At 42.8% G+C, this 288,358-nt stretch overlaps 1 protein-coding gene across 1 annotated transcript; it reads right to left on the minus strand.

The window, feature by feature from the left end:
* Window positions 1–11,861: 11,861 nt before the first annotated feature.
* Window positions 11,862–136,928, minus strand: LOC132391455 (short transient receptor potential channel 6-like). Its single transcript, XM_059964679.1, has 12 exons — window positions 136,769–136,928; window positions 82,717–83,479; window positions 65,559–65,744; window positions 62,171–62,335; window positions 59,904–60,120; window positions 50,206–50,436; window positions 46,211–46,475; window positions 39,079–39,274; window positions 25,509–25,712; window positions 21,637–21,720; window positions 14,466–14,541; window positions 11,862–12,200 (listed from the first exon to the last, which is right to left on the minus strand). The coding sequence occupies exons 1-12, from the start codon at window positions 136,903–136,905 to the stop codon at window positions 12,076–12,078; spliced, it is 2,649 nt and encodes an 882-aa protein (XP_059820662.1). The 5' UTR covers window positions 136,906–136,928; the 3' UTR covers window positions 11,862–12,075.
* Window positions 136,929–288,358: the final 151,430 nt, after the last annotated feature.

Raw genomic sequence — 288,358 nt, forward strand, 5'->3', positions numbered from 1 at the left:
AGGGCGTGCCCGACCAGCGATCAGCCAGCTTGTGCTTCCCAGGCAATCCCAGATTCCTTATGAGGACTCGGTCTCCCGGCAGGAGCTGGGAGAATTTCACTTTCTGGTCATACCGCTTCTTATTTCCCTGACTCTGCTTGGCGGCCGCCTCCCCGGCCAACTCATAAGCCCTTTGCAGCTCCTTCTTCATATCAGCCACATACTTCAAGTAAGGTTTCGGCGATACTTCACTCGCGGCCGTCCCGAAACAGAGGTCAATGGGCAACCTTGCCTCGCGCCTGAACATCAGATAATAGGGTGAGTAGCCAGTAGCTTCATTTCGTGTACAGTTGTAGCAGTGAACCAGATATCCAATATGTTGTCTCCATCGACTCTTTTTACTGATCTCCAGCGTCCCGAGCATGTCTAGAAGGGTCCAATTCAACCCCTCTGGCTGGGGGTCGCCCTGCGGATGATAGGGGGTGGTCCTCGATTTCTCAATCCTCAGCATATCCAGTAACTCATAGATGAGTTTCCTCTCGAAGCCCCATCCCTGGTCACGATGGATGCGCCGGGGAAGGCCATAATGCACAAAATACTACTCCCATAGCACTCTTGACACTATAGTCGCCCTCTGATCCTTGGTGGGGAACGCTTGAGCGTACCTGATGTAATGGTCCGTGATGACTAGGACATTCACCGTGTTGCTGGTATCAGGTTCTATGGCCTGGAAATCCATACACACCAGGTCCAAAGGCCCCGCACTCTGCAAGCGCGACGACGGAGCAGCCGGCACAGGCAGCGTCTTCCGGCGTATGCAACATATGCAGGAGTTGCAGTGCTCATCAACCTCTGACCTCATTCAGGACCAATAAAACCTGTCCTCGAGCAACCCATAGGTCTTCTCCTCCTCCAATTGCCCGGAGTCGTCATGCAGTGACTTCATCACAACCCTCCGATACTTCTCAGGCAGGACCAGCTGCCAACGTTGAGGTCGGTCCGGGGGTGACGTTACCCGGTTTAACATTTGGTTCTTCAACCTCAACCGAGGCCATTCTGTCAGTAACAGAGACATTGAGCTGTGTTGTGGCTTCCCCACCCGGGCCACGTCCCCCCTCCCCACTGCATCCCAAATAGTGCCAATGCCAGGGTCATCTTGCTGAGCAGCTGCACTTTCTCCAGGACTCAACTCTGGCAGCTGCTGGGTCTTCAGAGCAGTCATGTCACAGTAAACTAGGGGCAGGGCGTCATCAGGTCCATGGTACGATCTGGCCTCTCCTTTTCCTTGGCCTGTGCAGTGATAGCAAACTGACACATGGCCTTCACCCCGGATGCAGGAACGCTCTCCCATTCCTCGTCCCCCTCCAGGTCCTTGTGCCTCCATCGGGACAGAGCGTCCACATTGACATTCTGGCTCCCTAGCTGGTACTTCAGGCTAAAATTATATGCAGACAGGGCGGCCAACCAACAATGACTAGTGGCGTCCAGTTTCGCCAAGGTCAGGATGTAGGTGAGTGGGTTGTTGTCCGTCTGCACCCCAAACTTGGCCCTGTAGAGATAGTCACTCAGCTTATCCACCTCCACCCATTTCAACACCAGAAATTCCAGCTTGTGGGTGGGGTAGTTCCTCTCGGAGGGTGACAAACTCCGGCTGACAAACGCTACTGGCCTCAGTCCGGCACCCTGATCCTGATACAAGATGGCCCCTAACCCCTCCCGACTGTAGCACATAAGGCAATCAGGGGTCCGCAAAAGTCAGCACCGGCGCCTGAGTCAGCATCTCCTTCGGGAACTTAAAAGCCGCTTCACATTCGTCATCCCATCTCTGTCCGAAGGACTCTGCCGGGTTCAAATATTCTCCAGCCTTCCTTCCTGTCCCAGAGGGGGGTAGCCACACAGAAGCTGGTTCAAGGGATGGCTCACCTTGGTGTAGCCCTTCACAAATCTCCAGTAATATCCACAGAACCCCAAAAACGAGCGCAGAGCGCTCACAGTCTGGGGTCTTAGCCAGGTGGTCACCGCTTCGATTTGACTCGGATCTGTAGCTACCCCGTTCCGTAAGATTATATGTCCAACATAGCTAACAGACGTTTGGCAAAACTGGCACCTGTCCAGGGAAAGTTTTAACCCTTCATCCTTCAGCAAATTGAGCACCTTCATTAGCCTCACTTCATGTTCTTCCAAGGTGGATCCAAATACTATCAGATCGTCCAAATATACCATCACTTCAAGCAAGTTCATATCCCCTACAGTCTTCTCCATGACCCTCTGGAAGGTGGCAGGAGACCCCGATATGCCCTGGGGCATCCTTTCGAACTGGTAAAATCCCAGAGGGCATATAAAGGCCATCTTCTCCTTCTCCGTCTCACTCATTGGGATCTGGTAATATCCACTCCTCAAACCCAACACGCTGAACCACTTCACCCCACTCAGACAGGCCAGTGTGTCTTCCACCCTGGGGACCGTATACTGGTCAGGGATGGTGCGCCTATTCAGGGTCCTATAGTCCAGACACATATGAATCTTCCCATTTTTCTTCCTGGCCATGACTATCAGGGATGCATAAGGGCTGCGGGACTCCGAAATTACCCCAGCTTCCTTCAGCTTACTCAAATGCTACCGCACACTGTCCACTTCTGCAGGGGCCATTCGCCGCGACCTTTCTCGAAACGGGGTGTCTTCAGTCACCCGGATGCTGTGGCAAGTGCTCCAGGAGCAGCCCACATCAAACTCATCAAGGGAAAAAACATCTTTCAACATCAACATCTTCTCCACCATCCTCCGCTTCCAAACTCTCCGGCACAGGCGAGCCCCAAAGTTAAACGCCCCAGCTATCAACTTATCCCTGTTTTCCGATGGTTCTCTTCCCGCGATCCTCATGGGGGCACCGTGCATCACCGTCACCGAGAACACATGTGCCAGGGGCAACCCTCGTTTCAAAGTGATCTCCCATTGTGTGGTGTTCCTGATGTCCACCAGCACCCGGCCTGCCTGCACCACCGAGAGCTTCTGTAGCTCAGGCCTCACCAGCACCCCAAGCTGGGAATCTCCAATCCCCCTCGAGATCCTCCGGGGTGTCCACTAAAAAGGTTCCACCCTCAAGCACTCCGGAATACCTGGGGATCCCCATCACTCTCGCTACTTCACCGGGCAGTACCACCCTGGGCTTCAACTGGGCACACCATACAGTTCCTCTTTCCAATGCCGTGTCCTGCCCGGTGCGACCACATACCTCCTTAAAGGCAGCTTGAAACACGCGGTGCACCAACAGGATCTCCAAAAAATCCTCACCTGCCTTCTCCTTGCAGGCCCCCAGGAGTCTCCACAATAGGGGTGTTGGTCCCTACCAGAATCGACACACCTCGAGTTGCAACTGGGTCCGGGCAAACCAGCACCAAGGCCTCATGAGCCTCAGACACTCCTACCTCGGCCTCAAGAAACTCCAGCCTCACGGACAAATACCCATCGTATAGGTAATCATCAGCACTGATACCCCAAATTTCCAGGGCACTGAAGGGCGTCAAGGGGAAATGCGACAAATGATGATTGTAGAATGACTGGTACAATAGCGTGACCTTCGACCCCGTGTCGAGTATGGCTTTTGCATCTATTCCCTCTATCTAGATTGACACGCTGGATCGGGGTCCCACCAATCCTTCTGGGATAGGGTCCTTTCCTCTCAGGGGTCCCGTGGCACATTGCTGGGAACGTGTTTTCCCAGAGACCCCAGGCCATTCCCTCACTGGGTCTCCTCTAAGTTTCCCAACCACCCCTTTCCTGCTGGGACACCTGAGGAGTCTCCCCTCGAGGGGATCCCGGCCGGTCACATTCCTGCCTGAAGTGCCCCTCTCCCCCACAGTTATAACACACACCTCATCTCGTGGGACCTCGGCCTCCTCCGGGCCTCTGTGCAGTCCGTCCCTTCAGGGAGGGGCCATCTCTGCCAGTCCCCTCACGCGGAGGGACTCCCCTCACCATTTCCCAGTTGGAGCTGGCCCTGGTCACTTCACTACAAGGGGCTACCACGGAGGACTGCACCGTACTGACGGAGCCCTCTTCCGACTCCAATGTGTCCTCCTCCTCCCTCACCTCTCTGAGCAACTGAACAAAGGATGGGGGGGCCCGCGATCTATGGGACTGCCGGAGACTCGTAGCAATCATATCACGCCTCTAGGCACCCCGGGCTACCTGGTCTATCCTAATCTTATTCACCTCCCATTCCGAAATGACCCCCGTCATCTCAAACAACTTATCCTTTGCTCTACCTGGAAAAGATACTCAGGAAGCTTCTCCCCTTTCTCCTGACGTAAGCTCCAAAAGCCCCCCCTACAAGCTTCACCATGCCCCCTGTCAGCCCAAAAGCCTCCTCCAATGCTTCCAGAAACTCCCTCCAGGTGGCCAAGGGTTTTGCTACCTTTCACACCTTTCATTACCTCAGCTGCCACCCCTCGCAAACTGTCACCTAATCTCTGCCGCTTCCCTTCCTCAGAACTCTGCCTGTCCCTAAACTCTAACTTGACCTTTAACTCTCCTCTCTGGCCCCAAGTTCATCCATCTGAACCTAAAGAAGCTTTCAGGTCTGAGTCTATTGACCGAGACTGCAGCATGACACCATCTTTACTGGAAGTTGGCCAAAAGCCTTGGTGTTACTTTAAAGAAACTGCCTGAGATATTTATAACTGGATCATGGAGTCCAGTTTGGGAGATAAGCTGTGGTGTGTTTTTTAAAATTTAAAATATCACCCCTTTTCCCTTTAAGTCCCCTGGCATCTTTCTGTGAGTATCACAACCCTAAAGCCAGACACCTATCTATCACTACACCTCAAGCTCAAACCCCACCACCTGCAATATTACTATGCTAAGATCAACTAATTCAGTTCCTGTTAACAGGTTACTTCCTGTGTTACAAATCTTGCTGAAACTCAGTCAGGTAAACTCCAGTAATCATTACTTGTTTGCTTCATACGAAGTTTCATTTTGAACGTGAGAATGAAACACTTATTACTGAGTGCTGAACACATATGCAGGTGCAATATAAAATTGCATTTATATAAGTCAAAGTGATTAAATGCTCAACAGCATTTACAATGTGTCTCGGTCAGGGGTTCCTAACCTACCATTAAACAAGAAGTCCGTGGACCCCCAGTAGGGAACCCTTGCCCTAAATGAACATTTGAATTACTTGGGCATAGAAGATTCTGGACCAAGGAGATTAATACAGACGGGTATCCACCGGTCATTGCAGACTAGTTGTGTCAATTCACCTGTTTCCATGCCGTACAGTTCTATCATTCTATAATTCAATGGGGTATTTGTTACTGCTCATATATGATGATCTTCATTTCCTCATTTGTTTCTTCAAGCCTTCTGATAATGAACTTGATCAATAATGTGCACTTAATCAAACTAGAGATGTTTTGTGCCACAGGGCATTAGCTTACTAATCCTCATCTCATTGTTTTGAACGATGAATTGAAAAATGGCCTCATCAACTCATCTCCCTAATTACTTACTTTCTTAAGGATAGGGCTCCTTTTAAAAGAAAGTACATTTATTCTCTTTCTTTACTGGAAAATATGGCAGTACTCTGTGAGAGCATTTTTCATATTTCTGCTCTGTTCTCAAGTCTATTACTTAGCAATCAGTGCTGCTTTCTCATCAGCTTTTGTTGGCATCATTTCAAAAGTATGATGCCACCCTTGAGGGAATGATTCTAAAAGATGAGAGGAGCTCTGAAACTGCTTCAGAGACATTTGAACTCCATTATTTTGAAGCAGATGAAAGGCATTAACAAAGAGAGGTGTAGAGCTCTAGATCCATTTTTTGGCAGCGGATAATCAACACACCCCTAATTTTCTGACTGTAAATTACCTTCCACTTTATGTCAGGATTGCTCTCATCCACAGATGTCATAAAGTTTTTTTTTCCACTCTGTGTCTAATCCATACTGCATTAAGGCTCTACTGGAGCCAATTTTTAATGAATTAAGGCTGCACTGTGGACTGGCCTTATACAGGAAAGGAAATTCAAGATTGTTTAAAAAAATTCATTTCAAATCATTTCACAGATCTGGAGCCCAATTTGTCAAAACTAAGTAAATTAAGGCCTGAAATTCTGAGCAAGAGTGTGTACAACAAACAGTACAAAGGATGAACAACCCTGTTCTCTTTACCCCGTCCATTTGTGCTCTGGATACAGTGCATCACAATTAAGCCATAAGATGAGTATAGGTTGCCCATAGCTTGACATTCAATGTTAATAACTGATTTAAAAGACTATCCTTCAGAGCTTATCATCATGGTTGTAAAAACAGAAAGCCCTTACTTGTAGAAGATTCAGAAGTGATTTCTTGATATTAGCTCTTATGAAAGCTGCTGAGGTGGAAAGTAAGTTCCTCACCTTCAAAGTTACATAGACACACTGGCTCAAGATTAACCACAAGCAGCCATGCACTCTTTTTAGTTCCTATCGTACTGATCATAAGATTACAACCATACTGAAGGTGGGTTTTTTAAATCCCTAGAACACTCTATCAAGTCAAGGTTCAAAATTCAGAGTAAATTTATTGTCAAAGTACATAGATGTTACCATTTACTAAAGATTGATTTGCAATGTTCAAAGTAAACTTATTACCGAAGTATATCTATGTCACCATATGCTACCCTGAGATCTCTTGACTTGCAGGCATTGATTGTAGAACAAAGAATTATAATCAAATCAGTGAAAAACTACCCACAAAGATTGACAAGCAACCAATGTGCAAAAGAAGATTAACAGTACAAATACAAATGAAAAACAATAAATAATACTGAGAATATGAGGTGTAGAGTCCCTGACAGCGAATCCATAGGTTGTGCAATCAATTTAGTGTAGTGGTGAGTGAAGTTATCCTCACTGGTTCAGGTGCCTGATGGTTGATGGGTAATAACTATTCATGACGCTGGTTGTGTGGGACCTAAAGATCCTGTACCTCTTTCTTGATGGCAGCAGCAAGAAGAGAGCATGGCCTGGATAGTGGGGGTCCTTGTTGATGGATGCTGCTTTCTTGTGACAGTGCTGCAAGATGTGTTCAGTGGAATGGAGGGATTTTCTTCTGACTGATTGGGCTATATCCATCACTTTTTGTATGCTTTTCCATCCTTAGGCATTGGTGTTTCCATACCAGCCCATGATACAACCAGTCAGGATGCAATCAACTGTGCATTATGGAGTTAGTAAAGTTTTAGATGATATGTTGAATCTGCACAAACATCTAAGGAAGTTAGACAATAGATAATAGGTGCAGGAGTAGGCCATTCGGCCCTTTGGGCCAGCACCACCATTTAATGTGATCATGGCTGATCATCCAATATCAGTATCCCATTCCTGCCTTCTCCCCATACCCCTTGACTCCGCTCTCTTTAAGAGCTCTATCTAACTCTTTCTTGAAAGCATCCAGAGAATTGGCCTCCACTGCCTTCTGAGGCAGAGCATTCCATAGATCCACAACTCTCTGGGTGAAAAAGGTTTTCCTCAACTCTGTTGTAAATGGCCTATCCCTTATTCTTAAACCGTGGCCTCTGGTTCTGGATTCCCCCAACATCAGGAACATGTTTCCTGCCTCTAGCACGTCCAATCCTTTAATAATCTTTTCTGTTTCAATCAAATCCCCTCTCATCCTTCTAAATTCCAGTGTATACAAGCCCAGTCGCTCCAATCTTTCAACATATGACAGTTCTGCCGTCCCAGGAATTAACTCCGTGAAACTATACTGCACTCCCTCAATTGCAAGAACGTCCTTCCTCAAATTTGGAGACCAAAACTGAACACAATACTCCAGGTGCGGTCTCACCAGGGCCCTGCACAACTGCAGAAGGACCTCTTTGCTCCTATACTCAACTGCCCTTGTTATGAAGGCCAACATGCCATTAGCTTTCTTCACTGCCTGCATGCTTACTTTCAGTGACTGATGTACAAAGAACACCTGGATCTCGTTGTACTTCCCCTTTTCCTAATGACACCATTCAGATAGTAATCTGACTTCCTGTTCTTGCCACCAAAGTGGATAACCTCACATTTATTCACATTAAACTGCATCTGCCAAGCATCTGCCCACTCACCCAACCTGTCCAAGTCACCCTGCATTCTCCTAACATCCTCCTCATATTTCACACTGCCACCCTGCTTTGTGTCATCTGCAAATTTGCTAATGTTACTTTTAATCCCTTCATCTAAATCATTAATGTATATTGTAAATAGCTGCAGTCCCAGCACCGAGCCTTGTGGTACCCCACTAGTCACTGCCTGCCATTCTGAAAAGGACCCATTAATCCCTACTCTGTTTCCTGTCTGCCAACCAATTTTCTATTCATGTTAGTACCCTACTCCCAATACCATGTGCTTTAATTTTGCCCACTAATCTCCTATGTAGGACCTTATCAAAGGCTTTCTGAAAGTCCAGGTACACTACATCCAGTGGCTCTCCCTTGTCCATTTTCATAGTTACATCCTCAAAAAATTCCAGAAGATTACTCAAGCATTATTTCCCCTTCGTAAATTCATGTTGACTCAGACCGATCCTGTTATTGGCTATCTAAATATGTTGCTATTTCATCTTTTATAACTGACTCCAACATCTTCCTCATCACTGATGTCAGCCTAACTGGTCTATAATTCCCTGTTTTCTCTCTCCCTCCTTTTTTAAAAAGTGGGATAACATTAGCTACCTTCCAATCCTCAGGAACTGATCCTGAATCTATAGAACATTGGAAAATGATTACCAATGCATCCACGATTTCTAGAGTCACCTCCTTAAGTACCCTAGGATGCAGACCATCAGGCCCTGGGGATTTATCAGCCTTCAGTTCCATCAGTCTACCCAAATCTATTTTCTGCCTAATGTGAATTTCCTTCAGTTCCTCCATTACCCTAGGGTCCTCTGGCCACTATTACATCTGGGAGATTATCTGTGTCCTCCCTAGTGAAGACAGATCCAAAGGACCTGTTCAACTCGTCTGCCATTTCTTTGTTCTCCATAATAAATTCACTTGTTTCTGCTTTCAAAGGCCCAACTTTGGTCTTAACTAATTTTTTCCTTTTCACATACCTAAAGAAGCTTTTACTACCCTCCTTTATATTCTTGGCTAGCTTACCTTCGTACCTTATCTTTTCTCCTCGTATTGCCTTTTTAGTTATCTTCTGTTGCTCTTTAAAAGTTTCCCAATCCTCTGACTTCCCGCTCATCTTTGCTATGTTATACTTCTCTTTTACTTTTAAACGGTCCTTGACTTCCCTTGTCAGCCATGGTCGCCCCCTACTCCCCTTAGAATCTTTCTTCCTTTCAAAAGGCACTAATGTGGTGGTCCCAGGATAGATTCTCTGATAGTATAACGCCAAGGAACTTAATATTAATGACCCTCTCCACCTCCAGTTCCCTAATGAGCACTGGATCACGGACCTTCAGTTTCTTCCTCCTATAGTCAATGATCAATTCTTACAGACAATTACACAAGAAAGAGAAATACCATAGAATCTTAAGAAAATCTATAGACAGGCAAAACCTAATAAATGGCCAACATGCAAAAGAAGACCAACTGTGCAGGTAAAAAAACTCTGAGCAGATGAATTGCAAAGTGTCCTCGAAAGTGAGACTGTAGATCATAGAATCAGCTTAGAGTAGTCATGAATTCAGTTATCTGTGTTGTTTCAAGGGCCTCATGGTTGTAGGGTAATAACTGTCCCTGAACTGAGTGGTGTGGGTCCTAGGGATCCTGTATCTCCTTACTGATGGTAGTAGCAAGAAGAGAGCAAGGCCTGGATGCTCTTCATTGACCACAGCTCAGCATTCAACACTACCATCACTTGAAAGTCACAACTAAGTTCCAATACCTAGGCCTCGGTACCTCCCTGTGTAACTGGATCTACTGATTGGCAACAGCATCTCCTCCACAACCGAACTGTGTGCTTGGCCCCCGCTCTACTCATTTTATAGTGCATTTATGATTGTGCGCTTCAGCACAGCTCCAATGCTTTTTTAAACAAATTTAATGACCCCACCTCCATTGTTGGCCAAATCAAAGGTGGTGATGAATCGGCATATGGGAGGGAATTGGAAAACCTGGTTGAGTGGTGGCAGAACAAACTCTCAGAGCTGTTTATTGACTGCAAAAGGAAGAAACCAAAGAACAATGAGCCAGTCCTCATTCAGGGAAAGAAAGCGGACAGGGCTAGTAGTTCGAAATTCCTCGGTGTCAACATTTCAGATCTATCCAGCGCATACTCTGAGTGTCATCACAAAGAAGGCACGATAGCACCTCCACTTTCTTAGAAGCTTGCATTAATATGGTATGTCGATCAAAGCTTAGACAGACTTCTGTAGATGCATAGTGGGGAGATTGCATCACTGCCTGGTATGGAAACACCAAAGCCTGGGGATGGATAAAGCTACAGAAAGTGGCGAATATGACCCAGTCCATCACAGAAGCCAACTCCACCATCGTGTACATTTATATGGGGTGCTGACCCAAGGAAGCAGCATCAATCATCAAATACCTCTCCATCCAGGCTACATGCTCTTCTCTCATGTTATTTTATGACAGGTCAGAACATAAAAGCCAGCAGATGCTGCTCCAAAGCTTTTTGCTGTGTTTCAGTATAGGCCTGGTATACAGTATTTGCATTGTGATGATAGAATCCATATGGAGACTTACAAAGCAGTGCAAACCTTCGCAGAGCTCTCAGCTCCAAAGTTACCATGATAAAACAGTTATGAGGGGGAGGAGAAGATAACTTTCTTTGTATTTTCAGGATATAGTTAACTATTTTAATGCAATTCATAAATATATGTGCAAGTGCTCATTCATGTTTAGTTATGTTAAAAGGTAGTTCTTGATGTTTTTACTTTGACATTAATTGTGTATGATTTTGAACCCTTGACATCCAGTGAGTTTGGGGTCCTGGGCTTACTGGTTGTCAAAGCCCTTCCAGTCGCGCTGCCAGCTATTTATGGAGATGAATTCTTCTGCAATGCTATCATTTCTGGTCAGCTGTAAACTGTTTTGCTCTGGAACGTCGTGCATGGAACATACTGGAGCAAACAGAGGGCAGGCAAGCCAGGCCATTTATATGAAGATACAACTTGAATTGAAAAATTGACCTTGCCTTGGTTTTTCTAACATTTTGACCCTCTCTAGACATACGAGTCGGGGAGATGTCACGCAATTGACATCAGAATTTGTGCCAACTACTCTGCCATACTGATGACAACAGAGGCTCCAAAGCACTTTTTGTGCCAGAGAAATCCTCTATTTATGTGCAGGCATTAAAGCTGGAGGAATTTAGCAAGCCAGGCAATATCATTGGAAAAGAGTAAACAGTCAACGTTTCGCGACTGGAAGCAATGTGGCACAATATGGCAGCAAAGGCATGTTCCCAGGAAGGATATTTGGCTGTGGTAGCAGGTTTGGGTGAGCACGTGGTCAAAGAGTCACAGAGGGGGAGCAGTGAGAGAGGATTTCAATGAACTCCTGTGGAAGAGAAGATTTAAATTTCTTCAGGGTAGGCATCCCAGGAAGAGACTTCACAGTGTATTTGCCTAAACTATGATGGAGAAGATGCAAAATCTTCCAACTGCATATATTAGAAGAATCTTAGAGCATAGAACATCGAACACTACAGCATAGTAGAAGCCTTCAACCCACGATGCTGTGTCAACCTTTTAACTTGCTCTAAAATCAATATAACTTTTCCCTCCTACATAGGACTCCATTTTTCTATCATCCATGGCCTATATAAGAGTTTCTTAAATACCCATTGTAAAGAATATGTTTGTTCTTGCGTAAATAAAACATACTTACACACATTTTCATTGATATGTAAAAATTTTAATACAGTATATTCTTTAATTAGTTTATATTTTCCAACAATATGATAAAAACTTTCCATATTGTACCAATTATTGTATAACTACTGCTTTGACTATGCATTGATATGTTTAGATCTAAATTATATTTGGCACTATTATAATTAATATGCAAAATCTATCATTGTAGTTGGTGATTTGGTGCAGAGTTGTTCAAGATGCAATGTTACCAGATAACTATTTTCTTTGTCAATTGATTAGGCACCCAATTTTTCTCCAAGCTGCCTGATCAGAACAGCAAGATCATCTGTGTTGTGTGACTTTTCTTCAAGCAGTTCGTATCTGAGGCTTGAAATATCTTGTTTGATTTCCTTGAGTTCACCTTAAAAATAACAAGCAAACAAATTAATAAAAATACAGAGAACTTTGTAACCAAACTATTTTGGACTAAAGTTTAGAATTACAATAACCAGAAATCAAGAAACTAAACTATTGAATAAAAGTAACTTCTGTTTAGGATTAAAATTCACAATCATGCAATTCAGAACAGGAAACTATAAACTGATAACAATTGTTCAAAAATCTAACTGTACCCTGGTAACATAAAATAAAATAACACAGCAATAACACGCAATCTGTTCAGCTATTCACTTAGACTAACCTATTAATTATTTTACTCATTCGATCTTTTGGTAATGTAGACACTATAAAATCCAAAGTCGAGCACCCATTAATTTCCTTTTTAAAGAGACATTGAACGCTATTTACAATTTTTACTATTATTGTGATACTTTTACTTAGGAACATTCTCTTCTTAGGATGCATTCATTTACTCTGTTTAAAAATTGTGCTCATTAGGATGAAATATCTAGGTGCTGGGAAAGAAGATATCTTTATTAGCTTTTGATATACCGGGCCAGGTACAGTACTAGCAGATACAGACAAACACTTCATCTGCTGGATGGTACAAGTTGCAACAGTATTTAAGAAGCTCAATCAAATTAACAACAGAGTTCATTGTCAGACAGGTACCATAACAACTGTTCTAAACATTTGCACTCTTCAACACCATGGCTGAAGCATGTACCATTTGCAAAATGTACTGCAGCAATGGGCCAAGGTTTTTACAACAGCACCTCTAAAGTATGTGGTCATTAACACTAAGAAAGGCTTTGGTAGAAAGATATGTTAATAGCAGCAACACTTGCTACTGTGGCTCAGCATGGACCAGATGGGCCGAAGAGCCTGTGCTGTACTTCGCTATGTCCTGCAAGTCTGCCTCCAAGTCACACAAAGGAAAAGCAAAGCACCATTCCCTCATTGCCGCTGAGTCGAAATCTTTGAGGTTCCTAGCAAACTCCAAGCTTCTATTTACCAGAAGAAATGTACCATATTAACAAAGGTGATTGTGATGGGTGATAAAGGTTAGCCTTGGCAATAACCCCTACACCTAATGTTAATAATAATAAGCAAGACTCAGAATGCCTAGGATATAAGATTAATCTAACACTTTTCTACTACCAGTTCAGACATCCTTATGATTTATCTGACATAAATTTGGAAAATGTTTGGTGCTTTGGAAAGTCTTGTTTGTACTTCAGTGGCAAATTGTGAGTTCACCCTACTCACCTCCGGTTGATTTTCAAGAAGTGATGCTCGAGCATCACAAGTTGTTAAAGGGTGAAGTATGATTTCTACCCATTAAATAACTGACCCAATAGAGACTGTGGCTAAATTGATAAGAGAATTCCATATCGAATTCCTGAACCCAACCAAACTCTGTCTCAACAAAGTGGCTGATGAATGCATTGTGAAATGGGGCAGTGGAATGTCCTTTTCCTTCTCTTACTGCAAGCCCTGCCTGATGAAATGAAAGTTCTCTCTCCTTAATAATTCAGAAGTGTTTGCTCTTAATTTAACGCTGAAAAGTCATCAAACTTCATCACACAGGTAAATTGATTTGGGAAATATAAAAATCACACTGATAAAGCAATTCTCTGGAGTACAGGGTTTATACAGATTGTTGCAACTGAACAGAGATAAGAGAGTGCTTCACTGTTCATCTGCTCATCCCACACTTAACCTGAGACAACTCAGAAGTGTCATTATCTATCAACAGAGTAGAAACCTAACTGTTTATTTTATGTAAGCATACATAAGTACTCTAAAATAGATTTATACAATATTTAAAGAAATTATTCTAGAAATAAATGACAGTGTAAGTAACCCACACAAATTACTATTACACTCTCCACACTCTAACATTACATTATTTTGGATAATTTTAGTCTGTTCTATTTTGCTAGATGATAAGTTTATATTTCAGCAGCTTTAACTAGAACAAGGTTTCTAGGCAAAATGGGCAAAGTGAAGCATGTTGCTCAAGATAACATATTGTAAAATATTTTGTTTTTAAACTACTAGAACAAAGGTCATTTTACAGCCACTGGGGCACCTGGAAATTGTCACCTTGAAATTAATTGTTCAGTTCAATGATATGAAGAAATACCATTGCTCTTTTGATGAAAGCTGAAATATGAGCTGTAGTTTGAAAGAACGTTATTACTAAATTGAGCAGAATTTGTAATGTATACATAAAACAGGAATTATTGACCACTCCCATCACACAGCTGTGCCTTTGACTTACCTTCATTGACATCATCTTTCTCTCTATCTATTTGTGCTTTCAGTATGTATCTCTTTATGAGACGCTTCATTATTTTCTGAGAGTGAGAATTAAGGAAACTGTTAGTGAACCCAAAACCACAGGCATGCGCTGCATACAGCAATCACACATCATAGCACCAAAAGCTAGCAGCTCTTTGTAATATTTAGTTGATTAGCATCCATAACTAGATTCAAAATACTGCCTATATAGGTTGGAAATGACACCTCAAACAGCTTCAGCCAATGCAGACCCAACATTTATATTTCTGAGCTATTTAATACCAGCTACAGACCCTGTAAACATTTATCTAGTTAAAATGAAAGCATGACAACATTAAAACCAAAATCAGGCAAATAACACTAAAATTGTTGGCATGATTAAGACTGGTGTTAAGACTGGAATTGGATGCGCAACCAAGTCCTGAATAAGTGTGATGTCTGCATTGCATCTGAAAGTGGTAGTTGAAAGCCAAAACAAGTTCATCCCCAATTAGACCTTTAATATGTGGATAAACTCAATACTGGGGCAACTCCTCATTCATCACTCTGTAATTAATAGCATAGGTGAAAGAGAGACTGGCAGAGCGATAACACAATCACTTCATACAGACGTGCTTGGGTAAAAGGAAATGTTGATAGAGTGACATTTCCCATGAGAAGCCCTCAAAATACACCAGGTAACCCTCTTTGTCTAGCAACAATTACCTGCAGCATGCTACACCAATAGTCAGGTGAGGAGCCCAGGTTAAGCATAATTACCCTTCTCTTATGTTTTGTAGGTCTACCTGCAATGATTCTGCGACATTAATGAATTCATGACCCAGCTATTGAAATGGCTCCATTTGTCCGTGCACTGAAAAGCCCTTTGATACATTTGTGTTGGCACAGAATTTTCTTGTTCATTGTTCCAATAAGCATCTCAGACTTAGGGGAGGCAACTGTAGTCACCACCAGCCAGCTTTTTCTTGTGTTTGCCATCCTGTGTTTTTTTGGATCCCCTAGTAGACAGGAACTTGCTCTGAGCATAATGTCACTAATAAGAATGCCAGAGTCCCTTTTATTAAATGTAGCAACATTCTCCTTTGCCCTGCATCCTCCCTCTGCTCTGCCACAGCTATAGATTTGTTTCTATAGTAAGGACTATCCCTTTAAGGATTGACACCTTTTGCAGATGAGTACAGAGAAAGTCATAAGAAGCTGTGTTCAGCTGGGTGTGGTGCCATTCAGAAGTCTTCAGGTCCTGATGAGACATGCATCACTCCATGTTAGTGATGTTTATCAGGGAACATCAACATGCGTAACACACTGGTTAAGATTTTTATTGCTATGCCATACATATGTCATTTTAGCAGTTCTGTAAGAGCCCCCTGTACTGTTCTCAGCTTGTCTGGGTTTAAGCTGAGATGAGAAGTTTTGTTATTCAACTTAGAAATGTGGTGTCAGCCAATCAGGATGGTAGATTTGGAAGGAGGTTCCAGCGGACATGGGCGGAGAGGTCTCTGTTGGCGGTAGCTGGGAGAAGACAGTGGGATAAAGACGGCTGGGGATGCCGTTCCTGTTGCATAAGGTGCTTTGTGCAGATGAATGGCTTCAAGGAGTGCTCAGGATGGATTTCGAGAGACAGTCGGAAGGTGGTGCGTGCTTTCACTCAGACCGAGGGTCCAGCATGCAAATGACAGACAAGTTCAACTTAACTGCACACTTGACTGTTAACAGCAACGTGCCCTTTTGTTTATTTTCTTTCTTTCATTTAATAACTGTTTGCTTAACTTAACATTATTAAATATACTTCTTTTTAATTGTAGGCAGTGTATGATCTGCTACTTCTTGCCGAGGGCATAGCATTCACACAAACTGTGGTTTGGGTGGGTGAGATGTCCCAACCTCATGGATTTGGCGGGACCAAAATTGTATACACCCTAGACGTACAAAGTCAGAGAAAGAATTCTAGCAAGGGGCTAACGAGTCAGTTTTTCAGTGTTGCCCAATAAATGGGGATTTCAAGTGCAAAATGCAACATTGTTTTGATCACACAACAAAAATAATTGAAAGCCCAATTTATGGGCATAAGTTTTAAAGAGAATAAAACAGGAAAGCTCTGGGGAAACTTTCCCAAAAATGTGATCTAACCAGCAGTATTGTTGGTTTAAAAAGACTTTGAAATTAATTATAGTCTTGCACAGTCATGAGGTGTTCTCAAATAATTAAATTGTGAAAGGTGTGCTGTCTTTCTCATTTATTTTTCAATTTGCACTTTAAAGTAAACCCACTTTCCATCTGGTTGCACAATTACGCCACAGATCACGCTAACCTACCATTGTCACTTTGCATCAAGGTCAGATCGACCTCTCACAGGATGTCTTCTAATAAAAGTAGTTATGTAGTCTTTGGGTCTGTGGGGCACTAGAACATATGCTATTTATTTTGAAGAAGATATTTAACAATACCACGGGAAAATCTCACATCTGTTTATATTATTAACTGCAGAACTTACTCTGACACTAGGAAAATGTGTAGCAGTCAGTACATAGCATTCTGCACTGCTAACCTTAGTAGACTGTAGAACATTCATAATAGATCTGACTACAAGCAACTAAAGGCAGCATTGTGATTACATTTATATCCACTAAATCCACTGCTCTTGAACTGCCTGGGAAAGCCATTATATTAAAACCTCATTTGCTTACTATTACAGTCGTGGCTAATATTGAGAAAATGCTACAAGCAATGTGCTGGAAGAAATCAGAAAGTAAAGCAGCATCTGGGATCCTAGATCTGCTCCTGCCTCAAATAGCCATGCGACAAATACGCTTCCCTCGGCTGCATTACAGATAGGAAGATGGGTGCCATAATTCACAATGAGATAGGAGAAGGAAGGAATAGCAGACAAAGAATTGGAAGTATGCTTCATTTTGAAGCATCCTGCAGCATTTTTAAACATGGGATTCTCTCAATGTTCAGGCTGTCTGCATGACAGCTTGATGTAAAAGACCACAGTAAAGTTTCAGAGGTCAGAGTGGTGGGAATGAACTCTCTTGCAAAAATGTTATCCCCTTCTCGCAAATCCTCCGTCTCCACTGCACCTGCTCTCCGGATGAGGCTTTTCATTCCAGGACGGAGGAGATGTCTTCCTTTTTTAAAGAAAGGGGCTTCCCTTCGTCCACTATCAACTCTGCTCTCAAAAGCATCTCTCCCATTTCACACACATCTGTCTCACCCCATCTGCCTGCCACCCCACTCGGGAGAGGGTTCCCCTTGTCCTTACCTACCACCCCAGCAGCCTCCAGTCCAACATATAATTCTCTGTAAATTCTGCCACCTCCAACAGGATCCCACTACCAAGCACGTCTTTCCCTCCCCCCCTTTCTGCTTTCTACAGGGATCACTCCCTATGTGACTCCCTTGTCCACTCGTCCCCCCCATCCCTTCCCACCGATCTCCCTCCTGGCACTTATCCTTGTAAGCGGAACAAGTGCTACACCTGCCCTTACACTTCCTCCCTCACCACCATTCAGGGCCCCAGACAGTCCTTCCAGGTGAGGCGACACTTCACCTGTGAGTTGGCTGGTGTGGTATACTGTGTCCGGTGCTTCCGGTGTGGCCTTTTATATATTGGTGAGACCCGACGCAGACTGGGAGACCGTTTCACTGAACACCTATGCTCGGTCCCCCAGGGAAAGCAGGATCTCCCAGTGGCCACATATTTTAATTCCACGTCCCATTCCCATTCTGATATGTCTATCCATGGCTTCCTCTACTGTCAAGATGAAGCCACACTCAGGTTGGAGGAACAACACCTTATATTCCATCTGGGTAGCCTCCAACGTGATGGCATGAACATTGACTTCTCTAACTTCCGTTAATGCCCTCCTCCCCTTCTTACCCCATCCTTTATTTATTCATTTATTATTTCTTCCCTTTTTATTCTCTCTCTCTGTCCCTCTCACAATCACTCCTTGCCTGCTCTCCATCTCCCTCTGGTGCTCCCCTTGTGAGCCTACATAAGATCAACAGCTGATCGATATTCTCTTCCTGCAACAGTGACTAAATCTCAATAAAAATTGATTGGTTGTGAAGACTTTTGAAATAGCCTAAACTCTTAAAAGGTGCTATATAAGCATTCATCATTCTTCTTTGACTGACAGAAACAACTCCTATGGGTAGGACTAACACTCACAAAATTCGTATTTTAATTACTATAAAACTAAATAAGGGCAGCTTAATTAAAGTGAGATTTAGGAATGATGTTACGTTTTGTAGCTTCAAAACATCCAATTAATTCAAATGATAGGAGTCCGAAATGTGGGTGTAACTTTGTCTTTACTTTAAGCGAGGTGCATACATATCACATGGTAGCATGATGGTGTATGCAATTAACATATTCTTATGTATAACTTGTAATTAATTATTTAAAGAACAAAAATGCTTAATCAACCAATATGAAATACAAAGTTAGTCAAATACTATTGAAATATCAAAAACACAACATACCTCCCTGTTTAGCTGTAAACTCTAACTTAACAGAGAACTATATATACTGTATACTATATAATACCACTACTAACTACAGACATCCAGCATAGTTATTTTTAAATTGACTTATTCAGGCTTAAAGATTTAATCGTTGTGGAGGCTTTCTTTTTCTTGTGGGATAATGTTTTTCCTGAAAAGAGGTATCCCTCTTGTTGACAGGTGAGACTTGTGGCTGTGAACAATCTCAGGTTCTGGGGCTTCCTCCATGGTGGCTGTAAGAGTTGACTCTGAAACTACAGGAATTGGTTCTAACAGTTCTGGACAACTTTCTTCTCCTTTTCTTTCTCTAGATCTACTTCAATCCCTTTCTTTTTCTTTCTCATATTCTTTCTCTCTTTCACACCTTTCTCTTCCTCATTCACATTTTCTCTCCATCTCTTCTCTCCCTTTTCTTCTTCTAGCTTGTGCATCTTGATCTTGGGAAGATACCTTTAGTTCACTGGAATATTCTCTTAATTAATCCTTCTATTGCTCCCCTTAAGATCTGATCTCTCCTCTTGGTTTCCTCATCCACATCATCATCTGATAACTCCTCTATTTTCAAATCTCCGTTAACTTTCTTTTTGGCAGTACATTCATCCAGTTGAGCTTTGGTCTTTTCATCTACTTTTAGAAGCAGCTTTTTGTCTCCCACTTGAAGTTCATGCAATAACCTTAATATACACAGAGTAGATTCTGGATTTTTATATTCACAAAAGCCGAAAACTTGCATCTTTCTTGAACCTCCTTGAATTTTTTTTCCAGCTTAAAACCAAGCCACATTTTGCAAGTAACTGCCTGATTAACATATCAGAAGTTTTCTCAGATGTGTTGGCTACAAAATCTGTTGTAGACGGACCACTGCTTTCGTCACTTTCATGCTTCCTCTAAGCAGCATGGTCCTTCCTTGGTCCGGTGTTCTTTCCAACCAGAGGCAAAGGTTGGCACCAACACCTGTTTGTCCTCTGTTGGGCATGGAGACAGTTGTAGCATCAGCCAACACATTTCTTAATTCACGTTCTGTTGGCTTTAATGGTGGGGTTATGGCTTGCAAATTGTGGATGGATCTCCATTCAAGTTGTAGTTTTCTCAGTCAATCACATCCCCACAATTCTGGTCCCCCTGTTTTAAAAACTAACAAGCTTAATGTGACTTATTGATTGTTGTATTTCACAGGGTGAAATGTCATTCCCACAGAACCAATCTTTTCTCCAGTACAAGTTCTTAGTTGAATATCTGCAGACTTCAGTTTAGTATCTTTGAAATACCAAACTCATTTTGTGGAATGAGTGAACCAGTGTCCAAATCCATTTTAATGAATTTGCCATTCACTTCTGGTGAAAGCCATATTGCTTGTCTCCCGTTTGTTTCCGAATTGTAAATCTCAAGGCTACCCAGTCTTGGTTCACTCTTATCATTAGCAAATTTTTCTTCAAAAGCCAGCAGGTTAGTGTTTTTTTTTCTCTTCCCTGTGCATACCATTTATTTTTGTCTACCTGTCATGCTTTTTGTATGTGTCCTACTTTTGCATATTCTGCCTTTAAACCTGCATTTGTTTGGTGTATGTGAACCCCTGCCACAACTGTAGCACAATTAGTTGGCCTGGCTGGTTTCTGTTTAGTCATTTAAATTTTGTTTACACTCACTTTCATTCCTCACTGCAACTCACTTGCATCTCTGTCTGCTGATTCTGTTGATAGTGATTTCAACTGTTGTTTTAAATGTGAGTTGTGCTTCAGTTAGAAGCCATTTTGAATGCATTCTTGTAAGATTCCACAGACTAAAGAATCTCTTAGTGTATCACTGAGTCCATTACCAAACTGACAATGCTCAGACAATCTCTTCAACTCAGCCATGTACGCTGAAATGGACTCCCCTTCTTTTTGATTCTGCTTATGAAACCTAAAACATTCTTCAATTACCAATGGCTTTAGCTCTAAATGTTCCTGAGATCCTTTGACAATGTCAGGAAAACTCAATTGTGCTGGCTTGGTTGGAGCAGTTATACTTCGAAACAATTTTGCACTCAGCAAAATTGGCACTTGATTCTCATTGGCTATTTCATTTGTGTCAAATTATTGTTCCAATCATTCACTACACATGAGCCAATTACCTGGTGTATAATTAAACTCAATCTTTCCGATGTATCCAGCCATCTCTGATTTTTTTCCAATAATTAGTATTACCCAGTACTCACTCCTCTTGAACCCTGAATTCTTCCGCTTTCTTATTTTAAAAAAAGCTCAATCGTATCTTCTCTTCCAATGAATATGTGCTGTGCGGCCTTTTCTAAACTCTATTATCGCACTGCATGTTCTGGACTGCATTTTCACTCAGTGTTCCTCTGTCTTTTTATTTATTTTGAACGTTTTGTTGCACTTTCAGCAGGTCAGCTATCTCGGGTTCTTTTTAAAATTCTATCCTCTTCACTAATGTTATGTTTTGTAACTTAATAATATTAAATTAATTCAAAAGAAGATGGAATTCTAAGATACAGGTGTAATTAAATCTTTACTGTTGGATATCTGCCATAATATGAAAGAAAGTTTCATACCCAGAATCTGAGGCCATCAAAATTCTTGGACAATAATACATTTGCAGGTTAGTGTAAGGTTCATATTGCTCATAAATATGCTTACCTGGTACTCTGTTGGTGGATTTCTGACACTACGTAAACTGTTAGTATCAGAACTCGGAATACTTGACTCTTTGTTGTGTTTGAACTAGGGAGAGAAAATGAAAAATTTTAGATATAGCATAATGTTTGCCAAATATATTAACTGGAGATTTTGGCATCTGGAATCTACACACAGGACTTACTAACTCAAAACTTGATGGAGATATTACTTGAAGATAAGTTGTAATACTATGAAAAAATCTAGTTGTTGAATGTTGCTATCAAATATTAAGATAAAAATATCTATTTTTCCCCAATTGTTTTATTACATTCAGAGATGTATTTATCTTCCACTTCCAGTACTGTAGCCCTTGTAGTGATGGTTCTCCAGCAACAATATTTGGTAGGGAAAGCCAAACCCTTGACATGGTGATGACAAAGTAACACTGATTTACAGAATGTTCTAAACTTCTACCACATTTTCAAAGTAGAAGTTTTTCATAATCATGCCTGGCATGTTTAGTTACAAGTTTAATTTATTCCTGCTAGTCCTATACTCTCCAATCAAAAGCAATATATTCTCCATATTTATCTCATCAGCTCCCCTTAAGACCTTGCAAACTTCGATTAAGTAACTGCCTGCATAGCAGAAAGTTCAGTTTTAGTTTGAGTAATCATTCCATGTCTTTTAATTGTAGATATCTGTCCAGTAAATCTACATTCAGTGGCCACTTAATTATGTACATCTCATTAATGCAAATATCTAATCAGCCAATCATGTAGCAACAACTCAGTGCATAAAAGCATGCCGATATGGTCAAGAAGTATTGTTGTTCAGACCAAATATTAGAATGGAGAAGAAATATATAGAAGTGACAAGGAATCAAAATGGTGCCAGATTGGGTGGTTTGAGTATCTCAGAAACTGCTGGTCTCCTGTGATGTTCACACACAGCAGTCTTTAGAGATTAGAGATTGTTTGGAATACTTAGCCAACAACATATAGACATAATTACTATAGTGATTGATGGGGTGTTGCTGTCCCTTGAAGATTACATCAAATATTGAAGACTGCATAAGAATAAATAGATTGATGTACAAATAAAATAACCTTTTGGTATATGAGACATGTTATTTATTAAATTTACCAGATAAGTCATTCAAAGTTCAATAAACATTTATTATCAAAGTTTGTATATATTATACAACCTTGAGGTTCATCATCTTACAGACAGCCACAACACAAAGAAAGCTCAAAAGAAGCCATAAAAAAGTCCATCAAACATTAAATGAACAGAGAGAGAAAAAACAGATTGTGCAAACAATAAAAGTAAACAAATAGCTTCAGAAATAGAAGTTTTATGAAAGATACAAAGCCAGGTATCACTGCAGCTGCAACAGGCCATACTCAGTGCATCACAAGGCCGAGTAAACATTGGGAGACCACAGATGTGAAGCCAGGCATCACTGCAGCCAGAGCAGGCATAACCTCAGTTCAGCACAGAGCTGAATGAACATTGCAGGGCAACCCCTGACACCCTGACCTTTCTGATTCGATCAGACATCAGGACTTCTCTTGCTCTCGGGGATGTCTCTGCTTGCCTCTGCTTCAGCCCCACATCTGCCTTCACTTGCCTCAACCAGGCCTCCCATGCACCTCTGACTCTGCCAACACTCGCCTCTGCTTTCCTCAAACATTTCTGCCGCCACCATTGCTCGCCTCTCCATTGTTAATGTTGATCATTAGTAATAATGTGTTATTAATAAGGTATTCAGTAGCTTTCTTTCTTTTGGTTTTGCCACCAATAAGTAGTTGCTGGGCATCACCAGCCCCATCTTAAACCAGGGCTCATCAGTACCTAGGCCATATAATACTAAATTGTCAAGTCTATATATTATAGAGGTGCAGTTAAAATGATTAGAAAAGTAGGTTTGTATTTAGTTATATGTAGATTTTGATAATGTGCATTCATGGTCTGTAAATAATTATTTGTATAATCTTAAGCTTGTAAATAGGATGATACACGTTGCTGACTACTAGGAGAGGTTGCTGAAGGTTGGGTAGTTTCTGGAGAAGGTTTATGAAGAGTGTCAGAGAAGAAAACGATTTTTTTAAAAATGGATGTCAGTTGCCATCAGCAAGCCTCCTTTTGTCTGCGGCAAACTATCATGCATCTTCTTCCACAACCATCCTTTTCATTCTCTGTATCGCTTCAAATTCTCTGCCAGATTACACACTTACTCAATTCTAAAAACATCATTGGCTCTGTCTCTTCCTCCATTAATCCCTCCTGACTTGCTGATCATGTTAAATATTCTCTGATGCTAATTGAGTGTTCACCATTGATAGGAGATATTTGTATACAGACCTCCAACTTGTTATCTGCCCTACTCAACAGTAATATAGAAGAACCTATGAATGCTAATGCTACAACTGCTTTCTCCAATTTAATGATTTTAATGAGTTCTTGCTCTGATTAAATATTAGTATCCTTATGGCGTCCAACATCATTTTCCTTTTCTCCACTCTAAATAGCAATACATTACAAATATTTCACATATCTACTTTTTCCTTACTTTGTAAAATGGTATCTTATTGTCAGGAACGGGGGCAGGATTGGACCCAAATGCAGGACGCTGACACTGAAGTACTAGGGGTAGGACAGGATGGGGATGCCATGGCATGCAAGGGGTAAGGCAGGTGAGGCTGGATCCCAGAGGTCAGGCGAGGCTGGAGGATCCCAGAGTTCAGACGAGGCAGACAGGAAGATCCCAGAGTTCAGACAAGGCAGACAGGATCCCAGTGTTCAGGCAGGCAGGCAGATTCCTCATGGTGGCTGCATGGATCCCGGGCAGGGCTGCCTCCCAGGCGGGAACACAGAGACCTGAGCAGATGCGAGGCACAACCCATGGGAAACGAGGGGAGGAAGGGGTAGGAGTCCTTAGGGCGGGCTGCATGGATCCCGGGCAGGGCGGCCTCCCAGGCAGAAAATACAGAGGCCTGGGCCAGGTGCGGACACCTGGGCAAGTGCGGGACACAACCCTTAGGGAGCAATAGGTGGAACCAGCAGCAGCCCGGCCAGACCTGCCCAACGGAGGCAACTGGTAGGAAGGGTTAGACCCCCCGCCGGACCTGCCCGACAGAGGCAAGGGATTAGAAGGGAGCTGGGTCCAGGGTGAGCAGCAGGACGACCAGGATACACCGGGTACATTGGTAAAGGCAACCGACAGCGAGGGCAAGGCGAATAAGGCGGAACAGCAGGACCAGCACACAGGAGAAAAGCAGGGGAACAGAACCAACCGGATAGAGCATATACAGAACAGTCCAGTAACCAGGGCAGAGCAGGATTCTGAGCCAGGCGGCAACCAGGACTGAACAGGATACTGACAGGATTCAGAGCTGGTTAAACTGGCTTCGGAGCAGGATAACCCCACAATTAGGCTCAGTCCCTGAGCCCCTTATAAACACCTGCCCCTAATAGGCAACAGGTGTACCTCCTTAAGCCAAGATGATCCAATGGCTCTGTGTGACAGGAGGGCTGGCTGCAAGGCCCGGAGTCCAGAGTCCATGGACCGGAGCAAGACCCGGAAGGCGGACCCCGGACCGGACCCTAACACATATTCAGTTAAGTAGTTCGAAAAGTTTTCCCAACATGACTGTAAAAACACTGTTTTGTTTTGCTTTTAAGTTTCTTCTGTTGTAACTCTTGCTTTTTATTTGTCACTTTGTATTGCCAGTTGGTGTTCTAATTTAGTCCTGCAAATTTATTTTTTTCTTAGTCTATGTGCCTGCAATAGATAGTAGTTTCCTTGCCTCACTTCTATTGAGCACACGTTATCAAACATTTATTTAATAAACAATATCCAGTAAATGCTTTAGTTACCAAACTTATACCTTTGCCATCTCTGCATTTTCTTGACACGGTCCTCTGCTACATCTCCAAAGATTCGGTAGAAACCTCTTAATTCTCAATAAAAGATAAAAGAAGGCCTTTGGACTTGGCACCAAGTTAAAAGGCACTGCAAGTGTCCGTCCTTCTTCAAAATAGGAAATCCATAGTTTAGCTCTGGCATACTTCCATTCCACATCAGCATCATTCTTCAAAATACAGAAAATATGATAATTTACCATAAAGGAAAATACAAGCATTCATCTGTGTCACAAGTAAAAAGCATGAAACATCAGCAATTCCCTGACACTAATAGTTTTCACTGCGCAATTATTATTTCCAGCCCATACACATGACATTATTATTGCTATATGGTCACATCCCACTACATTCCACATATAGCAATTATGATTTCCATCTCCTGAATCAGCCAAGGATACCATGACGGATGTAACAAAATGTATGCAAATACAGTATATCAGAAGCATAACTGAAATCTGTAATCATTATACACAGACTTGTAATCAAACTTCCTTTATGGTTATTTATAGTTTGCTTTTGAGTTCTCCCAGTTTGTGTGAGTTTGATGTTTTCAGTCTTACCTTTCCCCTATCCGACCCCACTCTGCATTTCTGCTTTTGCATCAGTTAAACTCTTGTGATCCTGAACCTGCCCTGGTCATTTTTTCACCCATTTTGTTGTTATTCTTCCTCGAAAATTATTTGTAAGGTGTTGCAGTGACTTGCACTGTCAAACTGAGCAGATAGTGGCAATATCTTTTAATGAAAATCTTCTAATTTAATATCAGATTAGAATATTAGCTTATTCCAATCTAATATCAGAATGTTATGTCAATGTTCTGGATTCAAAGGGTTGTAGCGATCTTGACACCAAGAGCTTCAGACTACTTGGCAGCAGTTCCTGAAGCACAAAGCTTGCAGAAATCAACTACAGTTGCTCTAGACCAAAACAGCTTCCAGAAATAAATTGGGATGAATCAGTGACTTGGCTTGCCTACTGGGTACAGCCATCACCGCCAATGCCCCCTCTCTAGCCGTCTTCTTGTAGGACCAAAGCAACACTCACAAATGCTGGATGAACTCAGCAGGCCAGCCAGCATCTATGGAAAAGAACAAAGAGTCGACGTTTCAGGCTGAGCCCTTCAACAGGACTGGAATGAAAGATGAGAAAGCAGAGTAAGAAGGTGGGTGGAGTGATGGAAGAAGTACAAGGTGGTGGGCCCTAGACGAAACTGGGTGACGGGGTGAAGTAAAAAGCTGGGAAGGTTGATTGGTGAAAGAGATAAAGGGCTGGAGAAGGGGAAATATGATAGGAGAGGATAGAAGACCATGGAAGAAAAGGAAGGAGGAGCACTGGAGGGAGGTGATGGGCAGGTAATGAGACAAAGAAAGAGGCAGGAACAGTAATGGGAGAATGGTGAAGGAAGGGGTAGTTACAGGAAGTTCAAGTTGGAGGTTGAACTTCCTGTAACTACCTTATATGTACCTTCACCATATAAGGTGTTTCTCCTCCAACCTGAATATGTCCTCATTGGGGCAGTAGAGGTGGCCATGGACTAACATGTCAGAATAGGAATGGGAAGTGGAATTGAAATGGGTGGCATCTGGGAGATCCCACTTTTTCTGGCAGATGGAACATTAAGTGCTCAGCAAATCAGTCTTGCAATTAAAACGGGATCACCTGGCAGCTAGTCATTTCAATACCCCCTCCTCTGGCACCTTATCTACCAGTCAACTTTCCAGCTCTTTATTTCACCAAACGTTAGAGACCACCTGGCCCGCTGAGTTCCTCCAGCATTTTTGTCTGTTGCTTTGGATTTCCAGCATCCACAGATTTTATCCTGTTTCCTATAGGACTAGCTGAGGTTGTGACAATCTGCTAGAGTCATCGCAGCTGCCCCCTCCCCCCAATCCAAAGGAAAGTTGCAAGAACAAAGAGTAGACTGTGGGTGACGCCAGTAAAACAAGAAATAGGCAATTTGAATGCTCGAAATTATCTACACTAGAATCAAGGCAGGTGTCCAGGAAATGTACTGAGGTTGTAACGTCAGGAAGGAATTAAAGCTTGCACAAGGGCTTCATTGGGAGGTGAACTGGGACTAGGTAATGTAATGCAAGATAAACCAGGTGATCTTAGCTATGGAACATGTAATTGGTAGCTTAGCTTACGTTCAGATTGACAGCCAGGCTGAAAGCAGTTGATATGCTTTCAAACTTCAATATTTAACATTGAGCAGTTTAAAAACACCCAATCTATAATATTAGTTCTATTTCTCTCACCGCAAATGCACTGAGTTTTCCAATATTCGCTCTTTTTATCCAGATCACCAAAATAAGTAGGATTTCCCTTCTCCAGCTACAAAATTCTTTGGAGACACAAGAGACTGCAGACACAGAAATCTGGAGCAATATAGAGCTCCTGAAGGAACTCAGTGGATCAGACACTGTCAAGAGAAAATCTGCAGATGGCAGCATCTGTGGAAAAAAGTACAGTCAACATTTCGGGCCAAGACCCTTCAGCAGGACTGGAGAAAAAGAGATGAGTAGATTTAAAAGGTGGAGAAGGGGAGAGAGAACCACAAGTTGACAGGTGAAACCAGGAGGGGGAATGATGAAGTAAAGAGATGGGAAATTGATTGGTGAAAGAGATACAGGGCTGGAGAAGGGGGAGTCCAATAGGAGAGAACAGAGGCCATGGAAGAAAGAAAAGCAGGGAGGGAGGGAGGAAGGTGGTGGGCAGGCAAGGAGATATGGTGAGAGAGGGAAAAGTGGATGAGGAATGGTGAAGGGGTGGGGGGCCTTTACAGGAAATTCAAGAAATCAATGTTCATGCCATCTGGTTGGAGGCTACTCAGACAGAATAAAATGGGTGGCCACTGGGAGATCCTGCTTCACCTGGTGGATGGAACATAAGAGCTCGGCGAAATGGTCTCCCAATCTACGTCCGATCTTACCGATATACAACAGGCCACACCGGGAGCACTGGACATTGTATGTGACCCCAACTGACTCACAGGTCACCTGGAAAGACTGTTTGGAGTCCCAAATGGTTGTGAAGGAAGAGGTGTAAGAGCAGCGTAGCACTTGCTCCACTTGCAGGGATAGTGCCAGGAGGGAGATCAGTGAGTAGGGACAAATGGACAAGGGAGTCACATAGGGAGCGATCCCTGCAGAAAGCAGACAGTGGAGAAGAGGAAAGCATGAGCTCAGTAGTGGGATCCCATTGCAGATGGTGGAAGTTCCAGAGAATCCTGTGCTGGATGCAGAAGCTGTAGGTGAGGACAAGAGGAACCCTATTCCTGGTTGGGTGGCAGGAAGATGGGATAAGTGCAGACTTAAGTAAACTGGAAGAGATGTAGTTGAGGGGAGAATTGATGGTGGAGGCAGAGAAGCCCCTTTCTTTGAAAAAAGACATCTCCTTTGTTCTAGAATGAAAAGTCACATCCTAAGAGCATATGCGGTGGAGATGGAGGAATTGCGGCATTTTTACAAGTAACAGGGTGGGGAGTGGTATAGTCCAGGCAGCTGTGAGAGTCCATAGGTTTATAATAGATATCAGTAGATAAACTGTCTCCAGAGATAGAGACAGTGAGATCGAGAAAGGGGAGGGAGGTGTCAGAAATGGACCAGGTAAATTTGAGGGCAGGGTGGAAGTTGGAGGCAAAGTTGATGAAGTCGACAAGTTCAGCATGCGTGCAGGAAGCAGCACCAATGCAAACATCGACATAGCATAGGAAAAGTGAAGGATGGACTCCTGTGTAGGCTTTGAACATAGACTGTTCTACGTCGCTGACAAAAAGACAGGCATAGCTGGGACCCATGCAAGTGCCGTGGCTTCACCTTTTGTTTGAAGAAAGTGGGAGAAGCCAAAGGAGAAATTATTAAGAGTGAGGACAAGTTCCTCTAGACAGAGGAGAGTGGTGGTGGAGGGAACTGGGTGCATCTGGTGTCCAGAAAGAAACAGGGATGTAAATAGAGTTGTGCTTCCTGAAGAGGAAATGGTTAAGGTGTAAACTAATCAAATAATGCATTAATTTGAAAAAGCAGACCACAGGTTTAACCCTACAATGAGTAAATGCAGAACTGAATTAAATTAGAAATAAGACCTGGGTAAAATAAAACAGGAAAATTGTTGTGTATAAACGTTTCAGCAATATAGATTGATTAAGCATTCCTTGTTGTTTCCATCATTGATTATTGGTTATATGTAAAAGTACATGAATGACATACGTCATTATGCCACCACGTCATATGTGCATGCCTCACTAAAGAAAATTGAAGTGTACATGTGCTCCCGGGCTCCGGTGTTTTACTATCAATTAGTTTTTGGAGTTACAAAATATAACAAGTAAATTTTTAAATTAACCCAAGATGTCTACCTACCTGTTGAAGTGCAGCAAGATGTTTGAGTTTCAAAAAAGTGCCTCAATATTTTATCTTTGGAAAGTGAGCAGACGATCAAGTAAACAAAAGCAAAAAAAATGGTTGAAATTCATGGGTTCATAAACAGTACCATGTGATGATAATAGTAAATAAGAAAAAAATCTGGCTACATCAGAAAGATAGTTGCATCTGATGGCACAAAAGACAACAGGCTGATATATACTGAATGACCTGAACAAATAGTCAGTGAAATGAGAGTGCCGGGTTTGCTGAGTGTAATATGCAGAAAGTAAACAGTTCGCTTAGAAGTTTGACTGCTCAAAGCAAACTTGCTGAAATCAGCTTTGCTGATATTGTGAAATTAATGCATCAACATTTAGAACTGAAAAAGTTGTTGATTGCAGGCCACTTTAAGTTTCATAAGAGGAATCAAAAGGAAGGGGAATCTATTTCAGCTTACAATGCGTGGCTGAATTCAAGAGATTGGCCAAGCATTGTCAGTTCAGTGATGGGTTTGATGCACTGAGAGATCATTTAGTTTGTGGAATCTTGTAAGATGACATTCTGGAAACAGCAGCCTGAGATGTGATTGACTTGCAGTGAGGACTGAAAGTGAGTGTGAACAAAATTGCGAAGTCTAAACAGACACCTGCTTAGCCAAATAAATTGTGATACTATTGTGACAGGGGCTCACATACACCAGATCAATGCAGATTTAAGGATGAAACTTGCAGAAAGTGCAACAAAGTAGGACACATACAAAGAGCATGTTCAGCAGATAAAAATAAATGGACTCCACAGGGAAGAGAAAAAGATAGAAAGTCAACTTTCAGTTTCAAAGCGAATGGATCTGCATGCTGTTGATGAAAAGCTGATAATGATGAGAGTGACACAGGTCTTTAGAATTACAATGTGAAATCTAACTAGAGTCAAGGAATATGGCTTCCACCAAAAGTGAATAGCAAATTAATTAAAATGGATTTGGACACTGGCTTGGCTGTTTCAGTCATTCCACAAAATGAGTTTGAATGACATTTCAAAGATACTGAAGTGAAACCTGCAGATACCCAACTAAGAACTTATACTGGAGAAAAGATTACTCCTGCAGGAATGACATTGTAACAGTGAAATACAAAAATGAATTAACCACATTGGCTTGTATGTATTTAAAGTAGGTGGGCCAGCATTGTGAAGCCATAATTAGCTGAGACAACTACAAATTAACTGGAGATCCAGCCACCATTTTCATGCCACATCCCTTCAACAGAGTCAACTGAAAGGATTGAGAAAGGTTCTGGATGAAGAAATAGCAATGTTTAATGATGGCATTGGAAAACTCAAGAATATCAAGGATAAAACAGTGTTAAATGAAAATGCCACACCCAAGTTTTACAAAGCATGTGTGGTTCCTTATACCATCAGAGATAAATTAGCCACTGAGCTAGATCACATGGACATTGAAGGAATTCATTCCAAGGTTGAGTGGAGCCCATAGGCAATGACAGTGATACCAGTAGTGAAGAAAAATTGGGGCTGTCAGGATCTGTGGCAATTTTAAGGTCACCATAATTCCAGTACTGAAATTAGATCAATATGCTCTGCCTACAACAGAAGATATCCTTGCTGAAATGTTACCCTCCAGGAAGGTTTGTGAAGTGAACTTAGCAGGGAGCTACCTACAGATGGAGATGGAAGAAGAGTCCAAAGTGTTTCTCACCATAAACCATTCACAAAAGGCTTTATCGCTATAATAGGCTTATTTTTGGAGTAGTATCGGCACTCTGGCAGAAAACAATGGACCAAGTACTGAAAGGCTGCAAAGGACACTCAGTGTTATCTGGATGACATCACTGTTACCAGTGAGGCTAACAAGGACAATCTCCAAAATCTCAAGACAGTGCTAAAAGGAACAGATTATTATGGGCTCGGAGTATGGCACAACAAGTGCGGAGTCTTTAAACTAAGCATCACTTACTGTGGTCACACCATTGATGCACAAGCATTGCACAAGTGTGCTGAGAAAATGCCAGCAGTGGTGGATCTGAGAGCTAAAGTGCTGGAGGGGCTATATGCCGGTCATCCAGGCAACATCATAATGAAAGCATTGGCTCAGAGCTCTGTATGATGGCCTGGCATAGGTCAGCAGCTTCCCATGCACTGTTTGGGATGCCAGGAGCAGTGCCTCCCCATACCCAGGAATGGCCTGCATTTTCCTGGCAAAGGATTTTGCAGGATCATTCATGGACTCAGATTTCTTGGTAGTAGTGGATGTTGCTAAAGTGCACATGGGCATGTGTTCTCAATAGCCTCTACTACAGCCTTGCACATAGCTGATGTGTTCAGAAGCCACTTCTCAAGGTCTGGTGATCCAGAACCCTTAGTCAATGACAATAGACCACAGTTTATTGCGGAGAAGTTCCAGTCATTCCTGAAAATGAATGGAATAGACATTACATCTGCACCGTACCACCCAAATGGTTTAGCGGAAAGGTTTGTCCAGAGTCTAAAGTGAGTACTGTAGTGTCAGCAAAGCACACTCACCGAAACAGAGTCAGAAGCTCGCCAACAGACTCCACAACCAACAACTCACTGGCTATGCTCTTCCTGGATCATTCCTTGTGCTTGCACTTGGATCTCCTCAAACCTAATCTCAGAAAGTGTATGCAGGACAAACTGAGGGTTCCTCAAATAAGGAGGTTCGATCTTTCACTCCTGGAGAAGCAATCCTGATGAGGGACTACAGAGGTGATCAAAAATGGATACAGGGAAAGATTAAGGACAGAAGTAGAACACTCTCCTACACAGAGTAGATGCCTGATGTTATCTGGAGATGACATGTCAATCAGTTGAGGAGAGCAGAGTCAATTGTTAAAGAAGGAAGGTGTCCAGAGGTAGGACCAGGAAAGAAGCAAAGATTAATGTAGATCCAGAGAGAAAAGCTGAGAAAAGAAGAAAGACAGATATCCATAGCTGTCAGAACCACTTCCTGCAGGACTAGAGTGAACTCCTACAACCACCATGGAGGAGGCCCTGATTGTTTCACTGCTACATGTCTCCCCTGCCAAGCAGAATGACTCCCATAGTCAGGAAAGACATTATCCTATAAGAGTAAGAAATCTTCCACACAAATATATCTCTAGCCCTGAATGAGACAATTTAAAATTTACTATGCTGTGGATAACTTGAGATGTATTCCAAATGGAGTTGAAACTTATAGCTCAGCAGGGAGGAGTATTGTGTCTTTAATATCTCAGTAATATTTGAGTTATATTTTAAATGTATTGTTTAATTAAGCATTCTTTGTTGTTTCCATAATTCATTACAAGTTAAATGTAAGAGGTACATGAATGGCTTATGCCATTACATCACCATGTCATTTTTGCATGCCTCACTAAGTATACATTCTCCTGGGCTCTTCTGTTTTTCTTTGATTAGTTTTTGGAGTTATAAAGCATGACAAAAATATTTTTTCAACAGGTTTGCAACAAACCAACAGGTTAAAAGATTCATACCTGTTTGAGAAAGGATGATGTTGAAGAGATTGAAGAATTGTCCTTGTGAACGGTAGTGCTGGAGCCAGATGGCTAGTGATTGCTGCAGCTTAGAACTGGCCTTATCCAGGTCAAATACATCACCTCAGTTTAATAAGCATAATTGTTGATTTTCTTTTTCAAAAGAGCTCCTGCCATTGGAAACAGGTGATGGAAAATGCCAATCCCTGCCCTTTGAGAGAGGGCAGAACGACCCACACAGAACAATTTCTGCATATCTTTATCCAAATTTCTCATCACATGTAGCTTACGTCTAAAAGATCTAATTAAAACATGTATGAAGAGGTTTCAGCCTGGTCTCAGCCTGCTAACTCTCTGTGAAGACACTCCATAGCAACAGTGGACAAACAGCAGGTAATCAGTAACTTGTGGATGGATACAGACCTTAAGCAATAAATGGATGCTAGAGCACTGCAACTCTGTTTGCACAAGATCCAACGGACACTGAGATTCTGCTCTTAGTTCCTCCTAGCCATATGTCCGACTCACTGCTCATGGTAGCTCCAGGTCCATTGTCTGCCTCAGTCAGCACTCATTGCTTCTCCAAAGTCATGCGCCTGAGTCACTGTTCCCAGTTTCTCCCAGGAGGTATATCTCACCTACAGTGCTCAGTCTCTCCCAAGCAAACTATCTGACCCATTGATCACAATCTGTCTTGGACCACATGTCTCAGTCACTTCTCACAGTGTCTCCGGGACAATATGACTGAGCCACCACTCACAGTCTCTTTGCAGCCTTGTATCTCAGTCATTGTTCACAACTTCCCCAGCCCAGGAGTCTGAGTCAAAGGAAGCAGAACAGACAGGTGGGAGAGTGGGATGCTCAGTATTCATAGCCTCCAGATCCTGGCTGCAGCGTCCAGCTCCGTATCTGATGAGATACTGGCTACACAGATGGTCAGATGAGCCAGGACACAAATGACTACTTGTCTCTTACTTTGACTGAAGTTCTGGCAAAAGGATCCAGCTGGGAAGCTGCTCAGTGAGGTGAACAAAGTACTTCCTGGAAAATACTGAGAGATGACCGAGAGTGACAACAAGGTACTAGAGCAAACCCCTTATCCATCAGCCCATGAGCTAGAGCCAGAAGCCCAATCATTGCCACAGCCTTTCACTGGTGAGTTCCACTAACATGTCAATGAGTTCCTACAGTATGCAGACCTTGCCGATCATCTGGGGCCCTGCCTCCGATCCACAGTTTGGAACATCTTGGAATTTGCTACCTATTCCCAATTATGTGCAACCAGCACAATCAGGCTGCACATTGCTTCCTGGAAGATCTCCACCATGGGGGTGGGGGGAGATCGGAACCAGAGTGCCTTGGGCAGGTAGTGTAGTAGTGGTAGGGAAAATAGAAAAAAGCCTACATATGAAGTCAGGAACCAAAAGGTTGAGCATGATAGAACCAATGCTCTTTGTTGCATCTATTTCAATTTAAGGAATATTGCAGGTAAGGCAGATGATCTTAGAGTATGATTAACACATGAAATCATGATATTGTACCCTTGAGTGAGACTCGGTTGCCGTAGGGGCAAGCCTTGCAGCTCCCTGTTCCGTGGTTACATTATTTTAGATGTGATAAAGGGAAAGGGGGTGGGAAGTGGCATTATTCATTAGGGAAAATGTCATATAGCATTCAGATAGCATAGAGTGGAGGTCCCATTGAGGCTATATGAGCAGAATGAGTAATAAAGAATGGATGACCACATGAATGGGATTATATTATACACCCTCAGATAGTCAGTGGGATTTAGAGGAGCAACTTTGTAGAAGGGGAGCAGGTATTTGCAAGAAAAATAAGGTTGTGATAGGTGATTTTAGCTTTCCACATATTGATTGGAACTCACATACTGTAAAAGGGCTGGATGAGATACATTTTGACCAATGCGTTCAGGAAAGTTCCCTTAATTAATATTTAGAGGATCATTTATCAGAGGAGATGACAGTAGTGTGTATAGAACCTTATGATCATAATGCCATTAGTTTCAAGATAATTATAGAAAAGGATAGAACTGGTCCCTGGGTTGAGATTCTAAATTAGAGAAAGGCCAATTTGATGGCATCAGAAAGGATGGGGCAGGAGTGGATTAGGACAGATTGTTTTCAGACAAAGGAATGTTTAGTTAGTGGAAGGCCTTCAAAGAGACATATTGAGAGTACAGAATTTGTATCCTCCTGGTAGAATAAAAGTCCAGGCCAACATGTTTAGGGAACCTTGGTTTCCTGGTTAAGAAGGAGGAGATGCATAGCAGGTATAGGCAGCAAGGTACAAATAGGGTGCGAGAGGAATGTAAGAAATGCAACAGAACATCTAAGGGGCAAAATCAAAAGGCGGCATGAGACTGCTCTCACAATCAAGAGAAAATCTGCAGCACCTACACATGCAAAATGCGAGGGGAACTCAGCAGGTCAGGCAACATCTATGTAAAAGAGTAAAGAGTCAATGTTTCGGGCTGAGAGCTTTCATCTTTTCCATAGACGCTGCCCGACCTGCTGTGTTTCTCCAGCATTTTGTGTGCTTTGATGAGATTACTCAAGAAGAGCAAGAAGGAGAATCTCAAGGGCTTCTACAGATATATTAAGAGCAAAGGGATAGTCAGGGACAAAGTTGGTCTACTTGAAGGTGAACATGGAGCCTAACAAGATGGGGGAGATTTTAAATGGATTTTTTGTATCTGTAATTATACAAGAGGTGAACAGAGCCTATAGAACTGAAGCAAAACAGTATTGACCTCATGGACTGTATCTGGATTACAGAAAAGGTATTTGCTGTCTCAAGACAAATTAGGGTGGAAAACTCCCCAGGCCCGATAAAGTGTCCCACCGGACCTTATGGGAAGCTAGGGCAGAAATTGGAGGGGCCCTGTCAGAGGTATGCAAAATGGCCCTAGCCATGAGTGAGGTGCCGGAGGATTGGAGGATAGCTAGTGTTGTTCTGTTGTTCAAGAAAAGTCTTGAGAATAAGTAAGAAAATTACAGGACGGTAAATTTGATGCCAGTGGAGGATACAGTATTGTAAGGGACGGGACATACAAGTACTTGGACAGATAAGGCCCAATTGGGAGTTGTCAAAATGGCTGTTTGTGTGGTAGGACATATCCAACAAATCTTACAAAGTATTTTGAGAAGGTGACCAGGAAAGTTGAAGAAGGAAAGGCAATTGTCTAGATGGAGTTTAGCAAGACCTTTGACAGGATCCCACTTGGGAAGCTGGTCCAGGAAGTTCAAGAAATGCACAAACTGCTGGATGAACTCAGCCGGCCAGAGAGCATCTATGGAAAAGAGTACAGTTGACGTTTCAGACCGAAACCCTTTGGCAGGATTGAAACGTTGGCTGTACTATTTTCCATAGATGCTGCCTGGCCTGCTGAGTTCATCCAGCACCTTGTGCGCGTTGCTTGGATTTTGAGCACCTGCATATTTTCTCTTGTTCCAGAAAGTTCAATTGTTTGGAATTCTGGATGAAGTATTAAAATAGATTCTACATTGGTTTAGCAGTAAAGGGTAGAAGGTGGGTAGTAGATGTTTGCTCCTCAGACTGGAGGCTGGTGGCTAGTGTGCCACAAGGAACACAGTGCTGGGTCCATTGTTGCTTGTCATAATATTAATGATTTGGATGATAATGTGTTAAACTGGATCAGCAAATCTGTGGAAGATACCAAACTTGGTGTGTAGTGGACAGAGAAGAAAGCTATCAAAGCTTGCAGTAGGATCTGGAGCAGCTGGAAAAATGGGCTGAAAAATGACAGATGGAACTTAATGCAGACAAGTGTGAGATGTTGCACTTTGGAAGGACAAATCAGGGAAGAACTTACATAGTGATCGGTAGGTAGGGCATTGAAAAATGCAGTGGAACAAGGGGATCTGGAAATTTAGATCATGTCAGGCATCTATAGGCATATATTTATTATAATAATAATAAAGACAGCTTTCACCACCTTGACTTTCATAAGTCAAAATATTGAATGCTGGAGTTGGGATGTCATGTTAAAGTTGTACAAGACACTGATGAGGCTGTATTTGGTGTATTGTGAGAAGTTCTGGTCACCTACCTACAGGAAGGATATCAAAAATATTTAGAACATCTGATAGTCATTTTTGTAATCTATGGAATGCAGCAGTAGTATTCATACAGTAACTCCCATAAGTAACCATGCAATAGTGGCCAGAAATTATTTTTTGTTCTGTCAATAGAGGGATGAATTTTAGTCAGTACACCATGTATAACATCTCTTTTTCAAGTCCTGCTGTGCGATTCCTTTAATCCCCCGAGACAGTAGAAGGAATCTTGTTTGTTAGACAACATCATTATCCATGTATCATTACCAACTTTCATTGGATTATCCAGGCTTATATTCACAGATGTTGGACAGGAATTGGAAGCATGACTTTCTGATTAGTAGGCTATCAGATGAAGCACAACTGACAGCATTGGTTAAGCATCTGCTCATATGGTTGTAAAATACCTTGAGACACACTGAAGTTGCAAATGGTGGTGGACAAACTCTACTGTTTTTCATATTCAAGGCTATCGGTCCTCAGAAAGGACAGCAATATACAACTAACACAGTAGAAAAGAGCTTAGTAAGGGTAAGTCAGCACGCAAACTGTGTAGTTATCTAAGGAGCACCTAGAACCTAATAAATGGTAAAGTTATTACCATTATAGTGGAAAAATTGAAAAGGGAGGCATGCAAAAAAATTGGATGCCAATAACAGAAAATGTTAATCTTCATTTCGATTAGTACAAGCAAATCAGTTCAAGTTTTAAAGCAAATTACTGTTACATAATGGGGACAGTTTCTTGAAGTGATTCATCATCAAACTAAAAAGCCACACTAAATTCAATGGTGAGCAACAGACCAAAAGTAATCAACAATCTAACCACAAGAAACCATTTCTCAAATTGTGGCAATAACATGACAGAACTTGCTAAGGGCTCGACTGAGTGAAGGTAGTTGTACAACAAGGAATTTACATTCAAATAAACTTCAGAATATTATTTCAGAGCTATTAGAATCAAAATTCAAACTTGAATTGGAAACAGTGGAGGCAAGTTTTGAAAGCAGACTACAATGTACATACGCTAAGTGCTCATTATCCATTGACTGAACGTCTAGGGGTGAGTGTACTTGAGAGTTCAGGGTTGAGACAACTTTGGCATCAGTACTGTGAGAAGTTTTGGAGCTGGAGACAGGATCGAGAGTGTGAAACCGGAGTGCAGATGCAGCCAGTACTGGCATTGGGTTCAGGATTGAGAACACCAAGAGTCAGATGTGGGTGAGTAGATACTGTTTACAGTTGAAATGGAAACTTACACACTGAAATTTACAAACAAGCTCAATGTTCTTTATAGCTTTGACCATGTATGTCACTTAAGCCTCAGAGTAATTGTCAGTGGCCTTAGTGGTATCCATGACTTTTTGTTCTCCATGGAAGTCTGTGCCCCTATTCCTGAGGAATAATGTGGACATAATGCACTTTTTCACATAGTCTTTAGAGGTTACAGAGGACAAATTTACATGTCATATTTCAAATTTTAAGCAAAACCAACAGTGAACTATACTTTTTTTAAAAAAACATTCACAACATCATACACAGTAATTAAGAATTGAGAACTTACCTCAATTTCTTGAAATGAATTGTTAATCATCGCAATCAGCATATTTAGAAGCACAATGACCATTGTCACGTGGTAAACACCATACAAAACATAGCCAATGTTCTCAATAAATTTGTGATCATAATTGATGACCACTGACTTGACTTCTGATAAACCAAAAATAGCCCAAAATAGAGTTTTAAAGCTTTCTTCAACACTGCAAGAGAAATGATAAATATCATTTGATCCATTCAGGATATCAATTGAAAATAAACAATGTTTTAGTTCCTTATTAAATATGATAAATGCTGCAGTGTAAACTCAAGATTATTTGGGTTAAATTTCTTCATTTTACCATAAGATCATGAGACCATAAGATATAGGAGCAGAATTAAGTCATTTGGCCCATCACTATTGTAGTCTTCTTTACTTCTGTTCAATACCAGAGAGCCGGTCACTGTGGCTCCTGGTAGGTCAACCCCCTCAACAGTATCTAAAGTAGCATACTTATTATTGAGTGGAACGGCCACAAGGGTATCCTGCGATGGCTGCCCATTTCAGGAATCGTTGTGCAAAATGAATAGCTGACTGAAATAATATTTAGGAACAATGATCTTCACATTTACAGCTGAAAACCTCCTGAAGCCGAACCTGAAAGTAACCTGTAATGGGCTCACAAGGCTGAGAGTTAAAAAGCCTAGGGGAAGTTCAGTAACTAGTCAATATCCCCAGCAAACAGGATGCAGAAGGACAACAAAATCAGTATACTAACCAAATTTAGATGCTGAGCTTTCAGGGAAAGAAATGTAAATGTTATAGTCACAGTCAGTGAGATCAGTGCTATGCATTCACGTAATAAAGAACTTCAGTTCCCAGTGTGCAATGCGGGTGGTTCACCAGAAACTAGAAGTGATGTAGGTGAACTGGGAGTGCAAGCTGAAGTGCGGATCTAGAAGCCCGTGCCTAGAGTGTCTAAATAAAGATCTGTTGGTTTTTACCCACGCAAGTGTGTCTTGGTGTCAGAAGTAGGTGTGAGGCCTAAATACAAAGAATAACTGAATGCCACAAACAACTAAGAAAGAGACGTTAGGTTCCAATGGAGTAAAGCTGCTGGCAAGAGAGCACACTGTCATGAATGTGGTGAACTACATAGACCTGTCTGGACACGCCCCCCCCCCAACCCCGCTGACTGCTCCTGTGACTCCTCCCACGGACCCCGGTATAAAGGTGATTGGAGACACAGCCCCGGCCTCAGTCTCCAGGATGTAGTGTGGTGGTCAATTGCTGCTTGTTCTTTCTTCCAGCCAATAAAAGCCTATATCTCGCCTCATGTCTTCGAGAGTTATTGATGGTGCATCAGTGAAGGTTACCAAGAAATTGAGGTGAGGGACTAAAAATTCCCTCAGTGGACAACCTAAGTGCTCCCACAGCTCTGCAAGCTCACCGGAATCCCAAATGATAACTGGAAACGCTTCAAACAGCAATTCAATAGCTATTTAGCGGTGAGTAGAAACAGAGGCATGGAGGTAAAATGAAAGCGTCTATCTTTCTACACGCAATTGGCAAAGGTGCTTTGGACATTTGTAACAGCTTTCAAATTGATGAGGCAGCCTTGACTTTGAACACTCGATGGCAACATTTGAGGAGTATTGTGTCCCAAGTAAAAACATCACGCTTTAAGTTATTTTTCCTGTAACCAGAAGCAAGGTGTTAGTTTTGACCGAAACTTAGCTGACCTTATCACATGGAGCAAGTCCTGTCAGCTTGGAGATTTGAGAGACTTGCCAGTCAGAGACAAAATAGTTTGCGGAATCCCAGATAACGGGCTGAAAGAAAGCTTGCTCGGGGAAAAAGATTTGTCTTTAGAAAAGGCTGTGAATATGTGTAGTGCAGCGGAGACCATACAAGCACAAGCTAAGGAGCTGCACCGGCAGAAACAACAGTGCACGCTGTGAAAGCAAAGGGGAAGAGCACAAGGTGTTTCACAAAACAACAGCATAAGGAAGAGGTAGCATAACACAGTAAATGCAGCAAATGTGGAGGTAGACATGTCCTGAAGAAGTGTCCTGCTTACTGAAAGTTCTGCAATAATAGTGAGGAAAGGAATCATTTCACAAAGTGCTGCAAAGCTACCAAGAGGGGCGTATAAGGTTGCTGAGAAAATGGAGGAAGTTTTTGTAGATTCTCTGCAGACTGCTGGTGTTGGTGAAACAGAATGGATTGTTCCAGCAACTGTGAATGAGACAGTAATTCCATTCAAGCTTGACACCAGAGCCCAGGTGAATCTGTTATCCAGGAATGATTACAAGACTCTCAAAGTAAAGAGCAAGATTTACCCAGTGAAGTTAAAAGTGACAGGCTATTCTGGAGAGAACATACCAGTAAAAGGGGGGTGTATAGTGAACTTCAAGTACAAGGGACTAAAGTACGGCACTTAAAGGCACAGCTACTGATTGTTGGAAAGTGAGTACAGCCAATATTAGGTCTGACTGCAAGCAAAAGGCTTAATTTGGTGTAAAGAGTTTTTTTTGTAGTGGCTTCACACAATAAGGGTGACCAGGCCATACTCAAAAGTGCACAGAAATCTTTGATGGGCTCGGGTGTTTACCCAATGTTACTCGAGAAACTCCTAACAGTATCCATGAGAGAGGTTATGCAAGAGAGACACAAGAACTCCACCTTCCATAGACATCCATACCGGCTACACCAGCCTGGCAGTGAGACTGCCAGTGCTGAACAGAGTGATTGGGATGAAGAAGTTGCTAGTCTTGTTTCCACACCAAGCAGCTGTGGTTCAAAATCTGTGTCTCAACGACTTCTAGTTACAGACTGGAAATCAAAAATATCCCCAAAATTGCTCTCCAAAGTTAAAGAGGAAAAATAAAAAGGAAAATGGGGAGACCACAATCCCCAAGATCAGAACAACAGTTCAACACAAACCAACAGGAGAGTTGCTATCTATGATATGCAGCCAACAGAAGGAACTCTGCAAGTTGAGACAGACTCAGTTAGAACTTAAGCAAAGACTTACTGATCACATGGATGTAGTTCAAGTCTCCATTATGAGGCATGTGGAGTGAATTATGGCCACACAGCAAGAACAAGAACAGAGACTTACAGATAGGATCTTGGCAACGATGTGAAAGAAATGAACACGTAGATCAGAGTTTTCAAAAGGACACTGGTATTAAGTGAAAGCAAGACACCTGTGGAAACAAATAGCAGTCCAAAAGGGATCATTAAGCCACCATAGACAGATTGAGAGTGGCTAAGTGAATGGGGGGACTGTATTTACTTATTACAATTGAAGTTAATGTAAATACCTTATACTTTATTGCCACCAATTGATACTAGAGTGTACAATCATCACAGTGATATTTGTTTCTGCACTTCATGCTCCCTGAAGTACAAATCGAAGTAAATATAATAAAAATTGAAATTATAATTATAATTAGAAAATAGAAAAGGGAAAGTAAGGTAGTGCAAGTCAGGTCCGGATATTTGGAAGGTACGGCCCAGATCCGGGTCAGGATCCATTCAGCAGTCTTATCACAGTTGGAAAGAAGCTGTTCACAAATCTGGCCATATGTATCTTCATGCTCCTGAACCTTCTCCCAGAGGGAAGTGGGACAAAAATTGTTTTGGCTGGGTGGGCCTTGTCCTTGATTATTCTGGCAGCACTGCTCCGACAGCGTGCAGTGTAAAGTGAGTCTAAGGATGGAAGATTGGTTTGTGTGATGTGCTGGGCTATGTTGAATGTGTTGAAATGTGTTGAAAAGCTCATTACAATTGACATTTTGTTGGAAAGCATTTTCTCTTGCAGGTTTGAGGACATGGTATTGTGTTTGTTATGCTTTAAAGGGGAAAGATGCATTATGTGTGTACATAATAAAGAACTTCAGTTCCCAGTGTGCATCGCAGGTGGTTCACCAGAAATCAGAGATGATGTGGGTGTATTGGGAGTGTGCGCTAAAGTGTGGAGCTAGAAGACAATTTCTAGAGTGTCTGAATGAAGACTTGTTAGCTTTTACCCATGCAAGTGTGTCTTTGTTAAAGAACAAAGATAACAAAAATTACATCTCCTCAGTTCTACAATTTTTGCTTCATGTATTGCACTAACAAATTATTTCCATCAAGGTGTGATCTAACTGTAGCTCAAGATGATATAACTCAAACAATGATTGGTCTTTAACACGGGGAAATCAGTACAACACCACAGTACAAACCAACTTAATTCCATGTCCATCAGTTTAATCACTGTACAATTACATTCTAAGATGATTAATCATGAAAACACCTTTTCAGCAATCTAAAGATGGCAGCAAAGACTGAGGATGAATGAAGTTTCTCTGCTTTAATCAACTGGCCTTTGTTTAAAGATGACAAGAAATTAATGAGTCTACATGAGGGCACAAAAGAGGAGCAGAGACAATTAAATGTTAGCCGCTAGACATTGAACAGAGAAGTTTTACTACATTTGAGTACAACATATACTGTAGCAGAACTTCCTCCATCATCGTTAGGGTAATGGATATTTTTGTCCAAATGCTGGCAGACTGTCTTCCCAATATTCTGCACCCGTGTATGCTATGCGCACATGGGTAATGTCATAAATCTATCTCGATGATACATTTATCTTGGCCAGCATCTAACACAGAACAAAAATTCTATAAATAACTGGAATGCCTTTTTGAAGTATCATCAATAAAACCTGTTGTTTAAAACATGGATCAAATTCACTCATCTTCCTGCCTCTGAGCTATTTCAAACTGCAAGTGTAAAAGAGTACATTGTTTCCCTTTCATCGTTATGTGAAGGTATTAATTCCCATTTCATGTTTCCTGGAAATCCCTACAGACAGGTGAATAGTTATTAAAAGCAGAAAAGAAATGTTTCTGGTCATCTCTGTTAACCCTTGAGAAGAAAGTGTAGGGCTGCAGCATGGTCACTTCTCTGGAGAGTTCCACAGCTGTGCACCTAAGGACATGTATCAGAGTCGAGATGTAGAATCCCAGCACATCCATCTTTCCGCTGGACAGGGGAACTAAATACACATTACACCCAACTCCGCAGCTTTGTCCCACAGACAGCTCCAATCACTTGAATGAGGTCACTGACCGCTTAATTAAAGTCAAACAGGTGACTGTTATTTTAATTTACCTTACTGATTTTAAGTAATTTGTAAGACTTTGAAAATGATTAAACTACATTTGTTCTTCATTCATTAATTACTACCTCTGAAATGTTTTAAATGCCTTCAATTATTACTGATCTTTGGCAGTCGTTAGCAATCTGAGACCACACCAGCAAGCTCCGTTCACATGAGGGCTTTCTGGATAGGCGCCTCTCATCTAGATACAGATCAGGTTGCTGAAGGACCAGATTAGTGCGATCACTGCATTAGGGCTGTGAAGCAGTTCCAGTCTGATCCAGACCGATAAGTTGCTTCTTGATGCCATACAGTCATTACTGTTAAATCAAAGACTCCAGGATTTTAATCAATGATAACAGAGAGGCCCGCCTACTTTTCAAAGGTGGGATGTCCGAGACTTGGAATTGTCTTGTGCTTCCTCACCTCTTTTCACAGTTACCGCCCTCAAAGATGTCATCAGTGGAGTGGCAACAGTACGTAGTTGTTGAAATATACCACAAGCATTAATGGAGGAGGTAAGGAGTATGTAAGGTGATAGATGGTGTGGCAAGAAACCAGAATGTCTTGCCCTAATTGTTTTTGGGTCTTATGAGTGCAGATCCAATAAAAAAAATGGATAATATTCTATCACTCTTGAGTTTTGCCGATAGTGGGAAGGCACTTGGAAGGGATGAATTAAGTCTCAGTGTTAAATACTCAAACTCTGATATTTTCTAGAAGTCTTGTTAATGGAACGACTGTTCTAGTTAAGTTTCGGATAAGTGAAATAGACCCAGGATGGTAGGAAGTTGATGCTAAACATCAAGGGGAAGTAGTACTCTGTTCTGTTAAATATGGTCACTGGCTATTGTTTGGCACAATGTATCAGACTTTCTTCAGGCAGGTTCCTTATTCTTCTAGTTCTAAGTGACTGCCCTACCCCTGCATTTTATCTCCACTCTGCGCTCATGTGCCAGAAAAGGGATTAATGGGGATGGTCAATTGGACAAGAGAATCTTGGAGTGAGCGATCCCTGTGGAAAGCATGGAGTTGGGGGAAGTAAATAAGTTTTTTTTTTGATAGGATCACATTGAAGATTGCAGACATTGTGCCGAATGATGTGTCGGAATAGGAGGCTTTAGGTGGTTTCGGTGGTGGGAAGTCCTCCTTCTTCAAAGGACGGTGTTTCCCTTCATTCACCATTGAGGCTGCCTTACCCACATTTCCTCCATTACCTGGACATCCACGCTCATTCCATCTTCCCGCCTGATACACATCTCCAACCCCAATGCTAGAACCCAAGATAAGTGTCTATATAACCATCAGCAGAAATTTAACCGATCTGTAGAAAAGTGTCAATATGTGATTGGCCATATTTTATAACCCAATTCCAAAATTTGGCTATCTATTCAGGTTATCATTGTAACATGGGCAACAAAAAAAGTCTAACTTAAAATAAAGTCCTAGTTATTAAAGTTTAAGGAAAGTTATTAAAGTTTATTACTTCAGTAGTTTACAGCAGTCATTTTCAAAGTTTATTTGGATAAAACTCCAATTCTTTGGCATCAGTCAAGTCAATTTTTCTTTCTTAACAACATTTAACTGAGCTCACCTTATGCAAAGAATTTAGGTCTGAACAGGAAAGAAGCTAATTGATATAACAGTTCAAGTTAATGAATCTGAGTGTTAACTAGGTAAGCTTTGAAAGATCTTTAATGAATTTAAAGGTACAGGAGGCCCCCCGCTTTATGAATGTTTGCTTTACGCCACTTTGCTTTTGCAAAAGACCTGCATTAGTAACCTGTTTTTATATTACAAAGAGGATTTTTGCTTTTACAAAAATTTTTCCCATATAAATTAATGGTTCTTCACTTTATGCCATTTCGGTTTAAGAAAGGTTTCATAGGAATGCTCTACCTTTATTAAGGGGGGGGGGGGGGAAAGACCTGCTATATGATAATCTTCTCCAAGATATCAAGATGCAAGCAATTCATCAAAAGAACTGGTTTGAGCAGTACTTACTTGGTAAACGCATTGTTTTTTTTTGCTCCAAGGTAGTGTGAATAAAGATTAAACATTCCAATCATGAAGGCCACAAAAACCATGATGAATATGACCATGAATTTGAAAATGTCTTTCACAGTTCGTCCAAGTGATATTTGTAAAGGTCCAAAGCTTTCATTAGCTGGAAGAATGTATGCAATTCTGGAGAAGCTCAACACAACAGCTATTGCATACAAACCTTCCGAGATGAGTTGAGGATCAGAAGGGCGCCACTCCATTCGAGCTGGAAAGAACATTTAAAAGACAGTGTTAGTTCTACCTCACTTTGACATAATATATATTGGTTATAAATCCCAAAACCTTAAGCTGTCTAAAATATTCAAAATGCTCTTTACTGAGGGAGGTTACTGGCCTGTTTATTTTGAAGCTGCTGCATAGCACAGCAACAAAGCAAACAAAACAGAAGGCAGGTTCAGTTACTGGCAACTATATCTGTTAAGAGTTTGGCATTGTTGGCTCAATGGTGAAAAGCCAGTCAAGAGAGCCGTGGATTAGAAGCAATGGCCACAACACTATTACACAGTGTTCTTGGTGAGGAAAACACCAAACACAGAATCAGTACCGTTACATATGATTTTTTAAAAATTGTTTCCCTCTGTAGACCAGGCTTCTTTTGTCAGAAGGAAAGGGGACAATTACCATTCAGAGAGAAGCTTTCAGATCATTACTCCTATACTTTGTCTAATACATTGTCTCACTCACAAAGATCAAGTGCAATATCATCAACAAGAATTTTACCACACAGTGTGTTACATTGCAAAGTATGTTTGAAAGCACCAGAAGAGCCAAAATTGTAATGTTTCATTGTGTACCCTGGGGAAATATGCCATCAGCATAAACAGGATCAAAGCAGGTTGGCAGGTTAAAGCACAATTTACTCTAATCAATCTTTACAAACATCAATAAAGTTGCTACATAATCACATTGGAGGGCAATCACATCGCTGAAGATGCATCATCAAAGGAGTCTCAGTCAAGTGGTCAGGGTCAGTAGGGGTCCAAGGAAAACCACAAAGCTGGTCTGTTTATTGAAAATTATCTAGCTGATTTTCAATGAAAATGGATGCTAAAAGAGTTTATCAGCTCAAAACCCTTATGCTTAATTATGTATGGGCAGCAAACCAGATGTTAGACTAAATGATAGAGACCACTGGCACAGCAGTTCATAGGTTCATTGATGTCAATGGACAGCAGTCTGTACTGGCCATTTTGCACTCTTATCTGCAGTGAATGTTACCCTCCTTGAAACTTTGTTGATTGGGCCAACTGCTTCTGGGAATAGTGCTTTTCTGAGTTATTGGCAATAACATTGTAAACCAGCTCATTAGAAGCAGCTTAACATGGTATTGCATGTTATGGAAAGAATCTGCCCTCCCTTCTTGTCTGCTCTTGATTAACCAGATGCTTTTTCACTTTTATGTAGTTTTGATTTAAAGACATTGAAATCTAGATGATTTTTCACTTGTACTGCTTTCTATGGCCATTTACAATATAGAAAACTTTGGTGCGAGAATGGAGTTTTGGCTGCTCCCAACACTGGAAGCTAGAGGATGAAAAAAGAAAGTCTGGAAGGAGGGAGATAAATATTTATGTCTAGTGATCTATATAGAAGTTGTCAGGGGCCTTACCGTGATTGTTGAATAACTGTACCCACCCCATCAATATTCTGCACATGCACACTTTATGAATTCAATATTCCAAGAATAAATTATCATGAAGTTATAGACAAATCAATTCTCTGATTACTCTAAAACACCTCCATTTGTTGTACATTTTATACCAATTTTGCTTCTTTAGGTCTTTCTCTTCATGCACCCAACCTTGGGCAGGACTATACCCGAATACAAAGGATTGAGAAGCAGTCTGGATTTTTAAAGGAAGGCATCGCTGTCAGGCAAGTGTTATTCACCCTATACTGTGTTCTGATTTACAGCACAGAGTGTGAATGCACTAGTGAAGCAATAGTGACTGCAGCTGAGCTTGAGGATATCTACCTGAAATATCTACCTGATCTTTCTACCTGAAAGATCCAGCAACTTTTGCAAAGGGTTCTGCTGCTTCTATGAACTCTGTTGTTGTCAGACATTACATCAGTGATATTGTTGGCACCGGCAGATGCGATGTCATCAAGCTCGCTGAACAGCCAATCACATTAAAGGATTTTCACATATACTAAATCAGGAAGAATGTTTTAATTAAATTTTTAATCTTTACATGAACTACTACATAAAGACTGCACCACTGTACACATGATCTGGATTTTCAAATATAACCTTAAGAATCTACTTAGCAGTCTTAAAATGCCACATTTTAAAAGATTTATATTAATCGATCACAATACATTCAGAAAAAAATTGCTGTCAGGTAGTTGGCCAAGTAATAAATAATTACAGATCAAGTAACAAGCAATATATTTCCCGGCACAAAAAAAATTCTCCTTGATTTAATTAGAAATTATGGGTGAACATTGCAGCTTTGGAGTCACACAATCACTAAAAGAATCTTAGAGATTTGGGTTCTAAGCCAGACTAAGAAAACACATATTCATTGACAATTCCACAGAGTAGCAAACTCTGATGGTTTGCTGTTTTAACTACAGCAAAATTCAGGGTGTTCTAATATCTTAAATGACCTACAACCTTACAATGAGGAGAGGTGAATGCCTGTTTCTGAAATAACACAGGTGTTACAGAGCACCTGGTTTATGAAGAACAAGCAGCAGATCCAAGCAAAAGAGGTAGAAAATAACCGAGCAAGTCTCAATTTGCACGTTTATGCAAAAGTAATAATTTTGATGTGTCAGCCCATTTATGACCTGTGCCTTCACAAAAAACACTCTGTACTCTAATAAATCTTCTTAACATTTGAGGCAGGTCATCAAGATTCAAGATCAGTACATCTTTCACTTTTTATACCAGGAAAAACTCCTTTGCATTTCTCTGTGATTAAGTTACACATTCTATCATAGATTGGAAAATACTCCTTTACTGACCTTATGAGAACAATAAACTTCCATAGCCACTGTAAACATTCTTACAAAATCTCACTCGCAAACATAACCCTCTCCTTCCAAGCTGTTAGTGATTCTGTAAGCCTTGGCATCATCTCTAGTACGAGAACAATTTAACCCTTCTTTTCTCTACACTGGGCTAGCAGCCCCATCTCATCACTTTCTTAGTTCAATGTTTGACATCCTTTTTCCAAAGTAGCAGTCTTGTCATCCCTCTACAGAGACCTTGCTCAGCTCAATAATTTGGATTCTGCTGAGGATGAAATTTACTCCCTTCCCTCATCACCTGACGTCCCGTCATCATAAATCCCATGCTTGTCACACCGGATTATTTAAGTAAGCTCATGTTTAGTTTTCTGAAGATCAGGCTCCTTTGACTTCACTGAGCTTAGGGTCTGCTTTACCGCAGTTGCAGTAGGAACCCAGGAAATCTCTCACCCAAGTACAAGTATGTTCCTAACTTTGGATTAATTTCACATAATCTATATCTGCATAGAAGTCAGCTTTAGCTTCACAGAAATGGCAAACGTTCATGTTAAGATTTCACATAACCAAATCAAGGTATTCAGGAAATAGTCCTTAAAATTACTTTTTTAAGCCAATTTAGTACTCAGATAACAGAACTAGTTTGCTGCAATACTACATAAGCATTTCCACTCTACATGTTAATTCTTAGTTTATTGTAGCAAATATTTTTAATATTGGGCTTGTGAACTGACCTTATTCCACCACCTGAAATCATAACATTGCAATTTAGAAAATTATTATATCTATATGTCCAGAAATTTGAATGAGTAATAGAGAGTTCTATTCCTAAAGCAATATTAGTCTTCAGTTAGAAACATGTAATTAAACAATAAAGTGCGTGTTTCTCTGTGTCTCCGTAAAACCCTAACAGATTAATCGACATAATAAGGATTGAAAGGTGAAGCTATTAAACTGACCAAGAGTGTAGTACTGTATTTCTTTTGGAAGAGTCACATTAGCTAAAACCGTTTTAACTTTTTCATCCACAAAACTCTGTGCCTTGGAAGCATGCCAAAATGCCATAAACCGTGCAATGAAGGATGCTGCAAAGATGGCCAACATTCCAAAGTCTAATAAATTCCATAGTTCCAGCCAATATTCTCCTGGGCCTTGGGACCACATTGTTTTACATTCCAACCAGATCATCCCTGAAGGAAGGAAAAAGAAGAAGGTTAACTCCAATCATTTAATCATTACAAAATGTGTACTTGTAATAGATGGCGGATATGCAGAATAACGGATTAAAGTTGGAGGCTCATGGGCTGACTGGCTACGACATCTGACATGTGAATTCAGGTTAACCAGTCACAAATATCATTTTGTGCTATATTTTTAAACTTTAATTATTTTTGATAATTTTCCACCTACAATTAACTTGCTGAAGTTCATAAGTGAGATGTTATGTGGGGGTCATTGGAATAGACGAATGATACAATGCTATTTGGCAGAAACACTTCCTACTACACACCCAACATCTCTAAACTAAATGAACTCTCAGCAATACACTTCAATGGTGTCAGCATGATTTATTTTAAGTCACAATTAATTTCTTTACCTTCTTGCAAAAATAAAAAATCTGCATGCACACCTTCTTTCAAGTCTAGGAAAAAGCACCTGCAAGAGGAACTCAACAGGTTGGGCAGCACCTGTGGGAGGAATGGAAGTTCTCCACTATGAAGTCTCAACAAAGTACGTGACTTGAAGAAACATTTTTCCAATTCCTATGTCTTCACCACCTCCCACCCAGATGTTGTTAAACCTGTTGAGTTCCTCTCACAGATTGTCTGTTACTCCAGATTCCAGCATCAGAAAAATCTTCTGTCCCCATCCTCTGACCATAAATGGGCTAGTTAACATGAGAATGCTTGTTAAAGATAGGAGGAGGAGATATCATTTGACTTTAGTCTTTCCATCTCTTAAGTAACTAAAAAGTATTTTCTGCACCCAGTGGAATGTTGCCTTTTCTTTTATCAACATTTCTGATGTTCCAGAATGAAATCTAAAGGGAATTTCATGGAAGCCATTGCAGTCTATAAAGGACAAAGATTAGTTTATATAAAAAAAACATGGACAAGCCATAGCTTTGTCAGGCTAAGTGTGATTCTCTGCAAAATCTTCAAAACTCTGGCCTCAATTTCATGGATACATCTAATACTGAGTTATGAAGCTTAGAGCTACTGGCAGTGATTTTGTTATAAGTCAAGACCTCTCCTTGCCCAGCTGTTCACAAACTAAGATAGTCAAGCAAAATGATGGTTTGGCTAGTGATTAGCGTAACATGCCATCTTGGCAAAAGAGGTGAAGAATGCACTGCCAGCTGGTGCCTAGAGATTCACCAGAGGTCTAATTGAGAATTATCTTCCTTGCATTACAGACTACATGTCATCTTGATGGATAATACATCATCCAATAGTCTCCCCTGACAACAACCAGCTGAATAGTTTCAAATAAGTCACTGCTGAGCATTTTCAAAACCACCTTTTACTTATTACCAGTAGTCTGAAGAGAACTTTTGAATTAGTTTGAAAGAACTTCTGTAGTTTGCTTGTTGGTGCCAAAATTTGGCAGCCTAATCCCAAATGTTGTCGATACTTTCTTCATAAGTTTTTCTCCAACAACCTTTTATAAGCCCGGATGCATTCAAAATCCCAGTTGCATCCTCACCCTCCATTCTATGATGCAATCTTCTCCACTGATGTTGATTAGATTTTGAGCCTATGTCCACTGGCTCAAAATCCACCTTGCTGAATGATGAGAAAGGTATGAGTTCATTAACGAAATGCAGCTCTGCCCATCAGAGGGTACTCCATCTACATAGCATTTAGTTTAGTTCTAGCTGTGGTTTTCAATAGTGTTCACTACTAAATCTAATGCATTAGATTTAGGAACTTTTTTTATCTGGAACTCCATTACAAACACAGGAGACAAATTTCCAATAAGAAAGAAATTATAAAACCGTTTGGCGAGACCAGACGGATACAAAGAAATCTAGGTGTGACATTTAAACGTTCACGTTTCCCTGAGGTTTGACAATGCAACCTAATACAAATATTGGTATAGAAAATGCACTCTTCCAGCAACTGGGGATCTAGAAAGAGTAGAACTAAATAGAGGTTCAGAGGATGAAGGGTCATTACACTGACATCTAACACTATCCTTCATGCAGCTAGTTTAGAAGTTAAATTTGATCACAAAGTTTTGGTCCCAATTGTCCTTTTCCATTAATAAACCATGGCTGAAAGTGCTAAAACAGGTATCTGCATCAAAAAAAAAATCAAATTCAGCACAATTTCTTTGGTACAGTATTTGTCGGCTTTATGCACCCATATCTACTAAAGTTATTCAGTGTGCTGGACAATTATAAAGGTTACTTTATAAAGGGCAGGTAAGACAAACTTTGCACACATTATTACCTGCAAACATTAACTAGGATACTTTCATATATTTATCTCATTTGAAATATAGAAACATAGAAAACCTACAGCACAATACAGGCCCTTCAGCCCACAAAGTTGTGCCAAACATGTCCCTACCTTAGAAATTACTAGGCCTACATGTAGCCCTTTATTTTGCTAAGCTTCATGTACCTATCTAAAAGTTTCTTAAAAGACTCTATCGTATCTGCCTCCACTACCGTTGCAGGCAGCCCATTCCACACCCTCACCACTCTCTGAGTAAAAAACTTACCCCTGACATCTCCTCTGTACCTACACCCCAGCACCTTAAACCTGTGTCCTCTCGTGGCAACAATTTCAGCCCTGGGAAAAAGCCTCTGACTATCCACACGATCAATGCCTCTCATCATCTTATACACCTCTATCAGGTCACCTCTCATCCTCCGTTGCTCCAAGGAGAAAAGGATGAGTTCACTCAACCTATTCTCATAAGGCATGCTCCCCAATCCAGGCAACATCCTTGTAAATCTCCTCTGCATTCTTTCTATGGCTTCCACATCCTTCCAGTAGTGAGGCAACCTGAACTGAGCACAGTACTCCAAGTGGGTTCTGACCAGGGTCCTATATAGCTGCAACATTACCTCTAGGTTCCTAAATTAGCTATCAGATTGAAGATTTTGTTTGAAATTTCCAGCATCTACGCTATTTTGCTTTTCAATTTTTTTATGCTATTTATGTTTTCAAAACAATCTCATCTTTAATTGCTCATAGCAACTCATAACAATCACAGACACTGTTCAGAATGAAGGATTTATAGCAGCCAATCAAAGCTGAATTAATTTGGCACGAGTGAATAAGCTTTCTAAACTGTTATTACTTAGCCAAATATTTCTCTACTAATTATTTACATATGATATTTCAATGCCCCTTTGATGTGTATAAGATTAATAAACAATTGTTATTCTTGGTTTTATTGTCCAATTAATCTTAATATTTCATAAGAAAAGATTTATTTGCTCAATAATTTTAATCACAATGACAGGATAATGGTGTAAACACCAATACAATTCAGTCTAGTTTATGTAAAAACAAGACAAAATTTGCATTAATAACTAGTTGATTGTATCTTGAGTAGATAAAGTGCAAGAGTTCATGATGTTATCTGATATCCTGAATGGTTGTTTCTGCCAGAGAACTGAACCCATGTTCCGTATTGTCCTTGCTCTCAAATTTGTCAGCCATTTTACCTCAATCTACCCCTTGATTTGCAATCCTGAATGCAAGCTCTACCAAGTTTCTATTCAACCTCAGCCATCAGGTGACCTCCACTGAATGCTCTACCCTGCATTATAGAAATCAATATAAAATTGCCTAAAATTTGTTGATTTCCTGCCAGATGAAAAACCTCCCTCACTGCTCTTTTGATTTTATTCTAAACTCATCATTACTTTTCTCTTTATAATCCTATGGATTTCCCTGTAAACATGTCCAACGTGTGAGGCGAGCAACGGAAACGATGATGAATGCACACCATTCTGAAGGTTTTCAAACTGACATTTCAGCTCTGTTTCTCTGCTGTGCTTTCCCAGCATTTTGTGATTTTTTAAAAAAATGAATAATCTTCTGAAGTTAATATCAATTAATTGACCATTATTTTCCATGGCATTTTTATTGCTCTTCATTAAAGATGAATTTTGAAAAATAGAGGGATGATTTCTAAATTCGAGAGATTTGTAAGTGAATGGAATGGTTGGGCAGAGATATGAAAAAGACTGAAGCTGGAATATCGGGGACACTTGTGGGTTCTTCCCAGCATATCCTTAGTCATGTTGGTTGCTAGCGCAAACAACACATTTCACTGTATTTCTGACGTACATGTGATAAATAAATCTGAACATCAATAAAATCAAAGGCAAGAAGAATAAGGGAAAGCAGGAAGATGTGATTGGGCGACACCAGGCTTTGGTTTTTGAAGAATTACTGATGATGTAAATTATTCCAGGATTATAAACTAAAGACTAAAATTGCTACAATTACAGAGTAACGTTCATGGGGCAAAAAGATCTTGTGTATTTCTCAGTTTTTATTCAGATGCCTTAGCCCGAGCTCTATTCAATTTTTGTGTCTATGACAGAAGTCAAGTGCAGATCCAATGCCATATTAAAGTTTGCTGACAGTGTTGTTGCCTGAATCAAAGGTGGTGATGAATCAACATAGAGGAGGGAGATCGACAAAACTATTAATTCAATCCAGGCTTTCCATGAATAGAACATTGCGTATCCGCCAAGTAGCAGAGGTGTGCCAAAAATACCTATTCAAGTATCACAAAGAAAGCAGGAAGCAAATGGCTTCCTAAGCACCATGGACCCATCTCAGTACAGCCCAAGTTCATTGTTGTTATGAAATCTTAGTCCCACGTGAGTATGGGTGATCTTCGCTGTTGCGTGTGACTTAAATAGCCGAGTAAGAATGTGAACCCACATTGCCGTGTGGATCTTCACCCCAGCCTTTAACTTCCTCAACAGCGATTGTGGTTCTGTATTGCTCCGTATTAAATGAGATAATATGCAGAGAATCAAACTCCTCAGAACTAGATTCAATACAAATTGTCACAAGTAATTGATCCCTCAGGGGACAGATCACAACAAAATGCAGCTTTGCAACCTGCAGTTTGCCTTTTGCTGAATTTTATCAATTGCATTTCCATACCCTGCTGTATTTATGGTGCTGAGTATTACATACTCCAATTAATTTCTTCTAAAATGTTGTATAAAATTACACAAAATTACAATTAAGGCACCCAGTGAGGCAGTCAGACGGTCAAAGGCTTGATTTAATGCAATCCTCAGATAGGTAAGTGCTGCTTCTTAACGCCCAGCACATTAGTACAGTTACCAATTTCCATGAGCTAGATACCAAGAGATAATTAATTATGGTAGGCCAGGCCAATAGGTGGTTTGTAGCAGTAAATCCAGACACTTATGAACAAACTTAAAATAATCTGATGCCAATCTGAAAACTGTTTAGCTAAAACTCAATAAAAAAATGGCTAAGAAGGCAGCAGTTAATTAGTTATAGATGTATCTTCCCTGAATTATTCAAATATATGTTTGCAATGAATCGGGTACTTTTACTCCAGAATTCTCTTGGACCTCTAACTGAGTTTCATGTTCTGCAAATGTAAGTCAATTCCTAGTGATAAATTTTATTTCACAAAGTGTAGTGTGAGCTTTATAAACAGCTTAAGTGTCATTAAGTTGAAAATCTCTAACAGCACAGCACTGCCACTAACAGGACTCCAGCAGAAGAACAGCTTAGAGTGTGTTACAATTTGATGCCTAATGTCTAAACCAAAAATTGCAACTGTTGGTCTTGTTTAACCTTCCTGCCAATTAAATAGTAAAATAATTTTTGCTGAGAAAGAACTTGACTGATTTATCTATTTCTCTTTAAATTAATTGCATTTGGCATTTGCTTTCTTAGAACTGTAGAGATCATTGTCTATTATTTCTGCTAAGCATACAGTACATTAAAAAGTTGGCCATCATATTCTGAATACTTCTTTCCATAACAGTACTGAATTTAGAAATGTTGACTGAAAGATATTAGGGCAACTCCATTGCTTTTCCATGAAATACAACACAGGATTTGTTTTAAATTCCCAAGAGAAACAGGACTTGAGTTTAAAAGGCAGCATGTTTAATAGTGGGGCATTCCCTCAATCTTGCTCTGGAATCTCTGCCCAAACTCTCCCTGAAAAAAAAACGAGAACAACTTTTGAACCTTCCAATCTCTGATTCCAAGGAATCTCACAAGATGCCACCAGTGACAGAGCAGCAAAATTGTCACCGTAAATTCCTTTATCAATCCCATATTTAAATTAGTAAAAGATAAATTTAGAAAGTCTTTTGATCCAATTTTAAATTTATCTTTTACTTGGGGAGCACAAGATATAAAGGGTCTGTCAGATTCCATTCATTTTATCTGCAAGGATAAGGCAAATATGATATATAAACAGGCACTTTTATAGTGAAAGAACTGAACATTAATCCTGCTAATAGTTCACCAATTAAACAGCTTGCGTTGTATATTTTAATATGTGGAGGTGAGTTTCATGTTTGACTTGACTACAGTCAACAGGTGAATAATGAATATGCCGTTGCACTATTGACCTAAGACCTGTAGATGGCAAAGTCATTCGTACACTTGTCCCTATCTGCTGATCTAATTAAGATTCATGTTACTGATATTCTTCTCCCAGTAGGTACCACATCAGAACCACCCCAACTCTGCTACTCCTACAAGATGTACTTGACAGTCATGGAAGATGCAGTGAATACTGTAATATTTCAACATGATATACGATTATGCTGCATTTGATATTATCAAGGTAATCAGTTTTTGCCATGTCTCACATCCAACATGAGAAAAGCCCGTCAGCCCGTTGAGTCTGTGCCCCGATAACAACAATCCCATCAATCCACTTATTTGCCTATAACTTATTCTACTGTTCTCCAGTCTCTCTCTCACACACACACACACACCACACACACCACACACAGAGCCACCCCTACTGAATTGGCCTCTGTCCTGGTAGAATCTCGGGAGCAGGATCATCTACTGGAAGAGGGTTTTCTAACCTCATTTCCTTTCCATCACAAACTGAAAGAATTCTTTAAGATTATAGATAAAGAATCAGCCTTCCTCTACAGAAGCCAGGGATGGAAATGGTTTGGTCATGAACTTTTGCTCCCTTATTAACACCATTTTATTACTGTTTTATGTTTACACTAAATTTGATGTGTCCATCCTCTTCATACAATATTAATTGTCTTTGAATGTCTGACACTACCCTCTTTCTCCACAGTAAGTATTGCTGCAAAGAAATGATTCTACGTATCTGTCCTTCCCGATTTTCATTAACATTGTGACTATTGTTCAATGTTCTTAAAAAGCCCACATTGGTCCTAACCAACATCTTTTTCTTTCAATATAGTCATAAAAAACATTTGCCCAACACTTAATACCTTTGTATACACCTTTTTTTTGTAACCTTCTGGTATACCTCACTCACGGCCTGGAATTCTGATAGTTTTTTCCATTTTGAACTCTTTAATTTTATACTTCTTGCTGCTTCAAATCATCTGTGGTTGTATCTTTATTCATTCTTTATAGATTCAAGCTCATTTTGCACTCAATTATTTAGAAACTGCTTCATCTCTGTCATCTGATTTCTTAATGGCCCTGGAACCCAGGAACACTTCTTATTTTTTTCTCTCTTGTACCATTTATGTAGTAATTTATATTATTTTATATACTTTGCACTGCATTGCTGCCACAAAACAACAAATTTCATTTCCTCTAAGATGATGATTCTTTCAATTCTATCATGAAACTCTCCCACAGATCTTCCAACATTTTGCTCCTAAATTTACTTGGATTTTTTGGACAGTAGCTGTCCTTTTCCAGCATTACATTAAACTTAATCATCTTAGGACTGTTTCTAGTCAAGCACTCAAATGCTTCTTTAAATTCATATTTTAGGGTCCTGGCATTACTGGAAAGGCCTGCCTTTATTGAATAGATTAAAGATTCAAGCTAATTTGTCACGTGGACATCAAATCATACAGCGAGATGTGTCATTTGCATTAAAAATCAACACACCTGAGGGTGTGCTGAGGCAGCCCACAAGCATCGCCACACTTTCTGGCACCATCATTACATGCCTGCAATGCTCCATTGAGCACAATAACCAACAAACAACAACAGTAAATGCAAGCCCTGTTTCTCCCACCATGCACAAACACAGTCCTTTTATCCCAGGATGGACTCCAGCCTCCAGCGGTGATGCACCATCAATAACTCACTCTGAGACGTGAAGGCGTGATATCGGCTTTTATTGACTGGAAGAAGGAACAAGCAGTGAGTGACCACCATACTACATCCTGGAGACTGAGAGGAGAGGTCTGTGGGAGGAGCCACAGGAGCAGTCAGCAGGGGGTGTGTCCAGACAGGTATATGTAGTTCACCACAAGCGGACAGGGACTCAGGCCAGCAGATACTGGGCTTCAACCTCCCCAGTGGACTCGCAAATACTCCTGAGTTGCCTATGGCCAACAGGCCTCAGCTTCCAAACTTCCAATTCAATCCTTGGTCCTCAGTCTTCGATGCCAATCCCAGCACATGCCAATCACTGAACACTAGGCCTCAAATGCCAGACTCATCAATGACAGGATCCCAAACACTAGGCCTCGAATTCTGGTCTTGCTGATGACAGGATCCCAAACACTAGGCCTCAAACGCCAGACTCATCAATGACAGGATCCCAAACACTAGGCCTCGAATTCTGGTCTTGCTGATGACAGGATCCCAAACACTAGGCCTCAAACGCCAGACTCGTCAATGACAGGATCCCAAACACTAGGCCTCAAACTCCAGTCTCACCAATTCACAAACCCAGGAGGTCACTGTAACTCATTCCTTTTGCCTGCATGGAACTCTGACTTTGGAACCTGCCAACAACTCACTGACCTGAGAGCGTCACATCCATTCTTTACCAGTCCACATGTGACATCCAATCACAGGTGTCTCGCTTCTACATTGCTGGTCTTCGAAAGCAGGGTGGAGAATTAGACTCCGGCCTGACCTTCCATTCCCCCACATCCCTGTTCCGAAACCCTAACCTGACCCCTAATGCCCTCCCATGCACCAAACCATCCTGATGAACCTAAAAATAATTAAAAATTAAACAAAATAAACAATTTAGAAACAACTCTGAGCCGCAATTCACTGGAGTTCAGAGCTCGGTGCCATATTGAAAAAAAGACCTTCACTCCAGGTTGAGATAAGATGGAATCTTCCCTTTAGGCTTGCCCATTTTGAGCTGGCTTTGCTTCCTCTAAATCTTTTGCAAAATAGTACCAGGTAGCTTTCTGTGCTCTTTCCAAGTAAATAACATCAGCAAGCCTGGAGTCACACTACAGAACTCCAGATGTTTTTCCTACTGACAAGTTGGTAAATTTATAGTCACCTTCAGTAAACATAAGAGTTCAGATTGTTATCTGAATTTAAATTCTACAGACCTTACCTCGACTTTTAAAGAAGTCAGGCCCTGTACCAAATCTATTGCGGCCTAAACATCCTCTGAGTTTTAAAAGTGGTGTTATGGAAATTCAGTGGGAAGTTCTGATATGATTAAAAAACAAAATTGAAATCCCTACCTATTACCCAGGAAACAATTAGACTTTCCATCCACGTGAAGTTAGTTGTTTTCATTCTGAAGATCTGCCTAGGGTGATCTGTCGTTGTCTCATTCGGTAGGAGTGAGGTGCCGTTAAACCTGTCAGCTGCATTCAAGATCAGCAGGCCAAGGAAAATAGTGAAGGAAACTCCATGGGCCACAAATTTCATAAAAGGTGATCGCACGATCTTCCCCAGCTGCAACATACAGAGAGATTTATTGTTTATACCTTACTTGTTAAAAAAATAAGTACCATAAACGGAAACCCAGAAAAGCTGAAAGAAGCAGAGCTTGAGATTCCATGGAAAAAAATCTTTGAGATATTCCCTCCCAACAATATACTGGAGTCAAAGTTAAGACACATACTATCAGATACAAACACAGGGAGTGATATATCAAGGCTTGCAATAGTTGGATATCATGGTAATTGTTTGCCACGGGATGTTAATATTAGTTGCTAAACAAAACTTTTGAGCAATTCTCACTGTTTCAGTGCACCATCCTCAAATCTCTTTTACTGACCACCTTGGGATTCCTTACACATCGATATATTTTTGAATGACATTCACTCACTGATCCATAGACAGGGACTGATTTGGAATAGTCAATGTGACTTTGTTCATGGTAGGTCATATCTTCAAGACTTAAAGTTTTTTGAAGAAGTTGATAAAGGAAAGGCAGCAGATGTAGTATACGTGGATCTTAGCAAGGCCTTTGACAAGGTCCACATGGGAGGATGGTCGAGAAGGTTCAGTCGTTTGGTATTCAAAATGAGGCAATAAATTGGATTAGACATTGGCTTTGTGGGAGAGACCAGAGAGCGATAGTAGCTGGTTGCCTCTGTGACTGGAGGCCTGTGATGAGTGGGCTGTCATAGGGATCGGTGTCGGGTCCGACTGTTGTTTGTCATCTATATCAATGACCTGGATGACAATGTGTTTAACAGAATCAGCAAATTTGCTGATGACACCAAGATTGGGGTGTAGTGGACAGCGAGGAAGACTCAAAGCTTGCAATAGGATCTGAACTTGCTGGAAAGATGGGCTGAAAAAATGGCAGAAGGAATGTGTGAGGTGTTGCACTTTGGGAAGACAAACCATGGCAGGACTTGCACAGTGAACGGTAGGGCACCGAGGAGTGTGATAGAACAGAGGGATCTGGGAATACAGATTCAGAATTCCTTGAAGGTGATGTCACGGGTAGATAAAGTTGTAAAGAAAGTTTTTGGGGCATGGGCCTTTATAAGTCAAAGTTTGAGTACAAGAGGTGGGATGTCATGCTGAAGTTGTATAAGATATTGGTGAGAACTAACTTGAAGTATTCTGTACAGTTTTGGTCACCTACCTACAGGAAAGATGTCAATAAGATTGAACAAGTCCAGAGAAAATTTACAATGGTGTTGCCAGCACTTGAGGACCTGAGTCATAGGGAAAGATTAAATAGGTTCAGATTTAATCCCTGGAGCCTAGGGATATGATAGGGGTAATCAGAATTATGAGGGGTACAGATAGGGTAAATGCAAGCAGGCTTTTTCCATTGAGGTTGGGTGAGACTAAAACTAGAGGTCATGGGTTAAGGGTGAAAAGTGAAATGTTTCAGGGGAATATGATATGATCCCACTCACAGAGTGTGGAATGAGCTGCCAACAGAACTGGCAGATGTGGGCTCAATTTGAATATTTACAAGAAATTTGGATAAGTATGGCTATGTTCCAGGTGCAAGTCGATGGGACTAGGCAGATTAATAGTTTAGCATGGACTAGATAGGCTGAAGGGTCTGTTTCTGTGCTGTAATATTCTATGACTCTAATGCATCATTAATTTATAATTATAATTGAATGTTGGGATTCCAATAGATTAGAGAGTTTGTGATATTCTCTCTCCAGTCTAAATTGGACTGGAGAAAAAGACGTCAGTATAAGATAGCAGCAAACAAATATTACTGTATTAGGAATGATACATCACAGCTTGGAAATCACACTACAGCCAACATTTGCCTGAGCTGATGCCTCTGATTAACAAAAGCTTAACACTGCCTGCAGCAATGCACGCTTCCTCAGCATTCCACTAGCTGACAATGGAAGGCCAAAACATTTATGTTCAGCAGTAAGGAGCGTGTGCGTAAAATTAGAAACAGAGTATTGCAGTATTCAGCATTCTCTATGGAAAATAAATCCATGGTTTTTACCCTTAGCCAGGTAGGTTTGCTTCCTCCATCACTATTGTGACGAAGTTGAAGATGACTAACCTTGCTGTAGGGTGCAATCCAATAGCACAAGGCTAGGAATGGCAGCCCAAGTGCTACAGCTAACACAACCAGAAACTTGATTGTTATTGGCTGTTGACGTAATCCAGAGAGATTTTCATACCAGATAGAGAGAAGCTGTTGTTGACAGTTTGGATGAGCTACAAACTTAAAAAAACACAACAAATACGGTTAGAAATCAAAGTGGAGATAATTAATGAAACTAAAAAAAAATTTAATCATTTAAATATGTTGCATTTCTAATGCAATATTCTTACTTTTACATAAAACTATAAATTTAATAAATGTAAACACAAGAGATTCTGCTGATGTTGGAAATCATGAGCAACACACACAAAATGATGGATGACTTCAGCATATCAGGCAGGATCTTTGGTGGGATAAACAGTCAACTTTTCAGACTGAGGCCCTTCATCAAGAATGAAAATGAAAGGGACAGAAGTTCTGTCTGAATTGCCGAGCACCTCTAGCATTTTATGTGCATTGCTGAAGTTGATAAATGCGATAGTGATGTAGTCATACACAATCATAAAATTTTTAGAATATATCATTATAATGAAATATTCAACTTCAGAAAACTTTAGATTTTTCATTGATGAGAATATCATATTTAAAGTTTACAACCTCATTAAGAGAGTATTCTGTAACTGTAAAGAAAATCAATTTTTCAAAATCTAATTAAATTGCTGGCAATATCCATGAATTCTAAACTGCATTTGGAAATAGTTGAATAACCTTACATTTACAGGCAACAGATCCTTCCTTATACACCTCAATCTCTCCTCTGTTTCAAATCCTGAATTTCAGCTATCAAAGAATCCCAAAATATCACATAACAAATAACCAATGTGAGGGCAGTTTTCAGAAGGGGGATGGGGTTAAATGGTTGGAGGATTTAAAGAAATGGTAACTGAAATAATAACTCCTGCTGCAATTTGCCTATCGCCACAATAGATCTACAGCTGAAGCAATCTCACATACACTCCACCTGGCCTTAAATCACCTGGACAATGGCAATACCTAATAAGGCTGCTATTTATTGATTGCAACTCAGTGTTGAACACAATCATACTCTCTGTTCTAATCAACCAGCTCCAAAACTTGAGCCGCTGTACCTCCCTCTGCAGTTAGATCCTTGACTTCCTCTTTGGGAGACCACAGTCAGTATGGATTGGAAGTAGTATCTCCTCCTCACTGACAATCAATACTGGTGCACCTCAAGGATACGTGCTCAGCTCACTGCTCTATGCTCTCTGCATCCATGACAGCATGGCTAGGCACAGTTCAAATTCCATTTATCAATTTGTTAACAATACAGCCATTTTTGGCAGAATTTCAGAAGGTGATGAGTAGGTGTACAGGAGCGAGATTGATCAGCTGGTTGAGTGGTGTTGCAACAACAACCTTGCACTCAATGTCAATAAGACCAAGGAATGGATTGTGAATTTCAGGAAGGGGAGGTTGAAGGAACACACACGTGTCCTCATCAGAGATTAGCAGTGGAAAGGGTGAGCAGTTTCAAGTTCCTGAATGTCAACACTTCTGAAGATCGATTCTGGGCCCAACATATTGATTAATTACAAAGAGGGCATGACAGTGGCTCCATTTCATCAGGAGTTTGAGGAGTCTTAGTACGTCACCAGATACTCCCATGAATTTCTACAGATGTATCGTGGAGGGGGAGGGGGCTCTGCTCAGGATCAAAAAAAGTTGCAGAAAGTTGTAAACCAAGCCATCTCCATCACGGGCATGAGCTTCCCTCACATCGACAACATCTTCAATGAGGTACAGGAGCTTGAAGACACACGCTTCACATCACAGGAACAGCTTCTTCCCGTGCCCCATCAGATTTCTGAATGGACAATGAACCTATGAACACCACCTCACAAATTTGTTTTGCTCTCATTTTGCACTACTTAATGCTTTATTTAATATATAAATCCATATTTTTCTCATCAGAATTTATAGATTTTTTATTATCATGCATTGAATGCACTGCTGCCAGAAATTATCAAATTTAATGACATATGCTTATGATTTTAAACCCAATTCTGAATCTAATTCTAAAAATAATAGTGGGATGCATGAAATAAAGAGCATATAACAATAAGAGATTTTCATAAACAAAAGAATTGAGCTTATTATTAATATTTTCTCATGCAAAGATGGAGCAGGTGTCCTTCTCCGTCATGGAAACCTGCAGCAAGGCATTCAAGGCCCCCATTGTAGTTTTCTGATGCAATACTGAAAGCATAAGCCACATTGTCAAGACCCAGTTTATAATACAAGCTACCATTGAAGAAGAAAAAGAAAGAAGATTTTTCTCTTCAAATCATAGGGTATAAAATGCTCCCCTGTTCCGAGAAGGGCTTGTATTGAAGATCTGAAAATTAGAAGATATTACTAATTCTGATTCATAATACACTACAATTTTAAGAAAAAACAAGAAAAATAAAGTTTATCAAAAGTTGTAAATTTCTTTAACTGACTTAGGATCCAGGCATGATTTTGTGAATTCCCGTAAATGAACCCACTTGCCAATTCAATTCAGTAGAAGTTTCACCATGAAAAAATATGGCCCTCTCAATGGTCCCATCAAAAGAACAAAGAGATTACAACAATAGCAAGCCATTAACTGTGTATATTCTGCAATCCTTTCTGTATATCCTTTCCCAAAAACACTGTGTCCATTATAATACCAATAGCCTACTACTGGCCCCATGTAGCATCCCCTGCTGATCAAGCATCTCGCTACATCCATTGACTACTTACTGTTTGGCACTGAAAGACTATTATCCAGAGGACCAATTAAAACACTGGCTGTTCATGACATGCCTCATGTAACACCCATCCACAATTACACCTGGGCATTGCTACACCGACTATCCATGAAATGTGTATTACTTGCAATGGCTGCTAGCCACTATGTCTCCACAATGACACCCACTGCCCTCTAACTGTGCCCTAAATGATAACAGGATACACTGAATATTGCATTGATAAATGGTCCACTGAACCCCACAAAACAATTCCTCCAATGTTTCAATAATTATCAATAGCCCATTTTATCATTCAGCTTTCTAATTCAAGTTTCAGTTACTATTTCCTACAAGTTTTTGTTTGAATTGATAATTCATGGTTTCTGTTTCTAGAATGAACATGCTTAAGTATCAGAAACATTAAACAATGACCAATTAATCTTTAAAATATAATCTCAATGATTCTTATTAATATATTTTGTGAGATTTCAGATGTAACTACGATACAATATTACAAATATTCTACATTAAGTAATCATTACAAACTCACAGTTAAGTGGGAATTTACAATATAAAAACATACCAAATTCTGTGCCTACAATGCTTCTTACCTTTTTGACTTCAAATTTAATAGCTAATTTTAGCCGACTAAGGCTAGGTCGAAATTCACCCTTACTGTTGGGATTTGTCTCCACAGCCCCATTCAAAATGGCTTCTACTTCTTCAGTAATCCGGCACAAGTCTAGAAGTCCAACAACAAAATCTTTGCATTGAATTGATAATTTTTTGTAATCATTCTGGAAAAACACAAATTTAAAACAATTAACCTGTTGGGAGTCTTGCCTTTAACGCTAAAGTCCATGCTTAAATTTTACAGATATAATTTCAGACTTGTAGCCTCTGGAACTCAATAACATTCCAATCACTAAATCTCTGTTTGTCAGGCCTTAACTGCTCTGACATGTACAGAGTCAGTGTGAGAGCACTCATTCATCACTACATACACCTGCAGCACATGTTTGCCTCAGATAGCATAGATTTTGTAGTAAGTTTGTGGTTTGCATTTCAGAGATTACATTTTTCACCTCTTGTGTACCCTATTTCTTTTATAAGAAATATTGACAATTTGAATATTTAAGTAAAGTTAATAGTAAAGCAAATGGATTCTCAGCTAGAGTTTGCAGAGGAATGTAGGAGACCCTGGGGTCAGCTGGAAGAAGCTTCTATCATCTGATGAAACCAAAACTGAGTGTTTTGGCCATCAGACTAAATGCTAGGTTTGGCGTAAGCTAAACACCACACATCAAAAATACACCATCCGTACCCTGAAGCAAGGTGGTGGCAGCCTCATGCTGTGGGGATGTTTCACTGCAGCAGGCCTTGGAAAGCTTGTGAAGGTAGAGGATAAAATGAATGCAGCAAAATACAGGGAAATCCTGGAGAAAAACCTACTCAGTCTGCAAGAGAACTGCGACTTGTGTGAAGATTTGTTTTCCAGCGAGACAATGACCCCATGCATAAAGCCAAAGATACATTGGAATGGCTTAAAAATAAAGTTAATGTCCTGGAGTGGCCAAGTCAGAGTCCAGACCTCAATCCAACTGAGAATTTGTGACTGGACTTGAAAAGGGCTGGTTACTCATGATCCCTGACAGAGCTTAAGCCGTTTTGTAAAGAAGAATGAGAAAAAATTGCAGTGTCCAGATGTGCAAAGCTGATAGAGACCATTCCACATAGACTCAAGGCGTTAATTGCTGCCAAAGATACATCTGCTAAACTCTGACTTGAAGGGGGTGAGTAATTATGCAATGAATTATTCTGTGTTTAATAATCGTGATAAATTTAAACTAAGTTGTGGAAATTTGTTTTCACTTTGACACAAAAGAGGCTTTTCTGTTGATCAGTGTCAAGAAAGCCAAATTAAATCCATTGTGATTCAATGGTGTAAAACAATAAAACATAAAAGTGTGTGTGAGAGAGACAGTGACAAAAGCACAATATGTTTCTAAGTTAAGGCAATTTATTACTTGGAACCTACAGGTGGTGATGTTTCCATATAAATATAATTTGATTAGTGTGTTTTATTTATATGCCTACTGTGTCAATCAGTTCACACAATTTACATGCACCTGTCTTGTGTAAACATATCTAAATCACTTTCTACTTAAATTATTATACCTAGTTATTATTGACTTAGCCACAACTATAGTTATTCAATGCTTACAAATGAACATTGTTTACTGTTACTGCCAGCCATTTCCCTCATTTTGATCAGTTAAATGTCTTTTGTAATATAATTTACTTTAGAAGAGCATTTCATGTCTTCAGAGGAAACAAAGTAAGTGCTAATTTAACAGAGACAAATCAACTATTTGATATACCTAGGATAATGAGACTTCTGAACTGCAACCAAAAAAAGTGTACACAAAATAAAAAAATAATAGTTTTACAAAAAATAACTACTAAAAATAATGATTAGAGAATCCAATACACACAGAAAAACATCAATAGGAATTTTATTGTCTGACAGGGAAATTCAAGATATTTCATGAAAACTTTTAATTGCTTAAGTCAAATGCTTGTATACAATGTAACTTTAGAAAGGACCAGGCTTTAGTGAAAACAATTAAGTTACTGAAAACATATTATTACCTGATTGAAAAATCAGAAATGTCTAGACCACTAGTGAAAGAAAATTAGCCAGTGTGTATGTACAATAGGAAGTCAATTAACTACATATCACTTTATTTCTTATTAATTATGAAGTTCATCTGTAAAATGGGTAAATTGTATGTATAATATGTGAATACACTTAATGTAAACCTTTCATCGTTTGTTAATTTTGTGGCGTTCCCGCTAAGTAACTATCATAATTCTATGGGCTTGGTGACAAAATTACCAAAGAATTTTATTTCCCCACCAGCTCTGATGCAAGGCATTCTATGCTTGGATCACAGCCTTAATCTGAATCTTTGACCAAACATGAGCAAATGCTGCAGCAGATCAGCTAATCTGTATAAACATATCATTCTCACATTGTTTTGTGATAAACAAGAATAAGTTCTATGTCAGCTCTTGGACTAATCACAGCAATGCCATTCCATAACTTATTTTTCCATAACCTATTCTGTCACAAAACCATCATCCATCTCCTGATTCTACACACACCTACAAAAGGGGTAATTTACAAAAGGCATACATCTACCAACCAGTGAATTTTTGATAAATACGAGGAATTTAAAGGACCCAGAGAAAAGATACAGGTCAAAGGGACAATGCGCAAAATCTACATAGACAGTCAGGATCAAACAAGAGTTACTGGAGCTGTAAATCGGCAGCTCCATCTGCTGTATCGCAGGTACTTCTGAAACAAACAAATTGACCCATGTTGTATAAGATAAAGAAGTACTTTTCTCCCCACACAATCAGACATTGCAAAATAATTAACAACACATGATTTCACAGATTTTCTGAAATTATACAGGCCAAGATGTTGTTGATTTTGGCAAACGAAAATCACTTTCTATTTATTACGCCTAGCAGATGCCCACACAAGTGGAGCTGTAGTAGTATGGTGCATTGTACTGGATGCAGACATTAATTGTCACTTTTTAAACTCATGCCTGATGGTGTCCAGGTCTTACTGGAATCAGGCATGGGCTTCTTCAATTACTGTGACTGGAATGGAGCATTGTGCAGTCATCAAAGTACTACCTCACAAGTGACCTCAGGCCTGGGGGGAGGGGCGGGCGGGGTCAGCAATGTCAGCGGCTGATGGCCAAACTGACAACACTGGCTGAGCAAGTTACTCAGAGTTATTAACTGCAAATAAGCATTAAAAATACAGCAAACAGAACAGATATAAAATTTGAGCAAAGTTAAAAGCTTAAGAAATGTACAGCAATGAACCATTTAAGAGAACAAAAAAAATAGAAAAAAAAATGGCAGAGCAACCGATGAAAGAGAAGGGTATTAACCCTTTAGTGGTGGAAACTACTGTACACAGCTAAATGAGGGAACAAGGTCTGAAGGGCACCAAGGTAAACCACCCAGTGTGAGGAAGGAGGAGACACTTGCTTCAAATTATTCCATACACAGTGGAAAGGGTGCAATTTATATGACCTATTGTGTATGTATATTTAGGAATGTTATAATTAAGGATTTTACTTAATGGCCTTAGCATTCTTGATAAGGTTACGACAAGGAACATGTTTATGGTTAGGGTTGTCAGTTGTCACCCTAATATACACCAATCATAAAACTCAGTCATAATTGGAGTCATGCCTCAGCGGTACATAATTAGGTAGGACTACTAAACAAGCACAGGATTCATTATGGGCAATTAGTCCACAGCTGGATCTTCTGGTGAATGACACACAGAAAATTCATGCGATTATGCACTAATCATTTCCTATGATTTTAATAATTACTAATTACTGTTGCTGGTCTTAGCATTGATATTTCCTGTTGGTGTCTAAACGAAGTGTCCATTAACAAAAGCGACAATTACAACTCTTAAAAGGAAAGCGCTTTCCTTTTTAAACTGGTATCCAGGTCTTTCTGGAAGCAGGCATGGGTTTATACAGGTCCATGATAGTGGGTCATTCCACATCTCTGAGAGTACTGCAGCAGCAGTTGACAACCACTGTGAGGTGTAAGCCCCACTCCCTGATCCTCAGATGCTACTCTAGAAACACCAGTGGGTCACTTAGACGAAGAAGGAATTTGCATGGTTAGTTGATAAATCCTACTTCTGCAGAATCTATTGAATGTGGCACCTGCTTTATTACCCCAGGTTTTGATAAATCTGGCTGCAAACTATCCCAGTATGAGAATTTGATCTCTTTAAACTTCAGTGTGTGCTTATTCTTCCTGCATTTGCTTATCAGGGTTCTCCGCCCAGCCACAATTCCTACTTCTCTGAAGAGCAATGTGTCATTTGACATAGTCTTTATCCCACTGGAACTTAGTCAGGTGCAGGCAGTCTTTAGAAAGTGTTTCCAACAGCATATACAAAACAACACGTTGAAATAGGCTTCATTAAGTCCCTCCTCATTGAAATAGTACCCATTCATTGTATACAACATATAAAATCCTGAGACCATTGTCTAATGGCAAAACAAATTTTATCATCTTCACAGGGTAATAGGTAACTGGCAGGCAAAGTTTCATCTATGCATATATACCAGGTTGGACACTTAAAGGGTTGGTGTATCAACTGAAGTTGATCACTACCTCTGCCTTAGTCAGCTTCTCCAACTTGACTTTAAATTTCTCCTTGAAACACCACTTCTGGATTCCCTGTATTATGAATGATACCTCCATATTCTTCTGTGAGACGTGTTACTGAAATTATTGCCTACGTTGAATCTTGTCATTGTTTGCCTCCATAATTTTGTCATTATGTAGATGTATGTGTAACCTGCTGTGAGGTTCTACTGCTAATTTAATGGCCTCTCTATAGTGTTTCACTGCTACAGTAATGGTTTCTCTGTAGCAGCAACGTTGAGGTTATGACTAGAGATAACGGGGTTTGGAATGTGCACCACCCAAAGAGAGGCATGCTGTTCTTTCTTGTGGTCTTTTGCTGGCGAGAGGTGAAGAGAGAAGACGCGAGTGGAGAGAGCTGGTAGACCGCCGGATGGAGTGGATTTGGAGCGAGCGAGGGTCTGAGACACTCGGAGGAGATTGGTGGGGAACGAAAGGACGGAACCGTGAGCTCCAACATTGGGCATTAGACTGTTTCATGAGAAGGGGCCTTTTTTCACTTACCTATAGTCAAATAAGAATTATAAAGATCAATCGTTTAATTGCATATTGTGTACTATTCATTATTTCATGGTACTGATTTGTAACAGGGGAACACAACGTGCAGCAGCCACCCAAACAAGATTACTCAAGTTTGTCTGTGCCAGAGGCCGTCTCCCCCTAGATTAAGCCACTAGCCAAACCCAAGGGTTACATATGCTAAATATGGCTTTGATATTCCCCTCGGTTCTTTGTGTACAATAACTCCTGAAGAACTCTAGCAGACTTCAGTAAAGCTTTTGATACATTAACAACATGGACTTGAAACTGATCTTCCTGAGACTGATGGCTTGCTTCGGAATTACATTACATTGTAAAACAATGTCTGGTTAAAAGTTAGGCTGCCCTTGCCTCAACCCACTTGATGTACAGTAGGTACATCTAGCTGGCTGCTTCTTCCATGGAATTAGCCTTGTTCAGCAGCCAGGTACATTGTTTTCTCCAAGTCCAACACTGGCTCAAAACCTGCAGATTCATCTTATCTACTTATCTTTTGATATCCTATTCAATGTGCAAGATTAGTAGGATTGACTTTCTAATCCACAGCAGGCACACTCTTCCCCACTCACATCTGAATGTCTTTAACTTGTACCACCACCCCTATGAATCTGCAATCAGAAGTTTAGATTCACATTTCTGATTTGCCGAGGACACACTTGCAAGGACTCTTCATCTGATCCTCTCAATATTTAGTGTTTCATTATTATTATCCTTTTGTATTTCAACACTGGTTGTTTGTCCATCCTGTTGGGATAAGGTTTCCATTGATTCTATTACATTTCTTGAATTTACCAAGTATGCCTACAAGAAAATAAACCTCAGGGTTGTCATTTCAAAAGACCTGTCCTAGGCCCAGCATGTAAGTGTAATTACAAAGAAAGCACGGCAGCATCTTTACTTACTTGGAAGTTTGTGAAGATTCGTCATAACACCCAATACTTCAACAAGCATCTCTAGATATGTGATGAAGAGTATAGTGCAGCCTGGTATGGAAACACTAATATGCCTGAATGGTTGGTGGATACAACTCAGTCCATCGAGGGCCAAACCTCCCTTTCACAGCTAATCTATATGGAGTACTGTCACAGAAAGCAGCATTGAACATCAGGGACTCCCACCACCCAGCTCATGCTCTCTTCTCACCGCTGCCATCAGGAAGGTGGTACAGGAGCCTCCGGACTCACACTACCAGGTTCAGGAACAGTTCTTGCCCTTTAACCATCAGGAGATAACATCAGTCAACTTAACTTGCCCCAACACTGAAACATCCCCACAACATATGGAGTCACTTACAGGGATTCTTCATTTCAGGTACAATATTCATTGCTTATTTATTTATTTATTTAGTTTGATTTTTATCCTTTTGTATTTGCACAGATTGTCATCTTTTGTACATTGATTATTTGTCCATGCTGTTGCTCGCGGTCATTCATTGATTTTATTGTGGCTCTTGGATTTACTGAGTATGCCTGCAAGAACATGGGTCTCAGGGCTGTTTATGGTGATATAAATTGACTTTGATCATAAATTTACTTTGAACTTTCTTTACTCTGGGTGGCACGGGTGCAAAATACAAATAGGGAGCCAGAGCAGAACAGCCCGAGAGTAGATCAATGAGTCACACCTACTCTTTGGGTTCCATGCAGCGGCGATGACAGCCTCAATGTGTAGTTCCAGCTGAATTAGACAATACAGTTACTAAAGATATCTGGATCTGATCCAAATTTTGGCCCCTACAGCTTGGAGGAATATGCATCATTGCATAGTTTGCCTGTTCTTCCCTTTGACATATTTGATGGATCAAGAATTGCTACATATTGGGAGATCTCACAAATGAGAAACACTGGGCACTCTGTAGCTGCTCTGGTAATGTGATTGTAGTATCAGCTGTGGTAGATCTCCTTAATGAAAAGCAAACAAACCATACTGAAGCTGTTTCATCACCTTCAGTCCAGACAGAATCTTAAACAAGCAGACATGTTTCTCAACCGCTGTGTCTATTCTGAAAGGACATCATAAGTAGAAGCACTACATTTAGATACATGCATTATGCAGTTAAATTTTATTGAAGAGCTAATTGCTAAAAGTAATCAGGTACATTGTACATGATATTTGAACAATACCAAATTGTTTCTGGGTGGCTTCTGCAAATTGATTTCAAAGAACTGTGGTGCAAAATTGTATAGCACTTACATTTTATATGTAACTTCAGCAAAATTAGATGCACATCAAAGAAATGGTACAGTCCTTGTGTCCAGAATATCAAAGTAATGTTATTATCAAAGTACATATGCTATATATCACCATATGCTACACTGAGTTCATTTTGTGTAAGCATTCACATTAAGTATAAAGAAAAACACACAACACGACAACAATCAACATGCGAAAGACAAACTGTTTAAATACAAAAAGACAAAACCTCCAAAATAATAAACAAACAAGAACATGGGATGAAGAGTCTTTGAAACTGAGTCCATAGGCTGTGGAAGCAGTTTTCTGTTAGAGTGAGTGAAGTTATCCCCCCTTTTCAAAAGCCTGCTGGCTGGGGCATAATAACTGTTCCTGAACCTGGTGGTTTCTGTACCAGCACCTTCTTCCTGATGGCAACAGCAAGTAGAGATCATGGCCTAGATGTTGGGGGTCCTTGATGATGGATGCTGCTTTCCCAGCATGGCACTCCATGTAGATGGATTTACCGCTGATGGACTGGGCTGTATCTGTTACTTTTTGTAGGATTTTCCATTCAAGGGCATAGCAAGCTGTGATGCAACCAGTTAGTATACTTTCCATTGTGCATCTGACAAACTTCTCTAAAGTTTTAGATGACATGCCAACTCTTCACAAACTTAAGGAAGTAGAGGTGTGTTAGACCCAAGGTACATCCTCAGAAATGCTGAAGTCAAGGAATTTAAAGTTGCTGACTCTTCCCACATCTGAACCCCTCATGAGCACTGGCTCATGGACCTCTGGTGACTCTTCCTGTAGTCAATAATCACCTCTTTGTTTTTGCTGACACTAAGTGTTTGTTGTGGCAATATTCAGCTGGCTTCTCAGAGGTTTTTCCTGGAATTCTTATATTTTCAATCACCCTCTTATGTGCTGATTTGTCACCACTTTTGACTTGGCCAACAACAGTAGTGTCATCAGCAAACTTAAATATTGCATTGCAGCTGTGCAGTCATAAGTATAAAGCTAGTAGAGCATGGGCTAAGCCCACAGCCTTGTGGTACACATGTGCTAATGGTTATCGTGGAGATGGTGTTACTAATCCAAAATGACTGGGTCTGTAAGTGAAGAAATCAAGGATCCAGTTGCGTAAAGAGGTATTGAGGCCTAGGACTTAAAGCTTATTGATTAGTTTTGAGGGGGTGATGGTACTGAATGCAGAGCTGTTGTCAATAAAGAACATCCTGATGTGTGCATCTCCACTGTCCCCATGTTCCAAGGTTGAGTGAAGAGCCAATGAAATGGCACCTGTTGTTGAACTGTTGTGACATTAGGCAAAGTGTAGTAGATCCAAGTCACTTCTCAGACAGGAGTTGGTATATTTCATCACTAACCTTTCATCACAGTGGATGCAAGTGCTACAGAGTGATAGTCATTGAGGCAGGTTACCATGTTCTTCTTGGGCATCACTGTAATTGAGGTCTGCCTGGTGCAGGTGGGTACCTCACACAGCCAAAGTGAGAGGTTAACAATATCAGGAAACAATGCAGCCAGTTGATCAGAGCAAGTCTTCAATAGTTGGCCTTGTACCCAACTGGGCCAGATGTTTTCCATGGATTCACTCTCCTGTATGTTAATAGAACAGCTAGATAATCAGATTTCCTGAAATGCAGCTGAGGGATGGAATGGTAGGTATTTTTTGTGGTAGTGCAGTAGTGGTCAAGTGTTGGGATCCCTGGTGGTGCAGGTGATATGTTGATAATAACTGGGCAGAGATTTCTTCAAGCAAGCTTGATGAAGTCCCCGCCATTGATTTGAAAGGTGTCAGGGTAGGCTGTTTCTTGTTTCCTAGTCACAGCACTCAATACATCAGGCGTTGAGGATAGAGCACTTTGGCAAAACGTAAACCAGTCAGGATCACAGAGGAAAGCTCTTTTAGTAAGTAGAAAGAATGACACTTAAGTGTCAGATGTTCCAGGTTGGGAGAACAAGAGTGTGTCAAGACCACCACAAACAAGCATCACAAAGGGTTCATCATGTGCTCGCTTCAGCAGCACATATACAAAGAGTCCATCATGAAATACAGATGCTCACCTTTTGCCCTCTTCAAATCTGCAGGCCAGTCCATCTAGTGGAGTGAGAAGCCCTCTAGTCAGACAGCCATATCCAACCAGTTTGGGGTGGGCCATGTCTCTGTGAAGCAGAGACTGCAGCAATTCCTCATTTCCCTCAGATACAGAAATCTTGCCCTTTGGGCCTCTATCTTGTTCTCCGGTGAACGTACATTTGCTAACCAAATACTGGGTACAGGAAGTTTTACACCTCACCATTTTAGGCTGGCTTGGAGTCCTCCCTCCTGACCTCTGAGCCACGGTGGACTTTCATCTGCATAAAGGAGTGCCCTACCTGCATTCACAAGATCACAAGACAAAGGAGCAGAAGTAGACCATTCAGCCCATCGAGTCTGCTCCGCCACTCCACATGAGCTAAACTATTGTCCCATCTAGTTCCAATGTCTGGATTTTTCCCCATATCCCCTGATACCCTGACTAATCAGATACCTGTCAATCACCTCCTTAAAAACCTTCAATGATTGGGCCTCCACAACTGTATGTGGCAATGAATTCCATAAATCCACGACCCTCTGGCTAAAAAAATTTCTCCTCATCTCTGTTTTAAATGGGTACCCTCTAATTCTAAGCCTGGGACCCCTTGTCCTGGACTCACCCACCAAGGGAAACAGCCTTTCCACATCTACTCTGTCCAACCCTTTCAACATTTGAAATGTTTCTATGAGATCCCCTCTCATTCTTCTATACTCTAATGAATACAGTCCAAGAGCTGACAAACGCTCCTCATATGTTAGTCCCTACATTCCAGGAATTATCCTAGTGAATCTTCTCTGAACTCTCTCCAACATCAGCACATCCTTTCTAAGATAGGGGGCCCAAAACTGCATACAATACTCCAAATGGGGTCTCACCAGTGCCCCATAGAGCCTCATCAATACCTCCTTACTCTTGTACACTATTCCTCTTGAAATGAATGCCAGCATTCGCTTTCCTTACTGCCGATCCAACCTGGCGGTTAACCTTTAGGGTATCCTGCACGAGGACCCCCAAGTCCCTTTGCACTTCCAATTTTTGAATTTTCTCCCCATCTAAATAATAATATGCACGATTGTTTCTTCTTCCAAAATGTACAACCGTACATTTCTCAACATTGTATCTCATCTGCCATTTCTTTGCCCACTCTCCTAAACTGACCAAGTCTCTGCAACCTTTCTGTTTCCTCAACACTTCCTGCTCCTCCACCTATCTTGGTGTCATCCACAAACTTAGCCACAAAACCATTTAATCCATAATCTAAATCGTCGATATATAGTGCAAAAAAGAAGAGGCCCCAACACCGACCCCTGCAGAACACGACTAGTAACCGGCAACCAACGAGAATAGGATCCCTGTATTCCCACTCTTTGCTTTCTGCCTATCAACCAATGCTCCACCCATTCCAATATCCTTCCTGTAATTCCATGTGAGTTAGGTCTACCGAGTTCTTCAGGATATCGTAAAAATGCTAGTTTTAGACAGTTCAAAAGGTACATTAAGGAAAATTACAGGCTGCCGGAATAATAGTTTAGAAGACTATTTAGAAGACTAGAAGTTTTGTAAGCTATCTGCAAAATGTCACCATTTATTGTCAGTGCCAGCTTGTTTGCAATGTACTGTGCATTATTCTGTCACTACAAAAGTCTGATAGCTTTGGTGCTACTCTTGAAGGGCAGAGTTCCACATTTGTTAAGTTGTTTTCTGCAGGGAAATCATAAAATTAGAGTTTAAAAGATAATGAAAAGTCATTTGTCCTGGTGATGTTTTTGTTGATGTAGTAGAAATGTTTTTATTGTGATTAATGGAATTGAACAATTGCAAAAGTAGCACTTATTTAAACTTTTTTTATATTCTGCAAATTCTCAATTTGTTTAATTTTTTGACTTTTATATTTTATCATTAAATTCACATGAAACAGGAGTTATTTGCATGGAGGTCAGTGACCAGTGATGTGTCTCAGTGATCTGTTCTGGGACCCCTACTCTCCTTGTTTCCATTTTGATCAAGGTTAAGTGAATGGCATAGAGCTGAGGTACATATGATCTACTGTCACAAAACCCCAGCTATACATCAAGACAGTATTACTGATTCTGGTATCCTAATTACAAATAAAATTAAAAGCGTAATAGTATTTCTGTTTTCTTTTATTTATTTCCTATTCATTAATTCCAAGGTTGTCAAGCCGAGGAGTAGTAGTGGAGACAAGCTCCCACTACCAAAAAGTGCTCCTCACGGCCTGCACCTCAAGTAGCCTCTGACAACCAAGTCCAACTCCTGGCCTTCTCGTGTCGTTTAGCCTCTAAGCCCGGCTGAACTGTTTCTACTGACAGGAAAAGGGGCAAAGGCAGGTCCTGGTGCCTCAAAACCAGTGCTTCGGGTAGATGGAGCTCGTCAGCCAGGGAAAGCAGGCCATCTAAGAGAAGGAAAACTCTGATTTCAAACCTCCACTGCCTTGCGGCCATACCCACTCATGGGAAAAGCTTCAGGAGTAAACCCCGAGGGCAAATCCGGAGCTGGAGTCCCTAAGGCAGTCTGACATTGTCTTCAAGCTCGTTCTGGTAACTCCTGCAACGACACTGGTACCAGGCTTGAACAACATCAGTGGCATGGAGAGGGGAGACTTGCTGCATGGGCAACTGCCAGTTTTCCATACAACCTTGCCCAGGCCTGCAACCTGGAGAGGACAAAGCAAGACTTTCCAGGCACAGATCCATAGTCTCGTGAGTCTAGCAGATGCCACAATTCATTAATTATAAATTCACCAGTGACACCACTGTTGTTGGCAGAATCTCCAAAGGTGACAAGGTGATTTACAGAAGTGAGGTAGATCAGCCAATTGAGTGGTATTGCAACAACAACCTTGCACTCAATTTTAACCAGACCAAGAAACAGATTGTGGAGAGGGAAATTGGGAGAACACACACCAGTCCTCACGAGGGGTTAGTGATGGAAAGGGTGAGCATTTTCAAATTCCTGCAGATCTTTCCTAGACCCAATACATTGACTCAATCACAAATCACACCAGCAGCTCTACTTCCTTAGGAGTTGGAAGACTCTTGAAATTTTCTATCGATGTACAGTGAAGATAATTCTGACTGATTACATCACAATCTGGTATAGTGCCTCCAACGTGCAGGATTGAAAGAGATTGAGCCAACTCCATCACAGGTACAATCCTCTCCACCACAGTGGACATCTTGAAGAGGCAATCCTCCAGGAAAGTGGTATCCATCTTTGCAGACCCTCAACATCTGGGACACACCCTCTTTTCATTACTACCATCAGGGAGGAGGTTATAGGAGCCTGAAGACTGACACTCAATGATTAAGGAACAACTTCTTAATAAACCCATGAGCACAACCTTGCATCATTTATCTATCTATTTAAACTTACAGTACTGTTCATGCCATGCTCTGTGCTGTTGTCACATAAGCACAATTTTCACAATGTATGCCTGGAATAATAAGCCCGATTCTGATTCTATATTTCTGGATCACTCTTTGCTAAATTCCAAGATTTCCAATCTTCAGGTTTACTAATATCTTTTAAAACATAATTTTAAAAAAAGGACATGGCTGGAAATTGGATGTTTTTATTCAAAAAATGAATTTATTTTTCTGCAGGCTGAATCATATTAGTGGTCAAGTTTAAGTCTATTGGAATGTTTGCCCAGTGACTTCTCAATGAGATTCACTGACCACAGATGTGATTGTCCCAACACCAGTCACACACCCAAGGACATGACCCCATAAACATCATGCACGGTGCAAGATGCTACAAACACACACACACACACACACTGCTGGAGACACTCAACAGGTCAGGCAGCATCAACTGAAATGAACAAACAGTCAATGTCTTGGGCTGAAACCTTTCTTCAGTACTGCTTCTTTGACATTTCTCCCACTGCTTTTGAATTCATCCTTCTCATCCTCTTCCTAATTTATTCTACTTATTCAGAGATAAAGCCTGGAATAGGCCCTTCTGGCCCTTTTTGCCAAGCCAACAGGAACCTACCTACTGATTTAACCCTAGCCTAATCACAAGACAATTTACAATGACCAATTAATCTAATCACCAGTACTTCTTTGGACTGTGGGAAGAAACTGGAGCACCCAGAGTAAACACACATTCATTGGGAGGACATACAAACTCCTTAAAGATGTCAGAACTGAACTGACACCCCAAGCTGTAATAGCTGTGACTGCTATACTACCATGGATACCACAGATTTAGATAACAAAACCTTAGATAACAAGAATGCCATGAACTATTCTGACATCATTCGTTGATCTTTGTGTGTCTCTTCTCCTACTTCTCTGTAGCAGCTTAGCAACCATAACAATCTCCTAGGGCCAAAAAAAAAAGCAGCACTTAGTATGCCAGTGTCCAAGGAACAAAGAAACACATTAATGTTCCACCTCTCTTCAAGTACACCGCACAAAACTGGTGACAAAGAACGTGGGATCGAAGTATTAACTGGCCTGCTCTATTCACAGCCAAGGGTTTCATGAAATTCACTTTCCATTTCTGATTTCCAGTACCATCCCTTTTTGTACATTATGCCAATGAATGCACATCTGCCATTGTCAGGTAACTACAAAACAAATCAATTAATGATGGAGAGAGACCATACGACTTTAAGACTAAGGAGCAGAATTAGGCCATTTGGCCCATCAAGTCTGCTCTGATGAGAGTGCGGGTACAACAGAGACAGAGGTGGAACATTAGAAGAAAGGAACAGGTTTGGTTTAGTTCAGTATGGATCATAATGTACAGAAAATCTGGAAATTAAGGGTGTGACAAACAGTGACAGGAATTTATAACCAAGCCTGCAGAACAAAGCAACTACGTCAGGGTTTCTATGGGAAGCAAAAATAGTTCTATTACACAAGTACTGCAGAGATACCTTTTGCTCATCTGTTGGGTGTAAAGAGGCTAGAGACTCTGCAAGCACTTATTCTAGCACCAATGCAGTTCTACTGTCACAAACAATACCGATTATTCTTCTGAAGGACCAAAGCTGAAAAATTCCTCACACACTGGCTGATACCAAACATTTCAGTCCGGAGAATCAATAACAAGGTATACCCCAACATTCAGCACCAACCCTCACTTTAATATCAATATGTCAAATTTTTGTAACGCCTCCACAAATTACATAGTAGTTTACAACTTTCATCTTTTGTTGTATTAATGTATATAACCCAAGAGTTATATTGTTATCACTAGCTTACGTAAATAAGCTCCTTTTTGCTATATTATACCAAGTTAGTATTGGGTGGCAGGATGGAGACAAGTCTTTACCAAAGGAAGTATGAGATGCTCTTTCCCTCCGCTAGCCTGCAGGTCACCCTTGGGCAAGGTGTAGCATCTGCTTAAACTGCAACCCCCCCCCCCCCCCAGATCAGGGTCACGTGGAGCCACAGAAGCAGGTGGTGTATGGTCATATGAGCCGCTGGTGCATATCACAGGTCCTGGTCATGCGACCACTGACACCAGGCAGACAATCTCTGAAGAGTATTGATAATGGATGGGGTCACCCATCGTGCAAAGACGCTACCCAGAAGGTAGCAATGGAGACCACTTCTGTAGAAATATTGCCAAGAATAATCATGGTCATAAATAGAGAAAAGAGCAAGAACAGTATGAAAGTAATCTTCCCCGCAGGCAATTTAAAGACAGATGGAAGACCACGATCACACACATCATACAACACAATGATGAAGATACAAAATTAAACTGCCTAATGTTGTTTAGAACTGTAACTTTATTTAATATTCCAAGGCAGTAAAGCAGATCACTGAAGTCTCTCAGCTCTCACCATCCTGTACAATCCTTGCCACCACTACCTTCTCCAATTCATGCTATCTTAGAAGCAGCAGAAAAAAAGAGGGAACAATAAACCAGCTGGCCTGACATTAGTTATTGGAATCCATCAGAAAGGCTACAGTAACAATGTGGGCTGCCCCCAGCACGTGCTTCGGTTATGTCAGTTGTTAACAAATGAAGCATTTTGTTGTATGTTTCAATGTACAATTGATAACTGTTATTCTGAATTTTAGAAAATTGTATGAGAAAGAATCAGTTTAGTGTTTTGAAGGGGAAAAAAAATCAAGTTTGACAAATGCCATGGGATGTTTTGTTGATATAATGGTGAACTGGAACATTCAGCCGTTGACAATTTACATCAAAGGCAGATTAAAAGATAGAAATGCAACATATCCAAATCTGTTCATGATGCAAAACCACGTGGGAAAATAAGCCGTGAAGAAGTCACAAAAGGTATAAATGTTTTTCTGCTCTTATTCGGGAGTGTTAAAACACAATCACTTTGCTTTTGAAATTGGCAGTGTGATTGTTTTGTCAGATTTTCCTGTGAAATTGCAGTGTTTCCCTGGCTTACTGCACAATACTGGTAATTTGCCAGTGCAGATATCCCCATGGGAGTCAGCCTTAAAGGGAAATGTCCACCATAGACAGCACTGTTGCAAACTGCAGGAAGTGTTGCTCTCTGGAGAATGGCTAACTGAGAGAATGGGGGAGAAGGATGCAGGGGACAAAGGGATGGTGGGGAAAGAGAATGCACCCACATTCATTAACAAAGACACTGGGTTCTTAGGAGAAGTCCATGAGAGGCCACTGTGACTGCACAAGGAAACAGACATACTTTGCCAGTAGGAGGTTGCTTGAAAGGACTGGGCCAAGACTGAAACTCCACATCTCTGTCCAACTTGCAAGTACTTAACTTCCCAGCAGTCTGCAATACTAGAAAATCTTTGTGTTCAGTCAATCTCTTCTTCCAGACTGCAGAAGAGCCCTTTCTTCTTGTATGATGTTTGGGTGACCTCCTTAATTCAATGGGGAGCAGCAAACACAGTTGTGCCAGAAGTCATTGGCTGCAAACTGGAATGGCCTGAGGCTCGTCACATCTGAGATCACAGGAGATGGCAGATCTCAGTGCACTGTATCTTGGTGAAACTCAGTTCATAGACCATGCTCCTCCTAAAGTCCCTATAAGCCCTAATAGCTAATATCTTGCACGTTGAGCCCTTTTATACTTGCTGCTGCATGGTTCTCTCTTCAATCCAACAAGAGTAGACCAGCCAAAGATCCAATAAAAGCAAGTTTTGAATGAAAACAAATGTAGCTGAATATGCTAGGTAGGTTCAGTTTTATATTTTAATAAACAGAGGCTGCAGGCAAAAATTATATTTTGAGTATGATTTTCTCTTTGAAAAAGTGAGCGTAAAGGTGAATTATCTATCAGCAAACAAGGACAGTCATGGTCTGGGCCAGCAGATCCTAAGTTGCAGAATGCATGGTTAAGATAGATTATAACGTTGAGTCTTCTGACCATTATGGAATTCAAAGATATAAAATGTATTTATTATCAAAGAATGTATAAATTATACAACCTTGAGATTTGTTTGCTCACTGGTAGGCACAAAGCAAGAAACCCAAAAGAACCCAATTAGAGGAAGAAAAAGAATAAAAATAAAAAATCAACACCTGATACGCAAAAGGGAAAAAAAACACAAAACATGCAAACAATTAAAGTGATCAACAATTGAACCAAAAATTGAATCCAAATGCTGGAGTAAGCCCAAAGCCTTGTTTATCAGTTCATCATATTAGCAAGTTAACGCCAATAGTAGAGTATTCTTTTTAAACTTTCACTTACCTTAAATTCCTTCTCAATATTGGCCAATACACTGAGCTCATTACTGAGCTCCAGAGCCGTAAGCACAGGATCCTCACTGGAGAGGGACAAGTAGGCAGGACTTGCTAAGCCTCTGTAGGCATTTATTCGAGATCTTGAATGGCTGAAGGAGTCCTTCAGTTGATTCTCTGTACAGACTTTGCATTTGCAAAAATAATCATGTGGCCTGTTAATACGGGCTCCCCTCCTCAATAAGATGTGAACAATTTCATAATCTTGGCAGTGCGCTGCCAGGATAATAGGAGTGACATCATGGGAAAACCTGGTACCATCTTCATCATAGGCATAAAAATCATTGAATTCTGGTTGATACTGCTCTGGGGTCAAAGTCAGTGCATGCTTAGTGGCAAATAACTTGTGATTCAAGATGGCCTCAACTATTCGCACATATCCCTTACTGATGGCCAATAGTAAACCATCCCCAACACGAGACAGATTGTCAACTTTCAACAAGAGTTCTATGATCTCCAAATGCTCATTTGCTACAGCCAACTGCAATGCATTCTGGCCCATGTAATCAACACAATTTACGTTGAGCGTCTCGGATTCCTCCAACATCCTTCTGACCACAGGGACATTGCCATATTCAGCTGCATCAAGAAACCTCTCTTCTTCAGGCGTAAGGCTCGTGCACCTGTCATTAAACATATAGGCAGGCCCGCGGAAAGCTTGTCTTCTTCCTTTCTGCAGCGTCTGATACTGCGGCCACTCCGCAATAAAATGGCTGTTAAATAAAAATGGAAAAATATTAGTTGCAAAAGGAGGATCTATTTCTCTCTATCTTCACTCAATATTGCCAAATAATAATAATAAATGCAAACTCTAAACTGACATTTCTTACTGAAATACCATCAATACAAAACAAATATCAAAATTGTCATCTATTTATTACAACTCAATATATTAGCTATGAATTATACCAACTTGGTATATCATATTTATTTTTAATATGACCTTAATCCCTTATATACGAATAATGACTTTTCCACAGCCTGCCCTGGTACCTTTATTCAAGATCTAACAAACTGTTGCTATTTCTCCTGGAAGTCATGCTAGTTCAGCTGCAAACCGCCCCACTGCTATCTGTAGTCTCACTAGTTTACTCTACATATTGTTCATGTCTAAGACGTCCTTACATCAATGGCTTTTGTAAACTAATAAACTGCAAGTACAGTAAATCAATCCTGATGAGAGGTCATTAACCTGAAATATTAGCTCTAATTTTTTCTCTCTCCCCAGAGGCTGACTGACCTGCTGAGTAGCATCAGCATTTTCTGTTATCAAATTTGAGTTCCAATTGCTTTCATGGTGGACTGCAAGGAAATGGATGTTAGGCATCAAAGAGTTACCAGGCAGCCAAGGGGACCATCTGGCAGGAGTTACAGAAGGACTGAAAATTCCAAGACCTCATTCATCCCAAGCTTACAGGACACCATGCTTAGAACAGACTTCTAATGTGGGGCAACGTCTACACAGGCAACAGGTAACCAAGACTCATTTACTAAAATCCATAACCTCCTCTCACCACAAATGCAGCTTTACACTGCACATCTGCCTGCATTAAACTCCATCTCCCATTTTCCAGCTGGTCCTGATCACCCTTCAAGTTTTGATAACCTTCTTTGCTGTTCACTACACCCACAATTTTGGTGCCAACCGCAAATCGGAGGATTAAACTGCATCACATTATCACCTATATTGATGATGTAAATTATAAACATTAACGGATAAGTGCCAGTTCCTGCGGCACACCACTAGTCACAACCCTCCAGTCAAAGAATCATCCATCTACTACCATTCTGATTTCTGCAATTAAGTCAATGCTGAATCCAATTTATTACTTCATCTGAATGCCAAACAACTTAACCGTCTGGACCACCCATCCACACAGACAAGTCCACAAAGACAATGTTCTCAAACCTTTCATCATCAATCTTGAGACAGTACAACTAAAATAAATGAACCACGTGCTATTGATACATGATGTGACTACAGTCGGCCCTCCTCATCCATGGGGGATTGGTTCCGAGATCCCCAGCGGATATCAAAAAACGCGGATGCTCAAGTCAGTGGACTTTAAGACCTAGTGGAGCTTGGGACCCGCCACCCGCAGTGTTTCTGTTCCGTTGACAGAAAATGATCACGATTGAAAATAAAGTGGAAATAATAAAGCGATCAGAAAGAGGTGAAATGCCATCGGTCATTGGAAAAGTGTTACGCTACAGTGGGTCAACGATTGGAAAAATTTTAAAGGATAAAGTGAGAATAATGGAGCATGCGAAGGCCCTGCCCCAATGAAAACTGCAATTATTACTAAGCAACGCAGTAGTTTAATTATTGAAATACACATGTTTCTTAAGTGTTTTATATGCATAGAAAGGTAAAATATATACTATATACTAAGACAAACGTTTGACTAACTGACGCTAAATAATACCAGATGTACCTGTTCTGACTTAGAGAACTTCCTTTTTTAAGTTGATTCCCAATCACGGCAACCTACGCACATCCTCCCGTATACTTTAAATCATCTCTAGATTACTTATAATACCTAATACAATGTAAATGTTATGTAAATAGTTGTTATACTGTATTGTTTAAGGAATAATGATGAGAAAAAAGTCTGTACGTGCTCAAACACCAAGTGCTGGAGAGAGAACTTCCGGGTTTTCCCAATCCGTTGTTGGTTGAATCCGTGCATCCGGATAAGGAGGGCTGACTGGATATAGAATTCCAGAAGGCGTTGTTCACTGAAGGTAAGCTGAATGAACCAAATTCAATGAGTACATCTTGGAGACTAGACAAATGTCATATCTATATTGGATAGAGTACATCAGGTAGGACTGGTTTTGGTACATCATAGCAGAACCATCAAAATTGTTTCATAAATCAATGATCCCAGTAGCACAACTTGCACAGGAAACTGTTACCAACAGAAGTCAGGTCCACTACTAACAGAGGTATGAAATATCTCCCAGTAACAAGTCAATGGAGACCCTGAGGTCCAAGTTCGTATCAGACGTAAAACCAGGAATATCAGAAGACAGTGGTAATTGGGCACTCAGCAGGGGAGCAGGAGCTGTACAAAGAAAAAGCCTTGCCTGCGAGAAGCAGATGTGGAAATAAAGGCGGGTCCAATACTATCCTTGCAAAGCCAGAACCTCACAGCTGAGCAATGGTGTTAAACGCTGAGCTGGAGTCAATAAACAGCAGCCCGGTATAAATATTAGAATTATCCAGGTGATCCAAGACTGTATGAAGTGCCAATGAGATTGCATCCACTGTAGACCTATTGTGGTGATAGGCAAGTTGTAGTGGGTCTAGGTCCTTGCTTAGGCAGGAGTTAACTCTAGCCGTAACCAAATCTCCTTCAATGCGAGTGCTCATCCTTCTCTCCTTGGGCAGTGGTATGACTACTGCCCTTTTGAAGCAGGTGGGAACTTCCAACTGTAGCAATGAGATTGAAAATGGCTTTGAACACCCTCACTAGTTGGTTGCCATGGGCTTTCAGAGCCCTACCAGGTACACCAATGGGGCCGGTTACCTTCGGAGGTTCGCCCTCTTGAAAGATGTCCTGATGTCGGCCTCCAAAACAGAGATCACAAGATCACCAAGTGCTGCAGGGATTCTCACTGCGTTGTTTTATTCTGCTTTTCAAAGCCAGCCTAAAAGACGTCAACCTCATCTGGGAGTGAAGTATTGCTGCCATTCATGTTGTTAGGTTTCACTTTGTAGGAAGTAATAGTCTGCAAACCCTACCCAGTGTTGATGTGCATCGGATATCATCTCTATCCTCAATCAAAATTGTTCTTTTGTTACGGAGTTAACCCTCCGTAAGTCATACTGGGCCATCTTGTAGTCTTGGATCATCGGAATTAAAAGCCACAGATCTAGCCATCAGTAGACTACAAACCACGTTCATCCATGGCCTTAGATTCAGGTATGTATGATACACTCATCCATACAGGCTTTAATGAAGTCAATGACAACTGTGGCATATTCATGCATTTTCAAAGATGAATCCCTGAATACTGTCCAGTCTGACTCAAAGCAAAGTCCACCTCCTTTGTCCATACCTTCTTGGTCCTCTCTACTGGTGCTCCAGTCTTCAGACTCCGAATAGAAGCACAGCCAAGGATCATCAGACTTTCTAAAGTGGGATGTCATGATAAGCATTCATGATGGCATTTTAACAGTGGTAGAATCAGAGCAGCCAAAAGTAAAATATTGGTGATACTTATTTACAGACCATTTCAAGCTGGCCTGGTTAAAATCCCCCCACGATTATGGGGAAGGCATCAGGGAGTGCCGTTTCATGCCTGTTGGTCGGTCTCGTGCCTTTTTGACATGGATCTAAGATTGACTATACACCATTATCAAGATGATGGATGAGAAATGAACTGTCCTTGAATGCTAGATGTTTCAGTTCAAGTGAGCAGAACTGAGACAGAACCACCACATTTGTGCATGATGAGTTAATTATAAAGTATACTCCATCTCCTCTACCTTTAAAATACAGCATAGTAAATAAGTGACCCACTACTTGCCTTTTGCATTTATGTACTGGACATTTATGAGACTTCCTACATCTCAACTCTTAGTCTGGAAAGAACCAGAGGGAAAAAAAAAATGTGAGTAATGCTGATAGTCAAGAGGCTGATAATACGTGGCCACTAGGGCCAGTGCAAAATGGACACTAGAGACTGCTGATATCTGCCACCACTTGATATGCCTTTCTGGAAGTACTGCTTCAGCCCTCTTGAATATTCCAGACATTTTAATATTAGATTTATCTTAACTGAATATCATATCAATGTAATTACTTTGTAAGAGGATGCAATAATGGACTCCTGTCACTTTATAAGCTATTTACGAAGAAGGCCTCATCACCTAGATATATACACACACACATACATATACACACACTTCAACAGATGGCAACTAAAAAGTCATAAAGAAGGAAAAGATGGAATATGAAGGCAAGCTTGCCAATAATATCATAGCAGAGAGAGTAAAAGAGCTGAAATTAGATATTGGACCACTGAAAAATTAAGCTGGAGAGGTAGTAATGGACAAAGAAATGGTAGGCAAGCTGAATAAGCATTTTGCATTGATCTTCACTGTGGAAGACACTAGCAATGTGCCGGAGGTTCAAGAGTGTCAGAGGGCAGAAGTGAGTGAGCTTACCATTACTGGGGAGAAGTGCTTGAGAAGCTGAAAGGTCTGAAGTTAGACAAGTCATCTGGACAAGCCGGGGTTCTGAAAATCATGGCAGACGAGATTCAAAGGTTCATTTATTATCAAAGTATACAACTCTGAAATTCTTCAATTCTCTGGGAAGCCATGCAACCAAGAAAGAAAGGCAACATGATCCTCCTCAAATCCTACCTCCCTACAAAAAGAAAAACAACACTAAAATGGAACAGTGGAAGAGGCGTATCGACCCCCACGTTGCCTTGTCCTCCTGGAATCCTCAGACTGCAGAGCACTGAAGCATTAGTAAATTCCTTTCAAGAACCAATGGATTCTGGCATTCTTCTGGAGGATTGGAAAATTGTAAATGTCACTCCACTCTTCAAGGGAGAGAGGCAGAAGAAAGGAAATTACAGGCCAATTAGTCTGACCTCAGTGGCTGGGAAGATGTTGGAGTTGATTGTTAAGGATGTGATTTCAGATTGCATGGAGGCACAGTGGACAAAGTCAGCATGATTTCCTTAAGGAAAATCTTGCCTGACAAATCTGTTGAAATTCTTTGAAGAAATAACAAGGTAAGATAAAGGAGAATTGGTGAATGTTGTGTGCTGGGATTTTGCAAAAGGCCTTTGACAGTGCCACACAAGAGTCTGCCTAGCAAGTTAAGAGCACATGGTATTACAGGAAAGATACTAGCATGGAAAGAGCTTTGTCTCATTGGCAGGAGACAAAGAGTGGGAATAAAGAAAGTGTTTCTGGATTAGCTGTCAGTGACTAGTGGTGTTCCACAGGGGTGTGTGTTGGGACCACTTCTTTCCACACAATAGGTCCATGACTTGGATGAAGGTGGATTTCTGGCCAAGTTTGCGGACAATGCAAAGATAGGTTGAGGAAAGATAGGCGGGTAATGTTGAGGAAGCAGACAGGCCACAGAAGGATTTAGGCAGATGGAATGCAGTGTCAGGAAGTGTATGTCATGCACTGAGAAGAAATGAAAGGATTGACCATTTTCAAAATGGAGAGAAAATTCAAAAAATTGAGATGCAAACGGATTCTGAAATCCCATTGCAGAATTTCCTAAAGGTTAATTTGCAGATTGAGTCAGTGGTGAGGAAGGCAAATGCAAAGCTAGGATTCATTTCAAGAGGATTAGAATACAAAAACAAGAATGTAATGATGAGCCTTTATAAGGTACTGGTGAGGACTCACTTGACGTATTGAGAGCAGTTTTGGGCTCCTTATCTAAGAAAAGATGTGCTTACATTGGAGAGGGTCCAAAGGAGGTTCATGAGAATGACACTGGAATTGAAAGGCTTATCATATGAGGAGTGTTGGATAGCTCTGGGCCTGTACTCACTGGAATTCAGAAGAATGTGGGGGTGGGGAATCTTAATAAACCCTATCAAATGTTGAAAGGCTTCGACTAAGTAGATTTTGAGAGGATGTTTCCTCTGCTGGGAGAGTCGAAGACCAGTGTTCACAGCCTCAGAATAGAGGGACATCCATTTAGAATGGAGACGAGGAGGAATTTCTTTAGCTAGAGTGGTGTATCTGTGGAATTTGTTGCCAGGACGGCTGTGGAGGCCAAGTAATTTCTGTATATTTAAGGCAGAGGTTGATGGATTATTGATTACTCAGGGTATGAAGAGATTTGGGGAGATTGGAGCCAGGAGGGAAATGGATTGCTATGAAGTGGCAGAGCAGGCCACATGACCCAATTCTGCTCCTATATCTTATGATTTTAAGAATTCTTTAAGAATACAAGTACATTCAAAATAAGTTGTCAAACAGGGTTTGTGCAAAAAAGAAATAAAAAGTGTTTTTTTTAAACTGATATTCCCGTCTAGTGACTGCTGAATGGAGAAAGCTGTGCGCTATAAACAGAAGTATATAACCTAGCAATCAACACATCAAATCAAATCTCTTGCAGTCCTGCAATAGTGAATTGAAAGGGGTTCTTTAGGCCAATTAAACAGGTAATGGAAAGAAAAGGTTTTATGATTAACACAAGAAATTGTGCCGATGCTGGAAATCCAGACATTTTGTAACACATACAAAATTCTGGAGGCACACAGCAACTCAGGCAGCATCTATGGAAAGGAATAAACAGTCAGAGTTGACCATCAGTTTCTATGATTGTCTGTGATCACAATGGTGAAGTTCAGTATCACAGCACAAGTGCCAATAGGGTGAGTTGCTTGAACTTCCCCCTTCCTCACCATCACCAGATTTCCAGACAGATTTCAGCCACTTGGATTTATGTCACAAATGGAGAAGCAGCTGAGCACACTGGATGCAACACAAGGCCATGGACTCAACGATGTCCCTGTCAGGGCATTCAGAACTTATGCTGCAGAACTACAGAGAGCTCTGGCTCTCTCTAATCATACGCTTCCAACTCAAAAGCATTCCTGGAATCCATCTAACATCTTGGAGGTTTGCCCAGACCAAGTTCTGTCAGCTGTCCACAAAAGGCAAGACAAATCTGATCTGGCCATTTGATGCCCTATGACTAATCTCAATCGCCAGGAAAGTGAAGGACCACATCATCATGAATGCACAGTTGCTTTTAGCAGGGGCATTCAGTACCAGATCTCCTTGCCAATCATGGATAAAAATGCTGGATTACACAGGTGAAAACACCCTTGACATCAAGTTGGATTAAGTGTGGCATTTATTTCCAGCACAAAAGAAGATGAGTGAGGTTGATGGCATGCCAAGATCTCTTTTGTAGTAATATCCACTCTTAATGACTTTCGGGTGCATAATTACAAGCTCAATAGTGCTTGCATTAGATTTAATTTTACATGAAAACCTTCCAATAACAAAATAATCCATGTCTAAGCACAACTTGACCTGAAACGCATCCAAGTTTTTCTAAGTGCCTAGTAGATGCATGGTACTGAATACATCCCAACTGGTCAGAAAGGTGGTCCTTTGTGGCACACATCCTGATACCCGAAGGCCTGACTACCATCTTCCAGTTTTCTAATCCCAGACAAGTGTTATTCTGGCAACAATCAAATCCAAGACCACCCAGTACAAAGAGCTAAGCATTCACTCCCGGCTTCACTACTGCTCTGCAACAACAAGATGCAGTATGGTAATTTCAAGCAAACTCTGCCACCTTAAAAGAGAAGTGAGGGAGCCACATGAGAGCATCATTATCTGCAAGATCACCTCCTACTCACGTGCAATTCTGACTTTGACATTAACTGAAAGCACGTATCATCAAATGTCATCATCACGTATATCCTTGAAAACATCAAATGTACAAATGGAGGATAGCTTATTCCAATTTTTAGTTAATCATTTTATATTACAGTAATTCAGAAAACCACACAAATTGTTTTAGAATAATAGTCTAATATATTACATACAAAATGCAGGAGGAACTCAGCAGGTCAGGCAGCATCTATGGAAAGGTATAAATAGTCCATATTTCAGGTCAAGACCCTTCTTCAGGACTGGAAAGAAAGAGGAGGAGTCAGAATAAGATGGAGGGAGGAAAGGAAGAAAGACAAGGTGATAGATGAAACCAGAAGGGGAGGAGGGTGAAAATAAAGAGCTGGGAAATAGATTGGTGAAAGAGATAGAGGGCTGGGGAAAGAGGAAATTTGATAGGAGAGGATAGAAAACTGGAAGAAAGGGAAGAAAGAGAAGCACCAGAGGGAAGTGATAAGCTGAGAGGGGGAAACTGGAATGCGAAATGGTGAAGGGGGAAGGGAGCAATTACTGGAAATTAGAGAAATCAAGAAGTTCATGCCATCATGGTGGAGGCTACCAGATGGAATACAAGGTGTTGCTCCTCCAACCCAAGTGTGGCCTCATCACAGCAGTACAGGAGGCCATGGACTGACATGTTGGAATGGGAAGCAGAATGGAAATGGAAGGCTACCAGGAGATCCCGCTTTTTCTGGTGGATAGAGCGTAGGCGCTCGGCGAAGCTTTCTCCCAATCTACATTGGGTCTCACTGATATACAGGCCACACAGGGAGCACCAGATACAATAGATGATCCCAACAGACTTGCAGACAAAGTGCCGCCTCACCTGGAAGGACTGTTTGAGGTAATCACCCCAACAGACTCACAGGTGAAGCGTCACTTCACCTGAAAAGTAATGTTGGAGGCTCCAAGAACTGGAAGGTATTAGATTATTTTCATGTTTTATTTGCAGTATTTAAGGCAAATGTTCTGCAGATGTTCTGCATCAAGAGATTATTAATTGACTCTGGTTACTTTAAAGAAATCCAGAAAGGAATTTGAGTAGGGTTACTAGAGGGCAGTGAGCCAAGTGTAACTATAATTCACCAAGTTAGTTCGAATAAGCTTCTGTCCCTGTGATTTGTTGGTCAGTTGATGATGGCTCTAGAGCCCATGGTCAAACATTTAGTACTGAATAATCTCTTCAAGGTGTTCAATTCATTCATATGGTGCTGAGTCATGATTGCTCAATTTTATCAGTTCTTCAAAATAATTTCAACAAATTAATATTTCTCATTAGAGCTCACTGACAGAAGGCAAGTTTGGCTTCATGCAATATTGTAAACTAGGTTAGAGAACTAGCAGCTGGCTTTACATCTGACCCATTTTCTATTTCTTTTGACACCAATGCTGATTCTCCTCAGCCTTGTTTCATATAAAATCTTAATTACCTCCATTTTCTCCAATCTTGAAAGGCTCTCATAGCTACTTCGTACAAGGAAGAAATAAGATTTCGATACAAAGCTTTTCAGTGACATGCTTCAAACGATGCTGGATTTTCACAATCAAACCTTGTTTGAAATGACCTGATTCTTCTCAGTCCTCAATTACAATCAGGGATTTTTTTGAACTGATCAGGATGAGGGAGATACAGCTTCAGGAAGGTGGCTATTGAGCATTCACACGTTATACATTGTCACGCTGCATCTTCACACCCAAGCACAGGATCACAGACTTAGAAGGGTTAAACAAAACTAGGAGTTTTATTAACAAAAAAGACAAAGCAGACCAATTGATGCACCATCAATAACTCTCGGAGACACAAGGCGAGATATAGGCTTTTATTGGCTGGAAGAAAGAACAAGCAGCAATTGACCACCACACTACATCCTGGAGACTGAGGCCGGGGCTGTGTCTCCAATCACCTTTATACCGGGGTCAGTGGGAGGAGTCACAGGAGCAGTCAGCCGGGGGGGGGGGGGGGGGGCGTGTCCAGACAGGTATATGTAGTTCACCACACCAGTAGAACTTACAAGGTCTAGAATAACTCAGCCAGAACTTCACTAAGCAAGCATCAGAACAACAGAGCAGATGAGGGGTTAGCACTGCCCCTTTAAATACACTCCAGGGTACAAAAGAATCTGTACCCAGCTGATAAACATCACACTAATTACATTAACAAATGACTATTCGAATCAGAGGCAGAAGTCCAAGGATACTTGATTGGGCACCTGCAAAGTCTCAGAGAATTAATTCAAAGTAATCAAGGATAATTGCAACTTAAATGTAAACTGGAGAAGCCCTAATAATTACAACACAAAACCTGAAGTGCAACAATACAGATAATGATAATTAATAAAATTCAGAGAATACCAAAAAAAAGAGAAAACACTAAGAGACCTCAGAATCCTCTGCCAACAACTATGGAAGTAACAGATCCTGTCCCACCATGGCTGGCACCTGATGACCCAGGATTATCTAGATGTAAATGATGGAATTCTGAAATAAGGTCAGAATCCAAAACATCCTTGGAAGGAATCCAACACTGTTCCTGTCCTCCTGATCATATCCCTCCCAGTCTACCTAGTATTGCAGTTGTGTCCTTAATTTCCACATATTAAGCAATCCGCAGACTGTAAAGACAGTTTCACCGTTTATGATCCTTGGTAGGGGTGGTGGCTTGGGAATCAGGGCCAAGGGGATACAAAGTAAAGGTTTCAATTTGGATACATAAAGGGTGGGATGAATTCCCTTTGAACAAAGATGCTGCAACTTGTATATTACCACGCTAATTTTCCAAATAATTTTAAAATGACAGATAGAGTGAAAGGCTATTCTAGTTTGAGTGGAAGATCTTCAGTTGAAAGCCAGACCCATTGACCAATATAAAAAGAGGAGCCCAGCCACCTCTTTCTGTTAGCCTTGACCTGTTGACAGGACAAACTCTCTTCCAGAGTCTCTTTGGCATTGACCCACCTTTGCTTGCCCCTCTGAACAAATTGTTCAGCTGAAGGGACATCAACCTCTGCCTCTTGATCAGGGAGGAGAGGAAGTTGAAACCAAAATTGACATTCACATGGAGTCATACCCAATGACAAATGTTAAAATGATTTTGTGAGAACTCAATGGTCACTCCAAGAGGATGGATTACCAGATGCTAGGCAGCAAGGGTTTGCTCCAGGTCCTGGTTCCTCCTCTCAGTCTGTCCATTAGTCTGAGGATGGAACCATGAGGAAAGACTAGAGGTAGCCCAAATCAACTTGCAAAATGCTCACCAGAATTTGGAGACGAATTGGAGACCTCTATCCAAAACAATTTCAATGGGAAAACCAGGCACACGGAAAACATGGTGCGTGAGAATTTCTCGGTCCCTTAGGCTGATTAGAGGCATGAAACAGCAAGCCTTGGAAAACCTATCAACCACGACTAAAGTAGTGGTAATGTAATGAGGACAGACTGGTAATAAAATCTGGAGAAAGGAGTGACCAGGGGCGAGAAGGAATGGGCAGAGGTTGATGGCAGCCGTGAGGAGGGGAATTAGGATTTTTGTAATGAGCACAGATGTCACAAGCCTGCACAAACTACCAGCATCTTCTTTTAATGCACTCCAGAATCCACAAGATACTGGGGTGACTTGCTATCTTGGAAATGTCACAGGTGCACTATCCTTTCTCCCAATGGGCTCCAACCACTCCGCCATATCCAGGGCTAAAAATGTCTCTATAAAGCATCGGTTATCTGATCATTAGACCCAGGACAATATGTTATAATAAAATTAAAATGATTAAAGAACAGCAGGCTAATCAAGTTTTTATGGTCTGTCCAAACAATTCGAAGTAAATTTATTGTCAGAGTACCTATGTGTCAACGGATACTATCCTGAGATTCCTTCTGCTGAGATACATTGCCAATCTATAGAACTGTAAAAGTCAAGAACTGTAAACTGTGCAAATGCAGATATAAATAAATAGCAATAAATAAACAGCATGAAATAACAATATAACAGTGCTTAAATGAGTATAGCTATTCCCTTTTGTTCAGAGCCTGATGGTCTGTCCAGATGATTAACGGGTGCCCAGCTCCCTCAAGCCAGCACAACTACTCCTCTAGTGCCAAGTTCACCGCCGGGAGCTCTCTATTCCTGATGTCATAATTCACCTCAGCTGGTGATAGACATCTTAAAATAGACACAAGGATACACTTTCTGCTCCCTGCATGCAGTTCAATTTCAGAGACATCTACCTCAACAATGAAGGTAGCTTGGGATCATGTGGACACAGAATTCAGGCAGTAACAAAATGGTCTTGAGCTCATTGAAAGCTGTCTCAGTTCCAGGGACCAATGGAAAGATCTCAGTGTCTTTTTCGTCAGATTAGTCAGATTAGTCACTATTGAACTAAAGTTTGTGAACCCCAAAAACCATTGAATTTGATGAAAAGGAGGAGGAGACAAGTCTCACACCACATGGGTTTCTTCAGGGTCCACAAGATTTCATTGGGAGATGGAAAATTCCCCCCACCCCCCAAAAAAACCTTTTTGGACAAGGAACTCACTCTTCTCCAACTTCACAAACAGACGATTCTTTAACAGGCTCTGAAGAACCTGCCTTACATGTGTTACGTTTTCCTCACAGGAGCTCAAAAAACAAAATCAGTGTCAGCAAGATACACAAATGCAAATTGATTCAATATTTCCCTCAGAACATCATTAATAAATGTCTGAAAGGCAACTGGAGCATAGACCAACCCAAAGGGCATCACTAAGTAGTCATAATGACCTGTTGGGGCATTAAATGCTCATCTACTTGTCCCCTTCACGGGTATGAATTAAGTGATAAGCGCTCCTCAGGACAAGTTTTATGAAAGTAGTTATCCCTTGCAACAATTCAAATGCTCTGTTAAGTAGGGGCAAGGGAAGTAGTGATTCTTAACTGTTATTTTGTTTTAAGTCTCTGTAATCTAAGGTCCCCCATCATTTTTGGTTACAATAAAAGAACCCTGCTCCCACCAGAGAAGTGAAGGGTCTGATTAACCCTGAGGTGAGTGACTGTTGTACGTGGCCAGTTTTTTGGGTCCCGACAGGGAAAAGAGTCTTCCTTGATGTAGACAAGTCCCCGGCAATGACCCAATAGCACTATCATAGCACTGATGGTACATTAGTGTGGGTGCCATCTGTTTACTAAAACCCTCAAGGAGGTCGGGATAAATTGAGAGGGAACTTGTTTGAGACCATCAAGGTTTTCAAACTCAGGAATGTCAGAGGCAGGCATGGAAATATGGGTGGCAGACAAGGGGAACACATAAAACTTCTGAGAGACAGACCTTATGGCAGCTGAAAGTCCAGTCCAGGATACTGCCATTAGAACAGTGTATAATGGGACCATGCTGCAACAACCATGGATAAGAGGGATCCCAGAGGGATGGATAAGGTAAAATCAAAGCATTTCAGAATGATCCCTATCCAGAAGCAAAGGGACTCTGAAACAGGACACACCATTCCTGGCTCAACTGCTCCTCCACCAAGAGTGGAGGCTGTCAAAGGAGTATCTAACCTTGAGGTTGGGACTCCCATCTGTCCACAAGACCAAGACCATAAGACATAGGAGCGGAAGTAGGCTATTCAGCCCATCAAATCTGCTCCGCCATTCAATCATGGACTGATCCAATTCTTCCATTCGTCCCCGCTCCCCTGCCTTCTCCCCATACCCTTTGATGCCTTGGCTAATCAAGAATCTATCTTTGCCTTAAATGCACCCAATGACTTGGCCTCCACAGCTGATCATGGCAACAAATTCCACAGATTTATACCCACTGACTAAAGTAATTTCTCTGCTCCCTGTTCTAATGGATGTCCTTCAATCCTGACGTTGTGCCCTCTTGTCCTACCATGGGAATTAACTTTGGCATATATAATCTGTTCAGATCTTTTAACATTCAGAATGTTTCTATGAGATTCCTCATTCTCCTGGACTCCAGGGAGTACAGCCCAAGAGCTGCTGGACATTCCTCATATGGTAACCCTTTCATTCCTGGAATCATTCTTGTGAATCCTCTCTGAACCCTCCCCAATGTCAGTATATCCTTTCTAAAATGAGCACAAAACTGCACACAGTACTCCAAGTGTAGCCTCATGAGTGCCTTATAGAGTCTCAACATCATACCCCTGCTCTTATATTCTATACCTCTAGAAACAAATGCTACTAAAAACTTACTTGCGGAGCTGGAGTTTATACATGCCTGAAGAGCCAGTTCCTTGTCACCCAGACCACATCTCCCTCAGGGGTCATAGGATTAGGACAGTCACAGACCCCCTCTAATGGATGGCCCTTGGAGTTTCCCGACCTTTCTAGACAAGTGGATCGAAAGTCCTCTGCTTCTCCACACCATCTCTCTCCCATCCTCCTGAAACACTCAGCAGGGGTGAGACGGGTCCTGTGCTGCTACATGGCCTGCTCGGTTGCGGGTGGGGACACTTGCAGCGAGGTACTTGGATGAGTAAAAAAAATGCGGGTCAAGAACGGGGATAGAAGGAACCAAATGTCGCCAACTCTCCGTGATGCTCCCTCTGGTGCTCCGACATCCGACTATAGAGTCAGATTGTTAAGCCAATCAGTTCATCAAGGTCCTGAAATGGGTCACAGGCCACCAGTTCATCCGCGAGCTTTTTATTCAGTCCTCCGTAGAACAAGATAACGAGGATTTCTCCATTCCATCCACTCTCAGATGTCAGTGGTTGATGGAGTACTCGGTACATTCACAACCCCGTCTTTCACGGAGAAGTCTGCCAGCCGCTGGCTATCCCTGACTAGGTGATAGAAAACCCTTCTCATGCCAGTAGTCGAATATCTGTGAGCATCTCTCTCCCACTGTGCCACAGCCCATGCCAGAGCTGGGAGGGCAGGAGAGCTATCATACGCCACCTTGTTCCGTTCAGTGGAAAACTTGAAAGGGAGCAGCTCGAAGACCAGATAGTGCAGTGTTAGGAACCTACAGCAAGTCTCAGGGTTCCCATCAAAGCACACAGGATTGGACAATTTGGGTGATGTTTCGTCACCGTCTAGCCCAGTCGGGGATGCTCTTGACTGCCTGGCTCTGTGGATCCCAGAGAAGCTTTTGACGGACAGGGCTAGCCCTTGCAGAATTTCTTCCTGTGACCTTGCTGAGCCAGAGCTAACCAAAAGTCAGATCCTGCTGGATCCAGGGGTGGCCCAGTCATACTGTTGCACCATATCTTCACACCCAAGCGCAGGATCACACAGACTCTGAAGGGTTAACCTAAACTTGGAATTTTACTAACAAAAAGAGACAAAGCAAGACAACAGAACTTACAAGCTTTGATAACTGGGCCAGAACTGCCTGAGGAAATGAGGGGTCCACACTAACCATTCAAATACACTCCAGGGCATGAAAGAATCTGTGCCCAACTGATAAACACCACACTAATTACAAGATAACAAGTAACTGTTCTAATAAGAGACAAAAGTCCAACGATACTTAATTGGACACCTGCAAAGTCTCAGAAATAATTGGAGGTATTGAAGGACAATTGCAACTTCAAACAACATTATCAAAGTATGTGTGTATTATACAATCTTAAGATTCATCTCCTTACAGAGCAAAGAAAGAAAAAAAGAACTCATTATAAAAAGACCTTAAAGCACCCAGTGTGCAAGGAGAAAAGAAAAATTGTGCAAACAATCAAGTAATCAAATAGCATTCAGAATGAAAGAGCCTGCTGCTTTACTGCAGCAGGAGCAGGCCACACCCTCAGTTCAGTGCAGAGCTGAGTTACCCGCATGGAGCAGCAAGCAGGACTGGCCTGACCCTTGGCTCTGGTCCCAACACCTTTCCTTTTCAATCTAGCCCAGCGTTTAAACTATCCAGACATTGGTTTGTTCCTCACTGTACGACCAGGCCCTGTTGCTTCAGTATGCTCTGGGCCTGGACATTGTCACCACGTTTTGGCCTGTCCAAATTAGAAAAATCAAATCTCAGATCTTCCCTCACTCTCGGTTTGGTGGGCAGGCCTCACCTTTGGTTACCTTGATGTTACATCAATTCAGCCTCATCCTCACTTGCTCGTCTCACCTCTGCTTACCTCTCTATTGTTTGCAATGATTGTTTACCAGAAAAATTGCTATTTGTAATGTATTTACTTGTATTCCTTGTTTGGTTTGCCACTGATAGGTAGTTGCAGGGCTTCACCAGTGCCATCTTTAACCTGATTAAATATAATCTAAAGAAATAAGCACTCTCTTCAGACTTCCAGCCAGGTACAGGTATCACTTGTAACTGATGTTTCAAACTCAGCCATCTTCATTGGGGATAATGCCTAAGTATTTCTACTGCAGTGATATATATACACCTGTCATCCATCCCTCCTGATTGGTTACTCCCCATCCAATCAGGTTTCCACTGTCCCATCTTGGTTACAATCCAATTTCAGTTCTAACTTAGAGCATGACCTTCATCTTGGTTAAAATTCTTTTTCTCTGATTTTATTTCAGTGGCTTCCTTTACCAGGCCATCCCAAAAGCCATTGGAGTGGCACGGTAGTTTTGTGCTGTTGAAGTCAATCCTGTGGTCATTGCGAACGTAGTCTTCTGCTACTGCCAATTTCTCTCGGTAACCCAAGTGGATACACCTCCTGTGTTCCTTGAAGTGCATTTCCATTGTGCGTCCCGGCTGGCCAAAATATACTGCTCCACATTCACAGCGAATCTTGTAAACACCAGCCTTCCAGAACCCCATGTCATCTTTGACCCTGCACAAGCTCTAATTTGAGCTTCCTTACACGTTTGTGAGTGGTATTAATCCAGTATTTCTTCAGGATCCCAGCGATCCTTCCAGAAACTGTGGAAGTACCGAGAAGACAGGTGGTAGCAATGGGTTCCTCTTCTTTGTTAAGTTTCCTAGTTTTTCCATCTACCCTCTTAAAGGGCCGATTGATTTCCTTCACCATGTCACCATTCTGTAGCAACATACTGCACAATCATCTTATTTCCTTGTGCAGACTCTCCAGGTCGGAAATAGTTTTTGTACGGTTAATCAAAGTAGAAAGTGCTACTCTATATTGGGAGACGTGATGGTGGATGTTATCCTAGTAACTGGGAGTACATCAACAGGTCCACTGCTGCCCAAGGTGAACTGGTTTCATGAAAGAACACTACGAGGCAGGAAATACAGCAAACTATCCCAACAAAGTGCAGCCATCTCACCATTGGACCCAGAAAGGATTGGCACCAATCAAACTGGGCAAAGCATAGATGAGGTGACTAATCAGTCCTTGCCAAAGGGGTAAACGTTGCTCTGGTCCCCAGAGTTATACCTTATCAGAACTACGCTGGCAGAGTAGACAAGCAATCTGAAAAATACCACTGGATACTACGGAGGTAAGGAGAGAGGTCTGAATGGCCGTTAAAAGGGCCATTTGCTGAAACTGAACATTTGAAAAGGAGAGTGACTGGTCCTCAGGCACTACGTTTAAACTCAGCCATCATGGTTTTACCAGCAGACAAAGGAAATGCAGTGGTCCAGGTGTCCTCAGAAGAAAACCATGGGAAAGTCCAACCAATTCTGGATGATCCCCCCCTATAGAGTTCTACAGCAGGATCCCACAGATTTGATTATGAGGATGGCATTTGCTTTACTGAAGAAATCCAGACTGCCAACAGGCTTAAGAAAAACACTTCTGCCTCAAACGCCGGTGCCACCAAGATTTTACGGGCTCCTTAAGATACACAAGGAAGTTCCCCTGAGGCCTATCATCAGTGGGAAAAATTCTCCAACTTCCTACCTCGTTAAGCATTTAACAACCATGCTGTCTCCCTTTGTTGCAGGCTATATCTTCTCTATATTTCCAGTTTCTGGAAGGATCAGCAGATCCTGAAGAAATACTGGATTAATATCATCTACAAACTCGTAAGGAAGATCAAATCACAGCTTATGCAGGTCAAGGATGACCTGGGTCTCAATAAGGCTGGTGTTTCCATTTACATGGACACACCTCCAGTACTCCATGTCAATCTGGAGCAGTGTATTATCAGCCAGACTGGACGCATAGTGGAAACCCACATCAAGGAGCACTGGAGCCGTATCCGTTTGGGTTACCCAGACAAATCAATGGTAGCAGAACCCTGCCTTCGCAATGGCCATAGGATTGACTTCAACAGCGCAAAACTATTGTTCCACACTAATGGCTTTTGAGGCTGCCTGGTGAAGGAAGACATTGAAATAAAACTAAAGGAAAAGCATTTTAACAAAGACAAAGGTCTCGCTTTAAGTAAGAGCTGGAATTCGATTTTAAACAATGTGGAAGAGTGGAAACCTGATTGGATGAGGACTAATGGGGGGTACTTTGGGGTTCTTGCATTTAACTGTTGTTCATTCTTTGGGGCACTCCTCTGCTTTCCTGGATGTTTGTGAAGAAAAAGCATTTCAAGATGTATTTCTCTGATATTAAATTGGACCTTTGAACCTTTGGCTCAAGATCCTGGTGGTTGAGGGATAATTCAAAGGGGATAACTTCAAATAACTTCACTTGTCCAATCATTGAAATGTTCTCACAACCTCTGGACTCACTTTCAAGGATTCTTCATCATGTTCTCAATAGTTATTGCTCATTTATTCATCATTATTATTACTTTTAGTATTAGTATTCTTTTGTACACTGGTTGTGCTCATTCATTAATTCTGTTGTTATTATGGATAATAATAATAACAGAATCAATGAAAGCCCGCAAGAAAGGGATCTCGATGATATACATATGTTGTGACATATATGTACTTTGAAATGGAATGACAGTTAATCCCAATAAATCTGTTATAATAGCCACTTCTTGCTTGACTATCATCTTCATTAGTATGTAACCAATATCAACAGAAAACCTTTTGCTGTGTATATATGGTTTATAAATTTTGTCACTAAAGTGTAATAGGATTTTGCAATTTAAAACAGCTTGACTGTGCTATTTCTCTGGATTGAAATTCCCAATTTCCCATCTGTGGTCAATGCTCTGCAGTGCCTGATGATCCAGTGAACTTGCTGAGATTAAACTGGAAGATGGACAGAGCTAAAGATGGCACCAGAGGGAGACTTCCCACAGCTCATCAGTGAAACAGTTAAATTCTTCTTGTTCTAATGTCTGTATTTTCCTTTTCAGGGTGGCTGGGGTCCAACCGGGATCTTTGATCTACAGTAGCATGCAAAGACGGCTGTTCTGCGCGATGGCGTGTTGTCGTTCTTGGAGCCTGGTGATTGTCTGCAGTTTGGCATGTCTAGGTTCAGCCTGAAGTTGGGCCTGCACGACCCTGTGGAATTCTTGCCGGTGTCACATACTGAAGCGTAGCGGGAGCCAGAATGTCGAAAATGGTGAGAGTGGCTCTCTGAGGGCACTGCACTCGGTAATCAATTTGCCGATTCTCAAGTCACGGAACTTGAAATGTAAAAAAAGCAACGCTTCAGAATGACTGCAGCATCAAAATATTGACTGCCATCTCCCCTGTCACTGTGGAAGGAGTGATAACTGTCTCCCCCTTGTAAGTGAGAGAGAGAACTGTGGGATGTTGAAGTGAACAGTTGTACTGTAGACCATGTCTCTCTTTGGGGCTTTGTGTTTGCTTGCATGGTGAGCGGTGGGAATGCTGATGCTTTAAGTGGGGGGGAAGGAGGAGGGGAGTAGGGTTGATGCTGCTTGTGTGTGGAGGGGGCGGGGTTTTGGGGTCCTTATGTTTTTTCTGTTGTTCATTCTTTGTTTTTTTTCTTGTCTTGAGGATGTCTGCAGAGAGTAAGAATTTCAGCTCATATACTGTATTGTACGCATTCTCTGATATTAAACGAAATGATTGAATAATTGAACTATTGAAAGATATCTCAGATGCTCAATTGCCAGGGACTGACAGCGGAACAGCATGTGGAGCTCCTAGTAAGAGACGCCTTTGTCACGGGGATCAGGTCAGTGTACGTGCACCAGCGGCTGCTGGAACACGCCGATCTTACCTTACATTCAGTGATTGAGCTAGCCGACATGCTGGAGGCTGCTCTGCACAACTCTGATACTCTCCAGGCATGCGATCTCCCGACGGCTCCAGTGGACGCAGTAGACCCAGCAACCCGCCGGCGAATCGTCCACGGCTGCTGCCAGGCACAAGTCCGCAAAATATTACTTCTGCAGACTCGAGAAGCATCCCCAAAAACGCTGCCTGGCCCGAGAAGCTACCTGCTCCAGCTGCGGAAAGAAGGGCAACTTCGCCAAGTCGTGTAAATCCAAACCGCGAGCGGGATTGAACAGTGCCACGTGTGAGGCATGGGGGTGGCCATCTTGCCTGCCAGCCGCCGCATTCAAGGCATGGGGGTCGCCATCTTGCCTGCCGGCCACCGCGTGCGAGGCATGGGGGTGGCCATCTAGGTCAGCGCCTCCCCGCACTGCCTACGACCCACGGGTGGTTACCAGGCACCCCACCATTCCGGACCAAGACAGCGATTCAACTCTGGCCTCCATGACCCTCGACCAAAAGCTCTTTCCACCAGCTCACAAGATCAATGATGGACATCCTGGTGGAGGGGTGAGGACAATCTGCCTGTTTGACACAGGAAGCACAGAGAGTTTTACCCACACGGACACGGTGCAACACTGCGGACTTGTGACACAGCCGGTAAGCCAAAGGGTCGCCATGACTTCTGGGTCAGAATATCAAGACTTTGCATTACTGGTCATGCCTCAACTGTGTGCCCCTGTGCTATTGGGGCTCGACTTCCAGAGCCACCTGAAAAGCGTGACAATGGAGTATGACGGACCTCTCCCACCAATCACTCTCAGAAATCCCCGGTTCTGTGGGAATTCATTACATACCCCACTGCTGACCACACTCACACACCGACCCACACATCCCACCCAATGCCATGCCAACAGCTGCACTACGGACACCACTTGCAGCCTCTCCACCCTCAAGATCCCTCCCCCACCGCTGTTTGCCAACCTGACCCCCGACTGTAAACCTGTGGCAACTAAAAGCAGGAGGTACAGCGCGGGGGACAGGGCCTTTATTAAGTCGGAGGTGCAGCAGCTGCTCAGGGAGGGGATCATTGAGCCAAGCACAAGTCCTTGGATGGTCCAGGTGGTCATTGTTCGGACCAGGCAGAAAAGTAGGATGGTCGGGGACTATAGCCAAACGATCAATAGGTTCACGCAGCATGACGTGTACCCTCTACTCCGCATCACGGATATGCTCAATCAGATAGCTCAGTATAAGGTGTACTCGACCATAGACCTAAAATCTGCTTACCATCAGCTCCCCGTCTGCCTGGAAGACAGCCCTTACACTGCCTTCGAGGTGGACGGCAGGCTTTATCACTTCCTGCGCATCCCCTTCGGTGTCACGAATGGTGTATTTGTCTTCCAGAGGGAAATGGACTGGATGGTGGACCAGTGCCAACTGAAGGCAACGTTCCCATATATTTTTTTTATTGAATTTTCAAATAGGTTACAGAAAGAAAAAAAATGAAAAAATTGTCAACCCTTCCACCCTCCCATTAACCCCTCCCCCCAAACATATCCCTATAGAAAAGAAAGAAAGAAAGAAAGAAAGCCTAGATATTGGAATATCCCCACATGCTCCATGGAGTTCATAATATCTTTAATATTTATATTTAATTCTTTCCCCAGATAACCAACAATTTTACCTTCGGAGCACCTATATATTTAATCCTATCTTTTGTAAATAAGGGCGCCAAATTTTCAGAAATATTTCATATTTATCTTTTAAATTATAAGTAATTTTTTCAAGTGGAATACAGCTAAAAATTTCATTCTTCCAACAATCTATACTTAAGTATAAATCCGATTTCCAAGTAACTGCAATAGCCTTTTTGGCTACTGCCAATGCAATTTTTATGAATTCTTTCTGATATTTATTCAATTTGGATTTTGATTTTATCCCTTCAAAATCGCCTATTAGAAATAATGTTGGATTATGTGGAAGTTGTATTCCAATAATTTGTTCCAGTAAAAGTCTTAAATTTGTCCAAAAAGGTTAAATTTTAAAACAAGACCAAGTAGAGTGTAAAAAAGTACCAATTTCTTGATTACATCAAAAACATTGATCAGCTAAATTTGAGTTTAATCTATTTATTTTTTGTGGTGTAATATATATTTGATGTAAAAAGTTATATTGTACTAACCTTAGTCGAACATTTATTGTATTTGTCATACTGTCAAGACATAATCTTGACCAACTTGTTTCATCAATTTTAATATTCAAATCAGTTTCCCATTTTTGTCTTGACTTATGAATTCTTTGTTTAATTGCCTGTTTTTGAATCAAATTATACATACCAGAATTTTTTTTAATTTTTCCTTTATGAATTAAAGTTTCTATTTCATTAGGTTTTGGCAATAACATTATTTGACACAGTTCATCTCTTAAATAAGCCCTTAATTGGAAATAACAGAAAAGAGTGTTATTTGATATTTTATATTTATTCTTTAATTGGTCAAATGACATTAATATACCTCCTTCAAAACAGTCTCCTCTATATCTAAGCCCTTTGTGAAACCAGTTATATAAAAGTTGATTATCCATTGTAAAAGGGATAAGTTTATATTGAATTAAAGGTCTCTCTGCTAATAAAGATTTATTTATCTCATCATCAACATTGATCTTATTCCATAAATCAATCAAATGTTTTAATATAGGAGATTCTTTCTTTTCCCGTATCCATTTAGATTACCATTTATATATAAAATCTTCTGGTATATTTTCTCCTATTTTATCTAATTCTATTCTAATCCATGCCGGTTTATCTTCATCAAAAAAGATGCAAGTTGATTTGCTTTGTAATAATTCTTAAAATTTGGTAATTGTAACCCTCCTAGGTCAAATTTCCATGTCAATTTTTCCAATGATATTCTTGACATCTTACCTTTCCAAAGGAATTTCCTCACACATTTATTTAACTCTTGAAAAAAACTTCTGCGGTCATTGTATTGGGAGTGTTTGGAATAAATATTGTAATCTAGGGAAAATATTCATTTTTACAGCATTGACTCTACCTATTAATGTTATTGGTAACATCATCCATTTATCAAGATCCTCTTGAATTGTTTTCAATAATGGCAAATAATTTCATTTATATAAATTCTTTATATCATTATCAACTCTTATACCTAAATACTTTATACCATTTATCGGCCATCTAAATTGAGTTATTAATCGACATTGACTATAATCTCCTTTAGTAAGGGGTAAAATTTCACTTTTATCCCAATTTATTTTGTACCCTGATATTTTCCCATATTCTTCCAATCTAGAAGATAATTTATGCAATAAATGTAATGGGTTAGTTAGATAAATCAGAACATCATCACCAAATAAGTTAATCTTATATTCCTCCTGATTAACTCTGAAACCCATAATATCTGAGTCAGTTCTAATTAATTCAGCTAATGGTTCTATCACCAACACAAATAGATCAGGTGATAATGGACAACCTTGTCTAGTTGACCTTGTTAACTGAAATGATGTTGAAATTTGGCTATTTGTCACCACTTTAGCTTTGGGGTTAGTATTTAAGGTTTTAATCCATTTTATAAAAGATACTCCTAATCCATATTTTTCCAATACCTTAAATAAAAAATCCCATTCCAATCTATCAAATGCTTTTTCTGCATCCAAAGCAACTGCCACACTCATTTCCTCCCTCTTTTGTGCCAAATGAATTATGCTATGTAACCGAGTTACATTATCTGATGATTGTCTATTTTTAATAAATCCTGTTTGGTCTATGTGTATTAATTTTGGTAAGTATTTAGATAATCTATTAGATAAAATCTTTGCTATTATTTTATAGTCTGCGTTCAACAAAGAAATAGGTTTATATGATTTTGGCTTTAAAAGATCTCTTTTTTTTGGCAATGCTATTAAAATAGCTGTCGAAAAAGATTCTGGAAGTGTATGCGTTCTTTCCGCTTGGTGTATTAGCTCCATAAAAGGAGGAATTAATAAATCTTTAAACTTTTTGTAAAATTCGGGCGGAAAACCATCTTCTCCTGGAGATTTATTACTCTGAAGTGATCCTAGAGCTTCTTCGACCTCTTTCAATGTAAAAGACATATCTAATCCGTTCTGTTCTTCCAAATTCAATTTTGGGAGAGTTATTTGTGATAAAAACCTTTCTATCTCAACAATATCATTTTGTGATTCTGATTGATACAGTTCAGAATAAAAAAAAATTAAGTTTCATTGATTTCTAAAGGTTTATAAGTAATTTTATTTACACTTGTTCTAATTGCATTTATCGTTTTGGAGGCCTGGTCTGTTTTTAACTGCCAAGCAAGAATCTTGTGTGATCTCTCACCTAGTTCGTAATATCTCTGTTTAGTTCTCATAATTGCTTTTTCTGTTCGGTATGTCTGAAGTGTATTATATTGTAGCTTCTTATTAACAAGTTGTCTTTGTTTTTCTTCTGTCATATATCTTTGAGATTCTTTTTCTAATTTTGTAATCTCTTTTTCCAATTGATCTATTTCTACCATATATCCCTTCTTAATTTTAGAAGTATAACTTATTATCTGGCCTCTCAAATATGCCTTCATTGCTTCCCATACTATAAATTTATCATCAACTGAATGTGAGTTTGTATCTAAAAAAACTGAATCTGTTTTTTCATAAAATCACAAAAATCTCGACATTTTAATAATATTGAATTAAATCTCCATCTGTAAATCGATTCCTCCTTATCCATCATTATCATTGTCATTATCAAGGGGGAATGATCTGTCAATATTCTTGCTTTATATTCCATATTTTTCACTCCGTCTTGAATATTCTCTGATAGTAGGAAAAATTCTATCCTTGAAGAAGTTTTATGTCTATTTGAATAAAATGAATGATCTCTTTCTCTTGGGTTAATTCTTCTCCATATATCAATCAAATTTAAATCTTTTATCAATGATAAAGTTAATTTTGCTACTTTTGGTTTTGTAACAACCTTTGTTGACCTATCTAAAACTGGGCCGAGACAAAAGTTAAAGTCTCCACCTATTAATATTTTATCCTGTGTGTCAGCCAAATTTAAAAAAAAACTGTTGTACATATTTTACATCATTTTCATTTGGTGCACAAATATTCATAACAGTCCATAATTCTGAAAAGATTTGACAATGTATAATTACATATCTTCCTGCAGAATCAATTAATTTATTTTAATTGGTATTTTAATTGATATTTTAATTGCTAAAGTTTTGTTGACCAAAATTGCAACTCCCCTCGCTTTTGAATTAAATGAAGCTGCTATAACATTTCCGACCCAGTCTCTCTTTAATTTCTGATGTTCTATCTCTGTTAAATATGTTTCTTGTATAAAAGCTATATCTATTTTCATTTTCTTAATGTATGTTAGAATTCTTTTTCTTTTCACCGGTCCATTAAGCCCATTAACATTAAAACTTTAAAAATTCAGTAAATTAGTCATTATTTTTAACGGGGTTATTCCAGTCTATAATAATACATAATATTTCAACTCTCATAGTACCTTGGGGAATTATTTTAAAATTCTCCATGTTGCTATGTGTCTCCCCTCCGACCAACCAGGCAAAGAAAGAAAGATAAAAGAAAAATAGATTATAAAGAAAAAAAAAACCCCTGCTAATGTTGTGAATGAAAAAAAACACAACATTATCCCCTTCCATTGTGCGGGTCATGGCAATCGCCATGTTTACCCATGTGAATCCTGTAGCGATCGATCCGAAGTTCCCCCACTATTATCACTACTCTCAATTAATATTGCTCAAATTTTTACCTTTCTCCCGCTGTATCATATAATTAAAACTATATTTAAATATTCTTCTGTCCTTAATGTCTATCAATTCACTTCACTGTCCCTGTCTTCATCTTTAATCTGTTTCACTTTTAAATCTTTACTGTGTCTAGTGAATATTTGGGAGTTCTTGTGCAAACTCCTCTGCATCCCGAGGATCAGTAAAAAATCTTTTTTTTCCGTCATCCAAAAAATTTATCAGTGTTGCCGGGTGGCGCAATATAAATTTATAACCCTTTTCCCATAAAACTTTTTTCACTGGATTAAATTCCTTCTTTCTCTTCAAAAGGTCATAACTTATATCAGGATAGAAAATAACTGCTTTCCCTTCTATCATCAATGGCTCATTTCTCTTTCTGGCACATTGGCAGCCGCCTTCAGAATCTTTTCTTCATCTTGATATCTTAAGCATTTAATCAAGATTGGTCGTGGGTTTTGATCAGGTTGAGGTTTTGGTCTTAAGGCTCTTGAACCCTTTCGATTTCAATCAACTGGGTTCTCTCTTCCATTTCCAAATTTTCCGGGATCCATTTTTGAAAAAAATTTATTGGATCCTCCCCTTCTATCCCTTCTTTAAGACCAACAATTTTAATATTATTTTGTCTACTAAAGTTTTCAAGCACGTCTATTTTTTCCAACAGTCGTTTTCTTTCTGATGTCCAGGCAAGAATATTAGCTGCCATTTTGTTCACTCTATCAATAGTGTCTCCCGTTACTTCTTCCAGGTTTTTAACTTTCTTGTCCATTTTCTCCAGTTTTTTCACCATTTTGTCAAACTTCATCTTCATATTTTTAATGTCTTCTTTTATTATTTTTGATGTTTTTAATTCTTTTAATTCATGCATTATTTGTGCCAAAGCTTCTCTTATGTCTCCAGAATATCTTCCACCTCCAACCTCTTCCTGTTGTTCTTCTTTTACCTCATCTTCATCTGTATGTTCCGGAGAATCCAAATTTTCTTTGGGTTCATTTTCATTTCCGCTTCCAATCGTAGCTGGAATTTGTAGTTCAAATTGTTCATGTTTGTGCTTGCCCTTTCCTGAGCGCCCGCGCAGTTCCTGTTGTTCCTTCTTGGAAACTGTTGATGCTGGGCCATTTCCTGTTCTATATCGCTGGAGGTAAGATGCACTTGAGTCCGAGGCTTCTCCATGGTGGCGGGCCCAGCTTGTACTGTCTTCAAAATAGTAGTTTTCTTCTTTGTCTGTTTAGGAGGCATATCTACGGAAAATCCTGAGTTGTTTAGATGTAGTTTTTAGAAAATATTTACTAACTTTTCTTCACTTAAACATTAATTTATTAGGTTTTTTACGGGAGAGTTGAATTTCCACGTCTCGATCCTACGTCATCACATGACATCCCCCCACGTTCCCATATCTGGATAACATCATCATCTGCGGTCATGACTGGCAGGATCACAACAGCAACCTCCAAAAATTTTTCCAAGACACCAAAGCTTTTTACCTTACCTATAACAGGGACAAGTGTGTGTTCAGAACCACCCGACTCGCTATCTTTGGGTATGTCGTGGAAAACGGAGTCATTGGCCCTGACCCCGACCATATGCGCCCCTGTTGGAACTCCCTCTTCCCACCACCCTCAGAGCCCTCAAACGGTGCCTGGGCTTCTTTTCCTATTACATCCAATGGGTCCCTAACTACGCAGACAAGGCCTGCCCCCTGGTCAAGTCCACCGCATTTCCCCTCTCAGCCGAGGCCCGCGCAGCCTTCAGCCGCATTAAAGGGGACATTGCCAAAGCAACGATGCATGCGGTGGACGAGACCGTTCCCTTCCAAATAGAGAGTGACGCCTCCGACTTCGCACTGGCTGCTACCCTCAATCAGCCAGGAAGGCCGGTAGCATTCTTCTCTCTTACCCTTCAAGGCCCTGAAATTTGGCACTCCGTGGTAGAGAAAGAAGCCCAGGCCATAGTGGAAGCTATTAGGCACAGGAGTCACTATCTCGCCAGCAAAAAGTTCACCCTGCTGACCAACCAGCACTCAGTTGCGTTCATGTTCAGCAACCAACAGCGGGGCAAAATCAAAAATGATAAACTATTGAGGTAGAGAATCGAACTCTCCACCTACAACTATGACATCCTGTACCGGCCTGGAAGGCTCAATGAGCCCCCTGATGCCCTATCCCGGGGAACCTGTGCCAGTGCGCAGATTGACCGGCTATACGCCCTACATGCAGATCTTTGCCACCCGGGGGTCACCCGGCTTTACCGTTTTGTGAAAGCCTGGAACCTGCCTTAATCCCTTGAGGAAATTAAGACAATGACCAGGAACTGCCAAGTCTGTGCTGAGTGCAAACCGCTCTTCTACCGTCCTGAAAAGGCAGAACTAATCAAGGCCACCCGCCCCTTTGAGCGAATGAGTGTTGACTTTAAGGGCCCCCTTCCCTCCACCAACCACAATGTGTACTTTCTTAAGATAATCGACGAGTATTCATGGTTCCCCTTCGCCATCCCCTGCCCCGATACCACTACCACGTCCGTCATAAAAGCCCTGCACCAGCTTTTCACTCTGTTCAGATATCCCTGCTATATCCACAGTGACAGAGGGTCCTCATTTATGAATGATGAGCTGTGCCAGTACCTGCTGGCTTGGGGTATTGCAACTAGTCGGACCACGAGCTATATATCCCCGGGGTAATGGACAGGTAGAGAGGGAGAATGCCACAGTGTGGAAGGCCACACTTTTACCCCTTAAGTCAAAAGGGTTGCCGGTCTCTTGCTGGCAGGAGGTCCTCCCCGAGGCACTCCACTCCATCTGCTCCCTGTTATGTACATCCACCAATGCCACCCCTCATAAGCGACTCTTTTCTTTTCCCAGGAAGTTGACCACCGGGACCACCCTACCGGCTTGGCTGACATCCCCAGGGCCAGTGCTGCTCTGGAAACATGTGAGGAGCAATAAATACACCCCGCTGGTCGAGAGGGTTCACCTACTTCATGCGAACCCCCAGTATGCCTACGTGGTCTTACCTGATGGGTGGGAGGACACGGTCTCCATCAATGACCTGGTGCCCGCAGGAGCACCAGACCCCTACCCTGAACACTCCAAGGTGTCTATGAACCCCGTACCCACTGATGTATATACCCACGAGACTCTGCGCACACCGAGCCCTACACCTCACGACACACCCATACTGGGCGCGACACACACACGCACGAGGGATGACTGATGCCTAACAACCACCACTGGCACCACTAGAGCCAGCACAACCACTGTCACCGGTGCTACGTAGATCGCAGCGACAGACTCGACCGCCTGATAGACCTGACCTGTAAATATACTTGTTTGAAATATTGTCAGTCACTTCACCCCGCAGGACTCTCTTTTTAAAACAAAGGAGGGGTGAATGTGGCAAACCATGTATACCTGTCTGGACAAGCCCCTCTGCTGACTGCTCCTGTGGCTCCTCCCACAGACCCCAGGATAAAGGTGATTGTGTCACTGCCTCTCCCACAGTCCAGGGCAGACATCCAGCATGGACCTGCTCCGTTTTACTGCTAATAAAAGCCTTTCAGTATTTACTCTACTTCCAGTCTTTTGGAGTTATTGATAGTGCATCACCTTTTGAATATTGAAAGGCCTAGATAATGTGGATGTAGAGATGATGTTTCCTATAGTGGGCGAGTCTAGGACCAGAGAGCACAGCCTCAGAATGGAGGAGTTTCCACTTAGAACAGAGATGAAGTGGAGTTCACTTCGCCTGAAGGCAGTGATTCTGTGGAGACCAAGCACAGTGGAGTGGCATGGCAGTGGAGGCCAAGTCATTAAGTACATTTAGAGCAGAGATTGATCAGTTCTTGATTAGTCAGGTTAAGAAAGGCTGTAGGGAGAAGACAGGAGAATGGATTTGAGAGGGTAATAGATCAGCCATGATGGAATGGTGGAGCAGGCTCAGTGACCAAATGGCTTAATTCTGCTGTTATGTCTTATGGTTTTATGATAAGCAAAATCTACAAGGTGGTTGAAATGCCATTAAAGTGTGGCTGCATGAACAAACTCCAACACCACAGAGTCAGCTGCAAGCAGAAGAACTCCGAGGACGAATCCGAATGCTTCAGAACAGTGTGGCTGAACAACAGGAGCTCCAATGGTAAATAAAGATAACAGAGGAATCGGGCTGTGGCCCAGTGTAGTTAAACCTTGTGGGTGGCCTGGAGCCAGACAACGTCAGAATATTTATGTTAACAAAATCAAATTAGAATGAACATTACACTGCTCACAGCCAGTTACTAGATATTGCTAACCAAGAGAAAAGAGACATGAAAGTTCAAATAAGAACATTACAGATGGGATTACCTGTTGTCCAATAACAGAATCGAAACCAAGTCCCTAAATTAGGAGCATGTCACTATTTTGGTTAATGGGACATCAGGCTTGACATCATAGACCTAAAAAACAAGGTGGGCATTGGAAACAGGCTCTGTCATCAGCTCCAGCATTGTCAGAAGACCCTGACCTGACAGCACAATTTCAACTAACTATCGATCAACCAATGCATCTTCTGCACGCAACTTCTAAATTAAAAATAAGGACTAACTTCTTCCATGCAGCCTTTGCTTACCCTGACTGAGCAAAATAATAAACTGTCTATATGTCACAATACTAATTGAAAATTAATGAGTTGAATTTGTATTAGATACCAGAGCTAAACTAATATGTATAACCAAAGACATGGTCAGTTTTTCTTCATATTTTCTGACAAGTATTTGCAGATGTACATTCATGCCGGAGGACTGAAAATTACTCTAACCAAAACCGTGCAAGTTGGTTCTCATCTATTATATAAAAAAATATTGGGTGGGAGATAACTTGCAACCTTTCCTTAGGATGGATGATTTGTTGACCCTCAACTCCACCCTTGATAATGTAACAGGGAAGGTTGTCTGGAACCTCATCTGATTGGTCATATCTGAACTGAAAACACACTCATTGTGGTTGAAAGACAAAAATGACGGTAGCTTGCTGAAAATGGACACTGTCAAGTTTAATGGAAAGGTGTCCTCACATACTCTGCAGTATCCTCTCAGAAAAAATCTATGCAAGGCTTTTATCAAGAATCAAGTTAGAACATAGAACAGAATAGTACAGCACATTACAGGCCCTTCAGCCCACAATGTTGTGCCAACCCTTAAACCCTACCTCCCATATAACCCCCTACCTTAAATTCCTCCATATACCTGTCTGGTAGTCTCTTAAATTTCACTAGTACATCTACCTCCACCACTGACTCAGGCAGTGCATTCCACGCACCAACCACTCGGAGTAAAACAACCTGCCTCTAATATCCCCCTTGAACTTCCGTCTCCTTACCTTAAAGCCATGTCCTCTTGTACTGAGCAGTGGTGCCCTGGGGAAGAGGTGCTGGCTGTCCACTGTATCTATTCTCTTAATATCTTGTACACCTCTATCATGTCTACTCTCATCGGCCTTCTCTCTAAACAGTAAAGCACTAGGTCCCTTAATCTCTTATCATAATCCATACACTCTAAACCAGGCAGCATCCTGGTAAATCTCCTCTATACCCTTTCCAATGCTTCCACAGCCTTCCTGTAGTGAGGTGACCAGAACTGGACACAGTACTCCAAGTGTGGCCTAACCAGAGTTTTATAGAGCTGCATCATTACCTTGCAACTCTTAAACTCTATCGTTCGACTTATGAAAGCTAACACTCCATAAGCTTTCTTAACTACCCTATCTACCTGTGAGGCAACTTTCAGGGATCTGTGGAAATGTACCCCTAGATCCCTCTGCTCCCCAACATTACCAAGTATCCTGCCATTTACTTTGTACTCTGCCTTGGAGTTTGTCCTTCCAAAGTGTACCACCTCACACGTCTCCGGGTTGAACTCCATCTGCCACTTCTCTGCCCACTTCTTCATCCTGTCAATGTCTCTCTGTAATCTTCGACAATCCTCTACACTATCCACAACACCACCAACCTTTGTGTCTCTGCAAGCTTGCCAACCCACCCTTCTAACCCCACATCCAGGTCGTTAATAAAAAAATCACGAGAAGTAGAGGTCCCAGAACCAATCCTTGTGGGACACCACCAATTACAACCCACCAATCCGAATGTATTCCATCAACCACGACCCTCTGCTTTCTGCCGGCAAGTCAATTCTGAATCCACCTGGCCAACCTTCCCTGGATCCCATGCCTTCTGCCTTTCTGAATAAGCCTACCGTGTGGAACCTTGTCAAATGCCTTACTAAAATCCATGTAGATCACATCCACTGAAATACCCTCATCAATATGCCTGGTCACCTCCTTAAAGAACTTTATCAGGCTTGTTAGACATGATCTGCCCTTCACAAAGCCATGCTGACTGTCCCTGATCAGACCATGATTCTCTAAATACCAATAGAACCTATCTCTAAGAATCTTTTCCCACAGCTTTCCCACCACAGACGTAAGGCTCACTGGTCTATAATTACCCGGACTACCCCTACTACCTTTTTTGAACAAGGGGACAACATTCACCTCCCTCCAATCCTCTGGTACCATTCCCGTGGACAATGAGCACATAAAGATCCTAGCCAGAGGCTCAGTAATCTCTTCCCTCACCTTGCAGAGCAGCCTGGGGAATATTCCATTAGGCCCCGGGGACTTATCCATCCTAATGTATTTTAACAACCAACACCTCCTCTCCTTTAATATCAACATGCTCCAGAACATCAACCTCACTCATATTGTCCTCACCGTCATCAAGTTCCCTCTTATCGGTGAATACGGAAGAGAAGTATTCATTGAGGACCTCGCTCACTTCCACAGCCTCCAGGCGCATCTTCCCACCTTTATCTCTAATCGGTCCTCCCGTCACTCCTGTCATCCTTTTGTTCTTCACATAATTGAAAAATGCCTTGGGGTTTTCCTTTACCCTACTCACCAAGGCCTTCTCATGCCCCCTTCTTGCTCTCCTCAGCCCCTTAAGCTCCTTTCTTGCTACCCTGTATTCCTCAATAGACCCATCTGATCCTTGCTTCTTAAACCTCATGTATGCTGCCTTCTTCCACCTGACTAGATTTCCACCTCACTTGTCACCCATGGTTCCTTCACCTTACCATTCTTTATCTTCCTCACTGGGACAAATTTATTCCTAACATCCTGCGAGATCTGTAAATATCAACCACATGTCCATAGTACATTTCCCTGCAAAAACATCCCAATTCACATCCACAAGTTCTAGCCTTATAGCCTCAGAATTTGCCCTTCCCAAATTAAAAAATTTCCTGTCCTCTCTGACTCTATCCTTTTCCATGATAATGCTAAAGGCCAGGGAGCAGTGATCACTGTCCCCCAGGTGCTCACCCACTGAGATATCTGTGACCTGACCCGGTTCGTTACCTAATACTAGATCTAGTATGGCATTCCCCCTAGTTGACCTGTCAACATACTGTGACAGGAATCTATCCTGGACACACTTAACAAACTCTGCCCCATCTAAACCCTCGGAACTAATCAAGTGCCAATCAATATTAGGGAAGTTAAAGTCACCCATGATTGCAAACCTGTTATTCTTGCACCTTTCCAAAATCTGCCTCCCAATCTGCTCCTTCATATCTCTGCTGCTACCGTGGGGCCTATAGAATACTCCTAATAGAGTAACTGCTCCCTTCCTGTTCCTGACTTCCACCCATACTGACTCAAAAGAGGATCCTGCTACATTACCTACCTTTTCTATAAGCTGAGTACAGGGCTACAATGGGAAATTTTGTCACATGGTGTGAGCAGAATCATCTGCAGCCTAATGTGAAAAAAACTAAGGAGCTGGTGGTGGACCTGAGGAGGGCCAAGGCACTGGTGACCTGTTTCCATCCAAGGGGTCAGTGTGGACATGGTGGAGGATTACAGGTACCTGGGGATACAAATTGACAATAAACTGGACTGGTCAAAGAACACTGAGGCTGTCTACAAGAAGGGTCAGAGCCATCTCTATTTCCTGAGGAGACCGAGGTCTACCAGACGATGCTGAGGATGTTCTATGAGGTTGTGGTGGCCAGTGCTATCATGTCTGCTGTTTTGTGCTGGGGCAGCAGGCTGAGGGTAGCAGACACCAACAGAATCAACAAACTCATTCGTAAGGCCAGAGATGTTGTGGGGGTGTAACTGGACTCTCTGATAGTGGTGTCTGAAAAGAGGATGCAGTCCAAGTTGCATGCCATCTTGGACAATGTCTCCCATCCACTCCATAATGTACTGGTTAGACACAGGAGTACATTCAGCCAGAGATTCATTCCACCGAGATGCAACACTAAGCGTCATAGGAAGTCATTCCTGCCTGTGGCCATCAAACTTTACAACTCCTCCCTCGGAGTGTCAGACACTCTGAGCCAATAGCCTGGACTTATTTCCACTTGGCATAATTTACTTATTATTATTTAATTATTTCTGCTTTTATTTTGCTATATTTCTACTCTATTCTTGGTTGGTGCAACTGTAATGAAACCCAGTTTCCCCTCGGGATCAATAAAATATGTCTGTCTGTCTGTCTAATAGTATTCCTGACTAGTAATTGCATCCCTTCTCCCCTTTTTCCACCCTCTCTATCCTTTTTAAAGCACTGAAATCCAGGAATATTCAGAATTCACTCCTGCCCTGGTGCCAGCCAAGTCTCCATTATAGCCACTATATCATAATTCCATGTATGTATCCAAGCTCTCAGTTCATCACCTTTGCTCCTGATGCTTCTTGTATTGTACAGACACTTTAGCTCTTCTACCTTACTACCTTTACACCCTTTATTCTGCTTCTCTTTCCTCAAAGCCTCTCTTTATGTTAGATCTGGCTTTACTCCATGCACTATACTTGCATGGAGTTGCAGAGGGAGATGTAGAGGCTCAGATTTTGAAGTTTGCCATTTAATATTGAGGAGATAACGGTGCTAATCTCCAAGCTGTAATCAATAAACTGCAGCTCGATGTAGGTATTGCCATTGTCCAGGTGTTCCAAAGTAGGGAGCCAGCAAGATTGCAACTGCTGAAGAACCATTGTGGTGGCAGGCAGATTACAACAGGTCCAGGTCCTTGCTCTGAAGGAGTTAATTCAAGCCATTACCCGTCTCTCAAAGTACTTCATTATAGTAAATGTGAATGCTACTGGGCGATGGTTATTGAGGCAGGTTACCCTGTTCTTCTTGGGCACCAGTGTGACTGATGCCCTTGTGAAGCCAATAGGAAGCTCCAACTGCAACAGTGAGAGTATGAAGATGTCCTCGAACATTCCAGCCAGTTGATCAGCACAGTTTTTTATTACCAATATCTTGTGAGTGTTTACTCTCTCAAAGTTTATTCTGACATTGATCTCTGAGACAGAAGTCATAGGATCACCTGATACTGTGGGGGTTCACACAGGCATAGTTTCATTCTCCCTTTCAATTGGTGGATCATCGAGAATATCTTCAAGAGATGGTGGTCAAGAAGATGGCATCTATCACTAAGGACCAACCCCATCCAAGATATACCCTCTCCTCATCACTACCTTTAGGGAGGAGGTGACTGAAGACCCTACTCAATGATTCAGTAACATCTTCCTCATCACCATCAGATCGAAACAATCCACTAAATTGCCCTGTTAGTCCTTTTATTGTCCCCTGTAGTAATCCAACGTCTTGAAAAACAACAAATTTCATATCATTTTAGTGAAACATGCGGCAAGGTTTCATCGCTAATCTCATGGTTTCTCTGTAGCGGCAATGTTTGGGTTATGACTAGAGACAACGGGGTTTGGAATGCAGGGGCTATCCAAGGAGAGAAATGTTGTTCTTTCCCATGAGTCAGGAAGAGAGAGTTTCACGGTCTTTTGCCGGGGAGAGGTGAGGAGAGAAGACGCGAATGGAGAAAGTTGGTAGACCGCCAGACAGAGTGGACTCGGAGTGAGGGTCCGGAGGTTAGCAATGATCAGAGGAGCTCAATGGTGGACAAACGGCTTATCAGTGAGCTCCAACGTTTGAATATTAGACTGTTTCATGAGAATGGGCCCTTTTTCCTTTGCTTTGTTTCCTTTACTAACCCTACAGTCAAATTAAAAATTATAAAGCTCAATCATGTAATTGCATATTGCGTACTGTTTGTTATTTCGGGGTACTGACTTGTAATGGGGGACACATCGCACAGCATCCACCCAAACGAGATTTCTTAATTTTGGCCGGGCTGGGGGCTATCACCCCCTGTATTAAGCTATTAGCTGAAGCAAGAGTTACATAAGTCAGGGATAATAAATCTGATTCTGTCTTTAACAATGTCATGAAATCACAACTGAATGCATTTTCACCCACTGAAAGGTGAATGTGCAATCTGATTACAGTAGACCACTAATAGTCTTTCTATACTGTTCATATTAAAAGTCACAACATAGCATGAGTGATTAAAATAATCATTTCAGTACTGGCAAAGTCATAGATAGGACCCAGTTTTATTTGGCAATAATGGGCAGACACATTACTTGCAGGCACGTGGAGCAGTCACCACATGAGAGGGGACAGGAAGCTCAGAACAAGTATCTTTATCCTAACAAAATTAAGGAATAATTTCAACCATTACAGCCTCCAAAAATAAGACATGTCTCTTTTTTTTATGTTTTAAATATTTGCTGGCCCCACATTTCATTCAGTAGATTGGTGCAGGATTGGACTGTATAATCATTATTTTCCTTGCCGTTTTGCTTTCTTATGCTTGTTTGTGCTTCTGTATCATACCACCTTTGCTCCCTCTCTTTCCCTCACTTGCTTTCCAATTTTTCCCTCCTCATACTTCTCCCTTCATCTTATTTGTTCTTGTAATATTTATTAAGCAATCATAAACAACAAGTTTTATGCCTCTTTCTTGACTTCCAAACAAATATAGATTACAAAGGCATCAGGATCTAACAATTTTGGCATAGGCAGAGGACGTTTGATAAGATTTAAGGACTTGGAAGAATCTCAGATGAATGGGAAGTTTTAGCATGTGTATTTATTAGAGGGTAAGACCTCCCTCCCCATTCTCCTAATCATCCAAGAAATCTAGTTACTGCTTCAATACATCACCGAATGGAAGTTTAAGAGTGAAGATAAACTTAACTTTGCTATTCTAAAAAGTCAGGTTTGCTCTAAAATTAAAATTGTACTCAAATTAACTTCATACTACCTGGACGAGTACCCAAGAAATGTTCCAATTGCAATCTAGTGTGTTTATGAAACACCTGTGGATTTCAATCCCATGAGGAAAACCTGCTGACTGTAAACTAATAATATTCCCATTGCATTCCAACAATAGTCCCATTGCAATCCAACAATATTCCCATTGCAATTCAACAATATTTTGATTGCCGTTTAAGTGATACAAAGTACTACAAACTAAGTGATATCAGAATCAATATCACCAGCATATGTGGTGAAATTGTTAATTTTGCGACAGCAATACATGATAAATATAGAAAAAGCTGAATTACAATGATTATATTATCATTTTGTCCTTTCTGAAGTCCACAATCAGCTCTTTATCTTACTAACATTGAGTGCAAGGTTGTTTCTATGACCCCACTCATCTAACTGGTTGACCCATTAACCGGATGACCCCACTCATCTAACTCATTCTTGTGCCCCCTCTCTTCACCATCTGAGATCCTGCCAACAATGGTTGTATCACCAGCAAATTAATAGATGGTATTTGAGCTATGCCTACCACAGAGTCATGGGTGTAGAGGGAGTAGAGCAGTGGGCTAAGCACACAACCCTGTGGTGTACCAGTGTTGAGTGTCAGTGAGATGAAGATGTTATTTCCAATCTACACAGACTGTGATCTTCTGATTAGGAAGTCAAGGATCCAATTGCAGAGGGAGGTACAGAGGCCCAGGTTCTGTAGCTTTTCAATCAGGATTGTAGGAATGATGGACTGTTGGATAAATATGCAAAGTTAAATTGAGATATTGGTCAAAGTCAGGAAATCTACTTAAGAAAACAGGAGAGCTCAATTTTCAGCTGTTTCATGTGAACAAATATCTGAGTTTTTGAGTTCTTATCTGAATAAAATATTTCAATTTGATAAGAATGAAAAATATCTGGATGAAATATAGGATCAATATTGAGTCTGTTAAGAATGTAGGGGATAAAGTCCAGATAATGCCCAAGGAATAGAAGAAACGTGGAAAGACTTCAGTGGTCTTGTCACAGTTGAAGAGCATACTTGCTCAGTTGAAAGACCACATACCTGAGTTAACGGAACAAGTGAAAATGTTAACTGAATAAGCGGAAAAGGAATGGGAAAACTGTCATAAACTACAAAGACAGTATGGCAGTGACAGTAAAAAAAATCAATTGCATTAATTGAACAAGTCATAAAACAGCATGATTAGGGTAATCAAGTCAAACTGTATGTTATAGAGCTTCAAAATAAACTGAAACTGGATCAGAAAACCCTGCTGGGATCTCAAGTGGGCAGTCATGCCAGTGACACTTCTCTATGGGGAAACACCCCTATAATGAACAGTCCTCCAAGACAGCACCACCATCCTAACTCTGAGGAAATAACAGGATGAACATGACATGGATTCTACAGTGACATCTAGCATCTCCAGTGAGGATGTCAGTGATGAAAAATTAGAATTGGCAGCCATACCACAGCTTCACGAGGAAGTGAAGATGAAATTATCAAAGATGACAGATGATAATTGATCAACTATCTGAACTGGAAATGACTTTTAAGAGGTCTAAAGAACATAAAAAAGGAAGTTTAAAGACCTGGGCTGAGATTCAACATATTAAGATCATGCACATATTGTATCCATATGATGGCATCCAAATTTTGGCTACTGTGTTATCTTCCAGCAAAACAAACAGATGATAAACCAAATATGCAAGAGATGTTACTAAGAGATGGTTGGAAGAACAGATCCCAATACAGACTGATTGGAGAAAAGTGGTTGATTGCAAGTAAAAGATACCCGAGTGTGTTTCTGGATACAAGGAATGCTGCAGGACAACACACACCGCATCTGCAGAATTATGTGTTTATGAAATGCTACAGGGCAGCTCACTTAAGTTACTTAAGAGTCTAGGAGTAAATGAAAATAACAGAGGGTTCTAAGTATGGTCCCTTGAAGAAAACTTTTATGGACAGCTTGAAATCAAATATTGCCAAAATGGTGGAGCTGACATAGACAAATTGGAGTGATGTTGGTATTCCATACAGTAAGGTAGTGCAAGCAACCGAACAAGTGGAATGAGATATCAAAATCTGAATGTCATTACAGGTGTGTCAGTTACCTGTTGATCACAGCCCCTGACCATGGGTCAATAACCATTGCTTGCTAGTCAACAGCCAATACTCATTAACCTACAGGGGAAGTGGGAGTGGAATCTATCATGTACATTGTGACAACTTTGGATAGAACACAGCACTGCCAATACCAACCCCCTAAAATTTTGTGTTAAAAGAAATGGAGAGGGAATCTGGGCTAGATGTTGCTGGCGTAGGAAGGAAGATGGACAACAGAAACTACCTCAACAACAAGTTCAATCCTCTGCACTACAAATGTCAGGAGATCCTGATCTGATGACACAGTTTCAACAAGCAATTTCAGATATAATAAATTGTATTGTTGAATGAGAAAAAAATGACTAAGTCCTTCATCACAGCCCTTTCTTGCCTTGATATAACAAAAAAACAGCTTGTATGTTAGTTTACTGATTGGGAAAAAGCATGCTGAATTCTTATTGAACAAGAAGGACTACGATGATCATGCCTGGACAAGGATAAAAACGTCCCATAAAAATGCAAATTATTACAAAGAAACACCTCCATTGAATCCAGATCTGACCCTGTACACCAATGTCTCATCAACAATTGCGGGAAGAATTCGATGGCTGGTTGGCCTGTTGTTTCTGAAACTGAGGTCCCGGCATCAGGAAGCATGGCTCCTGATACATATGTACAACAGGCAGAACTAAAAGCCTCTCATTGAAGCCTGTAAGGTGGCAGAAGGAAGATCAGCTAATACCTGCACTGATTCTCAATATGCTTTTGCAGTTATTCACAACATTGGAAAGTTATAGTGGCAAGGGAGATTCCTTATTGCTGTAGGTACCCCAATCAAAAATAGCTAACTCATAAAGAAACTCATGATTGCTATACAATTGCCATGAGCAGTGGTTGTATTAAAATGTAAAAGCCACTCCAAAGGTCATGGAAATGCACTCACAGATGAAGTAACAAAAAAAGGCAGCACAGAAAGAGGCAAAAGAAATAAAAAGTAAATTAAGTTTTTAAAAAGTCAAAGAATTAAAAGAGGTTCTGAGAAGATGTACAGTGAACCAAACAAATTTGAACTCTGTATCACAGATGAACATACAAGGTATTCAAGTGATGCAAGCTCAATGCCGTGATGGAGCATGGAGACATGGCACTAGTCATGGACTTGTAGCTCCAACTATGTTGCTGCCTTGTTTGATAGAGTAGGTACTCTCCCTAGGACATGTTAGAGTGGATAAGATTCTACAGATTCTCCCATTGCTTTCAAGATGGGTGGAAGCTATTCCAGAATGGAAAGCCACAACCAGATACAGGAAAAATCTCTGATCAAAGACTCCATTCCTTGATGGGGACTGCAAAGTCACATTGACTCTAACCAAAGAACACATTTCACTGGAAGTGTTTTATTAGGAATTATGCTGACTGTTGAACATTGAATGGCCTTTTGACTGCCCACATTATTCAGAGTAATCAGGGGAAGCCAAATGAATGAACAGGATCAAACACAACTGACAATCTTCATGACAATCATGAAGGAAGTACCACGGCTTTCAGCTCTTCCTCTGGTCCTCTGGAGCATCAGAGAAACACCCAAACAAGAAAACTAAATTTAGTCCATTCAAGGTAGTAACGGGGTGACCCATATCACTGCAAGGAGCTTTGATCTCGAAGAGGCGATGTACGTATCTCGGCAGACAGTTTAGTTAAATATTGTATGAAATTAACCCAAGCTGTACAGTCTGCTTGGTGTCTGCCACTTGGAGATACTCCCTGATTCCTGGTGAGTGTGTGTGTGTGTGTCTCACACACACACACACCCTCAATGGAAAGGTCCTTATCAATTGCTATTAATTAGTAATTCAGCAGGGTGAAAATACAAGGTAATAGTGGATACACACTAGTTACTGCAAGCAAACTGAAGTGGTAATCAAAGAGGACGACAAGCACTGAGGTTAATGTGCTAGTAACCTCTGACTCAGTGTCTACACCACTGGGCTACAGTGAGCAAATCACTAACCAGCCAGAGGACTTTGAACAGTCGATAAATGCTGAATATTATCATGTTTATTCCAATATTACTTGCTGTTGTTATATCTCTACTAATTTTTGCTACTCACAATGTTGCAATTGAGCTGAGTCATAATCTGTGCTTGCAGGTATCACATGAATCTGTTGATGCTGTTAATGCCTCTAGCTCTTCGGCATGTCAATATACCATACACTTCAAAAGTATAAAAAGGAACAAAAATGGTGCTGCATGTTTAGAAAGAGTAAGCAATGAGACCATTGTTGCCTTGGAGAAAGCAGTCACAGAAATAGTTGCCATGTATCCGATGACTCTTCAAAATCATATGGCATTAGATCTTTCCTTAAGAGTAAAACAAGCAGTTATAGGCAAGGGGTGTCGTACTTACATACCTGATGAATCTGAAGACATAACTGTGTTGGCTGATCATATTGGTAAAGAAACAGCTAAAATACATCTTTCTGATGGATGGTATTTCTTTGACTGGGTTCAATTAAGTCTTAGAAGTTGGGGTTCCTCATGAGTCATAATATTTGTCCTGATAAGCCTTACCAAAATTTACACTGTTTTTGCTTGTATAAAGGGCAATAATAGAGCAGCTCAAACTCACTCCTATTTACAAAGACAATCTACCTAACAATGGCATAATCTGATGAATACCCTTTGAAATTTCCATAACTCAAGTACATTTGATTATTTTGTACTTAATGTAGGTACCACAAGTTTTTCTACTTCAGCAAGTTCCGCTGCATGTCAACACTGACTGCCTCATTTGTTGCATTGGAAATAGAATTGATCATCGTCAAAGAAATCCCCACTTCAGACCCTATCATGAAAGGAAGGGAATTGATGAAGCAAATAAAGATGAGAGTTATTGTTGATAGGAATTCCTAAATCATCGTACTGGTCCTGGGCTGATTGACTTCCAACAATCACAAACATCTACTTCTTTGCATGTCAGGAGTACAAACATTAAAATGTCTTACCCTCAATGCCCAGTGACCCTAGTTTTCCAAAGGGCTTCTAACGTCACACTTAATATCAAGGCAATCACTTCTGGAATTCACTCATTGGTTCATATATGGACAAAAGCTGTGATCATATCTGCGGTCAAGAGGCCCAGCCAAAAGCCAAACTATGCACTTGTAAACAAATGTTTCTTGACCCCTTCCATCACTTTGCTCATGTTTGACAGTAGACCAAATTAGCAGTAACTGGTCAGATTGGATTTCTTATGCTTATTGTGAATAGGACACCCGAGTTAATTTCCTACTTTGACGGGTGGATGTCAATTTTATACCTGCACTAGAACAACTTGGTTAATGGTTAGCCAGTTCTAGAATTCAGGTTTTCAGTAGTATAGCCAGGATGTTTTCATCATCCTTACTCTTTCTAGTGCTCTGATTTCTTTCTTGATGTCAGAGGGAGTTAATAATATTGATTCAGGCTTCCAAGGGAAACAGAAATAATCCATCTACTCAACACTTCCAGATGAATATGGTTGTGAATGTTGCAGACTTCAGCACTAAACTGAGGTATTGATTGAATGGATAGCCAACTTCTTTCCCTCCCAGAATGGAAATGGCTAATACGAAAAGAGCACAATTTTAAGATGATTGGAGGAAAGTATGGGGGAATTGTCATAATTCATGCTCTCCCCCCCCTCCACACAAAAGAGTGGCAGGACACTCTCAGAGCTGATGCTAGAGACAGATACATGAGGTACATCCAAGACTCTTAGACAGGCACATGGATGAAAGAAAAATGGAAGGCTATAGGGAAAGAAAGAGTTAGAATGATCATGAATAGGTTAAAAGATCAGTACAACATTGTGGGCCAAAGGGTCTGTACAGTGCTATACTATTCTATAATCTAACCAGAGCCACACCATCATCGAGGATACTAACTCCTCTTGGCAGTTTAATTATGCAGCACCATTCACAACTTGATATAGCAGACTGCAGAGCTTCAAACTGATCCGTCGGTTATGGAATCATCATGATGTGTCTACTTCATGATGGTTTCACAGAGATAGATCTGGAGTGCAACTTCACCAGGTTAGTTTCTCATCTTCAGATTTTCCTGGTTACTGAAGATCCTCAACACTTCATCGGAGCTCAATTTTTCATTGCTGAATCAAACCTGTTAACGTGATTATAATGCTACGTCCAGTGATGGTTGCGAACCCCAGAATAAAGCTAAGACTATCTCCACAAGGATTTGGAAATGCTCACTTCTGTCAATGCTGACAAGGAGAGATGCCCTCAGCACCAGGTTGATTGAGCAGAATAAAGTCATGTGGATTATCCTTCATTTTCTCAGTCAGTCTCTGCCATAGATTGATGATATTTCCAAAAAGAAGGTTTTGAACCCCCTCCAGCCAAGAGTATATCCTATGTTTCTGAAAGCTTTCCTATGCTTCTTCCATGTGTTGTTCAGCATGGAAGAGCATTGATGTATCAGCTAAGGGAGGGTTACTGTGGAGGTTTTAACTGTGTTTGATCTTTTGCCTTGAGCCTGAATGGAGTCCAAAGCCAAGGCTGAGAAACCCCATCTATATACTGTACCAGTATGCCACAACTTCTGATGGATACAAGAATGGGACAGAATGCATGCATGGTTTCAGATGGAGGGGTCTAGTAAATTTTCTTCAAGATACAATTTATGAGGTACAACTATGTCAGGCTGTAACTTGGCTAGGCTGTTGGACATCTTTTTCAATTTAAACAGTGCCCAAATTTGGTGCTTAGGTCAACAGCAGTTGGCATTCCAACCACTGCCCTCCATCATATTCTAGCTAGCCTCTTTGCTGAATCGAACTTCCCCATCCATGGTGAAATTTGAACTTATTTCTTTGGAATGTTCATCCAGGCCTCTGAGTTTCTAATGTAGGAACTTATTATGATCACCTTGCCTTCTGTCCATCAGATACTTCCTCATCAACTGCGAGTCTTCCTGACTCATTTTTCCTTCATTTTCAATCTTTATGGAACATGCAAAGCATAATAATGATGAGACAGACTTTGAAATCCACTGTTTTAATAGCCCAATACTGAGCTCAAACTAAGGAAGCAAATCACACCAATGGTTCTAGTCTTCTATACACATGTAGAATTCTGATTTAATGGAGTAATTGAATCCCGCAGGCGAAAGTCATAATATAACTGAGCCAAAAGAAAACTGAATTAGAACAACATTGACTTGCATTTGCAAATCACTTTCAGAACAGAAAAACATACCCAGGTGTTTTACAGAGTGAAACTGCATGCCATTTCTCTAACTTTTGTACTCACACTTTAACAAATTGGTTAAAGGTTCTAGAAACCAAAACATTAGTACTAAAGATATGTTGTTTTCTGGTTCCACAAACTTTTTCACTATCCTGTGTTCTGTATTGTTTCTTGATATCACAGACTAAATAAAAATCGGTGTCCTCCATCCACAGAAGCCGACAGCAGAGCACTCTCAAAACAGAGGAACATCCCAAACTGCTTCACAATTATATATTACATACCAACTCCATTGAATGTCAATCTTATTTCACAGAAATACTTCTTTTTGCTCCTTACAGTCCATGATTGGAATTGAATACATAGTGTAGGCACATGATTTTGAAAACCACCTTTGTTAAATCAGCATGTATCCATTGTTGCCGTAAACTTCAGCCATGTGAAGTAAACTGCTCTTGAACTAACCATAATACATTTATACATCAGACAACCACTTAGTATGGGGCAAATAAATCGTGAATGACTAGTTTCTCAACATGCACACAGGAAGGGCATTGAAAAATTGGCTGAGTGGTGTCATCACAACAACCTCTTGTGTTACTATTTCAGGAGATCCATCCTGGGCCCAGCACACAAGTGCAATTGTGAAGAAAGCTCGGTAGTGCTTCTTCTTCCTTAGGAGTCAGCAGAAATTCAGCATGACATCTAAAACTTTGAAAAATTTCTGTAGATGTGTAGCGGAGAATGTATTGCCTGGCTGCATCATGGCCTGGTATGGAAACACCAATGCCTTTGAACGGAAAATCCTACAATCATCAGGGATCAAGCCCTCCCAGCATTTGAGTATGTCTACAGTACATGAAATGCTGACATAGGAAAGCAACGTCCACAGATCCTCACCACCCAGGCCATGCTCTCTTCTCACTGTTGCCAGCACGTAGAAGATTCAAGAGCCTCAGAACTCACACCACCAGGTCCAAGAACAGTTATTACCCCTCAACCATCACATTCTTGAATAAAAGGAGATAACTACACTCACATTGAGATGCTCCCACAAGACTTTATCTTGTTATTACATGTTCTTGTTATTGATTTATATTTGCAATTGCACACTTGCTGTTTCCTGAAACTCTAGCTGATCTATCATTTTTCCTGTTATAGTCACTATTTTATATATTTGCTGTGTATGCCCAGAGGAAAAGGAATCTTAGGGCTGTATATGGAGAAATATATGTACTTTGATGATAAAATTTACTTTGAACTTTAAATGTACATGTTCAATATTATGAGAGAACAAATGACCAGGGGGCATTCTGGGAATTAGCCAGATACGCAGCGAACTTAACAGGCCGTATCAAGACAGAGGAGGCAAAGGGCTGTGCAACCTTTTAAAATTGAAACCCAATCACACTTTCAGAGATCCTTTAAAATTCAAAGATATGACACATGGATAAGATCAGGATAAGGGAAAATAGAAGATGCAGGTGATAAAGAGAGACATGGAACACACCAGCTAGAGGAGAATGACAGAGTTATTTGGGCTGCTATACATTTTAGAAGTTACTTGGCACTTTTGAAGCACAGATGACAAGAGGTGTCCATGGCAGAAACCCATACACAGGGCAACGGGAGGTCCCAGAATAGCTCAGTGGCCTCACCAATAATGGTCACGTACTGTACATATCTGCTAGGCTGTCAGTTACCTGTCATGCAATATCACTGTCTCTAAGAAGGTATACAACTCACTGCACTTTGGTTCTTGAAGAGACCCTTCCAACTGATCTCTCCTTCATTTGTGCTTGTACGCTCCAAGTTTTATCCTTCATGCAATCCGAAATCTCAATCTACTACATGATGTGCTCGAGGTGCCTAAAGCGCACAGTAGATAGCCATCTATACTTTTGGGAACTGTATTTGTCCTGTGGATAGTGGTTGTAGCTACACATGAGGGACTGTTGCACACTGACAAATAGACAGGCCTAGCATGTACACACCAAGTGCCTACAGCCGCATCCTTTGTCTGAAGAAAGTGAGAGCAATTGAAAGGGAGGTTGGTGACAACATGTTTTGCCAAGTGGATTGGAATGTTGGAGAAGGAAACCTGTTTTGGGTCAGAGAGCCCTATGGGGAGGGGTGGAAGTATATTGGGACTAACTGTTTATGATAAGCATGAGCCAGCTGGGAACAAGTTATCAAAATGAGCAGTCTCCTGGATGCAAGTGAGAAGCAACAAGGATGGAATCAAATTAAGAAGAAATGAGTTCAATGAGGCAAGAGCAATCAGAAACAATGGGTGTACCAAACAGACCTGATTACAAGCTGGACAACAACTGAAAATTGCCGATAGGAGAAAGGAGGCCAAAGAAAATCAGGCATAACATCTATTACTCCAAACCTTGCTGACTACCTGCTCCTGGGCCAGCAGAGGATTATGCCACCCTGCTGGACTCAGGCCTGGATACATGGACATGGAGAGGGTGTTTCCACGAGTAGGAGAGTCTAGGATCCGAGAGCACAGCCTCAGAATAAAAGCCTGTCTCTTTAAAACTATGATCAGGAGAAATTTCTTCAACAGCTGCTGAATCTGTGGAATTCATTTCCATGTAGGGCTGTGTAGGTCAAGTCATTGGGTTTATTTAAGGCAGAGAGTGATAGCTTCTTAATTGGTAAAGGGGTTAAGGGTTACATGGGGAAGGATGAAGAATAGGGTTGAAAAGCAAAGATTGAATGTCAGAACAGACTCAATGGGCTAATTCTGCTCATACAGTACATCGTATGCAGCTATGGACTCCACAATGAGCCTGCCAGGCCATCACAAGATCAGCCAGCAAAGCAACTATCAGCATGGAAGGCATCGTGTCTTACTGAGACAGATGCAGGACTGGAATTTCCATGGGAATATCCAGGTGATTCCCAGCATGGGGCTGTGGCTCTGAACCAATGAGAAAACATGGCTCTGCAATTAGGAAATGGGAACAAGTTTACTCCAGTTGGGAATATTTTAAAACTCAAAGCACATGAAAGGGAAGGAATCATAAACAAGATGTCAATCAAACATTCCTGGTACACTTTCCTTGAAGAGAGAGATCCAGAAGCTTCACTCTCAGGATATCGCTGATGTGATCTCTGCTCTTTTGGCAGAGATATTAGAAGAAAATGCATGGGACTTTTTTTTTACTCTTTAATGCATACCATTGCATGAGATTAAATCCTGGGAAAAAAATGGAGATGTGGACATTTTGATAAACAATTTACAATGACATTTATGGTCATTAAAAGGAAATCAAATCTTCAGATTCATCTTCTCTTTACAAGATACAAAGCTAACCACAAGCCTATTTTATAGTTTCTTTCCTAGCTTTTTTTTGGTAGAGATGACCAAGCTAAAACAGAAAAGGCTGTAAATCAGGGCTTCCCAACCAGGGGTCCATGGAACCCCTGCTCAACGTGCTCAAAGCTCAACATATCAAGTAGCACATGCAGAGAAAGAAAGAGTTCACATTTCAGCTGAATGACTGTTCATCAGAATTGGAAAAGCCAGAAACATAGCAAGTTTGGAGATACTGTGGTAAGGAAGGGAGGATAATAAAATCTATGATTGGGTAGCAATCCTGTGACTCAATTAGTGGTGCAGGCTGAAGAACGGTAGAAATGGGGAAAGCACAGACAAAAAAAAAATGGGGACATTCTGAAATATCACATGAGGACAGAGAAAAAAAGTGAATGGTGGAAAAGTGAGATTATAGAACAGCTGAAGTTACCAAATTCACTGTTGGTTGCTGAGGATAAACGATTTCTGTTCCGTGGATTTAGGCTAAAGCTCATTGGAATGGTGTAACAGACTAAGGCAAAGAGTCTAGAGTGGGAAAGGGATAGAAAACTAAAGTGAAAGGCAACTGGAAACTCAGACTTATCGTTCTAAGTTGAATGGGGTGTCATAGATATAGCACTGACCTGGAGGAAATGAGTAAGGTTAAGGGGTTGTTCTACACAAGAACTATTTCTGCCAAAGTGGAATGGGAACAGTTGGTTTGTTGCAGAAGAAAACGGAGAGCCCTCAGCCACTATCGCATAGACTGATTGGATATCCCTGGGGAAAACAAACCAGCTGGAACCAGAAAAATATATTTAAGAAAGTGATGGAGATCATCTGAAGCATTGTTGATATATAGTCAGGTTGAAGAGGTTAAGAATAATATAACAGTGGTAGAAATTATTCCTGGCATAAAAGATGGTGCTACCTGGAAAGCCTAATTGTGGCTTACGGGAGTAGGTGGAAAAGGAATGAACGTGATTTGGGAGACCACGTGATTGGGAGCAGCAGAAAACTATCCCCAGACGAAAGTGGTTCAGTGACTGCATTGAAGATAATTGTGGGGAGATGCTCTGTCGAGAGGAGTGCACAGGTGTCAGAGTGATGGCATTCACTGTCTACAAGATAGAGGTTAGCTTTGCCAAGTGCCAATAGCATCATCCTTCTCAGCCGAAATGATGACAATGTTGGGGTTAGGCCAACACACTTTGCATCACAGTCTCTCCTGATCAACAACCGATCACAGGCATTCCCTTTTGTTCTCTCCTTCCCTACACCTGCAACATTAAACTACATACATTTCCCAGTTGTGATGAAGGATCATCAACCTAATATGCTGCTGTTTCATTCTCACTAACAGTGTCTGATCTTTTAACTTCTTTTTTTTTCCAGGATTTCCATCTATAATTCAGCTTTTCTAGCATCTGCAGTAATTTCCTTTTGAATTGTAGGAATATCCATTTGTCAATCAGATTACCCGCGACTGCCGATTGATGTGCAGTGAGGTGTGACAAAACAGTACATATTATTGAGACATATCTAACATGACAAGCTCACTGACAGCATCACATGACAATCTTCATTGTTCAAGAAGCTGGTACTCTTCAACAGTATTTGAGTTCGGAGTAAAGATAAGGACAATGTAGATCAATAATAACATTTTAAGCACAGAATCATAAAGATGATACAGTTAAATGTCTTCAAGGTCACATCAATGTATTGTATAAAGGCCAGTTAGTAGAATAATTATAATAAATAACAGCCATAAGTGATTTTACACCAGTATATGAAACTTGTACTTGACTAGAAATATATAATCTTTTTACCTAAGGCTTGTTTAAAACATGAACTATTTCAAAGTCATTAAGCTGGAAACAACAGATCATGAGGAACAATATATTAGCAGTGTGCATAGCACATAGCAACATAGTAGTCTGCAGTTTAATGTGAAAAAGACTGCAGAGCTGGTGGTGGAACTGAGGAGGGCTAAGGCACCGGTGACCCCTGTTTCCATCCAAGAGGTCAGTGTGGACATGGTGGAGGATTACAAATACCTGGGGATACGAATTGACAATAAACTGGACTGGTCAAAGAACACTGAGGCTGTCTACAAGAAGGGTCAGAGCTGTCTCTACCTACTGAGGAGACTGAGGTCCTTTAGCATATACCAAACGATTCCGAGGATATTCTATGAGGCTGTGGTGGCCAATGCTATCATGTTTGCTGTTGTGTGCTGAGGCAGCAGGCTGAGGGTAGCAGACACCAACAGAATCAACAAACTCATTCGTAAGGCCAGATACGTTGTGGGTGTGGAACTGGACTCTCTGACGGTGGTGTCTGAAAAGAGGAAGCTGTCCAAGTTGCATGCCATCCTGGACAATGTCTCCCATCCACTCCATAATGTACTGGTTAGGCACAGGAGTACATTCAGCCAGAGACTCATTCCACCGAGATGTAACACTGAGCATCGGAAGTCATTCCTACCTGTGGCCATCAAACTTTACAACTCCTCCCTCGGAGTGTCAGACACCCTGAGCCAATAGGCTGGTCCTGGACTTATTTCCACTTGGCATGATTAACTTATTTTTATTTAATTATTTATGGATTTATATTGCTATATTTCTTCACTATTCTTGGTTGGTGCGGCTGTACCGAAACCTAATTTCCCTCGGGATCAATAAAGTATGTTTGTCTGTCAGTGTCACAAAGAGTGTATGATTACCTCTGACTTTGTAAATTTATCTACAACTTTAAGTTTAACTTGATTACCAACCAAATATTTATTCAAATGGGCATATGCGACAGAGGACAATTTTTAAATTCATTGTTAATTGGACAAACTGTGAAACTTAAAAGGAAGAATCTGTTGTCCTTAGATTATTAGTACAAAACATGAGTTGTTCTTCATATGTTATTTTAATAAATCGGTTAACTATTTTACGCACTCCATTGCATGTTCCTAAGCACACCATTTCAGAAGTGTTTGAGAGATTTTTTTTTGTCAAGTATGGTCTGGATTTTGCAGCTTCCATTACAGTGAAGCTGTTAGCATTCACTGTAAAAACGACAGTATGTTCTAGAGCTTGAGCACGCATAGTTAAATGTGCAAATGCAGAAGCAAGCCGTCAACAGCATTTTGGTGAAGTCCTTGCAGACAGAAACCTTTTCAGAAGCACTAAACTGATAACAACATTGATATTTTGCAGATTGTTGCTAAACATTTTTAAAATCCAAGGCTTCATTGAATGTGCTGTAACTGACTTTTTAAAATAGCATCTTAAATGATGAATACTGGTAAATTCTTTGAGTATTCATAATCTAATTTTATATGCAGATCCAAATTCCCCAGAATAATTCTTTCTAGGTTATTATTTAATTACAATTTTAAAGTATTTCAACTTTGACCTTAATTTCAAGACTATGACCCAAACTTTATTCTGACTTCTATTAAAAGATTTTAAGGTTTATAAGCTAAAGTTTAGAAATTAGCATTTTCTTGTTTGGAATATAGTTTGTTGTTCGGAATATAGTTTTTTGTTCAATTTGTCTTGCTAATATTGCTACTGCTAGATGCCAATGATCGAAGTTTGACACAAGAATGAAATTAACATTGGGAAATGTACTGCAGTGACTGCATAGTCTTTCTGACAAGTTTCTCTTGATGCCACATTATTGCTAACTGAAATATAGTCCGATGTTTCCCTGTAAATGCAATCATGCCTACAAGAGTTAAGTGTTGGTAGTTTAAAACAAGAGGAAACCCAATGATAAATTCAGCTTCCGAGAGGTGGATAGAGAGCTAGAAAATTAATCCAACTTTGCTACATGAAATTTGGAAAATTAATCTAAAGATTGCAGGTTTAATTATTTTTTTTACAGAACATATCAATCACAGTTTGTTCAGAATTAGAAAATTAACAAGATTTCATATGTATCTATTTGGTAATTTCAACAGATCAGTATACATGAAACTTCATTTAAGGACATATAAAGAATCAGTCACGTTGTGCCATGATTTGCTGCAGCTCATTATCTGCTTCTGTCTGTTTTTGTTAGATTTGTCTTTCCATAATTGGATTTTTGATTTTTAGCAAGCAGAGCTGTTGTGGTTGCAAGCTGAAGATGTCAAAACTAGATCTGGGCTCTTGGGGGCACGGGTAAACAGAGAAAGCCGCGAATCTTCCCTTTAACCAATCAGGTCGCAGTGCTGTGAAAACTATCAATGTGATTGGATAAGACTGAGAAGAAAGAGGAAATTCGAAATGGTGAATTCAAATGCAAATCAGGCACGTAATTAAACAAATAAAAGGAAGGAGAACTGGAATTAAGAGAAAGTGAAGGAAAGACTTATACTGGGGTAAATTTATTTGGACAAAACAAGGCTGATCGGACAGTTAACTAACATGATGAAAATTATAATGTGAACAAGGAGGATTTATTTCCATCGGGAAAGAGGTAAATTTATTGAGGACATTGATTTAAATGAAAGGATTTAAGGAGTTAAGTAAAGCAAAATTCACCCCATCAGTGTTTTACGGAAGGAGTTGGAATTGGCCTGGAATTCACGAGTTGCCGGAGGTGGAATTTAGAAGGTTCTCGGCCCGGAACGTCGATTTTTTCCCCCTCATTTCTATAGATGCTGCCTGACCTACTGAGTTCCTCCAGCAATTTGTGTGTGTGGATCTGGATTTCCAGCGTCTGCAGAATCTCCTGTGTTTATCAGTAAATCCAGACCCATGCGCTGAGAGCTGTAGAATAAGAACTGGCTGAACAGTTCATCTGAACCAACACGGACCAATATCACGAGAAGAAATTGGCTCCATCTGTGTCACAAATTTGTGTGGTTTCCAAGAATTTTCTCTGTATTAACTGCAAAATATTATTTTTCCTCATCTTATTTTCGAATTATTTCGGCACTGGTAAGCGAGATTCGTCATCGGGAATTACAGCGTAATAAAAGGTTAAATATTCAGTCGTACTGTATTAGATAAAACTGGACTATCATAACTACTTATTTAAAAGGATATTTAAGAACAATTAAGGGTCCATTATAGATCGTAATTCCCTCAGAAAAAAACATTTCAATTTATATATCAAATTTGTAATATGCAGCAACAGATGTTTTAGTTCTGGCTTATCAAACCATTTAAAGATTACGCTCTCTTCGTTTAGAGGATGTAAACACATTCAGATTTATTTCACAGCAAGAACAGAGGCAGGGGTCGCATCAGATCATGAATTCTGAAGAGTATGCTGGAGGAGTATAACGCACTACATGTTAGCAGAGGCGCGCAGTACCGATAGGAACTACGATAAGGACAGTATACAACTGAACACGTGACGGTAATCCTGAAGTTGTTAAATTAGTTTTAAGCTTGTTACTGATTAGTTTAAGATCGCACTTCAGCGGCGATTGCTGTAGAAACTGCTGGTGGGAGTGCCAACGAAATACAGTTTATTGATAAGTTAAATTTCACTGATAGCAGTTCAGGGTTTCTATGCTTAACGGTGCGCATCCAACTCCAGACATCGCTTAATTCCATTCTCAGAGACAGCACGGACAGATCTTGCTCATCTCTGCAACACTTCTGCCCCCTCAGTGATTCTGATAAGCAATTACAAATAACTTTATTATGGAAGTTTCAGAAGTGCCGACGTCGGTCGCAGCTAGTTACTGATAGCAAGATCACCCAAGTGATCACTAAAACCAGGTCGATTCTGGTCTCTGCCTCAAAAAGAAGCAGCTAACCTATCAAGGTAACAGATCAAATATTTGACCATTTTGGAGTTAGCATACGAATGTAAGAATGTGAGATATCCACAAAAACACAAATAGTCCGGAACTACGGCTTAACAATTTTAGAAGGTCTTTTCGAGTCTTTTTTAAACTTACGTTTTAACAGGTAACCAACTTAGTCTTGAAAATTGGTAAAGAAAATGTTGTATAATATCTAATCCGTGCCGAAATTCGCACGTGTTTGGATACTTACGAGGAACTGTGTCCATAATGCGTGTAGTATCCTCGACGAGGATTTATTTTCGAATGACAGTAATCTTCCCCGCCAGATGCTAGGTTTGCAGAGGCGGCTGAATTATTCGCAGCGAACCACGACGAACTCTCGTCCATCTCCTCGGATTGTCAAGGCTGGTTATCCCTTGAAATTGAATCGTTTTTCGCCCAGCAGTTATATCCCAGGCGCGCTGTGATGTGGTGCCCTCCTTAAATGACGCTCGGGCTGCGTCAGGTCCTGCATATTCTGGGTGTGGGACACTGTTGTCCGAAACCACTCCCGCTATGCTGGAGGTTGGTCTGGATTTGCGGACTGTGGGTAAGGATGGTTACACAGGCAACGCGGAGATCACATCACAGCAAAATCTTCGTACGACTCTCACTGGGGGAAAAACCGGGAGACTGGACAGTGGAGAAAGAGATTCGTCTAAAGTTATGGAATTAGAAGTTAATTAACCGTTTCATTTGACTAAGACATCTGTTTCAATTGCTACTTTCCGTCGAGACTAAATTAATATAACTGAAATGATACATTAAGGTAATTATATATTCATACATCCTAGCGGACCTGTAATTAATATTAAATGCCTGTTGAACATCATACGACGAATTATGATAAATTTGTGAAAATATAACCTGTCTGAGTGATGTAAGGTTCTTTGTTTTTGTGTACTGCAAACAGGTCTCTTAGTTTTAATAGATCCCCAGCCCCGTCACTTGCTTACTGTTTGAGTGGGAGGACATGGCTGTAGGACCATCAGAAATGCCAGTGAAGAAGACCATTTTCAGCAGAGTTCCCAATGGTCTGACCCTTTCCGGTCTCCCCTAGATTTCCAACATCAATATCATATCAAAATGACAAGCAGTGGGACCAACGGGAAAATATGACACTGGCCACAGTTATATCAAGCATAAAGAAAGATGCTTTTGGTGGTTTGAAATAAATCATATGAGCCATGGGCTATCACTGCCCAGATCCCCCAATTATCTTCAGTTACATCATCAAGCATTATAACGGGGCAGTTCACCGACGATTGCATGCATCTCTCAGATAATGAAGCGATCTACACCTCCACACAGCAAGAGTCAGTAAGCAAAAAGTTAAATATAGAGACAATAATAATTTAATAATTAGACATTACCTACGGTATTTTGCAAAATAATAATAACTAGAAAATTAGTTCAAAGTAAATTGAAGTTCAATGTTCAAAGTAAATTTAACATCAAACTATGTTTGTCAACATATACAAGCCTGAGATTAATTTTCTGCAGGTATTACAGTAAGTACAAAGAAACACAACAGAATCAATGAAAACACCCACACAAGATAGACAGCAAATGTGCAAAAGATAACAAGCTGCAAATATAAAAAGAAAAACACAAATAATAAATAAATAAATAATACAGAGAATGTGAGATGAAGACTGCTTGAAAGTGAGTCCATTGGTTGTGGGGTCTGTTCAGTGTTGGGACATGTGAAGTTATCCTCTTTGGCTTTAGAGTCTGATGGCTGAGGGGTAGTAACTGTTCCAGAACCTGGTGGTGTGAGATCTGAGGCTCTTGTACCTTCTTCCTGATGTTAGCAGTGAGAAAAGAGCATGGACTGGGTGGTGGGGATCTTTACTGATAGATGCTTCTTTCCTGCAACTGCCCTTCATGTACTTGCACTCAGTGGTGGGAAGGGCTTTACCGTGATAGACTGGGGTGTATCCACTACATTTTGAGGGTTTTTTTGTTATTCAAGGACATATTTTGCTTCCATGACAGGCTGTGATGCAACCAGTCAGTATACAGTACTCCTAACCACACATCTATAGAAGTTTGCCAAACTTTTAGATAACATGCCAAATATTTGCAAACTTCTAAGAAAGTAGAGATGCTCCCATTTCTTTGTAAAGGCCCATGTACTGGATGTAATTAAAGTATTGACAATAACTCTAAAATGATGCATCAGGAAAAATATTGGATAGGCTGAGAACTTGAGAAAAGAGTTATCATGATACATATTTAGCCCATGATAATTTGAACAGATATTGGCAGCAGACAATTATTAGCACTAGCTGAACTGTAACACAGCTTAGAGCGGAAGCAGGTTCAACAACTTTCCAGTATTGGAAAAGGAAGTACGGTTAAGGTAATGGAAAGGAATGATGTCCTCATTCTAGAGAATGCCAAAAATCCCTCTGAACACAACCTCAAAGACAGTGGAAGCAGCCTGCTCAACAGTGAATGTTCAGAGACAACTGGTACAAAATGTTGAAGAAAATTAGCTCTGTTATCAAGATCAATAAATATAGCTTCAAAAACTATTTCCTATAAAGTTTCTGGCCTGCATTGCAGGCACCACTTTCAGTCCTGAATTTATCACCCTTTTTGATTTTGGCTCCCTGTTACACTTAAACCCATCCCACTGTCTGCAATTTTGTCCTGTCGTCTGCCTGTCCTTCCTCAGTCTCACTCCACACTACATCTATTTGTATTCCAACTACCCCATCCTTGGCCCTATCGCTCCAGTTCCTGTCCTCCTGCCTAATAAGCTTAAACCGTCCTCAACAGCTGATTAGTAACTACAGATGTCATAAATGATCTGTATAGACAAGTCCTTTTCGTACAATTCATGCCTTCTCTAGAGGAGATCCCACATAACCAAGAATCTGAAACCATGCCCCCTACACTAATTTTTCAGCCATGTATTCATCTGCCGACTTATCCTCTTCCTATATTCACTGGCATGGGACATGGGCAACAATGCTGAGATTACTAACCAGAGGTCATGATTTTCAGCTCTATGGCTAACTCCCTATAATCTTCCTTCAGGACCTCCTCCCTTTCCCTTCCCACGTTATTGGTAGCAATGTGTACAATGAATTGCGGCTGCTAACCCTCCCCCTTTAGAATGCTATGGACCTGAGCTGAGACATCTCTGACTCCAGTCTGGATGGCCCAGTCTGATTCCTCAAACCAACAGTCCTCTGAGCTCCTGCCAGTCCCTTGACACCCGTGGTCCCACTTTGCCATGGATCTCGTCCTAGCTGCCAACTGCGCGTACTGTCACCAGCCCAACCACCATCGGTGCCCAACCAGTCTATTCCGGCCTGAGGACAGTATCCACCCATTGCTCCCATCGAGACCACCCATTGCATCAATCCATCATTTGCAACCTCCAGCTGCCACTATCTTTCAGGATTACACCCATCTTCCATGTGCCCTGCACTCAAGCCCATTGTCTATGGACCACTCAACCTATATGAGTGTGCACCTCCAGAACCTAGGATGGTAGAAGGTGGTCCAGTGTACGTGGATCACCGGATAATGGATTCACGTCATCATGGATGGAGTGTGTTGACTGGGAAGGGTACAGCCCAGGGGAGAGACCTGGTCTGATCTTGAATCCATCACTCATTGAGGAGTGGCACTGGACCCAGCCATCAGGGGCTGTCCGTGGTGTGGGTCCTGTCATGCCAGTTCATGCAGGTACCTCCCAGTCTCCATCCAGCTAATAGGAGTCACCTACTGCTCGTATCTAACTCATCAGCTCCAGCTACTTCAACCTAGTCTCAGACTCAGTCCTCGTTCACTCATCAGATCAGCCAGCCTCATCTAGCTGTCCGTTACCTCACTGCCTCATGGGTTTAGTACCTGTTCTCTGGTGCTTTGTGACCCCTCACAGTTTGCTATTTTGCAGTCTGTTATTAAAGCTATTGCTCACCATTAGATTGAGTCAAGACTCCTCTGCATTTCCTGACAGCAACAGCCTCACACACTCCTCACTGTGTCCCACACCCCAGCCACCAAGCATCAGGAGTCACCGTTGATATATTCTACACCTTTGTAATGTCCCAAGACATGCATCTGGCAGATAATGTGCATATCACACGTAGCCAACTGGTCAAAACTCTATGCAAGCATCACCTGAGGTCAGAATAGAGCTCACGTCTCTAGCGCTATGACATTGACCAGGTCTACGTCACACACACACACACACACACACACACACACACACACACTTGCAGTTTAAGATGGAATTTAATTGCTGATGGTACAGGGAAATTAGAGGGATTCTATCCTTCCTGCATTTTCTATCGACTCAGGAAAATGAGTTGGAATACTGTTGACTCAGACTACATCCAGAAATCTCAGCTTCCACTGCAGCTACAGTGGAAGATCAGGCAGTCATAACATTGGTTCTGGATGCATGTACAGAGGGCCATGTAGGGTGTGAAGGCACTGTGTGAAAGCGAACTGTGCCAAAGTAATATCCAGCAAGCGCTGGGAGACTTCCCCTGGGGAGGTAACACTAACATTATAGTTTGCTGTTTAGCTGTCTGGGTTTAGCACGCTTATTTCACGATGGTTTGTGTCGTTGCTGTGTGTTCAGCAACAGAAGAAGAGTAACACGTAGTCTGGTGGAAAATGGCCTCCGTGTGCTTATCAGAATCAAAAAAGAACTAGTTAGTCTCAGAGTGCATCCTGCAAGATAGTTGGCAGTGAGGTCCCCTCTCGATTTTCTTTTCCTCCTCCTGGTCTTTCTCCAAATCCATATCCTGCTGTTTAGCTACTCAAAGCTGGTAGTGCGGGCTGAGCCTCATCATGTAAGTCTGCTGACCACAATACAGTGAATTCAAAGGCTACTGCAGTGTATTCACGCAATGGTCCATTTAATTTATAGAGTAGCTGAGCATTTCTTGCTGGCGTTCTCCTAGAAGTGTGTAGGCTGTCTGCTAAGGCTATGCCCTCTTTGCCTCTAAATCCAGAGTCAGTGGATTCAAATCTCATTCCTGTCCCGAAGGTGTACTCCTGCGGCTAGAAATGCCGCCTTTCTGATGGAACGTTTTACGCGGTCCTCATCTACGGTCCCAGATGGCCAGCTCAAGGTGTCAGAGTACCTGAGTCACAACACCTGAGACATGAGCTGAGGTGGTGCCTGCTCGCCCTGTGACCTGCATCGGTTTCCACCTGCTCCAGTTCCTTCCCACATCTCAAAGACATGAGAACTGTAAGTTTTGTTGACCACTGTAAGTAACCCCTTGTATTTAGGTGTATCGAAGAGCCTGGGGGAGCAATAGATAAAGAATGTAGGGAAGGAGGAAAACCGGAATCAAGTTTGATGGTCAACGTGAACTTGGTGAGCCACAGAACATGTTTTCATGTTGCATCTCTCTACAACCCTGAAGGGGAAGAGTTAATTCTACTGCTCTGCCCAATGTTGCTCTCTCAATCACAATTACTAAAACACAGCTTTTTTAGGAAGTGAATAGCTTCAGCTGGCAATTATGAATGACGTTCATTATTGTGCTGGAATGTAAAAGCTGTTTTACATTCAGGAACTGATAAATGGATTTCTACGTCATGTGTTTTGAAGCGTTAGACAAGCTAGGTGCAATCCATCCATACATAACACAGATTAACAAGCATGGCTTGTGGAAATGCAGTAAAAGTCATGTGTGTTGTGGTTTTGACATTCAATTGAACTGTCAAGGAAAAATTAAAGCAGATATGTTTTTGTTAATTTTGGTCACAATTATTGGGACAAAGATACTGCATCTGAAATAAGAAACTCATTTCAGGAACTAAAACAAATAAACATGGCAAAGAGATAAGATTATTTCAATTAGGAATATTTTTGCAGTATTTCATTAAGCTAGGACATAAAAACTTTACAACCTTTAATGGACATTTCCAGGACAAATGATAAAGAATGATCTCAAAGAATTGAGAACAATAGGACAAGACCATGTATGCTGTCTTTGCCAATGATGTCCATTTTACAAGAATTAACTTTAAAGATACTGTTGTATCTTCACTCATAAAGGTAGGTTGGTGAGTAATCCCTCTATATATCATAGACTGAGAAGGGAATATAAGGTTTTTCTAGGGAAATGCTTAGTGCAAAATCAAGAATCAAGTACACCTTTCTGTTTGAACTGTGCTTCTGTTGCTGGAGACTTCTAAGAATTGTCAAGTCTACAAAACAAAATTTTCATACTCTGATTGTTAGAAGTTTGAATGTTTTTCCCCAGAGAAGTGGAATCAAGCCATTTTCTGGCACCTTGTGAAGCAATCCCAACAGAGGATCATGAATATATGCAGTAACAATTGCTCACATGCTTCCAAAACTCATCCATAGGATTCATGCTGAGACAGCTGGAATTGAATTATAGGAGGCTTCAAACGGAGTATAAGGAAGTGGAAGTTGCAGGGTTATAAGATATTGTCGGAAAGTGACTTAACCCAGAGCAAAGCAACAACAAACACATTTCTTGATATCTTGGATTAATTTGGGAAATTCATCACCCTATTTGCTAGTGAACTTTTTGAAGGGATGGCCAGAATAACCAATGACAAAGAATGTACTTTGACCATTGGGCCTTTAAATAATATCTCTTTCCAGGAAATTCAGTGAATAAAATGTGATTATTATGAGTGAGTAGGAACTGTCATTTTACAAACCAGTAAAGTTGAAAATTTGTCAGTTTCAGCACAGTGAACGATATTGATGTGCAGCAACTTGTCGCGATTGTCAGCTGTTCGTCCTGCAGCTGTGATCTTTGCAGTCAGCTCTTGAGAGGACATTCTAAAATGCAAACAACACTTGCAACTGGGAGTTGCTGCTGAATGAATAAATAATGAAGTGATTGGAGAGGGAAAGGGTTAGTTCCCCCACCCCCTCCCTCCAAAGAGGCAAGGGCTCAGGAAGAACTGGACCAGCTGGGGAGCAGTAGTACCCGCAGAAATCCTGTTCTCAAAAAGCTCTTGGTCTTCATGCAACTAATAACAGAGCACTCCAGTGAGTTTTAGTTGCCTTCAGATGGATGAGCCAGTGTTTCACTGGTTGAGCTCTTAAGTAAGGATGGAACAAGAGATTGCTTTCTTTTCAAGTCAAGGCAAGTTTATTGTCTTTTAATTACATACATATATATAACATATAACCCTATAATGTATATAGAAATGAGACAAATTTTCTCCAAGCCAGAGGGTAAAGCACTGAAATACACATAACATGAAGGTAATGATAAAATCTACAAACGAATCCCACATAAATAACAAACTACAGTGCGTTAATATTAACTATTGTAAGGTACAGAACAGATTAACCAGTGACACTTCAAGTACAATGCAGCAGTGAGTTCAGAAGCCTAATGGCCTGGGGCAGGGGTCAGCAACCTTTACCACTGAAAGAGCCACTTGGACCCGTTTCCCACAGAAAAGAAAACACTGGGAGCCGCAAAACCCGCTTGACATTTAAAATGAAATAACACTGCATACAACGTTTTGTTTTGCCTTTATGCTATGTATAAACAAACTATAATGTGTTGCATTTATGAAATTGATGAACTCCTGCAGAGAAAATGAAATTACATTTCTGCATGCAACAAAAACATTTTGAACTCCGAAAAAAAGACGTTGGGTTGAAGGTTACTTTTAAGTAAAATACTCAACGTCTATTTGAGTCCTTCTTGTATTTATGAAAAACGCCAAACTTAAATTTGCCGCCAGCAGCAAACCAAAAATAACGTCAGCCAGCTGTCAACCTGAAAAATAAAAGGACTATTTCACTGAACAATGAAAACATATGAATATACGTAAAATAATAGGCAATTAAAATATTTATCATACTTGTTCAGGTTGACTCACACCTGACAATGCAGTCGTATTTAGTAGGGATGGATCGATGCTTAGGGGAGTGACCGGGAAGGATAATGTGTTTTTTTCCTCTCTGAACTCACAGAAGCGTTTCCCAAACGATGTTTGCATTGCGATGATTGCAGAATGTAAATACTCCGAATTTATCATGTTGTGACCTTGTTTGAACTCTCTCAAATTGGGGAAGTGAGACAATGTGCCTTTCTGTAAATCTCTGGCAAGCAACGTCAACTTGCGCTCGAATGCCAAAACATCCTCCAACATGTGCAGGGCTGTACGTCCTTACCCCGTTGAAGAGCTGTGTTCAGCGTGTTCAGGTGCGCTGTCATGTCTACCATGAAGTGTAGCTTTTCCAGCCACTCTGGCTGTTCCAGCTCAGGAAAGTTGAGCCCTTTGCTGCCCAGGAAAGTTTTCACTTCTTCCAGACACGCGACAAAGCGTTTCAGCACCTCCCCCCTGGACAACCATCAGACTTTGTTGTGCAGCAGGAGATCAGAATATGCAATTTCCAGCTCGTCCAGTAACAAACGGAATTGACGGTGATTTAAACTTTTTGCCATTATTTTATTGACAATCTGAATGACAACATCCATTACTTCTGTGCATTCCGGAGGAAATGTTTGAGCGCACAGTGCCTCTTGGTGCAAGATGCAGTGAAAAGTCAGCAGCTTTCTGTCCAGCGACTTCTGCAGTAAAGCCACAATTCCCTTGTGCGTTCCCGTCATATTCGGTGCCCCCATCAGTAGCTACTGACACCAGATGGGTGGTCTTTATTCCTTTGGCTCTTAAACAATTCAAGACAGCCTCACAGATGTCCTCCCCCCGTGTTTGGTCTTTTAGAGGTATCAACTCAATCAGTTCTTCCTGTGGCCCGGCAGAGTTTACATACCGGCAGAACAACGCTATTTGTTCAATATCACCTTTGTCTTTAGACTCGTCACAGGCAATCGAGTAGGCCACAGCTGAATTGATGTCTTTAATTTGCTGTCTTGTGATGTCTTCTGCCATTTTTATGGTTCTGTCTTTGACAGTCTTTGCAGAGAGGGGCATATCCCTGATTTTCTGCACAATTTCACTCTTGTTTTTAAAGTCCGTGAATAGATGTTCTGAAATCTTAATGAAAGATTCTTTTATATATTCACCATCTGTAAACTGCTTCCCGTGCCTGACTATTTCCTGAGCGGCAATATAACTGGCGTATGTCGTTGATTTTCCAGACTTCATCCATTTCTGGAAATGATTTTTGCTCAGATCAACCTTCCGCATCAGTTCCGAAACGGCTTTTTTTCTCTCATCTCCATCCGGATATTTTTGAGCAAAGGCTGCATGTTTATTCTGGAAATGCCTTGCGACATTTGACTTTTTGTTGTTTGCTAGTTTCTCATTGCATATTAAGCATACCGGTAAACCAGTCTCGTCAACAGTGAAAGCAAATGAATCTGTCCACGTATCATTAAACGTTCTGTTTTCTTCAGTCACTTTTCTTTTTTTAGAATTCTCCATAGTTGGCTTACCTTGGATCGAAAAATTAAAGAAATCGCGCACTGGCGGGTGTCAGGTATTGGCAGTGGTGACGTGTATTAATAGCGATAAAAACACGTTGTAGCGGTGTGCTCACGCAGTCAGTAAACTGCAGTCGAATAACTTTATTCGAACTAAACAGCCTTGCTTTTAAGCCTCCCTCAACCCAGCCCCCATGGACGCAGATGCTGCAAAAGACGCGTACTCACAAACCCCCGTAGGCTATCTCCCTTAGCCGGAATGCTGGCTAATTGTGAGGAAATGTGTCGCCACACTTAGATTGTACAAGATCACCATAATCTTCAAATTTAGAATTACATTTCAAAAGCTAACAAACTAACATAAAATACATTTTAATTAAATACTGACCAATTATTTCCCAAAGCCACAGGGAGCCGCAGCACAGAGGTGAAAGAGCCACAAATGGCTCGGGAGCCGCAGGTTGCCGACCCCCGGCCTGGGGGAAGAAACTGTTTCTCATCCTGACCATTCTTGTTTTTATGCATCAGAGTCTCCTGCCTGATAGTAGAAAGTCAGAGGATGTTGGATGGATAGGTGGATCCTTAATAATACCAAGGGCCCTGTGTACACAGTGCTCCTGATGGATGGTAGGGAGACCCCTGTGATCCTCTCAGCTGTTCTCACAGACCTTTGCAGGGACTTCTGGTCCAATGTCTGACTGCTCCCAGGCCAGGAGGAGATGCAACTTGTCAGGATGCTCTCAATGGTGCTCCTGTAAAATGCAGTTAAGACGGGGGTGGGAGTGGGAGAGCCTTGCTTGCCCCAATCTTCTTAGGAAGTGGAGGTAATGCTGTGGCTTCTTGTTCAGGGAGGTGATATTAAGGGGCCAGGTGAAGTCATCCGTGATGTGAACTTGGTGCACTTATCTCTCTCACAGAGGAGCCATCTATACGCAGAGGGGAATGGTTTGTCTGCACCTTCCCGAAGTCCACGATGATTTCCTTGGTTTTCTCCACATTTAGGCTTAGGCTGTTCTCATACTAATCCACCAGCCGCTCCATTCCTTTCTATACTCTACCTCGTCATCGTTCTTGATAAGGCCAACCACTGTTGTGTCATTCACAAACTTGATGATATAGTTTGAGCTGTATCCTGTGACACAGTCCTGTGTCAGCAGTGGACTGAGCACACAGCCTTGGGGAGCACCAGTACTCAGTGTATTGGGACAAGGGACTTAGAAAGACTTATCACAATTCCCTAAAGGTTAACTTGTCCGTTGGGTCGGTGGTAAGGAAGGCAAATGCTCTAGCAGTTTTGGGCCCCTTATTTAAGAAAGCATGTGCTGACTTCGGACAGGATTCACAGGACGTTCATGAAAATGATTACAGGAATGAAAGGCTTATCATATCAGGAGTACTTGATAGCTCTGGGCCTGTACTCACTGGAATTTTTTCTCAATAAAACCTATCCAATATTCAAAGGCCTGGATAGAGTGGATGTGGAGAGGGTGCTAGCTATAGTGGGGAAGTCTAGGATCAGAGGACACAACCCCAGAATAGAGGGATATATATTTAGAATGGAGATGAGGAGGAATTTCTTTAGCCAGCAGGTGCTGAATCTGTGGAATTTATTACCACAGGCAGCTATGGAGGTCAAGTCGTTGACTATATTGAAGGCAAACATTGATAGATTCTTGATTAGTCAGGGCGGGAAAGGTTATGGGGAGAAGGTGAGAGAATGGGGTTGAGAGGAAAATGGATCAGCCATGATCAAATGACAGAGCAGGTCCAGTTCTGTTCCTATGGTTTACATCTGAATGTAAAAACAAACATTACTGCACTGGTGTAACTTTTTCCATTCCATGTTACTCAGTAGGTTATTCAGCATATACGGAGAGGGAAGAAGGAGTTGGTATTGTGGGTGGAAATACCATCACACCAAACTCCCAATCATTTCACTGCAGAGTTAACTGAAAACTGAAGAAAACTCCTGCAAAATTGCATTCTGCTCAAATGCAAACATAGCTTTAAGGTGCTATGTTTAACACATAAAAATCTGGAACACAAATCATTAAACCTTTTATAAAATAAGTTCACAGTTTGCAATTTTTTGGTAGTCTGCAGTCTACCAGGCAGAGTGTGGTTTAGGTCAAGTTGCAGTTGATGGAAACCAGCATCTGGAAGTCAACACGTGTCTCATCCAGAGTCTCAGATCATATTACCACAATTCTGTCAAGCTATGAATGTCATCAGTTATCCAATGTTCTTCAGATCAATTAGAGCTGCTTGATATCACCAGCTCACCTCAGATAAGTTCTGGGTGGGGACAGGTGACAAATGTAATTAGTTATTCCCGACTCCATTACAAACAAATCATTTATTTGTTAATGGTCTGTCGTGCCTCAAACATGACCATATTTCATGGGTAGGAGCCAGCCATTGAGAAGAGGTCACACTTAACTGGCACTGTCCCGAGTAGGCCTGAGCTGTGAACAGTCCTTTTGAAGAGCCATGGTGAAATCCAGTGCAGCCAAAGAGAGGACTTCTGTAATATACAGTATGTATCACGTGGTTTGCTGGGGTAATGATGAAACATTCAAGTATGACCTGCTCACAAATATAGCATAGTGGTTAGCACCACACTTCACAGTACAAGTGACCCGGGTTCGATTCCCACCGCTGCCTGTAAGGAGTTTGTACATTCTCCCTGTGACCGTGTGTGTTTCCTCCAGGTGCTCCCAGAGTCTAAAGGCATACCGGTTGATGTGTGCTTTGGTCATTGTAAATTGTCCCGTGATTAGGGTAGGATTAAACTGAGGGTGGGGGGCGTTACTGGGCGGCATGTCTCGAAGGGCCAAAAGGGCCTATTCCATGCTGCATCTCAATAAATAAATAAGCAAGCAAACAAACAAATCTAGCACTGGCAGGACACTGCTCAGGGTAATGTGCTGTCAAAGCATAAATGTTTCTGTTAAAAACTTAGAACAAATATATATAGACCGTCTTAAAATACTGGAAGTTTATCCTTTGCTGCTGTTCTTCTCCACTGGGGGTGCTTCCCATTATAAATCGCCGGGACAGCCTCACCTGAGCATTTACTTGCCAGATTGTACTGGAACAATCAGTGACAACTGACAACTATCATCAACAGCTCACTGCCAATAATTTTTCACAGACTGTGAGGGATGCTTGGCCAATTCAGAACTGCCAACATTTAGAGCAGATTTGTGAATAAATTATTAACTTTCCTAGTAATTCATGTAGAGAGCTGATAACTACTTTAAAGTAACCATCAGGATACTTAAATACCACCCAACACATGGTATAAAGCTGCAGCATCCGTCAGATAACTGGCAAGTTAAGGCTGCCATGTTGAACCTGCACCGTATAGCCTACTGTATAATAAGGGACTTCTTTATGTTTTAGTAATACATCGTTGAATGCACTTTTAGGCGCATACATGAGTATTGATCTATACGTGTGTGCCGAGTTTGGAGTCTGCCAATAAAGAACCATGAAACTTAGCTCCCGTTTCCAGCATTTTTATTAATAGCATTGTTGTGTAACCAGGCCACATACACGACAAATTGGTGACGAGGTTAATGAACCTACATTATATTGGAACGCCGTGTTTTAATTGATAACGACATTCGGAGAAAGAGCACAAGGAACCAGCCAAGGAGCAGGAGATGGAGGCAGAGGGAGGCCACAAGTCTGAAAGGAAGTGGGAGCACAGCCGGGGTCGGGAATGTCGGGAGACCAAGAGACACAGTCGGAGCCGCAGCACGTCCAGGCGAGACCACAGCCGGCGCTGACCCCCCAGAGGCTGAGGGTCTGTCTGCCCCAGAAGGGTGATGAAAAGGAGCAACAATACACATCTAGATGGAGTGCGCTAATGACACTAGCAAAAAAGACAAGTGAGTGGAAAAGGAAAATAAGGGGAAATTGGGGCTTAATTAACATAACAGATGGCGATGATCGGAACCATTACAGCATTTGATAGTGGCATTGAGGACTGGGCAACTTACATTGAAAGAGTGGATTATATTGTGATGCTAACGGTGCTAATAATGAAAAGAAAGCTTGCGTCTTACTCAGTATTATGGGAGCAAAAACATACGGCCTGCTACGGAGCTTGTAAACCCCTGAAAAGCCAGCTGACAAAACGTTCAAGCGAATAGTAGACACTCACCAACAGCATTTAAACCCCAAACCACTGGTCATTGCTGAAAGATTTAAATTTCACAATCGGAATCAGAGCAAAAATGAAAGCACTTCTGAATATTGTGCTAAATTGTGCAAATTATCAGAACAGTGTCAATTTGGAACTGGTCTATCGGATGCATTGAGGGACAGGTTAGTGTGTGGCTTGCACTGTGAAACCACACTGAAGAAACTCCTGAGTGAAAAAGACCTTACATTCCAGAAAGTGGTAAACATTGCAATTTCAATATCAATATCATGGTTTGGGAGGGTTTAAACTAATTTGCAAGGGGGATGGGACCCCGGGTGATAGAGCAGTGAAAGAAGTGCATGGAGTAAAGCCAGATCTAACATATAGAGAGGCTTTGAGGAAAGAGAAGCAGAATAAAGGGTGTAAAGGTAGTAAAGTAGAAGGGCTAAAGTGTATGTACTTCAATACAAGAAGCATCAGGAACAAAGGTGATGAACTGAGAGCTTGGATACATACATGGAATTATGATGTAGTGGCCATTACAGAGACTTGGCTGGCACCAGGGGAGGAATGGATTCTCAATATTCCTGGATTTCAGTGCTTTAAAAGGGATAGAGAGGGGGGAAAAGGGAGGAGGTGTGGCATTACTGGTCAGGGATACTATTACAGCTACAGAAAGGGTAGGTAATGTAGCAGGATCCTCTTTTGAGTCAGTATGGGTGGAAGTCAGGAACAGGAAGGGAGCAGTTACTCTATTAGGAGTATTCTATAGGCCCCCTGGTAGCAGCAGAGATACCAAGGAGCAGATTGGGAGGCAGATTTTGAAAAGGTGCAAAAATAACAGGGTTGTTATCACTGAGTGACTTCAACTTCCCTAATATTGATTGGCACTTGATTAGTTCCGAGGGTTTAGATGGGGCAGAGTTTGTTAAGTGTGTCCAGGATGGATTCCCGTCATGGTATGTTGACAGGTCAACTAGGGGGAATGCCATACTAGATCTAGTATTAGGTAACGAACCAGGTCAGGTCACAGATCTGTCAGTGGGTGAGCATCTGGGGGACAGTGATCACCGCTCCCTGACCTTTAGCATTATCATGGGAAAGGATAGAATCAGAGAGGACCAGAGAATTTTTAATAGGGGAAGGGCAAATTATGAGGCTATAAGGCTAGAACTTGCGGGTGTGAATTGGGATGACGCTTTTGCAGGGAAATATACTATGGACATGTGGTCAATGTTTAAGTTTCTCTTGCAGGAAGTTAGGGATAAATTTGACACAGTGAGGAAGATAAAGAATGGTAGGGTGAGGGAACCATGGGTGACAAGTGAGGTGGAAATCTAGTCAGGTGGAAGAAGGCAGCATACATGAGGTTTAGGAAGCAAGGATCAGATGGGTCTACTGAGGAATATAGGGTAGCAAGAAAGGAGCTTAAGAAGGGGACATGAGAAGGCCTTGGTGAGTAGGGTAAAGGAAAACCCCAAGGCTTTCTACAATTATGTGAAGAACAAAAGGATGACAGGAGTGATGGAAGGACCGATTAGAGATAAAAGTGGGAAGATGTGCCTGGAGGCTCTGGAAGTGAGCGAGGTTCTCAATGAATACTTCTCTTCGGTATTCACCACTGAGAGGGAACTTGATGACGGTGAGGACAATATGAGTGAGGTTGATGTTCTGGAGCATGATAGAGATAGGATCTGTCGGTTGGTGTGGTGATATTGTAGATAGTGTAGAGGAATGTTGAAGATTGCAGAGGGACATTGATAGGATGCAGAAGTGGGCTGAGAAGTGGCAGTTGGAGTTCAACCCAGAGAAGTGTGAGGTGGTACAGTTTGGAAGGACAAACTCCAAGGCAGAGTACAAAGTAAATGGCAGGATACTTGGTAGTGTGGAGGAGCAGAGGGATCTGGGGGTACATGTCCACAGATCCTTGAAAGTTGCCTCAAAGGTAGATAGGGTAGTTAAGAAAGCTTATGGAGTGTTAGCTTTCATAAGTCGAGGGATAGAGTTTAAGAGTTGCAAGGTAATGATGCAGCTCTATAAAACTCTGGTTAGGCCACACTTGGAGTACTGTGTCCAGTTCTGGTCTCCTCAATACAGGAAGGATGTGGAAGCATTGGAAAGGGTATAGAGGAGACTTACCAGGATGCTGCCTGGTTTAGAGAGTATGGATTATGATCAGAGATTAAGGGAGCTAGGGCTTTACTCTTTGGAGAGAAGGAGGATGAGAGGAGAGATGATAGAGGTGTACAAGATATTAAGAGGAATAGACAGAGTGGACAGCCAGCATCTCTGCCCTAGGGCACCACTGCTCAGTACAAGAGGACATGGCTTTAAGCTAAGGGGAGGGAAGTTCAAGGGGGATATTAGAGGAAGGTTTTTCCACTCAGAGAGTGGTTGGTGTGTGGAATGCACTGCCTGAGTCAGTGGTGGAGGCAGATACACTAGTGAAGTTTAAGAGACTACCAAACAGGTATATGGAGGAATTTAAGGTGGGGGTTATATGGGGGGCAGGGTTTGAGGGTTGGCACAACATTGTGGGCTGAAGGGCCTGTAATGTGCTGTACTATTCTATGTTCTATCAGTGGAATCAGTGGCACCGGGTGCTTCCGAGATACAACAAAAATCTCTAGAATATGCCACAAATAAAATGTCACTGAACAGGAATGAAGGAAAGTAATGTTACCGTTCTGGGAACAGGTCACATGTTGCAGATGACTGCTGGTTTAAAGACAAAGAATGTAGAAACTATGGCAAACAGGGCCACATTGGCAGAGTATGCAATGCTAGTTAACAGCAGAAAAAGGGCAAAAGGCCGAGAGACAAGAAACCCCAGAAAGGAAAATACAAGGTGCACAAAATGAAAGAAAGCAATTCTGATGAAAATGACTCAGACAAAAGTGAATTGTCTTGTCTGCAACTTCACAGCGTGAAAGAGACAGATGATAGAAGAGTAATATGGATCACTCCACAAGTGGCAGGCGTGAGACTGAAAATGGAGTTGGACACAGGCTCCGCTTTAACAGTGATCTCTGTACACGGCTACAAACAACTGCTTTTCCACATACCTCTGAGATGAACTAAACTACTGCTAAGGACTTACACAGGACAGAAAGTGCATCTCAAAGGTAAAATTGAAGTGACAGTGACCTTTGGAGACAAAACACAGCAGCTGAGCCTCCCTGTACTGAAAAATGGAGGACCACCATTGTTGGGACGTGAATGGCTCAGGAAAATCCAGTTGGATTGGCACACCGTCAAGGCACTAGTTGTGTCAATAATGGGGGGCAGCTCAGCGGGGAAGATGTCCGCAGCTCTCCTCTCACCCATTGTCGACTATTACAATGATGAACAAGGAGGAGCTAGACAGTGTCAACAATGAGAATGAAAACAGTATCTGTGGCCACAAATCAGATGAAGATACAGAGGATGCAAAGGAGACCGATATTGCCAATAAGCAGGATGATGAAGACTATCTGGAAGTAAAAGAGCAGATGTACCAGGAGAAATCTCTCAAAAGACAGCTACAGCAGTTACAGCAAGGCACTTTGCAGGAGTTTTAGGAAAGGATGAAAAAACTATATACAAGGAAGGAATATGAAATGCAGAGCTTTTTCTGCAACTGGAGACAGAACAAGTGGAAAGGAATTATATTAAAGAGAAGAAAGCAGCAGTGTAGGAATTTGAAGAAAAAAAAGATGGAGTTAGAATGAAGGAAAATGATGATTGAGAATGAGAGGCTAACAATGGAACTCTCAGGAGATTCTATGGAGGTAAAGCCAATAATGACCAGGAAACTAAGGAGGAGACCTACTGACCCTGTTCCAATTACAGTCAAAAGACGAAAACCTGGACCTGCGCAGTTAAATTACTTGTTAACAGATGAACAGATAATGGAAGAGCTGTGAACTCTCAATAAGCTTAAATCTCTGAAAAGACCAGCATCTGCATCTTCTCCTCAGCACCAATCACCAGCACAAAGATATGAAGCATGAATAGAAGATTGGAAGTTATATAATGATAACAGATGGTATCATAAAGGTCAGGCTATCTATTTGGAATTTAAGGAGAATATGAAGATTGGCTGTGTAATTAGCTCAGTTGGAACAAATGAGATATGGGTAAGGAAGATAAGTGATAGCTCAATGAGTATATATCCAGGACAGCTGCACAGAGGATTCTTCATTATATGGAGGCGATCTGCTGCCTAGAACTCTTAGCAAGTTGGAAGTGCACATCTTTTCGACTCCGTGTGCTCAGAGGCCAAATTTTCATGACTTTTATATGGAAATCTGTATTAAAACAGACAAGTTATTGACAGACGTTACCTGGAGAGGCAGAGAAGGCAGAGACCTGAGTTATAAATGTGTCTTAGAACAAAAGTTAAAAAAAGAGAAAGGCTTGTTATAATTTGATATTATTAAGTTATTAAGTAAACAAATGGTAGGCGTTTGTATGCTAAGGGTAAACATTTTTGTTTAGCATAGTGCCCCAGTAAAAAGAAACTGTTGATAGATATTAAAATAAAAGGGGAATGTACTGTATAGCCTACTGTATAATAAGGGATTACTTTAAGTTTTAATAACACATCGTTGAATGTGCTATTAGGCACAAATTGAGCATGCGCTATTAGGCACGTATTGATCCATACATGTGTGCTGAGTTCGTTTTTCTGCCAGTAAAGAACCATGAAACCTAGCGTTTTTATTAATAGCATTGTTGCGTAATCAGGTTACATACACAACAGAACTGAAATGTTTCTGATAAATCTAACACACCTACTATATCTTAAAAGTTCCAAGATACAACAATTGTTCTGGAGATCTGAAGTACAGTTTGAAATAAATGGAACAAGTCAGAGGTTGTCTGAAATAAAGTATTTTTAAAAAGTGCTTGAGTATGTGTTAAATGAACAGAGATGGGAAATAAGCCTCTGAACAAACAATGGGCAAACTGGCAGGCTGTATTATGTGACAGAGCAGCAGAGATTTGAAGAAGTGGAAATCTGTATAAAAAAAATTAAAACCAAGCTCATACAAAATTCTTGAGGTAGAGAGGATTTACCAGTACAGAAAGAAGAGTAACAGATTCTAAAGAATTTAAGTTTTATGTTTATTATAGAATAATAAATTATATTTTATGTAAATACATTCTGATTTTCACTATAAGCTAAAAATTGTAAAATAGATCAGGAAATATTCACTCATTAACTACAAATTCATTTGAAATCAGGTGAAGCCCATCAGACAAATATAATTTAGACCTAAAGTGATTCAATCAATTCTGCAATAAGATTGCTGTCAATCACTAAATAGATTAAAATGCTGATGTGACAATCCTAATTGCCAAATTGGTATGAAATGTCTGGAGTCATTGAGGTGAAGAATAAGGCAGAGACACTCTGTCTCAATTATCATGGACACTGGTCCTAATCAGAAGTCCATGTATGTTATTTTTGAAAATCATATTGAAAACTGAATTTTTGGAAAATCGGAAATATTGATTCCAGCCAGGGGCAATCCAAAGTATGATGCCTAGAAGTACTGGGGAGTGTGAAACAGAAAAATGTTTTTTTTTATTGGAGTCGTGGAGAAATACAGTTTGGGACAAGTCTTTTAGCCCATTGAACTCACTTGACTATGAACCACGAATTTACACTAAACTTATATTAATTCCATATTCCCAACTTGCACCATCTCTCCCCTCTCACCCACAGATTCTACCTTTTCTGAATTAGGAGAAATTTACAGTGACCAGCTAATGTTTTAACCTGCAGGTACTTGGGATGTCGCAGGAGACCCAATTCACAGAGAGAACATGGAAATTCCACACAGACAAAACTCTACATCAGGATTAACCCATGGGGCAGTGGTACTACCAGATGCATCTCAGTGTTACCCTTAAAAGGCAAATGTCTGAACATGCCACCATAAAAGCTCTAAACATTCAGGAGGCTAGGCAGCACCTGTGGAAAGTGAAATAGATTAACATTCCAGGAAATCGGCTTCTGGAGCCATGCCAGAGACAGTTATGCTTACCTGGTAAACAAAGGGATTTGGAAAGGAATCGAAAGGAAATGCTGGGTGGGGAGTGGTGGGGGCTGTGGAGACAGGAGGAAAAGAGATAGGAAGGGAGATAAGGTTTATGTTGAGACCAAAATTATACAGATGAATACATGGGTTCTGCACAAAAGTACCAGGAGTCAGGAATTAAATTAAAAATAGGGAAGCAAGTGATATCAGGAATAAGAAGATCAAGAAAAGTTATTTCATTTACAAGTAAAATTGATGTGGCTTGACTGTACAAATGGGAAAAGTTGTTTCCCTGGCAAAATAGGTTGGAACTAGGCACCATAATCTCAAGATGAAGAATAATTTCTTTATTTAAATTGTCCCTGATCTTTGAAATGCTCTCCTCCAGGGGGTTGGAGACTCAGGGTCAATAATTATTAAGAAGTGAAATAATGACAGTCATTAGACACAAAGGTAAATTAGTAAGTTGGTTTATTATTATCATATGCATCAAGCTACAGTGAAAAATGTATTACATTTTTAATAAATTACATTCATGGACATCTATTCATTATAACAATGTGCTGATATAGTACAAGGTAACAGAGGGCAAGATAAAGTTACACAAAAAGTGGAGTGCAGGTGGACGCACGCTGATAAACTCTGTGATGATGGTGACATACAGTGCTGGCTGCTGTGTCTTTGAACTTGAACCAATCCAGTGCCCACATTAGGTTTTCTTCCATGCTCTTCCAGAACAAATTCAGAATTATCCAATCAGCAGCCTGCAACAGCACAAGGACAGTGACTGGTGGCTTATTTCAAAGGAGCAATAATTATAGGAGCAGGCACAATGAGAAAGGGTTAACGTCTCCAGTCCTTCCAATGTAGTAAGTGGGAGCAGAACCAGCTAAAAATAGGCTGGTGGGAGCGTGCTAGATTGAAGATCTAAAATAAGGGAATGTGGTCACTTGTTTGGCTTTGTGTGTAGAGCGTTACCTCCTCCTTTGTATCTCTAACACCCGCTGTTCCAATCCACTTCAGGCAGCAGTGCTTTTTGACAGTAAGCACTACAGGATGATTTTGAGAACTTAATTTGCTTCTGTTTACACCTCCTCCAGATCTTTGTTTGGTTTTGCTATTTGAATGCGATGGCTCTCAGGTTACACCATCTGTGTACAATTGATGAGCATGAGGAGAAGGCAGTGGCCTTTCTAGGGACTTAGTAATTCTGGCTGCACCATCTGTTCCTGCTGACTCGTGAAATGTGAGTCACCAAGTGAAAACCCAACCATCTGCCTTTGGTTGCCACCGAAGTGCTGGGGTGAGGTTTGCACAAGTCACCCATAGTATGGTGCACTCGGACCCCCCCCCCCCCCCCCCCGAGGAGGAGGCACATTGGCTTTGACCTACTGTAGTGTCTGAGGTAGACCAGGGGTTCTAGCAGAGATAACAGTTCTGAGTTTCTAAGGTAAAGTTAAGTTGTTATTTATTGTGATGAAGATGCTAATATTTCACTTGCTGCTGGAATTAAATTATCAGAACTGATTGCTGCATTTCATTTGGTGTTTTATTTAATTTTGTCCCAGAAATGCTTCCATTTTCCAAAACAAAAGAAAGTCCATGGATCGTCAGCAGCTACCCCTTTGTACTTGCCAGCTGTGAGATGCTTGGAAGCAGGCGTTGCACCTTCGAATCAGACCCTGTCCCACATGTACTTAGTAGTCTCCTCCTCTTCTGGCAGAATGATTGGTCTAGGTGCATTGGCGTCTGTTCATTTGATAAATGCACAGGTGCATAATGAGAGAGAGAAAGAGATATAAAATTATGTTAGATGACAGCAAGTGCCAATAGAAGGATAGATGGATAGAAGGGAATGTGAGACAACTACTTCAGTGGAAAGACGTGCAAGATAAGTAGCTATGAGCAGGAAGACCATGATGGTTGAGAAGCCAGATGGAGGGACTAAGATAGCTCTGCACTTCTCTTGTGCAGGTAGGTGACTATTGCCTCCTCTTTTCTGAAGGTAGGTTATCAGCACCTCTTGTCCTTTCCTCTGTCTGTGGTTTAATTCCCCATTTCCCCCACTGTGGGGAGGTGACCTGAGTCCATAGTGAACTCACTGAGTGGGCCACATTCACCTCGGCTCACAAAACAATGCAGATTACTAGTTCTACCTTATTTGGTCATGCTTGCAAACTCTTGATGACTTGCTCTTAATCTTAATCTTTTCTGGTTGTTATAAACCTGTGAAATATTTCCTTCTCACTCATATCAGTGAATCAGTCTATTGCATTCTCAAAAGGATATTTTCCTTCTGATGTTTTGATCATTATCAGACAAAGGGAATTATAAACACAAGAGCGTCTGCTGTTGTGGGAAATCCAGCTCAGCGTGCACGCACACACACACACACACACACACACACACACACAAAATATCCTGGAGGAAATCTATAGGTCATGCAGATCTGGGTCTCGGCCCGAAACATTGACTGTTTATCCATCTCCATAGATGCTGCCTGGCTCCCCCAGCATTTTATGTATATCATACAAAGGGGTTTGGGTGGGAAGACTCCGGATTTGTGAGCATTTTGGAGGGCTGGTGAACGGAAACTACTCCGGTAATAACTTGTGTAATGGGTTTTGGAGGGGAATCCAGATTTGGTGTAATCTTTATTATTATTTTTTGTATGTTTGGCAGGCAATGGTAGTTCAAGGAAACAAACACATCATTGTGTGTTCTGATTCCATGATTTATTTCATTTGGGTAGTGTGGGGTTTATTCACTCTGTGTCACTGTATCAATATTTCCTTCACCTTACAATATGTTACATTGGCAGCCCCATTGTTTCTGCCTGCTCTTGCTACACTGAATTTATCACTTCATAATTCTAGTCTATCTTGTCTCTCCTTAGACTAGTCCCTTCCCACTTACAGAGACTATCCTCATACCATCTATCATTTTCATAACTTCCAATTCCCTGAGATATATATATGTAAATGTGTATATACTCATCAACTAGGCTCCTGCAATTTTTTCTCTAGCTTTCCACAATATTCTTGGATATACCTGTTGGGGATCTGGAGATTTACCTACTTTTATAAATTTTAAAACACCCAGTACCTCCTCTGTTGTAAAGTGGACTAACTCCAAGAATTCCGCATTAACCATCTCAAGTTCCAAAGTCTTCAGGTCTATCTCCATGGCAATATCAGAGAAGAAATACTCATTAAGGATTTCAATCATCTCTGAGGCTACACAGAAAGATGCTCCCTTTTGTCTTTGAAGGGGACTATGTCTCCCTAGTTATAATTATTCTAAGAGAAAATAGATTAACATTTCCTTAGACTATCCTTGACCTTCTCTGCCAATGTTATCTCATGCCCTTTCTTGCTCCTCTCATCTTCTTCTTCAGTACACTCCTCCTCTAGGGATACATTTGATCCCAGCTGCCTGTACCTGACCCAGGACCCCTTCTTTTTCCTCACCAGGACCCCAATATCTATTGTCATCCAGGATTCCCTACTCCCTGACTTACCCATCAGTCTGACAGGAACATGCAGAACTTGAATGTTTGTTCTCACTTTTAAAAGCCTCCTACTTGCCAGATGTCCCTTTGCTTACAAACAACCTACACCAATCGATTTTTGCAAGTTCCTGTCAAATACCACCAAAATTTGCCTTGCCCTAACTTAGAATTTTAACTTGTGGATCACAACTGTTCCTTTCCATAAATAATTTAAACCTAATAGAGCAGGCTGCTGGTCCCAAGGTGCTCCCCCAAAGATATCTCAGTCACTTGCCCCATCCTATTACCCAGTAGTAGGTTGAGCTTTGCCCTCTCCCTTTGAGGTACCGCATGAGAAAGCTTTCTGGACCTATTTTAACAAGTTGCACCCATCTAAATCTTTAGCACTCATTCCATTAGTAACATAAAAATTCCCTTCTATGTGAACCTTATTATTTTTTAACTTTCTGCAATCTCCCTGCACATTTGTTCCTCTAATTCCTATTGCCTACCAGGAGGATCTATAGTAAAATTCCAACAAGGTGATCATCACCTTCTTACTTTTCAGCTCCACCACTGATGATCCTTCAGCAATGTTACCTCTAAATACAACTGTGGCATTCCCTTCAACCAGAAATGCAGTTCCCACGTCTCCCTTTTCCTCCACCTCTATCCCAACAATAGGACCTGTAATTCGGACTATTGACTGCCAGTCCTTTCCTTCCCTTAGCCATGTTTCTGTAACGACGACAATAAATAAGGCTAACACCTATTCACCTATAGTAAACCAGTTCCTGCCCGACTTAGCCTGATTTACCTATCAGGCTTCTTGCATTGAAGTAACTGCAATTTAATCCAACAGTTTTTACTTGTGCTCTACTGTTGCGTGTCTTGGCAAACGAATTCACTGTCACCTTGTTCCATATAAACTTGCAACCTCCTCTGTCTCACTTCTGCTTTGAATCCCGCACCCTGCCAAACTAGTTTATATCATCCGCAGTAGCACTAGCAAATCTGCTCAGCAGGACATTGGTCTGTCTGCAGTTCAAGTACAACCCATCCCTCTTCAAGAACCTGAGACTCTGTAATCTTCTCCAACTCTTCTGCCAGGTATTCCTCTGCTATGGAGCATGGCTTAAGGATTATTCTTATACTGAATTACTCTGTACAGGCACTATACTCTGAGCAGACAGACAGACATACTTCATTGATCCCAAGGGAAATCAGGTTTCGTTACAGCCGCACCAACCAAGAATAGTGAAGAAATATAGCAATATAAAACTATAAATAATTAAATAAAAATAAGTTAATTATGCCAAGTGGAAATAAGTCCAGGACCAGCCTGTTGGCTCGGGGTGTCTGACACTCCGAGGGAGGAGTTGTAAAGTTTGAATGACTTCCTATGATGCTCAGTGTTACATCTCGGAGGAATGAGTCTCTCACTGAATGTACCCCTGTGCCTAATCAGTACATTATGGAGTGGATGGGAGACATTGTCCAAGATGGCATACAACTTGGACAGCATCCTCTTTTCAGACACCGCCATCAGAGAGTCCAGTTCCACACCCACAACATCTCTGGCCTTACGAATGAGTTTGTTGATTCTGTTGGTGTCTGCTACCCTCAGCCTGCTGCCCCAGCACACAACAACAAACATGATAGCACCGACCACCACAGCCTCGTAGAACATCCTCAGCATCGTCCGGCAGATGTTAAAGGACCTCAGTCTCCTCAGGAAATAGAGACGGCTCTGACCCTTCTTGTAGACAGCTTCAGTGTTCTTTGACCAGTCCAGTTTATTGTCCATTCGTATCCCCAGGTATTTGTAATCCTCCACTATGTCCACACTGACCCCCTTGGACGGAAACAGGGGTCACCGGTACCTTAGCCCTCCACAGGTCCACCACCAGCTCCTCAGTCTTTTTCACATTAAGCTGCAGATGATTCTGCTCGCACCATGTGACAAAGTTTCCCACCGTAGCCCTGTATTCAGCCTAATCTCCCTTGCTGATGCATCCAACTATGGCAGAGTCATCAGAAAACTTCTGAAGATGGCAAGACTCTGTGTTGTAGTTGAAGTCCGAGGTGTAGATGGTGAAGAGAAAGGGAGACAGGACAGTCCCCTGTGGAGCCCCAGTGCTGCTGACCATTCTGTCTGACACACGGTGTTGCAAGCGCACGTACTGTGGTCTGCCAGTCAGGTAATCAATAATCCATGACACCAGGGAAGCATCCACTTGCATCACTGTCAGCTTCTCACCCATCAGAGCAGGGCGGATAGTGTTGAACACACTGGAGAAGTCAAAAAACATGACCCTCACAGTGCTCGCCGGCTCGTCCAGGTGGGCATAGACATGGTTCAGCAGGTAGATGATGGCATCCTCAACTCCTAGTCAGGGCTGGTAGGTGAACTGGACGGTGTCTAAGTGTGGCCTAACCATAGGCCGGAGCTGCTCTAGAACAAATCTCTCCAGGGTCTTCATGATGTGGGAGGTCAATGCCACCAGTCTGTAGTCATTGGAGCCACTGGGGCATGTGGCGTCTTCTGTACAGGAACGAGGCAGGACGTCTTCCACAGCACAGGAACCCTCTGGAGACTCAGGCTCAGGCTACATTGTTGCTCATAATTCCTCCAAGACTATACCATCATTCAATAAAATGTTCAATCTATGACCTAATTTGAGATGCAGCCATTTAATTATCTTGCATTATCCTTGACAAAATAAATCAGGGATGCAGATTCCTGCTCTGATCCTTAGATGGTGGAGTTATTTCAGTTTATTTCTTCCATTATTTCACTCAAATGAAATCTTGCTGTAGCTTCATCAGATCAGCATCCAATTGTGTCAATTCTGCAGTCTCCTCCTGATTTCACCATCATTGCAACCAATTTACTCCAGGCATTACAATACAAGGAGACAGTTGAACAAAATAAACAGAGCAAAATCTATGGCCTCTCCCAGCAGCTCAGTTGTAGTGCTGAGGATATATTCCAAATTATTTTTTTATCTCTTGCCAATCTAATGTCTGCCAATTCATGGGATAGTTTGATGATGCAAATCCCCCCGCAGCAATTTATGTTCTATAGAAAGAGACATAATTTCCAATCTTTCGCACAAGATATTACATTTCAGTTTATCTGAAAGGATACGCAGAAGGTTGTTGTACCTTGTACTTTGCAAGCCAGTGCTCTTGTCTAGAAAATTGCACAGAAAGTAATAGTTAACCAATATAAAACCATCTACAGATGGATCTTGTTATGATATTAAGATATCAACTGATCCGGGAAATCATTAACAATACAATGTTGATACTCACTGGTATTTTACAATAAATGGAGAAGAATTACAAGAAAGATTGTGTTGAAGATGTTCTTAAAGATTGCCTGGAATTGACCAGTAAGCAAACCAAAATGTAATGTACCGTTGATGTAGATCATCAAATTCAGTGGAAAAGACTTACATAATTTCCTACTAAAATGATTAATACATCAACTAACAGGTCTGTCACTTTTTAAGGTGCTAATTTGCCTTTTATATGTTTAATCACATGTAAGCAAAGTGCACATGAAAAGACACTACCATCTTCAGTGGTGATAAAATGTGCTGATTGGTGACCTTTTCAAGTCAAGACATTGTCTTCAGACAAATGTCATATTTCATCTTCAAAGTGACTTGCCTTGATTAGAAACCAGGCAGAGGAAAGAACTTGCAATTATATTATACCCTTCATGTCCTCAAGAGAAGCCAATGAGCTCTCTTTATGTTCATTGAGCTACCTTCAGAGCTCTGTAATTTTTCAGAAAGAATATTGACAAGGTCTCATATAGTAGGCTGATCAAGAAAATAAAGACCCGTGTGATCCAATGGAGAGAAACGAGTCAGATCCCAAAGTGGTTCAGTGCACGAAGAAGAAGACTCCAATTGTCAGGTGTCTTGGTAACAGGAAATCTGGTCTAACTGGAGATTCACAAGGTTCAGTACTTGGTCACTTTTTGGTGAATATGGTTCTGCTTTATATTTGAACTTTATAGTCTGCTTTATAAGTGTGATAAAGACATTAGCAGGCAATGCAAAAGCTGGCCATGTGGTTGAGCGTGAAGAAAAAAGCTTTACACTGCAAGGTATGGACAGGCTGGTCAATTGGGTAAAATATTAGAAAATAGAGCAAAATCCAGAGAAATATGTGCTAATAACTTTTGGGGAGGTGTGATGAAGCAGGATAATGTGCAGTAGATTGCAGGATATAACAAAATGTGAAGGAACATGGGGATCGTGTATATATACCCCAAAGATCTTTGAAGGTATGGGATGGGGCTGTGGATAAAATAGGCTAAAACATAATGAAATGTTTGCTTTTATTGATTGAGTCATAGAATCTACTTGGTGATTTGGTTATGCTTTTGCAATTTGGTGAATTGTATATAACTCTGATCAGGCTACAGTTTGAATACTACGTACTATTCCAATCACCACAAAGTGCTGAAGACCAGGCAGCATCTGTGGAAAAAAGAACAGTCAACACTTCGGGCTGAGACCCTTCAGCAGGACTGGAGAAAAAAAGATGAGGAGTAGGTTTAAAAGGTTGGGGAGGGGAGAGAGAAACACAAGGTGATGGGTGAAACCAGGAGGGGAAGGGATGAAATAAAGAGCTGGGAAGTTAATTGCTGAAGGAGGTACAGGGTTGGAGAAGGGGGAGTCTGATAGGGGAGGACAGAAGGCAATGGAAGAAAACAAAGGGGGGAGGAGCACCAGAGGGAGGTGGCGGGCAGGCAACAAGGTGAGAGAGGGGATGGGGAATGGTGAAAGGGAGGGAGGGCATTGTTAGAAATTCAGGAAAGGGAAAAGAGGCTGGGGCATGGTGAAGTTGGGGCGAGGGAGGCAATACCAGAAGTTCAAGAAATCTACTAACTGATATTTCTTTGGAATGTGGGAAGAAACCAGAGGACCCAAAGAAAATCCATACAGTCACAGGGAGAACATACAAGCACCTTACAGATTGCACTGGAATTGAACTCCAACCTTCAATGTACTGAGCTTGAGAGTGTCAGACTAATTGCTATGCTCCCTAACTTATCCAGGAGGATAGTTTAGATGCTCTTCAGATTTTCAATTGTGTTCTTTGGGACAGAAGAAATAGAGGGGAGACATATAAAATTATAGCGTGCAGACATAACAGAAGTAAGATGGTACAAATTCCCTTATCTGTTAAGCCAATACTGGGGATGGGAAGAGAGTAGATCTAAAGTAATTGATAGAAGGATTAGAGAGGATATGGTAAAAAGTGTTTTCAAGCAGAGGATGGTAGGGATTGGAACTCAGGATTAAACATCTGTAGAAGTAGAAGCCTTCACTCGATTTAACAATACAGTACTTCAATGTGTAGATACATTCAGAGGCCATGCTATTAGGTACACCTGTACACCTGCTTATTAATGTAAATATCTAACCAGCCAATCATGTGGCAGCAACTCAATGCCAAAAAAGCATGCAGCCATGGTCAAGAGGTTCAGTTCTTGTTCAGACCAAACATCAGAATTTGGAATAAGTGATTTTGACCATGAAATGATTGTTGGTGCCAGATGGGGTGGTTTGAGTATCTCAGAGATTGTCAGTCTTCTGGGATTTTCACACACAGTAGTCTTAGAGTTTACAGAGAATGGTATAAAAAACAATAAGAATCATCCAGTGAGCAGCAGTTCTGTGAGCTGAAGTGCCATATTATTGAGAGAGATCAAAGGACAATGGCCAGATTGGTTTAAGCAAACAGGAAGGAAACAGGAAATCAAATAACCATACATTACAACAGTGGTGTGCAGAAGAGCATCTCTGAATGCACAACATGTCGAACCTACAGGTGGATGGGCCTCAGCAGCAGAAGACCACAGGAGGTACCTAATGAAGTGGCCACTAAGAGTATGTGGTTGAACCACCATGACCTAGATGGCTACGGATCAAGTGCTGAAAGTAGGATCTGGATGGACACCTCACCTTCAACCAGCCAAGTGGCCGCCTGTGTTTTACATTCTTAAAATATTGGCATACAACAATGGAGAATACTCAAAATGGTGCACAACAGATTGCTTTGGGAATATATTCTGTTAAATGTAAAGGACAAACTAAACACCCCTGAGGTTCCATGGATAAATAGAGATATTAGAGACCATTGGGCAGTCAAACCAACTTGAGGAATAAGGAGAATATGAGAGAGAATATGACAAGATTAGAAAATAACTCAAGACAAATAAAGAAGGCAAAGAAAAATTATTCATTGCACAGATAAGTAAAATTTTATGCAAGTATATACATCAATAAAGAGTACAGTGGGATGCAAATAGGATCATTCAGGGGTAGACAGAACACTATGAGTAATGATATAGAGATAGTAGTAATATTAAATCATTATTTTATCTTGGAATTTGTCAAGGGAATAAATGACAGTGACTAATCAAATGACTAATGAAATGTGTGTCTTTATAGAAAATGTATTAAATAAACTAATCAAACTCAAGGCAGTAAATTACATTAACATGTTTTAAAATAATCTAGCATATAGTTAGCAACAGGTTATAATTAGGAAAAGATGCAGTGCAAGAGAATCGAGTGACATGTAACATAATACTGATTTTAAGAAGGCAGTTAGAATGTGTTGAGGGAATTAAAACCACTCAGTTGAATGTCAGTATTTGTAAAGTAATAAGTAATAAAATAGAGGTAGTTAAATCATTACTCCAGAGTTCTAAAGGCAACCTTTTGCTTCACCAGAATCTTGAGTATTTTGAGCAGGTAAGAGGGAGAGCACATAATGATAATGTAAAGGATGTAATCTATGTACATTTTTAAAAGACCTTAATAGGTACAGCTTTGGAAAGAATGTGGAAACAGAGTAGCAAAATGGAATACTAACTGGCCTCAGAGCAGAAAGCAGAGTGGGGTAAAGGGTAGCTATACAGTGAGGGGAAAGTTGAATTTCGGTGGCCATTCAGGCAACAGAAATTTGCCCTTACAGAACTCTCACTCTTATTCAGCACCCAAATCTTGCGTCTTGAAGGCTGTAATGTTGTAATTCCATTCTGAAAGGGCCCAGAAGGCTTCTCAACTAGAAAACTACCTTCACAAAAAGTTGGGATTCTCAAGGAATTTATGTAAAGCACTGTGCAGTCTGTTTTCTAGCAATGCTACCCCTCGTAATATCATCTGCATGGTGCTCCACAAATATCAATGCTAAATTACTGCTTTTCAAAATTCTCATTCCCCATTCAGACTACAGTCAAAGACACAATTTCCAAATTGCTGTGTGGACTGGCCGAGATAGAATAGAATAGGTTCCACTGCATTGCAGAGGGCAGTTAAAAGTTAACCACATTCTTGGGGTCTGGATTCACCGAGAGCCAAACTGACTAAGCTCTCGAGGTTTTCTTCCCATTAGGGTATTAATGAACCATTTGGAGATTTATGATAATCCAACAGATGACCCATTCCTGTTCACTTTAGAAACCATATAAAGGATAATTGTATTGCAACTTTTGACACAAATGTTTCCAATACTGCTGCTTTTTGATACAAATAAAATAACAAGTTTGTGACATTTTCTTAACTACACTTTGCTGACCATTTTGAAATTCACCAAAGCAATTTCATGTGAGATTTTTACGTCTAACAGATTTTTGTTCCCACTTGTCTGGTCAGTAGGAGCCAAGCGCAGATACGGAGGATGAAGAGATATAGCTAGAAATTTTCCCAATCTTCTGCGCAGGTAAAATGGCAAAATTCCAAAATAGAAGCTAGAAAACAGTTATTTGCAACATAATGAAAAAAGGAACACTGTTCAGTTTTGAAATGCTTAAAGAGAAACACTTAGAAAAACAAGATTTTTATCGGTATTTACAGATACGACAATTTGTTAATAAGATGCTTAAAAATGTAACCAAGGCAAATACATGCTTGATAGAGCTCTTTAGAGAAGCATATAATTCAGATAATGGTAGTAGAATCATTTCAAGCATGTATAAGGGGTTGTCAAATCTTAAAACACATTCGACTTCATACATTAAATCAAAATGGGAGAAGGAAGGAGGGGTAATTATATCTGAGGAAGAATGGACAACAATATGGAGATATCAATGGAAGTGTACCAGTTCTCAGAAATGGAGGGAGTTTGGATGGAAAAACTTGAAAGATATTTTATTACACCCTCTCAGAAATTCCATTATGATAGTAACCTCCCTGTTGCTGGAGAAATTGTGGAAATCAAAATGCAAATCATTATCATATTTTTTGGGACTGCCCTGTTATCAAGGACTATTGGAGGGGGATACACAATGCCCTACAAGACATGTGGAATACCCTTGGAGAGTACAACCATATATTTTGGATATATACCTCAAGAATGGTTGAAAAAGATAAATATTTAATGAATATACTGTTGGAGGCTGGTAAAAAGACTCTTACTAGGAAATGGTTATCACAGGAGAGCCCAACTTTAAATACATGGATGGGAATTACAATGAACATTTACAAAATGGAGAAGATAACAGCATCTGTTAATCATAAGCTGGAACAATTTGATTCATACTGGGAAAAATGGCTTAACTACATAATGCCTCATAGGCCTGCTTTTATTCTCACAAATCAATGAATCTGTTGTAAAAAAAAAGATCACTCCCTACTTGTACATAGTTCTTTCCTTTTGCTTGCTTTTCCTTTCCACTCTTTTCTATAAGTGTATACCCCAGATAAATACTTTGTGGAGATTTGTGATATATATGATTATATGATAGATAGGTACAATGTCTGAAATACATCTTATGGAAATGTTTGTTTGATGAACTTCAATAAAAAAATAAATTACAAAAAAAAAGAAAACATAATACCGATCTAAATGTGTTTTAATAGATCCCATGATAAATGAAATATAATAGTATTTCCTAAAGATAATGAAGCAGAATCTATGGGCTTGAAACAAATGGCATCTTGCACTCAAAAGTTGTATGAGGAAACAGGCTGGAATATTACCCAAATCGGTCCATTGTAAAATATAAAACAGCTCTCATAAATGTGAAGTGAAAAAATGACTAAATATGACAGCTTTTACTAAAGGACCCTTATTACTTTATCATCAATACATCTAATGCTGGCAATTATTGGTTATCCTATGTTCTCCTGTCAAGGTAGTGATATATTTGAGAAGCCTGATGGGCCACTGCAGAATGCAATTACAACATTGCAGCCTTCACAACTCAATATACAATTCTCCAGTTTTGGAAATTTGATTTTGTGTCTGTATCAGAAAGGGCTATTTGTGTTGTACATCATCCATCTGTGATTTTGGCTCAGTTATTACAGCCTGAGCTGCTGGGCTCATGTCATGGCTCCTATTATCAATACAACACAAACCAAAGAACAAAATCACTGACTGCTCCCATAACCCATTTTACCTGGCCCCACCCTTTCATAGGTGGTCCCTTTCCCTATCCATCCAGTCTCCGAATCTTCTGTTCTCCTTTTCCTAGTTCTAATGGAGAGTCTTCAACTGAATATTCTAATTCTGTTTTTCTTTTCACAGATTTTGAGTGTTTTCAGCATTCTCAGACTTTGCTCCATCAAATCCAGATTTACGTTTTCAATCTCTCACTGCTGCAGCTGGAAGATCCCAGGGGCTTCAAAAGGGCAGCAATCAGCTGATGTCCAAGAAGAGCAGGGTAAGCTGCATAAGTAACTATTGTCCAGTAACACTCACATCTACGGTGATGAAGTGTTTCGAGAGGTTGGTTATGGCTAGAGTCAACTCCCGCCTAAGCAAGGACGTGAACGCACTGCAATTAGCCTATCTCTGCAGTAGGTCTACGATCTCATTGGCTCTTCACACAACCTTGGATCACCTGGATAATGCTAATACTTACATCAGGCTGCTGTTTATTGTCTACTGACAATTTAAACAGTTGTGATGAAAAAGCTGCAAAACCTGGGCCTCTGTACCTCCTTCTACAACTGGATCTTTGATTTGCTCACTGAAGGCCACAGTCTGTGCGGATCGGAAATAGCATTTCCACCTCGCAAATCATCGACACTGACGCACCTCAGGGATGTGTGCTTAGCCCACTGCTCTACTCTCTCTACGCCAATGACTGTGTGGCTAGGCACAGCTCAGATGCCATCTATAAATTTGCTGACTAAACAAATATGGCTGGCAGAATTTTATATGGTGACAAGAAGGAATACAGGAGTGAGGTAGATTGATTGGTCGAGTCGTGTCGCAGCAACAACCCTGCACTCAGCGTCAGTACGATCAAAGATTTGATTGTGGATTTCAGAAAGGGTAAGAAGAGGGACACACACTAGTCCTCATTGAGGGATCAGAAGTGGAAAGGGTGAGCAAGTTCAAGTTCTTGGGTGTCAATATCTATCCTGGGCCTAACATATTGATGCAATAACAAAGAAGGCATAACAGTGACTATATTTCATTAGGAGCTTGAGGAGGTTCGGTTTGCCACCAGATATCTACAGATATGCCATGGTGAGCATTCTTTCTGGCTGCAGCACCATCTGGTATGGAGAGGGGAGCATTGCACTGGAATGAAATAAGCTGCAGAAAGTTGCAAATTCAGTCAGCTCCTTCATGGGCACTAGCCTCCCCAGCATCTAGAAGCAATGCCCCAAAAAGACAGCATCCATCATTAAGAACCTCCACCACCTAGAGCAAACCCTCTTCTCATCACTACCATCAGGAAGGAGGTGCAGGTGCCTGAAAGCACAGTCTCAACTATTCAGGGACAGCTTCTCTTCCTCTGCTATCAGATTTCTGAATGGGCACTGAACCCATGAACACTACTTCGGAACTTTCTTTTGTCTTTTTGCACTACTTATTTAGTTTAACTGTTGTAACATATATCTAACAACTGTAATTTACCATTTTTATTATTATGTACTGCTGCCGCATAACAGCAAATTTTATGACATTTTCCAATGATATTAAACCAGATTCTGCTACTGATTCAGTTCTCAGGCACACAAATTAAAATAATGTTGGCAGCTCCCCGTGCTATAAAATGCTGGCAAACAAGGGTCATCTATGATAATCTGTCAATTAGGGCTATGGACAAAATTTAACAACTATTATATAAAGGGATTGTGTGTTAATTAAAGCCTGCACTTTTCTTATGCATAGATTCTGATAACAAAACATATTGTGTTTAGCAATGTTCATGTTCTTGAAGAAACACTTTAATATCTTAATGTTATCATTTGAATGGTGAATATTGTGAAGTAAAAGAGAAATAAATGTCACACATTATCTTCCTGTAAATATGTTGAGTTGGAATATTAGTTCATTTTACCCTCTCAATTTATTATGCTCCGGGCTGTGAAATGATAATACAAATGAGGACCTCTGACTCTGTCCCCTTTTGATGAGAAACATGCCTGCCACTTCCTATAATATAAATTACATAAGCAATAGGTTGGACATGTGAAAGAAAAGTAATTCACTGAGGTTAGATAAGGTCTCCAATTTGGACTATGTTCCTATAAAGGAATCTAGTAAACCTGTGGAGGAGATTCCAAGATCGGTAGAATTGCCCCCCAGTACCTAAGGAGCCTCAGGAATCATTCTCAGAGGGATGTTCAGATGTTTGGCAGTTCCTTGTTGACTAGGTAGAGTTTGGACCCCAGAAATGGTGCTAGGTTCCAGAAAGGGACATCCTGTACCCAACACTGGTCCATGATTACCATCAGTGTCACCCCAAACAGCCAGGGCTGTCGGGAGTCGGTCGTAGGAGAGGGAGTCCTGTTATAGTACGCACCCAAATGCGCCAGCTTCTGGGGTTTAGATGCTCCAATTCTCCACAGTATGAATAGCTGGCACGGTTGCTTCAAAGATTCTGACCCACTCCACTAATTGGCAGCCATGTTCTGGCAGTGAGATTTGGATACTTGAGGAGCACCTGAACTCAATCTGCAATTGTGTTTGGGATTTCTGACTCATTTGAATTCTCGTCTAGAAATGGGCTAAAGTCAGCATAGTTTCCTTAAGGAAAAGTCTTGTCTGACAAATCTATTTGAATACTTTGAAGAACTAATAAACAGAATAGACTAAGAAGAATCAATGGATGTTGTATACTTGGATTTTCAGAAAGCTCTGACAAGGTGCCACAAATGAGGCTGCTGAACAAGATAAGAACCCAGGGTATTACAGGAAAGATACTAGCACAGATAGAGCATTGATTGATTGACAGGAGGCAAAAAGTGGGAATAAAGGGATCCTTTTCTGATTGGCTGCCAGTTACGAGTGGTTTTCTAGTCTGTGTTGGGACCACTTCTTTTTACGTTGGATGTCAATGATTTAGATGATGAAATTAATGACTTCGTAGCCAAGTTTGCAGTTGATACAGCGATAGGTGGAAGTGTAGATAGTATTGAGGAAGTAGAGGCTACAGAAGGACTTAGACAGATTTGAAGAAGCAGCAAAGGAGTGGCAGATGGAATAGTGTCGAGAAGTGTATGGTCATGCACTTTGGTAGAAGTAACAAAAACATAGACAACTTTCTAAGCAGGGAGAAAATTCAAAAATCTGAGGTACAAAAGGATTTGGGAGTCCTCCTGCAGCGTTCCCACAAGGATCATTTGCAGGTTGAATCAGTGGTGAAGAAGGCAAATGCAATGTTAGCATTCAAGAGGAATAGAATATAAAAGTAAGGATGTAATCCTGAGGCTTTATAAAGCACTGGTGAGACCTCACTTGGAGTATTGAGAACAGGCATGGGCTCCTTATTTAAAAAAGGATGTGCTGACATTGGAGAGGGTTCAGAGGATGATGATTCAGGGAGTGAAAGGGTTATTAATGAGCAGCGTTTGATGGTTATAAGCATGTACTCACTGGAATTTAGAAGAATGAGGGAGATCCCATTGAACCTACCATATGTTGAAAACCTAGATGGAGTGGATGTGATGAGGATGTTTCCTTTGATGTAGAAGTCTAAAGCAAAGGGCACAGCCTCAGAAAATAGAGATGTCCACTTAGAACAGAGATGAGGAGGAATTTCTTTAGACATATGGTGGTGAATCTGTGGAATTTGCTGCCACAGGCGGCTGTGGAGGCCAGGTCACTGGGTACATTTAAGGTGGAGGTTGATGGGTTCTTGATTAGTCAGGGCATGAAAGGGAGAAGGTGGGAGAATGGTGTTGAGAGGGAAATGGATCAACCATGATGAAATGGTAGAGCAGACTCGATAGGCAGAATGGCCTGATTTTCCTCCTGTGCCTTATGGTGTTGCTCGTCCAACCTGAGAGTGATCTCACTGAGGCAGTAGAGGAGGCCATGGACCGACACCTTGGATCAGGAATGGGGATTTGGATTAAAATGGCTACCAGGAAATCTCGCTTTTTTCAGATGGAGTGAGTCAACAAATCTAAAGTTAATTTTGACCATTCTCCTTTTGCTCATCAGTAGAATACTTCTATGGTCTGACAGATAGTTCTGTCATATTGTATCTGCTTTTACTATTTGAACCAAGTAAGTGAATTACACAACTGAGCAGTGTAAGCAGAAATAAAAAAAGACTGCGATCAGTGTTGAAGAAACTTTTGGAGAGGCTGCACATTTCCCCATCCCTCTGTTTAACGTCCTTCCAAGTGAGGCAGAGATTCACATACATCTCCTTCAACCTTGTTTACCACGTTTGGTGCTCTAGGTGTGGCTTGTGCTACGTCATTGAGACCAAGCGTAGACTAGACAATCACTTTGCCAAGCACCTGCACTCTATTCACCAGGGTCTCCAGAGGTCCAAGTTGCTAGATATTTTAATTCCTTTCCCATTCCCACACCACTGTATTCACGCTCAGCCTCCTGCACTTACAGGATGAAACTAAATGCAAATTAGTGGAATAGCAAATTATATTCCATCTGGGCAGTTTACAACCCATTGGCATGAACATTAAATTCTCTAATTTCAGGGAACATGTTCCACCTCTGGTCATTTTCTCTCTCCTGCTGATATACCCAGTTCCTTCTAAATATACCCCAGCACCCAATTACACTGTTTCTTCCCCCTCTTCAGCCTAATCCATGTCTATCACCCACACACTCCACTTACTGGTTTCCCTCAATCACTGTTCCCATTTTCTCAACCCACCTCCATTATTTGGTTCCATATTCCACCTACCTTTCCTAAGATTTTCCATCATCTGCAGCCCTTTGTTGCCTCCATTTATCCTTCTCCGGCCTCTGTAACAATCTCTGTTCTTCCCTCTTCAATTTGCCTATCAATTTGCCAGCTCTTGCCCCTTTGCACCCCACCCACCCCAACTCCCATCTATTTATAGTGGCTACCTCGCTCTGTCTTTTAGTCCCAATGCAAGGTCTTGACAAAAAATATTAATTGTCCATTTTGTTGCATAAATTCTGAGTTACATGCTGCATTCTTCCTGCATGATGTAGTCCTTATTGACCGGTTACCACTCCGATTTGTCCTGTGGGTTCAAGTAAGGACAGTCTTGCCTAACTTCAGAGTTGGCTGGGAAAGTTTCAGTTTCTTGTCCATTGATTACAACTGCTATTGATGTACATATAAAGAACTGGAATTTAATGGAATGTCCAAATTTCATTTTGAAAGCACAGTTATCGTATATACGCTATGTGTGACATTTTGTTGAACAGCTTCTCCTGAGGAAAACTAACCAGTCCTGTATTCTAAGCACATCGTTGTGCAAACCAAGGCTTCCGGTGATTTGCCTGAGAAGGCACATGTTTGGTCCAGATGACTCACCAGTCTCAGAGACTTGGGCCTGAAATATAAACTGTTTCTCTTCCTACAGCCTGACCTGCTGAGTGGTTCCTACACTTTCTATTTGCACTTTCCATTTCCACAATCTGCAGTAATTTTGATTTTCAGCCCCAGATCAGATGTGACTCAATTGGCAATGACCTTGGACAGTATCTTGCACTTCAAGCAGCAGTCTGAGTCACCACCTTTGACCTTTTTTGTCACGATCACTTCTGGCACCTGGCTACCTTCCTCAGGAATTTGGCCTTAATTACCTTGTTTAGTTCCCACTCATTCCCAGGTTCCAATAACTACAAACACCTGCTTTCCATCAGCCAATGCAGCATAAGAATCCTGTGACCACAACTAGAAGGTGCCAGTTTGTTGGTCGACTTGTGTATGAGTAATTTCATTCCATGGCTCTTGGGACTATCAGTTCTAAGTCTAGCATCGTTCCTGAATTCTCTACTAAGACCAAGACTCTGGGTAAAGACTCCCTTGGTACCAATTCCACGCTCGCTATGACTGTAACGCCTCCCAACTCGGCCTCTGCGCCTGTGTTCAGCACTTGGGTTCGTTTCACCGCCACGTCCTTGCAACATTTTTTTTTCAAAAAACAGCTGTGATGTCCATTCTCACTCTGACCAATGCCTCCTATAAGAATACAGCTGAATCCTTCTATCAGGCTTGATCCCACATAGTCCCAAAGAGCTAAACTAGCAAGCTCCCCTTCCTGAAATTTCACCTACCTTGTAGGAAAAGACTGAAGTTATCAGATTGTTCAGTGTTAATGACTGGCCAGACCCTCCCAATCCCTGTCATCTTACACCTCCATGATAGTTCTAAGTGATTGAGCTGACTTTGGCATTTAAATTCTATGCCCATCATATTTGAGGCAGGAAGGATCTTACAGAACCATTGTTTTCCTTCAGGCTGATGATTGTGGAGCTTGTTCCATACATGCCTTGGACAGGAAGAGAAGCATGTTACATTATGCTCCACGGTGCTGGTTAAGAGAAAGAACCAGAGACTACGGTGTCAATCATTATGTCAAGTTATTATAATCTTTCAACTCATGTGAAGACATATTATCGTAGAATAGGAAATTCTGTTTGTCTTCATTTATTACATCCCTGCATTGGGATTTACTGAAATAATGATTGTTCAATTCCTATTGCACACATACATGGATTTGGTTGAGATGCTTGTCTTAGATATTAAGATCACTTGGAATCTAGAGCTCTGTGGCTCTTTAATTGCTCTGTGTACTCTGCAAGGGTATGATATTCCACACAATACTTCCAGCACCTGAAACTTTCATCAAATCTAACCAAATCTAGAAAGGATCAAACCCTTGCAGAATCACAGCAGGAAGTCCATGATCGACTTGCTGTTAAATAGCAATGGTTTTGGGAGAAGGACAAGATCTATTCATCAATAGTTGAATGTTTAAGACTTGACCTTCAGTGGCTGGCATGGCCTGGCATTTTTGGCTGGTATCTTCATAGATGGCTCAATGATACATGCCAAAAAGATAAGTTTTGATTCATGTTCCTTCATCTTTCACACACCAACTTGCCTTTCAATGTACAAAGCAGAGCCCTCCTGAAACTACAACACTTATGAATTATAAAGGGCATAGAAAGGACACCTCAGCTCATTGGTTCCACAGTGATCATCAACCACCCATTCTGCACTAATATTACTTGAACTTATTTTGTCTCCACATTCCCACTGACTATCAACTTCACATAATCTCAAATCATAGAGGGTAAAAATATTATTTCAACCTCTGACCTGCTTCTGCAAACAAGAAATCTGAAAATTTATTAATTGTTAACTAAACTGGCAGGTATATAACCTATTTGAAAGTTAATTTCAGTAACTTTGTTTTTCTCCATTCCTTGTTACAGCTTTCAATGTCTATATGTTTTTCAAACTTTCTTCTGGCTCAAGAATATTATTGGATGTGAAACACATTTCCTGTTACTGATGTCACTACAGACTCTGATCATATCTACTTAGAACTACATTACATTGATGAGCAGCTGTAAAGGACAATTTACCCATGTTGTGGCTTGGCTCAGTGCTCCATCAGAGGAATGTACAGTAGATGGAAAAAGTTCTTTTAAATCTGATAGGATAAAAATATTGGTTCTTAAGTTAATATAGGGAATGTGAGTCATGGGAAAGTTTAAAAAACAATATTTTCTTAACTGATCATATTCTCTGAATTATAAGGTCTGGGAAGTTTACACAGCAAGAGCTCTAACTAATCTTAATAAATTCAGGTCTTCAAGTACAGTTGGCATTTAACAATTTATCAATTTTTTTAGCTTTTCTAAATAAACCATCAATATAAATGTTATTTTGATGAAGTATTACTAGGTTAAATCATCATTCTAAATGCACAAAGTCAGCAAACTGCTGATAATATTTTTTTTCTAAATTAACAGGTTTTCCCTTGATCTCAGATGAAAAAAAATACCTGCACTTATTGACTAAAGTACCCATCAGCATTTTAAACTCTTAGAATTATTTTATATCCCCGATATCAAATAATTGATCATGTAGTTGTGTTAATATGAGAAGGTGCAAATTAATGAAGAATTGATTGTTGTAGAATCTCTCCTATGGAATGACCATATTAAACACAAGATTTCAGTACTCACTCACCTTGCTCAGACTCAAATTTTAAGATTAGTCATTTCTTGGAATAATTCATCAATCATGCAGCATATATTTAGAGACCCAGAGGAACAACTTAGTAATGGTTTAACAATGTTGGTTCAACAATGCTCTTGGCTGCTGGAACTACCTCCTGGGAATTTGGACAAGGACATCTACTGGTTTGTCATCCATACAAATGAAAAAAAAATAGAAATTAATGAGGGAACTGAATTTGCCTGAAATCTACTCACAATCTCTCAACTCCCTTGGACCTGGAATCCCCATAAGCAAGGAGAGTATAAAAATTGTAAGGATGGGAAAATCAGCTACGAGCATAAGGTTGCATAGCATTCTTCTCTTGTGCTTTCTTAATTTTCTCCAAAGATAACATTTACACTGAATTCCCTTTAAAGGCATTCATGAAGCTTAACAAAACAAATGATGGAAATAATTGTAAGAAGTCTGCTAAAACAGAGTCACATTAGCAAAAGCCAAATAGTGAGTGTCCTAAGAACCAGTCCCTGAATCCCCCTGCAATGACATTCAAATGAATTTCTGCTGGCTTAGGTGTCCATTAATGTGTGACAATTGGCACTTCATGATGCAAAATTAGGAAGCAGCATTCTGGACAGAATAGTATTTCACTCCACTAATTACTTAATAATGAAGCTTGCATTTTGGGAAAGATAAATACATACATTTTAATAGATGAAGTTTCAGCAATATATAGCTATTTCACATTCCCAATCTATCCTTTCTCTTAAATTAAACCACACAGGACATAGCAAAGTTTAACCCTTTTATTTCTTGTAATAGTGAACTATCCTGATCTATAAAAAACTGTTTTGACCCTTAAGCAACAGCTCTAATTCTATTTCAATATCTTTTAAAACCTAGCTTTGTTGACATGCAGTCAATATTCAAGTCAAGTCACTTTTATTGTCATTTCGACCATAACTGCTGGTACAGTGCATAGTAAAAATGAGACAATGTTTTTTCAGGACCATGGTGTTACATGACACAGTACAAAAACTAGACTGAACTACGTAAAAAAAAACAACACAGGGAAAGCTACACGAGACTATGGACCTACACAGGACTATGTAAAGTGCAGGCATTACAATAAATAATAGACAGGACAGTAGGGCAAGGTGTCAGTCCAGGCTTTGGGTATTGAGGAGCCTGATAGCGTGGGGGAAGAAACTATTATATAGTTTGGTCGTGAGAGCCCAAATGCTTCGGAGCCTTTTCCCAGATGGCAGGAGGGAGAAGAGATTGTATGAGGGGTGTGTGGGGTCCTTCATAATGCTGTTTCCTTTGCGGATGCAGCGTATAGTGTAAGTGTCCATGATGGCGGGAAGAGAGACCTGGATGATCTTCTCAGCTGACCTCACTATCCACTGCAGGGTCTTGCGATCCGAGATGGTGCAATTTCCGAACCAGGCAGTGATGCAGCTGCTCAGGATGCTCTCAATACAACCCCTGTAGAATGTGATGAGGATGTTCTCAATACCATTTACATTGTCCTAGTTACAAACAGACTTCAGTCTAACCAAAAATGTTCACCATAACTGCAGTTTCATATAATGAGGAGGCTGAAGAGAGCTGGACTGTGCACATCTGTACTCATGTCATTCTACAGATGCAACATAACAAGCTGGTATGAAAACTGCACTAGGGAGGAGAGAAGGACTTTACAACAAGGAGTCAAAACTATCCAACACATCACCAGCACCAGCCTACTGCCATCAAGGACATTTATACTGATGGTACCAGAAAAGGGATCCCACCCAGGACTGTTTATCAGACTTCCACCAAGGTGGAGACTGCTTAACATTCAAGCCAGGACCACCAGACTCAAAAAGAGTTACTTTCCCCAAGCAGTTAGGCTGATTAACGCCTCCACCCACTGAAGCACCCCACCACATCCTGAAGCACAACTACATCATCATTTCCTGTGTCACCTTATGTATAGACACTCCTATGCCAAGCATCACTTTCTGGACAATCAATATTTATAGGCTATTGTAGGTATTTATATTTATTGTGGTTTTTATTATAATTGTGTTCTTCATCTTATTGTGATTTTTTTGTGCTGCAGCAGATCTGAAGAAACAATTATTTCATTCTCCTTTAATTTGGTAACTGGAAATGACATTAAATAATCTTGAATCTTGATCTGAAATAGACTAGGAGACCAATAACAATACATGAACAGATAGTCAAACTTCTTAAGTCCTTCATAAGTTTAACTAATTACACAAATATGCCTTTGCTTTATCTGGTTAAATATCTTCATGCAAACTTATCAGAAATGTATAGCAATCATTATGTATGCTAGTTGGAAATGTAAATATTATGTTGAAAAATTATGTTAGATTAAAAGTTTGGAATGAATTCACTCTACAGGTGCCCATGAACATAGAAAGAGATCAGTTAACCAGATAACTGGAAAAGTAAAATACTGCTTGAAAATAAAACAGAAAATGCAAGACATATCCAGAAGATACAGTAACATCTGTGTGAATATTTCAGTTCAAAAGCCTTTCATCAGATTTCAGTTTTATGGCCTCATTTACTGTGCTGCTCTTGTGCCACTGAGTAACAAAATTATACAAACTTATCCTTTTTGACAAAGTGTCAACCCATTTAAACACAAGAATCTTAGCAAATTTGCAAGCTGGAAATTGAAATCAGCTCACAGAGGGTATTAAATCCATATCGTCAGTCTTATTACCACAATTTGCTTAATAGTGATCAAAAGCTGTCACTGGAAATTCAGAACCTGTCAATTTTCAGTATCTTTCAACTTCAGAATTATTACTTTTTTTCAGTCACTGAGTCAGTTGTTCAGCATGCTGGCATTTTCAAATTCCTAGCTGTGGAGGACAAGATTCTGAGTTAAGATTTGGATAGACAAGAAGGGTTAATATTTGCCTTGGAGTATGGAAACCAGTTTGCAGCTTAGTTTATTATAGATATGGCCTTGGCTTATTAGAATAAATATTTGTAGTAGCATGTCTTGTAAGAATTAGATTCAAGCATATGTGAGAAACAGACTCGTACACAGGCACAATGTTTTTTTAAAACATTGGCTGTTATATGTATAGCTTATCCCAAGAGAACTACATGTGAACCTAGCTTATATTTTAAAATTCACAAGGGAATTGGACAGGCTTTGCTTTTGCAATCAGAGTATAAAAGGAGCTGCGCTCTCTGTATTATGTGGAGTTCGAAACCCCCTGTTAGTAGTTCCAATCCCCACGACAGCGTGAATAAAGCTCTTTACTTCAAAGTCCAAAACTGTCCAAGTGGTATATTTGAGTATGTTCTTGAAAAGTTCTAATATATTTGAGTGGTATCTCTAGCAATTCTGGCGACAAGGAAGACCGGCAACCACGTTATTAGCAAGTCACTTTTCCCATTATTCATGAAGGAAGGTATTCTCTAGCCACTTTGAAGTCTGTGTCCAATTTTGTTATGACCATCCTTAACTGAATTTCCTTAGCAAATTAATTTCCCTAACACTAGCACAGAATGGAAAAGTACACTAATGTAAGTTGGGTTGAAGAATTCAGCTAAGGAAAACTATTCATGCTTTCTTCTAATTCATAAATTTCATAATATTTCCATGAAATTTAAATCTCCTTTGAAATAAATGTTGGAAAAATCCTTCTGGTATTCATTGATAAATGTCTATAAAAACAATTAAACTTCTGATATTCACTGCAAAACTAATCTTTAATATGTGGAGCAGGTTTGTATTACATTGCACTCAAATAGTAATATCATATACATTGATCATTCATTCTAAATGGTTTGCCTTCATGGATTGAGGCATAGAATTTAGGAGTTGGAACATTATGTGACAACCTTGCAAACCACTGGTTAGGGCACATTTTGAATATTGTGTACAGTTCATCAGGAGTTTGAGGGGATTTGGTTTGTCACCTAAAACACTTGAAAACTTCTACAGATGTAGCACAGAGAGCATTTTGACAGGCTGCATACTGTCTGGTGTGTGGGGAGGGGGCAGGGGTCTACCGCACAGGATTGAAGTCAGCTGTAGAGAGTTATAAAGTTAGTCAGGTCTGTCATGGGTGCATGCCTCCATAGTATCCATACCTTCAAGGAACGGTGCCTCAGAAAACTACAAAAGCTGTAGCCTCGCCTGGTTCCTTCATACAGGTGCAATGATCAAAAAAGCACATCAGCATATGTACTTTCTTAGGTGCCTGAGAAGATTCAGCTTGCTGACAAGGATTCTCTCGAGCTACTGCAGGTGCACTGTGGAAGTATCCATCTGATTGGTCTGATATGACAACTGTTTTGCTCCAGATTGACTGAACTTGCAGAGAGTAGTAAACAGTGCCCAGTCCATCACATGCTCGTCACTTCCATCCTGTCCATCTTCACACTGAACTGCTTCAGGAAAGTTTATTGAATCGTCAAGGATGCTGCCAACTTGCCCATTCCATTTTCTGACTCCTGGGGTAAGAAACAGGGAATTGAAAGTCCACATGACCATATTCAAGATCAGCTTCCTCGTCACTGCTCTCAGACCCATGAGCAAGAGAACGCTTACGTCCCCTTCCCTCCGATCCCACCTTCGCAGACTCTACTTCAGATTGCTGCTTGTACTCGTTACTGCATTTATTACAACGCACAAAAAGATGGAGAACTCAGCGGCCTGGCAGCATCGATAAAGGGGAATGGACAGTTGATGTTTCAGGTCAAGACTCTTCATCTGAATTGAAAGGTAGAGGGGAGAAAGCAGGTGGGCTGGCAGGGGATTGGTGGATCCAGGTTGGGGGGAGGGGGTGATGGGAATAACATCAGAAGCTAACCTCTGATAGATGGAAGAAACAAAGGGCTAAAGGTAGCATAGAACATAAAACAGTACAGCACAGGAAGAGGTCTTTCAGTCCAAACCATTGCAATTAGTAATCAAATTGCCAACTGAACTAATCCCTTCTACCTACACAATGTCCATATCCATTTTCCTCACATTCATGGGCCTACCTAAACATCTCTTAAAAGTTCCTAATGTATCTACCTCTGCCACCAGTCAAACACCACATTCCAAGCACCAATCGCTCTCGATGCAAAAAAACACATTTTACCTACCTCCTTTGAACTTACCCCCTTTCACCCTAAGTATGTGCCCTCCATTACAAAACATTTCAATCCTTGGAAAAAGATGTAGTTCCTCTCTATGCTCCTTTTTTTATATAAATGTTGCACAGAGCAACTAAGTAGAACCCAAGTGCAGGACACAGACACGGAGATTGAGTTGGGGGTGCTGGCGCAGGTATGAACATTGAACAGCAAACCAGAGGAATCTTGACATGGAGTCTTGACATGGAGACAGGGTTTTCTTGAAACTGGAGTTGAACTTAGAACAAACGGTTCTAAGCAGTCAAGAAACAAAGTTATCACAGGGGAATAGACCAACAAACTGGTAACCCATGATAGTGATGCCATCATACTTATTTCTGACTCTAATGAAAAGCAGGTATACTGTAATTGAGTAAACTAGCAGCAATTGGAGAACTAATGACTGAAATTAGGGCATATTCAGGGATAAGGGAGAATTAAAGGGGAACAGCCAACTGGAACCATGACAGTAAATCTCTATCAGCCATTGCTGCTCCAGAGAAAACAACTCAAGCTTATCCTGCCTCTCATTACAGCACATGCTCTCTAGTCCAGGCAGCATCCTGGTAATCCTCTTCTGCACCTTGGTCCAGAGGAATGTAGTTTCATTTGGCAGAATACACAAAGACAATTGTGTAATAATAAACTTGAACTTGAAGCCTCTCCAAAGCTTCAACACCCTTCCTATAATGGGGTGACCAGAACAGCATGTAATACCCTGGATGTGGCATAACTAGTTTTATAAAGCTACGAAATAACTTCCTGACTTTTGAACTTAATGCCTTGACTAATAAAGACAGGCATGCCATATGCCTTTTTAGCCACCTTGTCAACTTTCAGGGAGTTATGATTTTAGATCCCAAGATCACTCTGCTTATCAGTACTGTTAAATCTTTCCCTTAACAGTGAACTGTCCCTTTACGTAAGACCTACCAAGATGCAACACCTCACATTTATCTGGGTTAAACTCCATCTGCCATTTCTCTATCCATGTCTGCAACCGATTTACGTCCCACCATATTATTTGCCAGTCTTCCATGCTACCTTAACTCCACCAATCTTCGTATCATCTGCAGACTTACTAACCCACCCATCTACATTTTCCTCCAGGTCATTGATATACATCACAAACAGTAATGGTCCCAGTATAGGTCCCTGAAAAACACCACTAATCATTGACCTTCAGTTAGAATAAATCCCATTGACCACTACCAGTTCTGAATCCAAATGGCCAAATCACCATGGATCCCATGCATCTTAATCTTCTGCCTGAGACTCTCATGAAGAACCTTGTGAAAGAACTTAATAAAATCCATGTAGACAACATTCACAGCTCTTTCTTCATCAGTCACCTTCATCACCTTGTCAAAAGAACTCAATCAAGTTAGTTAGACACAACTTGACCTGCACAAATCCATGCTGCCTCTCCCTAATTAGACCATGATTTACCAAATGCTTATAAATCCTATCCTCAAGGATTCTCTCCAGTAACTTCCCTACCACTGATGTGAGGCTCCATTGTTTCCAGGATTATCCCTGGTTCCCTTCTTGAATCACAAAATAACATAAGCAACTTGCCAATCCTCCGTGGCCTGACGTGTGGCTAAAGGGTACATGAAGATATTGGTCAAGGCCGCAGCAATCTCTTCACTTGCCTCTCTCAATAACTTGGGTATATCACATCAGGCCCTAGAAACTTATCCACCTTAATGCTCTTTAAAACACCCAACATTTACCTCCCCCTTTACATCAATATTTACCAAGGAGAAGGACATGGAACATAGATAATCCCTGTCAAGTGTATTAATATACAAGGGCATTTTGAAGTAAAGTACTCATATAGGACCTCATCCACAGCGTCCACATCCAATGAGGTAGACACCCCCCCCCCACTTATCTTTGACTGGTCCTACCCTCTCCCTAGTTATCCATTTTGAATGTGATGCAGCACATTCCTAATAGCCTGAGGGAAGAAACTGCTTCCCATCCTGACCATTCTTGTTAGTCAGTGATGCCTGCTCATCCACTGAAAGGCTGGTTACATGACCAGGCTCATTACCCAACACCAGGGCCAGCTCAGCCCCTCCTCTTGTTAGACTATCTACATATTGATTTAAGGATGTGTCTAAGAAACTTAGCCCCATCTACTAAAGCTCTTGCATTAAGAAGGTCCCAGTTTAGAATGGAATCTAATAGAAGAGGAAGATGAAGATTGGAATAAAGGGAGGGAGTGAAGAGGGCAGAGAGGAATAGTGGAAGGTAGAGGGGAACCAGTGGGAGGAGTGTGTGGATGATGACAATTTGAGAGGGTGAGTAGGGGAATGAGATTTGGCGGTAGGGGCCAGGTAGAGCAGATAGGAGCAAAGAGAAAAGAGTAGGACAGGAGCAGTCGCGTATTTTGAGGTATGTGCAATCAGGTTGTATGCAGAAATATGAGGTGCTGCTCAAATTTGTTGTATTGATTGCTGTATTTATTATTACCTTTTATAGTGTTTTGTCTGTGCTCCTTATACGAGTATGGAATTTTATTGTAACCTGGCGTATAGGACAATAAACTAATCTGAATTGCATCTGAATCTAAACTGAGAATCTAAACTGGCGTATAGGACAATAAACTAATCTGAATTGCATCTGAATCTAAACTGGAGAAAAAGGATAGAATTAGCATCTTCAGCCAGAAATCTTTCATCTGACTGAGTGAAATTGGGGATACATATGTTTTGACATATAGTGGAAAGAACAAAATACAAAAAACTATCTTTAAGATATTAGGCAGAAAAAAAATGTCCTCAAATATTCATACTGAAAATCCTTTCTCTACAGATTTATCAGCATTACTAGGTACTTCCAGTAGTTTATCCTTGTATTTCAAAATTTCCAGTATCCACAAAATATTGATTTTTGTACTACAAATAACTTAATTTCTTTGCAGAAACAATGAGAAGGAGAATATAATAAAAATGTGGCAAGTAGTTGAGCACCAGTATCCAAATATTAATTTTGAGACTTCGAGGAAAGTATTTAGAATGAACTTTTTAAACAATATTATGGATTTCAAATTTTAAATCACTCTCAGTTCCGTAAACAGACTATTTGTTACCGTTCTTTTGCATCATCGACGAAAGCAAACGCTTTGCTAGGGAGACCAAAAGTTTTATTTTTAAATGTGAAAGTGACTGATGTATAAAAAGATTCAATGCCTGATATAGAAAAGTTTGATTGACTTTACAAATTTTCCTGCCTCTGAATTTAAAATGTGTATTGATTACATGCTCATGAAACTGAGGGATTATGAGGTGACTAAAGATATTTCGGCAATACAAGCTCACTGCTCCATCTTCAGCAGTTCAATGAACACTCCATAGGCCATAGGCACCTGTAAATTGGGATACCAGTCTGCAACCCTCTTGAACACAACTTGCATGGTAAGAAACTTGCCAGTGAATAGCACACTTACTAAATTTGTCTTAACTCAGACAAGTTTATACTTGAACACAAATCACTTGTTCTTTGGAAGAATTATACCTCAGATAAAATGGATAAAATTAAGATTATGCATCTAATTGGATATGTTAAAAAAAGTATTAGATTGTAATTTAGTCATTCAATGAATAACTATTGCACATATCACTCTTGTCTAAGTACAACTGAAACTCTGGTCTGTTTCTTCATATGGCTGTGATCCTTTAATAGTTTGGTGTGGAATTCATACTTCTTCATTTCTACATTTTTTTTCTGAATGTGTTTCATCTTTATAACAGATGTTTCTGGTTGTTTAGCAACAGAGATATTTTGGGAAAAGTCTATCACACAGTACAATGCATGCCCCTTTCTCATTTGTGCTATTTTTCCTGAAACTTGCAATTCCACTTGGCTACTTGTCTAAAGCTTACCCCTAGCATGTAATCAATACACGTCAAATCTTTTGCCTCAAAGAGTCACATTTCAAAATGTATTGAATTGAATTGACTTTATTTCTTACATCCTTCATATACACAAGGAGTTAAAGTCTTTACATGCATCTCCATCTAAATGTGCAATGTACAATCGTAGTAATTTATAATAATTTATAATAAATAGAATAGTCAATGTAATATAGAGTACACTCAAATCAGCGTGTGTTCATCAGCCTGATGGAAGGAGCTGTCCTGGAGCCTGTTGGTCCTGGCTTTTATGCTGCAGTACAGTTTCCCAGATGGTAGCAGCTGGAATAGATTGTGGTTGGGATGACACACCTGTCCTTGTAAATATCCTGAATCATGGGAAGTTCACAACTACAGATGCACTGGGCTGTCCACACCACCCTCTGCAAAGTCCTGTGATTAAGAGAGGTACAGTTCACATACCAGACAGTGATGCAGCCAGTCAGGGTGCTCTCTATTGTGCCCCTGTAGAAAGTATTATACATGGCAGTGTTGTAAGTGGAAAGCATATATTACACTTGCAGCACACAAGTAGTAAACAAAATCATTTATTCAAGTGGAAATGAAAAATATCCAAACAGAATTGATCCATTAGTAGATAACTAATAATTATAAAACTCAACCTGAATCATGCATAATTGTTTCATTATGCAAAAACCTTTGATTCTGAAAGACTGTTTTACAGTCTTCAAAAAGTCAAATGATTGTATAACATTTAGTGAGTTCAGCATGGATGATGTGCAGGAATTTATGGAAATAGTAGAAAAGGTACAGTATATTGGCCATTAGAACCCTAGAACCATAGAACATTACAACACAGAAACAGGCCTTTTGGCCCTTCTTGGCTGTGCCGAACCATTTTTCTGCCTAGTCCCACTGACCTGCACCTGGGCCATATCCCTCCAAACCCCTCTCATCCATGTACGTGTCCAAGTTCTTCTTAAATGTCAAAAGTGAGCCCGCATTCACCACTTCATCTGGCAGCTCATTCCACACTCCCACCACTCTTTGCGTGAAGAAGCCCCCCCCCCCCCAATGTTCCCTTTAAACTTTTCCCCCTTCATCCTTAACCCATAACCTCTGGTTTTCTTCTCCCTTGGCCTCAGTGGAAAAAGCCATTCAAGCCAATCAGGCCATAGTCTACATAGCTCTAGGCAATCCCATCAGCCCCATCTCCTGCTTAATTTCTGGTAATCTATCATTTCTTACTTTCCTGTGAATTTCCCTTATTTTCCTTCCATTCACCTACACTAGAGATAATTTACTGCAGCCAGTTAACCCACCTGTAGATCTTTGAGATATGCAAGGAAATACGACCAATTTGATTACAGGGAGAACATACAGCACCAGTTAGCGAGGTTGAACCTGGGTAACTGAAGCCATGAGGAAGCAGCCCTACCACTGGATCTTGTTATGGATTGAAACCCACTGGCAGACAGCCACAGACTATTCTCTCTTTTTCTTCAATGTTCTTGTATCAAAGGCTGTGGTGGTTCAATATATTCAGCTGCAGGTATGCGATGGAGAACATGTTACGATATAGGATCTCCAGGTGCAGGTCTATGAAACTAGGTCATGCTAGGCATGTAAAGGGCAAATGTGACTGATTATCCAGCTGCCCGTTAGTCATTGAGACATAGAGTTGTACAGCATGGGTACAGGCCCTTCAGCCCAACTTATTCATGCCGACCATTACGGACCTGATCTGGTATCATTTCCCTGCTCTTGGCAATATCCCGTCCATGTTGCCCACTATTCATTTCATCTGCTGCTATGGTAAAAAGCTAACAGCAGACTGTTTGTTTAGTGTTGTTGATTGGACTGCTGTTTTGCTTTCTCTTAAATTTCAATGCAGACATAAATTGAGTTTACCCCTTGACATTTAATACCTGTGATTATTTCATTTCACTAGCGTCCCTGCTGTTGGTACTTTATTAATCTTAGTCTGCACTCACTGAGCATGAACAGCCCAAAAAGGAAGAAAGCAAGTGACTCACAACTATAAATCTGCTTTTGGGAATTGAGAGCTTTCAAGCAAGTGATGTCAGTTCATTTCTATAAACTGAAGGTTTGGCATTCAGAAACAGAGAGACAATGACCAGATTATCTTGTTAATGGTCGCTTGCCACCATCCTTGAAGAAAGACCTCAAAAGAGTTGTTGGTGTGTATTTTCCTTATTCAACATTAGTGGCTGTCAGGCACCAGTTCTAAGGGATCTGTAGTTTCCAGCACTGCTCAAATCATCAAGCATTTGGGACCAGTGTCCAAATGTGGAATCATTCCAAAGGCCTTTCGATGTCCAGTGCCCTGGTCAGACCCCACTTGGAGTACTGTGCTCGGTTTTGGTTACTTTACTACAGTAAGGAAGCCATAGAAAGGGTGCAGAGGAGATTTACAAGGATGTTGCCTGGATTGGGGAGCATGCCTTATGGGAACAGGTTGAGTGAACTCAACCATTTTTCCTTGGAGCGACAGAGGATGAGAGGTGACCTGATAGAGGTGTACAAGATGATGAGAGTCATTGATTGTGTGGATAGTCAGAGGCTTTTTCCCAGGGCTGAAATGGCTAGCACAAGAGGGCATAGTTTTAAGGTGCTTGGAAGCAGGTACTGAGGAGATGTCAGGGGTAAGTTTTTTTATGCAGAGAATGGTGAGTGCGTGGAATGGGCTGCCGACAATGGTGGTGGAGGTGGATACAATAGGGTCTTTTAAGAGACTCTTGGATAGGTACAGGGAGCTTAGAAAAATAGAGGGCTATGGGTAACCCTTGGTAATTTCTAAAGTAAGTACATGTTTGGCACAGCATTGTGGGCCAAAGGGCCTGTATTGTACTGTAGGTTTTCAATGTTCTATGTTCCATGTAAGCCACAGCTGTAGCTCTGCCGTCAACAATACATTTTGTTAGCTGTGCATCAAATTCAGTCCAATTGAACATTTGATTCAAATGCCAATTTCCCTACAGAGTTACTACATTAAGATCTCCCCTGTAAATACACATTCATTGTGACAAACAAATTGAGTTCCAGCTTGCAAAATTTGCTATGCTCTTTCACTGGAGACTAAATAGAAGAATCAATTCCAAAATGCCATTAACCCTCCACTTACCCTGGTGAAAGACACATGCAAAATTCACATTATAAGCTCATCACCGTTAACAACAATCACCCAGCCGTTTATTGCTTTGTTTATGTCCACAAGGTGGAATGTTCTGTATGGCACACAGTTCACTGATTGAAACGTATCTGCACCATTAATGAAGAAGTGATTTGTGGCTGTATTCAGTGGTGGCCATTGTTCTGAGGACCTTGGCATTTTGCTGAAAGAGGTGGAGGAACAGGGAAAAAATCAGTGCTTTCAACAAAGCTCTGAAAGCTTTGATCAAAGGAAAGCGGGGGCGGGGGGAGTTCTCTCCCTACAGTAGTCTGGAAAGTCATGGTGAAGCAGCAGGGAGAACAAGGATAAACCACAGTCGAAGCAAGGAAGCAAAGCCTTGCCTCACCATTGCCTCATACAGTTAATGCTCCCTAAGCCTTATGTCCAGTTGTCAGCTATCTAGACATGACACTTAAACAGCCATGTGTACTTTGGTGTTCACTAACACATTCATTCTCATTCTCATTCATTCATATTCTCTCTCTCTCTCTCTCTCTCTCTCCAACTGAGGTAGTGAGAAGGCATGAACATTGATTTCTCAAACTTGTGGTAATGCTCCCAACCTCCATCCCCCATCCTCTTTTCCCTCTCTCACCTCATCTCACCAATCAACTTCCCAGCTCTTTACTCAGTCCTCCCCCTCCAGGTTTCACCTATCACCCACTGTTTCTCTCTCCTCTCCCTTACCTTTTAAATCTATTCCTAAGCATTTTCTTTCTCCAGACCTGCTGAAGGGTCTTGGCCAAAATGTCGACTGTACTGTTTTCCATAGATGCTGTCTGGCCTGCTGAGTTCCTCCAGCACTTTGTGTGTGTTGCTCGGATTTCCAGCATCTGCAGATTTCCTCCTGTTTGAGGTAGTGGGAGAATTGCATGCCTAATGTCTCTGATAACTGGTAAAGAGAATGCTCACAACTAACTTCTCTCTAAGTTTACAAATGGTTGCATAAAATATACAGCTTAGATGAAAATGCTGATAGGCCATCCTTCATTCAAAGGCAGATGAGCGTGCACAGTGCAGTGTTTGGTGCATTACACAATTTCCTGCAAGATGATGAAAGGTCGAGAAAAAATGGGGAAGGCATTTCAACCTTGCACAAATCCTAGGCCATCAGAATCCTACAGTAGGTCACATCTCATCTTCCGGTGTAACACAAGCAGACGCCATTCATTCCCTTTGCCATGCAAATCCAAGTCATTGTCATAGTGCAGAATGGCAGTATTCAGAAAGCCTTTGAGGATGAACAGACCAGCAAGCTTTCTCCCGACAGGCTCAATGGACCTCAGAGGCACCAAGCCAGGGCAGCAATGGTTTTGTGGATGATTAATCTGCTTTCTTCCTTCAGGGTGCTGGCAGTAACTTTCCCACCACTCCATCAGCATGCTTCAGATCCAAACCTGCCTGAGACCACTCTCCAAGGTTGTCCATAGTCTCTGCTCTGCAAGACAGAACAGTGTAGAAGCACTAGACTGGCAAAGGTGTATCAGTGACTGACACTAGAGAACGCTTAAGGGACATTAATCATTTTTGTAATATCCTTGTAATGTTTGCATGTGTGAATATGGTCTGCAGTGAATATTTGCTTTGATATTGTATACACAAGGTCAAATGGACATGGAGACAAAGTCATACACAGTACAAAAGCAGACACTTGAGCCCAACTCATCCACACCAACCACTTTGCTCATCTTACTTGCCCTCATTTGGCCCAAATCCCTCTAAGTCATTTCTATCCACATACCTGTCCAATCATAAACATAAAAGTGAGAGTAGGCTTGGAAATTAGATCAATTAGGTAAGAAGCTTTTGCACTCTGAAGAGTGCGTGTTTAATTTTCCCACCATTAATGGAATTGACAGAGTGGGAGATGATGCCTTTCTTTTCAATTTGTCATGATTTATGTTCACAGCTGTCAAGTCAGCATGCCATGCTCATTGGTAATTGTCCATGGGGAGAGGGGTAGTCGGCATGTTATGGGACTGCTGCAAACTCCGCAGTGAAGGTGGGGGTTCCAGAATATTGCAGCTGGAGGAGAAAGCAAGCACTTTTCTCAGGGGATGGCATTACTCTGAGAAGAACTTGCTGATGATGTCCTTATGAGGTGAAGCCACATCACTGGCAGCAACTGTTGAGAAGACTTAGTGACTTACAGTTGTGTAATATATAGCTTCTGCACACTGCAGCCAAGGTGCACTGGTAGGAATGACCATGAAGGGGGATATGGCATCAGTTTGCTTTGTCTTGGAATGAAATCAACACATGACAACTTTCCTCTAAATTATGCCTCTAATGAAAGTGTAAGAACACAGTTTTTTTTTAATATCTATTCGCTTACCAGCCAAATTCTAAGTAGGAATACATTTCCAACAAGTTCCTTTCTGTTCCTCGCACATTAGGTACCGCTATACATATTTAGCTACACGACACATTTAGTACGGTAAATACTCATCTTCCTAGACTGAATTCTTGATTAAGTTTTCTTGTATAGCACACAAAGATGTTATATCATGCAAGAGAATTAATAACTGATGAATCATGATCTAATTAGGGTTATTAAAGAGGCATAAGGTGGGTGTATGGGCTGTCCAGGGAAGGGTAGCTCCTCTGGCTCGGGGGCAGTTCACCCACCTTTGGTCCCCACCAGATACTCAGCTCTCACCTGTGTGCACGCGGCAGCGGCCACATCCTGGTAAACCGCTTTGACAGGCAGCTGAGGGGATCCGGAGGGCCTCACACCGTTGGCCAGAAAAACTACAGTCTGATCAAGGACAGGGGAAGCAGACAAGCCAGTTGGCTTTGTTTCCCCCGCCCCATTTTGTGGACTCTGAACTGATTCTTGCTCTTGGATAATCTAATCAGAGCAACTGAATGTGGACACAAGAAGCTTCAAGTAACGACCTACTAACCTGAGACCACTCAAACAAGTAGCTGTTTGTTATGTGAAGTGTGTGGACTCTGAACTGATTCTTGACTCTGGGACAATCTGATCAGAGCAATAAATCTGAGACCATTCTCGGAGGAGTAACTACTTGTTATGTAAAATGCCAGACATACCATAGAAGCAATCATAGAAGCAAAATTACCATGTCAGGGTTGCTTCATTGAATGGGTTTGGACCAATCAGAGTGTAAAGGCACAAGGACACAAGGCTGGGGTGGGCAGAACCATGAAACAATGTTGGTCGTAGCCCTGTACAATGACCAATAAGAAAGTGACCCAGGTAGGTCAGGTGATCACTAGCCAACATTTCAATTGGTGAGGAACAGTACAAGACTCAGGAGCTCCAAATACACAGGGGTGATAACTCTCCAGCAGCCAGAGATCAACCACTGTGGATAAGGAGGATCCCATGGACACATGGAGATCGGGACCATGAGTAACATCTGGCCAACGTAGACTCCTTTCCCAGGTAATATCTTTCCTCTTCATTGACTGTTCATGAAGTGCCAGAGGTTCTAGTAGGCTGCACACAGAGAGATAGAGTGTGAACCCAAGAGCTTTTTAGTTGCAACAATAAAAGTTGCTTGTTGGTAAATACAGATTCTCTGTGCCTCACTGATCATTATTACAATGGGTGGTTCTTCTAACAATAGGGACACGCCTGTCCTAGCATGTGAAGTCAGCTCCAGCGGTCTGGGCAGGTGAGATCAACATTGGGATCCAACCACCAGGAAGGTGGTTCTGCAACGCTTCGTGGAGAGCGAAGGACATGACAAGGCACAGAAGTCATGGTCATCCATTGCAACCAAGGAAGGCCCAGGTGACTACTCATACCACTGGACCTGGACCTCCAAGGTCGAGAAAGTGGAACTGCCCCAGTACAGTGGTTTTTCCACTTTAAAAACTCTCCCTGTCATCGTCATTGGATGTGATGGACAACCACAACCACCATCAAAGTGACAGAAAGAAATACTGGTTTAGCTGATAATGGATAGTAAGTAGATAATAACTTGAGCGTCTTCGTTATGAAACTTACAGGATGTTAGCTGTAATCTGTTTAAATTAGCTCATAGTGCAAAGAAACAAATTGTCCAATAACCTACAAGAATTTACAATTCATGGGATATTCTTTACACCACATAAATTGCTCAATAAATTATCTCATCCTCGGGTCACATGCATTAACCTTGTTATTTTAGAAGCACATTTTGGTTCATTAAAGCCGAAGTAAGTGCACCAGCAAATGCTAATCTACATCATTAACGTGTGAAGAGCCAAAAATGTCAAATTGAGAGATTTGAGAAAAAGCCTTAAGTGGACTTCTGAACTTCAGGATGTTTGTCTTATTACTCAGTTTGGAAATACTTCTGCAAAGTATATCAATAAAGAAAATGTGACAGTTTATACAACAAGATATATTAAAACACCATAAATAGGCTAGCATTTAATGTGCTAGGAAGACAAAGGAATTTGTCAGATATGCCCTTGAACTTTGGATTTTTCCCCAAAATTATAAGATTTTAGAAAATATTAGCACTTTTATCAAGGAATTAAGTAAATCAGATGCTGGGTGTTACGCTGAATCATAAAATTCAAGGTCAGTTCTTGGTTTGCTGTAAGTTTGGAGATCTGAACCAGGTTAGCAGCAAGGAGACTAATTAGCCTCACTATCCCTTGTTAAGGAAGGAAAAAGTTGTCTGTGTTTGCACTTTTGATCATTATCTGGTGACCCTGATGGAAGGTGATCATGTGGACAGGATAAGCTTCAACTGCGGTTGCATATACTTTATACCCAGCAAAGAGGAGGAACTGATTTCCAAGACGCTTGAGTGGTGTTATGGAATAGAAAGATAGAATATAGAAAATCTACAGCACATTACAGGCCCTTTGGCCTACAATGTTATGCTGGCCATGTAACCTACTCTAGAAGCTGTCTTGAATTTCCCAACCACATAGCCTTCTATTTTTCTAACCTCCATGTACCTACCTAAGAGTCTTTTAAATTACCCTATTGTATCCACCTCAACCACAGTCGCTGGCAGTGCATTCCACACACCCACCACTCTCTGTGTGAAAAACTTACCCCTGACATCCCCCTTGTACCTACTTCCAAGCACCTTAAAACTATACCACCTTGTGCTTGCCATTTCAGCCCTGGGAGGAAGCCCTTGACTATCCACATGATCAATGCTTCACATCATCTTATACACCTCTATTAGGTCACCTCTCATCCTCCATTTTTCTAAGGAGGAAAGGCCAAGTTCACACAACCTTTTCTCACAGGGCATCCTCTCCAATCCAGGCAACATCCTTGTAAATCTCCTCTGCACTCTCTCTATAGCATCCACATCCTTCCTGTAGTGAGGTGACCAGAACAGAAAACGGTATATTTCAGAATGAAGTGAGAAATGCTTTGTTGGCTGCAGCATCTTAACTTGCCTCTTATTGCAGGATGCAAAGAGATTATCAGTTCCTGCAAACATGTATCTTACTGTGTTTTATTCCTGCATGTACAACTTGCTTCTTATTCTAAATCAGATTTCCTCTATCCAGACTAGGAATCATAAACAGACCACCCTCAAGAAACAATTGCAATGCCAATAATCATGTAAAAGGTTAGAGAGTATAACACTATCTTAACCAATCTATTCAGGAATCCATACTTAAATAGTCTCATTAATTGTGCAATGTTTATTCAGCTTCAGTCCTTTTGAAGTCAAACAAAGTGCATTTTTTGTACCACCAAGTAGATGAATATACTTCTTCTCCAATATTATTTATATTACAAGACCTAAAAATTTCCAACAAATGGAAGAAAACTATTTTTTTAGGGGTATAAGTAGAGATCTTTCAAGAATCACTAGATTCTGGAATAGTTGTGGAGGAGTGGAAAATTGTAAATATCACTCCACTCTTCAAGAAGGGAGAATGGCAGGAGAAAAGAAATTCTAGGCCAGTTAACCTGACCTCAGTGGTTAGGTAGATGTCGGAGTCGGTTGTAAAGTATGTGGTTTCAGGATACCTGGAGGCAGATGATTAAACAGACTGAAGTCAGCACGGAAAATCTTGACTGACTAATCTGTTAGAATTCTTTGAGAAAATATCAAGCACGATAGACAAAGGAGAATCAACGGATATTGCGTCATTGGATTTTCAGAAGGCCTTTAGCAAGGTGTCACACGTGAGGCTGCTGAGAGCTAAGAGCTAAGAGCTCGTGGTATTGCAGGAAAGACATTAGCATGGATAGGGCATTGACTGATTGACAGGAGGGATAAAGTGGGAATAAAGGGAACCTCTTCTACTAGACAGGTATATGGAGGAATTTAAGGTGGAGAGCTATATGGGAGTCAGGGTTTAAGGGTCGGCACAACATTGTGGGCCAAATAGCCTGTACTATGCTGTATTGTTCTTTTTTCTTTGATTGGCTGCCAGTGACTAGTGTATTCTGCAGGTGTAGGTGTTGAGACCACTTTTTACATTGTATGTCAACAATTTCGGTGACAGAACTATGCTTTGTGGCCAAGTTTGCGGTTGTTACAAAGAGAGGTGGAGGGGCCAGTAGTGTTGAGGAAGCAGGGAAGCTGCAGAAGGACTTTGACAGAATGGGCAGAGAAGTAGTAAATGGAATACAGTGTTGGGAAGTGTACAGTCATACACCTTGGTAAAAGGAATAAAAGCGTGGACTATTTTATGAACTACAGTCTCATGTCTCTTTCATTTACACCTCCTTGTTAGATGCATTTGGTTTATTTCTTTCAGGAACAGATATTGAATGTGGCTGAACACTTATTAGAACTTCTCTCCATGTCTCATTTTGAATGTCTTATTTTCCCAAACCCATTCCTCAATTTCCTGCTAAAAGGTTAAGTATCCTGTCAGGGGTTGCAAGGGTGATGCTGGTACCATAGAAAAGGAAAATCTCAACAACCAAGGAAGTTTCCATGACACTTTTTCTGAGGAAGGCTTTCAAAGTTCAAAGTTTAAAGAAATATATTATCAAAGTACATACATGTCATCATTACTTTCCTGGGATTCACTTCCTAGCAGGCTTTCATAGTCGTACAAAAAATACAATAGAATCAATGAAAAACTACACACAAAGACTGACAAGCAACCAATCTGTATAAGAAGACAAACTATGCAAATATTTTAAAAAAAGTTAAAAATAAATAAAAGATCTCACTTTTCCCCACATATATGCATCTGTACAAAACAATTGAGTTCTTATCTCCAACTTTGTGAACACTCATAGTAAGAAATGTACAAATTCTTGAACTCGGGGTGGCAATACTAAACATGAAATATAGACTTTTGGCATGTGAGCAATTGTGGCTACATCGGACTCTGCAAAACAATAGCTAACCACCTTTGGAAGTCGTTCTACAAAGTAAGTACAAACAACTAAATAAAACAGTTTATACAGTATACTTGCCAACTCATAATCGGTTGTCATTCTCTATTTCAATCCTGTATCATACGGTAGCTTTGAAAATATTTAATAATCATTAAGTTCACATCAATCGCTAGACACCTTGTTGTGTGATGGTCTTGTAATGCACAACACACTAACTGTGAAACAAAAGCAAATCAAATATTCTCATAGTTGAAAGATCTCCAACCTGTTGTCCCTTAAATCTGTTTCTCTTTCCACAGATGCTACTTCATCAGCTAAGTGCTTCTGTTTATATTCCTATGGCCAGTGTGACAGTGGCTTGCAAAATAGGTCATGTCAAGCTACCATGATTGGATGCATCATGAGGTTTCCCCTCATCGTGAGGGGAAACTCACCTTTCCCAATACATATACATCAGTACAAACCAAATTGGAGTTCCTGTAGTCCAGTCTCAGCCTAATAGTTGTATCATCAATGATTGTCATATCTAGTGTATAAAGCTGCAGAATGGTACACGCTCAGACAAACAAAAATGGGCTAATTTTCCTATACTTTACCAATTCTCCATGAGTGGAAGAGTTAGAAGCAAATGAGGATGTCTAGCACTGACGTCTAATCTATGATGCCCATGGTAGTAAAGCTTTACTATCCACTTGGTAAAGATAACAACACCAATGTGACCCCTTTGGAATGATAATCGATTACTGATGAAATAACTTTGGTTTAGCTCAGAGAGAGAGAGATGAATCCAAATGTTTGAAACTGTAGTGTATTAAGTTGATTTGGAGAGCAGTATAAACCTGATAATTATGACTTGTTTTGCCATGAAATTTCAATTTATTAGCACTAATTGTATAGGCTGATTATTACATTCAGTTCATAAGACATGGAGCAGAATTAGGCCATTCAGTCCATCAAGTCTGCTCCACCATTCCATCATGGCTGATCCCGGATCCCACTCAACCCCATACACCTGCCTTCTTGCCGTACCCTTTGATGACCTGACCGATCAGGAAACTATCAACTTCCGCATTAAATATACCCGTGGACTCAGCCTCCGCGGCAGTGTGGCAGAGCATTCCACTAGTCACCAGCTAAAGGGTTGCCCTCCAACCTTGCAGCTGTACCTTCGAGCTCTGGATACCCCCATTATACAAAACATCCTCTCCACATCCACCCTATCTAGTCCTTTCAACATTCGGTAGGTTTCAATGAGATCATCCCCCACATTCTTCTAAATTCCAGTGAGTACAGGCCCAAAGCTGCAACCACTCCTTATATCTTAACCCCTTCATTCCAGGAATCATCCTCATGATCCTCCTCTGGACTCTCTCCAAAGGCAACACATCCTTTTTGAGACCTAAAACTGTTGACAATACTCCAAGTGCCGCCTGACTAGTGTCTTATAACTTCAGCATTATCTCCTTGCTTTTATATTCTATTCCCCTTGAAATAAATGCCAACATTGCATTTGCTTTCTTTACCGCAGACTCAAGCTGTGAATTAACCTTCTGGGAGTCTTACACAAGGTCTCCTAAGTCCCTCTCCATCTCTGATGTTTGAACTTTCTCCCCGTTTAGATAATAGTCCGCACTATTGTTCCTTTTATCAAAATGCATTATTGTACATTTCCCAACACTGTATTCCATCTGCCACTGTTTTGCCCATTTTTCCAATTTGTCTAAGATCTGCTTCCTCAGCACTGCCTATTCCTCCACCTATCGTCACATCATCCGCAAACTTTGCCACAAAGTCATCAATTCTATTATCTAAATCATTGATAAACAATGTGAGAAGCAGCGGTCCCAATATTAACCCCTTAAGGAACACCACTTGTCACTGGCAGCCAACCAGAAGAGCCCCCCTTTTATTCCTGCCTGTCAGCAATTCCTTGATCCATGCCAGTATGTTTCCTGTAGCACCATAGGATTTTGTCTTGTTAAGCAGCCTCATGTATGGCACCTTATCAAATTCTTTCTGAAAATCCAAGTAAATGACATCCACTGCCTCTCCTTTGTCCACTGTGCCTGTTACTTCCCCAAAGAACTTTAACAGATTTGTCAGGCAAGATTTCCCTTTACAGAAGCCATGCAGACTTCAACTCATTAGTCTCCAAGTACCCCAAAACCTCGTCCTTAATAACAGGCTCCAGCAATTTCCCAACTACTGAGGTCAGGCTAACTGGTCTATAATTTGCTTTCTGTTGCCTCCCTCCTTTCTTAAAGAGTGGAGTGACATTTGCAATTTTCCAGTCCTCTGACACCATGCAACAATCAAGTGATTTTTGAAAGGTCATGGGCAATGCTTATGTTATCTTTTCAGCAACCTCTCACAAAACTCTGCGATGTAGTCCATCTGGTCCAGGTGACTTGTCCATCTTAAGACTTTTGAGTCTTAAGGTGGACATTGCTTTGAAATAGCAATGGCATTCACTCCTGCTCCCGGATACTCACGGACCACTGGCACACTGCTGGTGTCTTCCACAGTGAAGACTGATGTGAAGTACTTATTAAGTTCATCTGCCATTTCCTTGTCCCCCATTACTACCTCTCCAGCATCATTTTCCAGTGGTCGAGTATCAACCCTCGCCTCTCTTTTACTCTTTTGTAGATCATACAAAGCTTCAGAGTAAATCAAAAGGAAAAATTTATGTTTTATCTGTTACGTAGTCGTGACACATGACAGTGGTACCCTTGTCACGTGACTGGGGTTGATGCTATACTGGACTTGAGGTAATGATCTTGTGATGGTGGAGTGATGTCATTTTCCCGCCAGTAGAGATTATGTGATAGGTTTTTTTTACAGGGTATAAAAGGAGGACCCCTCCCTGTGAGGAGGGGCAGTTCGTGGCGGGATTTGCCATGTTGACTTCATGCCACTGCGTGATTTAATGTGATGACGCAGTTTAGTTGAAAGATGAAGTTTTATCTAATGCCTAAAGTTTAAAAGGTCATTGCCAGCAGTTTCTTTACAATACTGCTAGTTGAGAATCAGTGGAGAGTGAAGATCGGAGTTCGGGAGTTAAAGATAAAGGAGAATCTATTTCGACGGTGAAACGGGTTCGACCTTGTTTAATCCTTATTCGGAAGGAATTTGTTGACTGTTCTCATGTTAATCTCTGCGGGATAGCAGAAAAGATTGAGGACAGTGTGATAATGGAAAGGTCAGTGCTTTAAGCCGTTTTGTTTCGTTTTGTTTCGTAAATTCTTCGTGGGAAAAGTTCGACAGCGGGGATCGAAGCAAAACGATGTGAAAGAGAATTTAAATTGTCTTAAAAAGTCTCTCCCTTAAATGGACTGTGAGCATTTTGAACTTGTGGCAATCCTACTTTAAAGAACTGTTTTTGTTGTTTTTGCAACATCGCTTTAAGAACTGTTTAAGCTGCCGCACAGCAGCTGATTTCCGGTTACGTTAGTGTTTGTTTACTTTTGGGGGGGTTTGTTTACAGTGTTTAATAAATGTGTTATTTGTTATATAAACCCTTGTCTAACTCATATATTTATTGTTGCCTGAATACGTAACATATCATTCTGTGGGTTGATTTCAAGTTAGTACCACCAAGACCCAGCCTTAGTGGAAAATCATAAACACAAGAGATTCTCCTGGAAATACAGATTCAGACACATAAAATAATTCAAAATAAATGCTTGATGAACTCAGCAGGTCAGGCAGCATCTACTGACAGGAATAAAGTGTCGAGGTTTTGGGCTGAGACCATTCATTGGTGGAAAATCCAGCTGTTGAGTAAGCTTTCAGACAGACTGGGTCAGGGACGGGGGTGTACTAATGGATGCAGCAGAATGTGTGACAGTCCCACTCCTCTGCTCCATTCTCAGGGCCAACCACACCTTTCCTCTTCAAGCATTTATCCAATTTCTTACAGAAATCAATTGTTGAATCTGTTTGCAGAAATAGGTTCTGCTTAATTTACTCTTGCAAGTATTTAATGGATTTCAAACTCCTCACAGAAGTGGCTAATCTTTTCGATGGAGGACATGGAAAACATTCCAGTGACCAAAAGATATTTGCGCAGAAATGCATGCCCGAACAATAGCTCTAAACACATTCAGAAGGTGGATAAATCTCAGAAAGCAGCAACTAGTTATCGACTGCCTGGCAACCTCCATTTGAAGTGATGTCTTACAGCTAGCATTCAAGCTTTTGTTCCATTTCTATCTTTGTAGGCCAATAAAAATGTAGGCCACATTTTATCTCAGTTCATAGAAGTTTGTAAGCCATCACCAGAGCTATACACATTCCAAGACAGGGGGATATACCAACAGTGGATGAAAAGATAATGAAGATCCAAAAAATCAAGAGATTCTGCAGATGCTGGAAATCCGGAGTAACACAGACAAAATGACGGATGAACTGTGTATGTCAGGCTGTCTCTATGGAAAAGAATAAACAGTTGAAGCTTCAGGCCAAGGCCTTTCATCAAGGCTTTCTATAGACACTGCCTGATCAGCGGAGTTCCTTTAGCATTTTGTATGTGTTACAATGAAGCGCCAATGCTAGGGCCAGGGAAGGAGCTGAACCATAGTTCCCCTGCCAGTGCAACCACCTTTGATAAACCCCTATACTCTCTCTTAATGCAGGAAGCACAAGAAATTCATGTTACTGTGGCTACACATTTTTAGAAATAAAATTAATGGATGAGAAATTATGGTTGCATACCCCAAGCTTCCCAATGTTTGCACGCAATATTGGAAACACAAATTTGGCGGCACCAAAAAAGAGCTTCTATAAAATGTGTACCAGCACTCCAGCACACATGATGCAATCTAATAGGAAATAATTGCTGGGCAGTTCACTGAGAATGAACTGTCTTTTGAGCAAATACATACTTTAATATTGCTCCAATTTAATGTTCACTGTCACTTGCTTGCTTGTGCTGACAAGTTGAAGTGTTTTCACTTAATTCTTGAGTATTTTTTAAATCCTCCAAATCTGTAGTTACAGAGAACTGAAAATTTCCATTATAAACGTACATTCATTCTCTAAATTAATGGTTAATGACACTTAATGATAACATTTTAGATAAAATGCCTGAGTATTTTATTGGCCTCGGGCTCATTTTTCATAAACAGAGGGAAACACTTAATCAGGGAGTTTGCTCCAGTATTACAGCACACATAAAACATCTGAGTTAAACTATAGACTACTGCAGACCTTTCCTTATACAGCTTCTTTTACTTTCTCCTCACTCTAAATTTACCTCTTTAAGTAGTAACATCAGAATCTGTGTTATGTGATACAATGCCAATATTTTTATGCTATCACAGTCTGACTGGTACCACCATGACAGGAAAGAAACTTTGAAAAAACAGTTTTGCCCTGATAATGAACGTCCCTAACTTTCTCATGATAAGAATGTGCATTTGGCTTTGGAAAGCTTTGATGTTTTATACTGAATTAGAGAGGCCAAGGAAACTCACTGCCCTCATCCTGTAAAATTGAATTAAACCATGTTGTGCACGTAACTATTTTGGAGCCAGCTGTGATTTGTGATCCCAATGCAAATATATATGCATACTTTCAGTGCATTTCTTGCTGTTTCTCTTTTTTAATGTGGTAAGCTTTAGTTTGTAGATAAATAGCATGCAGCTATGAAGCTTGTTTTCACTAATTGACCTCTTTAAAGACACTTCAGCTATTAAAACCTGAAGCTTCTAGAAGTCATATCAAATCATTGTATTATAATTTGCTGCAAGGGAGGTTTAACTGGGCAGTGAGCGATCACCTTGGTTCACTGATTCAACCTGAGTATCTTTGTAGGTGGGATAGAGAGGGGCATGAAAATCTAGAGCATCAGTAAAATCAGGTAAACATCCCAACTGAACTGAACCAATGCTGGATGGAGGTCACCTGGGAAATCAATGCCAGTGCTGATTTGAATGGTAATTTCACCCTTGTTGACTGGGCCCACTAGAGATTTTGGTATCAGTGATTATTCTTGCTGATAGGTGACACCTGTGGAATAGAAGTTGTCCCAAATTTTTCAGGGTCATAACATGGGCATTTATTGTAGGGGGCCACGTTATATAGTTGGCAGGTTGCTGGAGGTTCTTGCTCACTGCCCAGTAAAGGTTCAGAATTTAAACAAGTTGAAGTCTTAATCCACAATATCTCAGATAAGGAAGTATCAGGAATTTGCTTGAAAGCAAATCAATTCCATTGCAAAACTAATCAACTACACAATGCAAAGCATATTGGAAAGAGGAGCAAAGGACATTTTTACACATGAATTAGGTGAAGATGCTGGTGATCTAGTTGGTTATATGTAACACTAAAGACATCATTCACACTTACACCAAAGAAATGATCAAGGTAAAAAGTTGGTTGGTTTCTATAGACTATTCACTATAGGCATTCTACATCAGTATAAACTGAAGACAAGAGAGTGCCTATGGAAATTGCCACCGTTGCTGCAGAATGGGTGATGTTTAAACACCATTGGCCATGTTAGTCATGCTTACGCTAAAGGAAGGATCTTAGGTGACAAAGATATGGGAAGTAAGAAAGTCAGCAAGTAAATATGAACCCTGCCTTCTCATAGTTCCAGACCAAGGATCTAATTTGTTAGGCCAGAACAGGCTTTCAAGCATTACGGAGAGAAGAAAATTATGAGGTACTGTCTGAATTAGTTGTGCTGAACCAATGTCCTGAGTCGTTTCATGATGAATTTGGAAGCATTCAAGTTATGGAAGCCAAGATTCACCTGAAAGTTATAGTTCAGTTCCTCATAGATACAGCTGTGCTTTACAGTCTGAAAGAAATCTTATGAAGAGCTGGAAAAATAAGGGAAGAAAACATATCCAGCATGGATGGGAAGGACAATGTGAAGTTGTCATCTTGTTACCAAAGCACAGGGAAAAATATATGAGTATAGTGTAATGTAGTTCCTTTGCACAAAGAGCATACACAGCAAGCAAGTCAACAATGGCTGCCATTGAGTGAACAGCAAAGTTCACTTATCGCTTTGTTTGGCATAGCAAGGTTGTGGACAATCAAGCACTCCTGGGGCAAGTAGGAAAGTGTCACAAAGACTGATCAGCTGGAGGAACAGATGGTCCAGGAAACTGGCTGAGGATTATTAAGGTGAGTAAAACTGTTGAAGGGTGAAGTAGCTAATTTTTCACATTTCTAAGAATTGCATTGTCTGCCTTTGCATGTAGTTTATGTTTCATTTGCTCTTTATGTGCCCTGTCATATGACATGGGCGATCATGGTCTTTCCATGGCCATGATTGTTCTTTGCAAATATTTGCTCATACAATCATCCAACCCCTGCTCCCATGGCTTTAAGTGACCTTGATTGGGCGCTAAGCAGGTGCTACCCTTTGTGGGGGGAAGGAGCATTTTAATAGGTTCTTTCATTATTGTCCATACTGCTGAAACCACTAGAACTAGATGTACTTACATTTGCCATCGATGCATTCGCAGGATCAAGCGGTCTATGACTAGTGGTTGCTGAATGTTTATCCAGTGGCAGGTAAGACAACCTTACACTCACTCTCAATATTAAAAGCTGTTAGAAATCCCAAAAATGCTGCACTCTGGCCACGTCTCCTGTCAGAGTATTCTGGGGGTGGACCCCACTGGTATTCAACTGAGGCTTTGCTTCAGATTGTCACCTGACTACAGCATCAGGCAGCAGAGATGATTGGATCCAGGTGAAATTAACTTCAGAACATATATTGGTCATGGCAGTAGGTACAACAGCTGGGATGTCATGTTACAGCTGGATAAAACGTTGGTGAGACTGCACTTGGAACACTGTGTGAATTCTTGTAACCTACATATAGAAAGGATGTCTTTAAGCTGGAAAGAGTACAGAAAAGTTTCACTGGGATTTTACCAGGACTGGAGGGCTCAAGCTCTAAGGAGACAATGGAAAGGCTGAGGAGGGACCTTATTCAAAAGGGCCGTAGATAAGGTGCATGGTCACAGTCCTTCTCAGAGTAGGGGAGGCTAAAACAAAATGGCATAATTTTTAGGTGAGAGTGGAAATTGAAAAGGGATCTGATGGACACCTTTTTCACACAGAGAGTGATGAATAGGTGGCACAAGCTGCCACGCAAAGTAATAGAGGTGGGTACAAATGCAATGCTTAAAAGCCTTTAGACAGGTATACGGATAGGAAAAGCTTATATGAGTCAAACATGGGTAATGAATGGTATTCCAGAAGACAACTTCGTCAGCGTGAGCAGATGGAGCCAAAGGGTCTATTTCCAATCAGTACGACTATGATACTGACATATTGTGCCCAGTGTTTAAGAAACTTTCCTGTTCCACCTGAGATGATAGAAAAGGCATTTAAAAAGGGCAATGGTATGATAGTCATGGGGGATTTCAATATGCAGGTCATCATCATCTTCATTATGTGCCGTGTCATGTGACGTGAGCGATTATAGTCTAAGACGACAATTGTTCGTGTCAAATTTTTCTACAGAAGTAGTTGGTCATTGCCTTCCTCTGGGCAGTGTCTTCACAAGACGAGTGACCTCAGCCATTATCAATACTCTTCAGAGATTGTCTGCCTGGCATCAGTGGTTGCATAACCAGGACTTGTGATCTGCACCAGCTGCTCGTACGACCATTCACCACCTGCTCCCGTGGCTTCGTGACTCTGATCAGGGGCTAAGCAGCCAGCACACTTTGCCCAAGGATGACCTGCAGGCTAGTGGAGGGAATGATGCTTCCTTTGGTAGAGACGTATCTCCATCCCGCCACCCAATGTTCATGTTTACACTCCACTTAGCAGTATCTTTGCCACATTACCAAGCTCTTTGCTTTTATCTTTGTAGATTCACAGGAGATGCCAGTTGTGATGGTTCAGCACTTCGGTAGAAGGTGGAAAGCCACTCGGCCAGATACCTACCAGGGTATTGAGGAATTCAGCCATGAAGGGAAGAATGAGGAGGATAAGAACAGTGCATTCACTGTAAGACAGCCACTCAGAATCTGGCACTAAAGGACCATAGAGGCTCAGATCAAGACAGGGTTTTTGCATGGTGAGGCAGCTGCCGCTATCGGGCTGTACCGAGGTCAGAAGGATAGGGAAGCCAGTCTTCCATTTTCTGGAGAGTGAGAACACACAGTAGTTCTGTTTAAGACCATCTGCTGTGTTAGTGGGACCATTGGTTACTTAAGTCAAGAGCCAAGAGGGTATTTCCATTTAAACAATTGTAATGTTGCACTTCTAAACCCAGTGAAAAACTAGAATGCAATGTCAGTATTTCACACATACTGTACATCATTCAGCATTAAGGGCTTATAAGCACAGTGTGTAGAGCTAGAGGACCACTAAGTTTCATGCCATGGACCACCATTAAGCAAGGGGTTCATGGACCCCAGGTTGGGAACCTCATCTAGTGGAACAGAGCCCCAGTGCATAGACTGAAAAATCACCATCTATTACTGAAGTAAGAAAACACTATTTCAAAATGCTTCTGGTATCAAGGATTGAGAGGATCTAAACTGCTGGGGTGTGTGTGTGTGTGTGTGTGTGTGTGTGTGTGCGCGCGCGCGCGCGCGCGTGCGCCTTACAGATGCAAATTGACAGATTCTTTAATGGTTACTGATTGTGAGAGCAAGAAATTTGACTTTAGTCTCTGTTTTCTGTTTGTCAAAGAATCTTTTATTGATGCCATTGCTACTTCCAAAATGGTCCGCTTTTATTTTCTGCAATAACTTTGATGCAAATGCTTTTCAAATGCCTTATAGGAATCTAGTACAATTCAATTCGATTGCTTTTCATGCATGGTACATTTTATTTCTTCAAAGAACTCCAGTACATCAGTCAAACAGCTTTCTTTTTCCAAAAACATATTGACTGTGCCTGATTACCTTGATTTTCCATGTACTTGCGGTAGCTCTTTTAATATTTGTTTCTAACATTTTCCTGTGAGAGATGTTAAAGTAAATGGATTTTAGTTTCCAGTTTTCTGCCTTCTCTGATTTTTGAATAAACGAGTTATAGTTGCCATTTTCCAATAAAATGAACCTCTTTATCAAGGTTCTGGAGAATATCAGAAATGTAAAGCAATGCATCCATTACATCAATGTCCAACTTAGGCAAATGAAATCAAAACAAACTCTGAAAGCTTTGTCCAGACTTTCAAACACACCAGCATCTCCTTCCACCTGCTAACTAAAATAACCAGATCCAGATTTTGTTGCAGATGAACCAAATATTGTTGACCTGAAAAGCATTTGATATTGTCTCCAGAAGCATTGTTATGGAGCGTTTAACAACATTAAATTCCTCAGTGTTATCATTTCAGAGGATCTGCCCTGGGTCCAGCACGTAAGTGCCATTACAAGGAAAGCACAACAGCACCTCTATTGTCTTAGAACTTTGTGAAGATGTTCACAACTTTGATAAGTTCCTAAGGACATGTGGTGGAAAGTATATTGATTGTTTGCATCACAACCTGGTATGGAAGCACCAATGACCTTGAACGGAAAAGCCTACAATAGGGGTTGAATACAGCCCAGTCCATCATGGGCTAACCCCTCCCCACAGCACACCTATGTGGAGCCCTGCTGCAGGAAAGCAGCATCCATTATCAAGCACCCCCACCATCCAGGCCAGGCTCTCTTCTCACTGTTACGATCAGAGAAACAGAAGACTCGGAACATGCACCACCAGGTTCAGGAACAGTTATTACCCCTCAACTATCAGGATCTTGAACCAGAGCAGATAACTTTACTCAACTTCACTTGTCCCATCACTGAAGAGTTCCCACAACCTATGGACTTACCTTCACAGACTCCTTATCTCTTGTTCTTGATATTTATTGCTTATGTGTTATTATTATTATTATTTCTTCGCTTACTTTCTGTAATTACACAGCTTGTTGCATTTTTTCACATTGATTGTTGTCCGCCCTGTTGGGTGCAGTCTTTCATTGATTCTACTGTGTTCCTTGTATTCACTGTGATTGTCTGAAAAAAAATTTCAGGGCTGTATATGGTGACATATATATATATTCTGATAATAAATATACTTTGAACTTTATGATAGACAAGTTATATTGATAGGCTGACAGCTGAAGAAGAGTGTGCACCTAGGGTTCCCAGAAAGTGGCAACAAAGGTAGACCAGATGATGAAGAAGCTATATACCACACTTGTCTTCACCAGTCAGAGCTCTGAGTACTAAAGCTGGGATATCATGTTACAACTGTGTAAGCTGTTGGTGTGACCGCACATGGAATACTGTCTGGATTCCTGTTTCTGATATTATAGAAAGAATGTGATTAAGCTAGAAATGGCACAGAAAAGATTCACAAGGATGTCATTGGGACTAGAGGGTTTCAAATGTAAGGAAAGCCTCGATAGCTGGCCTATTTCTTTTGGAGTGAAGGAGGCTGTGGGGGACCTCATGACGTTTTTAAGATCATGAGGAGTGTAGATGAAGTGAATGGTCACTGACTTCTTGCCAGGGTAGGGGAGTCTAAAATCAGAGGACCCAGGTTTGAGGTGAAAGGGGCAACATTTAAAGAGTGTCTGAAAGGAACGCAACAGCTCAGGAAGATAAGTTGGGCTGAAGGGCCAGTTTCCTGCTGTACTACTCTGTGACTCTTGCTGCAAGTCATTCAAAGCATGTGAGAAAAAGTCGATTGTAATGAATAAGAAAAGTGGAAAGAGAAAACAGTAGCATTTTTTAGCATATTTTGTCAGTATTCTTGTCTCTGTTTCCCTCTTTACTGGTGTTTTGTTGTTGAGAGTTCAACAACTTTCTGTCAAGATTTTGATTTCCATTAGAATGCAAGCAAAGCACAGACTCCATCTATGATCTACTTTCCTCATAACTATAGATCCTAACTGAACCAGTCAGAAAATCAGTATCCAGTTAACTTCCAAATGCTTTACTGAATGTTCACATATTTAACAAAAGACTTCATAGCTCAGTGCTATTCGGCACTCACTCCATTTTAAAATGGAAAAGTATAAATATACAGTTAAGCACCATTAAGTACTCATTTTCAGTAAGAAAATTCTGCTTTTTGATTAAGATTTTAGTGAATTAAAAAGTAGACCTCGGCAGAAAATCGATTTACATTTCCGCAGAGTAAATTCCTTTGGTTCCGAGAGATACTGCAGGCCATAAGGAACACAGTCAAAAGAAAAGGATCTTTTAAAAATTAATCGACCAACAGAAAAAGAGTTATTTCTGTGCCACCACAGATAATTAATCATATCATTCACTTCGAACAGTAACAAAGCTGAAAATATTTACTTTCCCAAAGGATCTCCAGAGGTTTTAGAAACATTTTACAGAAGGACAAGATCAGTAGACACCACTCACATATGGCTTTAGTGGCATCATTTCTAGGCAGATGCTTTTAACAATAGACATGCTTCTGGAATGGACGGTATTGCAGGGAGAGTAAAAATAAACATTCATCTGGAACATCTCCAATCTGTTCAGTGCACAGAGAAAAAGAGTATATACCACAGCACTCACACACTCACATTTAGAAAAACGTGTGTCACTCACACCACTCTTCAGGAAAACCCACATCACTCCCACCACTCTTCAGGAAAACTTACGTCACTCACATCCCTCTTCAGGAAAACCCACAACACTCCCACCACTCTTCAGGAAAACCAACGTCACTCCCACGCCTCTTCAGGAAAACCCACAACACTCCCACCACTCTTCAGGAAAACCAACGTCACTCCCACGCCTCTTCAGGAAAACCCACACACTCACACCCCTCTTCAGGAAAACCCACACACTCACACCCCTCTTCAGGAAAACCTGTGTCACTCACACCCCTCTTCAGGAAAACCCACACACTCACACACCTCTTCAGGAAAACCAATGTCACTCACACCCCTCTTCAGGAAAACCCACAAAACTCACACCCACCTTCAGGAAAACCTGTGTCACTCACACCCCTCTTCAGGAAAACCCATACACTCACACCACTCTTCAGGAAAATCTGTGTCACTCACACGCCTCTTCAGGAAAACCTACATCACCCACACACCTCTTCAGGAAATTGCACAACACTCTCACACCTCTTCAGGAAAACCCACACATTCACACCCCTCTTCAAGGGAACCTATGTCACTCACACCCCTCTTCAGGAAAAACTATCCCACTCGCACCCCTCTTCAGGAAAACCCACGTCACTCACACAGCTCTTCAGCAAAACCTGCGTCACGAACACCGTTCTTCAGGAAAACCCACTTCACTCACACACCTCTCATCAGGAAAACCCACAGCACTCACACCCCTCTTCAGGAAAATCCCTGACACTCACACTCACACCCCTCCCCTTCAGGAAAACATGTCTCACTCACATCCCTCTTCAGGAAAAACCACAGCACTCACACCCCCCTTCACTCAAACCCCTCTTCAGGAAAACCTGCGTCACTCACACCCCTCTTCAGGAAAACCCACACACTCAAACCCTCTTCAGGAAAACCAACGTCACTCACACCCCTCTTCAGGAAAACCCACACACTCACATTCCACTTCAGGAAAACCCACGTCACTCACACGTCTCTTCAGGAAAACCCACACACTCACACCCCTTTTCAGGAAAACCCACAACACTCACACCCCTCTTCAGGAAAGCCCAGAACACTCACACCCCTCTTCAGGAAAACCCACACACTGACACCCCTCTTCAGGAAAACCTGCGTCAATCACACCCCTCTTCAGGTAAACCCACACACTCAAACCACTCTTCAGGAAAACCAACGTCACTCCCACCTCTCTTCAGGAAAACCCACACACTCACATTGCACTTCAGGAAAACCAACGTCACTCCCACCTCTCTTCAGGAAAACCCACACACTCAAACCCTCTTCAGGAAAACCAACGTCACTCCCACCTCTCTTCAGGAAAACTCACACACTCACATTGCACTTCAGGAAAACCAACGACACTCCCACGTCTCTTCAGGAAAACACACAACACTCACACCCCTTTTCAGTAAAACCCACATACTCACACCACTCTTCAGGAAAACCCACGTCACTCACACCAATCTTCAGGAAAACGCACAACACTCACACCGCACTTGAGAAAACCTGCGTCACTCACACCAATCTTCAGGAAAACCTACGTCACTCCCACCTCTCTTCAGGAAAACCCACATCACACCCACCACTCCTCAAGAAAACCCACACACTCACACCCCTCTTCAGGAAAACCCATGTCACTCACACCCCTCTTCAGGAAAACCTATGTCACTCACACCCCTCTTCAGGAAAACCCATACACTCACACCCCTCTTCAGGAAAACCAGTGACACTCACACCCCTTCAGGAAAATCCCTGACGCTCACAGCCCTCCCCTTCAGGAAAATCTGTGTCACTCACACCCCCCATCAGGAAAACCTACATCACTCACACACCTCTTCAGGAAATTCCCTGACATTCACACCTCTTCAGGAAAACCCACACACTCACACAGATCTTCAGCAAATCCTGGGTCACGAACACCGTTCTTCAGGAAAACCCACGTCACTCACAAACCTCTCATCTGGAAAACCCACACACTCACACCACTCTTCAGGAAAACCCATGTCACTCACATTTCTCTTCAGGAAAACCCACGTAACTCACACCAATCTTCAGGAAAACCCAGACCACTCACACCGCTCTTCAGAAAATCTGTGTCACTCACACCTCTCTTCAGGAAAACCCACAAAACTCACACCACTCATCAGAAAATCTGCGACACTCACACCCCTCATCAGCAAATCCTGTGTCACACACACCCTTCTTCAGGAAAAAAACACGTCACTCACACCAGGAAAGCCCAGAACACTCACACCCCTCTTCAGGAAAACCCACACAATCAAACCACTCTTCAGGAAAACCTGCGTCACTCCCACGTCTCTTCAGGAAAACATGTGTCACTCACACCCCTCTTCAGGAAAACCCACGTCACTCCCACGTCTCTTCAGGAAAACCCAGACCACTCACACCGCTCTTCAGAAAATCTGTGTCACTCACACCTCTCTTCAGGAAAACCCACAAAACTCACACCACTCATCAGAAAATCTGCGACACTCACACCCCTCATCAGCAAATCCTGTGTCACACACACCCTTCTTCAGGAAAAAAACACGTCACTCACACCAGGAAAGCCCAGAACACTCACACCCCTCTTCAGGAAAACCCACACAATCAAACCACTCTTCAGGAAAACCTGCGTCACTCCCACGTCTCTTCAGGAAAACATGTGTCACTCACACCCCTCTTCAGGAAAACCCACGTCACTCCCACGTCTCTTCAGGAAAACCCAGACCACTCACACCGCTCTTCAGAAAATCTGCGTCACTCACACCTCTCTTCAGGAAAACCCACACACTCACACCCCTCTTCAGAAAAAAAATGTCACTCACACACCTCTTCAGGAAATTGCACAACACACTCACACCTCTTCAGGAACACATGTGTCAGTCACACACCTCTTGAGGAAAACCCACACACTCAAACCCTCTTCAGGAAAACCAACGTCACTCCCACCTCTCTTCAGGAAAACCCACACACTCACATTGCACTTCAGGAAAACCAACGACACTCCCACGTCTCTTCAGGAAAACCCACAACACTCACACCCCTTTTCAGTAAAACCCACACTCTCACACCACTCTTCAGGAAAACCCACGTCACTCACACCAATCTTCAGGAAAACGCACAACACTCACACCGCACTTGAGAAAACCTGCGTCACTCCCACCTCTCTTCAGGAAAACCCACATCACACCCACCACTCCTCAAGAAAACCCACACACTCACACCTCTCTTCAGGAAAACCCACAAAACTCACACCACTCATCAGAAAATCTGCGACACTCACACCCCTCATCAGCAAATCCTGTGTCACTCACACCCTCTTCAGGAAAAAACACGTCACTCACACCCCTCTTCAGGAAAACCTATGTCACTCACACCAATCTTCAGGAAAACCTGCGTCACTCCCACCTCTCTTCAGGAAAACCCACATCACACCCACCACTCCTCAAGAAAACCCACACACTCACACCTCTCTTCAGGAAAACCCACAAAACTCACACCACTCATCAGAAAATCTGCGACACTCACACCCCTCATCAGCAAATCCTGTGTCACTCACACCAATCTTCAGGAAAAAACACGTCACTCACACCCCTCTTCAGGAAAACCCACACACTCACACCGCTCTTCAGAAAAAAAATGTCACTCACACACCTCTTCAGGAAATTGCACAACACACTCACACCTCTTCAGGAACACATGTGTCAGTCACACAACTCTTGAGGAAAACCCACACACTCAAACCCCTCTTCAGGAATACTCACGTCACTCACACCCCTCTTCAGGATAACCCACATTCACAAACCACTTCATGAAAAAATGTGTCACTCACATCGCTCTTCAGGAAAACCCTCACACTTAAACACCCTTCAGAAAAAACAACGTCAATCACACCCCTCTTCAGGAAATCCCACACACTCACACCCCTCTTCAGGAAAACCCACACACTCACATTGCACTTCAGGAAAACCAACGTCACTCCCACCTCTCTTTAGTAAAACCCACACACTCACACCTCTCTTCAGGAAAACCCACAAAACTCACACCACTCATCAGAAAATCTGCGACACTCACACCCCTCATCAGCAAATCCTATGTCACACACACCCTTCTTCAGGAAAACCCACGTCACTCACACCCCTCTTCAGGAAAACCCAGACCACTCACACCGCTCTTCAGAAAATCTGCGTCACTCACACCTCTCTTCAGGAAAACCTGCGTCACTCACAACGCTCTTCAGGAAAACATGTGTCACTCACAACCCTCTTCAGGAAAACCCACACACTCACATTCCACTTCAGGAAAACCCACGTCACTCCCACGTCTCTTCAGGAAAACCCAGACCACTCACACCGCTCTTCAGAAAATCTGCGTCACTCACACCCCTCTTCAGGAAAAAAATGTCACTCACACACCTCTTCAGGAAATTGCACAACACACTCACACCTCTTCAGGAACACATGTGTCAGTCACACACCTCTTGAGGAAAACCCACACACTCACACCCCTCTTCAGGAATACTCACGTCACTCACACCCCTCTTCAGGAAAACCCACACATTCACAAACCACTTCGTGAAAAAATGTGTCACTCAAACCCTCTTCAGGAAAACCAACGTCACTCCCACCTCTCTTCAGGAAAACCCACAACACTCACACCCCTTTTCAGTAAAACCCACACACTCACACCACTCTTCAGGAAAACCCACACACTCACACCACTCTTCAGGAAAACCTGCGTCACTCACACCAATCTTCAGGAAAACCTGCGTCACTCCCACCTCTCTTCTGGAAAACCCACATCACACCCACCACTCCTCAAGAAAACCCACACACTCACACCTCTCTTCAGGAAAACCCACAAAACTCACACCACTCATCAGAAAATCTGCGACACTCACACCCCTCATCAGCAAATCCTGTGTCACTCACACCCTCTTCAGGAAAAAACACGTCACTCACACCCCTCTTCAGGAAAGCCCAGAACACTCACACCCCTCTTCAGGAAAACCCACACACTCAAACCCTCTTCAGGAAAACCAATGTCACTCACACCCCTCTTCAGGAAAACCCACACAATCAATCCCCTCTTCAGGAAAACCCACTCACTCACACCCCTCTTCAGGAAAACCCACACACTCACACCCCTCTTCAGGAAAACCCACACATTCACACCCCTCTTCAGGAAAACCTACATCACTCACACATCTCTTCAGGAAAACATGTGTCACTCACACCCCTCTTCAGGAAAACCCATGTCACTCACACCTCTCTTCAGGAAAACCCACAAAACTCACACCACTCATCAGAAAATCTGCGACACTCACACCCCTCTTCAGCAAATCCTGTGTCACACACACCTTTCTTCAGGAAAAAACACGTCACTCACACCCCTCTTCAGGAAAACCAATGTCACTCACACCCCTCTTCAGGAAAACCCACGTCACTCACACCCCTCTTCAGGAAAACCCACGTCACTCACACCCCTCTTCAGGAAAGCCCAGAACACTCACACACCTCTTCAGGAAAACCCACACACTCACACAGCAATTCAGCAAAACCTGCGTCACGAACACCGTTCTTCAGGAAAACCCACGTCACTCACACACCTCTCATCTGGAAAACCCACAGCACTAACACCCCTCTTCAGGGAAACCCAGGTCACTCACACCAATCTTCAGGAAAATCCACGTCACTCACACCACTCTTCAGGAAAATCCCTGCCACTCACACTCACACCCCTCCCCTTCAAGAAAACATGTCTCACTCACATCCCTCTTCAGGAACAACCACACACTTAAACCCTTCTTCAAGAAAACCATCGTCACTTACACCCCTCTTCAGGAAGACTCTCACACTCACACTCCTCTTCAGGAAAACCCACAATACTCACACCGCTCATCAGAAAATCTGCATCACTCACACCCTCTTCAGGAAAACCCACGTAACTCACACCAATCTCCAGGAAAACCCAGAACACTCACACCGCTCTTCAGAAAATCTGCGTCACTCACTCCTCTCTTCAGGAAAACCCATGTAACTCACACCAATCTTCAGGAAAACCCAGAACACTCACACCGCTCTTCAGAAAATCTGCGTCATTCACACCCCTCTTCAGGAAAACCCACACACTCCCACCCCTCTTCAGCAAATCCTGTGTTACTCACACCCCTCTTCAGGAAAACCAGTGACACTCACACCCCTTCAGGAAAATCCCTGACGCTCACAGCCCTCCCCTTCAGGAAAATCTGTGTCACTCACACCCCCCATCAGGAAAACCTACATCACTCACACACCTCTTCAGGAAATTCCTGACACTCACACCTCTTCAGGAAAACCCACACACTCACACAGATCTTCAGCAAATCCTGGGTCACGAACACCGTTCTTCAGGAAAACCCACGTCACTCACACACCTCTCATCTGGAAAACCCACAGCACTCACACCACTCTTCAGGAAAATCCCTGACACTCACATTCACACCCCTCCCCTTCAGGAAAACCTGTCTCACTCGCATCCATCTTCAGGAAAAACCACACACTCAAACCCCTCTTCAGGAAAACCCACAGCACTCACACCCCCCGTCACTCACAGCCCTCTTCAGGAATACCTGTGTCACTCACACCCCTCCTCAGGAAAACCCTCACACTTAAACCCTTCTTCAAGAAAACCATCGTCACTTACACCCCTCTTCAGAAAAACCCACAAAACTCACACCCCCTTACAGGAAAACCCACACACTCACACTCCTCTTCAGGAAAACCCATGTCACTCACATTTCTCTTCAGGAAAACCCACGTAACTCACACCAATCTTCAGGAAAACCCAGACCACTCACACCGCTCTTCAGAAAATCTGTGTCACTCACACCTCTCTTCAGGAAAACCCACAAAACTCACACCACTCATCAGAAAATCTGCGACACTCACACCCCTCATCAGCAAATCCTGTGTCACTCACACCAATCTTCAGGAAAAACTGGTTCACTCACACTGCTCTTCAGGAAAATCTGTGTCACTCACACCCCTCTTCAGGAAAACCCACACACTCAAACCCTCTTCAGGAAAACCAACGTCACTCACACCCCTCTTCAGGAAAACCTATGTCACTCACACCCCTCTTCAGGAAAACCCACACAATCAAACCCCTCTTCAGGAAAACCCACTCACTCACACCCCTCTTCAGAAAAACCCACACACTCACACCTCTCTTCAGGAAAACCCACACACTCACACCCCTCTTCAGGAAAACCCAGACCACTCCCACCGCTCTTCAGAAAATCTGCGTCACTCACACCCCTCTTCAGGAAAACCCAGACCACTCACACCGCTCTTCAGAAAATCTGCGTCACTCACACCCCTCTTCAGGAAAACCCAGACCACTCCCACCGCTCTTCAGGAAAACCCAGACCACTCCCACCGCTCTTCAGGAAAACCCACAAAACTCACACCTCTCTTCAGAAAAAAAATGTCACTCACACACCTCTTCAGGAAATTGCACAACACACTCACACCTCTTCAGGAACACATGTGTCAGTCACACACCTCTTGAGGAAAACCCACACACTCAAACCCCTCTTCAGGAATACTCACGTCACTCACACCCCTCTTCAGGATAACCCACACATTCACAAACCACTTCGTGAAAAAATGTGTCACTCACACCCCTCTTCAGGAAAACCCTCACACTTAAACCCCCTTCAGAAAAAACAACGTCAATCACACCCCTCTTCAGGAAATCCCACACACTCAAACCCTCTTCAGGAAAACCCACACACTCATACCCCTCTTCAGGAAAACCAGTGTCACTCACACCCCTCCAGGAAAATCCCTGACGCTCACAGCCCTCCCCTTCAGGAAAATCTGTGTCACTCACACCCCCCATCAGGAAAACCTACATCACTCACACACCTCTTCAGGGAAACCCAGGTCACTCACACCTCTCTTCAGGAAAACCCACGTAACTCACACCAATCTTCAGGGAAACCCCGAACACTCACACCGCTCTTCAGAAAATCTGCGTCATTCACACCCCTCTTCAGGAAAACCCACACACTCACACTCCTCTTCAGGAAAACCAGTGTCACTCACACCCCTCCAGGAAAATCCCTGACGCTCACAGCCCTCCCCTTCAGGAAAACCTACATCACTCACACAGCTCTTCAGCAAAACCTGCATCACGAACACTGTTCTTCAAGAAAACCCACGTCACTCACACACCTCTCATCTGGAAAACCCACAGCACTCACACCACTCTTCAGGAAAATCCCTGACACTCACACTCACACCCCTCCCCTTCAGGAAAACCTGTCTCACTCACACCCCTCTTCAGGAAAAACCACACACTCAAACCCCTCTTCTGGAAAACCCACAGCACTCACACGCCCCTTCACTCACAGCCCTCTTCAGGAAAACCTGTGTTACTCACACCCCTCCTCAGGAAAACCCTCACACTTAAACCCTTCTTCAAGAAAACCAGCGTCACTCACACCCCTCTTCAGGAAGACTCACACACTCACACCCCTCTTCAGAAAAACCCACAAAACTCACATACCCTTATAGGAAAACCCACACACTCACACTCCTATTCAGGGAAACCCAGGTCACTCACACCAATCTTCAGGAAAACCCACAATACTCACGCGGCTCATCAGAAAATCTGCATCACTCACACCCCTCTTCAGGAAAACCCACGTAACTCACACCAATCTCCAGGAAAACCCCTGACGCTCACAGCCCTCCCCTTCAGGAAAATCTGTGTCACTCACACCCCCCATCAGGAAAACCCACACACTTAAACCCTTCTTCAGGAAAAACAACGTTACTCACACCCCTCTTCAGCAAATCCTGTGTCACACACACCCCTCTTCAGGAAAACCCACACACTCACACCCCTCGTCAGGAAATTGAACAACATTCTCACAACTCTTCAGGAACACATGTGTCAGTCACACCCCTCTTCAGGAATACTCACGTCACTCACACACCTCTTGAGGAAAACCCACACACTCAGACCCCTCTTCAGGAAAACCCTCTTCAGGATAACCTGCGTCACTCACACACCCCGTCAGGAAAACCAACGTCACTCACACCCCTCTTCAGCAAATCCTGTGTCACTCACACCCCTCTTCCGGAAAATCTGTTTCACTCACACTACTCTTCAGGAAAACCCACAAACTCACACCTCTCTTCAGGAAATCCCTCACACTTAAAACCCACTTCAGCTAAACCAACGTCAATCACAGCCCTCTTCAGGAAATCCCACACACTCAAACCCTCTTCAGGAAAACCTGTGTCACACACACCCCCCTTCAGGAAATCCCAAGCACTCCCACCCCCTTCAGGAAAACCAACGTCACTCACACACCTCTTCAGGAAAACCCACAACACTCACACCCCTCTTCAGGAAAACCTGTGTCACTCACACACTCTTCAGGAAAATTCTCGTCACTCACACCCCTCTTCCGGAAATCCCACACACTCACACTCCTCTTCAGGAAAACCTATGTCACTCACAGCCATCTTCCGGAAAATCTGTTTCACTTACACCGCTCTTCAGAAAAACCCACAAACTCACACCTCTCTTCAGGAAAACCCTCGCACTCAAACCCTTTTCAGTAAAACCTCTGTCACTCACACCTCCCTTCAGGAAATCCCAAACACTCACACCCCTCTTCAGGAAAACCTGTGTCACTCACACCTCCCTTCAGGAAATCCCAAACACTCACACCCCTCTTCAGGAAAACCTGCATCTCTCACATCACTCTTCAGGAAAACCCACACAGTCAAACCCCTCTTCAGGAAAACCAACGTCACTCACACCTCTCTTCAGGAAAGCCCTCACACTTAAAATCCTCTTCAGGAAAACCAAAGTCAATCACACCCCTCTTCAGGAAATCCCACACACTCAAACACTCTTCAGGAAAACCAACGTCAGTCACACCCCTCTTCAGGAAAACCTATGTCACTCACACCCCTCTTCAGGAAAACCCAAACCACTCACACCAATCTACAGGAAAAACTGGTTGACTCACACCCCTAATTCAGGAAAAACTGGGTCACTCAGACCCCTGTTCAGGAAATCCCAAACACTCACACACTTCTTCAGGAAAACCCACACCCTCACACCCCTCCTCAAGAAAACCTGTGTCACTCACACCCTCCTTCAGGAAAACCTATGTCACTCACACCCCTCTTCAGGAAAACCCACGTCACTGACACCCCTCTTAAGGAAAACGCATACACTCAAACCCTTCTTCAGGAAAACTTGTGTCACTCACACACCCCGTCAGGAAAACATGTGTCGCTCACACCCCTCTTCAGGAAAACCCACACAATCGCACCCCTCTTCAGGAAAACTCACGTCACTCACAACCCTCATCAGGTAAACACAAACCACTCACAACAATCTTCAGGAAAACCCACACACTCACACCCCTCTTCCAGAAAATCTGTGTCACTCACACACTTCTTCAGGAAAACCCACAAACTCACACCCCTCTTCAGGAAAACCTGAGTCACTCACACCCCTCTTCAGGAAAACCAACGTCACTCACACCCCTCTTCAGCAAATCCTGTGTCACTCACACCCCTCTTCCGGAAAATCTGTTTCACTCACACCACTCTTCAGGAAAACCCACAAACTCACACCTCTCTTCAGGAAAACCCTCGCACTTAAAACCCACTTCAGGTAAACCAAAGTCAATCACAGCCCGCTTCAGGAAATCCCACACACTCAAACCCTCTTCAGGAAAACCTCTGTCACTCACACCCTCTTCAGGAAAATTCTCGTCACTCACACCGCTCTTCCGGAAAACCCCATACTCACACTCCTCTTCAGGTAAACCTATGTCACTCACAGCCATCTTCCGGAAAATCTGTTTCACTTACACCGCTCTTCAGAAAAACCCACAAACTCTCACCTCTCTTCTGGAAAACACTCGCACTTAAAACACACTTCAGGTAAACCAACGTCAATCACAGCCCTCTTCAGGAAAACCCTCGCACTCAAACCCTTTTCAGTAAAACCTGTGTCACTCACACCTCCCTTCAGGAAATCCCAAACACTCACACCCTCTTCAGGAAAACCCACACAGTCAAACCCCTCTTCAGGAAAACCAACGTCACTCACACCTCTCTTCAGGAAAGCCCTCACACTTAAAATCCTCTTCAGGAAAACCAAAGTCAATCACACCCCTCTTCAGGAAATCCCACTGTTACGTACTCGTGACACATGACAGTGGAGCCCTTGTCATGTGACTGGGGTTGAAGCTGTACTGGACTTGAGGTGATGGTCTTGTGAAGGTGGAATGATGTCATTTTCCCGCCAGTAGAGATCATGTGACGGGTTTTTTTTACAGGTTATAAAAGGTAGACCCCACCCTGTGAGGAGGGGCAGTTCGTGGCTGGATTTGCCAAGTTGACTTCATGCCACTGCGTGTTTGAAGTGATGACGCAGTTTAGTTGAAGGATGAAGTTTTTATTTAATGCCTAAAGTTTAAAAGGTTAATGCCAACAGGTTCTTTATGATTCTGTTAGTTTGAGAATTAAAGGAGAGTGAAGATTCAAGGTTGGAAGTTAAAGATCGAGGAGAATCGCTTTCTACGGTGAAACGGGGGCGACCTTTGTTTGATCCTTATTTGGAAGGATTTCGTTGACTATCTTCGTGTTAATCCCTAGGTTTACCTAGGAAGGATTGAAGGTAGTGGAGAAGGAAAGGTCAGTGCCTTTAAGCCGTTCTGTTTCGAAAATTCTTCGTGGGAATTTCGACGTCGGGGATCGAAGCAAGCGACGTGAAAGAGAACTTAAATCGTCCTGTAAAGTCTCTCCTTTTAAATGGACTGTGAGCATATCGAACTTTTGGCAATATCACTTTAAGAACTGTTTTGGCAATATCACTTTAAGAACTGTTTTGGAATATCACTTTAAAGAACTGTTTTGGAATATCACTTTAAAGAACTGTTTTGGAATATCACTTTACGAACTGTTTGAACAGCCGCTCAGCAGCTGTTTCCGGTTACGGTAGTGTTTGTTTACTTTTGGGGGGTTTGTTTTCTGTGTTTAATAAACGTGTTGTTTGTTATAAGAAACCCTTGCCGAACTCATATATTTGTTGTTGCCTGAATACGTAACACCACACACTCAAACCCTCTTCAGGAAAACCTCTGTCACTCACACCCTCTTCAGGAAAACCTGTGTCACTCACACACTCCTTCAGGAAAGCCCAAACACTCCCACCTCTCTTCAGAAAAACCCACACACTCACACCCCTCTTCAGGAAAACCCTCGCACTTAAAACCCACTTCAGATAAACCAAAGTCAATCACAGCCCTCTTCAGGAAATCCCACACACTCAAACCCTTTTCAGGAAAACCAAAGTCACTCACACCCCCCTTCAGGAAATCCCAAGCACTCCCACCCCCCTTCAGGAAAACCAACGTCACTCACACACCTCTTCAGGAAAACCAACGTCACTCACACCCCTCTTCAGGAAAATTCTGGTCACTCACACCCCTCTTCCGGAAAACCCACACACTCACACTCCTCTTCAGGTAAACCTATGTCACTCACAGCCATCTTCCGGAAAATCTGTTTCACTTACACCGCTCTTCAGAAAAACCCACAAACTCACACCTCTCTTCTGGAAAACACTCGCATTTAAAACCCACTTCAGGAAAACCTATGTCTATCACAGCCCTCTTCAGGAAAACTTATGTCACTCACAGCCCCCTTCAGGAAATCCCAAGCACTCACACACCTCTTCAGGAAAACCTGCGTCACTCACACCCCTCTTCAGGAAAACCCACAACACTCACACACTCTTCAGGAAAATTCTCGTCACTCACACCCCTCTTCCGGAAAACCCACACACTCACACTCCTCTTCAGGTAAACTTATGTCACTCACAGCCATCTTCCGGTAAATCTGTTTCACTTACACCGGTCTTCAGAAAAACCCACAAACTCACACCTCTCTTCAGGAAAACCCTCGCACTCAAACCCTTTTCAGTAAAACCTGTGTCACTCACACCTCCCTTCAGGAAATCCCAAACACTCACACCCCTCTTCAGGAAAACCTGTGTCACTCACACCCCCCTTCAGGAAATCCCAAACACTCACACCCTTTTCAGGAAAACCTGCATCTCTCACATCACTCTTCAGGAAAACCCACACAGTCAAACCCCTCTTCAGGAAAACCAAAGTCAATCACACCCCTCTTCAGGAAATCCCACACACTCAAACACTCTTCAGGAAAACCAACGTCAGTCACACCCCTATTCAGGAAAACCCAAACCACTCACACCAATCTTCAGGAAAAACTGGTTGACTCACACCCCTAATTCAGGAAAAACTGGGTCACTCAGACCCCTGTTCAGGAAATCCCAAACACTCACACACTTCTTCAGGAAAACCCACACTCTCACACCCCTCCTCAAGAAAACCTGTGTCACTCTCACCCCCCTTCAGGAAAACATGTGTCACTCACACACTCTTCAGGAAAATTCTCGTCACTCACACCCCTCTTCCGGAAATCCCACACACTCACACTCCTCTTCAGGAAAACCTATGTCACTCACAGCCATCTTCCGGAAAATCTGTTTCACTTACACCGCTCTTCAGAAAAATTCTCGTCACTCACACCCCTCTTCCGGAAAACCCACACACTCACACTCCTCTTCAGGTAAACCTATGTCACTCACAGCCATCTTCCGGAAAATCTGTTTCACTTACACCGCTCTTCAGAAAAACCCACAAACTCACACCTCTCTTCAGGAAAACCCTCGCACTCAAACCCTTTTCAGTAAAACCTGTGTCACTTACACCTCCCTTCAGGAAATCCCAAACACTCACACCCTCTTCAGGAAAACCTGCATCTCTCACATCACTCTTCAGGAAAACCCACACAGTCAAACCCCTCTTCAGGAAAACCAACGTCACTCACACCTCTCTTCAGGAAAGCCCTCACACTTAAAATCCTCTTCAGGAAAACCAAAGTCAATCACACCCCTCTTCAGGAAATCCCACACACTCAAACACTCTTCAGGAAAACCAACATCAGTCACACCCCTCTTCAGGAAAACCTATGTCACTCACACCCCTCTTCAGGAAAACCCAAACCACTCACACCAATCTATAGGAAAAACTGGTTGACTCACACCCCTAATTCAGGAAAAACTGGGTCACTCAGACCCCTGTTCAGGAAATCCCAAACACTCACACACTTCTTCAGGAAAACCCACACCCTCACACCCCTCCTCAAGAAAACCTGTGTCACTCACACCCTCCTTCAGGAAAACCTATGTCACTCACACCCCTCTTCAGGAAAACCCACGTCACTGACACCCCTCTTAAGGAAAACGCATACACTCAAACCCTTCTTCAGGAAAACTTGTGTCACTCACACACCCCGTCAGGAAAACATGTGTCGCTCACACCCCTCTTCAGGAAAACCCACACAATCGCACCCCTCTTCAGGAAAACTCACGTCACTCACAACCCTCATCAGGTAAACACAAACCACTCACAACAATCTTCAGGAAAACCCACACACTCACACCCCTCTTCCAGAAAATCTGTGTCACTCACACACTTCTTCAGGAAAACCCACAAACTCACACCCCTCTTCAGGAAAACCAACGTCACTCACACCCCTCTTCAGCAAATCCTGTGTCACTCACACCCCTCTTCCGGAAAATCTGTTTCACTCACACCACTCTTCAGGAAAACCCACAAACTCACACCTCTCTTCAGGAAAACCCTCGCACTTAAAACCCACTTCAGGTAAACCAAAGTCAATCACAGCCCTCTTCAGGAAATCCCACACACTCAAACCCTCTTCAGGAAAACCTCTGACACTCACACCCTCTTCAGGAAAATTCTCGTCACTCACACCGCTCTTCCGGAAAACCCCACACTCACACTCCTCTTCAGGTAAACCTATGTCACTCACAGCCATCTTCCGGAAAATCTGTTTCACTTACACCGCTCTTCAGAAAAACCCACAAACTCTCACCTCTCTTCTGGAAAACACTCGCACTTAAAACACACTTCAGGTAAACCAACGTCAATCACAGCCCTCTTCAGGAAAACCCTCGCACTCAAACCCTTTTCAGTAAAACCTGTGTCACTCACACCTCCCTTCAGGAAATCCCAAACACTCACACCCTCTTCAGGAAAACCCACACAGTCAAACCCCTCTTCAGGAAAACCAACGTCACTCACACCTCTCTTCAGGAAAGCCCTCACACTTAAAATCCTCTTCAGGAAAACCAAAGTCAATCACACCCCTCTTCAGGAAATCCCACTGTTACGTACTCGTGACACATGACAGTGGAGCCCTTGTCATGTGACTGGGGTTGAAGCTGTACTGGACTTGAGGTGATGGTCTTGTGAAGGTGGAATGATGTCATTTTCCCGCCAGTAGAGATCATGTGACGGGTTTTTTTTACAGGTTATAAAGGGTAGACCCCACCCTGTGAGGAGGGGCAGTTCGTGGCTGGATTTGCCAAGTTGACTTCATGCCACTGCGTGTTTGAAGTGATGACGCAGTTTAGTTGAAGGATGAAGTTTTTATTTAATGCCTAAAGTTTAAAAGGTTAATGCCAACAGGTTCTTTATGATTCTGTTAGTTTGAGAATTAAAGGAGAGTGAAGATTCAAGGTTGGAAGTTAAAGATCGAGGAGAATCGCTTTCTACGGTGAAACGGGGCCGACCTTTGTTTGATCCTTATTTGGAAGGATTTCGTTGACTATCTTCGTGTTAATCCCTAGGTTTACCTAGAAAGGATTGAAGGTAGTGGAGAAGGAAAGGTCAGTGCCTTTAAGCCGTTCTGTTTCGAAAATTCTTCGTGGGAATTTCGACGTCGGGGATCGAAGCAAGCGACGTGAAAGAGAACTTAAATCGTCCTGTAAAGTCTCTCCTTTTAAATGGACTGTGAGCATATCGAACTTTTGGCAATATCACTTTAAGAACTGTTTTGGCAATATCACTTTAAGAACTGTTTTGGAATATCACTTTAAAGAACTGTTTTGGAATATCACTTTAAAGAACTGTTTTGGAATATCACTTTAAAGAACTGTTTTGGAATATCACTTTAAAGAACTGTTTTGGAATATCACTTTACGAACTGTTTGAACAGCCGCTCAGCAGCTGTTTCCGGTTACGGTAGTGTTTGTTTACTTTTGGGGGGTTTGTTTTCTGTGTTTAATAAACGTGTTGTTTGTTATAAGAAACCCTTGCCGAACTCATATATTTGTTGTTGCCTGAATACGTAACACCACACACTCAAACCCTCTTCAGGAAAACCTCTGTCACTCACACCCTCTTCAGGAAAACCTGTGTCACTCACACACTCCTTCAGGAAAGCCCAAACACTCCCACCTCTCTTCAGAAAAACCCACACACTCACACCCCTCTTCAGGAAAACCCTCGCACTTAAAACCCACTTCAGATAAACCAAAGTCAATCACACCCCTCTTCAGGAAATCCCACACACTCAAACCCTTTTCAGGAAAACCAAAGTCACTCACACCCCCCTTCAGGAAATCCCAAGCACTCACACACCTCTTCAGGAAAACCAACGTCACTCACACCCCTCTTCAGGAAAACCCACAACACTCACACCCTCTTCAGGAAAATTCTGGTCACTCACACCGCTCTTCCGGAAAACCCACACACTCACACTCCTCTTCAGGTAAACCTATGTCACTCACAGCCATCTTCCGGTAAATCTGTTTCACTTACACCGCTCTTCAGGAAAACCCACAAACTTACACCTCTCTTCAGGAAAACCCTCGCACTCAAACCCTTTTCAGTAAAACCTGTGTCACTCACACCTCTCTTCAGGAAATCCCAAACACTCACACCCCTCTTCAGGAAAACCTGTGTCACTCACACCCCCCTTCAGGAAATCCCAAACACTCACACCCTCTTCAGGAAAACCAACGTCACTCACACCCCTCTTCAGGAAAGCCCTCACACTTAAAATCCTCTTCAGGAAAACCAAAGTCAATCACACCCCTCTTCAGGAAATCCCACACACTCACACCCCTCTTCAGGAAAACCAACGTCACTCACACCCCTCTTCAGGAAAGCCCTCACACTTAAAATCCTCTTCAGGAAAACCAAAGTCAATCACACCCCTCTTCAGGAAATCCAACACACTCAAACCCTCTTCAGGAAAATCTGTGTCACTCACACACTCCTTCAGGAAATCCCAAACACTCCCACCATCTTCAGGAAAACCAACGTCAATCACACCCCTCTTCAGGAAAGCCCTCACACTTAAAATCCTCTTCAGGAAAACCAAAGTCAATCACACCCCTCTTCAGGAAATCCCACACACTCACACCCCTCTTCAGGAAAACCAACGTCACTCACACCCCTCTTCAGGAAAGCCCTCACACTTAAAATCCTCTTCAGGAAAACCAACGTCACTCCCACCTCTCTTCAGGAAAACCCACACACTCACATTGCACTTCAGGAAAACCAACGACACTCCCACGTCTCTTCAGGAAAACCCACAACACTCACACCCCTTTTCAGTAAAACCCACACACTCACACCACTCTTCAGGAAAACCCACGTCACTCACACCAATCTTCAGGAAAACGCACAACACTCACACCGCACTTGAGAAAACCTGCGTCACTCACACCTCTCTTCAGGAAAACCCACATCACACCCACCACTCCTCAAGAAAACCCACACACTCACACCTCTCTTCAGGAAAACCCACAAAACTCACACCACTCATCAGAAAATCTGCGACACTCACACCCCTCATCAGCAAATCCTGTGTCACTCACACCAATCTTCAGGAAAAACTGGTTCACTCACACTGCTCTTCAGGAAAATCTGTGTCACTCACACCCCTCTTCAGGAAATTCCCTGACACTCACACCTCTTCAGAAAAACCCACACACTCACACAGCTCTTCAGCAAAACTTGCGTCACGAACACCGTTCTTCAGGAAAACCCACGTCACTCACATCCCTCTTCAGGAAAACCCACGTCACTCACACACCTCTCATCTGGAAAACCCACAGCACTCACACCACTCTTCAGGAAAATCCCTGACACTCACACTCACACCCCTCCCCTTCAGGAAAACCTGTCTCACTCGCATCCCTCTTCAGGAAAAACCACACACTCAAACCCCTCTTCTGGAAAACCCACAGCACTCACACCCCCCTTCACTCACAGCCCTCTTCAGGAAAACCTGTGTCACTCACACCCCTCCTCAGGAAAACCCTCACACTTAAACCCTTCTTCAAGAAAACCATCGTCACTTACACCCCTCTTCAGGAAGACTCTCACACTCACACTCCTCTTCAGGGAAACCCATGTCACTCCCACGTCTCTTCAGGAAAACCCACAACACTCACACCCCTTTTCAGTAAAACCCACACACTCACACCACTCTTCAGGAAAACCCACGTCACTCACACCAATCTTCAGGAAAACGCACAACACTCACACCGCACTTGAGAAAACCTGCATCACTCACACCAATCTTCAGGAAAACCTGCGTCACTCCCACCTCTCTTCAGGAAAACCCACATCACACCCACCACTCTTCAAGAAAACCCACACACTCACACCTCTCTTCAGGAAAACCCACAAAACTCACACCACTCATCAGAAAATCTGCGACACTCACACCCCTCATCAGCAAATCCTGTGTTACTCACACCAATCTTCAGGAAAAACTGGTTCACTCACACCGCTCTTCAGGAAAATCTGTGTCACTCACACCCTCTTCAGGAAAACCCACGTAACTCACACCAGTCTCCAGGAAAACCCAGACCACTCACACCGCTCTTCAGAATATCTGCGTCATTCACACCCCTCTTCAGGAAAACCCACACACTCACACCCCTCTTCAGAAAAAAAATGTCACTCACACACCTCTTCAGGAAATTGCACAACACACTCACACCTCTTCAGGAACACATGTGTCAGTCACACAGCTCTTGAGGAAAACCCACACACTCACACCCCTCTTCAGGAAAACCAACGTCACTCACACCCCTCTTCAGGAAAGCCCTCACACTTAAAATCCTCTTCAGGAAAACCAACGTCACTCCCACCTCTCTTCAGGAAAACCCACACACTCAAACCCTCTTCAGGAAAACCAACGTCACTCCCACCTCTCTTCAGGAAAACCCACACACTCACATTGCACTTCAGGAAAACCAACGACACTCCCACGTCTCTTCAGGAAAACCCACAACACTCACACCCCTTTTCAGTAAAACCCACACACTCACACCACTCTTCAGGAAAACCCACGTCACTCACACCAATCTTCAGGAAAACGCACAACACTCATACCGCACTTGAGAAAACCTGCGTCACTCACACCTCTCTTCAGGAAAACCCACATCACACCCACCACTCCTCAAGAAAACCCACACACTCACACCTCTCTTCAGGAAAACCCACAAAACTCACACCACTCATCAGAAAATCTGCGACACTCACACCCCTCATCAGCAAATCCTGTGTCACTCACACCAATCTTCAGGAAAAACTGGTTCACTCACACCGCTCTTCAGGAAAATCTGTGTCACTCACACCCCTCTTCAGGAAATTCCCTGACACTCACACCTCTTCAGAAAAACCCACACACTCACACAGCTCTTCAGCAAAACTTGCGTCACGAACACCGTTCTTCAGGAAAACCCACGTCACTCACATCCCTCTTCAGGAAAACCCACGTCACTCACACACCTCTCATCTGGAAAACCCACAGCACTCACACCACTCTTCAGGAAAACCTGTGTCACTCACACCCCTCCTCAGGAAAACCCTCACACTTAAACCCTTCTTCAAGAAAACCATCGTCACTTACACCCCTCTTCAGGAAGACTCTCACACTCACACTCCTCTTCAGGGAAACCCATGTCACTCACACCTCTCTTCAGGAAAACCCACAACACTCACACCCCTTTTCAGTAAAACCCACACACTCACACCACTCTTCAGGAAAACCCACGTCACTCACACCAATCTTCAGGAAAACGCACAACACTCACACCGCACTTGAGAAAACCTGTGTCACTCACACCTCCCTTCAGGAAATCCCAAACACTCACACCCCTCATCAGCAAATCCTGTGTCACTCACACCAATCTTCAGGAAAAACTGGTTCACTCACACCGCTCTTCAGGAAAATCTGTGTCACTCACACCCCTCTTCAGGAAAACCCACGTCACTCACACCAATCTTCAGGAAAACCCACAATACTCACACCGCTCATCAGAAAATCTGCATCACTCACACCCTCTTCAGGAAAACCCACGTAACTCACACCAGTCTCCAGGAAAACCCAGACCACTCACACCCCTCTTCAGAAAAAAAATGTCACTCACACACCTCTTCAGGAAATTGCACAACACACTCACACCTCTTCAGGAACACATGTGTCAGTCACACAGCTCTTGAGGAAAACCCACACACTCAAACCCCTCTTCAGGAATACTCACGTCACTCACACCCCTCTTCAGGATAACCCACACATTCACACACCACTTCATGAAAAAATGTGTCACTCACATCGCTCTTCAGGAAAACCCTCACACTTAAACCCCCTTCAGAAAAAACAACGTCAATCACACCCCTCTTCAGGAAATCCCACACACTCAAACCCCTCTTCAGGAAAACCCACACACTCACATTGCACTTCAGGAAAACCAACGTCACTCCCACCTCTCTTCAGGAAAACCTGTGTCACTCACACCTCTCTTCAGGAAAACCCACGTCACTCACACCCCTCCTCAGGAAAACCCTCACACTTAAACCCTTCTTCAAGAAAACCATCGTCACTTACACCCCTCTTCAGGAAGACTCTCACACTCACACTCCTCTTCAGGGAAACCCATGTCACTCACACCTCTCTTCAGGAAAACCCACGTCACTCACACCCCTCTTCAGGGAAACCCATGTCACTCACACCAATCTTCAGGAAAACCCACAATACTCACACCGCTCATCAGAAAATCTGCATCACTCACACCCCTCTTCAGGAAAACCCACGTAACTCACACCAATCTTCAGGAAAACCCAGACCACTCACACCGCTCTTCAGAAAATCTGTGTCACTCACTCCTCTCTTCAGAAAAACCCACGTAACTCACACCCCCTTATAGGAAAACCCACACACTCACACTCCTCTTCAGGAAAACCCAGGTCATTCACACCTCTCTTCAGGAAAACCCACGTCACTCACACACCTCTTCAGGAAATTCCCTGAAACTCACACACCTCTTCAGCAAAACCTGCGTCACGAACACCGTTCTTCAGGAAAACCCACGTCACTCACACACCTCTCATCTGGAAAACCCACAGCACTCACACCACTCTTCAGGAAAATCCCTGACACTCACACTCACACCCCTCCCCTTCAGGAAAACCTGTCTCACTCGCATCCCTCTTCAGGAAAAACCACACACTCAAACCCCTCTTCTGGAAAACCCACAGCACTCACACCCCCCTTCACTCACAGCCCTCTTCAGGAAAACCTGTGTCACTCACACCCCTCCTCAGGAAAACCCTCACACTTAAACCCTTCTTCAAGAAAACCATCGTCACTTACACCCCTCTTCAGAAAGACTCTCACACTCACACTCCTCTTCAGGGAAACCCATGTCACTCACACCTCTCTTCAGGAAAACCCACGTAACTCACACCAATCTTCAGGAAAACCCACAATACTCACACCGCTCATCAGAAAATCTGTGTCACTCACTCCTCTCTTCAGGAAAACCCACGTAACTCACACCCCCTTATAGGAAAACCCACACACTCACACTCCTCTTCAGGAAAACCCAGGTCATTCAAACCTCTCTTCAGGAAAACCCACGTCACTCACACCAATCTTCAGGAAAACCCACAATACTCACACCGCTCATCAGAAAATCTGCATCACTCACACCCTCTTCAGGAAAACCCACGTAACTCACACCAGTCTCCAGGAAAACCCAGACCACTCACACCGCTCTTCAGAAAATCTGCGTCACTCACTCCTCTCTTCAGGAAAACGCACGTAACTCACAGCAATCTTCAGGAAAACCCAGACCACTCACACCGCTCTTCAGAAAATCTGCGTCACTCACACCCCTCTTCAGGAAAACCAACGTCACTCACACCCCTCTTCAGGAAAACCCACGTCACTCACACCCCTCTTAAGGAAAACGCATACACTCAAACCCTTCTTCAGGAAAACTTGTGTCACTCATACACCCCTTCAGGAAATCCCACACAATCACACCCCTCTACAGGAAAACTCACGTCACTCACAACCCTCATCAGGTAAACACAAACCACTCACACCAATCTTCAGGAAAACCCACACACTCACACCCCTCTTCCAGAAAATCTGTGTCACTCACACCTCTCTTCAGGAAAACCCACAAACTCACACCCCTCTTCAGGAAAACCTGAGTCACTCACACCCCTCTTCAGGAAATCCCAAGCACTCATACACCTCTTCAGGAAAACCAACGTCACTCACACCCCTCTTCAGCAAATACTGTGTCACTCACACCCCTCTTCCGGAAAATCTGTTTCACTCACACCACTCTTCAGGAAAACCGACAAACTCACACCTCTCTTCAGGAAATCCCTCACACTTAAAACCCACTTCAGGTAAACCAACGTCAATCACAGCCCTCTTCAGGAAATCCCACACACTCACACCCCTCTTCAGGTAAACCAACGTCAATCACACCCCTCTTCAGGAAATCCCACACACTCAAACCCTCTTCAGGAAAACCTCTGTCACTCACACCCTCTTCAGGAAAATTCTAGTCACTCACACCGCTCTTCCGGAAAACCCCACACTCACACTCCTCTTCAGGTAAACCTATGTCACTCACAGCCATCTTCCGGAAAATCTGTTTCACTTACACCGCTCTTCAGAAAAACCCACAAACTCACACCTCTCTTCAGGAAAACCCTCGCACTCAAACCCTTTTCAGTAAAACCTGTGTCACTCACACCTCCCTTCAGGAAATCCCAAACACTCACACCCTCTTCAGGAAAACCTGCATCTCTCACATCCCTCTTCAGGAAAGCCCTCACACTTAAAATCCTCTTCAGGAAAACCAAAGTCAATCACACCTCTCTTCAGGAAATCCAACACACTCAAACCCTCTTCAGGAAAATCTGTGTCACTCACACACTCCTTCAGGAAAGCCCAAACACTCCCACCTCTCTTCAGAAAAACCCACACACTCACACCCCTCTTCAGGAAAACCCTCGCACTTAAAACCCACTTCAGATAAACCAAAGTCAATCACACCCCTCTTCAGGAAATCCCACACACTCAAACCCTTTTCAGGAAAACCAAAGTCACTCACACCCCACTTCAGGAAATCCCAAGCACTCACACCCCTCTTCAGGAAAACCTGTGTCACTCACACCGCACTTCCGGAAAACCCACACACTCACACTCCTCTTCAGGTAAACCTATGTCACTCACAGCCATCTTCCGGTAAATCTGTTTCACTTACACCGCTCTTCAGAAAAACCCAAAAACTCACATCTCTCTTCAGGAAAACCCTCGCACTCACACCCTCTTCAGGAAAACCAACGTCACTCACACCCCTCTTCAGGAAAGCCCTCACACTTAAAATCCTCTTCAGGAAAACCAAAATCAATCACACCCCTCTTCAGGAAATCCAACACACTCACACCCCTCTTCAGGAAAACCTGTGTCACTCACACCCCCCTTCTGGAAATCCCAAACACTCACACCCTCTTCAGGAAAACCAACGTCACTCACACCCCTCTTCAGGAAAGCCCTCACACTTAAAATCCTCTTCAGGAAAACCAAAATCAATCACACCCCTCTTCAGGAAATCCAACACACTCAAACCCTCTTCAGGAAAATCTGTGTCACTCACACACTCCTTCAGAAAAACCCACACACTCACACCCCTCTTCAGGAAAACCTAAGTCACTCACAACCCTCTTCAGGTAAATGCAAAACACTCACACCAATCTTCAGGAAAAACTGGTTCACTCACACCCCTCTTCAGGAAAACCCACACACTCACACCCTCTTCAGGAAAACCTGTGTCACTCACACACTCCTTCAGGAAAGCCCAAACACTCCCACCTCTCTTCAGAAAAACCCACACACTCACACCCCTCTTCAGGAAAACCCTCGCACGTAAAACCCACTTCAGATAAACCAAAGTCAATCACAGCCCTCTTCAGGAAATCCCACACACTCAAACCCTTTTCAGGAAAACCAAAGTCACTCACACCCCCCTTCAGGAAATCCCAAGCACTCACACACCTCTTCAGAAAAACCAACGTCACTCACACCCGTCTTAAGGAAAACCTGTGTCACTCACACCCTCTTCAGGAAAATTCTGGTCACTCACACCGCTCTTCCGGAAAACCCACACACTCAAACCCTCTTCAGGAAAACCTATGTCACTCACACCACTCTTCAGGAAAACCTACAAAATTCACAGCCCTCCCCAGGAAAACCCATACACTCACACCCCTTTTCAGGAAACCCTGCGTCACTCCCAACTCTCTTCAGAAAATCCCACACACTCACACCCCTCTTCAGGAAAACGCACGTCACTCACACCCCTCTTCAGGTAAACCCAAACCACTCACACCAATCTTCAGGAAAAACTGCTTCACTCACTCTGCACTTCAGGAAAACCTGTGTCACTCACACCCCTCTTCAGGAAAACCCACACACTCACACCCATCTTCTGGAAAACCCACAACACTCTCATCCCTCTTCGGAATACTCACACCCCTAATTCAGGAAAAACTGGGTCACTCAGACCCCTGTTCAGGAAATCCCAAACAGTCACACACTTCTTCAGGAAAACCCACACTCTCACAAACCTCCTCAAGAAAACCTGTGTCACTCTCACCCCTCTTCAGGAATACCCACACACTCACACACCCCGTCAGGAAATCCCAAACACTCACACCCCACTTCAGGAAAACCCACACACTCACACCCCTCATCCAGAAAACCTGAGTCACTCACACTCCTCTTCAGGAAAACCTGTGTCACTCACACCCCTCTTCAGGAAATCCCACACACTCACACCCTCTTCAGGAAAATCTGTGTCACTCACACACTCCTTCAGGAAATCCCAAACACTCCCACCCCTCTTCAGGAAAATCAATTTCACTCACTCTCCTCTGCAGGAAAACCTATTTCACTCACTCCCCTCTTCAGGAAACCCTGCGTCACTCCCACCTCTCTTCAGAAAAACCCACACACTCACGCCCCTCTTCAGGAAAACCCACAACACTCAGACCCCTCTTCAGGAAAACCCACACAATCACACCCCTCTTAAGGAAAATGCATACACTCAAACCCCTCTTCAGGAAAACCTGCGTCACTCACACCCCTCTTCAGGAAAACCCACGTCACTCACACCCTCCTTCAGGAAATCCCAAACACTCACACCCCTCTTCAGGAAAACCAACGTCACTCACACCCCTCTTCAGGAAAACCTATGTCACTCACACCTCCCTTCAGGAAAACCCACACACTCACACCCCTTTTCCAGAAAATCTGTGTCGCTCACACCCCTCTTCAGGAAAACCCACAAACTCACACCCCTCTTCAGGACCTACCAAACCCGCACACTCCCACTCCTCTTCAGGAAAACCTGAGTCACTCACACACCCCGTCAGGAAAACCAACGTCACTCACACCCCTCTTCAGCAAATCCTGTGTCACTCACACCCCTCTTCTGGAAAATCTGTTTCACTCACACCACTCTTCAGGAAAACCCACAAACTCACACCTCTCTTCAGGAAATCCCTCACACTTAAAACCCACTTCAGCTAAACCAACGTCAATCACAGCCCTCTTCAGGAAATCCCACACACTCAAACCCTCTTCAGGAAAACCTGTGTCACACACACCCCCCTTCAGGAAATCCCAAGCACTCCCACCCCCCTTCAGGAAAACCAACGTCACTCACACACCTCTTCAGGAAAACCAACGTCACTCACACCCCCCTTCAGGAAAACCTGTGTCACTCACACACTCTTCAGGAAAATTCTCGTCACTCACACCCCTCTTCCGGAAAACCCACACACTCACACTCCTCTTCAGATAAACCTATGTCACTCACAGCCATCTTCAGGAAAACCTATGTCACTCACACCCCTCTTCAGGAAAACCTGTGTCACTCACACACCCCGTCAGGATATCCCAAACACTCACACCCCTCTTCAGGAAAATTCTGGTCACTCACACCCCTCTTCCGGAAAACCCACACACTCACACTCCTCTTCAGGTAAACCTATGTCACTCACAGCCATCTTCCGGTAAATCTGTTTCACTTACACCGCTCTTCAGAAAAACCCACAAACTCACACCTCTCTTCAGGAAAACCCTCACACTCAAACCCTTTTCAGTAAAACCTGTGTCACTCACACCTCCCTTCAGGAAATCCCAAACACTCACACCCTCTTCAGGAAAACCTGCATCTCTCACATCCCTCTTCAGGAAAACCCGCACAGTCAAACCCCTCTTCATGAAAACCAATGTCACTCACACCTCTCTTCAGGAAAGCCCTCACACTTAATATCCTCTTCAGTAAAACCAAAGTCAATCACACCCCTCTTCAGGAAATCCCACACACTCAAACCCTCTTCAGGAAAACCAAAGTCAGTCACACCCCTCTTCAGGAAAACCTATGTCACTCACACCCGTCTTCAGGAAAACCCAAACCACTCACACCAATCTTCAGGAAAAACTGGTTGACTCACACCCCTAATTCAGGAAAAACTGGGTCACTCAGACCCCTGTTCAGGAAATCCCAAACACTCACACACTTCTTCCGGAAAACCCACACTCTCACACCCCTCCTGAAGAAAACCTGTGTCACTCACACCCCACTTCAGGAAAACCCACACACTCACACTAATCTTCAGGAAAACCCACAACACTCAGACCCCTCTTCAGGAAAACCTATGTCACTCACACCCCTCTTCAGGAAAACCCACACAATCACACCCCTCTTAAGGAAAATGCATACACTCAAACCCCTCTTCAGGAAAAACTGCGTCACTCACACCCCTCTTCAGGAAAACCAACGTCACTCACACCCCTCTTCAGGAAATCCCAAACACTCACACCCCTCTTCAGGAAAACCTGTGTCACTCACACCCCTCTTCAGGAAAACCTGAGTCACTCACACCCCCCTTCAGGAAATCCCAAACACTCACACCCCCTTCAGGAAAACCCACGTCACTCACACCCCTCTTAAGGAAAATGCATACACTCACACCCCTCTTCTGGAAAACCCACACAATCACACCACTCTTCAGGAGAACTCACGTCACTCACAACCCTCATCAGGTAAACACAAACCACTCACACCCCTCTTCAGGAAAACCCACACACTCACTCCCCTCTTCCAGAAAATCTGTGTCACTCACACCCCTCTTCAGGAAAACCCACACACTCACACCCCCCTTCTGGAAATGACAAACACTCACACCCCTCTTCAGGAAAACCTGTGTCACTCACAGCCCCCTTCAGGAAATCCCAAGCACTCACACACCTCTTCAGGAAAACCAACGTCACTCACACCCCTCTTCAGGAAAACCTGTGTCACTCACACCCTCTTCAGGAAAATTCTGGTCACTCACACCGCTCTTCCGGAAAACCCACACACTCACACTCCTCTTCAGGTAAACCTATGTCACTCATAGCCATCTTCCGGTAAATCTGTTTCACTTACACCGCTCTTCAGGAAAACCCTCGCACTCAAACCCTTTTCAGTAAAACCTGTGTCACTCACACCTCCCTTCAGGAAATCCCAAACACTCACACCATCTTCAGGAAAACCAACGTCACTCACACCTCTCTTCAGGAAAGCCCTCACACTTAAAATCCTCTTCAGGAAAACCAAAGTCAATCACACCCCTCTTCAGGAAATCGAACACACTCAAACCCTCTTCAGGAAAATCTGTGTCACTCACACACTCCTTCAGGAAATCCCAAACACTCCCACCCCTCTTCAGGAAAATCAATTTCACTCACTCTCCTCTGCAGGAAAACCTATTTCACTCACTCCCCTCTTCAGGAAACCCTGCGTCACTCCCACCTCTCTTCAGAAAAACCCACACACTCACACCCCTCTTCAGGAAAACATACGTCACTCACAACCCTCTTCAGGTAAATGCAAAACACTCACACGAATCTTCAGGAAAAACTGGTTCACTCACACCCCTCTTCAGGAAAGACCACACACTCAAACCCTCTTCAGGAAAACCTGTCACTCACTCCCCTCTTCATGAAAACCCACACACTAAAACCCCTCTTCAAGAAAACCCACACACTCACACCCATCCTAAGGAAAACCTGTGTCACTCCCACGTCTCTTCAGGAAAACCCACTCACTCACACCCCTCTTCAGGAAAACCCACACACTCACACCCATCCTAAGGAAAACCTGTGTCATTCCCACGTCTCTTCAGGAAAACCCACACATTCACACCCCTCCTTAGGAAAACCCACACACTCAAACACCTCTTCTGGAACATATATCACACACACCCCTCTTCAGGAAAACCTATGTCACTCACACCCCTCTTCAGGAAAACCTATGTCACTCACACCCCTCTTCAGGAAAACCTATGTCACACACACCCCTCTTCAGGAAAACCTATGTCACTCACACCCCTCTTCAGGAAACCCTGCATCACTCCCACCTCTCTTCAGAAAATCCCACACACTCACACCCCTCTTCAGAAGAACCCACGGCACTCACGCCCCTCTTCAGGAAAACGCACGACACTCCCACCCCTCTTCAGGTAAACCCAAACCACTCACACCAATCTTCAGGAAAAACTGCTTCACTCAAACTGCACTTCAGGAAAACCTGTGTCACTCACACCCCTCTCCAGGAAAACCCACACACTCACACCCCTCATCCAGAAAACCTGAGTCACTCACACTCCTCTTCAGGAAAACCTGTGTCACTCACACCCCTCTTCAGGTTAACCTATGTCACTCACAACCCCTTCAGGCAAACCAACGTCACTCACACCCCCCTTCAGGAAAACCTGTGTCACTCACACCCTCTTCAGGAAAACTCTCGTCACTCACACCCCTCTTCAGGAAAACCTGTGTCACTCACACCGCTCTTCAGGGAAACCCACACACTCACACTCCTCTTCAGTTAAACCTATGTCACTCACAGCCATCTTCCGGTAAATCTGTTTCACTAACACTGCTCTTCAGGAAAACCCACAAACTCACACCTATCTTCAGGAAAACCCTCACACTTAAAACCCTCTTCAGGTAAACCAAAGTCAATCACACCCCCATTCAGGAAAACCCACGTCAGTCACACCCCTCTTCAGGAAAACCAACGTCACTCCCACCTCTCTTCAGAAAATCCCACACACTCACACCCATCTTCAGGAAAACCAATGTCAGTCACACCCCTCTTCAGGAAAACCCACGTCAGTCACACCCCTCTTCAGGAAAACCAACGTCACTCACACCTCTCTTCAGGAAAGCACTCACACTTAAAATACTCTTCAGGAAAACCAAAGTCAATCAGACCCCTCTTCAGGAAATCCCACACACTCAAACCCTCTTCAGGAAAATCTGTGTCACACACACCCCCTTCAGGAAATCCCAAGCACTCCCACCCCCCTTCAGGAAAACAAACGTCACTCACACCCCCCTTCAGGAAAACCAACGTCACTCACACACCTCTTCAGGAAAACCCACAACACTCACACACTCTTCAGGAAAATTCTCGTCACTCACACCCCTCTTCCGGAAAACCCACACACTCACACTCCTCTTCAGGTAAACCTATGTCACTCACAGCCATCTTCCGGAAAATCTGTTTCACTTACACCGCTCTTCAGAAAAACCCACAAACTCACTCCTCTCTTCTGGAAAACACTCGCACTTAAAACCCACTTCAGGAAAACCAAAGTCAATCACACCCCTCTTCAGGAAAGCCCACGACACTCACACTCCTCTTCAGGAAAACCTGTGTCACTCACACACCCCGTCAGGATATCCCAAACACTCACACCCCTCTTCAGGAAAATTCTGGTCACTCACACCGCTCTTCCGGAAAACCCACACACTCACACTTCTCTTCAGGTAAACCTATGTCACTCACAGCCATCTTCCGGTAAATCTGTTTCACTTACACCGCTCTTCAGGAAAACCCACAAACTCACACCTATCTTCAGGAAAACCCTCACACTTAAAACCCTCTTCAGGTAAACCAAAGTCAATCACACCCCCCTTCAGGAAAACCCACGTCAGTCACACCCCTCTTCAGGAAAACCAACGTCACTCACACCTCTCTTCAGGAAAGCCCTCACACTTAAAATACTCTTCAGGAAAACCAAAGTCAATCACACCCCTCTTCAGGAAATCCCACACACTCAAACCCTCTTCAGGAAAACCTGTGTCACACACACCCCCCTTCAGGAAATCCCAAGCACTCCCACCCCCCTTCAGGAAAACAAACGTCACTCACACCCCCCTTCAGGAAAACCTGTGTCACTCACACACTCTTCAGGAAAATTCTCGTCACTCACACCCCCCTTCAGGAAATCCCAAACACTCCCACCCCTCTTCAGGAAAATCAATATCACTCACTCTCCTTTGCAGGAAAACCTATTTCACTCACTCCCCTCTTCAGGAAACCCTGCGTCACTCCCACCTCTCTTCAGAAAAACCCACACACTCACACCACTCTTCAGAAGAACCCACGGCACTCACGCCCCTCTTCAGGAAAACGCACGTCACTCACACCCCTCTTCAGGTAAACCCAAACCACTCACACCAATCTTCAGGAAAAACTGCTTCACTCACACTGCACTTCAGGAAAACCTGTGTCACTCACACACCTCTTCAGGAAAACCCACACACTCACACCCATCTTCTGGAAAACCCACAACACTCTCATCCCTCTTCGGGAAAATTCCTGACGTTCACACCCCACCCCTTCAGGAAGACCTATGTCACACACAGGCCTCTTCAGGAAAACCCACAAAGCTCACACAACTCTTCAGGAAAACCCACAGACTCAAACCCCTCTTCAGGTTTTATCTGTGTCACTCGCACCCCTCTTCAGGAAAACCCACAAAATCACACCCCTCTTAAGGAAAATGCATACACTCAAACCCCTCTTCAGGAAAAACTGCATCACTCACACCCCTCTTCAGCAAATCCTGTGTCACTCACACCCCTCTTCCGGGAAATCTGTTTCACTCACACCACTCTTCAGGAAAACCCACAAACTCACACCTCTCTTCAGGAAATCCCACACACTTAAAACCCACTTCAGGTAAACCAACGTCAATCAGAGCCCTCTTCAGGAAATCCCACACACTCACACCCGCCTTCAGGAAATCCCACACACTCACACCCCCCTTCAGGAAATCCCAAGCACTCCCACCCCCCTTCAGGAAATCCCAAGCACTCACACACCTCTTCAGGAAAACCCACAACACTCACACCCCCCTTCAGGAAAACCTGTGTCACTCACACACTCTTCAGGAAAATTCTCGTCACTCACACCGCTCTTCAGGAAAACCCACACACTCAAACTCCTCTTTAGGTAAACCTATGTCACTCACAGCCATCTTCCGGAAAATCTGTTTCACTTACACCGCTCTTCAGAAAAACCCACAAACTCACTCCTCTCTTCTGGAAAACACTCGCACTTAAAACCCACTTCAGGAAAACCAAAGTCAATCACACCCCTCTTCAGGAAATCCCACACACTCAAACCCTCTTCAGGAAAACCTGTGTCACTCAAACCCCCCTTCAGGAAATCCCAAGCACTCCCACCCCTCTTCAGGAAAACCAACGTCAGTCACACCCCTCTTCAGGAAAACCCACGTCAGTCACACCTCTCTTCAGGAAAGCCCTCACACTTAAAATACTCTTCAGGAAAACCAAAGTCAATCACACCCCTCTTCAGGAAATCCCACACACTCAAACCCTCTTCAGGAAAATCTGTGTCACTCACACACTCCTTCAGGAAATCCCAAACACACCCACCCCTCTTCCGGAAAATCAATTTCACTCACTCTCCTCTGCAGGAAAACCTATTTCACTCACTCCCCTCTTCAGGAAACCCTGCGTCACTCCCACCTCTCTTCAGAAAAACCCACACACTCACACCACTCTTCAGAAGAACCCACGGCACTCACGCCCCTCTTCAGGAAAACGCACGTCACTCACACCCCTCTTCAGGTAAACCCAAACCACTCACACCAATCTTCAGGAAAAACTGCTTCACTCACACTGCACTTCAGGAAAACCTGTGTCACTCACACCCCTCTTCAGGAAAACCCACACACTCACACACCTCTTCAGGAAAACCTGAGTCACTCACACCCCTCTTCAGCAAATCCTGTGTCACTCACACCCCTCTTCCGGAAAATCTGTTTCACTTACACCTCTCTTCAGGAAAACCCACAAACTCACACCTCTCTTCAGGAAATCGCTCACACTTAAAACCCACTTCAGATAAACCAACGTCAATCACAGCCCTCTTCAGGAAATCCCACACACTCACACCCCCCTTCAGGAAATCCCAAGCACTCCCACCCCCCATCAGGAAATCCCAAGCACTCACACACCTCTTCAGGAAAACCAACCTCACTCACACCCCTCTTCAGGAAAACCCACAACACTCACACCCCTCTTAAGGAAAACGCATACACTCAAACCCTTCTTCAGGAAAAACTGCGTCACTCACACACCCCGTCAGGAAAACCTGAGTCACTCACACCCCCCCTTCAGGAAATCCCAAGCACTCACACACCACTTCAGGAAAACCAACGTCACTCACACCCCTCTTCAGCAAATACTGTGTCACTCACACCCCTCTTCCGGAAAATCTGTTTCACTCACACCACTCTTCAGGAAAACCCTCGCACTTAAAACCCTCTTCAGGTAAACCAAAGTCAATCACACCCCCCTTCAGGAAATCCCACACACTCACACCCCTCTTCAGGAAAACCAACGTCAGTCACACCCCTCTTCAGGAAAACCCACGTCAGTCACACCCATCTTCAGGAAAACCAACGTCACTCACACTTCTCTTCAGGAAAGCCCTCACACTTAAAATACTCTTCAGGAAAACCAACGTCAATCACACCCCTCTTCAGGAAATCCCACACACTCAAACCCTCTTCAGGAAAATCTGTGTCACTCACACACTCCTTCAGGAAATCCCAAACACTCCCACCACTCTTCAGGAAAATCAATATCACTCACTCTCCTCTGCAGGAAAACCTATTTCACTCACTCCCCTCTTCAGGAAACCCTGCGTCACTCCCACCTCTCTTCAGAAAAACCCACACACTCACACCCCTCTTCAGAAGAACCCACGGCACTCACGCCCCTCTTCAGGAAAACGCACGTCACTCACACCCCTCTTCAGGTAAACCCAAACCACTCACACCAATCTTCAGGAAAAACTGCTTCACTCACACCCCTCTTCCGGAAAACCCACACACTCACACTCCTCTTCAGGTAAACCTATGTCACTCACAGCCATCTTCCGGTAAATCTGTTTCACTTACACCGCTCTTCAGAAAAACCCACAAACTCACACCTCTCTTCAGGAAAACCCTCGCGCTCAAACCCTTTTCAGTAAAACCTGTGTCACTTACACCTCCCTTCAGGAAATCCCAAACACTCACACCCTCTTCAGGAAAACCTGTGTCACTCACACCCCCCTTCAGGAAAACCAACGTCACTCACACCTCCCTTCAGGAAATCCCAAACACTCACACCCTCTTCAGGAAAACTTGCATCTCTCACATCCCTCTTCAGGAAAACCCGCACAGTCAAACCCCTCTTCAGGAAAACCAACGTCACTCACACCTCTCTTCAGGAAAGCCCTCACACTTAATATCCTCTTCAGTAAAACCAAAGTCAATCACACCCCTCTTCAGGAAATCCCACACACTCAAACCCTCTTCAGGAAAACCAAAGTCAGTCACACCCCTCTTCAGGAAAACCTATGTCACTCACACCCGTCTTCAGGAAAACCCAAACCACTCACACCAATCTTCAGGAAAAACTGGTTGACTCACACCCCTAATTCAGGAAAAACTGGGTCACTCAGACGCCTGTTCAGGAAATCCCAAACACTCACACACTTCTTCAGGAAAACCCACACTCTCACACCCCTCCTCAAGAAAACCTGTGTCACTCTCACCCCCCTTCAGGAAAACCCACACACTCACACTAATCTTCAGGAAAACCCACAACACTCAGACCCCTCTTCAGGAAAACCTATGTCACTCACACCCCTCTTCAGGAAAACCCACACAATCACACCCCTCTTAAGGAAAATGCATACACTCAAACCCCTCTTCAGGAAAACCTGCGTCACTCACACCCTCCTTCAGGAAATCCCAAACACTCACACCCCTCTTCAGGAAAACTTGCATCACTCACATCCCTCTTCAGGAAAACCCACGTCACTCACACCCTTCTTCAGGAAAACCCACGTCACTCACACCCCTCTTAAGGAAAACGCATACACTCAAACTCTTCTTCAGGAAAACCTGCGTCACACACACCCCGTCAGGAAAACCCGTGTCACTCACACCCCTCTTTCAGGAAAACCAATGTCACTCACACCCCCCCTTTCAGGAAATCCCAAGCACTCACACACCTCTTCAGGAAAACCAATGTCACTCACACCCCTCTTCAGGAAAATCTGTTTCACTCACACCACTCTTCAGGAAAACCCACAAACTCACACCTCTCTTCAGGAAATCCCTCACACTTAAAACCCACTTCAGGTAAACCAACGTCAATCACAGCCCTCTTCAGGAAATCCCACACACTCACACCCCCCTTCAGGAAAACCTGTGTCACTCACACACTCTTCAGGAAAATTCTCGTCACTCACACCGCTCTTCCGGAAAACCCACACACTCACACTCCTCTTCAGGTAAACCTATGTCACTCACAGCCATCTTCCGGTAAATCTGTTTCACTTACACCGCTCTTCAGAAAAACCCACAAACTCTCACCTCTCTTCTGGAAAACACTCGCACTTAAAACCCACTTCAGGTAAACCAACATCAATCACACCTCTCTTCAGGAAAGCCCTCACACTTAAAATCCTCTTCAGGAAAACCAAAGTCAATCACACCCCTCTTCAGGAAATCCCACACACTCAAACCCTCTTCAGGAAATCCCTTGCACTCAAACCCTTTTCAGTAAAACCTGTGTCACTCACACCTCCCTTCAGGAAATCCCAAACACTCACACCCTCTTCAGGAAAACCTGTGTCACTCACACCCCCCTTCAGGAATTCCCAAACACTCAAACCCCTCTTCAGGAAAATCCCTGACACTCACACCCCTCTTCAGGAAAACCTACAAAATTCACAGCCCTCCTCAGGAAAACCCATACACTCACACCCCTTTTCAGGAAAATCTGTGTCACTCACACACTCCTTCAGGAAATCCCAAACACTTCCACCCCTCTTCAGGAAAATCAATTTCACTCACTCTCCTCTGCAGGAAAACCTATTTCACTCACTCCCCTCTTCAGGAAACCCTGCGTCACTCCCACCTCTCTTCAGAAAAACCCACACACTCACACCCCTCTTCAGGAAAACGCACGTCACTCACACCCCTCTTCAGGTAAACCCAAACCACTCACACCAATCTTCAGGAAAAACTGCTTCACTCACACTGCACTTCAGGAAAACCTGTGTCACTCACACCCCTCTTCAGGAAAACCCACACACTCACACCCATCTTCTGGAAAACTCACACACTCACACCCATCTTCTTGAAAACCCACAACACTCTCATCCCTCTTCGGAATACTCACACCCCTAATTCAGGAAAAACTCTGTCACTCAGACCCCTGTTCACGAAATCCCAAACACTCACACACTTCTTCAGGAAAACCTACACTCTCACAAACCTCCTCAAGAAAACCTGTGTCACTCTCACCCCCCTTCAGGAAAACCTGTGTCACTCACACACTCTTCAGGAAAATTCTCGTCACTCACACCGCTCTTCCGGAAAACCCACACACTCACACTCCTCTTCAGATAAACCTATGTCACTCACAGCCATCTTCCGGAAAATCTGTTTCACTTACACCGCTCTTCAGAAAAACCCACAAATTCACTCCTCTCTTCTGGAAAACACTCGCACTTAAAACCCACTTCAGGAAAACCTATGTCTCTCACAGCCCTCTTCAGGAAAACCTATGTCACTCACACACCCCGTCAGGATATCCCAAACACTCACACCCTTCTTCAGGAAAATTCTGGTCACTCACACCGCTCTTCCGGAAAACCCACACACTCACACTCCTCTTCAGGTAAACCTATGTCACTCACAGCCATCTTCCGGTAAATCTGTTTCACTTACACCGCTCTTCAGAAAAACCCACAAACTCACACCTCTCTTCAGGAAAACCCTCGCACTCAAACCCTTTTCAGTAAAACCTGTGTCACTCACACCTCCCTTCAGGAAATCCCAAACACTAACACCCTCTTCAGGAAAACCTGCATCTCTCACATCCCTCTTCAGGAAAACCCGCACAGTCAAACCCCTCTTCAGGAAAACCAACGTCACTCACACCTCTCTTCAGGAAAGCCCTCACACTTAAAATCCTCTTCAGTAAAACCAAAGTCAATCACACCCCTCTTCAGGAAATCCCACACACTCAAACCCTCTTCAGGAAAACCCAGACACTCACACCCCTCTTAAGGAAAACGCATACACTCAAACCCTTCTTCAGGAAAACTTGTGTCACTCACACACCTCGTCAGGAAAACATGTGTTGCTCACACCCCCCTTCAGGAAATCCCAAGCACTCACACACCACTTCAGGAAAACCAACGTCACTCACACCCCTCTTAAGGAAAACGCATACACTCAAACCCTTCTTCAGGAAAAACTGCGTCACTCACACACCCCGTCAGGAAAACCTGAGTCACTCACACCCCCCTTCAGGAAATCCCAAGCACTCACACACCACTTCAGGAAAACCAACGTCACTCACACCCCTCTTCAGCAAATACTGTGTCACTCACACCCCTCTTCCGGAAAATCTGTTTCACTCACACCACTCTTCAGGAAAACCCTCGCACTTAAAACCCCTTTCAGGTAAACCAACGTCAATCACAGCCCTCTTCAGGAAATCCAACACACTCAAACCCTCTTCAGGAAAACCTGTGTCACTCACACCCTCTTCTGGAAAATCTGTTTCACTTACACCGCTCTTCAGAAAAACCCACAAACTCTCACCTCTCTTCTGGAAAACACTCGCACTTAAAACCCACTTCAGGTAAACCCACAAACTCACACCTCTCTTCAGGAAAACCCTCACACTCAAACCCTTTTCAGTAAAACCTGTGTCACTCACACCTCCCTTCAGGAAATCCCAAACACTCACACCCTCTTCAGGAAAACCTGCATCTCTCACATCCCTCTTCAGGAAAACCCGCACAGTCAAACCCCTCTTCAGGAAAACCAACGTCACTCACACCCCCCCTTCAGGAAATCCCAAACACTCACACCATCTTCAGGAAAACCAACGTCACTCACACCTCTCTTCAGGAAAGCCCTCACACTTAAAATCCTCTTCAGGAAAACCAAAGTCAATCACACCCCTCTTCAGGAAATCCCACACACTCAAACCCTCTTCAGGAAAATCTGTGTCACTCACACACTCCTTCAGGAAATCCCAAACACTCCCACCCCTCTTCAGAAAAACCCACACACACACACCTCTCTTCAGAAAAACCCTCACACTCACACCCCTCTTCAGAAGAACCCACGGCACTCACGCCCCTCTTCAGGTAAACCCAAACCACTCACACCAATCTTCAGGAAAAACTGCTTCACTCACACTGCACTTCAGGAAAACCTGTGTCACTCACACCCCTCTTCAGGAAAACCCACACACTCACAACCATCTTCTGGAAAACCCACAACACTCTCATCCCTCTTCGGGAAAATTCCTGACATTCACACCCCACCCCTTCAGGAAGACCTAAGTCACACACAGCCCTGTTCAGGAAAACCCACACACTCACACCCATCTTCTGGAAAACCTGTGTCACTCAAACCCCCCTTCAGGAAATCCCAAGCACTCACACACCTCTTCAGGAAAACCAACGTCACTCACTCCCCTCTTCAGCAAATCCTGTGTCACTCACACCCCTCTTCCGGAAAATCTGTTTCACTTAAACCACTCTTCAGGAAAACCCACAAACTCACACCTCTCTTCAGGAAATCCCTCACACTTAAAACCCACTTCAGGTAAATCAACGTCAATCACACCCCCCTTCAGGAAATCCCAAGCACTCACACACCTCTTCAGGAAAACCAACGTCACTCACACCCCCCTTCAGGAAAACCCACAACACTCACACACTCTTCAGGAAAATTCTCGTCACTCACACCCCTCTTCCGGAAAACCCACACACTCACACTCCTCTTCAGGTAAACCTATGTCACTCACAGCCATCTTCCGGAAAATCTGTTTCACTTACACCGCTCTTCAGAAAAACCCACAAACTCACTCCTCTCTTCTGGAAAACACTCGCACTTAAAACCCACTTCAGGTAAACCAACGTCACCCCTCTTCAGAAAAACCCTCACACTCACACCCCTCTTCAGAAGAACCCACGGCACTCACGCCCCTCTTCAGGTAAACCCAAACCACTCACACCAATCTTCAGGAAAAACTGCTTCACTCACACTGCACTTCAGGAAAACCTGTGTCACTCACACCCCTCTTCAGGAAAACCCACACACTCACACCCATCTTCTGGAAAACCCACAACACTCTCATCCCTCTTCGGGAAAATTCCTGACGTTCACACCCCACCCCTTCAGGAAGACCTATGTCACACACAGCCCTCTTCAGGAAAGCCCACACACTCACACCCCTCTTCAGGAAAACGCACAGACTCAAACCCTTCTTCAGGAAAACCTGTGTCACTCACACCCCTCTTCAGGAAAACGCACAGACTCAAACCCCTCTTCAGGAAAACCTGTGTCACTCACACCCCCCTTCAGGAAATCCCAAACACTCACACCCTCTTCAGAAAAACCAACGTCACTCACACCTCTCTTCAGGAAAGCCCTCACACTTAAAATCCTCTTCAGGAAAACCAAAGTCAATCACACCCCTCTTCAGGAAATCCCACACACTCAAACCCTCTTCAGGAAAATCTGTGTCACTCACACACTCCTTCAGGAAATCCCAAACACTCCCACCCCTCTTCAGAAAAACCCACACACTCCCACCCCTCTTCAGAAAAACCCACACACTCCCACCCCTCTTCAGAAAAACCCACACACTCACACCCCTCTTCAGAAAAACCCACAAACTGACACCCCTCTTCAGAAAAACCCACACACTCACACCCCTCTTCTGAAAAACCCACACACTCACACCCCTCTTCAGGTAAACCCAAACCACTCACACCAATCTTCAGGAAAAACTGCTTCACTCACACTGCACTTCAGGAAAACCTGTGTCACTCACACCCCTCTTCAGGAAAACCCACACACTCACACCCATCTTCTGGAAAACCCACAATACTCTCATCCCTCTTCGGGAAAATTCCTGACGTTCACACCCCACCCCTTCAGGAAGACCTATGTCACACACAGCCCTGTTCAGGAAAACCCACTTCACTCACACACCTCTTCAGGAAAACCCACAGACTCAAACCCCTCTTCCGGAAAACCTGTGTCACTCACACCCCTCTTCAGGAATTCCCAAACACTCAAACCCCTCTTCAGGAAAATCCCTGACACTCACACCCCTCTTCAGGAAAACCTACAAAATTCACAGCCCTCCTCAGGAAAACCCATACACTCACACCCCTTTTCAGGAAAATCTGTGTCACTCACACACTCCTTCAGGAAATCCCAAACACTCCCACCCCTCTTCAGGAAAATCAATTTCACTCACTCTCCTCTGCAGGAAAACCTATTTCACTCACTCCCCTCTTCAGGAAACCCTGCGTCACTCCCACCTCTCTTCAGAAAAACCCACACACTCACACCACTCTTCAGGAAAACGCACGTCACTCACACCCCTCTTCAGGTAAACCCAAACCACTCACACCAATCTTCAGGAAAAACTGCTTCACTCACACTGCACTTCAGGAAAACCTGTGTCACTCACACCCCTCTTCAGGAAAACCCACACACTCACACCCATCTTCTGGAAAACTCACACACTCACACCCATCTTCTTGAAAACCCACAACACTCTCATCCCTCTTCGGAATACTCACACCCCTAATTCAGGAAAAACTCTGTCACTCAGACCCCTGTTCAGGAAATCCCAAACACTCACACACTTCTTCAGGAAAACCCACTCCCTCACAAACCTCCTCAAGAAAACCTGTGTCACTCTCACCCCCCTTCAGGAAAACCTGTGTCACTCACACCCTCTTCAGGAAAATTCTCGTCACTCACACCCCTCTTCAGGAAAACCCACACACTCACACTTCTCTTCAGATAAACCTATGTCACTCACAGCCATCTTCCGGAAAATCTGTTTCACTTACACCGCTCTTCAGAAAAACCCACAAATTCACTCCTCTCTTCTGGAAAACACTCGCACTTAAAACCCACTTCAGGAAAACCTATGTCACTCACAGCCCTCTTCAGGAAAACCTATGTCACTCACACACCCCGTCAGGATATCCCAAACACTCACACCCTTCTTCAGGAAAATTCTGGTCACTCACACCGCTCTTCCGGAAAACCCACACACTCACACTCCTCTTCAGGTAAACCTATGTCACTCACAGCCATCTTCTGGAAAATCTGTTTCACTTACACCGCTCTTCAGAAAAACCCATAAACTCACACCTCTCTTCAGGAAAACCCTCGCACTTAAAACCCCTTTCAGGTAAACCAACGTCAATCACAGCCCTCTTCAGGAAATCCAACACACTCAAACCCTCTTCAGGAAAACCTGTGTCACTCACACCCTCTTCTGGAAAATCTGTTTCACTTACACCGCTCTTCAGAAAAACCCACAAACTCTCACCTCTCTTCTGGAAAACACTCGCACTTAAAACCCACTTCAGGTAAACCCACAAACTCACACCTCTCTTCAGGAAAACCCTCACACTCAAACCCTTTTCAGTAAAACCTGTGTCACTCACACCTCCCTTCAGGAAATCCCAAACACTCACACCCTCTTCAGGAAAACCTGCATCTCTCACATCCCTCTTCAGGAAAACCCGCACAGTCAAACCCCTCTTCAGGAAAACCAACGTCACTCACACCCTCCTTCAGGAAATCCCAAACACTCACACCATCTTCAGGAAAACCAACGTCACTCACACCTCTCTTCAGGAAAGCCCTCACACTTAAAATCCTCTTCAGGAAAACCAAAGTCAATCACACCCCTCTTCAGGAAATCCCACACACTCAAACCCTCTTCAGGAAAATCTGTGTCACTCACACACTCCTTCAGGAAATCCCAAACACTCCCACCCCTCTTCAGAAAAACCCACACACACACACCTCTCTTCAGAAAAACCCTCACACTCACACCCCTCTTCAGAAGAACCCACGGCACTCACGCCCCTCTTCAGGTAAACCCAAACCACTCACACCAATCTTCAGGAAAAACTGCTTCACTCACACTGCACTTCAGGAAAACCTGTGTCACTCACATCCCTCTTCAGGAAAACCCACACACTCACAACCATCTTCTGGAAAACCCACAACACTCTCATCCCTCTTCGGGAAAATTCCTGACATTCACACCCCACCCCTTCAGGAAGACCTATGTCACACACAGCCCTGTTCAGGAAAACCCACACACTCACACCCATCTTCTGGAAAACCTGTGTCACTCAAACCCCCCTTCAGGAAATCCCAAGCACTCACACACCTCTTCAGGAAAACCAACGTCACTCACTCCCCTCTTCAGCAAATCCTGTGTCACTCACACCCCTCTTCCGGAAAATCTGTTTCACTTAAACCACTCTTCAGGAAAACCCACAAACTCACACCTCTCTTCAGGAAATCCCTCACACTTAAAACCCACTTCAGGTAAATCAACGTCAATCACACCCCCCTTCAGGAAATCCCAAGCACTCACACACCTCTTCAGGAAAACCAACGTCACTCACACCCCTCTTCAGGAAAACCCACAACACTCACACCCCCCTTCAGGAAAACCTGTGTCACTCACACCCCTCTTCAGGAAAACCCACACACTCACACTCCTCTTCAGGTAAACCTATGTCACTCACAGCCATCTTCCGGAAAATCTGTTTCACTTACACCGCTCTTCAGAAAAACCCACAAACTCACTCCTCTCTTCTGGAAAACACTCGCACTTAAAACCCACTTCAGGTAAACCAACGTCACCCCTCTTCAGAAAAACCCTCACACTCACACCCCTCTTCAGAAGAACCCACGGCACTCACGCCCCTCTTCAGGTAAACCCAAACCACTCACACCAATCTTCAGGAAAAACTGCTTCACTCACACTGCACTTCAGGAAAACCTGTGTCACTCACACCCCTCTTCAGGAAAACCCACACACTCACACCCATCTTCTGGAAAACCCACAACACTCTCATCCCTCTTCGGGAAAATTCCTGACGTTCACACCCCACCCCTTCAGGAAGACCTATGTCACACACAGCCCTCTTCAGGAAAGCCCACACACTCACACCCCTCTTCAGGAAAACGCACAGACTCAAACCCCTCTTCAGGAAAACCTGTGTCACTCACACCCCTCTTCAGGAAAACGCACAGACTCAAACCCCTCTTCAGGAAAACCTGTGTCACTCACACCCCCCTTCAGGAAATCCCAAACACTCACACCCTCTTCAGAAAAACCAACGTCACTCACACCTCTCTTCAGGAAAGCCCTCACACTTAAAATCCTCTTCAGGAAAACCAAAGTCAATCACACCCCTCTTCAGGAAATCCCACACACTCAAACCCTCTTCAGGAAAATCTGTGTCACTCACACACTCCTTCAGGAAATCCCAAACACTCCCACCCCTCTTCAGAAAAACCCACACACTCCCACCCCTCTTCAGAAAAACCCACACACTCCCACCCCTCTTCAGAAAAACCCACACACTCACACCCCTCTTCAGAAAAACCCACAAACTGACACCCCTCTTCAGAAAAACCCACACACTCACACCCCTCTTCTGAAAAACCCACACACTCACACCCCTCTTCAGGTAAACCCAAACCACTCACACCAATCTTCAGGAAAAACTGCTTCACTCACACTGCACTTCAGGAAAACCTGTGTCACTCACACCCCTCTTCAGAAAAACCCACACACTCACACCCATCTTCTGGAAAACCCACAATACTCTCATCCCTCTTCGGGAAAATTCCTGACGTTCACACCCCACCCCTTCAGGAAGACCTATGTCACACACAGCCCTGTTCAGGAAAACCCACTTCACTCACACACCTCTTCAGGAAAACCCACAGACTCAAACCCCTCTTCCGGAAAACCTGTGTCACTCACACCCCTCTTCAGGAATTCCCAAACACTCAAACCCCTCTTCAGGAAAATCCCTGACACTCACACCCCTCTTCAGGAAAACCTACAAAATTCACAGCCCTCCTCAGGAAAACCCATACACTCACACCCCTTTTCAGGAAAATCTGTGTCACTCACACACTCCTTCAGGAAATCCCAAACACTCCCACCCCTCTTCAGGAAAATCAATTTCACTCACTCTCCTCTGCAGGAAAACCTATTTCACTCACTCCCCTCTTCAGGAAACCCTGCGTCACTCCCACCTCTCTTCAGAAAAACCCACACACTCACGCCCCCTCTTCAGGAAAACGCACGTCACTCACACCCCTCTTCAGGTAAACCCAAACCACTCACACCAATCTTCAGGAAAAACTGCTTCACTCACACTGCACTTCAGGAAAACCTGTGTCACTCACACCCCTCTTCAGGAAAACCCACACACTCACACCCATCTTCTGGAAAACTCACACACTCACACCCATCTTCTTGAAAACCCACAACACTCTCATCCCTCTTCGGAATACTCACACCCCTAATTCAGGAAAAACTCTGTCACTCAGACCCCTGTTCAGGAAATCCCAAACACTCACACACTTCTTCAGGAAAACCCACACTCTCACAAACCTCCTCAAGAAAACCTGTGTCACTCTCACCCCCCTTCAGGAAATCCCAAGCACTCACACACTCTTCAGGAAAATTCTCGTCACTCACACCCCTCTTCCGGAAATCCCACACACTCACACTCCTCTTCAGGTAAACCTATGTCACTCACAGCCATCTTCCGGAAAATCTGTTTCACTTACACCGCTCTTCAGAAAAACCCACAAACTCACTCCTCTCTTCTGGAAAACACTCGCACTTAAAACCCACTTCAGGAAAACCAAAGTCAATCACACCCCTCTTCAGGAAAACCTATGTCACTCACACACCCCGTCAGGATATCCCAAACACTCACACCCTTCTTCAGGAAAATTCTGGTCACTCACACCGCTCTTCCGGAAAACCCACACACTCACACTCCTCTTCAGGTAAACCTATGTCACTCACAGCCATCTTCTGGAAAATCTGTTTCACTTACACCGCTCTTCAGAAAAACCATAAACTCACACCTCTCTTCAGGAAAACCCTCGCACTTAAAACCCCTTTCAGGTAAACCAACGTCAATCACAGCCCTCTTCAGGAAATCCAACACACTCAAACCCTCTTCAGGAAAACCTGTGTCACTCACACCCTCTTCTGGAAAATCTGTTTCACTTACACCGCTCTTCAGAAAAACCCACAAACTCTCACCTCTCTTCTGGAAAACACTCGCACTTAAAACCCACTTCAGGTAAACCCACAAACTCACACCTCTCTTCAGGAAAACCCTCACACTCAAACCCTTTTCAGTAAAACCTGTGTCACTCACACCTCCCTTCAGGAAATCCCAAACACTCACACCCTCTTCAGGAAAACCTGCATCTCTCACATCCCTCTTCAGGAAAACCCGCACAGTCAAACCCCTCTTCAGGAAAACCAACGTCACTCACACCCCCCTTCAGGAAATCCCAAACACTCACACCATCTTCAGGAAAACCAACGTCACTCACACCTCTCTTCAGGAAAGCCCTCACACTTAAAATCCTCTTCAGGAAAACCAAAGTCAATCACACCCCTCTTCAGGAAATCCCACACACTCAAACCCTCTTCAGGAAAAACTGTGTCACTCACACACTCCTTCAGGAAATCCCAAACACTCCCACCCCTCTTCAGGAAAATCAATTTCACTCACTCTCCTCTGCAGGAAAACCTATTTCACTCACTCCCCTCTTCAGGAAACCCTGCGTCACTCCCACCTCTCTTCAGAAAAACCCACACACTCAAGCCCCTCTTCAGGAAAACGCACGTCACTCACACCCCTCTTCAGGTAAACCCAAACCACTCACACCAATCTTCAGGAAAAACTGCTTCACTCACACTGCACTTCAGGAAAACCTGTGTCACTCACACCCCTCTTCAGGAAAACCCACACACTCACACCCATCTTCTGGAAAACTCACACACTCACACCCATCTTCTTGAAAACCCACAACACTCTCATCCCTCTTCGGAATACTCACACCCCTAATTCAGGAAAAACTCTGTCACTCAGACCCCTGTTCAGGAAATCCCAAACACTCACACACTTCTTCAGGAAAACCCACTCCCTCACAAACCTCCTCAAGAAAACCTGTGTCACTCTCACCCCCCTTCAGGAAAACCTGTGTCACTCACACACTCTTCAGGAAAATTCTCGTCACTCACACCCCTCTTCAGGAAAACCCACACACTCACACTTCTCTTCAGATAAACCTATGTCACTCACAGCCATCTTCCGGAAAATCTGTTTCACTTACACCGCTCTTCAGAAAAACCCACAAATTCACTCCTCTCTTCTGGAAAACACTCGCACTTAAAACCCACTTCAGGAAAACCTATGTCACTCACACACCCCGTCAGGATATCCCAAACACTCACACCCTTCTTCAGGAAAATTCTGGTCACTCACACCGCTCTTCCGGAAAACCCACACACTCACACTCCTCTTCAGGTAAACCTATGTCACTCACAGCCATCTTCTGGAAAATCTGTTTCACTTACACCGCTCTTCAGAAAAACCCATAAACTCACACCTCTCTTCAGGAAAACCCTCGCACTTAAAACCCCTTTCAGGTAAACCAACGTCAATCACAGCCCTCTTCAGGAAATCCAACACACTCAAACCCTCTTCAGGAAAACCTGTGTCACTCACACCCTCTTCTGGAAAATCTGTTTCACTTACACCGCTCTTCAGAAAAACCCACAAACTCTCACCTCTCTTCTGGAAAACACTCGCACTTAAAACCCACTTCAGGTAAACCCACAAACTCACACCTCTCTTCAGGAAAACCCTCACACTCAAACCCTTTTCAGTAAAACCTGTGTCACTCACACCTCCCTTCAGGAAATCCCAAACACTCACACCCTCTTCAGGAAAACCTGCATCTCTCACATCCCTCTTCAGGAAAACCCGCACAGTCAAACCCCTCTTCAGGAAAACCAACGTCACTCACACCCCCCTTCAGGAAATCCCAAACACTCACACCATCTTCAGGAAAACCAACGTCACTCACACCTCTCTTCAGGAAAGCCCTCACACTTAAAATCCTCTTCAGGAAAACCAAAGTCAATCACACCCCTCTTCAGGAAATCCCACACACTCAAACCCTCTTCAGGAAAAACTGTGTCACTCACACACTCCTTCAGGAAATCCCAAACACTCCCACCCCTCTTCAGGAAAATCAATTTCACTCACTCTCCTCTGCAGGAAAACCTATTTCACTCACTCCCCTCTTCAGGAAACCCTGCGTCACTCCCACCTCTCTTCAGAAAAACCCACACACTCAAGCCCCTCTTCAGGAAAACGCACGTCACTCACACCCCTCTTCAGGTAAACCCAAACCACTCACACCAATCTTCAGGAAAAACTGCTTCACTCACACTGCACTTCAGGAAAACCTGTGTCACTCACACCCCTCTTCAGGAAAACCCACACACTCACACCCATCTTCTGGAAAACTCACACACTCACACCCATCTTCTTGAAAACCCACAACACTCTCATCCCTCTTCGGAATACTCACACCCCTAATTCAGGAAAAACTCTGTCACTCAGACCCCTGTTCAGGAAATCCCAAACACTCACACACTTCTTCAGGAAAACCCACTCCCTCACAAACCTCCTCAAGAAAACCTGTGTCACTCTCACCCCCCTTCAGGAAAACCTGTGTCACTCACACACTCTTCAGGAAAATTCTCGTCACTCACACCCCTCTTCAGGAAAACCCACACACTCACACTTCTCTTCAGATAAACCTATGTCACTCACAGCCATCTTCCGGAAAATCTGTTTCACTTACACCGCTCTTCAGAAAAACCCACAAATTCACTCCTCTCTTCTGGAAAACACTCGCACTTAAAACCCACTTCAGGAAAACCTATGTCACTCACACACCCCGTCAGGATATCCCAAACACTCACACCCTTCTTCAGGAAAATTCTGGTCACTCACACCGCTCTTCCGGAAAACCCACACACTCACACTCCTCTTCAGGTAAACCTATGTCACTCACAGCCATCTTCTGGAAAATCTGTTTCACTTACACCGCTCTTCAGAAAAACCCATAAACTCACACCTCTCTTCAGGAAAACCCTCGCACTTAAAACCCCTTTCAGGTAAACCAACGTCAATCACAGCCCTCTTCAGGAAATCCAACACACTCAAACCCTCTTCAGGAAAACCTGTGTCACTCACACCCTCTTCTGGAAAATCTGTTTCACTTACACCGCTCTTCAGAAAAACCCACAAACTCTCACCTCTCTTCTGGAAAACACTCGCACTTAAAACCCACTTCAGGTAAACCCACAAACTCACACCTCTCTTCAGGAAAACCCTCACACTCAAACCCTTTTCAGTAAAACCTGTGTCACTCACACCTCCCTTCAGGAAATCCCAAACACTCACACCCTCTTCAGGAAAACCTGCATCTCTCACATCCCTCTTCAGGAAAACCCGCACAGTCAAACCCCTCTTCAGGAAAACCAACGTCACTCACACCCCCCTTCAGGAAATCCCAAACACTCACACCATCTTCAGGAAAACCAACGTCACTCACACCTCTCTTCAGGAAAGCCCTCACACTTAAAATCCTCTTCAGGAAAACCAAAGTCAATCACACCCCTCTTCAGGAAATCCCACACACTCAAACCCTCTTCAGGAAAATCTGTGTCACTCACACACTCCTTCAGGAAATCCCAAACACTCCCACCCCTCTTCAGAAAAACCCACACACACACACCTCTCTTCAGAAAAACCCTCACACTCACACCCCTCTTCAGAAGAACCCACGGCACTCACGCCCCTCTTCAGGTAAACCCAAACCACTCACACCAATCTTCAGGAAAAACTGCTTCACACACACTGCACTTCAGGAAAACCTGTGTCACTCACACCCCGCTTCAGGAAAACCCACACACTCACAACCATCTTCTGGAAAACCCACAACACTCTCATCCCTCTTCGGGAAAATTCCTGACATTCACACCCCACCCCTTCAGGAAGACCTATGTCACACACAGCCCTGTTCAGGAAAACCCACACACTCACACCCATCTTCTGGAAAACCTGTGTCACTCAAACCCCCCTTCAGGAAATCCCAAGCACTCACACACCTCTTCAGGAAAACCAACGTCACTCACACCCCTCTTCAGCAAATCCTGTGTCACTCACACCCCTCTTCCGGAAAATCTGTTTCACTTAAACCACTCTTCAGGAAAACCCACAAACTCACACCTCTCTTCAGGAAATCCCTCACACTTAAAACCCACTTCAGGTAAATCAACGTCAATCACACCCCCCTTCAGGAAATCCCAAGCACTCACACAGCTCTTCAGGAAAACCAACGTCACTCACACCCCTCTTCAGGTAAACCCAAACCACTCACACCAATCTTCAGGAAAAACTGCTTCACTCACACTGCACTTCAGGAAAACCTGTGTCACTCACACCCCTCTTCAGGAAAACCCACACACTCACACCCATCTTCTGGAAAACGCACAGACTCAAACCCCTCTTCAGGAAAACCTGTGTCACTCACACCCCCCTTCAGGAAATCCCAAACACTCACACCCTCTTCAGGAAAACCAACGTCACTCACACCTCTCTTCAGGAAAGCCCTCACACTTAAAATCCTCTTCAGGAAAACCAAAGTCAATCACACCCCTCTTCAGGAAATCCCACACACTCAAACCCTCTTCAGGAAAATCTGTGTCACTCACACACTCCTTCAGGAAATCCCAAACACTCCCACCCCTCTTCAGAAAAACCCACACACTCCCACCCCTCTTCAGAAAAACCCACACACTCCCACCCCTCTTCAGAAAAACCCACACACTCACACCCCTCTTCAGAAAAACCCACAAACTGACACCCCTCTTCAGAAAAACCCACACACTCACACCCCTCTTCTGAAAAACCCACACACTCACACCCCTCTTCAGGTAAACCCAAACCACTCACACCAATCTTCAGGAAAAACTGCTTCACTCACACTGCACTTCAGGAAAACCTGTGTCACTCACACCCCTCTTCAGGAAAACCCACACACTCACACCCATCTTCTGGAAAACCCACAATACTCTCATCCCTCTTCGGGAAAATTCCTGACGTTCACACCCCACCCCTTCAGGAAGACCTATGTCACACACAGCCCTGTTCAGGAAAACCCACTTCACTCACACACCTCTTCAGGAAAACCCACAGACTCAAACCCCTCTTCCGGAAAACCTGTGTCACTCACACCCCTCTTCAGGAATTCCCAAACACTCAAACCCCTCTTCAGGAAAATCCCTGACACTCACACCCCTCTTCAGGAAAACCTACAAAATTCACAGCCCTCCTCAGGAAAACCCATACACTCACACCCCTTTTCAGGAAAATCTGTGTCACTCACACACTCCTTCAGGAAATCCCAAACACTCCCACCCCTCTTCAGGAAAATCAATTTCACTCACTCTCCTCTGCAGGAAAACCTATTTCACTCACTCCCCTCTTCAGGAAACCCTGCGTCACTCCCACCTCTCTTCAGAAAAACCCACACACTCACACCACTCTTCAGGAAAACGCACGTCACTCACACCCCTCTTCAGGTAAACCCAAACCACTCACACCAATCTTCAGGAAAAACTGCTTCACTCACACTGCACTTCAGGAAAACCTGTGTCACTCACACCCCTCTTCAGGAAAACCCACACACTCACACCCATCTTCTGGAAAACTCACACACTCACACCCATCTTCTTGAAAACCCACAACACTCTCATCCCTCTTCGGAATACTCACACCCCTAATTCAGGAAAAACTCTGTCACTCAGACCCCTGTTCACGAAATCCCAAACACTCACACACTTCTTCAGGAAAACCTACACTCTCACAAACCTCCTCAAGAAAACCTGTGTCACTCTCACCCCCCTTCAGGAAAACCTGTGTCACTCACACACTCTTCAGGAAAATTCTCGTCACTCACACCGCTCTTCCGGAAAACCCACACACTCACACTTCTCTTCAGGAAAACCTATGTCACTCACAGCCATCTTCCGGAAAATCTGCTTCACTTACACCGCTCTTCAGAAAAACCCACAAATTCACTCCTCTCTTCTGGAAAACACTCGCACTTAAAACCCACTTCAGGAAAACCTATGTCTCTCACAGCCCTCTTCAGGAAAACCTATGTCACTCACACACCCCGTCAGGATATCCCAAACACTCACACCCTTCTTCAGGAAAATTCTGGTCACTCACACCGCTCTTCCGGAAAACCCACACACTCACACTCCTCTTCAGGTAAACCTATGTCACTCACAGCCATCTTCCGGTAAATCTGTTTCACTTACACCGCTCTTCAGAAAAACCCACAAACTCACACCTCTCTTCAGGAAAACCCTCGCACTCAAACCCTTTTCAGTAAAACCTGTGTCACTCACACCTCCCTTCAGGAAATCCCAAACACTCACACCCTCTTCAGGAAAACCTGCATCTCTCACATCCCTCTTCAGGAAAACCCGCACAGTCAAACCCCTCTTCAGGAAAACCAACGTCACTCACACCTCTCTTCAGGAAAGCCCTCACACTTAAAATCCTCTTCAGTAAAACCAAAGTCAATCACACCCCTCTTCAGGAAATCCCACACACTCAAACCCTCTTCAGGAAAACCCAGACACTCACACCCCTCTTAAGGAAAACGCATACACTCAAACCCTTCTTCAGGAAAACTTGTGTCACTCACACACCTCGTCAGGAAAACATGTGTTGCTCACACCCCCCTTCAGGAAATCCCAAGCACTCACACACCACTTCAGGAAAACCAACGTCACTCACACCCCTCTTAAGGAAAACGCATACACTCAAACCCTTCTTCAGGAAAAACTGCGTCACTCACACACCCCGTCAGGAAAACCTGAGTCACTCACACCCCCCTTCAGGAAATCCCAAGCACTCACACACCACTTCAGGAAAACCAACGTCACTCACACCCCTCTTCAGCAAATACTGTGTCACTCACACCCCTCTTCAGCAAATACTGTGTCACTCACACCCCTCTTCAGCAAATACTGTGTCACTCACACCCCTCTTCCGGAAAATCTGTTTCACTCACACCACTCTTCAGGAAAACCCTCGCACTTAAAACCCCTTTCAGGTAAACCAACGTCAATCACAGCCCTCTTCAGGAAATCCAACACACTCAAACCCTCTTCAGGAAAACCTGTGTCACTCACACCCTCTTCTGGAAAATCTGTTTCACTTACACCGCTCTTCAGAAAAACCCACAAACTCACTCCTCTCTTCAGGAAAACCCTCGCACTCAAACCCTTTTCAGTAAAACCTGTGTCACCACACCTCCCTTCAGGAAATCCCAAACACTCACACCATCTTCAGGAAAACCTGCATCTCTCACATCCCTCTTCAGGAAAACCCACACAGTCAAACCCCTCTTCAGGAAAACCTGTGTCACTCACACACTCTTCAGGAAAATTCTCGTCACTCACACCCCTCTTCCGGAAAACCCACACACTCACACTCCTCTTCAGGTAAACCTATGTCACTCACAGCCATCTTCCGGAAAATCTGTTTCACTTACACCGCTCTTCAGAAAAACCCACAAACTCACTCCTCTCTTCTGGAAAACACTCGCACTTAAAACCCACTTCAGGTAAACCAACGTCACCCCTCTTCAGAAAAACCCTCACACTCACACCCCTCTTCAGAAGAACCCACGGCACTCACGCCCCTCTTCAGGTAAACCCAAACCACTCACACCAATCTTCAGGAAAAACTGCTTCACTCACACTGCACTTCAGGAAAACCTGTGTCACTCACACCCCTCTTCAGGAAAACCCACACACTCACACCCATCTTCTGGAAAACCCACAATACTCTCATCCCTCTTCGGGAAAATTCCTGACGTTCACACCCCACCCCTTCAGGAAGACCTATGTCACACACAGCCCTGTTCAGGAAAACCCACTTCACTCACACACCTCTTCAGGAAAACCCACAGACTCAAACCCCTCTTCAGGAAAACCTGTGTCACTCACACCCCTCTTCAGGAAAACCCACAGACTCAAACCCCTCTTCAGGAAAACCCACACAATCACACCCCTCTTAAGGAAAATGCATACACTCAAATCCCTCTTCAGGAAAACCTGCGTCACTCACACCCTCCTTCAGGAAATCCCAAACACTCACACCCCTCTTCAGGAAAACCAACGTCACTCACACCCCTCTTCAGGAAAACCTATGTCTCTCACAGCCCTCTTCAGGAAAACCCACGTCACTGACACCCCTCTTAAGGAAAACGCATACACTCAAACCCTTCTTCAGGAAAACCCACACACTCACACCCCACTTCAGGAAAACTCACGTCACTCACAACCCTCATCAGGTAAACACAAACCACTCACACCAATCTTCAGGAAAACCCACACACTCACACCCCTCTTCCAGAAAACCTGTGTCACTCACACCCCTCTTCAGGAAAACCTGAGTCACTCACACCCCCCTTCAGGAAATCCCAAGCACTCACACACCTCTTCAGGAAAACCAACGTCACTCACACCCCTCTTCAGGAAAACCTGTGTCACTCACACCCCCCTTCAGGAAATCCCAAGCACTCACACACCACTTCAGGAAAACCAACGTCACTCACACCCCTCTTCAGCAAATACTGTGTCACTCACACCCCTCTTCCGGAAAATCTGTTTCACTCACACCACTCTTCAGGAAAACCGACAAACTCACACCTCTCTTCAGGAAAACCCTCGCACTTAAAACCCCTTTCAGGTAAACCAACGTCAATCACAGCCCTCTTCAGGAAATCCAACACACTCAAACCCTCTTCAGGAAAACCTGTGTCACTCACACCCTCTTCTGGAAAATCTGTTTCACTTACACCGCTCTTCAGAAAAACCCACAATCTCACACCTCTCTTCAGGAAAACCCTCGCACTCAAACCCTTTTCAGTAAAACCTGTGTCACCACACCTCCCTTCAGGAAATCCCAAACACTCACACCCCTCTTCAGGAAAACCTGCATCTCTCACATCCCTCTTCAGGAAAACCCACACAGTCAAACCCCTCTTCAGGAAAACCAACGTCACTCACACCCCCCTTCAGGAAAACCTGTGTCACTCACACACTCTTCAGGAAAATTCTGGTCACTCACACCCCTCTTCCGGAAAACCCACACACTCACACTCCTCTTCAGGTAAACCTATGTCACTCACAGCCATCTTCCGGAAAATCTGTTTCACTTACACCGCTCTTCAGAAAAACCCACAAACTCACTCCTCTCTTCTGGAAAACACTCGCACTTAAAACCCACTTCAGGTAAACCAACGTCACCCCTCTTCAGAAAAACCCTCACACTCACACCCCTCTTCAGAAGAACCCACGGCACTCACGCCCCTCTTCAGGTAAACCCAAACCACTCACACCAATCTTCAGGAAAAACTGCTTCACTCACACTGCACTTCAGGAAAACCTGTGTCACTCACACCCCTCTTCAGGAAAACCCACACACTCACACCCATCTTCTGGAAAACCCACAATACTCTCATCCCTCTTCGGGAAAATTCCTGACGTTCACACCCCACCCCTTCAGGAAGACCTATGTCACACACAGCCCTGTTCAGGAAAACCCACTTCACTCACACACCTCTTCAGGAAAACCCACAGACTCAAACCCCTCTTCAGGAAAACCTGTGTCACTCACACCCCTCTTCAGGAAAACCCACAGACTCAAACCCCTCTTCAGGAAAACCCACACAATCACACCCCTCTTAAGGAAAATGCATACACTCAAATCCCTCTTCAGGAAAACCTGCGTCACTCACACCCTCCTTCAGGAAATCCCAAACACTCACACCCCTCTTCAGGAAAACCAACGTCACTCACACCCCTCTTCAGGAAAACCTATGTCTCTCACAGCCCTCTTCAGGAAAACCCACGTCACTGACACCCCTCTTAAGGAAAACGCATACACTCAAACCCTTCTTCAGGAAAACCCACACACTCACACCCCACTTCAGGAAAACTCACGTCACTCACAACCCTCATCAGGTAAACACAAACCACTCACACCAATCTTCAGGAAAACCCACACACTCACACCCCTCTTCCAGAAAACCTGTGTCACTCACACCCCTCTTCAGGAAAACCTGAGTCACTCACACCCCCCTTCAGGAAATCCCAAGCACTCACACACCTCTTCAGGAAAACCAACGTCACTCACACCCCTCTTCAGCAAATACTGTGTCACTCACACCCCTCTTCCGGAAAATCTGTTTCACTCACACCACTCTTCAGGAAAACCGACAAACTCACACCTCTCTTCAGGAAAACCCTCGCACTCAAACCCTCTTCAGGAAAACCTGTGTCACTCACACCCCCCTTCAGGAAATCCCAAACACTCACACCCCTCTTCAGGAAAACCTGTGTCACTCACACCCCCCTTCAGGAAATCCCAAACACTCACACCCCTCTTCAGGAAAACCTGTGTCACTCACACCTCCCTTCAGGAAATCCCAAACACTCACACCCCTCTTCAGGAAAACCTGTGTCACTCACACCCCCCTTCAGGAAATCCCAAACACTCACACCATCTTCAGGAAAACCAACGTCACTCACACCCCTCTTCAGGAAAGCCCTCACACTTAAAATCCTCTTCAGGAAAACCAAAGTCAATCACACCCCTCTTCAGGAAATCCAATACACTCAAACCCTCTTCAGGAAAATCTGTGTCACTCACACACTCCTTCAGGAAATCCCAAACACTCCCACCTCTCTTCAGAAAAACCCACACACTCCCACCCCTCTTCAGGAAAATTCTCGTCACTCACACCCCTCTTCCGGAAAACCCACACACTCACACTCCTCTTCAGGTAAACCTATGTCACTCACAACCATCTTCCGGTAAATCTGTTTCACTTACACCGCACTTCAGGAAAACCCACAAACTCACACCTCTCTTCAGGAAAACCCTTGCACTCAAACCCTTTTCAGTAAAACCTGTGTCACTCACACCTCCCTTCAGGAAATCCCAAACACTCACACCCTCTTCAGGAAAACCTGTGTCACTCACACCCCCCTTCAGGAAATCCCAAACACTCAAACCCCTCTTCAGGAAAATCCCTGACACTTACACCCCTCTTCAGGAAAACCTACAAAATTCACAGCCCTCCTCAGGAAAACCCATACACTCACACCCCTTTTCAGGAAAACCTGCGTCACTCACATCCCTCTTTAGGAAAACGCGCAAACTCACGCGCCTCTTCAAGAAAACCAACTTAACTCACACCCCTTTTCAGGATAACCCACACATTCACACCCCTCTTCATGAAAACCTGCGTCACTCACACCCCTCTTCAGGAAAACCCACAAACTCACACCCATCCTAAGGAAAACCTGTGTCACTCCCACGTCTCTTCAGGAAAACCCACTCACTCACACCCCTCTTCAGGAATCCCAAAATAGTCACACCAATCTTCAGGAAAACCTGTGTCACTCACACCCCTCTTCAGGAAAACCTGTGTCACTCACACCCTCTTCAGGAAAACCTGTGTCACTCACACCCCTCTCCAGGAAAACCTGTGTCACTCACACCCCTCTTCAGGAAAACCTGTGTCACTCACACCCTCTTCAGGAAAACCTGTGTCACTCACACCCCTCTTCACACCAGCTGCAGAGCAGTGCAAAGTGAAGTAGTTTTAAACTTCCAGGAGTTCACATTTCACCTAACCTATTATATTCCCAGAATCCATCCTCCACAGTCAGGAAAACACACAGATGCCTCTAGTTTCTGCGAGCTGGCCTGTGCACACCGGTACTCACGGCTTTCTAGAGATTCCCGGTGGAGAGCGTCTGTCCAGGCGTGCTGCGTCACTGTGTTATACAGAATCCGCACTGCAGTGTGCAGGTAGGTTCAATACTGGGTCGCTAACAACCCTTTGCAATGCCCTCCTGGCCACTGCCGAGCAGGTACCACAGCACACCGTGATGAAGCATGTTAAGATGCAGAAAACCGTGCGTATTGGTGTGCACTAACCAGCTCTCTTCAGCTTCCTCTGAAAGTGGAGGGATTTGTGAGTTTTATGGCAGTGGTTGACACGTTCTGGGACATACGTTCCTTCTAATTCTTTCTTACAGCTGCACAGACCAACCTTTGCTCTGTGCACGGCAATGAAGGATATGTGCACAAGAGAATTTCAGTTATTGCTTGGCCACACGCCCAGGTGGATTAGAAGCGATAATGTCTGGGACTAGGCGAGGTCGTGGGAGATGTGCACTTCCAGAAGTTTGAAACTGCTCACATTTTCCACTGTTGTTCTGCCGAGGTAGAGAAGGGTATGAGTGTAGCAGGCTTGCCTGAGGTCAATATCTATGTTGACATTGAGGAAGAGGCTATTTGGCACCTGACCTTGAGTTCTTCCACCTCTTCTCTGTAGCCATCTTATCGTCATTGGTGATGAGCCCCACCACTGTCAAGTCATCAGCGAACTTGGGTGTCTGGCTGTGCAGTGGTGTGTGTGCAGAGCGTGGAGCAATGGGCTCAGCACACAGCCCTGGGAAGCACCCGTGTTGAGGATAATGAGGAGGGAGGAGCAGTTGTGCATCCTCACTCTCTGAGGTCTGTAAGTTTAGGAAGTTCAACTTCCAGTTGCACAGTGGTGTATTTAGACTGAAGACTAAGAGTTTGTTCACCGAAGCCTGTGGGACAATAATGTTGAACCCAAAGTGAAATCCAGAAGCAGCATTCTGACATTCTTGGGGTGTGCCCTTACCAGCCGTTCAAATCATTTCAAGGTAAAGACATCAGTGCCACTGAGCAGCGGTTATTTAGTTCTGAAACTGTGGTGTTCTTTGGTACAGGGGTAATGGTGGCTGATTTGAAGACAGCATCCTGGGTAAGTGAATCATTGAAGATGAAAGGAGATTTGATAGAGACATATAATGTTCTGAATGGTTTAAAGGGAAAATAAGAGTTATGGAATTACATAACATAGAACCAGGCCCTGTGGTCCACATTATCTATGCTAATCCTAAGGACCAGAGGACAAATTTTAAATTAGTGAATTTGAGGTAGAAGTCATTCAGTAATGAGGAATTCACTGCCTAATGACTGGGGAAACATGATTAATTAGTTTCTCAAAAGGGGATTTGATAACTACAAAATAATTTGCAGGGCTATGTGGAAAGAGTGCGGGTTGGAACTGATGGGATGCCTCTATTTACACCTGGGTTCTGTTTCACCTGGCGGTCTGTAAGCCAGAATTGAACAAAAACTGAGTGTGGGAGAGGTGTGATGGGAGAGCGGGCAGGCACAGGAGGAATGGGCGTCAGCCAGCTTCTCTGCTCAGCTTGACCCAGCCACAGCTGATGAAGCTGGTGGGGGAAAGAAGCAGCAGGAATGCTCTGTTTCCACCAAAGGAAGATGTCTGCATCCCTATTGCAGCTGGCAAATTCACTCCCACCAATCTTTGTATGTATAGAGTGTCCATAAGTCAGGCCTTTCTAACCTGTGGAGTACCTTTATGTCTGCTAGCCACCTACCACGATAATTCTTTGTTTCGTAGTCTAATTTTTGTATCAGTATGTTCAATGAACAAAATATAAAGGACTAAGTCATATGGATTAAGATGACCTAGGAAATAACTATAGAAATAGCCTGGTTAGTATTATTATAAATGCAGAAGCCACTTTTGCATACTTAGGGTATTAGAAAATTTATTCATAAAATTGAATTAATAATCCCAAACAATAACATGCAAGAAAGTTCAACTAAGTCAGTAAACGTTGATAAAGTGTGTACAATGCATTGGGTTAATAAAAATGGCAAACATATGGAGTTGTTCATTAAGTCATTGGATGTGGGTGTCACTAGCATGGTATAGCCAGCAATTATTATCCATTGCAAATTAGCACTTACAATTTAATCACATTGCCACATACATGGACAAAAAGTCAAAAAAAAGATAACATGAGGGTTATGGGTAAACCTAAGTAATTTCTCGGGTGAGGACATGTTCGACACAGCTTTGTGGACCAAAGGGCCTGTATTGTGCTGTAGGTGTTCTATGTTTCTGTGAAGAGATTCAGAGAGAAGTGAAAATATAAATAGGAAGGCAAGGATGTCTTATGAAGCTATACTATGATCAAATAACTAAAAATATCTTTACAAAATATTCCACATATCCTTTAGTTAAAAAAGAGGCTGTTGGATTGGGTACAGTAGATGCAGAAGATCACAGACAAATACTCGATCCCATCTGAGGCCTCCATCGGTCAGAGTCGACCATGGATGTTGCATCCTGGCTGTTTAGCTACGCAGGCCTGGGCAGTACGATATGAAGAGCAAGCTGTTGCCCATGGAGCCAGCTCCTCTCCACACTACTGACAAACTCAAAGGAACAGCACAGACCAACACTGTTTGGTACCAGCAGTGTTGCCGGAGTTGCCAGTCAGCATTGAACTCAATGTAGGACTGCCTCAGGGACTCCGGTTGCGGATATTTCCCTCGGGGTTTACTCCCGAAGCATTCCCCATGAGCGGGTATAGCCACAAGGCAGAGGAGCTCGAGATCAGAGTTTTGCTTCTGGATGAGCTGGCAGCCACAGCTGATGAGCCCCATCTGCCAAAGCCACTGGTTTTAGGCACCAGTGACCCACCTTTGCCCACTCCCCTGTCAGATGGAGATACTGTACAGGTAGCTAAATGGCTGAAATTTGAAATAATATTTGCCTTAACAGGATGATGAATCAGATTGACTTGTCATTAGAAAAGTAAAATGTCTGATCTTATAGTCATATTTATTAAAGAAACTGATCATATTTAGTACAGAAACTAAAATTCTTGAATCAGAAGAATTGCATCAATATTTTTCTCTGAAATATTCTTACAAAAGGGTCTTCAATCTAAAGCATTATCTCAGTTCCTCTTTCCAGAGATGCTGCCTGACCTTGTGAGATTTTACTGTTTTTATTTCAGATTATCAGCATCTGTAGCTCTTTGTTTTTCATTTCCTGAACATTTCTGGTAACTGAAAGTTTGCTTGGAATTCATGGTCTCTTTTATACCATTTCTGAATGGAGCTCTTTGCCACACAAAAAAAGGTACTGGAGCAAGTTACAATCCTGTTTCACAAAATTCATATTGATTGCTTGGCAGCATTAATTTCTAAAGCCAGATCTTTGTGCTGCCTGTTATGAGGTTTGGAACCTGTGGCAGAGTATTGGAAAATCTCCATTATCCTCTGGACTGCAGAAAGTACAGTGTACATGAAGCTCAGACTGTGGGGCAATCTAAATTCTGTTATTATTTGCATCCGGTTATTGTTATATGCATCAATAGCTTCTTTTTCATTTTCCTTTTCCTTTAAAAGTTCATTCCCACGACTTTTCTAAATTAACTTTCTAACTTCAGTTTCTAACTGAATTCTTCTCCCCATCTGGAATTCCGCTCAATGCTTATGAATTAAGGAGTCTCTCAATAAGTTATAATGGGAATCACAAATATGCAGAGCAGCCTAGAGCAGCCTTTTTGTTCCGGAGGAATCCTTGAAATAATTCTCAGGTCTCAGGGAACCCCTGAATATTATATTATTATTATTATTATTATTATTATTATTATTATTATTATTATTATTATTATTATTATTATTATTATTATTATTATTATTATTATTATTATATCTGGAGCTCATGGTACATTAGCATGATCAGTAAGTTGTAGATAGAATAATCCAAAAATAACTGTCAATGCTCTTTTGAGTAATGAATTTTTAGCCAACCGTTCTCAAAAAAATATAGTTAAGTATAGCTTACCTTTCTTGAAGTTACTCTTTCTCTTTCATAAATTTTAAAAACTTTTTACTCACTTTCAAAAGCTTTAATCAGTTTGTTTTGAGACTCCATAGTTATTTAAAATAATCAGCACTTTTACATGTCATATGGTTGTGATTTTTAGTTAAGTGCCTTTTCAATTTTGCTGCAGCCAATGCTACATTTCTAAGTAGTTTGCCACAGACTGGGCACAATGGCATAGGACAACTTGGATCACCAGTTCATGTAAAACCCATTGATAAGCAGCTTTAAACATGAGGAAATCTGCAGATGCTGGAAATTCAAACAACACATACAAAATGCTGGTGGAACACAGCAGGCCAGGCAGCATCCATAGGAGAAGCACTGTCGACGTTTCAGGCTGTCTTGACAAAGGGTTTTGGCCGGAAACGTCGACAGTGCTTCTCTTTATAGATGATGCCTGGCCTGCTGTGTTCCACCAGCATTTTGTGTGTGTTGTTGATAAGTAGCTTTCATTGTAAAGAGATGGTAACAGCGATTAGTTTAGTCCAGCCCACTGCTTTTGTCTCCAGGACCCAGAAGAGGCTGGTGGGTTTCTACTGGGGCAAGAAGAGGCATTGGGTCTCTGCTGTGGTCATGACATTTCCGATTGTGGAGGCCGGTCAGTTACCGGTGTGTGTGCCTCAGGGCCCTGCAGAGATACAGTGACCACCCTCTGAGATGACATGCGCTGGTAACGTACTTTCTCCGCCGGGAACATTGCCTGCAGGAGGGCACGTGGCTTCTAACGGACAGCATCAGCTGTGCTGCTTTGAGGTAACTGCCTCGCTTTTACCGAGAGCTGTGAGGGTGTGGGGGTCTAGTCTCATCCAGACACGGTGCTCCTGCTCCGGGGGGGTGGGGAAGGTACTCTAGCTGCGAGAGGGACCAGTCCCCATCCTATCACGGTAGGTTTTGAGGGGGCTCAGGGAATTGGAGGGGTGAACCATCACCTGATGGGCCGGGTGTGCTCGTCGGACCCAGGCCTCGGGATACCACACGGGAGAGGGTCGGACACAACCTGAGCCATCTCTCGGGGATGCCCACTGTGCCCTTCCGTGATTCTCCAAAGCGTTTCTTGTACTGGCTGCTCCCGCACGCCTTTCACTTCCTTGCCTCCATCTGCCGACCAGACTCGCCTTGACGGTCTGTTTCACCGTCCGGCAGTGGAGGAGATCCCCAGTGGAAATCTCTTTATGCAGGGGTCCTTCCCCTGTACACTGGGGACCTCAGGTGGACCTGGGGTGGTCTGCCGACTAGACTCGCCTTGGCAGTCTGTTTCACCGTCTGGCAGCGGAGGAGATCCCCAGTGGAAATCTCTTTATGCAGGGGTCCTTCCCCTGTACACTGGGGACCTGGGGTGGACCTGGGGTGGTCTGCCGACCAGACTCGCCTTGATGGTCTGTTTCACCGTCCGGCAGTGGAGGAGGACCCCAGTGGAAATCTCTTTATGCAGGAGCTGTTCCCCTGTACACTGGGGCCTGGGGTGGAAGGTGTTGCACAGGATGGTACAGTGTAACAGGTACTGAAACCCCATCCACCTGTCCGTTCTGTGTCCGGGAGGAGTCAGTGTACCACGCTGATATGGAGGGTGAGAGGTTGCAGCCCCTGTTTGAGTGTCTGAAGGGGCTGCTTGGGTTCTGGTTGTACTTTAGCCCCGGACTCCACGTATACGGGGACCCGGTACGGGAGGATCGGATCGGGAGGAGGATCTACTGGGGGGCTTGCTCCTGGGCCTGGCCAAGATGGCCATTCATGGGTCTAGACTGCAGAAAGTCGAGGGCTCTACCAGGGTCGACTGCCTTCCCCTCTTCTGAGGATACGTTTGTGCTCAGCTGTCCTAGGAAAGGGAGCATGAGGTCACAATGGGTACAGTGGGGGAGTTCCGAGAGCGTAAGCCCCCCAGGAAATTGGCTGTTTTATAGACAGTAATAATCATATTTTAATTTGAATTTATTCATTGTTTTGTAAAGACTCAATCTTTGTACTTTGTGTATTTGTTGTATAAATAATCTTATCTGTCTGTCTAGGCATCACATCCGATGTGGACGTTGGTGACCATGGTTTTCCATACAGATCTATCCCTCGTTCTTTGGATGACTTCCATTTCCTCGATGTGTGGCCACCTGGCTAGGCTTTTGATGTGCATAAGCCGAGGTCTTCCTCTCGGTTTGCTCCCCTCGATCTTTCCAGAGAGTATGAGTTTTTCTAGTTCATCTTTCCGCATGATGTGTCCGAGGAGTCTGAGTTGTCTTTCTCTTATTGTTGGTGTGAGTGATGTGACTGCTTGGGCTCTTCTCAGAACTCCTTCATTTGTTGTGTGTGTGGACCATGATATTTTTAACATTCTCCTGTAGAACCATAATTCAGCTGTTTCTAGTCTCTTTTCCATTGCTGGGGAAATGGTCCAGCATTCACTTCCATAAGTCAGGATAGAATAAACGTAGCACTGCAGTATTCTGTTTTTAGTGTACACGCTCATCTTTCTGTTAATCTTCATTTTCTGGAAAGCTTCTTTCACCATTGCTGTTCTGTATTTGATATCTGTGTCGCACCTGCCATCACTTGTTATTTGGCTGCCAAAATTTCTGAATTTGTTAATTTGTTTGATGTTTATATTTCCGATTTTGATCACGCATTGCGGGATGTTTGTCTTTCTGGAGATGACCATGTTTTCTGTCTTCTTGATGTTGATTGTGCGGCCTCTTGTAGTCACCAATTATCAGCCTACCGTCCTCCCCTCCCAGCGCTCACCAATTATCAATGGCCTATCTCACGTCTAAAACTGAGAACACACACGGTCCTATTGCGCACTGCCATACTGGGCTGAGAGTAATGAGATTGCTAACGGGGATGCTCGGTCACTGCCCACCACTGCAAGCACTAACATCGCGCATGGCGTGAGGTTCAAAAATACGATGTTTATTTTATTAATCACGATCTCTCGTGGAACCCCTAGCGACCACTCACGGAACCCCAGTTAAGAAACCCTGGCCTAGATAGTCTTTGGCTTTCTGGGGACTTTATATAAACATACTGCTGGCAGTAGGTTATTTGTCCACCAATGAACAAGGTGGACAAAATCTCCCCAGAGCCCCACTGAATTACCAAGAGCCTGAATTTAGCTATCACCATTAGATGAAATCGCTAAGATAAAGGTCACAGAGTTCATTGAAACATGCTATTAATTATAAGGCAAAACCTTTTCTGCATAAATATCTTTATCAATATTTGCCAAACATTAATTTTGTTATTAATCAAAATTTAGTCAATCTTGCCAGATCCAGTTAGATTCAGACAGGGGGTGACTGAATTTTGAACATGTAATGGATATTTTTTCACAAACCGTGGTGGTGGTGGCTATCCCTGGAGGTCAAGGGTGATGGTCTTCATTCCGTTGATCTATCAGAGTGAAGAATCCTGTGTGTGTATTTGTTTAACATGTACTTGATGTTGCACTCCAAGAAGCACTCGATACTTCACAAATCAACCAACTGATTCCAATGGCATGGAAACCATGATGATTGGAGCTGATGGATTTGTTGCAGCCTTCATCCTCCTTCACAGCCATTGAATTCGAAGTAACTTCGTCCGCCTGTTCCACTGTTGAGGTCTTGGTTGGATTGTTCTTTGTCAGGGACCTCACCCTCGACCTTACCACCATGGGTGACCCTACCAGGAGCGTAGCTCCAGACGGCATCGCGCTCGGGATCTCAGGACCACACAAGCTTCTCCACCATGACAAGGTGACAATCCACGGAGAAGTCACAAACTGTAAGAACATTTGGATATGGCCCAAGTGCGGAGACAGAGAGCGTGATACTGAAGCACGTTAACAGTTGGCCGACTTTAATGAAAACTTTTGCAGAACTTAAAGGGAAAGGAAAGCAATAAACGTGAGGCTAACGGGGCCGTTAGCTAAAACTCCCAAAGTGAAGTTAACAGCATGGCTGAAAGCAGTAACTAAACGCTAAATGGATACGGCGCTTTCCCCACATCAGTTGAAGTGCTAGTCGGCTTTCCTGAGAGCAAGCGGGGAGCGAGCGTAATGTTACTGCCTTTGGTCAAGTCCCGACAAGACCACAACCGAGAGATGGGAGCTAAATACCGCCATAGTGAACAGTAATTAGCTGGAACGAGCACACTGACAAGGGCAATTGCTGAACCCGTTCCGCAGGCCGGCCTGCGGGAGCTCAAAGACCTCACAGCAGAGTCTGTGGTTGTGACACAAACAGTTGGGAATAATGTTGCGCCAGGAGAATGAAGGGAAGCTGGTCTGTTTTTAGCTCTCGAATGAACTGAATTGTGGTACATGTTATATTACAATAGTTATCTACATGAGATTCTTATGGTAGTAGTGACCCCACCGATCTTAAATTAACGGTAGCACTTAACAGCAAATATACATGAGTTCAGAAACTAATATGCATATATCACAGGTTACTTTGTACTAAGCACTTGAGTTGGCTGACTTCCCTGTTGGCAGATTCACTGGCAAATAAGCCCATGTCACCTGCTTATGCTGAAAAATTTGCAGCTAACCCACTGAATCATGCAGTGCAATAATTAATATTAACAGTCTGTTCACGTGCTCTCCAATTTAATAGCTGTTGTGACAGTGAATTGCTCTATTCTCTAGTTAAGATAGAATGTTCTTCCTTTAGCTTTAAGTACCACGGCAGAAGGACGCCTGTGGCAAAACATGTAGCAGTATACTGCTACAGAGAGAGGTCTGAGAACGCTGGCAAAACATTTTTTCAAGTTGATAGTGTGTTCAGGGGGTCTTCAAATCTTCAAGTCTTTCAAGTACATTTATCATCAAAGAATGTATAAACTATACAGTCTTGATATTTGCTTGGTCACACTTAACCATAAAGCAAGAAACCCAAAAGAACCCAATTAAAGAAAAAAAGAGTATACATTAAAGTTAGGGATCAACACCCGATGTGCAAAAGAAGGGAAAAAAATACAAATCATGCAAATAATTGAAGCAAACAACAATATTCGAAACCAAAATTGAGTCCTCAGATTTGAACCCCAGTAGGCCAGTTCATCATATTCACGAGCACTGAGCACAGCAACCAGGCAGTCTTCCTATCCTCAGCGCCGTGGGAACACGTGAAATCGGCTCTCGTCCCAGCTCACACCCTGCCTTTTCAGTCTGAGTCATTGTTTAAATTGACCAAACAACGGAACAGTGAAAGGCTCCTGCACCCGGGAGAGAGGAGTACAGAGTGAGCAAAATCGGCTCTCGTCTCTGATCTAGGCTGGCATTTAAACTGTCTAAGCAGCGTATTGAACCTTACACTAGGACCCAGATACTGCTGCAGCGAAAGGCTCCGGGCCTAGACCACACCACCCGGTGACTCACTCTGGGCCCAGACCACATCACCTAGCCCAAAGCCCAGAGCAATCCAACCTCGCACCTGGGCCAGTTGTACAAGCACTGAATCTCCTCTGCTTGGGTCCCAGCTTCAGCTTTTGGCACCCAAAGTGATCAACCTTGCTCCCGGGCCAGCTGTACAGGCATCGTAACTCCATCTGCAACAAATTGGCAACAACCCCGCCCCCCCCCCAACTCAACTCACCATCATCAGCCCTTGAACTGTTTGCAGCGATAGGAACACAACTTACCCCAGGAAAGGTATTCTGAGTGATGTTTTCAGTTGGATTTCTTAGCTTTTTGACTACCAGTAAGCTGTCGCCCACATTCAGTTGGATTTAGTTGTTATCTTAAAGCACCCTGCTAGATTAGATGGTGGAATCAGATACAATGACCACATTTAAGAGGCATTCAGACAGACATTTCAATAGGTAAGTCACACAGACCTGATGCACACGAATGTGTTCAGTGTAAATGAGCAAAAAGGTGGGCAAGCAAGGTGGTTGTGGGCCGAATTGCCTGTTTCAGTACCATACTGCTCTATGACTCCACAACTCATAACAATGGTAGAACATCACACCATTCAGTTCCTGAATACTATTTAGTTAATAATTGCTCTTTCATTAACTTTATTCACCCGCCCTGGTTCTCCTAATTGTGTGAGCTAAAAAAGATCAAACTCCAAATTAAAATTATTCATTAAGCTGGGCATCAATTGTACTTTCTGGAAGTTCTGCACATTTTATGTGGAGTAGTTTCTTCAAATATTTCTCCTGATTGGCTTGATTCTGACAGAACAATAACACCACTCTCTCTCTCACCTGTCCCTCTCCCTCTTAATACTGGTGACTTCCCCCCTACACCCTCAGTCCTGATGCAGGGTCGCAGTCCAAAACATGGACTATCCCCTTGCCTCCTGACTCACTGAATTCCTCCATGAGTTTATCTTTTGTTCCAGACTTCAGCATCTTCAGTATCTCATGTCACTGTGTCCTGAACTCTCCAGCCAGCAAAAAAAAATGTATTTCACTGCCCCATTAATTACATTTTCCAATAGTTTTCCAATAAAAGGTACAGAACTAATACATCCATAATTTCCTTTTATCCCTCTCACACCTCATAAACAATAAAATTGCATTTGCAGTTTGAAAGAACAATTTTTGAAGAAAGAGAGCTTTGAAGATTAGGGAATCTTGAATTTAGTTTGTGGATAATGATGTCATAGATCAAATAGAAGGTAAAGAAAAATTACATGAAGTTTGATCAGCTAAGAGTCAAGTGGTTTCAATCCAAATAAATGTGAGGAGTTGCATTTTGCAAGATCAAACCAGGGTAAGTCTCTAGTGGATGTTAGTGTCCTGGAGAGTGTTGTGGAGCAGAGGGATCCAGCAGTGCAAAAGCAGGTAGATTTCTAAGGTCGGGACATATTTGGCACAACTTTGTGGGCCGAAGGGCCTGTATTGTGCTGTAGGTTTTCTATGTTTCTGTGTTTCTGTATGGTGTTGAAGAAGACATTAGACATGCTGGCCTTAATCAATCAGGGCACTGATCAAAGGAGCTGGGAAGTTATGATGTGGTTATATATCACTTGTTTTGGCCACACTTGGAGTATTGTGTACAGTTTTGATCACCCTGCTATAGGAAAAATGTTACTAAATTAGAAAGAGTGCAAAAAAAAAGATTTTTACCTGGATGTTGCCTGGACTTGGGGACATAAGTTGCAAGGAGAGGGTGTGTAGACAAAGACTTTATTCCTGGAATATAGGAGATAGAAGGGTAACCTGATAAAGGTACATAAGATCGTGAGGGGCATAGAAAGAATGTAAGTACAGACCCTTTGTCTGAGGGAGATGGTACTAAAAGCAAGAGGGCATAGGTTTAAGATCAGAGATGAGAGATTTATAAAGGACATCAGAGACAGCTTCTTCATGCAAAGGGTGGTGCATATTTTGTGACAAGAGACCTAGGCGAGGTATTTGAGACTATGATTGGGACCGAGGGGAGAACAAGGTTCTTGACTAGATGCTAGACGAGACGAGATGGGAATCCAATCCAGATAGAAATCCTAAACACAATTGCAAACTGAACCAAAGTTGAGCTGACGATTGAGCACCAAACCTGACTTCAGCTTCTCTTTAGATATCCAAATCTTGGTGAGAAAACATGGCTGCCAATTAGTGCAGCAAGCCAGAATCTTTAAAGGGACCACATCGGCTATCCGTACCTCTAAACCCTGGGGCTGGCACGGCTGGGTGCGTACCGTAACATATTTGGAATGAGCAGCCAGAAACAGTAGTTGAGACATGCACCTGAGCAAGAGTTTAAAACCATCTAGATTGGATGGCTGTGTGGACCATGGTCAAACACAGGCAGATGGGACCAGCTCACTGGGCATTGCAGCTGGCATGGATAAGTTCGGCCAAGGACTTAACTTCCATGCTGTATGCCTCTATGAATCCTCAATTTCTTCACCTACTGCCTTTAAAACAATGGAATGAAAACCATCACTTCAGGGTATTTGTCGGTGATGATATTTCCTTAATACTGTTTTCTTGCTTATATCTCCTTTAAAAAGGGCCAACTTCTGGGTATATGCCAAGTACATTCTTCCATTTCATTCCCATGAAAACTAAAGCAAAATAATTTTTCAACATGTTTGCTATTTTCTCATTATTTTATTTTCAGTCTTATCCACATTGGCATTCAATGAGCTAACATGATCCTTTATCTCTGTTTTATGAGAAGCTTCTTTCTTATGTTTGTCTCCAAATTGGAGTCACCAAGTCTGGTTGCACTAAGTATATGCTCCACATAACAATAATATCTGTTTCAATCTCCCCCAAAAGAACCTCAAAACTGAGAAAAATAGATTAAGACCAGCATTATCACATATTATAAACAGAAAGCGGGTGTGTGGTTTCCATCAGAGGCTGATAACAGAGCACGTATGTGACATTCGATTGCAAATCTGACTACTAGGGAAGTTAGCATTTCAAAAACACCACCCATTGCAACCTGACTTCAATGGGGGTGATGGGCAATGTGGGAGAGGAGGGATGCAGTGTTTTCCAGGATGTGTCCAGGCCATAAGCCTACCTCCAAGAAATTGACTCCCTTCCCCAAACTACTATAAGCTGCTAGCTGATCAAGAGGCTGGTAATTATAATAGACAGCCCATACAAGTTTTTATTTAAAAAGAGCTAAAACCAATTAGGAGAATTCCAGAGAATTATTTAATGTTATGCTGATCAGTGAAAGTTGAGCCAGGGAGATGTTGCGGACAAGACACTGATGTAATAATACAGCTAATTCATTTGTCTCATTCCCAGATCCACTAACTGCTCTTCTTGTTTGTAAGCGAACTGTGAGAAGTGTGGGCTTCCCCGAATGTTCTCGTTTGCACCAGCAATGGACAAAACATACAGTTCGCGATAAGCAGCAGCACCACCACGGGGAATGACACACAACACTGTCCACGTCGGTGGTCACAAACCCACCTGCAAATGATTGCTGGTGCCATCTGACAACCAAAGAGCCACTTCTACAGCTGATTTGTGCACAAATGGCATATAACTTCAAAATTTTACTTGTATGAAAAAAATATTTATTTCAATGTCTCTCAAAAGTTTTCTTTACATGACTTTTTCAACTCTTACTACTCCTTGTATTTTTTTCTATTTGTTAGATCATTTCTAGTCTCCTAGTCCAAAGTTTAAAGTGCTTTTATTATCAAAGTATGTGTACATTATACAACCTTGTGATTCATCTCCTTACAGGCAGCCATGAAACAAAGAAACCCAAAAGAACCCATTAAAAAACTTCAGCAAACACCCATTGTTCAGAGTTTAAAAAAACACAAAAATGCAAACAATAAAAGTAAGCAAATAGCATTCAGAACAAAGTGAGTCCATAGACACGAAGCCTGGAGCAGCCGGAGCAGGCCACAGCCTCAGCCTCTGTTCACGGAGCAGCAAGTAGAACCCGCGCGACCCTGGCCTCTTGTCCCAAGACCCTGCCTTTTCACTCCACCTGGCCTGGTGTTTGAGTCGTCCCAGCATCAGGTCATTCCTCGCACTAGGACCCAGGCCCCATAACGTCGACATGCTCCGGGCCTAGACCCACAGCCACGTTTCAGCCCGTACCTGACCTTTCCAAACTGGCCTGGTGCTTAGATTGATCAAACCTTACTCTCAGTTTTGCTGTACAGGCCTTGAATCTGCCTCTCCTCCGTCAGGTAAAAGATGTCAGGTGGAATTGGGCTGAAGGACTCATTATTGTGATGTATAACTATCAGCCTATATCAGTTGCCAATATTACAATCTCAGCACAAGGTTATACAAAATAATGAATGGAGCAATCAATTACAAATGAGTAGTATTTATTGCTTTGGAGAAATATCAGAAAGTAAATCAATATACTGTATGTCATTGCTGCATTCTGCCACTGAGATGTACAGTAATTGTAATTTCATTCTCAGGAAGCGACTGTCGCTAGTAAAGTTATTACTTATTCTCTGTGCCAAAATCTTCACTGGAAGGTGGTGAAGTTTTATACAATGGACAGGCATGCTAGGGGAATCAATATTATGGTACTGAAGCCTTGTGTTAACACAAAGGTTCTTCTCCAGAGGACATGAGTAAATTTCTCCATTCTTTTCCCCGTGACATTACTGCCGTTTAAGGCAGCGATGAAGTTCCTCTGTATCTGATGACATTCACAGCTTCCCTCATCATGTCAGTAGCTTCCTCTCAGTTTACTGTCAGTCGTGCATGTCCCAGCTGGAGATTCAGGAATACCATCACACACGGATGTAGCAGGAATCTTCATTGCCGTTTCTGTAAACGTTTTGTTTGACCAATCAGAGTTGTTAATCCTGCATTGAACCATAAGCCTAGAGGACCAGTGGACCACTCTTAGTTTGGCCTCTACCCTTCAACATGTTTGGCATGGGTGGCCCTACCAGGAGCCAAAGCATAAATCCCTGGCTCCAGCCAGTAGAGCGCATTGAGGAACACAAGCCTCCAAACCACAACACGGGTGTGGTCTTCTTGTCAGATTTGTAAATTAGTTGGATGTTTACGGTGATTCAAAATCTTCTTAACTTAGTTATAGCTACCACATTTTTTATTTCTTAGAGTTTTAAGCAAACTCGAAATTGTCAGTCTGACGTTAGTTAAAGTCTTGAGAGAAGTTCACACTCAATATCACACATCAAATGCAAGTTACATTCATCTCTGCATGTTCTGTTTCAGTGTAGTCAATGTCTCTTGTTTTTTTTCTGACAGCTATTAACAGCTTCACGTGGAACTGCAGGAATTTTCCTCCATAGATGTCAAGAAACACAAGACGTCTGCACAATTGAGGAGGTTTGTAACTTCCTGAAATGTTCATTGGAGGTTTTCAAACTGGACTCTGGCGCTGAATTCCTCACGGGGTGCAAGACGGCACATCAATGCCCCCAGTTGTGGTGGGGATTCTGTCCACTGAGAGAAATGTCTGTGAGTGACAGAGATGAGTTCATGTCATTTATTTTAATTAATACAGCATTTAAAATGTTTTTTTCACTGTTTTTATTCAGTTTGAATCACTCTTTGAAGTCTATAACAGCATGACAAATAGTTTTAACTGTGATTGAGCTCCATTCCTAGGAAGAACCAGGCCATACAACAAAATCCACAGAATGTCAGCCTAGCCGTCAGCAATACACTTGTACGTGGTTTCCACAAGAAGCCAAAGACAAATCTGTTACCTTTGCATTGTTAGTACAAGCTTTTGGAGAGCTGAGTTACGCATAAATCACTGTATATCTGTGGCTTGTAGTTACTATAGAATTAATAAAGATAGCAACAAAGAAAAACAAATGTGGTTGAGTGAACTTGGCCTTTTCTCCTCGGAGCGATGGAGGATCAGAGTTGCCCTGATAGAAGTGTATAAGATGATGAGAGGCTTTGATAGTGTGGATAGCCAGAGGCATTTTTCCCAGGGCTGAAAAGGCTAGCATGAGGGGGCATAATTTTAAGGTGCTTGGAAGTAGGTACAGAGGGAATGTCAGGGGTAAGTTTTTCCACACAGAGAGTGGTGGGTGTGTGGAATGCACTGCAAGCGAAGGTGGTGGAGGCAGATACAAAGGGTCTTTTAAGAGACTCTTAGATAGGGACATGGAGATTAGAAAAAGAGAGCTATGTGCTAGGGAAATTCTAGGCAGTTGCTAGCATAGCTTACATGATTGGCATGACATTGTGGGCTGCAGGGCCTGTAATGTGATAGCGATTTCTATGTGTCATGAGCCCTGCGGCTTGCCATCGAGCATTGAGCTTCCAGGGTTTTTGAGCACTTTTAATTACTAATCAATACCTTAATTAGAGCCATGAAGCCCTTGTGCTTTCAGTTTAATCTTGTCAAGTTAATTGTGACTGGCACAGATTTCCCCACAGTCTGTGATTATTTAAAGACTCTCATTCTGTGCCTTAGTGGCGTCATTGTGTTGGAGAGAATGAATTGTCTTGCAGTGTCGCACAACTGAGACTCTGTTGGTCAAGATGGTGCCAGGGAATAATGATTCCTCAGATGACATCTTGCAGCTAGCCAACCTCTTAAATTATTTCACTTTTTCTACAATTTCTACTTGTTCTTTTTGCCTTGTCTGTGTTACACAAATTATTGGACCATGTGACATGCAGTTTGGAACTCGATCAAATGACGTATCACTCTGTTGTGTCTGGAGAGCTTCCTCAAGGAGATCAGAGATGGGAACCCAATAGAGAACTCGAACTGACTCGTGGAAAAGACCAGAGCCGGTGCGCGGAGCCATGAACAACTCCATCTCGAAGCGGCAAGGAAGATTGAAGCATCGAAGTGAAGGTGGAGGGGGTCAGCGATCACCCCCAATGGAGGCCACCAGGGGGACAACGGTCAGCAGCCGGGTCAGGTTGGGGGTGTTGTGGATATTGTGGAGGGCTGTCAGAGGTTACAGCGGGACATCGATAGGATGCAAAACTGGGCTGAGAAGTGGCAGATAGAGTTCAAACCAGATAAGTGTGAGGTGGTTCATTTTGGTAGGTCAAATATTTTGGCAGAATATAGTATTAATGAAAAGACTCTTGGCAGAGTGGAGGATCAGATGGATCTTGGGGCCTGCGTCCATAGGATACTCAAAGTTGCTGTGCATGTTGACTGTGTGGTTAAGAAGGCATACGCAGCATTGGCCTTCATCAACCATGGGATTGAGTTTAAGAGCCGAGAGGTAATGTTACAGCTTTATAGGACCCTGGTCAGATCCCATTTGGAGTATTGTGTTCAGTTCTGGTCACCTCACGACAGAAAAGATGTGGAAACTGTAGAAAGGGTGCCGAAAGAGATTTACAAGGATGCTGCCTGATTGGGGAGAATGCCTTATGAGAAAAGGTTGAGTGAACTTGGCCTCTTCTCCTTGGAGTGACAGAGGATGAGAGGCGACCTAATAGAGGAGTATAAGATGATGAGAGACATTGATCATGTGGATAGTCAGAGGCTTTTTCTTAGGATTCAAATGGTTAGCATGACAGGGCACAGTTTTAAGGTGCTTGGAAGAAGGTACAGGGAATATGTCAGGGGTAAGTTTTTTTACGCAGAGAGTGATAAGTGTGTGGAATGGGCTGCCGGTGACGGTGGTGGAGGTGGATACAATAGGGTCTTTTAAGCGATTCCTGGACAAGTACATGGAGCTTAGAAAAATAGAGGGCTGTGGGTAATTTCTAAAATAAGTAGATGTTCGTCACGGCATTGTGGGCCAAAGGGCCTGTATTGTGCTGTAGGTTTTCTATGTTCTATTTTTTATGGAGCTGGTCAATGATTGCTCCCAGTGGAGGTCATTAGGTTGGCAAAGGTCAGCAGCCAGGTTGGTGGCACTCAGACCTGGTCAATGCTTGCTTCCAATGGAGGCCACTGGGACAACAATGGTCAGCAGCCAGGGCAGCGTTCGGACCAGGGTCTGTGGTCACTCTTCACAGAAAGACCAAGTTCATGCAGCCACTCTGATGGAAAGATGTTTTTGATATTCTGAGATCTATGTGATTATTGGACTGTACTTTATATTGGTCTCCTTCAGGTTTTCAGTGTTTCCTTTCTTGTGGCCGATTGGCAGGTCGGTGATCTGTTAGTATTTTGAAAGTGAGAGGGGGGTTGGGGGTTTTGATGCTACTGTCATTGTTTTTTTCTGCGAGTGATGGTCGGGGTCGGGGCTTGTTATTGTCACTTTTTTTCAGGGGGTGGGGAATTTTGGGGTTTGCGAGTTTTGTTTCTTTTTCTTTTTTGTGCTGGGCAGTTGATGTCTGTCAGCACCTGGCCTTAACCCACCCGGACAAAAAAAGACACATACATTCGGATGCTGTTCATAGACTTCAGTTCAGCATTCAACACAATCATCCCTCAGAAACTGATTGGAAAGCTGAGCCTACTGGGCCTGAACACCTCCCTCTGCAACTGGATCCTAGACTTCCTGACTGGGAGATCTCAGTCAGTCTGGATCGGGAGCAGCATCTCCAACACCATCACACTGAGCACGGGGGCTCCCCAGGGCTGCGTGCTCAGTCCACTGCTGTTCACTCTGCTGACCCATGACTGTGCTGCAACACACAGCTCGACCACATCATCAAGTTCACCAATGACATGACCGTGGTGGGTCTCATCAGCAAGAACGATGAGTCAGTTTGCAGAGAGGAGGTGCAGCAGCTAACGGACTGGTGCAGAGCCAACAACCTGTCTCTGAATGCAAACAAAACAAAAGAGATGGTTGTTGACTTCATGAGGGCACAGAGCAACCACTCCCCACTGAACATCGATGGCTCCTCAGTAGAGATCATTAAAAGCACCTAATTTCTTGGTGTTCACCTGGTGGAGAATCCCACCTGGTCCCTCAACACCAGCTCCATAGCAAAGAAAGCCCAGCTGCGTCTCTACTTCCTGCGAAGGCTGAGGAAAGTCCATCTTCCACCCCCCATCCTCATCGCATTCTACAGGGGTTGTATTGAGAGCATCCTGAGCAGCTGCATCACTGCCTGGTTCAGAAATTGCACCATCTCGGATCGCAAGACCCTGTAGCGGATAGTGAGGTCAGCTGAGAAGATCATCGGGGTCTCTCTTCCCAACATTACGGACATTTACCACACACGCTGTATCTGCAATGCAAACCGCATTATGAAGGACCCCACTCTTCCCCCTCCTGCCGTCTGGGAAATGGCATTGAAGCATTCGGGCTCTCACGCCTAGACTATGTAACAGTTTCTTCTCCCAAGCTATCAGACTCCTCAATACCCCAAGCCTGGACTGACGCCCACTTACTGCCCTCTACTGTGCCTACTGTCTTGTTTATTATTTGTTGTAATGCCTATACTGTCTTGTGCACTTTATGCAGTCCTGGGTAGGTCTGTAGTCTAGTGTAGTTTTTTTTCTGTGTTGTTTTTACGTAGTTCAGTGTCATTTTTGTGTTGTTTCATGTAGCACCATGGTCCTGAAAAACGTCTCATTTTTACTATGTACTGTATCAGCTGTTATGGTGGAAATGACAATAAAAAGTGACTTGACTTGACTTGACATCCATGGTCTTCCTGTATTTCATGGCTGTCTAGAGAAGACAAATATATGAGTTGCATCGTACACGCATACAATAAAATCAACCTTTGACCCTTTGGTAGGTATTCCTGTGTCTAACCTTTTGTTTCTGTCTCCTCCTGGGGATCCTGCTGCTTCTCCGCTTCTGGGTTGAGTCATGTACCTGCCGTCCGCTGCTCCTGAGTTTGAGTCGGTGCCAGCGCCCTCCATGACAGAGAAATCCTGCCATTCCTCTGCACCTGACTCCTGCCTCCCAAGAGCACATTGTGACAATAGATTCAAAAGATGTCATGGCTCAACAGAATGCTAGGTATCTTGAAAAATGTAAGCGTTAATGAAACCGAGACTGCGGCTCACCTTGACCAGGCACTAGAGGGAAATGCCCTGCCTGCCCTCCTCAACCTAACATCGGCTGAGCAGCATGACTACAGGGCCCTCGTAGTGGTGTTGGAGCAGTGAGGGAAGAGCTGGCCAGCAGGCGGCTCTGCGTGGTAGTGGGAGAAACTGTGTGGTGGAGGCCATCGGATGCCGTGCATTGGTGAACATGGGATCAACCATCACCATCACCTGTCCCACCCAAACACAGACCAGCCATCCCCGCCTGGGGGGACGATGATGGTGGTCTGGCTGGCTGCAGTCACCGGCGGCTGTGCGACAATGAGTGGGAAGACCGGCTGCAGATCGTAGTGGGAAAAATAAACAGCAGAGCATGAGGGGTGGCTAGCTGTCACCCAGGGCCTGTGCTTCATTGGCCTGGACTTGCTGTCCTGCTGCTGGGCCCGTGTGAATGTGCTGGGGGCAGCACCCTACCTCGGGAGTGAAGCCACGGCTCTCTGGCAGGGCAGCTCCAGGAAAGGTAACAACTAATCACCGGTCTCACTGTGGCGCCCCCAGCAAGGCTGCTGAGGTAGTGCAACTCACCGAGAAGGGGAGGCCCTTCACCTGGACTAACAGCTCTGCTGTCACCTTGGACCAGCTCCGAGCTGTGCTCACCCAGGCCTTGCTGCTGGCATACCCCGATCCAACATGGCCCGTCATTGTTAACACAGACTCCAGCAACGGGGGCTCAGCATAATGCTGTCACAGGAGGAGACCAAGGTGAAAGTGTTGTGACATACTTCACCTGCACCTTGAGGTGCCCTGAATGGAACTATTGTGTCACCCGCTGGGCAGGGAGCTCTTGACCGTGATCCAGGCCCTCCTCCACTTCCACGCCTACCTCTTCGGCTGACGGTTGTGCGAACCACAAGAACATAAGAAATAGGAGCAGGAGTCCATTGAGCCTGTTCTGCAATTCAATAAGATGACCATGGGCTCATCTCCACCTACCTACCTTTTCCCCATAACCCTTAATTCCCCTGCTATCCAACCTTGTCTTAAATACACTTACTGAGGTAGCCTCCACTGCTTCATCGGGCAGAGAGGAATGCGTTTCTGACCTGGGGCTGTTGGGCTTATAAGGTCCCAAGAGGTGGCTGGCAGTGTCTGGAGGCTCTCCAGGGCTAAGATTTCGAGGTATGGCACTGCGCCAGAGGGCACCATGGTAATGCTGGCGTTCTCTCTCCTTGTCCCTGTGAGGCCGCTGAGTATCGCTACTGTCACGGCCTCGAGGCACAGAGCCGGGGGCAGGTGGCAGCTGGTGGCGAGGTGGACCTCCCCACTATTGACCACCAGTGACCAGGTGAATGATCCCCGGCTGGCCGGGTGAGGAGGTGGCTGAGTGTGGGATGGCAGCCGGAGTTGGCAGAAGTCTCCACCCTGGAGAGAGCACTAAAGTCCGATGGTCTCAGTGGGCCACACTGGAGATGCACGACGGGTTGCTGTTCTGGTGTTGGTAGCTTTCCGAGGACGACCACTACCTCTTGCAGCTGGTGTTCCAGTCGGTGCATGGGCTGGAGAGGGCCAGCCAATTCAGGGTTGCAACAAGACTGGGCAAGCTACACGAGTGATTTTATTGGCAGGATGTGGAGCTGCTCTCATGCTTGCACGTCCCAGAAAGGGGCTGAGCCGCCAGTCAGGAGCAGCTGGTGAGGACCTCAATGGATCGAGTAGGGCTGGCCATCCTGGGGCCCCCTTCCCCTTCACCAACACCTGGAACTGCTACGTTCTCGTGGCCATGGATTACTTCACAAAGTGGCCGGTCCCAGACCTGAGCACTACCACCACCACTGAGAGACTCATGGAGGAGTTAGTTCTTCGGCCGTTTTGCCACCCCGGAGGAACTCCACAGCAAGCATGAGCACGACTTCGAGGCGTAGTTTTTTGGCAAGATCTGCAGGTAGTTAGGAATCACCAGAATGCAGATCACCTGCAGGGTGACAGCTGGTAAAGTGATTTATCCGCACCCTTGCCATGCCTATCAGCGAAGACCAGTGTGATTGGGATTGCCATCTACCCCTAGTATTGGGGGCACACTGTACAGCAGCTCAGGACACTGGCTGTGCTCATGTTCGGGCAGGAGCTGTGCACGTCGATGGGTCTGCTGCGTGGCCCTCCTCTGCCAGAGCTGGGGAGGCTGTGTTACACTCCCTGCAGCACCTCAGGGACACCTGCAGACTGCTCATGATGAAAACCAAAGTGCAGCCAGCAGCCGGAAAAGATGGGCTTAAGATGCACATAGCCATGTGGACTGAGTATGGGTCCACTGCCCCACCTGCAAGAAGGGACAACCCCCAAGCTGGAAGGGGCTGGGAGAGGTGCTTGACTGCATCTCCAATGTGATACACTGGGTGCTGCTGCCTGAACGGCGGGAGGCGGTCGTGCTGCTCCGGGACCGGCTGGCATCATATCGGCTCTTGGCCACCACTGACGCCACGAGGCTGAGGGAAGGAGGTGCCTTGCCTCTTGTCTTGGCTGTAAATAACCCCCAGCGACCCAGTTTGTGGTGGCGACCACCACTGGGACTTTTGGACTGCTGACCCCTCAGGTGGGGTTAGTGCAGTGCTCCAAGGGTGGGCTTAACAGCTCACCCCAACATGCCCAGCGCTACCTATTGTTCTGGTTTTAAAATGCGCTAGTGGTGTGCGTGTTCATTAGAATCATGGTGAGATGTTCAAGTTCATTTATTTTAGCTTTCTCGCTTGTGTGTTTGTGTGTGCCACCTTGGATGTAACTGGGGTGTGCAAAATCACCTCCTCATCTGTATGTGACTGAGTTAGTTCTCACTGAGCTGTTGTGCTCTGTCTGTTATTGTGCTTGTCGTAATAAAAACGACAGTTGAGGTAAACGAGCTCGTTTCATGTCATCGTGGACTGACTGCTCACCTCAATATGCAGGAAGTTCAAGATAACTACACAGATACAAAGTAGGTGCACGAAATTGATCCCAGTCACCAAGAGGAGGGAGAGTGGTGCCATAACAGCAACCTCTTACTTAATGTCAGTAAAACCAAGGGACTGAACACCGCCTGCTGGCGGAGCAATCCAGAGGTCTTCAGAGATGGAGAGGGTCAGCAACTTCACATTCCTTGGTACTGTTATCTTGGAAAACCCGTCCTGGGCCCAGCATACAAGGGCAATTATGAAGAAAACGTGACAGCACTTCTACTTCCTTAAGAGTTTGGGAAGATTCAACATGACATCTAAAACTTTGAGAAACTTCGACAGACAGGCTTATTTATTTATTATTACTGTTCCTTTTGTATTTGCACAGTTTGTTAGCTTTTGCATACTGGTTGAAAGGCCAAGTTAGTGCGCTTTTTCATTGATTCTATTATTCTATTTATTAAG

The sequence above is a fragment of the Hypanus sabinus genome, chromosome 3 (assembly GCF_030144855.1).
Source record: "Hypanus sabinus isolate sHypSab1 chromosome 3, sHypSab1.hap1, whole genome shotgun sequence".
NCBI classification, from domain to species: domain Eukaryota; kingdom Metazoa; phylum Chordata; class Chondrichthyes; order Myliobatiformes; family Dasyatidae; genus Hypanus; species Hypanus sabinus.

Bases quoted from the DNA above. Each gene is read 5' to 3' on its own strand.
- LOC132391455 (XM_059964679.1), bottom strand. From the start codon at position 136,905: ATGGACGAGAGTTCGTCGTGGTTCGCTGCGAATAATTCAGCCGCCTCT. The intron at 60,121-62,170 runs GTTAGTCATCTT...TGTATGTTGCAG, and splicing joins GGATTGCACCCTACAGCAAG to CTGGGGAAGATCGTGCGATC. The intron at 39,275-46,210 runs GTAAGTACTGCT...TTTCTCTTGCAG, and splicing joins AAAAACAATGCGTTTACCAA to TGTTGAAGAAAGCTTTAAAA.